This window comes from Symphalangus syndactylus, chromosome 11, assembly GCF_028878055.3.
Source record: "Symphalangus syndactylus isolate Jambi chromosome 11, NHGRI_mSymSyn1-v2.1_pri, whole genome shotgun sequence".
Classification (NCBI taxonomy): domain Eukaryota; kingdom Metazoa; phylum Chordata; class Mammalia; order Primates; family Hylobatidae; genus Symphalangus; species Symphalangus syndactylus.
In genome coordinates this window covers 129,780,041-130,065,300 of record NC_072433.2, presented here as the reverse complement: position 1 = coordinate 130,065,300, position 285,260 = coordinate 129,780,041, and the positions used below count along the sequence as shown (strand labels likewise).

Sequence of the window (285,260 nt, the reverse complement as noted above, 5' to 3'; positions counted from 1 at the left end):
GACCGTACACATTCACCCTTCCAAGTCTTACTTGCCCGTGTTTGACCCTTCTTGGACCTGTCCCCACCCCAGACAAAGCTAATCCTCCTGTTGTTCTATCTCTGTACGCTGACATGTGGATCTCTGTTCCGACATGAATTCATCCACTGCCTCTCATTCACCCAACTGACTTTTCAGGAACACCTGCTGTGTGGCCGGCACTGTGGTAGGTGCCAGGGATACAAAGAAGAAACTTTCAGGGCTTTTAGGAAGACAGGAAAACAAGTCAATTAGCAACGGTCCTATCGTGGTGAGTCCTGTGTTGGGGCGATACATGGAACACCAAGAGTTGGACATATTCTTTTTTACAGCTAGAGTTAAAGATTCTCTTGATAGATAGATATAGGTAGATAAATAGATACATGCCCCTCTATATATGGGTATCTATCATATCTCTTTATCTGTCTAACAAGAGATTTCGCTGTAGATATTTTAAGAGCCTATAATTCAGCATTGACATCGGCCTTCCGGGTGTTGTGTTCATTATGAATGAGAAGACGTGCAACCTGGTGTATGGGGGCCGGAGTAAGGGCCTAAGACAAGCTCATCCACACTTGACCTTGACATGAAAAGAGTGTGGATTCAGTTAACTTGGTTTCACCCTGCGTTCCCCAACAGCACTTTGTGAACCATTCTCTCACTCTTTTTCTTTCAGTAACGTTTTGTGTCCTCCCAAATTATAAAAGTAATGCATGCTTTACTCAACTACTCTCAATACAGAAAAGTTCAAAACAAAAACCAAACAGCCATGTGTAGTGGCTCATGCCGGTAATTCCAGCACTTTGGGAGGAAGAAGGATCACTTGAGCTCAGGAGTTCGAGACCATCCTGGGCAACATAGCAAGACTCTCATCTGTACAAAAAACAATTAGAAAGTAGCCAGTCACGGCTGCATGTATCTGTAGTCCCAGCTACTTGGGAGGCTAAGGTGGGAGGATTGCTTGAGCCCACGAGGTCAAGGCTGCAGGGAGCTGTGGTTGTGCCACTGTACTCCAGCCTGGGTGACAGAGCAAGACCTTGTCTCAAAAACAAAACAAAATAAAACAAACACTCATTTCTACATCATTCAAAAAAATTGGTTCATATTGCTCTCTCAACATTTTCCTCTTACATAACTTCTTTGCCATAATGATAATTCCAGTTTTCTAAGCAGGAGACAGTGCTCTAAGCCCTCTGCATGTATTAACTCATTTGATACTATCTCTGTGCCCTGGGATGTGGATCTCCGTCCTTACATGAATTCATACACTCCCTCCTTCATTCATTCAGCAGATTTTTCAGGAGCACCTGCTGTGTGCCCGGCACTGTGGTAGGTGCCAGGGATATAAAGAAGAAACTTTTCAGGGGTTTTAGGAAGAGAGCCAAACAAGTAAATCAGCGATGACCCTATCATGGTGAGTTCATAACTTGATCCTTTGAGGAAGGTATCATTACTTTCCCTGTTTGCAGATGGGGAAGCTGAGTCCTGGAGAAGTCAAATCCCGTGCTTAAGGTCCCAGAACTTGTAAGGAGCAGAGCTGGGCTTTGAATCCAGGGAGTCTGCCTCCAGTGTCTGCAGCCCTAGCCTTGGCCACTGCCCCACAGTACCTCAGTGCACTGATGACAGTGATGTGTCCTCAGTGCAGAGAGTTGGAAAACAGGCCCAGAAGAGGAAAACATCACCCACCTGAGGAGAAGAGCTATTGGCATTTAAGGATAAACCAGCTCAATATTTTTCTCCTGCGTATATTCCCTGCATGTCTATGCAAATGAGATCCTATGATACACCCTCCGTGGTAGCTGACTTTTTCCCCGTTTTGCAAATGTCATGAGTTTTTCACATGTCAGTAAGTCCTTGTCTATGATACGATGTTTAATGGCTGTGCCTGATCCTTCAGTATGGATTGTGCCCTTGACCTCCCCCCATTGTTGGACATCCAGCTGGCGTCTCTATTATGAATCATGCCACTGAACATCCTTGCACACACATCCATGTGCACATCTCTGACAGTGAAGGGGAATTGCTGGCTCCGAAGGACTGCATACTTGTAAGACCCTAAACCATGCCTCTCCCCTGAAAGCCTGTCCTGATTGGTGCCCCCAACAGCAGCACAACACTGTCACTTCTGAGATTCAGGCACCATCTGATGGGGCCAGCCAGCTGTATGTTTTGCATGGCCCAGTGCAGAATGAAAGTGTGGGCCACCTCTTCTTCCAAAAGCAGGAGAAAAGCTTGTTCCTTTCTTCTGTAGATTCTCTCCCCAACATGGTGCCTTTCTTTCCTTTTTTATTCCTTTCTCTCTCCTTCCTTCCTTCCTTCCTTCCTTCCTTCCTTCCTTCCTTCCTTCCTTCTTTCCTTCCTTCCTTCCTTCCTTCCTTCCTTCCTTCCTTCCTTCCTTCCCTCTTTCCTTCCTTTTTCTTTCTTTCTTTCTTTCCTGGGTGGAACAATTGCCACTGTCACCAAAGACGACCACTCCAGACTTAGGTTATCTTCATCCTCAATACTTCTGTCCGGAAACGAATGACACAGAAGAGTACCCAGTGAAAGAGGCACACCATCTGGAAGCCCAGAATGGCAAAAACATGGGGCGGGGCCTGGGCAAGTTAGGCCTAGTTTGATCATAATTCATGCACAGGCCCTGTGCTAACTGCTCTGCTCCCTTCCGGATCTAATCGTCACAGTAACCTATGGTCAATGCTATTGTTCTCACCACTGTACAGATGAGGAAACTGAGGTTCTGAATGATTAGATGACTCACCCGATATCACACAGCTGGTAAGCACGTGAACTAGGATGAGAAACCCAGGCTGTCTATGCCAGTGCCCAGTTAACCACTTCACCAGCACACCAGAAGCCGCCCCCAGGGCTGCAAGCTGACCATCCCTGGGACACAGCAGGTTGCAGTGCTTACTAACAACAGGCGGGGCGAGGAGCATCTCTGTCTCCCTCTGAAGACCGTTTGGAAGAGGCTGTGAGAGCTGCCGCCAGGCCTTCCCAGAGAATAGCTGGGCCTGGAAGGGGCGGCCCAGGTCCAGTAATAACTGCTACCTGCAGCTGCAGCAATTTTCCCTGCTGGCTGTTTCCACGTCCGAGTTTCCCGGGGGAGGAGGCTGGGAGGAGGAGGAGGAGGAGGGCTGGTTCTCTAAACACCCCATGCTTCTTACCAAAGGTCTGTCCTTGGCCCAGCTTCCCTTCCGAAGGTTGAGTAATCTCAAAAAATTGCAGCCTGGCATGAAAGAACAGGCCTGCAGGCCAAGCCAGATCACGTCCGCACGCGGGATGTTTGGCCCACATGCTCCTGTACACTTGTAACTGTTAGACCAGAGGACAAGAAGCAACAGATGTCCTCAGATCACCAAACCAGCAAATGCGCAGAGCCACGGCGGGCGTCTGGCCCCAGTGCTTGGGTGGCCCTAACATCAGATTAAGGAAAAAAGACCTCTCCTCAGTTGGAACGTCCCACTTCCTCCTCCCTCCTCCTCACCAGTATTTTTCTCTCTGCTCTGCCTAGATTGGAGTCCTGACCTGGCTACTCCCCACCTGTGTGAACTGGGCCAGCAACTTAGCTCCGTTGTGCATCAGTTTCTCCATCTCTAAATGAAGCGCTTATTCCTCTCTCGTGGAGCTGTCGTGAGAATTACATGAATGAATACAGGCTGACTACTTTGAACAGTGCCTGGTATGTAAAGCCCTGTACATTGTAGCTTTTGCTGATGGTGGTAGACACTCTGCTATTTAGAGAGGTGTTCTTTCTCTCGAGACTTTGATTCCTGTTAAAACAGAAATCATTTGGAAATGGACACTTTTTCTGCCATTTAGAGAGGTATTCTTTGTTTTGAGCCTTTGATTCCTGTTAAAATAGAAATCACTGAGAAATAAATACCTTTTCGTAGTCATTTATACCACAGTGTTCATCAGGTTCAGGCACTTTTTAGAGATCATGTTTTGATTGGAATGAAAGGAAGACAACAGCTCCCCAGACAGAGCGATGGAGAAGGAGGGAGGGAAACAGGTAGGAGGCTCCCTGTGCATCACAGTTTTGCCTGAGCTGACTCTTGTCGTGGGGTCTGTTAGGTCAGAATTACTCTCAAACAGAATGGCCACTGAGGTCCCCAGCCAGGCTGGCATTGCCCACAGCCTGTTCCTCCAAGGCATGCTGGACCTGATTGCATGTCTCTCTGACAACCGTGGAAATGAAGTGGCTCAGGAACGTAGGATTTCAAGGTTGCAAACCTGGCTGGACCCCAGGCTCAGCAGGTAACCCTGTGTGAGCCTCGTTTCCTTCAGACTCGTCAAATCTCTCATATATAAATCAAAGCAACTCGGATCAAACCCCTCCCAGCATTGTTGCCGCAGGAAGGGCACACACGCAGCTGCTTGCAGATTCATTCTGGTTACTTGCTGCCACTGTCAGTCACACACACATGTCTGTATCACGGATACTTTTCTGTTTTGCTCTGAGATAGTAAGTTACTTACCACTCTGGGCCTCAGTTTCCTCATCTGCAAAATAAGAGTTAATCTATTTGCCAGCAAATACTTATTGAGTGTCTGCCATGTGCTAGGTACTATTTTAGGTGCCGACAACACAGCATTCATCAGTGCAGATTAGAAAATTATGGCCCTCATGGTGCTGAGCTTCTAAAGGAGGAATAATAATAGCATTTCTCTCCTAGGGTTAGTTTAAGGATTAAATGAGATAGAGCAGGAAAAGCATTTAACATGCTGCCTAGCACATTCTAAGTGCTTAATAAGCTGCTGATTGCTAGTAATTTGCCCAGCTTCCTTCTCCCACGGCTCTGCTACTCAGGGTGGGGGACAGTTAACATGCATACCTTCACTCTCCATCCCATGCCCATGGAAGCCATTGTTAGTTGATCACAGCAGCCCCCAAGCTCAGAGGTCCCCGTGGGATTCTAAGAGCAGAGCAGCAGGCAGCACTAACAGATGCATCCTCTCAGAACTCAGTCACCCTCTTCCATGTCACCTCCTGCATCACCTTCCCTGACAAGCTGCCTGTCCCACACAACTCTGGAGACTGGGACCCCTTAGGTCCCAGTCTGCAGAGTTCAAGCTGGAAGTCCAGGCCAGGCCTACCTCTCCTTAGGGAAATAGCAAGTGCATGGTCAGTTCCTCGTCAGCTGAGCAGCTGCTCTGACACTGACCTGGTGACAGGAAGTGGCTTCTTGCTCGGCTGCCTCTGGAGTGGATCTGGCTGTCTTCTCACCAGGGCTCCTAAAGTCTTGAATCTTGTTCTCTCCTTTATTTAAGAAAAATGGGGGCCTGCCATGGTGGCTCATGCCTGTAATCCCAACACTTTGGGAGGCCGAGGTGGGCAGATCATGAGGCCAGGAGTTTGAGACCACCCTGACCAACATGGTGAAACCCTGTCTCTACGAAAAATACAAAAAATGAAATAAAATAAAATAAAATTAGCTGGGTGTGGTGGTGCATGCCTGTAATCCCAGCTACTTGGGAGGCGGAGGTTGCAGTGAGCTGAGATCGTGCCACTGCACTCCAGCCTGGGCAACAGAGTGAGACTCTGTCTCAAAAAAAAAAAAAAAAAAAAAAAAGAAAAGAAAAAGAAAAAAAAAAGAAAAATGGGGCCTATCGTGGTGTCTCACGCCTGTAATCCCACACTTTGGGAGGGCGCGACAGGCGGATCGCCTGAGATCACGACTTCGAGACCAGCCTGGCCAACATGGTGAAACTCCGTCTCTATTAAAAATACAAAAATTACCCAGGCATGGTGGCAGGTGCCTATAATCCCAACTACTTGCAAGGCTGAGGCAGGAGAATCGCTTGAGCCCAGGAGGTGGCGGTTGCAGTGAGCCGAGATCGCGCCATTGCACTCCAGCCTGGGTGACAAGAGTGAAACTCCATCTCAAAAGAAAGAAAGAAAGAAAAACAGGATGTTTCTAGGCGAGGCAAACAGTCCTGGCTGAAAGGGCTGAGTGCAACCCTGGCCCTACGTCTGAAGTGGGAGAGGTAGGCGCATGAGCATGCAATTGCAATATCATGAGATACGGGAGGGCAGAGGCTGGCCCTTGGCCATGGGAACCCAAGGGAAGGAGGACTGCAGGGCCCTGCGAGCCTGCTTCATGCAGCGGTGCCCATCCTGGACTGCGATCTCCACCATCTGCAGCCATACCCTTTAACTGGCCATCCGGGACCTTCTCTCACGCTGCAGGAACTGGCTGAGTAGGGCTGTCTTCTATCTAGATCTTGCATCATTTTGCTGTTGCTGGTTGCATTCATTCAGTCATTCATTCAGTACAGCAGGCTGGCGTAAAGACGGTCTGAGATCGACAATTGCTTCTGCCGCTTGCCAGCTGTGTGACCTTGGGCAAGTTACAAAGCCTCTCTGTGCCTCCCTTTCCTCCTCTGTGAGGTAAGGGTTACAATAGCGCCTACCTCAAGGGTTGCAGGGAGGATTTAGCAAGTTATGACATAGACAGATCTCAGCACGGTGACTGAGGTGCCATAAACAAGTGACTGAAACAGGCTTCCTGCCACTGTCAGTCACACACGTCTCTGCCTCCTGGAGACTTTTCTGTTTTGCTCTGGGGATGGTAAATTCTACTAACTTTAAAAGGAAACCTTACACTTTCCTGGAATCCCTGGGATAAGGTGAATTTGCTTATGATGTATAAATATTGAGGAGAGACGTTTGAATGGTATTTGAAAGTGTAAGTGGGGGATCACCCTGCAGATGAGGGAGAGAAGGGATCCAGGTGAAGGGAAGAGCATGTGCAAAGGCCTGGAAGAACGAAGCAACATTCTGAGCCCATGAAGAGCCCAGACTGGCTGGACCACGATGTGCTTGCAGGGAATGGCAGGAAATGGGGTGGAAGCAGCAGACCTTGGATTCCATGAGAGCAGAAACCACTCAGCAGTGAGTTGGGTGTCTGGATGGGGTGATTAAAGTAGCTATATTTTATTGCATTTTTGTATTAGTCTGTTTTCATGCTGCTGATAAAGACATACCTGAGATTGGGTAACTAATAAAGTAAATGAGGTTTAATAGACTCACACTTCCCTGTGGCTGGGGAGGCCTCACGATCACAGTGGAAGGCAAGGAGGAGCAAAGGCACATCTTACATGGTGGCAGGTAAAGAGAGAATGAGAGTCAAGCGAAAGGTGTTTCCCCTTATAAAAACCATCAGATCTTGTGACATTTATTCACTACCATGAGAATAGCATGGGGAAACTGCCCCCATGATTCAATTATCTCCTACCAGGTCCCTCCCACAACATGTGAGAATTATGTGAGCTATGATTCAAGATGGGATTTGGGTGAGGACACAGCCAAACCATATTAATTTTAGTTTTTATTTTTTTTTTTTTGAGACAGAGTTGCACTCTGTCCCCCAGGCTGGAGTGCAATGGTATGATCACGGCTCACTACAGTCTCGACCTCCCTGGCTCAAGCGATCCTCCCACCTCAGCCTCCTGAGTAGCTGCGACTACAGGTGCACACCACCACACCTGGCTAATTTTTAATTTTATTTTTTAAACTGTTATTTTAGGTTTGGGGGTACATGTGAAGGTTTGTTACACAGGCAAACACATGTCACAGGGGTTTATTATACATATTTCATCACCCAGGTATTAAGTCCAGTACCCAATATTTATCTTTTCTGCTCTCTCCCTCCTCCCAACCTCCCCTAATTTTTTAATTTCTTGCAGAGAAGAGGTCTTGCCATGTTGCCCAGGTTGGTCTCAAACTCCTGAACTCAAGTGATCCTCCTGCCTCAGCCTCCCAAAGTGCTAGGATTACAGATATGAGCCACTACAACCAGCCAGTAGCTGTATTTTAAACTCCACAAGTAGACTGTAAACTTTGTAAAGATGAGACTCACATATTCTCACTCATTGTCACATTCAATATACATTTGTTGTCTGCTTCAAAATCTTAGCAGCTGAGAAGCTCCTTTTTCTTATCACTTGCAAGCTGCAAGCAGAGGATGCTGTCCAGGCCTCACCCACATCCCTAGTTGTGGGCCCCTGCACACATCCTCCGCCTTCTGGGAGTTTCAGCCCCTTGGGCAGGAGAACACTGAAAGTGTCTGCAAGATTCCAGCCTCACTCCCTGGTTGCTGAGGGCAGCATGCAGCCGTGACTGGCCATCAGCAGGGTATAAAGGTCTGGCTCCCTTGCGTCAAGGTAAAGAGGTCAAGCGTGTGGCCCTAGCCACGCTCCAGAGCTCCCTGGGGATCGGGCTGAGGCCAGGCTCCTGCAGAGACGCGTCTGTGTCAGGCTTTGTCCCTGCCCTGACATGCCCTATTTCCCTCTTCTCCCTGTAGGTGTCTCCTGAGAGCCCCTCCTCAATAAACCGCTGCACAAGAATCCATATCTCAGGTCCCGCTTCTTAGAAACCTGCCCTGGCTGGACACGGTGGCTCACAGCTACAAGCCCAGCACTTTGGGAAGCCCTGGCAGGTGGATCGCTTTGGCCCAGGAGTTGGAGACCAGCCTGGGCAATAGGGTGAAACCCCATCTCTACAAAAAATACAAAAATTAGCCAGGCAAGGTGGCGTGTGCCTGCAGTCCCAGCTACTCAGGAGGCTGAGACGGGAGGATCACTTGAGGTCAAGGCTGCAGTGAGCAATGATTGCATCACTGCACCATAGCTTGGGCCACAAAGTGAGAATCTGTCTCAGAAAAAAAGAAAAGAAGAGAGGAGAAGAGAGGGGGGGAAAAGAAAAGGAAAAGAAAAGAGAAGAGAAGAAAAGAAAAGAAAAGGAAAGGAAAAGAAAGCTGACTTAGGATGCCGCAAATGAGTGAGTGAATGAGTAGGCAGGGCTGGGGCTGACAGTGACTGGTTCTGTCCTCCTTCCCGCAGAGCGGTGACCCCTGTTCTCACGAATCCAGTTTTCCTTAGCCTAGGCTCCCCCTAAAGCCGCCCCTGAAGTTGAGCCTCAAGTTTGAGTAGTTAATTTGGAAAGTGCCGGAAGCACTGATTGGGAGGGGAAGTGAGACAGGGGAGGAAAGGGATCCTAAAGGCATTATAAAGCCTGTCAGTGCTGAGGGTAACAGGGGCCTCATACCACAGAGAAGAGCCATCCCACCCAGGGGTGGGGCGTCGAGGTACTCACACATCTATCCTGGCAGTATTGGCTGACAGCTGCTCACAGGTATTAATTAGCCCCCACTACCAGTCAGCTGGGTAATTCGGAGAGCCATCTTCCGTGAATTTGGGGAAAAGCCCTGAGGCCCAGAGCCGCAGATACTGGCAGCCAAAGATTAAAGCCTAAGGGATATGGATCAACAGCTGCACCCCCCTTTAGGGAGCTCTTTCTCCTCAATGTCTTCCAGAAGTTTCTGTTGCAGCTGCTCATCTGAGAACCCCTCATAACGCACCCCATGGGCACATGGCTAGGCCCAGCCAATCATAGGCACCTATTCCTTGGCTATAGTGATTGGCCCAAGGAATGGACATGTTGTCCCAGCAGGGCCAATCAGGATCCTTCCCTAGGGTTTTTATATAGTTGCTGGGAGACAGACCTCTTCTTTCCATCTGTCACTGACTGGGAGTGAGGTAAGCTCAAAGTTCTCTGCATGGAAGAGAACTGTAGCTCATCTGTGGTAGAAGTGAATGTGGCCGGGCTCACGCCTGTAATCCCAGCACTTTGGGAGGCCGAGGTGGGCAGATGACGAGGTCAGGAGATGGAGACCATCCTGCCTAACACGGTGAAACCCCGTCTCTACTAAAAATATTTAAAAAATTAGCCAGGCGTGGTTGCCGGCGCCTGTAGTCCCAGCTACTCGAGAGGCTGAGGCAGGAGAATGGCGTGAACCCGGGAGGCGGAACTGGCAGTGAGCCGAGATTGCGCCGCTGCACTCCAGCCTGGGCGACAGAGCGAGACTCCGTCTCGAAAAAAAAAAGGTGAATGTGAGGCCAGGTGCAGTGGCTCATGCCTGTAATTCCAGGACTTTGGGAGGCTAAGGCAGGTGGATCACCTGAGGTCAGGAGTTCAAGACCAGCCTGGCCAACATGGTGAAACCCCATCTATACTAAAAATATAAAAATTAGCCGGGCATGATGGTGTGTGCCTGTAATCCCACCTACACGGGAGGCTGAGGCAGGAGAATCACTTGAACCTGGGAGGTGGGGGTTACAGTGAACCAAGATTGTGCCACTGCACTCCAGCCTGGGTGACAGAGTGAGACTCGGTTTCCAAAAAAAGAAAAATGTGACCAACACAGAGAAACAGGACTGAGAGATGAACAAGACAGAGGGAGAGAGAGGGTGAAGATGATGTTGCTCAAGTCCCCAGGTCTCTCTGTACCTCTCCTTTCTATGGGGTGTTTACATGTGCCAGTAAATCCCCCATCTTCCCCCTGCTCTCCAAAACTGTTGGCTTAAGCTGACGTAGCTTCTGTTTCTCTCAATTGTGACAAGTGCGTCCTGACAAATGGATGATCTAATGATATTTTAATCCCCCAAAGTCAGAAGTGGCAGTATTTCAGGGATGAAGACATATTTGTCCGCTGAGAGCCCTGGGTTATGGATCTGTGTACTTGAGGCCAGTCTAGGCCATTCCCATGCTGTTGATTCCCGGAAGGAAACTGGCATGCTTCGTATTTTTCTTTTCCAAGTTACATAACACGTGTGACTTGGTATGCGGGATGGGGGTGTGGAACAGGGTACTGGGGAAGCCAGTCTGGGATGCACTGTCACGCCATCCAGTGTTCGGGTGACTGAGTGTTAATCCTGTGGGAGCTCCCGGGGAGTGAAATGCATCTCAGAACTGTCCAGCCAGGAGAGGAAAGGGGGACACATTCGTGTTTTTTGTTCGTTTGCTTTGTTTTGTTTTTGAGACGCAGTCTCAATCTGTCACCCAGGCTGGAGTGCACTGGCACGATCTCTGCTCACTGCAACCTCAGCCTCCCAGGTTCGAGCGATTCTCCAGCTCAGCCTCCCGAGTAGCTGGGACTACAGGCAACCGCCACCATGCCTGGCTAATTTTTGTATTTTTAGTAGGGACAGGATTTCACCATGTTGGCTAGGCTGGTCTAGAACTGCTGACCTCAAGTGATCCGCCCGCCTTGGCCTCCCAAAGAAAGGGGGACAAATTTGATTAACGGCTTTCACACTCCCATTGGTCAAGGGCCCAGCCCTGTCATCCTCTGGTTGTGCACGTATAAGTCCCTGGGGAGCTCTTCACAGTTGCACGCCATGGGGTCTGGGAAGTCCTGGGGCAGAAAACAAGAGTTGGGTGGTCCTCGCTGGTGGTCCCTGCCACTTTGCTCTTGCACAAAATATCGAGGCCTGCAGAGAGCAACTAGCTGTGCACGACAGGAGGAAGATGCGAAGGGTGTGCGTTTCGCCAGGACACTGTGTCTCGTCTAACAGATGGACGATCACAGTCCCGTGCTTACTGGGACTGCCTTGAATCAGGCTGGGAACTGTAGGGTTATCTCTGCCATCCCCTAGTGTGCCTTCTTGACCTTCAATCCCTTTTCTGGTCTAGGTGTCACCATTAAGAACATTCCTAGTTTTGTGAATTAGTTCCCTGACCCTGCCCACTGCTGCTGACCGGCTGAGAGGACTCGCACCAAGACACCAATAGTGGTACTGCCCTGGCTGGCATGTCCTCCTCCTGCCCCTGCCATGTCTCTTGGGTCAGTCTCAGAGAATTCTTCACATTTTAAGAAAAAAAAAAAAAAAAAAAAAAAAGAGGCCGGGCATGGTGGCTCACGCCTGTAATCCTAGCACTCTGGGAGGCCGAGGCAGGCAGATCACCTGTCAGGAGTTCGAGACCAGCCTGGCCAAAATGGTGAAACTCTGTCTCTACTAAAAATACAAAAAATTAGTCAGGCATGGTGGTGGGCACCTGTAATTCCAGCTACTCAGCAGGCTGAGACAGGAGAATTGCTTGAACCCAGCAGGCGGAGGTTGCAGTGAGCCGAGATAGCACCACTGCACTCCAGCCTGGAAAAAAAAAAAAAAGAAAGAAACCTGACTCTATTAAGTAAGCAGCTTACACCGCTCTTTGGCAAGCGGTGTGGGCTAATTATTCCCTGTTCACTCCCCATTTTCCACTTTCTCTGACCTTGTCTGACCTTGAAGGATGGCATCACCTGGGCTGCTCCCCCTATGACTTCTGGTTGGGTTCAGCCACCGGGAGGCACCAGAAGGAGACTGGAGGCTGGGAGGAGAGAGGTTGGGGCATTTCTCCCCAGTACACTTCCCGCTTCGGGCTGAGGTCAGCCCGTGGCCACATCCTTCCATGACCACTGCTTCTGCTGGGCGATCTTGTAACAGAGAAATTATTTTCACGCTTTATTCAAAACTAGTGCAATGGGGGAGAGAGACCAAGCTCAACTACAAATGTAGCAAACACAGTGGAGATTGGTAGCTGGTGGGCAGAGTGAGGGGTCAGTGGATGAGAAGTCACTAAGGGAAGACATTGGGGCGGGGGGAGTCCTGCTAAACCGACTTCACAGGATTCTTGCTACAGACAGACCAAGAACTTAAATAGCAAGGATGGGGAGGATGGGGGATGTGATCAGATATCAAGGGTGGGGGCATCGTCCCTGAACCGACTAGCAGGATTCTTTACTAAAAACGGGACTCGGCAGACCAAAGACTGGATGGGTCCAAGGTCAAGGCCGAGTGGAGAGGCAGGCTCTGAGAAACTCGACTTTGGTCCAGACAATCCCTCCCCCGCGACTCGGCTCCCCAGGCTGCGGGCACAGGCTTTCCTCCTGATCGCTCTTGCCTAGCGTGGGAACAGCGCCCTTTCTTGCTCCCCTGGGTGTCTCAATTGCTCTTGTTGGCTCTTCTAACCCAGTTTTCTAAACAGTCCCTTGTTTACAATCCCTTCAGAATTCCACCCGGTGTGCCTTCTGCTTGGTTTCAGCATCCTGACTGTCTACACTGGACACTTTGACTTTCAATCCATTTATCTGTCATTCTCCGGAACGGCTCCCAGGACGGCCTGTTTTCTAGGTGTCAACTTGGAGAGCCTGAACTTCTGTTCTAAAGGGAAGGTCAATCTGAACCTACAGCATTTCATAGAGAGCGTATCAGGATCCTCAATCAGGAGTCCTGGCTTCGGGGGCTGGCACTTTTACTTATTATTTTTCTTTTCTTTTTTTTGGAGATTGAGTCTTGCTCTGTCGCCCAGGTTGGAGTGGAATTGCACAGTCTCAGCTCACTGCAACCTCCGCCTCCCGGGTTCAAGTGATTCTCCTGGTTCAGCCTTCCAAGTACCTGGGATCACTGGCGTGCACCATGATGCCTGGCTAATTTTTGTATTTTTAGTATAGACGGGGCTTCAGCATGTTGGCTGGGCTGGTCTTGAAGTTCTGACCTCAGGTGATCCACCCACCTCAGCCTCCCAAAGTGTTGGGATTACAGGCGTGAGCCACCGCACCCAGCCTACTTTTACTTACCGTGTGTGATAATGAACAAATGGCAGAGCCTTAGTCTTACCACCAATAAAATGGGCACAGCAATAGTGACCCTGCCAATCAGCCTGCAGCAAGCACTGTGTCTAGTCTTTTGAGGTCCCCAAGGAGATATTTGTTGAATGAAAAAGATGAACGTATGGGCCATGCGCAGTGGTGCAGGCTTGTAATCTCAGCACTTTGGTAGGCTGAGGCAGGAGGATCACTTAAGCCCAGGAATTTGAGACCAGCCTAGGCAATACAGGGTGATCCTGTCTCTACAAAAATACAAAAATTAGCTGGGCATGGTGGCGTGCACCTGTTGTCCTAGAGACTTAGGAGGCTGAGGTGGGAGGATCACTTGAGCCTGGGAGGTCGAGGCTGCTGTGAGCTGTGATTGCACCGCTGCACTCCAGCCTGGGTGACAATGAGACTGTGTCTCAAAAACTAAAACAGGCAAAAAGAATGAATGGATGATTGAATGAAATTAGCCAATGCATGAAAGACACCTCTAACTTCTAATGTCTAATCAAATTTTAATTATTAAGCCTTTATTTAACACGCTCTGTTAACCAACTTCTGCTGAACTGACTCACCAGATTAATGGACTTGTCCCATTTCTCCTGTGAAACAAGCCAGCAGCTGCACACAGTATGCTGAAGCCTCCTGCTGAGCGTCTTCCCTTGCCACCCGGGCTCTGTGCTTGTCTAGAACTAGCTGCGTTTGCTCCCAAAACTGTTCATGCCAGTTGTGTTGATTATGGTCATTAATTGATTTAATTAAATATGACTTAAGTTGTGGGAACATGAGGATAAGCAGAAGGAATATAATCGCTATAAAACTCAGATGAAACTTTGGATGATTTGAAGATGTAACTAAGATAATTGATACTGAATTAATTGCAGAAACTGAGGAAGGCTGGGTGGAGGGAATTGTGAACCCTGGAATGATTCTGCGCATACATGATTTTGAAAGTGTCTTTGTGTAAAGAATAGGAAGTGGGAAATTGTAGCAGAAGGGTTACGGATGTGGTCCATGGGAGAAGAGAGACACAACGCCTATTTCAGCCAGGCCCCTCTCAAAGAAAGGACGCACTTATAAATATTAGGGCAAGTAAAAGATATATGATACAAATGAATTTAAGGTGACTCCCTGAGTTAACTGACTTCTTAGGTTCACAATTAGCTAACTGACCAAAGTCCTGATTTCACAGGACAAGAAGGCTTCCACATCTTTCTGTTTTGTTTTGTTTTGTTTTCAGACAGGATCTCTGTCACCCAGACTGGAGTGCGGTGGTGCAATCTCAGCTCACTGCAACCTCCACCTCTGGGGTTCAAGCGATCCTCCCACCTCAGACCCCTAAGTAGCTGGGACTACAGGCGGACACCACCACACCTGGCTAATTTTTGTATTTTTTGTAGAGATGGGATTTCACCATGTTGACCAGGATGGTCTCGAGCTCCTGAGTTCAAGCAGTCTGCCTTTCTTGGCCTCCCATAGGGCTGGGGTGACAGGTGTGAGCCACTGTGCCTGGCCCCACATCTTTGTGAAGGTCTGTCTTGTCTTTGCTCCTATTTCAATTTCTTTCTCTCTTTTCTCTGCTATTTTCTCTACCTATTATATGTCCAAATATGGAACTAAAGATCATTAATTTATTATATCTACTGAATTAATTGGGGTATGCTGTGTTAATTAACTTAAACAACATTTCTTTACCTACTGCAGACCGCTGTTATAGGCTTAAAGTCAAAGGCAGGCTTACTTTAGAGCCAAAGGCGTGCTCACTTTAGCAAATGCTGCAGATAATTGTGGCCTTTTGTTTGCACATTGTTCACATTAATTTCTTCCTCTCTGTGGGCCGCCCCAGTGTAATACTTTCTCCTTTCCAGCATGTGATAAGCGTCTCAGAAAAAACATGTGTGAACCTAAAATTGTATTTTTATTGTTGTAGGAAAAATTACTGTTTAAAGGACTTTTGTGGTACATTTGTGTGGTTTTGGTAAAACCAAAACCTCAGATTTTCTTTCTTTCTTTTTCTTTTCTTTCTTTTTTTTTTTTTTTTTGCCCACAGTCACACAGATAAACAAGTCTGACTGCGGGAAACTTGCAGCCGGGTAGTGGGAAATAGAACAGATAGTTTTTACAAAGCAAGAGTAAAAACTCAATGAATGATACAAGATCCTCTGTGTCACCATAACTTCTTTGATCCAGCAAAAGGAGAAACCAGTTCAGAATGGCCACAGTCACTAGGTCAAGAATGGACTCCTGGTTGGGTGCCGTGGCTCACACCTGTAATCCCAGCATTCCAGGAGGCCAAGGTGTGTGGATTGCTTGAGCCCGGGAGTTCGAGACCAGCCTGGGCAACATGGGGAAACCTCGACTGTACAAAGAATACAAACAATTAGCTGGGTGTGGTGGTGCACGCCTGTAGTTGTCCCAGCTACTTGGAAGGCTGAGGTGGGAAGATCACCTGAGCCCAGGAGTTCCAGGCTACCGTGAACCATGATGACGCCACTGCACTCCAGCCTGGGCAACAGAGTGAGACCCTGTTTAAAAAAAAATTCTCTCCAAAGTACTATTAGAGGCTGAGCACAGTGGCTCATGCCTGTAATCCCAGCACTTTAGGAGGCCGAGGTAGGCAGATCACTTGAGGTAAGGAGTTTCAGACCAGCCTGGCCAACATGGTGAAACCCTGTCTCTACTAAAAATACAAAAATTAGCCGGGCGTGGTGGCACACGCCTGTAGTCCCAACTACTTGGGAGACTGAGGTAGGAGAATCCCTTGAACCCGGGAGGTGGAGGTTGCAGTGAGCCCAGATCACACCATTGCACTCCAGCCTGGGTGACAGAGTGAGACTCAATCTCAAAAAAAAAAAAAAAAAAAAGAAAGAAAGAAAGAAAGAAAGAAAGAAAGAAAGAAAACAAAACAAAAAAAAAGCAAAGTACTATTAGAAGTAATAAATAAATAAATAAATAAATAAATAAATAAATAATAAAATTCTCAGAGCCCTTTACTGTCACAGGGAACTCACTACCTCACAGAGGAGTGTATTTGGTCTCAATTGGAAAGACCTCTGTGTTGACCCCAACACTCTCTCTCTGTAACTGGTTTTGTTCTGCTGTCCAGAGGTTCATGTAGGAAGATGACCATCTGTGGCAAGAGAGAGCTCCTCAGGAATGAGGAGACGGTTCTCAGGTCTCATGGACCACACTTTGGGAACTGTGTTCTGATGTGCTGAAGCAGGGACTTAGCTGACACAGAGCGGGCTTAGGAGGGGAGGAGAAGCATGGGTGTGGGGTTATCGTGCAGAGGAGAGGCTTCCTGAGGCCCTGAGACCTGAGAACTGTCTCCGGTTCCTGAGGAGCTCTCTCTTGCCACGAAGTGTGGTGCAGCAGCTTACGCTAGAGCACCCTTGTTTGGGGTGTGAGTCCTGCTCTAGGACTTGTTAGACCCGCTCCCCTCCTTGCCCAGCCTGCTCTGCTGGGAATTGCTGGGATGCTGGGGTCTGCAGTGGGGAGGTGGAGGGGTGGGGAGGCGTCACCCTTTCAGGCTGTGTTCCTAAGTCCCTGGTCAGTGGCTCCCGGCTGGAGGGCAGGAGGGAAGAAAAGGCGGGGGTATTTCAACCTCTCTCTGGAACAAATCTCCAGCAGCCACAACTCTGCCCTCCAGCAATCCCTGAGTGACGCTAGGTCCTGGTCTCCAGGGTCCCCCCTCCTTCCCCTGTCCTTCTGGCTCAGGGTCGTTTGCTAGTTTCTGTGCTGTGGCCAGTCTTGGGGGGCTTCACCAACTTGCTCAGCTTTTCAGCTTGCCCGTCCCTGATGTAGGCAATGCCAATACTTTGCATTCATTTGTTCCTAGTTTTGTTTGTTTGTTTGTTTTTTGAGACAGACTCTTGTTCTACTGCCCAGGCTGGAGTGCAGTGGTGCAATCTAGGCTCACTGCAACCTCCGCCTCCCAGGTTCAAATGATTCTCCTGCATCAGCCTCCTGAGTAGCTGGAATGACAGGTGCCTGCCATCATGCTTGGCTAATTTTTGTATTTTTAGTAGAGATGGGGGTTTGACCATGTTGACCAGGCTGGTCTCAAACTCCTGACCTCAAGTGATCCGCCTGCCTCGGCCTCCCAAAGTGTTGGGATTACAGGCGTGAGCCACCGCGCCCGGCCTCCTACTTTTATATACTTCATAGTTTCTGTTTTCCAGGGTGAAGTCTAGCACCGCGTGCTACTTTTGGTAATGTAGTTGAAAGTTGCATACAGATATACAGGTTTGGGAAGCTAGCACTTAAAATACCTGCTATCGTTACGTATGTTTACATGAATTTTTCTACTGTGATCCTCAAAACATAAAAACCCTCCATGAGAGATGCTCCGTTCACAGAAGAGAAAAATGGAGCTCAGGGGTATGGCAGAGCCAGGGCTTGGGGGAACAGCTGCCCTAACCCCTAACCATTGGCGCACACTTCCCAGCTACGCGACCTGGGCTCCCTGTGCCCTCTGCCCTTCCTCACTGGAGGCTGAAGCCCCAGGTCGCCGTGCCTGGGGAGGACCACTCAAGAGTGCCGTTTGACACTCCCTCAGTCAGGGGCTCCTCCCTGCATCTTCCAGTGTTCCTGCGAGCCCCTTTTCAGAGACTTGACAATCAGTGAGATCAGCACAGGTTCCATAAATATCATTTTCTATAAATAGCCATTTCGTGCAAGGCACCTGCTTCAGAATGACAACTACCTTGCTGAGAAAAGCAAGTTTCAAGGTTATGTTTTATTTCCAGTCTCCAATTACAGCTCAGGTGGTTTTTTTTTTGTTGTTGTTGTTTGTTTGTTTTTTAATTTGTAGCCCGAAAGAAAATGTGGAAACCAGGACGCTGACCTTAAAGAGTCTGTGAGGTTTTTGCAATGAAAGAAATAAAGTCCGTGCAAAACCAGGTTCTTAAAAAGCCGGCACAGATTTTTCAGTTGCTTCAGAGCACATATAGTGAGCTACCCTGGTTCAACGTCAAGGTCCCCAAACGCTACTTCTTGGTGTAGAGGCCAAAACCCTGGGTTCAAAAATGTTCCGACATGAGGATGTACCTTCCCGTCTTGAGGCCTGGGTTTCTTCATCTGTGTTAGAGGAAGAGTTGCAGTATCTCCTCGGGTTGATGTGAGAATTCACTGGGAAAATAGCCATCAAGCACTTAGCATGCAGCCTGGCACATAGCGCACAATATATAGGAAGACGTTTCTTTCTTTCTTTTTTTTTTTTTTTTTGAGACAGAGTCTCGCACTGTTGCCTGGGCTGAAGTGCAATGGTGCGATCTCAGCTCACTACAACCTCCACCTCCCGGGTTCACGCGATTCTCCTGCCTCAGCCTCCTGAGTAGCTGGGATTACAGGCGCACACCACTGCATCCGGCTAATTGTTTTTATTTTAGTAGAGATGGGGTTTCACTATGTTGGCCAGACTGGTCTTGAACTCCTGACCTCATAATCTGCATGCCTCAGCCTCCCAAAGTGCTGGGATGACAGGCGTGAGCTGCTGTGCCCGGCCAGGAAGATATTTCTATTATTAGTTTTACATAATGTGGTTACTATACAACATATATGATATAGAATAGGGTTACTATTATTAACGTATGTTATAATTGTATAATTTATAATTTTTTTTTTTTAGATGGAGGTTTGCTTTTGTTGCCCAGGCTGAGAGTGCAATGGCGTGATCTTGGCTCACTGCAACCTCTGCCTCCCGGGTTCAAGTGATTCTCCTGCCTCAGCCTCCCAAGTAGCTGAGATTACAGATGTGTGCGCCAACACGCCTGGCTAATTTTTGTATTTTTAGTAGAGACAGGGTTTTACCATGTTGGTCAGGCTGGTCTCGAACTCCTGACTTCAAGTGATCCACCCACCTCAGCCTCCCAAAATGCTGGGATTACAGGTGTGAGCCACTGCACCTGGGTGACAGAGTGAGAATCTGTTTCAAAAAAAAAAAAAAACAGAGTGAGAATCTTATTCAAAAAAAAAAAAAGGAAAAAAAGTCTTCCTCCTGCTCTGGACAATCCTGTCTTCTTTGCAGGCTCCTTTCTCCATAAATGCTGGTGTTCCCTGAAGCTCTGCCGCAGACCTTCTTCTTCCGCCTAAGCATCCTCCACAGGCCAACTCAAACACCCTCGTGGCCTAATCACATCCCAGAGCCCTGTGGCCCCCAGATCCACATCTCCAAGCCAGGCTCTGTCCTGAGTCTCAGACCTGTCTGGCTGCTGGATGTCTCCACTGCCATGTCCTACCAGCAGCTCAAATGCAGCGACCCCAAGCATGATGCAGCACCCCATCAACCTCCCACCTGGATGCTCAGCCCAAAACCTGGGAGCTTTCTGTGATTCTCTTTTTTCAGTTCAAAAATATAATTTTGGGGCCAGTGTTTTGCTGAGCTTAAAAAACATATAAGACTTTGGCCAGGCGTGGTGGCTCACCCCTGTAACGCCAACATTTTGGGAGGCTGAGGCAGGTGGATCAATTGAGGTCAGGAGTTTGAGACTAGCCTGGCCAACATGGCGAAACGTAGTTTCTACTCAGAACACAAAAATTGGCTGCGTGTGGTGGCTTACCCCTATAATCCCAGGACCTTGGGAGGCCAAGGCAGGCGGATCACCAGAGGTTGGGAGTTTGTGACCAGCCTGGCCAAGATGGCGAAATCCTGTCTCTACTAAAAACACAAAAATTAGTGGGGCATGGTGGTGCGTGCCTGTAATCCCAGCTACTAGGGAAGGTGAGATGGGAGAATCACTTGAACCAGGGAGGTGGAGGTTTCAGTGAGCCGAGATCGTGCCACTGTACTCCAGTCTGGGTGACAGAGTGAGACTCTGTCTCAATAAATAAATAAATAATAAAACATAAATAATAAAAATACAAAAATTAACTGGGTGTGGTGATGCACATCTGTAATCCCAGTTACTTGGAAGGCTGAGGCAGGAGAATCACTTGAGCCCAGGAGTGGAGATTGCAGTGAGCTGAGATCGCACCACTGCACTCTGTCTCAAATATATACATATGTATGTATGTATATATATGTATGTGTACATATATGACTTTTATATATGTATGACTTTAAAGTGTACAATTCAGTGATTTTTGGTGCAACCAAATTCACAGTTGTGCAGCCATCACTATTGAATTTGAAAACATTTTCATCAATCCCTGAAGGAAACCCCACACTCACTAGCAGCCACTCCCCATTCTTCCTCCCCCTACCCCTGCAGCCACCAATCGGCATTCTGTCTCTATAGATTTGCTTATTCTAGACTTTTCATATAAATGGAATCATACAATGTGTGGTCTTTTGTGACTGGCTTCTTCGACTTAGCATAATGTTTCTGAGGTTCGTACATGTTGTAGAATGAATGAATACTTAACTCCTTTGTATGGCTGAATAATATCCTATTATACAGATAAACCACTTTTGTCTATCCATTCATCAGCTGACAGATATTTAAGTTTCCACTTTCTGACTATTATGAATAGTGCTGCTACGAACACGCACATACAAGTTTTCATGTGGACATATGTTTTCATTTCTCTTGGGTATATTCCTGGGAGTGGAATTCTTGGGCCACATAATAACTCTGTGTTTCATATTTTGAGGAACCGGCAAATTGTTTTCCAAAGCAGTTGCACCATTTTCCATTTCCAAAAGCACTGTGTGAGAGTTCCAGTGTGTTCACGTCCTCACCAATACATGTTATGGTCTGTCTATCTTCCGGTGTGAAGTGATTATCTCTTGTGCTTTTTTTTCGAGATGGAGTCTTGCTCTGCTGCCCAGGCTGGAGTGCAGTGGCTCACTGCAACGTCTGCCTTCTGGGTTCCTGTGATTCTTCTGCCTCAGCCTCCCAAGTAGCTGGGATTGCAGGCACCCACCACCACACCTGGCTAATTTTTTTTATTTTAGTAGAGATGAGGTTTCTCTATGTTGGTCATGCTGCTCTACAACTCTTGACCTCAAGTGATCCACCCACCTCGGCCTCCCAAAGTGCCGGGATTAGAGGCGTGAGGCACCGCTCTCAGCCGCCTTGTGCTTTTGATTTGCATTTCCCTAATGACCAATGACACTGAACATCTTTCCATGTGCTTAGTGGCCATTTGTAAAACTTCTTTGGAGAAATCTCTCTTCAAATTCTTTGCCTATTTTTAAATTGGGTTACTTGCCTTTTTATTGTTGAGTTGTAAAAGGTTTTTGTTTTTAATATTCTGGATACTAGACCCTTATGACATATGATTTCGCCCATACTTTCTTCTTTTCTGTGTATTGTCTTTTCACTTTCTTAATGGTGCCCTTTGAATCACAAAAAGTTTTAGTTTCGGCTGGGCGCAGTGGCTCATGTCTGTAATCCTAGGACTTTGGGAGGCCGAGGTGGGTGGATCATCTGAGGTCAGGAGTTCAAAACCAGCCTGACCAACATGGTGAAACCCCAACTCTACTAAAAATACAAAAACTTAGCTTGGCGTGGTGGCTGGCACCTGTAATCCCAGCTAGTCGGGAGGCTGAGGTGGGAGAATCTCTTGAACCTGGGAGGCAGAAGTTGCAGTGAGCCGAGAGCAAGCCGTTGGACTCTAGCGTGGGTGACAAGAGCAAGAAACTCCATCTCAAAAAAAGAAAAAAAGAAAAAAGAAAAAACATTTAGTTTTGATGAAGTCCAATTTATCCAATTTTTTTTATCACTCCTGCTTTTTGTGCCACAGCTAAGAAATCTTTGCTTAATCTAATATGACAAAGATTTATGCCTATCTTTTCATCTAAGAGTAACTCTTATGTTTACATCTGTGATCCACTTTGAGTTAATTTTTGTATATGGTGTGAGGTAAGGGTCCAACTCCATTCTTTTGCATGTGCTGTCAAATTGTCTCATCACTGTTTGTTGAAAGACTGTTCTTTTTCCATTGAACTGTCTTGGTACCCTTGTCAAAAATCAATTGACCAGGCTGGGCATGGTGGCTCATGCCTGCACTTTGGCAGGAAAAATGGGTGGAGACCAGCCTGGCCAACATGGCGAAACCCCATCTCTACTAAAAATACAAAAATTAGCCTGGTACAGTGGCAGCTACTCAGGAGGCTGAGGCATGAGAATTGCTTGAACCCAAGGGGAGGAGGCTGCAGTGAGCCGAGATTGCACTGCTTCACTCCAGCCTGGGAGAAAGAGCGAGACTCTTTCTCAAAAAAAAAAAAAAAAAAAAACTGGCCATAAATGTTAACAGTGTATTTCTGGACTCTCAGTTCTATTCCATTGATTTCTATGCCTGTGCTTTTGTCCATACCACCTTCCTTGAGTCTCCACTCCCTGTCGCTCTGCATCCTTCCATTCAACAACAAGTTGTGTGTCTGTCTGGAACTGGTGCTGTGCTGGGAGCTGGCATTCAATGGTGAGCAAGATGAACATTATTCCTGCCCTCATAGACCTGATGTTCTAGGAGTGGATAGACAGTATTCGAGTAAAGGGATAAATGAAAAAGGCAATTTCAGATAGTGATTAGTGAGTACTATGGAAAACAAATAATGGTTATGTGATAGTGGCTGCAGGAGGGTTACAGAGGGGGAGTTTTTAACCTTGGGATGCTGGGGAAAGCCCCTCTGAGGGAGGGGGTAACACCTGAGGTCAGAATGAGAAGTTAGCCATTCAGATTTTGGGATGGGGTGTGCCAGGCAGAGGGGTAGAATTCGCTTGAAGATGAGACTGATACACAAAGGAGGGCAAAGTAGAGACATGCAGAGCTACAGAGCCAGGATTAAACCATGCCTGAATTCCACCTTCATCTGGACTCTTGTCAGTGGGTCTTACTTTTTTTTTTTCTGTTGTTCAAGCACATTTGAATTGAGTTTTCTGTTGCTGACAACCAACAGTGTCCACACTGAAGTAAATGCTTGTCACCCATAATAGACTTTAAGCCCTGAGAGGACTGGGAGATATTAGTCTAGTTCACATTTCCATACAAATAGCTCTTGTATGTCACATTTTTATCACCCAAATGTAGGAATAAGAGATTTCACAGAGACATCCAAATTTTTTGCTTTGCCGAAATAACCAGAAACTTGGCATTGTGCATACAAACTATGGCAGAGCTGAGAACCAGTGACCCTCTTTGGATGAGGAAGCTGCTCTGAACATGACACTTTCACCTGGAGGAAGACAGAACAGAGAGGATCACCATTTCTGGAACAAATTTTCTTACATGGTCTGTGCTTGGTTCATTTACATTTCATGCCTGCCCCCTACAGGCAAGTAAGTTTGTGACCCCCATTGGACATGAAATAGGCTCAGTGCCAGGAAAGAATGAATGGATGGATGGATGAATTTATAGCACTTCCCAATTCCTTTTTTTTTTTTTTTTTTTTTTTGAGACAGGGTCTTGCTCTGTCGCCCAGGGTGGAGTGCAGTGGCCCGATCATAGCTCACTGAAGCCTTGATCTTTTTTGGTTCAAGCAATTTTCCCGCCTCAGCCTCTCACGAGTTGGGATTACCGGCACCTGCCACCATACCTGACTAGCTTTTATTTTTATTTTTATTTAGAGACGGGGTTTTGCCATGTTGACCAGCCTGGTCTCAAACTTTTGGGCTGAAGCAACCCTCCTGCTTCGGCCTCCCCAATTGTTGGGATTACTGTGCCTGGCCTACTTCCCCAGTTCTTAACACAGTGCATAGCACATAGTTAAGTGTCAAATACTTTCATTTCTCTTAAAGATACATTAATTGAATTAGACTGTTTTATATCACATGGATTGCAATTTAAATAAATATTTACACAGCATATTTATTTCTGATATGAGGTTTATTTTTCTCCTTTAGCTGGGCAAATGGACAGCAAGGTGCTCAAAATCAGGGTTCTCTTTCAAACCAATCCCTTACACTTTCGGTCCGGTAGAGGGCGATCGCAACAAGACTAGAAAGAGAACAGCAACGAAAGGAGGACTGAAGTGGGGCTTCCCAGTTCCCAGCACATTCATGGGATTCATCCAGGAACGCTGAACCGTGGACACTGAGGATCGAATTCAGTATGGCAGCCACGTTTTTGGGTGGTAGTTTAGCATTCTGAACAGATAATACATTCACATGGTCAAGAACTAAACTGAAATAAGAAGGTATATAGTAACACCCCCCACCCCCCACCCCAATCCCTAACCCTTTTTGCCTGACTTTCTGCTTCACCTCCACCACAGGTACTGTTACTTTTCTCTTGTGTTCTCTACCAGAAGTTTTAATGCCAATATAAACAAATGCAGGCCGGGTGCGGTGGCTCACGCCTGTAATCCCAGCACTCTGGGAGGCCGAGGCGGGCGGATCACTTGAGGTGAGGAGTTCGAAACCAGCCTGACCAACATGGTGAAACCCTGTCTCTACTAAAAGTACAAAAATTAGCCGGGGTGGTGACGCGCACCGTAGCCCCAGTTACTCAGGAGGCTGAAGCGGGACAATCACTTGAACCCGGGAGGCAGAGATTGCAGTGAGCCGAGATCACGCCACTGCACTCCAGCCTGAGTGACAGAGCGAGACTGTCTGAAAAAAAACAAAACAAATACAATATTAACACCCCACCCCATTTTACCCAAAAGGTAGTATTGTTCTGAACACACTGTTCAGTAGCTAGCTTTGCTTATTCATGATCTATCTTGTAGAATGTTCCATATCAGCATCTATAGAGGGTCCTCATCCTTTCTTTCTTTTACAGCTTCATAGTCCTGCATGGTTCACCAGCGTTATTACCTATTCGTCTAGCCTCTCATTGATGGGGACTTAGGTTAGCTCTCACCTTCTGCCTTAAAAATAAAGCTCAATGAATAACCCTGGATATATTTTGCACACATACAGTTGTATCTATTATCTATAGCAGTGACTTTCAGCCCCAGCTGAACATAAGCATCACCTAGGGGACTTTACAAAAATCCCCATACAGGTGGTGCACACCTCTAATCCCAGCACTTTGGAAGGCCGAGGCGGCCAAATCACTTGAGCTCAGGAGTTCCATACCAGCCTGGGCAACATGGCAAAAACCTGTCTCTACAAAAAAACACAAAAATTAGCCAGGCGTGGTGGCACGTGCTTGTAGACTCAACTACTTCAGTGGCTGAGGTGGGAGGATCGCTTGAGCCTGGGAGGTCAAGGCTGCAGTGTGCTGAGATTGCACCACTGTACTCCAGCCTGGGTGACAGAGTTTTTTGAGGCAGGCAAGACCCTGCCTTAAAAATAAATAAATAAATAAAGAAAGAAAGAAAGGCCAAGTGCGGTGGCTCACGCCTGTAATCCCAGCACTTTGGGAGGCTGAGGCGGGCCGATCACGAGGTCAGGAGTTCAAGACCAGCCTGCCAACATGGTGAAACACCGTCTCTACTAAAAATACAAACATTAGCCAGGCGTGGTGGTATGCACCTGTAACCCCAGCTACTCAGGAGGCAGAGGTTGCAGTAAGCCGAGATCACGCCAGTGCACTCCAGCCTGGGCAATAGAGTAAGATTCCATCTCAAAAAACAAAAAAACAAAAAAACAAAAAACAAAAAAAAACTCCATACCCAGGGCCTATCTCAGACCAATTATATCAGAATGTCTGGGTGTGGGATCAGGGAACCCTGGTGATTCCCATGTCCAGCCAGGGCTGGGCACCACTGACCCTATAGGGTAAATGGATTGATCAAGGGCACACAGACTTGTAAATTTGCTAGACATTGCTAACTGGCCTCCCTGGTGGCTCTATGGGGGTTGCGTCAATTCACACTCCCACCAGCAATGTACAAGAGGGCCTGGATCTTCACAGCCTCCCCAGCAAAGTGGGTTTGTCAAAGTTTTTTTATTTTTGCCAACCTACTAGTTTATTTATTTATTTTTTAAAGGTATCTCAATTTTGCTTTAATTTGCATTTTTCTTACTAGGAGTTGAGGTTGAGCAGCTTTTCGCATGTTTAAGATCATTTAATCTGTCTGGTCATATTCTGTGCCAACTGTTCTTTTCATTTTCTTTTTTTTAAGGTTGACTTACCTATATTTTAGCAAGACTAATTTACTGGAGTTGTAAACACTTTTTACTGCTTTGTCTTTTTATTTTTACACCTTGCAAGAGGTGGTATTGTATGGCTTTGTTTTTGTTTTTGTTTTTTTCCTGGATCACTGTTTATATGCTTGAATGTATTCATCTTTTCAATGGCTTTTGGATTTGGATTTGGGTAACATGGTTTATGTTTAGAAGGAAGCTTCCCATATTTTCTTCTGGCACTTTTGTGATTTCCTTTTTTTGAGACAGAGTCTCACTTTATCGCTCAGGCTCGAGCGCATTGGTGCGATCTCAGCTCACTGCAACCTCCGCCCCCCAGGTTCAAGCGATTCTCCTGCCTCAGCCTCCCAAGTAGCTGGGATTACAGTCGTCCACCACCACGCCTGGCTAATTTTTGTATTTTTAGTAGAGATGGGCTTTCGCCATGTTATCCAGGCTGGTCTCGAACTCCTGAGCTTATGAGATCCTCCCACTTCAGCCTCCCAAAATGCTGGGATTACAGGCGTGATCCACTGTGACTGGTCTGATTTCCTTTGTGTTTAAATTTTTGATCCTTTTGGAATTTTCCCTGATCAAAGGATCCATCTTTGTTCTTCTTTCTAATGGCCAATTGTCCCATTACCCTTATCAAGGAGTTAGGTAGGAACTGCTTTGTGGGGCATGAAATGAGAATTTCTTTTTGTCTTGTTTATAACAGCATCTGCCTCTACTCTTCTGAAACTGTGTTCCTGTCCACCCACCCATTCAACTACCCATTGATTGACTGACTGATTCATTCAATTTCTCGTTTTTGTTTTTTTGCTTGTTGAGAATTCTAATATTAATTGGACATTGTCCCTGACCTTTTGGGTTTCTATTTAGGATTTGTTTTTATCACTTAGTAACCAACGATGATGACATTTTATCGAATGTCTAGTATATTTGTTCCACATATCATTTCAATTAAACTTAAAACAAAGCAGTGATGTGAGTTATACTATTTTTCCCATTTGAGGAGTCATTTAAAAGAGGTTTTGAGGCTTTCCAATGGCCCCCAGTTGGAAAGTGGCAGTACTGGATGCAACTCAAGAGCCCAGTCTTCAGGATCCTGCCTTTTTACCTACCTGGACGCTGTAAGTGGCCTCTGTGGAATGGCTGGATGAGGGAATGAATGAATGAGTCAATGAAGGAATGAGGAAGACAGAATGAGGCAGCTCTTGCTTTCAGAGGAGCCCAAAGGGAGAGGTTAAGATAGGAATGCAAATTACCAGAATCCAGAGTAAACGAGAGCCCACCAGCGTTTTGGAAGCAGTCCACTTTCTACCCCCTCCTATTTAAAATGCTTCATTCTTTCCAATTCCTCCCCACCTAGAATCCATGGAACCAAACGCTGGGGTAGGGACAGTGGCCAGCCTGTCTCCTTGGGTTTGATGCATTACATCATCCACGTGGAGGTCCCCTGCGGAGCTCCGCAGCCCTGCAGCCTCAGAGGCAGGGGGGTGGGGAGCATGAGGAAGAGGGAGAGGGGGAATAGGAGGAGGGAGTAGGGGACAGGGAGGGAGGAGATGCCAGGAGGGTAAGTGGAGAAGAGGGAGGGGAAGCCAGGGGGAAGCAGGGGAGGGGGTCAAGGAGGAGGAAAGAAGAGAGCTTGGGGAGAAGGAAATAGGGAGGACGGAGAAGTTTTGGGCTGGGATAGGCAAGAAGAGGGAGGAGGAGAGAGGAAGAAGAATAAGGGGGGAAGGGAGAAAGAGGGGGAGGGAAGGGGGGGAAGAGGTCAGGGAAGTGGGGGAAGCAAGGAGTGGGGGGAAGAAGAGGAAGGAGGAGGGAGAGGAGGAAGGCGGGGTGGGAAAGGGGATTGGGGTAGTGGGAGTTTCCAGGAGGGGTGGGGAGGGGAGGAGGGGAAGTGAGAAGGACAAGGAGAGAGAAGAGGGATGTTGGAGGAGAAGAGAGCGGGGGGCGGGGGAGGGAGAGTGAGAGGGAGGGAGGAGGCAAAGCCCCTACTCCAGCCCCCACCGCGGAGTTGCGCAAGCCTTCCGGGCTGGGATTGGCCGCCGGAGAATCAAGACGCTCCGCCCAAGCAGCCCGGCGGCCAATGAAGAGGCGGGCCGCGGCCCGGGCGGCCAATGGGCGTGGGGGGGCGGGGCGGGCCGCGGCCTGGGGTCCCCGCGCGCTCTCCGTCCGCAGTGGAAGCCGTCGCCGCGCTCGGAGCTCGCAGGCGCTGAGTCGCCGTCGCCACCGCCGCCAGCCCGTGCGCCCTCGGCGCGTACCCGCCGCGCTCCCATCCCCGCCGCCGGCCAGGGGCGCGCTCGGCCGCCCCGGACAGTGTCCCGCTGCGGCCCCGAGGCGATGGCCACCAAGATCGACAAAGAGGCTTGCCGGGCTGCGTACAACCTGGTGCGCGACGACGGCTCGGCCGTCATCTGGTAGGAACTTTTCATTCCTCTCCACGCCCCGCTCCCCGGGCTTGCGCGGGGCCTCGTGCACCGAGCCGGCCTCCCGCGCTGTCTTCCTCGCCTTATACCGGGACGGCGTGCCAGGCCCCCGCGGGCTTCTCCGAGGCCAGCGCGTCTGTTAGATTGTCCTCTGCAAGCGCCGCGCCGCGCGGCCACCAGCGCTGATGTGTGTGTGTGTTTTTTTCTTCTCCCAATCCAAAGGGTGACTTTTAAATATGACGGCTCCACCATCGTCCCCGGCGAGCAGGGAGCGGAGTACCAGCACTTCATCCAGCAGTGCACAGGTAGGGAGGCGCGCCTGCCGGGCGGATGCGCGGTCGTTGGGAGGTTGTCTGCACCCGGGGAGCCCTGGCCAGAGCGAACCCGGGAGGAACCGGTGGCCGCATGGGGTGCCCCTGGCGCATGGCGTGGGAGGAACCCGATGTGAGCGTTTTAAGGCCTCATAAAACCTTCTCCCCTCTGGACATCCGAAGCAACAGAAGTGACCCACCTGCCTCCGCCATCCCACATTGCCTTCTCCAGGCGGGGCAGCTCTTTTGCCCCCTGCGGTTCACTGATTTTTTCCAAGCTCAACTCCTGTGTTTCCAAACTCCAGGGCCAGCTCTTCCCACTGTTCCCTTTGATCACTCACTGAGCCCAAATACGAACAGGCTAGGGGGCTGCTTGGAGGGGAAAGAAACTCAGCCGCGCCCTCCTTTCTCCCACTATCATTGTCTGCTTGTGTGCTGATTTTATGTGATTTTTAATTTGACGAGTAGAAACAGATGCAAAAGAGTACACACCATATGATTCCATTTATAAATTCTAGACAAGGCGAAACTAATCTATGGTGTGAATGTCAGAATCGAGGTTAGCTTTTGGGGGTACATGGCCACTGATTGGGAGGGGCACAGCACTCGGACCGCTAGGAGCTGAAAATGTCTCTGTAGAGACATTTGTTGATCTGGGAGGGGGTTATGCAGGTGTGTACCCACGTGAAAAATCATCAGACTGTATACTTCAGATATGTGTGCCTTAGGCATTTCCCTGTGGTCTGTGAACCATGAAAAGAAAGACCACGTGGCAGGCATTGCTATAAACCCCTCAGTAGTGGCATAGGCTCTGTGATTTGGTAATGGGACCTTTTAAAGAGATTGGAGAATGCGACTCCCTCCCATCTCTGGTCTTTAGTTGGATGCAAACTTTCGGACAAAGGCAGCACAGCCCGAAGGTTAGGGCGTGGACCCTGAGCCAGACGGTGTGGGTTATTTATTTATTTATTTATTTTTTCCTTTTTGAGACAGAGTCTTGCTCTGTTGCCCAGGCTGGAGTGCAGTGGCACAATCTCAGCTAACTGCAACCTCTGTCTCCCGGGTTCAAGTGATTCTTCTGCCTCAGCCTTCTGAGTACCTGGGATTACAGGCGCCTACCACCACGCCTGGCTAATTTTTTGTAATTTTAGTAGAGACAGGCGTTTCGCCATTTTGGCCAGGCTGGTCTCTAACTTCTGACCTTAGGTGATCTGCCCACCTTGGCCTCTCAAAGTGCTGGGATTACAGGCGTGAGCCACCGCGCCTGGCCGACGGTGTGGGTTTGAATCCCTGAACGGCTGCTTCCTGGCTCTGTGGTTTGGAACAAGTTCCTTAATCTCTGGGGGTCTTGGTTTTCCTCACCTGCACTCTCACAGTGCTGTTGTGAGGATAAGTGAGTCGGTATGTATACAATGCTCAGAACAGTGCCTGTACAAGCTACATGATTGTTTGCGAAATAAATAAAAAGTACAAAATTGTGCCAGGGATCATGTGGGTGTTTCTTTCCTTAACTGCTTCCATAATCAAATTACATTTTGCATTTAGTTCAATTCAAAGGATATTTGTGGAGTGACTACTAGAGGCTGGGTGATACTAAGAACCCGCGTGCGTGCACTCTCACACACACACACACACACACACAACTAAAATTATTCCTTGAGCGCTGCCTCTAGATATTCATTCATTGCTTTGGTAAACAGTTGGCCTAAAATAGCAGCATAAGGCACTGCAACGATGTGGAGAGTTGGCAGGGCAGGATTTGAACCCAGGCCTCTGTCCCTCCGCCTCTGTGGTTGAATGCTTTTGCAAGTGGGGTAAGTGCAAACTCTTAACTTTCTCCCCTCCAGTTAGTGAACAGCCAGGGGATTCAGCAGTATTTCTGCTTTGCCGGGTCTGAGGCTATGCTTTACAGACCAGCTTCCCTCCCTAAATTCGGCTTCTTTCTTCCCGCTGGTCACCCATCGCTCCCTTCCCCCATCAAACCATGTTCCGCCTCTGAAGCTCCTGTTCTCTCCAGCAAGTAGAAGGTGATGAGAAAAAGCATCCATCCCATCAGAAGAATCCTGGCAGATGCTCCCAGGCCTCGGCCCACTCTGGTGTAGTGGGAGAACACTTCCCTCCTCCCACAGGCTTGTGGTTTTCTGCTCAGACCCACCCCCTGCCCCCCAGGGACGGGAGTAGGGAGTGGCGCGTCTGGCGAGGAAGCTAAAAATGCTCCCCTGCTGTGTGTGGATCATCATGAATGGGCCATGGGAGCTTCAGCTGCAGTGCTTTCTTTCCCCAGCCATCTGTTGGACCAATGCATAGGAGAATTATGGTTGCCGTGTCTGCTCTTGTTCCTCGCGGAAAAGCTCGTTCCTTCCTGCCGTCGTGTCCTCATAACCCAGGGACAATGGACTCAACACTGGCACTGGCTGGATAGTAGTCACCACGCTCAACGTGCGTTATCTTGGTCATGCCTCAGAACAGCCCGGTGTGGCAGGTACTAAGGTTGTTTCTATTCTACAGATGAGGAAACAGGCCCAGAGAAGTTAATAGGCCTCCTGTGTTCACCCAGCTAGAAAGTGGCAGAGTCGGGACTTGAACCCAGGCAGGCCGGCTCGGGGCATGTGCTCTTGGCTTCTGAGGAGGTCGTTTCGATTCTCACCTCTCATGGGATTGCTTGCAGGTTGCAAATGACATGTTTGCCCACTTGTGACGCAGAGAGGGCTCTTTTGTGGCCCCAGTTCCCTGCCGGGTATCCTGCCAGGCCTGAGAAGAAAGGTTCCACTCTGGCTCAGGCTTCCTGCTTCCAAACATGTCACAAGGTGGCCAGCAGACTTGGAAGGCCAGAAACAGCACCCAGTTTCTTCCTTATAAACTCAGGGTGTGGGCCTTCCTGGGGTCCTGCTCTTTTCCCAACCCTCCCTGCTGTGGCACTCAGGCATTCTATCTGAAACACCCCCTTCCCTGGCCTTCCCGCCTCAGGCTACTGTCCCTTCTCCCTTTCCTCCCCCAGGGCTTTCCAAAATGGGATCTCTCCACCCAGCCTCCCCTCCTCATCTCTCCCCAGCCTCCTGGCCTGGCCTTTGCTCCCTAGGAGCTGTTTTCCAGAGGGCCACTGGGTGTCAGGCCAGTTCCCCCCGACCCCCTCACTCATCTTCCCAATCTTTCTGCCTGCTCTGGGTCTGCGCTGCTTCTTCCCGAGCTTGCCTGGCTCCCGGCCTTCCTCGCTGCCTGCTCCTCCACTACCTCTGCTCTTGCTTCTTGCTCCGTGGCTCAGTTTGCCTGGGATGGTCAGAGACCTTGCAAGGGTGGTGAGAGATGCCCAGTGCAGATGAACGTAAGCAGAAAATCCACTGTGGTCTCTAGGTTGGAAACTCCAGGGGAAGTTCTAGCAGCAGCAAAGGCTGCCCAAACTCCAAACAGCCTCTCCTCCTCCTCCTAGCTCTGTCTTCATCCTTCACCTCCATTCTTGCAGGGAGCAGGGAGGTTTAGCCTCTGGGCAGAGCCGTATTGGTGGAGAGACGGAGCAAGCCTCTTTGCCAGTGAATTTGGGGGTCCCTGGACTGTCCTTGGCCCTGAGGTCATGTGCCCATCCCTAGACCAATCACGGAGACTCTGGGTGGCCCGGCCTGGATCACGTGCCCACCTCTGGAGGGGGGGAGGGGGTGGGGCAGCCCCATCCAAACCAGGAGACTGACTTGGGGAGGAGGCTTCCTAGGGAAGAATGGCATGCCGCTTTCACAAAAGTGTCCATTTGCCCCTTAACATCTCTGCCTTCCTCTTTATAGCAACAGTCTATTTGCCCTTAATCTTCCTTGTCTGGTATCCACTCTGTCCTCCCTTGCTGGGGTAATTCTTTCTACAGTACATTTCTAATCAAGTCACTCCTCTGCTCATTAACCTTCTATGGCTCCCTTCTGCCCATTGGATTACACTCAGGCTGTCTGCTTGGCTTTCTAGTCTGTTTGTCCCCACCCATATCTCCTTTCTAGTAGCTCCACACAGCCTCCCTCACACACCTGCGGCCCAGCAGTGTAACATTTCCCGTCTTGGTGCTTTTGATTTTGGAGGTTTCTACCATGAGGAATTCCTCTTCCCCATCTCAACTCATTTAGGACTCAGCCGCCCACCTAGCTTAGTGTGATTCCTTCTTCATTTCAACTCTGAGTACACTTTGGAATCAGAAACACTCTAGTCCGGGCGCCGTGGCTCATGCCTGTAATCCCAGCACTTTGGGAGGCCAAGGCAGGTGGATCACTTGAGGTCAGGAGTTCAAGACCGGCCTGGCCAACATAGTGAAACCCTGTCTCTACTAAAAATACAAAAATTAGCCGGGCATGGTGGCCGGCGCCTGTAATCTCGGCTACTCGGAGACTGAGGTGGGAGAATCACTTGAATCCAGGAGGCAGAGGTTGCAATGAGCCAAGATCGCGCCATTGCACTCTAGCCTGGGCAACAGAGTGAGACTCTGTCTCAAAAAAAAAAAAAAAAGAAAGAAAAGAAACATTCTGGATTGACATTTCAGCTCTGCTTCTCACTCACTGTGTGTGTGGCCTTGGGCAAGTGCGTCCCTCCCTCTGTGCCTCAGTTTTTAGGTCTGTAAAATGGGGATCCTGACATGCCTACCTCCGAGGGTGACTGGGAGGGTTCACTGAAGTAATGCACCTAAAATGAGAGCACAGGCCACGGTGTGTGTTGGTACCCTTACCACTGCTTTTCTTTTTCTTGAGACAAAGTTTTTCTCTGTCGCCCAGGCTGGAGTGCAGCCTCTGCCTCCCGGGGTCAAGTGATTCTCCTGCCTCAGCCTCCCAAGTAGCTGAGACTACAGGCATGTGCCACCACACCCGGCAAATTTTTGTATTTTTAGTAGAGATGGGGTTTCACCATGTTGGCCAGGCTGGTCTCGAGCTCCTGACCTCAAGTGATCCACCCGCCTCGGCCTCTGAAAATGCTGGGGTTACAGGCGTGAGCCACCGCGCCCGGCCTCAAGTAATTATTTTTACTCTGATAGCACTCGTGGAGGCATTATGCTTTCCATTCAGAAGCTTTCAGTACATGTCCCCGCTCAGCACAAAGTAGGCATCTGGCTCAGGCTGGTATGCAATAGGCATTTGGCCCCATGTGGACACACATTAGACCCTTGGCCCGGGTCTGCATGAAGGAGAATGGTGAGAGGTGCTTAGCTCAGTGGTTCAAGGTTTGGGTTTTGTCCGATTGCCTGGGTTCAAATACCTGCCATTCGTGTGCTCTGGAGCAGGTAAGTTACCCATCTGGTAACCTGCTACAGTGCGGTCATTAGGAGGATTAAGGAAGCAAGTCCTTATGCTGCTTAGGACATCGTGAGTGCTCCATAAATGTCAATTACTGTGATTGCCATTTTTGTATGTGGAATTTAAGTGATGTGGAAGTAGCGTTCAAGAGCACCAAGAAGACGGAAGGGGGAAAGATGATGGGAAGGAAATGGGTGCCGAGCTGGGCTGGAGGGTCACAGGTTCACCTGACAGAGCCACTGGGAGCCAGGAGCAATCAGGGCTGAACTGGTAGAGGTGGAGGGAAAGGGGCCATTTACCAGACTGGTCATATGATCTACCTGACCACAGCAGAAACGGCTTACAGATCATGTATGTGTGGCGAGGCAGTGGCTGGGGCTGTTTATGAAATCACGTTTTGTTTCTGCACCATTCAAATAATCCATATTCTTTGTAGCATACTCATAAACCAAGACTAAACCAAAAGAATAGAATACCAAGTAGATATAGTACAGATATAGTTTTGCAAACACTCAGGAACTTGTTCCTTCATTCGTTTATTCCTTCATTCTCCTGTTTATTCATTTAATTCATTCAACATATGGGACTGCTACTCTGTGGGGCACGATTGTAGGCACTGAGGATAAATATAGAAGCAGAAAAGGCCCATGTCCTTGTGGAGCTGACATTTTATTGTCATCGCCCAGGACAGACCACTGGTTCCATTTTTATCTATATTCTTGAAATATTTTTCTGTGTGTAGTTCTACTACAAAAGGGGATCATAGATATTTTCGAGCCACCTCCCCCAACAACTGCAATTCCAAAGTTTCCTCCCTATCTTCCCCTCTTACTCTGCAATACCAGTTTAAAAATGGCTACGTAGTTTCTCTCTTACAAATGTAACATTGTTAAACCAATCCTCTATCCATGGACCTCAAATTATGTGTTGCAAGCAGTTTTATTTTAGAAGGAATCCAGGCATCTGGGAATGAGTCCAGTTTTCTGTTGGTGCAGATTTTAGAGCTGATCGGTTAGGAGCATCAGTGGTGGCGCTGGGGCGCCTTGCTTTGAACGACAGCCTTGCTGTGCTGTGTGACCTTGGGCAGATCTCCCAGAGTCTCTGTTTTCTCATCTGTAAAGATGGGGATAATGACTGCATGTAGGTTGCTGTAAGGATAAACTGGCATGTTCCATATAAAGCTTGTGGAATACTGCCTGACACAGAGTAAATGCTCAATAAACGTGGTTATTGTTAAAGTAGCACCCTCGGAAGGTGTTGCATATCAATGGATAGGTTGAAATAAATTTGAGATGTGGGGTGGTTACCAGAAAAGCCTTCTTCATGAAGGGCAGCATCAGCTTGGTTGGACGCAGGTGCCCTGTGACATTTGTTGGATGATGGTCTGGGTGGAGATGATATTCCCATGAGGCTCTGGTCAGCCAGTAGTGTTTAACCCAAAACGTCACAGAGACAGATGTAGGGATTGATGTTTTTTTCTGTCCAGCATTCCCTCCTTTGGGGGAACCTCTCCCTTCCATTTCATAATAATCCTGGTCAGGCAATGTAGTTCCTGTGAGAGTGCACATAACCCAGACCTGTCCAATCAGAGCAAGCCACTCTTCTGCTAACTGATTGGTTCAAGGGCCCTTGTGACTCAAATCTAGCCAATCAGATTCATCCCTCAGACTTTGGACAGAGTTGTTGGTAAAGAGTCTTTTTATCTTTCTCTGGGATTAAAACAAATAAGAATGATGACGGCTTGGAGCTCACAGGGTGTGTCTACCATTTATAGATAGTACCTGCTGAGAACTCAGGAACAGAGCCTGGTGGTGGGGGTGGAGACAGGTGACGTGCCTTAAAACTCTGGGATCCAGCCATGCCTGAAGCTTTCTCTTCAGATGGTTCACTTTCATGAGCCAAGTAATATTTTTTCTTAGGCCAGTGTGAGTGTGTTCTGGATTTAATTTCCATCTAAAAGAGTCCTGGCCATAGTCTCCAGGTTAGGCAGCTGGACACAGTCTCAGAGGAGAGGAGAATCCAGGCTGGACAAGGAATTTAAAGCCTCTCATGTGAGAACTGACTGAGGAAATTGGGCATATTTAACCTTGTGAGATCAAGAGGAGAGATCCTTGGGAGACACGAGTGTTGTCTTCAGATGTTTGAGGGGCTGTCATGGGGAAAGTGTGGACTTCTTGTGTTCCTACCTTACACCAACCCTATGTGGTAAATGGGACCACGCAGTAGGAATTCAGGGATAGTGTGTTATTCTGTTCTCATGCAGCTATGAAGAAATACCCGTGACTGGGTAATTTATAAAGAGAAGAGGTTTAATTGACTTATAGTTTTGCAGAGCTGGGGAGGCCTCAGGAAACTTACAATCATGGCACAAGGGGAAACAAACACACGTGGCAGCAGGAGACAGACTGAGAGCCAAGTGAAGGGGGAAGCCCCTTATAAAACCATCAGTTCTGTGAGAACTCACTATCACCAGAACAGTATGGGGGAAACTGTCCCCCTGAGTCAATTATCTCCACCCCGTCTTGCCCTTGACACTTATTACCATTCAAGGTGAGATTTGGGTGGGGACACAGAGCCAAACCTTATCAGATAGATTTTGGGTTGACCTGGAGAGGAAGAGGCCCTTAAGGTAGAATGGGCTACCAGAGGAGAAAGTGAGGCCCCTATCATAGGAGGTATGTCAGGAGAGTCCGGCTAACCACTTGGCATACATGTTGAAGAAAGGATTGAAGGAGGCTTTCCTTGCCTCTGCGCTCTCCTGTCTCACAGCCCCGTTTTCCGGCCTGCTATGCCTCCAGGAAGACTGACTGGCCTTAGTGCAGGCCTGGGGGATGCCTCCTGGAGATGGGATCGGCCCTACCTGGATGACAGAGACTGAGAGTGGCAGAGAGGTGGTTCCTATGGAAAACTGGAGTATAGTTACCGAAAGAAGGGAGCTGGAATGCTGAGGAGTCAAATTCACTTGTTGTGCATGACCTCTGCATGTATGGCAATACAATACACAGAGAGTTGGCAGTCTATTTATCATGCTGTTTTGCACCTGAATATTTTTTCCCTAGCTGCACATACACACACGGGTTTCAGAAATTTGGGCGAGAAGGGAAGGAGAGAAATTGCTTTCTTTCCTAAGGTCTAAGGGAAGGTGACATCAAAAAGAAGCTCCAAATCTGTGACAGGACTTTGGGCAGTTACAAAGTGCTGAACCGTCTGTCCATTCTGCATGTGACAAACATTTTGTTGAGTTCCTACTTTGCTCCAGAAACAATGTTGGGTTTTTAATTTAATTTTTGAGACAAGGTCGTGCCCTGTCACCCAGGCTGGAGTGCAGTGGCACGATCTTGGCTCACTGCAACCTCTGCCCCACAGCTCAGGCGATTCTCTTACCTCAGCGTCTCCAATAGCAGGGACTACAGGCGCCTGCTACCAGGCCTGCCTCATTTTTGTATCTTTCGTAAAGATAGGGTTTCACTATGTTGTCCAGGCTGGTCTTGAACCCCTGCGCTCAAGCGATCCACTGGCCTTGGCCTCTCAAAGTGTTGGAATTACAGGCGTGAGCCACCCCGCCTGGCTGGGTTTTTGTTTTTAAGTGGTACCCTGAAGGGCTGCTAAAACATTACCTTTGTAATTTTCTGCACTTTCCAGTCTCCCGTTGCCTTCTTTGCCCACACATCTGTTGCTGGGAGGCCTTGAGCCACGCTGCGTAGCTTTTTTGTGTGTCCACAGGGGCGTGGGCTTTGTGGTGGCTCTTTTAGTCTACTGCATGTTGATGTTTGTGCTTTCTTTTCCGTTTGTGGCCGTGTCACCCATGATGAAGGATGATAGATGTGTATCGTCCTGGTAAGTACAGGGTCTCAAGTTCAAAAAAAGCATTCCCTAAACACTAGTTGAATTGGGTTTTTGCCCCTTGAAAATATTCAGAAGTTAATGCAAACTTTTTGAAAGCATTATTTACAGGTTTTATAGGTGTTATAAATACCTCGTTGTCTCCCATCCTTTCTTTACCCCATTTCATTCTGGTGCCCACCCACACCCAGAGCATGGAGCTCTATGCCTAGGTCTTTGGTAATATTCCAGTTGCCAGATTTAGTGGTCATTTCTTTGTCTCTGATCCACTTTACCTCCCTCCAGCATTTGCCAGTGGCCAGCACCTCCTGAAAAGATAGTCCGCCTCGCTTGTGCTTCTGCTTCTGCATGGCTAGACTTGCCTAGTTCTGCTTTTATGTCTCTCTCCTGTCATTCTCACTTCCTTCTGCTGCTTCTTCTGCTTCCTGCCTGATAAGTCTAGGCGTTTCTTAGGGCTCCACCCTTGATCATGACCTTGTCTTCTCCAGGATATTTCTTGAGCATCTACTATGTGCCAAGCCCTTTGCCAAGTACTGAGTTGAGTCCTTTCCCTGACCCCAGTGAGCTTGCAGTCCAGGCCAGGGTGGCTTTCTAACCTTCAGGTCAGGTTGCTCCCCCGCCTGCCACTCCCAACACCTTTTCCCCATAAGGTCCAAATGCTCAGACATGACACGGGGTGCCCTTTATGACAGGCGCTGGCCAGCCAATCCCTTCAGTGCGTGTCTCCAACACACATGATGCTGACCTCAGGGATGCGCAAGTCCCAGGCCCTACGCAGGGGCTCTGCGTGTGTTAGCTCATCTAATTTATCTTCTCTCTGAGGGAGTAATGAGCAGAGTGACACCCACAAGTAGAAGCTATCCCCACTTCACTGGGGAGAAACCAGACATTTTCCTTGGAGAGCCAGAGTCGCTTGCTGGAGACGTTGCAGTTGGGAAGAGCTTCACTTTGAATCCAGATCTGTGTCCGAGGCTCCCAGCTCTTCCCCTGTGCCACGCTGCCCTCCTTCCCGCTTCCCTAGGCCTGTGGACTCTCTTCCCTCTGCCTGCACTGTCTTCATCTGTTTTGCCTTCCTGGAGGACTCCTACACACCCATCAAGGCCCAGTGTGAATGTTCCCTCTGCTCGGATGCCCTCCTTGTCTTCGTGGTGCTGGTGTCCCGTGTGGTGGTTGTGTGCATGTCTGTTTCTTCAGCTCCTTGGCGAAGTCCTCCTGGAGAGAGGGACTTTGTCCCTTGGGTGGTATCCTTGGCGGGGAATCCCCATCCTTCATAGTTAGCTGGCTCCCGATCTCTTTCCCCCATGGGTGTATTGCTCCCTTGAGGGGGCCCAAGTCAGGGGCTGAATCCTGGGTCATAGGCTTTTCCCAGCAAGTGCTGGCTGTCCACCCCTTTGTCTCTTGCTTATAGAAGAGAACCCATAATGCCTGGGTTCACATTTCAGCTCTACTTCTTGTGAGCTGTAGGCGCCTGGGACAGAATCCTACAGTTACTGCTGTGGGCACCTGGGACAGAATCCCGCAGGGACCCTTAGAGGAACATGGAGGGTGCAGCCTTGGGAGGCGGGGGCACATAGCCACCGACTCTTATCCCCCATTGGTTGAGGGGTCCTTTAGGGGCTTTAGCGTTTCTGCACTCCAGGCTGTGCCTCTGTGAGGTTGAGCAGCTAGACATGGCAGGATGTCATGGTGTACCCAAGTGGCTGTGCCCACAACCACTGAAACTAGACATGGCCTTCGAGAAGGTGACAAGGAGTCAAAAAGCATCTCCTTGCAGCATTTAGCAGTGCCTAAGATCATAGCCACATGTGCAGTTATGCACCTGTTTGTCATGTGACTTTACTGGGAGCATCCAAGCCCCATGGGGCAGCAACCTGCTCAGCTTTGTTCTCTGCAGTATTGGCAGCACTGGGAACGGTACCTGGCAGCCTGCACAGATGTCGTTGAGTAGGCAAATGAGTGACAGTCCGACGTCTGAGAGCTAACCTCACACAGGAGGGCCCGCTGTCCCCTCCTCCAAAGTAACAGCGCAGTGGTTCACAAGGCTCCCGGCCGCTATGACTGGCCATGTGACTGCTCTGGCCCCAGGCATCTTACTCCAGAGCCCAGGCCTCGCCACCTTCCTCTCCCACTTAAACAAGTGCCTGTGACTTTTCTGATTCAGCTCAGTGGTCTCAGCAGTGGCAGGTCCCCTGAGGCTGGTTTTTGAAGGCAGGCGTGGCACTTCAGCATTTAATGTTTTATTTCATGAGCGCATTTTGAAATTAACCCGCCATAGATCTTGTTTTTAGTTCTGTACTTAGTTTATGGTCATCACGCTTTTCTTCATGCACTTATTCTTACTTTGTCTCCTGTGTACTTAGGTAAGCTTCCTTGCCAGTAATGAATAAATAAGTTGATAATAGCAGCGGTTAACAGTGGACCTTTATTAGGCCAGGCATTAGCCAAGGTCATTGTGTTAATTTCCTATGGCCGCTGTAACAAATGACCACAAACTTGGGGAACTAAAACAACATAAATGCATCCTCCTATAGTTCTGGAAGTCAAAAGTCTGCCATGAGCCTCACAGGACTAAAATCCAGGTGTGGACAGGGCTGGTTTCTCCTGGAGGCTCCAGGGGAGAATCCATTTCCTTGCCTTCTTGTGTGCTTGGAGAGACTGCCTGCAGTCTTTGGCTTGTGGCCGCTTCCTCTGTCTTCAAAGCCAGTAGTGGCAGGTCGAGTCCTCATGATGCCATCTCTCTGGTTCTGGCCCTCCTCCCCACCTTTCCCCATTTAAGGACTGCAGTGATCACATGGGTCTCACCCATAGAACCCAGGAGAATCTCCCATCTCAGGATCCTTACCTTAATCACACCCTCAAAGCCCGTTTGCCACGTGAGGGACATATTCACAGTTTTGGGGTTTAGGACATAGATGTCTTAGGGGCCATTGTTTTGCCTGCCACAGTCACTTGTGATTTCATTTAAAACGTGCAGTGACTCTGCATCGCGGGCCCTGTTGTTATCCCATTTCGCAGCCGAGGCAGTACGCAGGCCGGGCTGCAATTCTTACCTGGCGCGTGTGCTTCTCGCCCCCACTCCTGACACCCCCTGCACCCCAGCTTGCAATGTAAAATCTTTGTGAAACAAGAAGGGAAGACCCCGGGAGGCTCTTTTGTGGAACACCCAGGGGCAGATCTAAGGCCCAGGCCCAGGCCATGGGGGAGCCGTGGGACTGTTGAGAGGCCACTGTTGTTTAGAGGCCGTTGCTGCCATTGTTGTTGACACAGAAAACCTGTGCGTGTGTCTGGGGGCGCAATGCTCCTTAATTCCTGAACCCAAATGTTCCCTCCTGCCCTGGAGAGACTTTCCCAGGAAATCCCGATTTCCCTACTTTTGCCTGACGGGCTTGCCTTTGGCGGTCTGATCTGACCCGGAAGCACTTTTCTCCCCGTTTCTGGCTAGAATTCTGCTCTGCTTATAAAATGGAGTGTGTTGTTCATGGCTTGCAAATAAAAGCTGTTGCTGCCTCAGGCGGGCCAGGGGTCAGCTGGAGCTGGGGGAGGGGTGAAAAGAACCTGGCTTGAGATGCAAAGAGCCAGGCTCCTGGCGGCCCCTGTGTGACCCCTGCAGCCACAGCCCCCTCCAGGCCGCTGCCTAACAGAGGGACAGAGAGAGGGCTGTGTCCACCCTGCAGCTCTCTGGATTTGGCCAAACCTGGCTGCTGTGTGGCCCATTCTTGGGAACACCACACTCTCTTCCTGGGTGACTTTGATCACTCATCCCCCCAACAAATATAAACTGAGCGCTCACGGTCTGCTGGGCACTCGTGCTGGGAGAGCTCAGTGGGGTGCATCACCGTGCACAACCTTGTGAATGGACCGAAAACCAATGAAATGTACACTTTAACAGGGTGCAGTTCATGCTGCGTAAATAATATCTTAGGTTTAAAAAGCGTAAAGACAAAAGGAAGATGAGGCTCCTGGGTGGGCAGGAGGGCCGGAACCTAGTGGGGCCATGGGGTGGGGGCCGTGGGAGGGGAGCGTGGGTGGGGAGTGAGGGTGGAGAGCAGGGGGTGAGGGCTGTAGAGGGTGAGTGTGGGGTGGGGAGCAGGGGGTTGGGGCCGTGGGATGAGGGCTATGGCTGGTGAGTGTGGATGGGGAGCACAGGGGTTGGGGAGTGGGGAGTAGTGTAGGTGGGGGCCATGGGGTGAGGCCTGTGGAGGGGGGAGCGTGGGTGGGGAGTGGGAGGGGAGCATGGGTGGGAAGGCGGTTGGGGAGCATGGGGTCGGGCTGTGGTGGGGCAGCGGGAGGGAGAGAGGAGTTGCGGGGGTAGTAGGGAGTGGGGAGCATGGGCTGGGGGCCATCGGGGAGGAAGGTAGGTGGGGAGTGCGGGGTAGAAAGTGGGGGGTGGGTAGCTGCCAGGGCCCAGGGCGCAGTGGCCCCGGGTTTTCCTGGAGCAGCATGCGTTTTATTCTGATCACTTTTGTTTCATGTCCTCCTAGAACTTTGCCTTGGCCCTTTTTGTGGCTCATTCGCAGCTGGGCAGTCTTATTCTGCCACTTCTTCTGGGTCCCCAGGGATGATGTGCCAACCCCACAGGCCCTGAGCCGCCTCTTTCCCTGAGCGCAGCCCTGCCTCTCCCCACTGAACTCCCGGCTCCCCTACCGCCTCCATTCGCTTCATAGTCTGTTGCCATTGTCACCGTTGGTCCCAAGGCCGCCTTGTCCTTATCATCCTCACCTAGCGCTTCTCAACACTTTCTGTGTGGCAGGCCCAATTCCCAGGGCGTCACCCCCTCAGCTGGCTCTGATGAGGATCAACGTGCTGTGTCACCGATGAGGAGACCTCTGCGGGAGGCTTGCTGGTCCCCTGGGCTCTTAGTGGGTCCCCCTGTGTTTAGGGCAGAGCTGTGATGCTGTGTTGTACCCGCGGCCGGGTTTCCAGTGTGTTCACCCAGAGCCTGGCCCAGAGCCCTGGCTGAGTCACGCTTCGTTGCCTCAGTCCTTTGGGAAGAGGGGAGGTTCTGCCTCGGATGTTGCATGGGGTAATGAATAAGTGAATCTGTAGAAAAGTAAAGTGAGTCAGCTGTCCCCGTGGGGGCTGGTGTATGCAGGCTTGCGGGCTGGAGTGTTGTTAAAGTCCACAGGGAAGGAAAACCGGCTGCGAGTCTGCCCCCGCCCACCAGGGGCTCGCAGGCAGAGACGGAGAGGCCTCCGGGGAACTGGGGGGCAGAGAGGGGAAGTCGCTGGGCCATTGTCACATGGGAGGAAAGGGGCAGAGCCTGAAAGGACCTGAACCCTGGTCTCCAGGCTCTCGAGCCGCTGAGGTTTCAAGCCAGCTGCACCCCTCTGGGCTACCGTCCTTGGTGCAGGTGAAAGGTGGAGAAGCAGCTTCCTCGTTATGCAGGCATCGCTGACTGTGGCATCGCTGACTGTGGCATCGCTGACTCCAGCAACGCACCCTTTTTTTTTTTTTTTTTTGAGATGGAGTCTCACTCTGTCACCCAGGCTGGAGTGCAGTGGCATGATCTCAGCTTACTGCAACCTCTGCCTCCTGGACTCAAGCGATTCTCCTACGTCAGCCTCCCGAGTAGCTGGGATTACAGGTGTGCACCACTATGGGTGGCTAATTTTTGTATTTTTGGTAGAGACAGGGTTTTGCCGGGTTGGCCAGGATGGTCTCGAACTCCTGAGCTCGAGTGATCTGCTCGCCTTGGCCTCCCAAAGTGCTGGGATTACAGGCATGAGCCACCGCGTCTGGCCACATGCACTGTTATTAAACCACAAATTCATCAGAACAAATCACTTCTTATGTCTGTCCATATCTGTTCATTCCTGCCTGTCTATTCATTCCTGCTCTCTGGGGGTGGAAGTCACACTTGAAAAATCCTGAGAAGGAATTGGTTTTATTCTTTTTTTTTTTTTTAATTAAACGAAGAAAAGTTTTTTGAGACAGAGTCTCACTGTGGCCCAGGCTGGAGTGCAGTGATGCGATCATAGCTCACTGCAGCCTCAACCTCCTAGGCTCAAGCGATCCTCCTGCCTTGGCCTCCCAAAGTGTTGGGATTACAGGTGTGAGCCACTGTGCCCATCTTCTTGGTTTTACTCTTATAAAATGTCACCGCCCCGCCCCCAACCCGTTGAACTGAAGCGCAGCTGCAAATTTGGAACTGAAAAGCCTCTGAGAAGTCAAAGATGCCATGCAGGTGCCCTTCATTTATTCAGGAAGTATGTATGGAGTACATGTGGGGCATTGTCTGGGTGCTTTGGATGTGCTAGGGAGCAAGGTTCCTTCCCTCCTGGAGTAGGGCTGAGCAAGCTGAAGGAGCCCTGTAGCTCATTCTGAGCCTTTAAGCTCTTATTTTGCACACAGTTATAATCAACTGCATCATATGCCCTTCTGGCTTGTGGTGAGTCAGAAACAGAGAGAAGGGCTGGTGGAGGAAGACGTTTTGAACTTGCCAGCAGAGGCTGTTGCTTTGTCTGGAGTTCTATCACACTCTCTCTCTCAAATTGTTAACAAGAACCCTCTTTGTCCTTACCCTGTTCTCTGGAGGAACTCTGAGTCATCCTTCAAGACCCGGATCAGGATGGGTGCGGTGGCTTATGCCTGTAGTCCCAGCACTTTGGGAGGCCAGGATGGGGGGATTACGAGATCAAGAGTTCGAGACCAGCCTGGCCAACATGGTGAAACCCCGTCTATACTAAAAATACAAAAATTAGCTGGGTGTGGTGGAGCATGCCAGTAGTCCCAGCTACGCGGGAGGCTGAGGCAGGAGAACTGCTTGAACCCGGGAGGTGGAGGTTGCACTGAGCCGAGATTGTACCCCTGCACTCCAGCCTGGGCGACAGAGCAAGACTCTGTCTCGGGGGGAAGAAAGAAAGAGACCCTAATCAAACATCACCTCCTCTGCAAAGCCTGTCCTGGTCACTGCTGCCCAGGCAGAGTGGATTTCCTTCTTTCCTTGATGCACCTGTAACTGCCAGTCACAACTCTTTGCCATAGCAGTAATGTCATGGTATTCACACACTACATTTTTGTTTGCCATGGTAGACTGTATATTTTTTGAGGGTAGGGACTGCATGTTTTTCAGCAAAATCCCTATATCACAGATTGTCAGTGAGTGTCAAATATCAACCCACAGCGATGGAAGAGGCAGCACAACAGTGAAAAGCAGATACAAGAGTATAAAGCAGTGTGTGCCAGGGCTGTTCAGTGATTGGGAGCCAGACACCGAACCCCTCAGTGGCCCAGCTTCTCCTTGTAGATGCTACAGATACTGTAATAAGGTCCTCAGAGCCTCCAGGGACTGCTTACAGCCGCCCTTCTCTAAGTCAGAGGGTGGAGTCAGGTCTAACACACTAACTCCCGTTTAAGGAAGTAGAGAATTATCATGAAAGAAAGTGCTAGTGCTTTGTCATAGGGGGAAAACCTTTAGCTCTCGGTTTAATTTGGGTATCCAGATCAGCTTATACCCTGGAGGTTCTGCCGAAGTAATCATCTTTCTTTTCCTCTGGCCATCCTGTACTTCGTTTTCTTCTGTTCTCTGTCAAGCTAGGAAAGCTGGGTCATTCACACCTAGTGAAAATGCAATGAATTGGGGATCATTTGAGGAGTCTCCTGTGTTGGATATCAAACTGCATTTACGGTGTGAGCTCCAACGCAGAAACGATGTGCCTACACGCAGATACCCACACAGTGCGGATCACATAAAGAAACAGAGCCTTGGCCGGGCGCAGTGGCTCACGCCTGTAATCCCAGCTCTTTGGGAGGCTGAGGCGGGCAGTTCACCTGAGGTCAGGGATTCGAGATCAGCCTGGCCAACATGGTGAAAGCCCTACTGTACTAAAACTACAAAAATTAGCTGAGCATGGTGGCAGGTCCCTGTAATCCCTGCTACTCTGGAGGCTGAGGCAGGAGAATCGCTTGAACCCAGGAGGCAGAGGTTGCAGTAAGCTGAGATTGTGCCACGGCACTGCAGGCTGGACAACAGAGTGAGACTTCGACTCAAAAAAAAAAAAAAAAAAGCCTTTATTCATACCTTGTAAGGAATAAACCAAAAGGAGTTTATTTCTAGAGTAATGGGTTTTAGTTTTTATACTTTTTAATATTTTTGCAAAGTTTTTTGAGCAGGACAGGAGGGTGTTTTTGGTTTGGTTTTGTTTTTGTCAACTGGGGAGAGTTATGAAAGTCACTCTGAAAAAAGACAGCAAGTCATATAGTGATATGAGGCCTCTTAGTAATGAGAGCTCTCCCTTCAACTTCAGCAACGAACCTGGCCCCTTCCAGCCCCAGCCTCAGGTCCCCTCCCTCTTACAGACGTGGGCGCCCACTGAGCCCTCCTTTCTCTTTGGTGGCAAGAAGACATTTCTCCTTCCCCAGCCTTGCCCTCTCTCCCCTTAGCAGCCTGCTAGAAGCCAGCCGCTGCCATGGCGACTGCCCAGCTGTCCCCTTGCTCCGGGCAGCAGGATGTAAGAATTCTTTCCCATTTCCTTTCATCCTTGCTCCAGGGAGCTCCCTCGGTGGAAGCCGACAGCTCAGCTTTTTGGTGCGTGGGTTGTTTTTTCCCTTCCTGAGCCATGTTTGCATAACCTCTCCGGAGTCTCTGTAAAGTTAGGGCAGCTTTAGAGTGAGCTGCAATCTTGCCGCTTTCTGGGGCAACTTCCTCCTGTTCTCCCCTTCCCCCTTTCTTTGGCCTTGCTCTAAAGTTCAGTGTTGGGTGGAAATTCTGAAATGATTCTCTCTTTTTTCTTTCCATCGGCCCACAGATAACATATAAGGTGCCTATGTCATGCCTGGCATGGCGATCAGTGCTGGGGCCGTAACAAGACCCAGACAGATGTGAAAGTAGCTGAAAAGATCAAAAAGACTTACGCTAAAAAGTTTCCAGGGTGGTGGGGGGATCCTTAATTTCTTCATTTTGCTTTTCTGTGTTTCTCAGTATTCTACACCTAGTATGAGTTTTTGTAATGAAAAAAGGTTGTTCAAAACATTTGCAAAAGTGTTAAGAAAGTTACGCAGTGCTCGGCCCATAGCAGATCCTCGTTCCTCGGGGGTTTGGTCCTCCAGCCGGGACTGGCTTTGGCGATGTGCAGAGGAGACTAGAATCTCTTTGGGGAGAAGGCAGGGCCCCCAGTCAATGTGGGTCCTGTGTCGGGGCCGCCCTGGTGGGAACACTGGGTGCCTGGTTAGAATATCTTCCTCAGTGCTGACCTGAGCCTGATATTTCAAGTTTGGGTGGGAGGGGGAAGTGGGGGAGGGGCAGGCCTTCAGAGCTTAGTGGGGACCATATGCCGTTTGTAACTTTTGGGGAATTATTAGAGCGGCTCATCCTGGTGGCTTTGGTGATTACAGAGAATTCTTGCCTTGACCCCCCTTCCTAGACCCTTTGTGGTCACCCTCTGTTTTTGTTGTCACTGGGTTTTTTCCCACATCCCCATCCCTTTGACTGCTCAGCAGCTCCGGCTTCACCACCCCCGACCCCGCTTGGACCCCCCCTGCTTGCTTCCCCCCCCCCCTCCCCGCTGCCGCTTGGTCCCTGCCGCCCCGCTTGGTCCCCTGCTTGGTCTCCCTGTGTGGTCCCTCCCACCCCCACTGTCTCTCCTTTACCCCCTCTGGCGTTTCCCTGCCCCATCCCTCTCTTCCAGAGAGGTCGGGAGTGGGGAAGAAGGGGAGGAGAAGGCACAGATGGCGAGGAGGTGGGAGAAGCGTAAAGGCACCTCCAGGACCCAGCGGAAAGGTCAGAGGAGAGCCAGGAGAGGGAAAAGCCAGAGAGAAGAGCATGTAACAGCCACCAGCGTGGGCTGCTGAGCTCACAGCTCTGCGCCAGGAGGTGTCCTGAGAACATTAGGATGCTGCTTTGTTGACACAGATGAACTTACTTAGCAAATGAAGGCAGAGAATCTTGAAGAGATGACCTGGGCATTGGCCTGAGGCTCCCTTTACCTACCTGCAGGGCCCTGCCTGGGGCTTCTAGGTCCCCACGGGTCCTTTCCAGGAGTCAAAGCTCCATAAATGGCCTCTGATGAGGCTTCATAGAGCAGCGGAAGGAAGGGTCAGGCTCTTTTGAGAGTAGAGTTTTATTAACGTTAAACGTGACAGCTGTGTCTTTTCACGAACAAGGCTCTGGGTGGGAAGGGGAGGGCGTCCATAGTCTCCAAATCGGGAACATCCAGCGTGCAATTGGCCTGGCTCTGAGTGCATGACACCGACAAGAAGGAAACCATAGTCCTCAGGATGGGGCTCCTGACCTTGCTGTATTCTCAGTGACGGTGGCCCTGAGATGGGGCTCAGTGTGATGCTATGATGCGCATCTGAATCCTCGTGGCTTATGGGCAAGCAGAAGAGCTAGAGGCAGCACAGGCAGAAAGGCCTCCTGGTACCCAGGGCTGATGCTTGGTAGCTCTCTTGCTAATGATGGCTGTTCCCTCTCTTGGGGTGTGGGATTTTGGGGAGGGAGCACTGGAGGAACTGTCCTGGTGGTCTTTGATGGGCGTGCTCAGGGACCACGGCCTCTGCAGGAAGCTACTTCGTGCAGTCACTTGCTTAAAATAAAAGGCAGACAGGCAGCAAGGAGGGCGTGGGGACTGAACTCTGAGCACTTCAACTTTTCTGCTCCTGAGACCTTTGTTTCGTCCCCTCTCCCAACAGTGAGTTCTCACCATTTCCTCTTCTCCACGTCTTCCTCTAAGTCAGTGAGCCTCAAGGTTTGGCAGCCTCAGAATCACCCTTGGGCTCATTTGAGCACAGTTTCAGAGCTCCACTCCCAGTGTCTGGATCAGTAGAGCTGAGTGGAGCCTGGGCACCCACATTTCTGTAAGTTCCTGGGTGCTATGGTGCTGCTGGTCCGAAGACCACGCTTTGAGAACTGCTGCTGTAGACTTCAGCAGCTCTGCAGCAGGCAGGGAGGATTGTGTGGCTCATTCTCACTTCACCTCTCCAAGCCTCGGTTTCTGCATCTGTGAAATGGGACTGTGATCTGTGCTGCCCTCACGGAGGAGAAGAATCTGCAATGTGCAGATTTTTAGAGTGGGGCCTGGCCCCTCATAAGTGCTTAGTAGACTTGAGGCTCAGTTACCTCCCAGACCTTCACTATCTTCCATCTCTCCTCAAGAAAGACTCACAGAAGGAGTGACTCCGTGACTGTGTGCCTCGGAGTGCCCCACTCGGAAACCCAGAGCTGGATGCAGAAAGTTGTCCCCATTCTACAGCTGGAACAGCTGAGGGTCAGAGCATGAAGCACCCTCATCTGATGTTTCATAGCTAGAAGGAAGCCAGCTGGGGTGCGGCCCTGGCTGGCTGATCTCTGGAATTTGTGCTCTTCTCAGTGCGCCAGGTTGCCTTAGCAAACAGTTGTGTGTAAGGGGTGCAAGGTGCCAGGAAATGGTGAGAAACGGATGTCAGACTCTGCCCACCTTGTTAAGGACAGAGCAGTGGACAGTTGTGAGTGCAGGGGCTGGTGCGGCAGTGTTCTGTGGTGGTAGCTGAGGTCTCCCAGGAAGAGAGTGTCAGGGGAAAGGAGAGGATGAGGTGGAACCCTGGGGAGTGTCTGTGTGGAGACAGAGGGGATGGAAGAGCCAGGGAGAAAGCAGAAGGCAGGATCAGTGCTCTGAGAGCCAAGATGGCACCATGCCCTGGGTGCTGTGGGAAGGGAGAAGTTCAAGGAGGGCAGAATTGATGATGGTGTGAAATGCCACCAGTGGGCATGGAGAAGATGCTGTTGGCTTTGGCAATTAGGAGGCTCCTGTGGACCCCTGAGGGCAGTTTCACTGGAGAGTGTTGGGGGTCAAAAAACAGCAATGATTCCCATCAGCCAAGCCCTTCAGATCTCATTTCTTTTTCATGTAATCCTCCCAACCACTTTATGAGGTAAGTATTTGACCCATTTTTTGGATGAGGATACTGAGGCTTAGAGACATTCAGGACTCTGGTCTGGGTCATAAGGCTAGTACATGTGGGGGTAAGTTTATAAAGGATTCTGGAATTTGAACTTGCACCCTGGACGTTGCAGAGAAGGTTAAGGGTATGGACCGCTCCAATGTACTGAGGGCTCCAGCAGAAGGAGTTCATGGCATCTGTCTCTGGTGCCTGTGTTTGGGGGAAGTCCTGGGTCCCCCGACCTCCCCTGGGGTTGCCCAGTCTCCCTGTCTCCTCTGCCTAGACCTGGACTCTCAACCTCAGTCTAAAGAGATGGACCATTGGCCCTGTTGGGGACCAAGTGGCACATTGAGGAAAGCCCAGGTACCAACCTTCTTCTGGGCAGTTTTGCCATCTTAGTGCGTATACACACACACATACACATATATATATAACACACATACACATACACAAATACATGAATATATATACACACATATATGTACACCTGTACTCACAAATGTATGTATATACACACAAACACACCTATACACATATATACACGTATTATACACACAAATATATGTATATAAACACATACCCAAATATATACACACACACACACATCACACTAATATATACATGATGGCGTTTCTCTGTGCCCTTTAGTAGATATGCCAGTGTTCCTGTGCACAGGAGTGACAATAGCCCGAGGTAGACGCGGGAGCCTAGGGCTCCCCACTGCTGATGCGGGGCTCTGACTGCCACTGGGGTTTGTGGACCCGATTTGTTCAGAAGAGGGCAAGTAGCTGAACCAGGGATGAAGAACTAGCGCTTCCCCTTCCACTGCCCACTGTGAGGTCAAAAGGGGCCGAGAACCTCCTTCAGGGTGAGCGGGATTGGGGAGAGGCCTCCAGTCTGCTGGGCAGCTGCAAAAACGGTGCGCAGACCAACAGGTTTTCCGTCGCCGACTCAGCTGACCCGTCACTGTTGTGCCAGATCTCTAGCAGCAAACATTTGTAAGCAAAATGTGACTCGGATTTTCAAAAACAGGCCTGTCAGCAATCTTGTTGACCAAACCATTGTTAGATAAGCACCCAGCAGTCACCTAGCAAACCATGTCCCTCTTTACCCCACTCCCCCATGATCATTTAAATGACATCAGGCTGTGGTTCTGGGAGGTTCCCAGTGTCCTTGGGGTTGGGGGTGTGACTTACTTATTGTACATCTATCTTGTGCCAGGCCCTGGGCTGGTACTTGGGACACAGGGACAATGCTTGTGGTTCTTCAACAAGAACCTGTGACCCTCCGGGGGCAAAGGGTGTTGCCCGAGGTAGACCTGGGGAGGTCTGAAAGAGGGGAAGGGTGGATGTGGAGGGTTGGAGGTGCACAGAGCATGGCCGGCATGTGGAGGCACTTGGCAGCCAGCAGAGAGGGCAGTCGCTGGAAAAGCTGTGGCGCTCTATAGAGGAGCCAGCCAGAGCCGTGGGAGGGGGCGACACTGAGAAGAGAGAGGCTGGGAGAGCTGGCTCAGCCCCAAGGCTTGGCACTAGGCTGAACACATGGTCGGGGTCCCCAAAAACTGTGTTGGCCCAAAGCAGGGCTGGTAACTTTCCTCCATGGAGGCTTGGGCCAGGGATGGGCAGTTTGGATCCAAATCCCAGCTGACCAGTGTGGAAATGGGAACCCGAGAGCGGTTACCATGGAAACAGACTCACTGTGTTCTTTTGCTGCTGAAATGCAGTCGGAGGCGGATGTTCAGCCCCTCCTCCCCCTCAGGTCAAGGCTGCCATTTAATTAAGCACTTTGGTGTTGATGCTCTGACAACACTCCTCAAAACGGAGCCCTGGCTTCCCAGACACCACGGGAACTGCTGAGAAATGCTCTTGAGCTAAAGGGCTGCTCCCCCACACCCCAAGTCTGCACCAGCCGCCTGTGGCTGTGCACTTTGCACCTTACAAGTGAGGAACTGCCGTCTCTTGCACCAGTCTCGTTTCCTGTGCGCTGTGGCCACCTGGCAGCCCCGCCCTGTGTCAGGAGTTTTAGGTTGAAGGTTCCACCCTGACGGGCTAGGTGGGTTTTGTAGCTTTCACTTTCAATCATCATGGTCAACTGATAAGGGAGGCGTGAAATCACCCCATTTTGGAAGGTTCCCAAATGTCTATCAACTGATGCACTGATAAGCAAAATGTGCTCTCTCCGTATAGTGGAGTGCTGTTCAGCCATAAAAGGAATGAAGTGGTGACCCGCACACGCGGCAGCAGGGATGAACCTTGGAGATATGACACTGATTGAAATAAGCCAGACCCCAGAGGCCACATAGCGTATGAGTCCATTTCAATGAAATGTCCAGCACAGGTCAATCCAAAGAGACAGAAAGTGGAAGAGTGGTTGCCAGGGCCTGGGGGAGTGGGGTGGAGAATGGGGAGTGACTGTTCTTGAGGACGGGAGTTCTCGTTGGAGTGATGAAATTAGATAGTAGTGATGATGGCACAACATTGTGAGTGTCCTTAAAGCCACTGAATTGTATGCTTTAAAGTGGTTAAAATGGTGAATTTTATGTTATGTGACTTTTATCTCAATAAAGAAAAGAACGTGTTTTACAGGTGAAGCAGCCCAGGCTGATGTTTGGGAATTCAGGCACAGTCCTCAGGGCGTGGGAGGTGGGGCTCTCACCCCTCATGGTCTTCTGTGCTCTGGACTCCTCTGTCCTCACTTCTCACATCCAGTTGGTCACCAGGCCCTGTGGATTCACCTGCGCAGTGTCCCTGAGACCATCCTTCCTTCTATCCCTGCTGCCTTGTCACCTACTGACCCCCAGATGGCCATGGCCTGGTGGGGCAGTTCCCTGGAGAAAGGGGGCTGAGCACACACACCCAAGGTGTCCAGGCCCTTGGCTCTGGCCTCACTGTGTTGTGACACTGGCCACATCACGTGGCCTCTGAGCCTCAAGCCCTTATCAATGAAGGTGATTTGGATGTTGATGATGAAAGTGGCCATGATGTCTCTACCTCATCTACCTCCCAGCATTGTTACAAAGACCAAATGAGATGAAATAGAAGCATGTTTTGTAAACTGACAAGTGCTGTGCCAGTGTGAGTGGTGATGATGATCAGTTTCCTTTAAGAAGTAAGTGTTGTGGAGTCCCTGATCCTGGACTGCAGTTAGGATCACGCATTCATGGTCTGCTGAGAGCTGCGTGTTCCTTAGCTCCTGGGGACAAATGGATGACCCATTAGACCACCCCGGCTTCTTGTTGAAGGCGAACTTGCTGGTTACCCCTCTGGTTTCGAGATAAGCACCAGGAAGTGAACTTAGCTCCAGGCCCGTGTCTCCTTTAGACAGGGGGTTTGTGTCCTTGGGTCTTGGTGCTAACTTACATGCTTTGTGTGGGATCTGCAGGGAGGTACTTAGATTCTAGGAAGAAACGCAGATTGATTTTTTTTTTTTAACTCAAAGTGTGATCTTTTGACCAGTAGCATCAGCATCACTGGGGAGCTTCTTAGAAGTGTAGACCCCAGACCTGTTTAATCAGAAGCTGCATTTAGGAAGGTTTCCCCAGTGATTCAAATCCACACAATGTTTGAGAAGCAAACATATCGCTCTACGATATCATTGGGTGCCTGGGAAACCCTCACACCAGCAACGAAATGCCCTGACAGAGCATCAGTTCATGCACGTGGCTAATACAAGGTGAATGACTCCAAACCAGTGGCATCCCTATGCGCCAGCAACCACCAGTTGGGAATTGTAATGAGATCTTGGTGATAATGGCAATTAAAATATGAACTATTTGTGAAGTAAGCTGAATAAGGATATGTGATCCCCTCAAGAGGCACAGAACTTTGTTGGAAAACACAAAATCAGTCCCAATTAAATGGGGACACCAACGGTTTAGAGCAGAGATTCTCAACTAGGGGTGTTCTGCCCCCCTTGGGGGACATCTGCAATGTATGGAGGCGTTTTTGTTTGTCATAACTGGTGGGGCCAGGTGAGGGGTGCTGCTCAGCACCCTGCAATTTACAGGACAGTCCCTACCAGAGAGAATGATCTGGCCCCAGATGCCAGTTGAGCTGATGTTGAACAATTTTGGTTTATCCTAGTGGGGTACACATGCACCTGCGTGTCACACGCACACACGTGTGCACAGACATTTTTATTTTATTTTATTTATTTTATTTCATTTCATTTCATTTTTATTTTATTTGAGACAGGGTCTCAGTTGGCCACCCAGGCTGGAGTACAGTGGCATGATCTCTACTCAACTGCAGTCTCAACCTACTGGGCTCAAGTGATCCTCCCACCTTAGCCTCCCTGGTAGTTGGGACTACAGGTGCCCACCACTGTGCCCAGCTAATTTTTTGTTTTTTTTTTAGAGAGGTGGTTTCTCCATATTGCCCAGGTTGACCTCAAGCTCTTGGGCTGAAGTGATCCTCCCACTTTTGCCTCCCAAAGTGCTGGGATTACAGGGGCGAGCCACCATACCCGGCCAATACACACATCACTTTAAAAATTCAAGACTATCAGGCCAGGTGCAGTGGCTCACACCTGTAATCCCAGCACTTTGGGAGACTGAGGCAGGCAGATCACAAGGTCAGGAGATCGAGATCATCCTGGCTAACACGGTGAAACCCCGTCTCTACTAAAAATACAAAAAATTAGCTGTGCGTGGTGGTGGGCGCCTGTAGTCCCAGCTGTTCGGGAGGCTGAGGCAGGAGAATGGTGTGAACCCCAGAGGCGGAGCTTGCAGTGAGCTGAGATCGCGCCACTGCCGTTCAGCCTGGGTGACAGAGCGAGACTCTGTCTCAAAAAAAAACAAACAAAAAATTCAAGAATATCAAATGATATTTTGATAATACAGAGCAGTGGAGGATGGGGGAACTTAGCATAGTGGATTGTGAGACAGATTTTAAAGTCATGATAATAAAAACTGTGGCATTGAAATAAAACTTAATGTGGATCAATGGAACAAAATAGCCCTCAAAGCCATTTTAATACAAATGACTATATAAGATAGAACAAGCATAACACAGCCAATGGAAACGTGTTCAGAATTCACTGGTGACCTCATTGTCTAGTCATAAGTGAAATATCCTCGGAGCCATATCCCAGGTCAAATCAAGAGCCAGTTTCTTTGTTTCCTCTTCTTACCCACCCCACCCCCGTCTCTCTACAGTGTAGAGTCTCATTCCAAGTAGGACTGCAAAGATTGAGGCAAAAAGAGTTGATGAATTTCTGGTCTACAAAGAGGATGAATTTCTGGTCCCTAAATAAGATCCATAATTTGAGCCTTTTTAAATTTTTATTTTTAAATTTTTTTTGGTTGGGCCCTGGCACTGCTGGCGGCGCCCACATCTGTGCAATGGGCCCACCCAGAGTTTGAGTCTTGATTGTAGGAAGGCTGTAGGCATTGCAGCCAGAAAGGCCTGGGTTTAAATCCTAGCATGACCTTGAATTCCCTCACAACCTTGAAAGTGCCATGTGACTTCTCTGAACCTCCATTTCCCATCTGTGAAATGGGCATGAAGCCTGCAGCACTGTTGCCAGGATTCAGGAGAGAGTGACAAGGGCAGCGGATGAGTGCTTCCCTCCTGCCCTCTGCACATGGCGCTCCCAGGGAACTGCACCGGGCTCCTGCTGTGCTGCTCCAGGGGCACTTGTGGCTCATGGCCTCTCCTCAGGGACATGACTTTGGGGTGTTTTAACGGAGCACCATGTTCTCTTTTCACCCTTGGCCACAGATGACGTCCGGTTGTATGCCTTTGTGCGCTTCACCACTGGGGATGCCATGAGCAAGAGGTCCAAATTTGCCCTCATCACATGGATCGGTGAGAATGTCAGTGGGCTGCAGCGCGCCAAAACCGGGACGGACAAGACCCTGGTGAAGGAGGTCGTACAGGTACTGAGTTCCTCCAGAGTCTGGAGGTCACAACTCACCAAGGGTCACCATCCTGCAAGGAGGGAGAGGGCTGGGTTGGACTCCTGGGTCTGTAGCTTAGCTGTGACTTGGGACAAGCCATGCTGTGTCTCTGCACCAGTAAAGCCATTGGTGAAATGTCACCAGAATTGTTTCAGGATGCTGGCTAGGAGGAGGTAACTGTGTTTGTGATCCCACCTATCCCATCACAGAAGCATGGCAGCTGGGCACCTGCCTCCGTGGGTGGGGCAAGTTGCTTGCTTCTAGAGACGGGGACTGGTGGGGGGACCAGAATAGTGGCCACTACCCAGTGGCGTCCTGACTGACTGTCGGCGGTGGTCGCAAGGATCCCATGGGAGAATTCATTTGTGCCGTCTCTGAACAGTGCCTACTTTAAGTCTTTTCCATTCTGGCCATTAAAGAAAATAGACATTTTCAATGTCAAAAATTTCCAAGGTTGTTCACTTGGGGTACGGGTAACAGGGTCATGTTGAGAAAAGAAAATCTGAACTCCAAAAAGGTAATCCTGGGGTAGGGTAGATGAGGGAGAGAGGTCTTTCCCTACTAAAGGGATCTCCATTTTGCGAAAGGATTTCTCACCACCCGTGAAGTAGGGAATCTGTCCCTGTTACCGCCCCTTTAAACTGTTGTTCAGGTGACCAGAAATAGTGTGTTACACGGTCCCTTCAGCAGCTTGGCTGTTACAGAGGGCGGCGGGGGGAGGTACCACTGCCCGTCCCCCACCATGCACATTGTTTTAAAGATTCAAAGCAGTGTAATTGGTCCATGATAAAGCAAACGTTTAAAAATAATAGACTCAGCCGGGTGCGATGGCTCACGCCTGTAAATCACAGCACTTTGGAAGGTGGAGGCAGGAGGATTGCTTGGCTAAGGAGTCTGAGACCAACCTGGGCAACATAGTGAGACCCCATCTCTACAAAACATAAGAAAATAAAATGAGCCACGCACCACTGGTGGCACATGCCTGTAGTCCCAGCTACTTGGGAGGCTGAGGCGGGCGGTTCGCTGGAACCCAGGAAGTCAAGGCTGCAGTGAGCCCCGATCACACCACTGCACCTCAGCCTGGGCAACAGAGCGAGATCCTGTCTCAAAATAAATAAATAAAAATAAAAATAAAAATAATAGTCTAATGATGGAAGTGGGTGATAGCTAAAGACACAGGGTTTCTTTTTGAGGTGATGAAAATGCTCTAAAATTGACTATCATAGTGGTTGCACATATCTGTGAACATACCAAGAATCACTGAATTGTCAAAAACAAAAACAGGCTGGGCACAGTGACTCACATGTGTCGTCTCAGCACTTTGGGAGGCTAAGGTGGGAGGATTGCTTGTGTCCAAGAGTTCAAGACCAGCCTGGGCAACATAGTATTAATAATACTCCATCTCTACAAAAGAATGAAAAATTAGCCATGTGTGGTGGTGCATACCGGTAGTCCCAGCTACTTCGGAGGCTGAGGTGGGAGGATCCCTTGAGCCCAGGAGGTCGAGGCTGCAGTGAGCCAAGATCTTGCCATTGTACTCAGCGTGAGTGAATGTAATGAGACAGACCCTGTTGCAAAAAGAAAAACAAAAAAATAGGCTATCTGCAATGTGCTATCTTGAATTGGACCTTAGAACAGAAAAGCTGTTGAAATATAAATAAAGTCGGGAGTTTAATTAATTGTAATGTACCAATGTTGACTTTTTCACTGTGACAAATGTACCACAGTAATGTAAGATGTTAACAGTGGTGAACTATATATGTGTGTGTGTTAAGAGGAAGGTAATATGGAAACTCGGTACTACCTGTTGCAACTTTTCTGTAACTCCAAAGCTCTTCTAAAATAAATTATTATTATTAATTATTATTATTACTTTTAAGAGAGACAGCATCTCACTATATTGCCCAGGCTGGCCTGGAATTCCTGGGCTCAAGCGTTCCTACACCTCGGCCTCCGAAAGTGCTTGGATTATAGGCCACCACGCCCAGCCCAAAGTAAAACTTTTATTTAAAAAATAACAATATGGCCAGGTGTCACAGCTCACGCCTGTAATCCCAGCACTTTGGGAGGCCAAGGCAGGCGGATCACGTAAGGTCAGGAGTTTTGAGACCAGCGTGGCCAACATGGCAAAACTCTGTCTCTACTGAAAATATAGAAATTAGCCGAGTGTGGTGGTGGGCACCTGTAATCCCACCTACTCAGGAGGCTGAGGCAGGAGAATCTCTTGAAACCAGGAGGCGGAAGTTGCAGTGAGCCAAGATCTAGCCACTGCACTCCAGCCTAGGGGACAGAGCGAGTCTCGAAAATAAATAAATAAATAAAATAAAAAATAATGATAGGACATAATAGAGTCCTGTGGTTCCCCTGTCAGTTCCCACTTCTGGACGTCCCTCCTGGCCACTCTCTGGACGAGCTCGCCTCCTGCCTTTTGGCTTTGCTGTGGTCCCAGCCTGTAGGTCACACTGTCATCTGCAGCTGCTTTTTTAAAGGTTAATGTAATTTCATAAATGATATGGCTGCACCACCTTTGTAATTCATGGTTTTCTGGTAGCAGAGTGTTCTGGTTCACAAGTGTACCGTTATGTACGAAATGTTCCCCTGTTCTTGGCCTCTTAAGTTGCTTCTAATTTTTATTTTTATAAAGAATGTTCCAACCAACATTATAATACAAGCAGCTCCTTTCTCTCTTCTGTTGAGTTATTCTTTTAGAAAACAATCTCGGGAGGTGGGGTTCCGGAGTTAAGAGGCGAGATAATCATTTTTAAAAGGTATGGGCGTCAGATTGGCTTTGAGCAGTGCTAGCGCTGTGCCTGGGACCGATGAAGTGCTGACAAAGCCCGTTTGTTTCACATGCTAGTCAGCGTTCCTGCTTGACACTGCTGTCTGCACCCTGTCTGGCCCGGGAGCCCTTGTTTTGGAAAACCACTTTTTCAACCCTACAGGCTGTTTTTCTCCAGGCCAGTTCGGTTTTAATGGTTAACCAGCTTCCAGGGGTCTTCCGAGTAGCAGCAGGACGGAAAATGAAAAAGAAGGCCTGTTCTGTGGCCAAAGGTCTCCTGCTGAATTCCGCCCTCTGTGCTTGGCCCACTCCTGGACGTAGCCGGGAGGAAAGGGAGCAGAGGGAGGGGGCAGTCGCCAGGATGTGTACATGAGGCACCACATTGCAGATCTTGCGATTCCCTTTTGTCTTCCCATTTTAAAAATTGTGGTAAAATACAGGCCAGGTGTGGTGGCTCATGCCTGTAATCCCAGCACCTTGGGAGACCAAGGCAGCCGGATCACCTGAGGGACAGGAGTTCGAGACCAGCCTGGCCAACATGCCAAAACAATGAAACCCCATCTCTACTAAAAATACCAAAAAAAGTAGCCAGGCGTGGTGGCGCGTGGCCTATAGTCCCAGCTACTTGGGAGGCTGAGGCAGGAGAATTGCTTGAACCCAGGAGATCACGTCAGGAGATCGAGCCGAGATCGCAGCAAGACTGTCTAAAATAAATTAAATAAATAAATAATAAAAAATTGTAAAATACAATAACATAAAGTTTACCATTTTAGCCATTTTAAAGTACAATTCAGCGGCATTAAACAGAGTCACAGTGTTGTGTAGCCTTCACCGCTGTCTAGTTCCAGAACTTTCTCATCACCCCCAAAGGAAACTTCATACCCACTAAGGCAGTCTGCAGAGTTTCTTTCCTCTCTAGAACTCTTTTTCAGTTTGGGTAGGTGCGCTGGTGACTGAGGGGGATTGGAGGAAATTAATTCCCTGGTGAGAACCTTTCGGTGGGAGTAGTGGTGATAATTCATATGTTTGCAAGCTCAAGTAAGTTGAAGCACAAAGAGGAATTGCTTGGCTCTTGGTAGTGGGAAGTGCAGGGGTTTTGGCTTTAGGTGTGGCTAGATCGAGGGCTCACGCAGTATTTTCATCTCATCTCTCAGTTCTGTTTTTCTCTGGGGTTGGCGTCAGGCAGCCTCTGCACAGCCAAAGAAACGGTCCATGCTATGGTGGTCCCTCTGGGTCAGGATCCCCGAAGAGAGAGGCCTCTTTCCTCAGTGTCAGTCAATCTCTTAAGAGGACCGTGATTGGCCCAGCTTGGGTCACATGCACACCCCGTTGGGCAGGGAGGCGGGGTTTCATGATTGGCAGCTCCAGCGTGATCCCAGTTGTTAAAGAAAGGGATGCTGGTGAATGAAGAAGCGCAGATGTGCACTGCAGTGCGGGAGCTGGAATACTGTCCTGAACTACAGGTGCAGGCTCATATTTTGACCATTACCATTTGCATTTTCCACCTCTCCACTTAAAAATGTTAATTATCTGAAGCTGCTGCAAGACCTTACATTTATGCTGCAGTTGCAAATCTAGCCATTTAGGTTACAAAGGGTCCATTCTGCTGGTATAATGCTATCTTTCCACAGCCGCTAAAACCATGCAGAGACCGGCATGCCTATCAGCTTCCCCTCTGCATCATGGGGATTCAGAGCAGATGTTCTCTAAGGGACGTTCCAGATGGGCCCATTCTGGGTGCCATGTCTTGGGGACCAGGTCACTTCCCTGGCTGCCTTTTTGCAATCATTTCCGTGTGAAGAAGAAGTAGATTGGCTTTAGGATTACTATATTAATAAACCCTTGACTTTGATTTTAATAAAGTAATGCACATGTGTTCTTGTGCTTTGTGTGAAACATGGAGAGCGTAAATTAATTGTACGGTCACTGATGTGGAGGAACTTGAATCCAGGGGGGCGATTTTTTTTTTTTTTGGAGACAATCTTACTCTGTCACCCAGTCTGGAGTACAGTGGCACAGTCTCAGCTCACTGCAGCCTCTGCCTCCCATGCTTAAGCAATTCTGGTGCTTCAGCCTCTCCAGAAGCTGGAGATTACAGGTGTGTGTCACCACGCCCAGCTAATTTAGTGGAGGGATCTGTATGTCACTAACCACCTGCCTGACCGTGGGCAAGTCTCTCCCTCCCTGGGCCTCAGTGTCCTCATTTGTAAAATGAAGAATTGGATGAGTTGACTTGCTGTGTCATATTCTATTTTGGCGTATTCTGGAAATTTTTCTTTTCTTTTGTTTTAATGGAGTAATTTGTTTATGAAGGCATTTTACCTTTAAATGAACCTTATTTTACTTTGCCAAGGGGGAAAGTGTAGTACAGTAGGCTTTGGAGCCAGATGGTGTGGGTTCAAATTTCAGCTCCATCACTTACTGTGTGGCCTTGGACACATGGGTTACGCTCTCTGGGCTCAGTCACCTGATGTATAAAATAAGGGTAATATAATGCCTGCCTTGCAGGGTTGTGGTGGAGATTAAATGAGCAAATATAGGGAAAGTGCTTAGAACAATGAGTTAATTTCTGGGATCCGGAAGTAGCAGCTCTTATTTCCAGTTTTCCGTTTACACAACCCTGTGATGCACAGTTCAGGCAAGAAATGTTTCTACTCTGTAGATTATTTCCTTAGGAGATGCTAGATACAGATGCTGAGTTCCAGGGCACAGGGCGTGAATCTTGTTCACCGATATTGCCAGCCATCAGCCAGACAGGAAGAGTCTGGCCTCACCCACACTTGCCAGAACTGACCTCAAAAAGTTCATACTTCACCTGTGGCCAGCACACAGGTGCATCAGCATACAGGGAAACTGAGGCCCACAGCAGTGATAGGACCTGCCCTAAACTCACAGTTAATGAGTGACAGAGCTGGGGCTAGAGCCTGGAAGAATTAAGAGTGAAGTTCGACTCTGATCCTCTTTAGTCTGTATTCAGAGCCTGAGAAACTGAGAGGCGTCTATGGCTGGGGGAAAACAAGACAAAACAAGACAAATGCCAGCAAGGCCACGGGGCAGCAGGGGCTGCCAGGCAAGCTGGGCGGGGTGATTGCGATGCCCAGACTCGAGTCCGGGGAATGCGCTGAACGCGCAGCACGCACGGCTGGCTGGCCACAGCTGTTGTCTGCCACACAGAAGTACCCGGCTGGTGCCCAGGACAGAACCTCGGTCCTATTGTTCTCGTGTCTCTGCGGGATTGTGGGGACAATGCAGTGACCGCTGGTAGTGACCTGCGATGTGCCAGGGCCAGGCTCTCTTGATTTAGAGCTGTGCTTGGGCAATGCTGCATCATGCTTGTCTTGTAGGATGGGTTCATTCACTGGATCCTTTTATTTATTCTTTAACATAATATGAATGTTCACGGAGCTAGGAATCCAGAGGGCGTGCAGCTCAGCTTTCAGGAACAGAGGACAACAGAGGCTGCTGCCTCCAAGGAGAAGTGGAGGTGGGAAGGACGGACCTGCCAGGGATGGTGTGAACTAGCCAATTGGAGTCTATTCTGAGGGCTTCTGAGCCCCAGGAGTAACCAGGCTTAGTGGCTCACACCTATAATCCTGACACTTTGGGAGACCAAGGCAGGAGGATTGCTTGAGCCCAGGAGTTGGAGACCAGCCTGGTTAACATAGTGGGACCTCGTCTCTACTAAAATAAAAAAGAAACTAGCTGGAGCATGGTGTTGCATGCCTGTAGTCCCAGCTACTCAGGAGTCTGAGGTGGAAGGATCGCTTGATCCCAGGAGTTGGAGGCTGCAGTGAGCTGTGCTCGTGTCATTGCGTTCCAGCCTGGGTGACAGAGGAAAACCCTGTCTCAAAAATAAGTAAATAAATAAATAAAAATAAACCCCAGGGGCAGGATCGGCTTAATTTCTGGGACCAGATTTACCCACCCCTCCCCTCTGAGGGCCTCTTTTGGGTACCAATGTGGCAATAATATGAATAACAATAGTTTTATTGTGGCCCTACTCTGTGCCTGACACTCTCTGAAGGACTTTCCGTGTATTAAATCATTTGTCCTTCACGAGGCCAGGTCTGCCACTTGCCCTGTTTTATAGATGAGGAGCTTGGGATCCGAGGAAGCTGAGTAACTTGCTCAAAGTCCGGGTGCTTGGACATGGCAAAGCTATGCCTGGAATCCAGGCTGTGGGCTCAGAGCCCCGACACAGCCACTTCACCACACTGCACATTTCCCAAGCCTTCTGGCACCGGGGAAGAGGTTCGAAGGCCGCAAGCAGGGCCGGACACTCCTTTTGTAGACTCGTGTTGCACATGCAATTAGTTTTTAAATTTCCTGATTCTCAATCTTCCTTGGTGGAAACTTTAAACTGGAACGTGAACTTTGTTGCTCTGTGCTTACTTTAAAAAAATGCTGCTGTGTGAAATGGAGAAAGTTACAGCATGTAGGGGAGTGAGACTCCAGTTGATATTCTGGCTCCATCAGCTCACAGGTGTAGGACCTTGGGCAGGTATTTATCACTAGAATTTCTGTGTTTTCGATTAGGAAAAAGAGAATGTAAAATTTCACAGAGCAGTTGGAATGATTAAAGAAAAGCAGTGGGTGTGAAAAGGGCTTCTGCATTTTGATGCCTGGTGAACTATTCATCCTTCAAAACCCTGATTTCTTATCCCATTCTCCTACCAGCCTCAATCAGAATTAATTATGCCTGTATCTGTATCTACTATGGTCTAGATAGTATTATAATTAAGGAATTATAATTAAGTAACTAACCAGGACATAATCTCCTAAAAGGCAGAAGCCATGGCTGCTTTGTGAATCGTACTCCTAGTGCTGGAAGATTACTGTGTGCTAGCACATAACAAGGGCTAAGAAATGAAGAAATGAGGCCAGGTGCCATGGCTCATGCCTGTAATCCTAGTACTTTTTGAGGCTGGAGCAGGTGGATTCCTTGAGCTCAGGAGCTTGAAACCAGCCTGGGCAACATAGTGAGACTGCATCTCTATTTTAAAATAATTTTTAAAAATTAAGAAATGGGCTGGGCGTAGTGGCTCATGCCTGTAATCCCAACACTTTGGGAGGCCGAGATGGGTGGATCACTTGAGGTCAGGAGTTTGCGACCAACCTGGCCAACATAGTAAAACCCCGTCTCTACTAAAAATACAGAAATTAGCTGGGTATGGTGGCATGTGCCTGTAATGCCAGCTACCAGCTACTCGGGAGGCTGAGGCATGAGAATCGCTTGAACCCAGGAGCCAGAGGTTGCAGTGAGCCGAGATTGCACTACTGCACTCCAGCCAGGGCAATAGGGCAAGACTCCTTCTCAAAAAAAAAAAAAAAAAAAAAAAAAATGAAGAAATGAATCTGCTCATGTAGGCTTTTTGTGTATTACCAGGACAGAAGCTTATAAATGCTCAGTAACTGTTCTCTGCATTAAATTAAATTGTGGAAGCTAATTACACTCAGGGGACTTGGGGCTAGGTTGAAATTTCCACATCTCTGCTTCTGTTTCAATAGAAAGCAGGAGGCTGAGTGCAGTGGCTCATGCCTGTAATCCCAGCACTTTGGGAGGCCGAGGCGGGTGGATCACCCGAGGTCAGGAGTTCGAGACCAGCCAGGCCAACATGGTGAAACCTCGTCTCTACTGAAAATACAAAAATTAGGCTGGGCATAGTGGCACACGCCTGTAATCCCAGCTACTCAGGAGGCTGAGGCAGGAGAATTGCTAGAACCCAGGAGGAAGAGGTTGGAGTGAGCCGAGATTGTGCCACCTGCGCTGCAGCCTGGGCGACAGAGCGAGACTCCATCTCAACAACAACAACAAAAATTAGAGAAAGCAGGAGTGAGAACTGACTGGGGCAGCCAGGAGAACCTACACCCCTCCATGGGATGAGATTTACAAGGCTGCGGTTCCCCCTTGCAAAGCATGAGTTACCACTTAGCACTCTGTGGACCATCCATAGACTGTTCGTTGCCTTCAAAGGGTTTCAGCTGTTTATTTCTATGTCGAGTGTTTACGCTTCCTTAAGCCAGTGGTTCATGGAAGGACTCTGTATTTGCATAACCAGAAGGGCCTTTTTGGCCTGATGCATTTCACCTGGGCCTGGGCTCAGGCCGGGGGCGTTTCTTGTTGCTCATGTCATACATATATACATATGTATATATTTGTTTGTTTGTTTATTTTTAGATGGAATCGCACTCTGTCGCCCAGGCTGGAGTGCAGTGGCGACATCTTGGCTCACTGCAACCTCCGCCTCCTGGGTTCAAGCGATTCTCCTGCCTCAGCCTCTCAAGTAGCTGGGACCACAGGTGCCTGCCACCATGCCCAGCCTAATTTTTGTATTTTTAGTAGAGATGGGGTTTCACCATGTTGGCCAGGCTGGTCTCAAACTGACCTCAGGTGATCTGCCCACCTCAGCCTTCCAAAGTGCTGGCATTACAGGTGTGAGCCACTGCGCCCGGCCTCATGTTATATATTTTTAAAATACAAATTGCACAATTGAAAAATAAAAGCTCCGATGCAGCCTGTGAATGGTGGGATCAGGTATCGTATATGGAGGGCCAGGCTTATTCATCCATGAGCTGGGGGCTGTACTGACCCCAATATACAGATGAGGAAACTGAGGCTTAGAGAGGACTAGTTCTTGAGCCAAGGTGAGTGTTCAGGCAGAAGCCAGATGGTGGGGGACTGGAGGCCACTTTAAATGTGGGGCTTTTATAATGGGAGGGCAGTGAGGAGCCCTGGGAGGATCTGAAACTCAAGAGCAGTGGGTCTGCTTTGTGGATGTTTCACTAAAGAGGTTAAAAGCCCTTAGGGGAACTGAAGTGGGAGGATTGCTTGAGCCCAGGAGTTCCAGACCAGCCTGGGCAATATAGTGAGACCCTGCCTCTACAAAAAAATATAAAAAAATTAGCCGAGCATGGTGGTATGTACCTATAGTCCAAGCTACTCGGGAGGCTGAGCCCAGGAGGTCAAGGATGCAGTGAGCTATGATCACACCACTGTGAGGATGCACTGGCACTCCAGTGTGGGCAAGAGAGCAAGACCTTATCTCAAAAACAAAGTCTTAGAGGAAAAAACAGTCTCCTAGGAGAAAGAGGGAGATCCCTGCACCCTAGGTTTGGGCCTGGCATGTAAATGAAGCCACCTTAATAAGCAAAGAATTCTGCACAGCAGGCTGTGACCTGGCTGCCCTCCACCAAACTCCAGACCAGTGCCAGCCCTTGGCCAGCCTGCCCTAGCCTGGTACCTGCCCCAGGCACCTGCCGGCAGCTGGCATCCGGACGCTCTGGTGCAGTGATTCCCGACACAGTCGCTAGCACGGTGTACAGTCGCTGTGCCGTGAGGATGCAGCATTCGAACGTGTACTGGTCTTAACCTGAAGAAATGAATCTGGAGAGCTCTTTGTGTGTGAAGTGCGTGTTTCCCAGCCTTTATGAAAGGCCGAAGGCTCACTGCACTCTAAATCTTGCCCCATGTACGAGTGTCTTTCCTCCCCGTCTTCTCTTCCCCTTCCCTGGACCCCTGCACGCTTTTGTCCACCTCTTGTTATTCTGTGTTCCCGGACATCTTGCCTTGTGAGATTCCCTTATGAAACAAGCACACACGCTTAGTCTTCGCCCCATGGTGGTTCTATTCCAAGTCGCTGTGGTTTGCCGAAAGGGTTCTGACAAAATACAGGAACTAAGTGATCAGCCACTACCCCCTACCTCACACAGAGGGGTCTGCCCCTTCCTGTGGAGCTCTTGCCACAGCCTTTAGCAGAGCAGAGATACAGCCTGTGTCCTTTCTCTTGACATTTCATAAATACTTTTTGTTTTTATAATTTTTTTTTTAGATGGCATTTTGCTCTTATCTCCCAGGCTGGAGTGCAGTGGCACGATCTCAGCTCATGGCAACCTCTGCCTCCTGGTTCAAGTGATTCTCCTGCCTCAGCTTCCCTAGTAGCTGGGACTACAGGTGTATGCCAACATACCCAGCCAATTTGGTGTTTTTAATAGAGATGCCATGTTGGCCAGACTGGTCGCAAATTCCTGACCTCAGGTGATCCGCCTGCCTGGGCCTCCCGAAGTGCTGGGATTACAGGCATGAGCCACTGTGCCCGGCCTGTTTTTATTATTGTAATGGCCAAATATTATTTTGTAAGTGGATGTAGTACAACATATGTAAGTCTGTGATACCCATTTTGTTTGTGTGCCCACCTCTGTATGGTGGTGTGTGTGCATGCCTGTATGTGGGAGTGGATGTGTGTGTGCCTGTGTGTATATATGTGTATGTGTGTGCACTGCTGTGTATGAGTATGGATGGGTGTGCATGCATGTGTATATGTGTGTATGCATGCTTGGATGTGCATGTGTGTGCATACCTGTGTGTGCACCTGTGTGTGCATGCATGTATCTGTGTGTATGTATGCATGCATCTGTGTGCATGTGTCTGTCTGTGTATGCATGCCTGCATGTGCATGTGTGTGTGCATACCTGTGTTTCTATGCACCTATGTGTGTATACATTTGTGTGGACGCATCCCTGTGTGTCTGTGTGTGTATGTCTGTGCATGCCTGTATGTACATATGCATGTATGTGTGTGAGAGGGTGTGTGCATGCCTGTGTGTGTGTGTGTGCACCTGTGTGGGTACATTCCTGTGTGTGTGTGCATGCACCTGTGTGGGTGCATGCCTGTGTGTGTATATGCCTGCGTGTGTGTGTGTTGGTGTGTGCATATCTGTGTTTGTGTGCATGCATGCCTGTGTGCGTCTGTTCCTCCACCCGGTGAGTTCCCTGGCGTGGAGTGAATCCTGTGATCTGCTGGCTACTTCACTTCCCTTGTCCTCAATTTTCTCATCTGAAAAATGTGTATGATAATATCTCACTCATGGAATTGTGAAAATTCAATAAGATACCATGTATAATAAGTGCCTGGCGTATATGAAGTGTTACATAGATAGTATTTATTTATTTATCCAACTTTTGCTGAAAAATGGAAACAGCCTGGTATTTACTGGTAGTGAACATCTTTGAGTATGTACGTTGTTATTTTTTTAAAATTCTGTTATTTCTTTGGGAAAAATCCCCAAATGTGGATGTGGCTGAGGAATAAGAAATGCTGGGCACAGTTTTGATGGGGCAGAAGTTGAAGATCTGAACCTGGATTTAATCTCTGGCTTGTCAACTGATCAATAAGCCTGGGCTATTTGGAGCTCCGGGTTAAGGGGGATTCTGAGGTTAAGCCTGGACTCGGTGGGGAAAGTGCCATGATTAATTTGCGATGTCTGCTGTGGACACTGGAGAGAGGAGGGTACATTTCCCGCATGCTTTACATGCCTGGTCTAGATGAAGCCGTAGTTAGAAATTAGGCAAGGTGCGTTTGGGGCTTCTGTAAATCTCTGTGGTCAGGAAAGCCCAGCCTTAGACTCCAGGCAGTTGCCCAAATGCTGAAGAGGCCGGGGGCCCTGTTGGGGTCACAGATCCAGGCATAGGAACAGCCGCCCCTATTTGGTTTTGGCCAAAACACTCACAGCGTGCTTCTAGGGTGTCACAGTGTGCTTCTAGGACGCCATGCCTTCCATCTTCATTAGATGGTTACCGTGTGTCCACCTGAAATACAGCCATGTGCCTCTGGCTTGGCTTTTGTTGTCTCCCAGTATAGCAGGGTCACGTCACTCCTGAGCTACGAGGGTGCCTTTGTTCCTGAATCTGTCAAACCCTAGCCTGTGCCATTTTGATCTATTAGTTTTTCCCTTTATCTATAATGACTCATGCCTATTATAAGAATCTGTTCCGGCCGGGCGTGGTGGCTCACGCCTGTAATCCCAGCACTTTGGGAGACCGAGGCAGGCGGATCACCTGAGGTCAGGAGGTCAAGACCAGCCTGGCCAACATGGTGAAACTCTGTCTCTACTAAAAATACAAAAATTAGCTGGGTGTGGTGGCACATGCCTGTAGTCCTAGCTACTTGGGAGACTGTGGCAGGGCAATCGCTTGAACCTAGGAGGTGGAGGTTGCAGTGAGCCAAGATGGTACCACTGTACTCCAGACTGGGCAATGGAGCAAGACTCTGTCTCAAAAAACCAAAACCAAAACCAAAACAAACAAACAAAAAAGAACCCATTCCTTTTGAGTAAATCATACCTTGCTGGTGGAATTTTTAAAACCTCGGTCTTTCAAGCACTTTGAATAGTTGTGGGAGGGAGGTGTAGGGGCCTAGGTGGGGTTGGCAGCGGGTGCCCAGTGGGTTTCATAGCTGTGCATTTTCATTTGGCTCCTGTTCCTTGGAGAGTGCCTTGTCTCCTAGCAGGATGCAGGGTGCTGGGGACTGTGGCTGCTTTTCTTTAGCAGTTCACGGTCTTTGGTTTATTCATCGTCACCCACTTGTGGAAAAGACACATTCATGTGTCCAGCACACGTCTTGTCTATCCCCGGCCCCATCTTATGCCTGCGGGAGGGGAGATTCTAGTCCCTACACCTTGTTATGGGGATTTGGGATGGACCTGAAGCCAGTATGCATCCTTCGTTGTTAGAGCCATGCTGTGATCCCAAAGCTGACTTTTCCATGCCAGGTTTCCCCATTGCCCTAGGATCTGGTGTCCCTGGTGGAACTTCATCCCGTGTCTATGCGCCCTGGAGGCTTAGGTGTAGGATTCCTGGATGACTGGTGGGGAAAGGCTGGGGGACCCTGTTGTCCAGTCTTATTCTTTCACAGAGGTGGAAACCAGGGCCCAGAGCCATTAAATATTGCCTTCCAGGCATTTTAGAGCCCGCTGCTTCTATTTTTCTATTCTCAGTCTGTCAGAGAGACCAGTAAGTACCAGAATTTTGACTTCCCAGAGCCTAGGAGAGTGTATGGCATATGACAGGTGTTTACTAATGTGTGTTCGTGGGAAGAACAAATTGTGTCACTTTCATTGTCTTTCAATACATTGAAGATCAGTTCCTCTCCTGGGCCCCACTTCATAGAAATATGCATTCCTGACTTCACAAATGGAACTGCCCAAGAATCCCCGCTCATGTTTTCTCCGCAGAGCTTCCCCTGCACCCACACTCTCTGCATTGGTTAGGAATATCCTCAAAGCCCAAACGCTCCTGAGTAGCAGACCCTACACTTGTACCCTGACAGGCCTCCTTTTTCCCGAAGCTAACCCTGGGCCTGGCTTTGGGGTTTGCAGCCGGATTTGTCGTCTTCTCTCTGCCAGTTTCACTGACTTGGTTATTCCAAGGAATTCCTGGGACTTCCCTTCGTTAAAAAATAAACGTTAGGAATGAGAAGAGGAACCAGCTACTGCTTGTGTCTTCACTCTGAGTGGCTGAGGGAACTTCATTAAATATCAAATTCCCCTAACGATCCTGAGAATGAAGGTGAACCCACAGTCCTGTAAAACATTCTCTCTGACTGTTGAGCACTCCGCCTTCTACCAGGCATTCTCATCAAGTGTGTAAGCCTCTTTTATGGTCATACGACCCTCACAGCAGCCCTAGGATGTGAAGCTGCTATTGTCCCCATTTGCAGATGAGGAGACTCAGGCTCAGGGAGGTTGAGTCCCCAGGGAGGCTCAGGCCACTGGAGATGCCTGTGGACAATGGTGCCTGTTTGTATTTGGCCCGGACCTACTCCCAGCATGCTGGGGTTTAAACCCGGGCAGTTGGGAGCCATTAAAAAACAAAAAGGGGTGGGGTGTGGTGGCTCATGCCTGTGATCCCAGCACTTTGGGAGGCCGAGGTGGGGAGATCACTTGAGGCCAGGAGTTCGAGACCAGTCTGGCCAAGATGATGAAACCCTGTCTCTAATAAAAATACAAAAATGAGCCGGCCGTGGTGTTACGTACCTGTAATCCCAGCTACTTCAGAGGCTGAGGCAGGAGAATTGCTTGAACCCGGAAGTAGAGGTTGTGGTGAGCTGAGATCGCACCACTGCACTCCAGTCTGGGCGACAGAGTGAGACTCTGTCTCAAAAAATGAAAATAAATAAAAATAAAAATGAAAAGGATGGGCTGGGCCTGGTGACTCATGCCTGTAATCCCAGCACTTTGGGAGACAGAGGTGAGTGGATCACCTAAGATCAGGAGTTCAAGACCAGCCTAGCCAACATGGTGAAACCCCGTCTCTACTAAAAATACAAAAATTAGCCAGGTGTGATGGTGGGCGCCTGTAATTCCAGCTACTCGAGTGGCTGAGGCAGGAGAATCGCTTGAACTCAAGAGGTGGAGATTGCAGTGAGCTGAGATTGTGCCACTGCACTCCAGCTTAGGTGACAAGAACAAAAACTTCATCTCAAAAGATAGATAAATAAATAAATGAGAAAAGGATGATTTAAAACCAAGATAGGAGAACATGCACTTTAAAATCCAGCCTTGCAAATAGACGGCGGGACTCTCTACAGAGTCCCTGTACCTAACCCGCACCCTCTGCTATATTACCCTCCTCGGAAAGGTGGAGACAAGTTTCGTTGTATATTTGTTTTGCATCTTTGAGGCATGAATCTATAAGCACTTGAGAAAGGTCGCAGGGACAAAACTTGTCTTCATTTATGACCAGCCTGGCCAACATGGTGAAACCCCGTCTCTACTAAAAATACAAAAATTAGCCATGCGTGGTGGTGGTTGCCTGTAATCCCAGCTACTCAGGAGGTAGAGCCAGGAGAATCACTTGAACCCGTGAGGCAGAGGTTGCAGTGAGCCGATCGCACCATTGCACTCCAGCCTGGGCAGCAGAGTGAGAGTCCGTCTCAAAAAAACAAAAACAAAAAAACTTGTCTTCTCTTGCTGGTTGCATAATTCTAAACCATTCAAGCAGCTTCAGCTGCTAGGAGTGAGACTTAGTTGGATGAGGCCCTTGGAAAAAAATCCTGCTTTGGCAAGAAAAGAGAAGTCCCCCGTCTGGCAGCTATGAGAGAGCGACACCGAGTTCCTAGACAAAACAGAGCTTTCTTCAGCCGCAGGTGACAGTGCCCCCAGACTGACACACGTTGCTGTGCAGTCTCTGGCAGGTTGTGGCAGCTGCCTCGAGGGCTTGGCAGTCTAGAGCAGCCCCTGGAGGCGGGATGTGCGGAGAAAGCGGGGCTGGCAGCAGCAACGCATCCCCAGGGCCCTGCCGGGAAGTTGCTGTGTCCCCTGGGATGAATTGTGTCCCGTCTCTGAGTTGCTGCTGGTCCTCTACGTAACGAAGAGGTGAATGGCAGGTCTCAAGGGTGGAGTGCAGTGGTGCGATCGTGGCTCACGGCAGCCTCGACCTCCCAGGCTCGAGTGATCTTCCTGCCTCAGCCTCCCAAGTAGCTGGGACAACAGGCGCACACCACCAGTGTTGGCTATTTATTACTATTATTATTATTATTATTATTATTATTAGTAGTAGTAGTAGTAGTAGTAGTAGTAGTAGTAGAGACAGGGTCCCACTATGTTCCCCAGGCTGGTCTTGAACTCCAGGGCTCAAGCGATCCTCCTTCCTTGCCCTCCCAAAGTGCTTGGGATTACTGGCATGAGCCACTGCGCCCCACCTCCCTTCACTATTTTGTTTAACTGAAACACAATTTACATAGAGTAAAATGCACAGATCTTAGGAATACTACTCGATGAGTGTGTGTGTGCGTGTGTGTATACGTATATATATATATATATATATATTTCTTTTTTTTTTTTTTTTTGAGACAGAGTTTCGCTCTTGTCGCCCAGGCTGGAGTGCAATGGTGCGATCTCAGCTCACTGCAACTTCCGCCTCCCCGGTTCAAGCGATTCTCCCGCCTCTCACACCCAGCTAATTTTTTGTATTTTTAGTAGGGATGAGATTTCACCATGTTGGCCAGGCTGGTCTTGAACTGCTGACCTCAGGTGATCCACTCACCTCGGCCTCCCAAAGTGCTGGGCATGAGCCACTGCATCTGGCCCAAGTTTTGTATATTTTGAACGTTCATGGTGCATACCTTTGAAGCCACCACCCGGATCTGGACATGGCGCAGCTGTCTACCCCCCTCAGATGGGCTCTAATGCTCTGCAATTCATGATTCTCTTTGCCTGATCACATTATTCTTTCAGACTCTTTCATGTTCTGTCTAGACCTGCGCTGTTGCCGGCCACATGTGGCCACTGAGCGCCTGAAAGCACACCCAGCCATATCACCGCGTGCCGTATACCTGGTGGGCACACAGCGTTTCTAAGGCTGGGTTCAAAAGAAATGAATGTAAAGGACCTTGTCAGTAACTTTTAGCATCGATTACATTGTGGAAATGACAATATTTTGCATATACTGGATTAGATAAAATACTATTAAAATAAATGGCACTGGTTTCTTTTTTACATTTTTCAATGTGGCTAGTAGCAAATTGAAAATTCCCGGCCAGGCACAGTGGCTCACGCCTGTAATTCTAGCACTTTGGGAGGCCGAGGTCAGTGGATCACGTCAGCTCAGGAGTTCGAGACCAGCCTGGGGAACATGGTAAAACCCCATTATCTACCAAAAAAAAAAAAAATTAGTTGGGCATGGTGGTGTGTACCTGTAGTCCCAGCTACTTCGGGGGTTGAGGTGGTAGGACTGCTAGAGCACCGGAGGTGGAGGTTGCAGTGAGCTGAGATTGCACCAGTGCACTCCAGCCTGGCAGCATGGGTGACAGAGTGAGACCTGTCTAAAAAAAAAAAAAAAGGAAAGAAAGAAAATTCAAAATTCTGGCCTTTGGGAGGCCAAGATGGGTGGATCGCTTGAGCCCAGGAGTTGGAGACCAGCCTGGGCAACATGACGAAACCACGTCTCTACAGAAAAATACAAAAATCAGCTGAACGTGGTGGCTTGTGCCTGTAGTTCTAGCTACTAGGAAGACAGAGGTGGGAGGATCGCTTCGCTTGAACCTAGGAGGTTGAGCCTGCAGTGAGCCGAGATGGCACCACTGCACGCCAGCTTGGGTGACAGAGTGAGACTGTGTTTCAAAAAAAGAAAATTTAAAATTCTGTATATGTCCGCATTGCTCTAGGCCCTGGAAGTCTCCTTCTGATGAAGGACTTGCCTCCTGAGTCTTGCCACCTGCCCCTGCCCCTGTGGGTGTTGGTGGCCTGTGGGTGCTGGCAAGTGCTGTGTCTTGAGGAGGTGTGTGTGGTGTAGGGGTGGCCACGCTTTGCATACATATGTTCCCTGTGGTTTCCAGCCTCAGGTGCAAGGCAGACTTCAGCTGCTCCATGCAGGCTCCCTCCAGTCTCAGGCGTTGCTCCCAAGTCAGAGTCCGTCTGCCCAGAGCCGTGTTTGCTCAGCTTCTGCCTCATTTTGAAGACATGCAATGAAGCCCACTCCCCAGTGGTGCTTGCAACTCCCTCATCTCGCGGGAGCCGCTGGAAGGCATGGAGGTGGAGAGGTGTGGAGGTCGTTTCAGTTGGTTTTTAGGCTGAGGCTCAGGTCAGACATTTTGGGGACATTCTGTGCAGTCCATGCCCTGAATGGAAGGTGCTGGCTCACCTTTGTAAGCCTCTGGGGGCTTGGGAGCACCCCGTGTAGGATGGACGCCTGCTAGTACCCGCTCCATGCGGCCTGACCTCCTGGGCCCCTGCAGAGTTGGTGCTGGCCCTATAGAAGGTGGGAGCAGCTCGGTGTCCACTCAGGAGCAGGCTGGGGTCCAGCTCTGGCTCCAAGGGAACTGACCACTGTTGGTCACAGGCCCGTCTCACCCATGTGTCCACGTGATGTCCAGGCAATGGGCCCGTGCATGACCAGTCTGCCGGTGAGGTGACAGCAGGGAGCCGGTCCCAGGGGGATGACTGGATTGAGATGCAGACACTTTATTTGGAAGGTGCTAGGAGTCACTGCCAGGCTCAAAGAATGGGGCAGGGGTGGACAAGACACAGGAGCAGCACGAGGAGGAGACACAAAGAGGGGAGGGAAGCTGATGGGCAGGGGGGAGAGATGAGCGGACCCACGTGTAAGGGTGGAGAGCAGTGGGCTGGGGGATGACTGCCGCTTAACCAGCCTAATGGTGTCACTTGCCGAGCCTCAGTTTCCCCTTCTGAATTGAGGGGCAAGAGATGACCTCTAAGGACCACCAGCCCTGCTGTCTATGAGGCCATGGTGATACTAAGGCCCAGAGGGAGCCCGGACCTCCAGTGTCCTCCATCCATCCCTTCTCTCTGCTCAGCTTTGCACCAGCATGGGCTGCGTCGAGTCCCAGGCTGTACACCTTGGCAGTCACGCGGCGGGGGCTCTTGTGTGGGGAGGGGAGCAGAGCCAAATGCACCAGCTGTCAGCCAGACTGAAGGTGAAGGGAGCCAACAGGCTCATGTCTGAATACAAGGTCTTCAGCTCACCCCTGGAGGCAGTATGTCAGGATTCTTCCGAACAGAGAAACTGGAGTCTATTCTAAAGGGGCCTAGAGGATGGCCATGGTCACTGTAGCTTCAGAAATGTTTAAAGTTTTGTCTTTCTTGGTCATTGGAAGAGGCAAAAAAAGGAAAAAAAAAAAGCAGTAAGGAATGAGGGAAGATTCAATTTTGCACATTCTAACTCTCTGTGTTCCCGAGGATAAATTGGAATTGAAATATGAATACAGGACTTTTAGGTGTGAGCCAGTTCAATGTGTTAAGACCCTTGCTTTCTAACCCTTTGCTTTTTGGCAGTAATCGGATTGCTGGACGACTTGTCTTTTGAGACCTCTCCAAGTACTGACAATAAAAACAGCCCTTCTACAGGGAAAATAACCTTCCATTCTACTTTCTACTGAGCAGAGAGGAAAGAACATCAGCTGAGCCAGGAGGGTTATCAAGTTGCAGGATGACCCTGTTTATCTTGTGAGATTCAGTTTGCTTTAAACGTTTTCAGAGATCATATGGTTGCTTTTGTATATACTTTTGTTTGTATAACTTGGAATCATTTTTCTGCTAATCTTTTGATTTTAAATATGTCTCTGGTATGTAGTACAAGGTTTGAGGGTTTTTTTTTATAGTTTGAAACATAGCATTTTTAAAGGTAATTTTGTTCATTTACATTTATTGTTATGTTTTACTAGATCTGCTGTCTGTTTTGCTTCTTTTTGTTTCATTCTAATTTGATTTCCTAAGTACTTGTGGTTTTAGGTTGGCCTGTGCCTAGCTCCATGTATCTTTCATTTGAGATTTCTTAGACCTTATCAAACTTATTTTTCTTTTTTTGAGATGGAGTCTCACTCTGTTGCCAGGCTGGAGTGGAGTGGCGCCATCTCGGCTCACTGCCATCTCTGCCTCCCAGGTTCAAGCTATTCTCCTGCCTCAGCCTCCCGAGTAGCTGGGATTACAGGCGCGTGCCACTATGCCCAGCTAATTTTTGTATTTTTAGTAGAGACAGGGGTTCACCATGTTGGCCAGGCTGGTCTCGATCTCCTGACCTCATGATCTACTCACCTCAGCCTCCCAAAGTGCTGGGATTACAGGCGTGAACCACCATCCATGGCTCTCAAACCTATTATTCTTAATCTAAATCTTCTAATAGCTAACCTACTTGAACTTCAAGTGTTCTTATTTCTGTAATTGCCATATATAGCTATCACAAAGCAGAGGAACTTTGGACTTTCTTCTATAAGCATCTTGAGCTGTTGGCTTCCTCCTTCTGAAAGCTCTCTGCCCCTCCCTCAAGCCGTGGGGCTCAGGGTTGAGAAATACATTAATTCTCAATTCTCCTTTCTGGCTCTTACATCCAACTTGTGTTCTTTCATTGCACTGATCACATACACTTAGTAACATGCTATAGTGGGGTGGGAACAGAAAGGATATAAAGGTTGTTTTGTCATTCTGGGCAAATCTCTTCAAGCCCAGCCCATGAGTCTTATCTTCAAAAAGTAAAATAAAATAAAGCTAATATACTGAGAGGGCTGAATGAGAACATGAGTGAGGCTGTTCCTGGCACACATCAGCTGCTTGATAAAAATTAACCTCCCGTTCTCCACTTTGTTAGTGTCGTCGGTGGCTTTGCGTGCCAAATGCATTGTCTTTTTATTGTAAAGCTTGACCTTGAGGATGCTCCTGGGCTCATCATTCTTGGCGATATGGCGACTTTTTTGTTTTTTGTTTTTTAATTGTGGTGGAATTCATGTAACATAAAATGAACCTTTTTATTTTTATGTTTATTTATTTATTTTGAGAGGGATCTCACCCTGACGCCTGGGATGGAGTGCAGTGGTGCGATCTTGGCTCACTGCAAGCTCCGTCTCCTGGGCTCAAGCGATTCTACTGCCTCAGCCTCCCGAGTAGCTGGGATTACAGGCATGCGCCACCATGCCCGGCTAATTTTTGTATTTTTAGTAGAGATGGGGTTTCACCATGTTGGCCAGGCTGGTCTCAAACTCCTTACCTCAGGTGATCTGCCTGCCTCGGCCTGCAAAGTGCTTGGGATGACAGGCTTGAGCCACCGTGCCTGGCCTGAACCATTTTAAAGTGTACAATTCAGTGGCTTTCAGAACATTCACCGTTTTGTACAAGCCCTACCTCTGTCTGGTTCCCAAACTTTTTCATCACCCCAAAAGGAGGTGGTGGCTGTTTCAAGATGCCAGCTTTGGCGTCAACTGGACCTTCTGGTTGTCTGACTTTGGACAAGCACTGTAATCTCCAGCCTTTGTTTTCTCACCTTTAAAATGGAAATAATGTTGATCAGCGTACGGGCCTTTTCAAAAAGAACTTGATTGAGGTATAATGTATGTACCACAAAATCAAGTCATCCTAAGTGTACTTGTTCAGTACTTTTTCGTGAATTTGCAGACTTGTGCACCTATCACCACAATCCCAATTTTAGAACGTCTCTGTCATTTCCTGTTCCCATCTCCAGCTCCGCGTAACCACGAGTCTGCTTTCTGTCTGTATGGGTTTGCCTTTTTTAGACATGTATACCAATGGCAGCTGACAATATATGGTCTTCATGCCTGGCTTCTTTCGCTCAGCATCCTGTTTTCCAGGTTCATCCATGTAGTTGTGTGTGGGAGCACTTCATTCCTCTCTGTGGCTGAGGAATATTCCATTGTGTGGAAGGACCGTGTTTCAATAATCCACTCCTCTGTTGATGGACACAGAGGTTGCTTCCACCTTCCATGATTCATGTTTCCTACTGTGTGTCATTCTCAGTACTGTGGCACTGTGCTGGTACACATGAGTGCTTAATAATTGTGGTTGGCTGAGCATGGTGGCTCACGCCTGTAATGCCAACACCTTGGGAGGCCAAGCTGGGCGGATCACTTAAGGCCAGGAGTTTGAGACCAGCCTGGCCACCATGGCGAAACCCTGCTTCTACTAAAAATACAAAAATTAGCCGGGTATGGCGGCGGGCGCCTGTAGTTCCAGCTACATGGGAGGCTGAGACATGAGAATGGCTTGAACCCTCGGGGCAGAGGTTGCAGTGAGCCGAGATTGCGCCACTGCACTCCAGCCTGGGCAACAGGCTTTTCTCTCAAGAAGAAAAGAATATGATAGTCATTGTTTATGTTATTTCCTTATGGGCTTTTTTTTTTTTTAATGTGGATGATTTTCTTACCTTTAGACTTGTTATTTGTAGTTTTGATAGCTTTTTTTGTCAAGCTGTCCGTCATCATCCTGAAATTTTGTTTGTTAAAGTCTTATGATCCACATATGGCAGTAACTGAGTATCATCATGGCTTAGGGCTGTCTGATAAGCCAGGTCACCTGCTTCCCTCATTCATGCCACAAGCGTTTACTGAGTGCACCATGGGTGCCTGCGGGTTCTATGGGTGAAACCTGTGTATTCCAAGAGGAAAGAGTGACTGCATCCATTTTGCTCAGCCCTGTAGCCCCACAGCTTGGCATGCTATTTGTTGAATGAAGGCAGAGCCTCTACCCTCGTGTAACTCAGTGCGGGTGGAGAGCCCATGGCAGACCCAGGACTGGAGGCTCCTGCATGATTAGGAACATTGGTGGCTGAAGCTTGCTTGTCCCAGCTGGTGAGAGCCAATTACGCCTGTCTCCTTCCACCTCCACGTATGATGACATCACTTTGATAGCTTGACATCAGCCACTGTGGGACTATTTACATCATGGAAATGGGCAAAAGACCAATCTGAGCTTTTGTCTTTTTCTTTTCTTTTGGAGTGCCTGGTGTTAAACATTTACCAGCACACCCGTGTGCCTTTCCAACCTCGTAACCTATTATTCTCCTGACAAGATAGTTTTTTACAGATGAGAAAGTTGAGGCACAGAGAATTGAAGGGACTTGGCCAAGGTAACACAGCCAAAATTCAAGTCCTGGCTTCCTTGGGCCATCCCCACGGACATGGGAAGATGCAGCATCAGATCGGCCCCACTCCCTCCTCCCCAGTCAGGTTTTTTTCTGCCAGATGAGTCTGCTGCCGAATTTCCATTTCCATCTCTCGGCAGGGTTTTCAGTGCTTTGCTTCTCAGTGTGTTGCCTGAGCCACCCTCACATCCTGTCCCTTCCTTCTTAATAGGAACACTGGTTTCCCTTGTTCTTGCAGAATTTCGCTAAGGAGTTTGTGATCAGTGATCGGAAGGAGCTGGAGGAAGATTTCATCAAGAGCGAGCTGAAGAAGGCGGGGGGAGCCAATTACGACGCCCAGACGGAGTAACCCCAGCCCACCCCACACCGCCCCTGCCAAAGTCATCTGCCTGCTCCCCGGGGGAGAGGACCGCCGGCCTCAGCTACTAGCCCACCAGCCCACCAGGGAGAAAAGAAGCCATGAGAGGCAGCGCCCGCCACCCTGTGTCCGCAGCCCCTACCTTCCTGCTTCCCTTAGAACCCTGCTGTGCCCTATCTCATGACGCTCACGGAACCTCTTTCTTTGATCTTCTTTTTCTTTTCTCCCCCGCTTTTTTGTTCTAAAGAAAAATCATTTTGATGCAAGGTCCTGCCTGCCATCAGATCCGAGGTGCCTCCTGCAGTGACCCCTTTTCCTGGCATTTCTCTTCCACGCGACGAGGTCTGCCTAGTCAGATCTGCATGACCTCACGTTGCTTTCCAGAGCCCGGGCCTGTTTTGCCATCTCAGTTTTCTTGGGCCCTGCTTCCTGTGTACCGCTGAGGGGCAGCTGGGCCAGGAGCTGTGCCCGGTGCCTGCAGCCTTCATAAGCACACACGTCCATTCCCTACTCAGGCCCAGACCTCTTGGTATCTGCCCCGGGCTCCCTCATCCAACCTCCATCCAGAGTTGCCTAAGATGCATTTCCGGCAGAGGCAGGATTGCTCGGTGGTGAGAAGGTTAGGTCTGGCTCAAACTGAATAAGAAGAGATAACATTTGCCTTAAAACTTGCCTGGCAGTGGCTTTGCTGCACGGTCTGAAACCACCTGTTCCTGCCCTCTTGACCGAAATTTCCTTGTGACGCTGAGAAGGGCAAAGGTCTGAGCCCAGAGTTGACGGAGGGAGTATTTCAGGGTTCACTTCAGGGGCTCCCAAAGCGACGAGATCATTAGGGAGAGAGGCCCAGGGTGGGGACTGGGAATTTAAGGAGAGCTGGGAATGGATCCCTTAGATTCAGGAAGCTTCTGTGCAAGCTGCGAGGATGGCTCGGGCCAAAGGGTTGCTCCGCCCGCTGCGCTAGCTGTGAGCTGAGCAAAGCCCTGGGCTCACAGCACCCCAAAAGCCTGCGGCTTCAATCCTATGCCTGCACCACACATTCAAAAGGATCCTTTTGTTTTGTTTTTAAAGAAAGATGAGGTTGGCTTGGTTCTTCATGAGCACATTTGATATAGCTCTTTTTCTTTTTTTCCTTTGCTCATTTCGTTTTGGGGAAGAAATCTGTACTGTGTTGGGATTGTAAAGAACATCTCTGCACTCAGACAGTTTACAGAAATAAATGTTTTTTTTGTTTTTCAGAAAACAGATTGGTTTCTGATTTGTCCTACAAAGTTCTTTTTTTTTTTTTTTTTTTGCTGTAAAAACAAAGGCAGTCATCATCACCTTCAGATTTAACAGGTGTTTGCGGAGCTGCTGGGGCCGGGCACATTCACGTTCAATAGCTTATTTAATTCTTAGCAACCATAAGAAATAGGTGCTGCTTTTGTCCCCATTTCCTGAAAACTGAGGCTCAGAGGGACTCATTCACCCGAGGTCACCCAGATAGAAAGTGGCAGAGCTGGGATTTTTTTTTTTTTTTTTTTTTCCTGGTGACAGAGTCTCACTCTGTGGCCCAGGCTGGAGTGCAGTGGGGAGATCTCAGGTCACTGCAACCTCCATCTCCCAGATTCAAGAGATTCTCCTGCTTCAGCCTCCATAGTAGCTGGGATTACAGGTACCTGTCACCATGCCTGGCTAATTACTGTATTTTTAGTAGAGATGGAGTTTCGCCATGTTGGCCAGGCTGGTCTCGAACTCCTGACCTCATGTGATCTGCCCGTCTTGGCCTCCCAAACTGTTGGGATTACAGGCATGAGCCGCCACACCCGGCCAGAGCTGGGATTTGAACTAAATCTCTCGAGGCCTCTGGTGCTGTGGCTTGTGAGGGGAGCGGGGAGGCCACACATTTGGGATAGCGATGGGACCACAGGTAGTGATTCTTTTTGAGTGGCCAGAACTCCCGTCTGCCTTTTTAGGAAAAGCCAAGAGAAAGCATCTTCCTCGTTGGCTGTGACATCCTTTCCGAGGTTATCCTACAGCTGAGAAACTGGACTTCCAGCACACCAGACCCTGTGGGAGCCCAGAATCAGGGCAGAGGAGTTTCAGACACAGACAGCGGGGCTTGGAGGAGCTCAGTGTGGGGCAGGGAGGGTGCAGAGAGAGGGCAGAAGCCGAAATCAGGGCAGGAAGGAATCCTACAAGGTACGGGCAAGGCCCTGATCATGCTGCCCAGGGTGGCAGGGGGCCATAGGTCACCACCACCCCCAGCCTCAGCCCCGTCTGGGTTCTAATTTCTGCTCATCTGTTCACAGCTGTGTGGCTTTAGGCAATTTAGTTAACCTCTCAGCCTCGGTTTGCTCATCTGCAAAACAGACAACATCGCCTACGTGTAGAAAGGCTTAAGGAGCAGCGAGGATTGCGCAGGCAAAGGGCGCTTGTCAGGGTGCAGCGTTCTTATCTCACGCCTGCCACTGGTCTTGTTAGCTCTATCGGCTTCCGTCTTTTCCTATACCTAGAGCTGAGGGAGCTCAACTAGGTCCGTTCCCAGTGCACGGGTTTTAGCTCGGTTCAGAACATGGGCTTAGTAGGTGCATGACTTCATGTCACTCATGCACTCCGTCCCGCAAGCCTTCCATCCTCTCCTGGAATCTCCTGGTCGGCCAACCCCTCCTCCAGGCTCACTGCCCACCCCACTCCTTGCCCCAAAGCAGACTAGAAAGAATGAGCAGCTCTCAAATCTGCCCCTAGGCCTGTGTTCTCATCCCTGGCTGGGAATTGGGATCACTGGGAGCTTTGAAAATACAGATGAGGCCTCTATCCCAGACTAGTGAAATTGGAGTGCCAGATTCAACCAACGCCAGCTTTTCCTTTCCAGACAGCGGCAGAAGTGGACCCGATCCCGGGCAGGAGGGGCTGGAAGGGAGGCCTCCCTCTCCCTCCGTGGGTTCCTCTCGTGAGTGGAATCTTGTTTGTTTTTATTTTGTTAGTTTTGAGACACGGTCTCACTCTGCCACCCAGGCTGGAGTGCAGTGGCACAATCACAGCTCACTGCAGTCTCCATCTCCTGGGCTCAATCGATCTTTCTGCCTCAGCCTCCTGAGCAGCTGAGACTACAGGTGTGCACCACCATGCCCAGCTAATTTTTGTCTTTTTTGTAGATAGGAGGTCTCCCTATGCTGCCCAGGCTGGTCTCAAACTCCTGGACTCGAGCGATCCTCCCACCTCAGCCTCTCAGAGTGTAGGGCTTACAGGCGTGAGCCACTGCACCCAGCCATGACTGGAATCTTGAAGGGCAAGTGCAGACAGGTTTACTGAGCACCTACTATGTGCCAAGCACTGGCCTAGGTATGGGGATTTGATCATGAACAAACCCATACAGCCCCCACCCTCAAGGAGGCTGAGTCTAGCAGGGATGATGGATGTTAATTAGCTTGTCCCACCAGAGGGTGCGTGTTTCCAGATGAGGATAAGTCCCCTTCAGAGAAAAAAGCCCAGGTTCCGTGAGAACTCACGAGGGCCCTGGATCTGGCTGGGGTATGGGGGAGGGTTTCCCTAAGGAGGTGGTACCTGAGCTGAGAACGCAGGGAAAGGAGGGGAGGAACAGGAAAGCGTGAACATAGCTCCATGGAATGTGTGCCCACCGGTGAGCCAGGATTTGAAGCAGCTTGTTTGTGTGTCAAGGAGCTTGGTTTTAACTCGAAAACTGCAGCTTGGGCCTTTGCTGGGGATCCCAAGGGATCATGAGACCACTGAAGGCAGAGAAACTTTGCTTTTTTTTTTTTTTTTTTTTTTCCTGAGACAGAGTCTTGCTCTGTTACCCAGGCTGGAGTGCAATGGTGCTATCTTGACCCAGTGTAACCTCTGCCTCCTGGGTTCCAGTGATTCTCCTGCCTCAGCCTCCCCAGTAGCTGGGATTACAGGCGCCTGCCACCATGCCCAGCTAATTTTTGCGTTTTTAGTAGAGACAGGGTTTCACCATGTTGGCCAGGCTGGTCTCGAACTCCTGACCTTGTGATCCACCCACCTCGGCTTCCCAAAGTGCTGGGATTACAGGCATGAGCCACCACACTTGGCCCTATTTCTCAGCTGTGCCAGGTGTTTATACCCCAGAGGTTATCTGGGGCTGGTGAGGGGGTCCAGGCCCAGGGTGCCGCCCTGGCTGGGGGAAAGTTCCCCTGCAGCTCCTGCCCTGAGGATGGGCTGCCCTCGTTGAAATCTTTCTGTTCCCCATTTCTTAGTGAACCATAAAAGAGAGAAACAAGAAGTAGAAAATGTGCACAGTCCGAGTGATGGAGAAAGAATTTTTTGAAAGAACCAGAAACGGCCGCGACCACCAGGTGACTCAGGAAGAGACAGTGGGCAGCACAGCCATGGCTCAGAGCTCAGCCTTGGGCTCAGGTTTGAGTCCAGGGTCCATGGCTCACCCGCCAGATAACCTTGGCCAGTAGTGTCACCTCTCTGAGCCTCAGTTTCCCCCTCTAAAGATCACAGCACTTCCCTCATGCATGTATTATAAGGACTAAGTGAGCTGAGCCATGCCAGGTACTTAGCGTGGTGTGATCTGTTAGATTCCCATGGGAACTCTGCACAGTCCTGAGGGACCATCCTCGTTTGGAGCAAGGGCTGTGGCCATGAACAGCTCAGGCCTAACCCCGAGGCAGTGATGGAGCCGTCTGATCCTTCTACGCCTGCTTGTCAATGTCGCCACTCGTGGGCTGCTGTTATGAATCTAGGGCTTGGCTGGCATCACTTTGAGTACACAAATGTCTCCACCTGGGCAGGGCTTGGGAGGGAGCAAAAGACATGGCTGTTCAATCCCTGTTGGGAAGGTGGGGCTGGGACTGGGAGCCAGCACAGTGTGAGGGGAACGGTTGGAACCCCAGCTCCCCGCCTACAGGCCGTGTGACCTTAGTCAGGACGCTTGTCCCCTCTGAGGAGTTTCCAAGGTAAGTCACACAGCTACACGAGGTTCAGCGGGGCAGGGATGCACCAGCCTCTTGCAAGGGGGGGTCACCAAGTGTTTGTGAAGAGAAATACAGCCTACCACACCCTCCTAGGAAACAGCTGAGCCAGGATTTGAACCCAGGCAGTGCCGGGTTCAAGCATCTTTTCATGAGGTCATGCTGTAGGATCTCACAGAAGTGAATGAATGAGTGAGCCCGAACTTTCTGTGCAATGGAAAGAGACTGGTTAGTCTGCCAGGGTCCTCAGCTGCCTCACGGACCAGGACAACTGCACTCCCCAGCACTCCCTCTGCAGGTGCTCCCTGCAGGCTGGAGGAAGGATGGAGCAGGAATTTCAGTAATTCAGGTTGCTATCCAAAGAGGAGGAAGGACCAGGCGGTCAAACTTCCCATGGCCATGGTGTCCCAACAGCATAAAAACAGAAGCTAGCCAGGCGCAGTGTGCACACCTGTAGTCCTAGGTACTTGGGAGGCTCAGGCAGAAGACACCTCGAGCCCGGGAGTTCTGGTGTGCGGTGCACGGTGCTGACCAGGTGGCATCAATACAGTGAGACTTTCTGGGAGCGAGAGAAGCTTGGCCTTGCCCCGGGGTTGCTTTCAGCTCCGAGATTCCTCCCAGCCTGAGAGATGAGGCACCTGCAACATTCCATTTTTGTTTGAATGTAAATAAATTCCTTTTTTTTTCTTTTTTCATTTTTTTTTTTGAAGCAGAGTCTCCCTCTGTCCCCCAGGCAGGAATGCAGTGGCACGATCTCTGCGTCCCAGGTTCAAGCGATTCTCCTGCCTCAGCCTCCCAAGTAGCTGGGATTATGAGCACCTGCCACCATGCCCCGCTAATTTGTGTGTGTGTGTGTGTGTGTGTGTGTGTGTTTTGTTTTGTTTTTTGAAATGGAGTCTCACTCTGTCACCCAGGCTGGAGTGCAGTGGCGCGATCTCGCCTCACTGCAACCTCCGCCTCCCAGGTTCAAGCAATTCTCCTGCCTCAGCCTCCTCAGTAGCTGGGATTACAGGCGTGCAGCACCACGCCCAGCTAATTTTTGTGTTTTTCGTAGAGATGGGGTTTCACCATGCTGGCCAGGTTGGTCTCAAACTCCTGACCTCAGGTGATCTGCCCACCTCGGCCTCCCAAAGTGCTGGGATTACAGGCATGAGCCACCACACCTGGCCGAATAAATTCTTAAGTCATGAAACTAAGGGAGAAATATTTTTTAGAGCTTTTTTTTTCTTCAGGAGTATGCCTTAATTTTGAGCCTTTCCTTGCCCATCAGAACAGTTCATCCTAAATTGAGAAGAGAATTTCACCTTTTTCCAACAGCAGCTCCATGTTAGCTTTTTGCTACCCCTCACCCACTCAGCATCCTGTGGTCAAGGGCAAACTTCCGGAAGGGCTAGAGGGGCTCTGCATGTCCCTCTAGCTAGGACCTTGTCCACCCACCCTCCTCCTTGCATGCCCGCATCCGGGCCCTGACATCCTTCCTCTACTTTTCTGAAGGCTCCTGTCTTTCCCTCTAGAGAGAGACTGGTCTCTGCTGGTCTGCCTCTTCTAGAAGGTTCCTTGTGCGCCCTGTGAAGTGGGCTGAATGATGGCTCCCAAAAGATTTGTCTGTGCCCCAGAACCTGTAAATGTGATCTTATGTAGAAAAGGGGTCTTTATAGATATAATTAAAGATCATCCTGGATTTAGGGCAGCCCCTAAATCCCTTAACAGGCATCACACGGAGATTTGAGACAGAGACAAGAGACAAGAGAGAGGAGAGGCAAGAGAGATGAGAGAGGAGAGAGACGGCCACGTGAAGGCAGAGGCAGAGATTGGAGTGAGGCCTCTGCAAGCCTGGAGCCACCAGGAGCTAGAAGAGGCAGGAAGCTTCCCCTAGAACTTCCAGAGGGAGCATGGCCCTGCCCACACTTTGATTTTTGACTTCTGACCTCCAGAATCGTGAGAGAATATCTTTGTGTTGTGTTAAGCCCCCGGTGTAGTGATTGGCTGTGGCAGCCATGGGGAATGAGTCCGCCCTCTTCCCTCCCTCCTCCAGTTGCTTCTCCCCTCCCCCACTAACTGTGCGCCTCTCTGGGGCAGGTGCGCCATCCCAGTGCCTGGCGTGAGGTCTTGCACACGGTAGGTGCTCACTAAGTGGTCAGTGAGTCGGCTTCAGTGGAGTTCCCCAGTCTGAAAGGGGAGGAGGTGGGGCCCTGCCCAGCTCTTTGAGCCACACACAATCCATACCTGCTGAGACGGGGCTCAAACCTAGTCTGTGCTGAACTAGGCAATGAGACCAGAGGCCTTTCTGGCTTTCTCCGCCTGGGTGCTGGCTCCTGCCTCTGGTTCTGCCCCAGGGCTGGACCTGGAGGACAGCTGTCCCGTGCGCCTGTCCACCTGTCTGGATCCTCCAACCCAGCGGCTTGACCCCATTACCCTGAGTCCTCCTCCCTTTTAATCATCTCTGAAGGAGTCTTCAGATACCTCTACTGGGAGGGGGCTGTGAAGGCTGCCGTGTGCTCCAGGCTTTGGGTTCTGCTAAGTGCTCCCCAGGTGCCAGGTGTGGGACTTTGGCTCCCTCTGGGTGGGGCAGGAGAGGCAGGTGTTGCCCTGAGGCTAAAGGCACACCAGGGAGTCTGGGGCAGGGGCTGTTCTATCTGCCTGTGCTGGGAACTTGTTGAGGGAGCTGCCACTGCAACTGGGAGATAAACGAGTGAAGAGGCCCCTTTGGGCCCGGAGCGGTGGCTCATGTCTCCCATCCCAGCACTCTGGGAGGCTGAGGCAGGAGGATCGCTTGAGCCCTGGAGTTCGAGACCAGCCTAGGGAACAATGCGAGACTTTCAGGGGAAAAAAAAGAGTTGGGATCTTGCTATGTAGCCCAGGCTGATCTCAAACTCCTGGGCTCAATTGATCTTCCAGCTTCACCCTCCCAAAGTCGTGGGATTATAGGCGTGAGCCACTGTGCCCGGCCGGAGACCCCATCTCTACGAAAAATAAAAATAAAATTAGCTGGGCATGGTGGCACGTGTCTGTGGTCCCAGCTACTCAGGAGGCTGAGGTGGGAGAGTTGCTTGAGTCCAGGAGGTCAAGTTTGCAGTGAACCACGATCTCACCACTGCACCCCAGTGTGAGTGAGCAACAGAGAAGACCCTGTCTCAAAAAAAAAAAAAGGAAAAAGAAAAAGAAAAAGCCCCTTTGAACTGAAGGCTACAGTCCGTGGGTTATTTCTGGTAAACCTGAGAGAATGAGAGCAGGCACTGAATTCTTTGCTCCTTGGTTCATCCCCAGCAGTTTTCATGTCTGGTGTTACTGCTGAGGACAGGCCACACCACTGCATGCATGCACAGGCGAGACACACTGTGATGACTCGGACAAACCTCAGAACATAAAGGCAGGTATAAAAGGCAGCTTACCAAGTGATAGGGGCACAGTGATAACACTTGTGTTAAGTATCCAAACAAAATCCTAAGACCTTGGTTATGAGTAGGTCCACCTGAGCAGAGATGCTTCGGGCACAATGAAAACGAGAAGTGAGCCCTGGGAGGAGGGTGGGAGGAGGGAGGGAAGAGGCGAACGACAGTGCTGGAGTGGAGCTTTGGTGTGTCTTTCTGGGCTCATGTATTTTTTAAAAAGCTGAAGGAAATAAGTAAGATGTTAGCATCTGGGTAACACACCTTACAGATGCATATAGTAAGATGTTAGCATCTGTGTAATGGGTAGGTGGAAATTAGATAATTTTGCCTATTTTTCTGTCTGTTTGGAGTATTAAAGTTAAGAAATGCTTTTTAAACAAAGAAGGGAATTCATGTAGTACATGTCAATCAGAGGGAGAAATGTCAAACTGCTCATCTGGAACAGGTGATTTGGTTTAAAGTACACCTGTTGGAAGAGTCGGTCGGAAGCTAAGAAGAAAGTACTGAGGGTTCTTACAGCGGGTCAATTAAGAACAGAGAGGACAGATTGCTGCTCAGTGCACGAATTCTGAGTCTGAAGATTCAAACGCTACCACAGTGCGGCTGGTTGCTGCTGAGAACCAAATTCTTTGTCTGAAAGGTCAAGAGACTGAATGGCCCCCAAAGCTCCCAGTGCCCTCCTGTAGACGGCCTCCTTCAGCCCGGGAGCACTCACTGCCCAGGCCCTCATTTCCTGTACCCCTGTCCCCATCCCCCAGCCTCCTCAGATGCCTTCCACCTGGGTGCTGCGTCTGGCTCCCCACAGTCCCTATCATCCCTAGTAGAGCAGGGGCATGTCTTATACATCTGTCCAGCTCCTCCAGCTCCTGGCCCAGTGCCTGGCAAACAGTGGGAGCCCAGTAGCTGCTCATTTAATATATGGATGCCACCTAAATGAGCTCATACCACAAAGAGACCAGCAATCCCTCAGTGCCATCTCCAGTTTGGCTTTTAGAGCCCTGCTTCTCAAAGGCTGTCCCCAGAAACCACCTACAGCAAAACCACCCTGTATATTTATGAAAATGCAGGTTCCTGGGCCCCACTCCAGACCCCGTGAGTTTCAGTCTTTGGTGATGGTCCCACAACTACATTTTAAACAAGTTTACCAGATGATTCTTAGATATTCTTATGAGAATATCTTTACAGAGGATAGAACCTAATAAGGCTTTTGTTCCAGTGTTTGGAATGCATGGTCTGGGGGCCGAAGCACTAGTGTCACCTGGATACTTGCTTAAACAGCACATTCCACAAGACCTATCCCAGGCACAGCCAGGGCGGGTAGTAATCTGTGTTTGAGCTAACTGTCCAGGGCCATGCTGAAATACGTTGGAGTCTGAAAACCATTGCTTTTGGCCACAGCCCTACTGTCTTCCTTTTTGCTAGAAAACAAACTTTGATTTCATTTTAGAGGAATTATTGTTATTATTTTTTGAGACAGGCTCTCACTCTGTTGCCCAGACTAGAGTGCAGTGGCTCCATCATGGCTCACGGCAGCCTCGACTGCCGAGACTCAAGTGATCCTCCCACTTCAGCCTCCCAAGTAGCTGGGTCTACATGTGCAGGCCACCATGCCTAGCCTTTCTTTTTTTTTTTTTTTTTGTAGAGATGGGGTTTTGCCATGTTGCTCAGGCTGGTCTCCAACTCCTGGGCTCAACCGACCTGCCCATCTTGGCGTCCCAAAGTGCTGGGGTTACAGGTGTGAGACACTGCGTCCAGCCATTAGAAGAATTTTTGGAATGAACTTAAATTTTTTAATTTTATAAGTATTTACATGCCGTAAAAAATATTGAGAAAACACAGAGATAAAGAAGATGAAAATAAAAATGACTTTATACCTCTTTGAGGTTACTGTTGTCACATTTGGGGGTGTAGCCTTGCAGACTATTTTGAAAAATTTTAAGTTCTGGGGTACATGTACAGGATGTGCAGGTTTGTTATATAGGTAAACGTGTGCCAAGGTAGTTTGCTGCACCTATCAACCCCATCACTTAGGTACTAAGCCCAGCATGCATTAGCTCTTTTTCCTAATGCCCTCCCTCCTCTCTCTTTGCAGACTTTTTAATGAAATGTGTACATCTTTATTTTCAAAAATTAAGATTATGCTCTGTTTATATTTTTGTAACGTGCTTTTTTCACATGTCAATGTATGGTGAACACCTTTTCATATCTATGAACGCTCTTCACTATTTTCAGTGGCTTATATTGGTTAGTTGAACAATAATTTCTCTAGCGAGACCTCTACGGCTGGATACTTAGAATTGGAATTGGCGCGCTGGTGACAAGCCAAATTCAGCCCCCTGACATTACAGGACTACACACATCTGGCTGCACAGTGTGCAGTTTACTGCAGGGAGCACTCCACACTTGAACAAACACAAAACTGACGTCCTCGGAGTTGTGCAGGGCATGACTTGCACAACAGTGCCTGGAAGCCCCAGTCCGAAGTTTGGATTGGGTGCTAACATTTAAAGATGCAAAGGTTTCACCTAAAAATCTAGCTTTCAGCTTTTCTTGACAAACCTGAAGATCCAGTAACCTTGGGTTTACATTCCTGCAGAGTAACAGGGGGCTATGATTGAGCTGCAGCTGCCTACGTGGATGGGGGCAGGGGGAGGTGCACTATCCAGGGCCGTCCAGCCCCCAGCTACCCACTGAACCTCCCTGCCATCCTTTCCTTAGCTCCTTTACCTTGTCTGTTCACTTCCTGTGAGCATTTGCGTTTGCCACCCCTGGGTGACACTGTTAAATGTCTGCTGAAGGAATCATTCTTCAAAGTCACAATAGTCTGCAGACAGAAGTTGCTTCCTTTATTTCATTTAAATAGCCCAGATGGGGAGTTGCTATGGCAACTCTGGGACCATATTGTAGATTGCTTCAGGGAGGATCACAGAGCATCCTCCAAGAAGCAGGCCCTCCTCCCCCAAGCCCGCCTCCCACCCTGGCTCCCTGGGTAGTAACTTCCAGCATGGATGCAGTCCCAGTTGCTATTGAACAGGGAATAAAGAGGCATGCTTGTAGAACAGAACGTTGGCTCTGAAATGGCACAGGGATCACTGAGTACCACAGGCTGTGGTTCTTTCCCTACAAAGCACTCCTTTTACTATTCACCTCCCCATGCATTTTATATTTTGGGACAATTGTCTTCCAAACAAACTTGATTTAGGAAGCACAGATTTGTTTTTCTGAGTTAAAAATAAAATCAAAATGAATAGTGGCAGCCAATGTCATTATGTGGTTCAGCAAATAGGTTCTAATCCTGGCTCTGTCATTTACTTGCTGTGTGACCTTGGGCAAGTTATAAAACCTCTCCAGGCCAGGCGCGGTGGCTCACGCTTGTAATCCCAGCACTTTGGGAGGCCGAGGCGGGCGGATCACGAGGTCAGGAGATCTAGACCACGGTGAAACCCCGTCTCTACTAAAAATACAAAAAAAAAAAAATTAGCCGGGTGTGGTGGCAGGCGCCTGTAGTCCCAGCTACTCGGAGAGGCTGAGGCAGGAGAGTGGCGTGAACCCGGGAGGCGGAGCTTGCAGTGAGCCGAGTTCGCGCCACTGCACTCCAGCCTGGGCGACAGAGGGAGACTCTGTCTCCAAAAACAACCTCTCTGAGCCTCAGTTTCATCACCTTCTAAACGATAATAGTAACAACAGTCCTAATCATATACGGTTGCTGCAAAATACCCGATGCACAGTAATTCACGAAGCTCTCAGCGCAGGGCTTGGCAAGCAACGGCCACTCAATGCAGAACGGCCACTAAGATTGTGACGATCAATAATTATCAGAGTGCGAGCTTCGCAGGAGTGAATCTGCTTAGCCACACTGAAGTTAAAGCAGAGAAACTTGACCCCGATACTCTGTTTAAAGACCACAAGGTCATCCAGGAAACCTAGACTGGGGACCAGGTCAAGGTGTCAAGGCTTTCGCTGCAGCTGGAATGGTGATAAAGTTCGTATACTTGGCCCTGCCCAAATCTCATGTTGAATTGTAGTCTCCAGTGTTGGAGGTGGGGCCTGGTGGGAGGTGACTGGATCATGGTAGTGGATTTCTATTTTTTTTTTTTTATTTTTTTTTTGAGACAAGGTCCCACTTTGTCACCCAGGCTGGAGTGCAGTGGCGCCATCTCAGCTCACTGCAGCCTCCGCCTCCTGGGCGGGGTGGGTTTCTCATGGTTGGTTTGGCCCATGCCCTGGTGCTGTTGTTGCGATAGTGAGTAAATTCTTATGAGACCTCTTGTTTAAGTGTGTGGCCCCTCCTCGCCCCCTCTCTTTCTTGTTGCTGCTCATGCCACGTGAGCTCCCTCTTTGCCTTCCGCCGTGATTGGGACCTTCCTGGGGCCTCCCAGAAGCAGATGCCAGTGCTATGCTTTCTGTACAGCCTGCAGAACCATGAGCCAATTAAATCTCTTTTCTTATAAAGTATCCGGTCTCAGGTGTTTCTGTAGAGCAATGCAAGCGTGGCCCCGCTCAGACAGTGAACATGGCGTTGGACCTTGTAGCTTGATTCTCTCCTGCCTCCTGAGCCCCAGTCTGAGTTCTCGGCCTCCCGTGGTGTAGTCCCCATCCTGGGTAGTGACTCTTGATACTCAGCATCCGTTCCCACTTCCTTCCAGGGCTTTCAACACTGAAAACTTAAAATGAATTACCCAGACTCTCTGACATCCGGGGTTTTGGGGGCACATTTTGTTGTGACACTTAAGCACGTTCACATGAGATCTGGAAGACAGGAGGGAGGCAGAAGCATCTCTCAGTGGCCCATTTTCTTTTGGCAGGCAAGGTTGTGCAGATATGAGCGTCCAGTCTCCAGCTTCGTAGGTGCCTGGAGGCAGGTGAGGAGGCAGGTTCGGAGGCAGCTGTGGGGCCTCCGGCCCCAGGGTTGCAGCTCTGAGGGTGTGTAGAGGCAGGTGCGGAGGCAGCTGTGGGGCCTCCGATCCCTAGGTTGCAGCTCTGAGGGTGTGCTTGGCTCAACAGTCCTTCGGGCAGGTTTCTGATTCTCCATATTCCTGATCATGGCAGCCTCGCTGGTGAGTCGGTTCTGCAGCATCTGGGGGGTCCTTACAGCCCTCCATCCAACCCGTCAGTTTTGTCAGCATCAAACACCTTGTGTTCAGTTGTCTTCTGCCTGAAATACTTATGTAGGGGAGGAAATTGTTCATTTTCCTCTACCCACCTTAGGTTCCTTGGCTGAGGCCCTGTGAAATGACAAAAGACTGAGGCTGCAATGAGCTGTGACGGTGCCACTGCACTCCAGCCTGGGTGAGAGTGAGAGCCTGTCTCAAGACATATTAACAAGAGAAAAACCAACAGAAGTTTATTAACATGAGTGTCACAAATACACCCAGGATCACCCACTGACGAGTAACTCCAGGGGTGGTGAGAACTTGAGCTTGCATTCCACCTCAACCAAAAAAGCAACACATCTGTACAGAAGGGACAAGACCAAAAGAAAAAAAAAAGGTCTTGGGAGTTTCTGGGGCAACAGAAGATTGGGCGAAGGCAAAGATGGGGAAACTGATAGATAATAACGGCCAGTTAGCAACGTTTGTTACGTAGATTCCTGTGGTGCCATCTGGGCGCTAAGGTTCTAGGGCTGTGTCTGGTGATGAATTTCTGCCCTTCCTGGTAGAAAGATGGCCAGGAGGCACTGTTAGAAATCTATGTCCTGCTTTTAGGGCCGGGCACAGTGGCTCACTCCTGTCACCCCAGCACTTTGGGAGGCCGAGGCGGGCAGATCACTTGAGGTCAGGAGTTCAAGACCAGGCTGGCCAACGTGGTGAAACCCCATCTCTACTAAAAATACAAAACATTAGCTGGGCATGGTGGCAGGTGCCTGTAGTCCCAGCTGCTCAGGAGGCTGAGGCAAGAGAATCGCTTGAACCCGGGAGATGGAGGCTGCAGTGAGCTGAGATCGCACCACTGCACTCCATCCTGGGCAACAAGAGTGAAACTCCATCTCAAAAAAAAAAAAAAAAAAAAAAAGCTGGGCATGGGGGCATACACTTGTAGTCCCAGCTACTCAGGAAGCTGAGGCAGGAGAATCACTTGAGCCTGGGAGGCGGAGTTTGCAATGAGCTGAAATCGTGCCACTGCACTACAGCCTGGGCTACTGAGAGACACTCTGTCTCAAAAAAAAGTAATCTATGTCCTGCTTAAATAGGGGAGGGCAGAGCTTTTCCTTCATCTGCTTCTTCTCAGCTGTCTTCAGCTCAAAATAATCCTGATGCCAGAATGGCATATTTTGGGGCGGCCTAGTCTGTGGCCCTCTGGCAGAATAGAATCATTCCTACTTTTGGCACCAAGCCTGACTTATACCACCCCACTGGGAACCCATCCCTGCTGCCTGGTGTGTGAGCCCGCCCCGCTCCATCCTCTCCAGCTCTTGACCCTCAGCCTGATTCAGGTCTCAGGGGTGCTGCTGACATCCAGTGTGGACAGTCCCTCTACCCTGCAGCTGCCTGCACAGAGGTATTTGGGCCCCTCTGAGAGAACAAAGCATTGGGTGTGGTTCCGGGTCCTCACCACGCTCTGATTTCTAGACCTCTCACGTAACAATGAAGAAGTTCAAGAGTCACTAAGAAATAGTTCAAAACTGAAAAATAACAAGTCTGGGCTGGACACAGTGACTCAAGCCTGCAATCCCAGCACTTTGAGAGGCTACGGAGGGAGGATCACTTGAGCCCAGTAGTTTGACACCAGCTGGGAAACATAATGAGACTCCCCACTCTACAGAAAAATAAAGATTGCCAGGTGTGATGGTACGCACCTATAATCTCAGCTACTTGGGAGGCTGAGGCTGGAGGATCACCAGAGTCCATGAGGTTGAGGCTGCAATGAGCTGTGATGGTGCCATTGCACTCCAGCCTGGGTGAAAGAGTGAGACCCTGTCTCAAAACAGACAAACAAAAAACAAAACAAAAGACCAGCCTGGCTTGAGAATTTCTCCCAGTAAGGAGGAGGCCACTGAGGGGGGAGCACCTTTCCTTCATGAACCTTAAAAATTTAGTGATTACATTGTGAGCTTTTTTTAAATTTAATGTTTTAATCTTTTTTTTTTTTTTTTTGAGACAGAGTTTTGCTCTTGTTGCCCAGGCTGGCGTGCACTGGTGTGAGCTCACTGCAAGCTCCGCCTCCCGAGTTCAAGTGATTCTCCTGCCTCAGCCTCCCGAGTAGCTGGGATGACAGTTGTGTGCCACCAGGCCTGGGTAATTTTTGTATTTTTAGTAGAGACATGGTTTCACCATGTTGGCCAGGCTGGTCTCAAACTCCTGACCTCAGGTGATCCACCCACCTCAGACTCCCGAAGTGCTGGGATTACAGGTGTGAGCCACTGCGCCTGACCCTTAATCTTTTTAACTGTGAAAGTAATACATATTCAATGTAACTAATTTTAATAACACAGAGTATATAAAATAAAAAGTGAAAATTCTGCTTCATACTGCCTCCCTTCTTCGAGCTTTGAGGTACTTGCTATTTATAGTTTGGTCTACATTCTTCCAGACTTTTCTTTGTGCATGTACACACATACACACTTGTACAAGTATGCACAGATTTTTTTTTTTTTTTTTGAGGCGGAGTCTTACTCTGTCGCCCAGGCTAGAGTGCAGTGGCATGATCTAGACTCATTGCAACCTCTGCCTCCTGGGCTCAAGTGGTCCTTGTGCCTCAGCCTCCTGAGTAGCTGGGACTATAGGCACCCACCACCACACCCAGCTAATTTTTTGTATTTTAGTAGAGATGGGGTTTCACCATGTTGCCCAGGGTGTTCTTGATCTCCTGAGCTCAGGCAATCTGCTTGCCTCGGCCTCGAAAAGTGCTAGGATTACAGGTGTGAGGCACCGCACCCATGCATAGATTTTTTTTTTTTTTTTTTACAAAATGAAACTTTATATATGTAAGTGAAATTGTACATATACAATTATACATGAAATTATATATATATGTATAATATGTGTCTGTGTAGTTTTGCAGTTACATCAAGGAAACTGATGAAATTGCATCAGTTATTTGCATGTCATTAACAATGCCTCAAGGAAAATGTTCATAGAGAGATATCTCATTTATTGAAAAACTCTCCAGTATTTGAGATTATGGAGATGAACTAGTCCCCTATTGACAGACACTGCTGCAGGCTGACGTCTATAACCGATAGAGTATCCTACAAATATGATGGGGGTATCACTCTGTGATTAGATTAGAGTGTGTTTTATGACGTTGTTGACTTTGAGAATGGGAGATGACCCTCAGTGGGCCTGACCCAATCAGTCGAGCCCAAGGGCTGGGATTCTTTCTGACAGGGAGATTGTAAGTAGGAGAGGGATTTGACTTGAGGGAAATTCTCCATTGTTGCGGGTGGTGGGGGGCGGGGGTCATAAAGCCCTCCAGGAGATGAGGATGACTCAATGGCTCTCACAGTCGGGAAATACGGGAACCTCTGTCTTAAAGCCACCAAGTGACCTCAGAAGAGGCCCTTGGGCTCCAGGTGAGAATGCAGTGAGCTGGCACCTTGATTTTGGCCTTAGGATGCCCTGATCAGAGAATCCAGCCGTGCTTGTCCAGACTTCTCAACTGCAGAACTGTGACATCACTAGTGACTTGGGTGTTTTTATGGGGAGGGAAGAGTGTTGTTTGAAGTCACCAAGTTTGTTGTACTTTGTTACACAACAGAAGAAAACTGATAAGGCTTTCCTACGGTTTCCAGCAATTGTGCTTTTAAGGAACACTTCTGTCTTGAACCTCCTTTCACACACATCTTTATTTCAGAATTTCTGTGGGATGGATTTCTAAAAGATTTTTGGGCTAACCATTTAAATTATCGATGTGTGCTGCATGAGCAGTGGCTCATTCCTGTAATCCCAGCACTTCGAGAGGCCGAACTGGGAGGATCACTTGAGGCCAGGAGTTTGAGACCAGCTGGGGCAACAAAATGAGATTCCTGTCTCTACAAAAAATAAAAAATTAAAATTAAAAAATAAAAAAGGAAATTATGGATATGAATTACCAAATTGTCCTCCTGAAGCCACGTGTTGATTGACAGTCTGCCCCCTTTCCCCCGCCCTCACCAACAATGGATATGAATCATCTTTTTTTAACTGTGGTAAAATACACATGACATAGGACTTACCATTTTAACTATTTTAAAGTGATCCAGTCCATTGCATTCAGCACACTCATAATATTGTGCCACCCCCACTGCTCTAGTCCCAGAACTTTCCTGTCACCCCAAAAGGAAACCTCGTATCCATTAGGCAGTGACTCTCCACCCCCTCCCTGGCCCCAGGCAGCCACTCATCTGCTTTCTGTCTCCTATCATTAATCTTTTACTTGTTGCCAATCGGATACACAAATAGGGGCATTTATTTCAAGCTGCTCTGATGACAGGATGTGCACACAGCTCTCTCTTCCTGGAGCTCAGACAAGCGCGTGTCCCGGTTGCGGACAGAACGGCCCCACCACAGGTCAGGGCTCCGGACGCATGGACACATTCTCTGCCTTTCCTGCTTCTCCCAGCAGGCCCTGTCTCTGCCACCTCCCCATCAGTCCTGTGTTCTCTGGCTTGAGACCTTGGCATGTCCTTCCTCCACCCTCCAGCCTCTCCTCCTCCACCCTCTGCATCCCCGGCGGCTGATTCTAAGTGGGCAAGGCCTCCTGCATCTCAGCCTGCCTCCCTGCTCGGTTGAGACTGTCATCTGGCATGGGGTTGGCTGTCCCGGGGCATCTCTGGGCAGGGGACTGGGGATCCAAGGCCTCCAGGGCCTGGCAAGTAAGGGGAGGAGGGCTGGAGGCTGGGCACCAAGGATACAACAGGGAGAGGTGGGGACTGTGGCCAGGGGACGGCACGTGTCTTTCTAAAGAGGGCAGCTGCATGGTGACTGTGTGCTCCCAGATCTTCTTATTTTCTAAAGGAGTCCTAAATATAGATATTTCTATAAAAGTGATTGACATTTCATCAAAACAAGCACATTCTCATTACCCTGGCCAACCAACACGGAGGAGTCGGGCGGTGGAAGTAGGGAGCCACTCGCCCCACAGGCTGGCTCCGTGTGAGAGGCGTAGAGACAGCAGGTCTCCAGGTTGCTGGAGGCTTGAAAGCCCTCGGCTGCATCTCCAGGTCCCCTGGCTCCTGCTAGGCTCTTCGTGGATTCTAGAACATTCTCTTCCGCTGCCTGAGCCCCTGTGGCTGTTTCCATGGCCCTGCAGGGTCTGAGGGAAAAGTGAGCCGTGTGCTTTTTTTTTTTTTTTAAGATGGAAGTTTCACTCTTGTTGCCCGGACTGGTGTGCAATGGCACAATCTCGGCTCACCACAACCTCCGTCTCCTGGGTTCAAGTGGTTCTCCTGCCTCAGCCTCCTGAGTAGCTGGTATTACAGGCATGCACCCCACACCTGGCTAATTTTGTGTTTTTAGTAAGGACAGGGTTTCTCCATGTTGGTCAGGCTGGTCTCAAACTCCCGAACTCAGATGATCTGCCTGCCTGGGCCTCCCAAAGTGCTGGGATTACAGACGTGAGCCACCGCGCCCAGCCGTGTGCTGCTGTCTTTAGAGCCTCTTGAGGCCCCTTTTCGGCTGAGCACCCCCCTCCCTGCCTATATGACGTGGAGATGCCCCAGGCCTGGGATTGTCCCCGTGGATTTATGAGCATCTTGAGCAGATGCTGTGGGAGGGCCTGACTTCTCCTGCAGGGTCAACTGTGTGTGTATGTGTGTGGGTGGGGGGGGGGGGGGTGGCGGTGCTGGGTTATTCCTGGGCTGAGAAAGAGACCCCAACCCCAAAGCCCAGTCTCGGGAAGCAGGCTGAGCTCACCAGCTGTCAGGGAGGGATCCAGGGCTGGGGGAGTTGGAGGGGGCTGTCAGACAGAAGAAAATGTTGGCTTCCACAAGCCCCTGGGGGCCTTCAAACCCGGCCCCTGCTGGGATGTTTTTCTAAAAGGCTCTTCTTGGCAATAGCCGTTAGGCCCAAGGTCTGCAACTGATACGAACTTAGGGTCTCAGGTTTCTTTGACATGTGGAAAGGCATTCCCTCTGGGCCTCCATGGAGCCTACAGCCTAAACAGGAGCCCCTGGGCCACAGCGCTGCTGCAGAGGAGTTGGCTGGGTCATCTGGGAGAGGGAGCAGGGCAGGGGGAAACTTCCATTTTCACTGGGGGCCTATGGAAAAAGTGATGTAATGGGAACTTTGGTGACGTCATTCTCTCCTATGAGAGAGGCGGCATGGTTAAACCATTTTACACAAGAGGAGACTGAGGCTCAGGGAGGCGAAGCTGATTGCCTGAGGAGGTGCAGGAGCTGGGATTTGAACTCGTCAGTGAGCTGGACAATTTGGTGTTTCCCCTCCTCCCTCCTTGCTTTCCTCCCTTTCTTCCTTTTCTCTCTCCCTCTCTCCCTCCCCCTTTTCTCTTCCATTACTCCCAGAACCATCCACCGTGGCCTCTTTACATTCCAAGCTGGATATTCTCCTAATCTCTCCAGTTCTCGAGGCAAAAACCAAAGTCAATGCTATGCAACAAGGCCGGCTGTGGTTACGACCCCGATGTCTCACTGGCTTTGTCGCCCACCAGGGTCCTCATTTATTCTGTTGCAGGCCCTTGGGTCTCCTTGCTGGGCCTCCTGCTCACACAGCACAAACCTGCCTCAGGGCGACTCCTGCTCTGTCTGGAGCCCACTGACCTCTAAGTTCCCATGCTGGTCCCTCATTCATGCAGCTCCCTGCTCAATGTCACCTTAGTGGAGAGGCTTGCCCTGACCCCATTCTAAAACAGCACCCTGTGTGTTTTCGAGGTCCCTGAGCCCCACTTATCTTTCTTTGCAGCACTTATCACCACCTGACACCACGTGTCTATTCGCTTGTTCATTGCTGTCTTTCCCCCGCCAGAAGCCAGAGTGTTATCTCCAGAGTGTAATCTCCAGTATAATCTCCACAGTGTAATCTGCAGTAGAGCAGGGACTTCATTTTGATCATTGTTACTTGCTCAGCACCAAGAACAGTTCCAGGCATGGGGCAGGTGCTCAGTAAAACTCGTTGAACGCATGACTCTGTATCTGTATCTATGTCTATATAGATAAATAGCTTAGCTTTATTTATTTATTTATTTTTTGAGACATGATTTTGCTCTGCCACCCAGGCTGGAGTGCAGTGGTGCAATCACGGCTCACTGCAACCTCCGCCTCCCAGGTTCAAGCAATCCTCCTACCTCAGCCTCCTGAATAGCTGGGACTACGGGTGTGCACCAACATGCCCAGTTAAGTTTTTCTATTTTTTGTAAGGAGGGGGTCTCCCTGTGTTGCCCAGGTTGGTCTCAAATGCCTGGGCTCAAGCGATCCTCCCTCCTTGGCCTCCCAAAGTGCTGGGATTACAGATTCGAACCACCACACCTGACCAGCATTGTAGTTTTTTAATGCATACAGTTCTGTTACTTTTTTTTCATGTATTAGTCTGTTTTGGAGATCTTTATACTTCACTGCATATAGACTGGCTGTTGTCAACCACTGGCAATTTTGCTCCCAGGGAACACTTGGCAATGTCTGGATGCATTTCTGGGTGTCACACAAGGAGGTTGGTGCTACTGGCATCTAGTGGGTAGAGCCAGGGATGCCGCTAAACCTCCTGCAATGCACAGGACACTCCCCCCACCACAAAGAATGATCTAGCCCAAATGTCAATTGTACCCATGTTGAGAAACCCGGATATAGACGTAGCCTTCTTTCTTATGGTAACAGATTCTGTAGTGTAAGTGTACCATCATTTAACCACTCACTTACTGATGAGCATTTTAGGATATTTCCAATTCTTTACTGTTGCAAACAATGCTGCAAGGAACATCCCTGCATAAGCATCCATGCCTCTTCATGCACGTGGGCAGGTATTTCCTGAGGACAGATAGCCAGCAGAGGGTCAAAAGAGGATGTGCAGCATTTCTTATTTTTTATTTTTTTTTGAGATGGAGTCTCACTCTGTCCCAGGCTGGAGGGCAGTGGGGTGATCTCCGCTCACTGTAACCTGCGCCTTCTGGGTTTAAGTGATTCTCCTGTCTCAGCCTCTAGAGTAGCTGGGATTACAGATGTCTGCCACCACGTCTGGCTAATTTTTGTATTTTTAGTAAACACGAGGTTTCACCATGTTGGCCAAGCTGGCAAACTCCTGACCTCAAGAGATTCACCTACCTTGGCCTCCCAAAGTGCTGGGATTAAAGGCGTGAGCCACCGCCCCTGGCCAGGACATACACCTTTGACATGGAGAGAGCGTCTGTCAAGTTGCCCTTCACACACGCTGTAACCAAAGCACACTTCCAGCACAGCATGGCAGGGGTGCCAGCTTCCACCATCTGTGCTGTGAGTGATGGCTTTGAGACCTTCCCCAGGGGCCTCTCAACACAGTGCACTTAATCACAGGGAGATTTGTCCTGAGCATAGAGCAAAGGCAATCCACTTTTGCTGTTTCTCTCTGTGCCAGCTCCTCCCCACCCTCCTTTGTGACACTTCAGATCCCAGCTCTGCCACTTATCATCACCTCACCTCTCCGTGCCTTAGTTTCTCCATCTGTTAAATGGAGCTAACAACAGCAACCTCTGCTCACGGAGACTTGGGAGGATTACATAAGTTAATACTTGCAGAAACTTTCAGGCCTGCTAAGCAGTCCTTGAACATGAGCTATTGTGCTGTGACATTCCTCCAGAGACAGCAGCATGCATTATCTATAGCGCCGAAAATTGGAAGCAGCCGGGTGCCCCCTGTAATGGAAACACCAAGTGCTTTGCGTGGCACCGTGAAGCAGCGTGATAACCAGGCTTTAAAAATAATCCCAGGATTCAGGCTCAGGGGTCAGCCAGGAGGAGAGGACACCCGAGAATAGTCCCGATGGAATGCAAATCCTGAATTTACCCATGAATTGGCCAAAGGGGCTTTTGAGCCTGAACGAGGTCAGTTATCCTAAAGTGCCACCATTCAGAGTTTTCTACTACTTCATAAGCACATGGAGTGCAGTTAGAAATTGAATTTCATTTTTGCACATTTAAAATGATCCTGGGGACTCTGGGGCACAGAGGAAATGCCAGATGGTGTGAAATGAGGGTGTGTGCAGCCCCTGACGCCCCCGGCCCAGGTTCCAGGCCTCCAGGCCCCTTCGTCTGCTTTATTTTCTTTGTAGGAGTGTCGGGCTGCAATGACATGATTTGCTCCTGCTTCTCCAGCGCTGCCTGTCTCCTCTGTCAGATGCCGGTGCTCGGGGGCGGCTTCGTTGGCTTCCTTCCTTCTCTGTTCCAGACCGAAGAGGATGCCTGGGCCCTCGTGGGCGCTCGGCAAACAGGTGTTCTGTTCCCGTTGTAAAATATTGGCAGTGTGGCAATGACTGCGAGGGAGTGTGGGGGCAATTCCGAACTGTGTGTAGATCAGGCTTCATGACATAAAAGCTGGGGAAAGTTGAGATGAGCTGTACACAGATTTCTCCAAAGGTCAAACTGGCACCTTCACGAGTTACGTGCGCAGAAGTAAAAAGAATCTTTAATCCAGAAAGGGAAGGTAGGAGACGGCCGAGGCCAGGGCACCAGGTGAACAGGAAGGTGGCGTGAACACTGTTTGTAATGAATGTTCCCCTTGGGGACACCTGGCAGGGAGGACCCTGTGCACACATCCCAGAGTGCTCTGGGGGCCCCTAGGAATCCATCATAAGGACAAGAAGGCTATTTAATTTCCCATGAGTCACATTTTTTTCCCAGTGTTTTTATAAGAGTTAATGTCAGCGGCTAGGCCAGGCGCTGTGGCTCACGCTTGTAATCCCACTCTGGGAGGCTGGAGCGGGAGGATCACTTGAGTCCAGAAGTTTGATATTAGCCTGGATAACATGGCGAAACCCTGTCTCTACGAAAAAAAATTTTTTTAATTAGCTGGGCGTGGTGGCATGCCTATAGTACAAGCTACTCAGGAGGCTGAGGTAGGAGGATCACCTGGGCTCAGGGGCTTGAGGCTGCAGTGAACTATGATGGTACCACTGCACTCCAGCCTGGGTGACAGAGCGAGATCCTGACTCGTAAAAAAAACCAGAGAGTTAACGTCAGAAGGCTTTTTCACGGTTCCTTAGGTTTTGTTCCAAAACGCACATCTGGGCTGTGGTCACAGAGTTGCTGATTTCAACCCTGGGATGACCTAGTGGCTGCTTTACCAACACCTCCTTTAGTGACCTCTCATTGGTAGCCTGAAATCAGCTACAATGGAGGTGTTTACACCAGGGAAATTGGAAATCAGTAAAGGCCTTCCCTCCAAGCCATTGTTAAACAGTTACCAGCACACCACTGCATGCCCAGAGCTGTTCTAAGAACTCTGCATAATTCACTCATTTAATCCTTTCGGCCACCCTTTGATATGTGGTATTATTATTATTCCCATTCTACAGATGGGAAAACTGAGGACCAAGAAGTTTAAGTAGCTTGCCCAAAGTCACACAACTGTAGAGGACGCAGGCTTTAAACCTAGACATTCTGGATCCGCCGTCTGTGTTGTTAACTGCTGAACTCTACAGCTCACTGAAACCCTGACTTCGTGGACATTATTGCTTAGAGTTATGCTGAGAAAGGCAGAAAAAAAAATCCCACAGTAGGTTGATCTAAAAAAATATGGGCTGGGTGCAGTGGCTCACGCCTGCAGTCCCTGCACTTTTGGAGGCTGAGGCGAGAGGATCACTTGAGCTCAGGAGTTTGGGACAAGCCTGGGCAACATAATGAGACCCCTATCACTATAAAAAAAATTCAAAGGTGGGCGCGGTGGCTCATGCCTGTAATCCCAGCACTTTGGGAAGCCAAGGCAAGCAGATCACCTGAGGTCAGGAGCAGAAGTTCGAGACCAGCCAGGCCAACATGGCAAAACCCCGTCTCCACTAAAAATACAAAATTAGATGGGCATGGTGGTGCATGCCTGTAGTCTCAGCTACTCGGGAAGCTGAGGCAGGAGAATCACCTGAATCTGGGAGGAGGAGGTTGCAGTGAGCTAAGATTGTGCCATTGCACTCCAGCCTGGGCAACAAAAGCAAAACTCTGTCTCAAAAAAAAAAAAAAAAAAAAAATTAAAAATTATCTCGGCATAGTGGTGCAGGCCTGGAGTCCCAGCTACTCGGGAGGCTGAGGTGGGAGGGTGGCTTGAGCCTGGGAAGTCGAGGCTGCAGCCCCCACCCTCATCCCGAGCTGACCGCTGCCTGGACGTAACACCTGAGCTTGGCTTTGCTGGTTTGTGTTAATGTTTTACACACAGGGTGGACTTTGTGTCTGGCTGCTTTCCCTCCCCATCATGTCTGAACTCCACACAAGTTGTGGGTTTAGTTGTAAATCATTCTTTCTCAACTTTTGCACAGTTTTTCATGGTTGGTTGTATATGTTTTGGGTAGACAGAAGACATCAATCAATACATGATTTTCACAAATTTACACCCCAATTTATTCACCCATTCTACTGTGATGAGTATTGGGGTGGTTTCTTGTTTGCAGCTATTATGAAGAGAGCTGCTATGAACATTCTAGGACATTCTAGGCTTTTGGTGTGTACATTTCTATTGCGTATATCCTAGGAATGGACTTGCTGGGTCATAGGAATACAAGCGTCCAGGGAAAGATGGAGTTTTGTCTGAAATCTCCCGGCTTTACAGTGACAGAGGCTAATGCATATATTTTTTTAAACAACAAAGACTCAGCCAAGCAAAACATTCTTCAGGCAAGTCAGACCTGCCGGTGGCCAATTTACAGCCTTTAGTCTAGATTAGATTTCACTTTCTCTACTAGCCCAAGATCTGTTTCATTGTTTCATTTTGCTTTTTGCATTTTTATAACTATTTTCATTATAAAAGAACTATAGCCGCATTATGAAAAATTCAGAAAATGGAGTAAAGAAAATAAATTCACCAAGAGTTCAGCCCCCTAAAGCAAACACAGTCATAGCTTTGTATATCTTGTTCTAGTGCTTTTTTCCTGTGCATATGCATTTTAAAATAAATTTGCAATATTGCTTCATATAAATTATATAAACTGCCATTTAATGTGATCATTTTTGTTTTTGCATGTTATTACGCAGTCATCATATTCTGCTACGGTCGGTTTTCGATTCACTTAATTTTCTGAGTGAGAAAACAATTCCTGTCTTTCTATTTTAGACTTATTAAATCTATAAATAAAAGGCTGCTGGAAAGAGGGCGTTTTCTGCTATAATAATAAGGCTTTGTTCAAGGCATAAGGAATGTGGTTTTAAGAGGATGAAGCTGGACACAGTGGCTCATGCCTGTAATCCCAGCACTTTGGGAGGCCAAGGCAGGCAGAACACTTGGGGTCAGGAGTTCAAGACTAGCCTGGCCAACATGGCAAAACCCCGTCTTACAAAAAATACAAAAATTAGCCAGGTGTGGTGGTGTGTGCCTGTGGTCCCACCTACTCAGGAGGCTGAGGTGGGAGAATCGCTTGAGCCCAGGGGGCGGAGGTTGCAGTGAGCTGAGGTCACGCCACTGCACTCCAGCCTGGGCAACGATGAGACCTTGTCTGAAAAAAAAAAAAAAAAAAAAAAAAAGGATGGAGCCTGCAGCCACACTACTTGGATTCAGAATCCCAACTGTACTCACTCCGCACTGAGTGACCACTCCAGGCCTCGGTTTGCTTCATCTTGAAAATGGAGACGATAAACAGCTCCTGACTCACAGGTTGTCATGAGGATTAAATGAAGTGATAACTGCAACGTGCTCAGAACAGGGGTTGGAATGTTGCAAACATATAGCAAGGGCTGGCTATTGATTCCTAGGTACAATGGTCACTATTTTGTTCACTATAGAACGAAAACCCAGCAAGAACCCCTGTGAACATTTGTGGGAATATTCTGCTGGGCTTGTATTAGTGCCTATGCAATATGCACATGCAGACACCAAATGTACAAATTCACACATGTATACTGTTTTGTTATCTGTTTCTTGGCGACTCTAAATTTTTTCTTTGTTTTGTTCTTTTTTTTTTTTTTTTTTTTGAGATGGAGTCTTGCTGTGTCACCCAGGCTGGTGTGCAGTAGTGCAATTTCAGCTCACTGCAACCTCTGGCTCCTGGGTTCAAGCGATTCTCCTGCCTCAGCCTCCTAAGTAGCTGGGACTACAGGTGTACGCCATGATGTCTGGCTAATTTTTGTACTTTTAGTAGAGACAGGGTTTTGCCTTGTTGGCCAAGCTAGTCTTGAACTCCTGACCTCAGGTGATCTAGCTGGCTCAACCTTCCAAAGTGCTAGGATTACAGGCGTGAGCCACCATGCCCGGCCTAAATTTTCTTTCTATGTCATTGTTGGGAGACTGTTCTCCATGGGTCTCTCAGGTTTCTACACGTCTTGCCAGTAGAAGAACTGACTATCTTTACAAGGATGTTTATATAGCAAACAACTTTGTTAGATAGAGATATTGTGTCTCCCCCGATCAAAGGGCAAATTTGTTTTCTGTCCAATATAGATAGATGTTTGCCCCCAGGGCAAGGATCAGGATTTCTTATAAGAAATTTGGGCTCCCTGAGCTCCGGGCTCCTCAGCTGTGAGAAATGCGCTATGTGGGCAACACCCACCCCCTGCGGGCCCCTTTGCATGGCCCCTGTGGGACTTGGGGACAAGGGAAACTGATGCAAACATAAAGCTCATGCTACTTGCTGTGCTGCAAGTAATGAAGTCACTTGTCTCTGACCCAGGAGGCTCGTGTCTTCTGCCAGCAGCCATGGCACTGCAGCAGGCTCACCTGGGGGCTTGCACAGAGGGTCAAATCCCAGCTCATCCATGGGCCTTGAGAATCATGAAACGGTCTTCCCCAGCATCACTTCCAGGTTCTACCAGAGTCCCCTCATTTGGCCCCTCTGTCACTCTTTGGGTTAATTTTTCATCTTTGGAAACGTAGCTTGTTTTCCATTTTGTCACTGTTTTAAACAATGCTGTAGTGTGCACTTGTAGCTGAGCTTCGTTCTCATGTGACTACCCTGATACTGTAAATCAGAGATTCTGAGGAGTCTTGGTAGGACCCCGATGCCAGCAAGTTCAGCCTCTTGATGCCCATCGCACATTGAGGCCTAGTGGGTCCTGAGCCACCGGGAGTTCCCCTCACCCCTCACTCTCTGCTGGCCTCTCTCCCTGGGCCTGTAGAACCTTCCCAGCCTCCCTCATCCTCCCGACTCTCCCTGGGGGGGGATTTAACACACTGGACTCTAATTGAGGGTTCCTATCTCTGCAGATCCCGAGCTCTTTGAGGGCAAGGACTTCCTCATCCTTGTGTCCCCAGGACCTGGCACATTGGGTGCTCATCCAATGTCAACAGAACCTAAACAGAAACCATCAATAGATTCAAGAGGACATCCGGGCACCGTACGTCACGGCATTGAGCCTGCTGGTTCACTGTCGTACCTCTGTACTCCAGGAGGTATTCTGAGTGTCGCAAAATCACATCTACTGTCAGGGATCTGCAGTCAAAGGAAACGGAGGACTCGGAGGGAGAGTTGCACTGAGGAGTGGCAGAGTCAGCTCCTTAACCTCCCTGAGGCTTCTCACAGTGAGCCCTCTAGAAAGATTTATTTTTTTTTTACTTTTACTTTTTGATTTGTATTATTTATTTATTTATTATTTATTTGTTTTTTTGAGATGGAGTCTAGCTTTGTTGCCTAGGTTGGAGTGTAGTGGCGTGATCTCGGCTGACTGCAATCTCCACCTCCTGGGTTCAAGGGATTTTCCTGCCTCAGCCTCGTGAGTAGCTGGGATTACAGGTGTGTGCCACCACACCCGGCTAATTTTTGTATTTTTAGTAGAGACGGGGTTTCATCATGTTAGCCATGCTGGTCTTGAACTCCTGACCTCAGGTGATCCACCTGCCTTGGCCTCCCAAAGTGCTGGGATTACAGACATGAACCACCACGCCTGGCCTTATTTTTATTTTTTAAGCCCCCATTTTGAGAAGCAACTTTTACTTTTTTTTGAGATATAGTACATATAGAGAAGTGCGCACATCTGAAGTGTACAGCTCCAAGAACACTCACACACTGAGCACAGCCATGCAACAGCATTCAGATCAGTAACACACTAGTGTCAGCCCCCAAGCCCCACTTCATGCCCCCTATTGAGTCACCCTCAACAGTAAGCGTGACTCTAACTTCCAACAGCACAGAACCATATGCTGTGTACGCTGTTGTGTCTGGCTTCTTTCATTCCGTATTGTTTGTGAGAGTCGGCCATATTGTGTGTGGTTTGAAGCCGTTCTTCTTTCTGTGTGGTTTTCCATCACTTGGACAGACAACATCTATTTAGCCATTCTACTACTGATCGGCATTTGGGTGGTTTCCAATGTGGGGCTATTGTGAACAGTGTTGCAAAGAACATTCTAGTTCAAGTCCTTATCCATACACATCCCCCTGTTGGGTGTGTACAGGGTGAAAATGCTGGGTTATGGTGCAGATCTATGGTCTGCTTTAGTGGATGCTCTGAAATTCTTAGAAAAATGTTTATTTAATGAATAACTTTCCTGAGTCAAAGAATCAGGGTGATGGACAAGTTGAAATTATAGCTACAGTCGGGGCTAGCCTCGTGGGTAACTATCTCCCAGGGCAGCAGCCAAGGTCCCTGCACTCAGAAGGGCCTGTGCTTGGGATTTAATTCTTTGCAATTCCTAATAATTTTACTGATGGGACAACAGAGCATGTCCCGATTACCCTCCGCATCCCCCGGTGGCATCGGCAGAAGGCCTGGCTGACATTTATGGCTGAGAGGTTGTCAGTCCCCTGGGGCTGGCATGAAGGAGCCATGGGGGACACAGCCCTGAAGGGGCCAAGGGGTCTCCGGCAGCTGGGCAGCCTCAGGCTGGGGAGTGGCCATTTCGGAGCGTGGAAAGCTTGTGAAATGATCTTGAGGCCCCATTCATAATGCATGAGAGGTCGGGTGGGGGAGCCTCTCTGGACACAGGGCCTTTGTTCCGGCCAGGACTGTGGCAGCACTTTCTTCATAATCGTCTCAGAGAGGAAGGAAGCGAAGAAGATTTATCTCCCAGAGTCGAATCTGCTTCCTTGGGAGAGGCGGCTATCTGTCCCTCACAGAACTGAGTGCCCCCAAGAGAATTATTTGCAATGAGTTACAACGAACCAGACTTTGAAGGGTCAAAGATATATAGCTTGCTGACAGAGCCTTAGATAATATACATTGTGTGCATGGAGAGAGAGAGAGAGAAGCTTCTCCCCACACCAGCCTTTTTCACAGCTGTCTATATTGTGCGCCCTCCCAGCCTCCTTGTGAAGGAGTTTTGTTCGTTTGCTTTGCTTTGTTTTTAAACAGGAGAAAGAAAATGACAATAGAGGATAGGATTTTCTCTAAATCCCCAGCACAAGAGTCAATAGCTCAGCTAGAAATGGGCTTGAGGCCAGTGGTCAATTAATCAACCACCAAATACATTTTGAGGGCATTTCTAGAAGGGGCGCCCATAGGATAGTCAGCATGAGATGGCTGGGCAGTGAGTTCAGGGCTGCTGCAGCGGGTGGGGTGGGGTGTGGCTGAATGTGTTTCCTGGAAACTTCAAGGCGAATCTGTTTTTCGCAAACTGCTGACTGTTTCCTGCTTCCATATGTGCCCGCCACGTTGGCACTATGGGACCCTGCCCCATGGGGTGGACCTGATTGGACCAGGGCTGGACACCTGACCCAAACTGGGCTAATCAGAGTCTCTGTCTCATGAAATTGCCATTGGGTCTGATATCTGGGACAAAGGAGACGGAGTATTGGGTGGGGCCAGCAGCCATGTTGTCTCCCTCAGAGAGAGAGTAAGACAGAAATAGGCCAGGCACAGTGGCTCACACCTGTAATCTCAGCACTTTGGGAGGCCGAGGTGGGCGGATCACCTGAGGTCAGGAGTTCGAGATCAGCCTGGCCAACATGGTGACAGCCCATCTCTACTAAAAATACAAAAGTTAATCGAGCTTGGTGGCGTGAGCCTGTAATCCCAGCTACTCGGGAGGGCTAAGGCAGGAGAATCACTTGAACCTGGGAGGCGGAGGTTGCAGTGAGCCGAGATCACGCCACTGCATTCCAGCCTGGACGACAGAGCAAGACATCATCTAAAAAAAAAAAAAAAAAAAAAAAAAAAAACAGAATAAGACAGAAATGAAGCACAAGGAGAGACAGAGGGAGAGAGAGAGAGTGAGCGAGTGCCGGCCTCCTGGACTCTGGTTTTCCAGGCCCTGCTTCCAGCTCTCGCCCTTGGGTTCTCAGAGACACCTCTTGTCCTTCTTGTAAATCTCCCCTTGGAGGCTTAATGCAAAAGGAAATGGTGGGGCCTTTGTTCAAAATGTGTTAAGAATTTCAACATGGCAGCAGCAGAACCCGAAACAAAGCATGAAGCCATTCTGAGCACGAGCCTGTGCGGTTGGTAGATTGCATGCCCATGGAGGCCGCCGTGGGTTTATGTCGCCTGCAACCAAAAGAATCTTGAGCAAGACTGACCTGTTTGGAAAAGTGGCCTTCCCATGTGAAGGAAAGGCATTGAAATGGCTATGTTGTCTGGGGTATATACCCTGGGGTTCTTTGTCTCCTGCGGAGAAAGAGTTCAGGACATGGACATATGTGGGTGAGTTAAGGAGTGGAAAGCTTAATAGAAGAAAGGAGAGAGGAGAGCAGCTCCTTGAGAGAGAGAAAGTCTGATGCGTGGACTGCATCAGATTTTATAGGCAGGCTGGAGAAGGGGGTGTCTGATTTACGTGGGGCTTACAGATTGGTTCGATTGTGTATGACGTTTACGTAGTGTACAGGGAAGGCTGGTTGCCCCACCCTAATCTTATTATGCAAATGGGATTCCCAGTTGATTGTGCCATCTTGCCTGCTCCTTTGCACAGGTGGCTGACAAAGACAAAGGAAGATGGAGCCTCCATCTTTAACATGATTGGCACAACTGCCAGTATCTATGTCTGTAGCTCGATTTTACAGGCTGCTCTTTGTTAGAAAAGAAGATAATTTGGGGCTGCTTTTCGTTTAAAAGAAAAGCCTTACTGAGGACTCCCATACCATTACTATCTGCCTGATTTCTTCTTAACTCCTGTATCAGCATTTAGAAATCTTGCCTAGAATTACATCAAAGGGGCAGCTATAGGCAGTAAAACTTCAGAGGACAGAGAAAGTTCGGGATGACTAAACAACATGAAAGAAAAGGCATTCCTGGGGCAGGTGGTCAACAGAGAGCCTTTGGGGGGTTGGGAGCAAACGCCTTTAAACTCCATGCAGCTGGCCCAAGAGCAGACAGGGCCCGAGGCCCAGGGAGGGCTCTTCGTAGGGCAGATGGTACAGTCCAAGAATCCAAAAGGCACTAACACAGGCAGGATGATGAGGAGTCCAGATCAGATCAGGACAAAGAGACAGAGACCTTTCTCTTCACCAAATGCATCAGCAATGCAGTGAGAGGGGCCAGGCAGGACCCTGACATTTCTTGGTAATGTATCCAAACACTTGCATCTTTGGCTATATTAAGTTTAATTAACTGGAATTAACTGAATACTGTACTCATTCTCCATGGTGGCTTCAAATACCACCCTCTAATTCTTTATAAACTCTTAGGTTAAAAAGAAGAAGAAGAAGGAGACAAAGAAGGAGAAGGAGGAAAAGGAGGAGAAAGGGGGGAGGGGGAGGAGTGGGAGGAGAAGGGGGAGGGGGAGGGGGAGGGGGGAGGAGTGGGAGAAGGAGGAGGAGTTGGGGGAGAAGGAGGAAGAAAGGGAGGGAGGAGGAGCGGGAGAAGGAAGAGGAGTAGGGGGAGAAGGAATAGGAGGGGGAGGGGAGGAGTGGGAGAAGGAGGAGGAACGGGGAGAGCAGGAGGAGGAATGGGGGGAAAAGGAGGAGGGGGAGGGGGGAGGAGGGGGAGAAGGAGAAAGAAGAAGATGATTTTGGATTGGATAAAACCCATCTGTGTGCGGCAGCGGAGTTGCTGGGGCTCCGAGTGGAAGGGGATCCGTCAGCGGTGACCATACAGGGGGCTCTCTTAGCTGGCTGTGTCTGCCCAGGTCAGGAACACATTGCATCTAGGCACCATGCTGAGGGCTGATGGGGCATGGGGGTGTCAGAAATAGCCTGCCTCTCTGCCTCTTTCCAGATCGCTCATTAGACTGTTGGCCAGGACGTGCTGAGCCCACAGCCCTGTGACATGTCACCCCCTTGGGTGGCCATCAGTTCTGCCCATGAATCAGTAGGTTCCCATTCAGGGCTATCTTGCAACAATTTGGAACCCACCTAACTGGATTAAATGTCAAGGAAATAATGAGAGACCTTGCCAGCCATCTCTGACATCCGGGTTCACTGTGTCTGTTGCCTTTTCCTGGTTGACAGCCTTTTGTAGCCTGTTGGAAATAGGTTGGCATGGTGCTGTTAGTGTCATGGAGATGAGGCTTAAGTTGTGAAGGGGTCTAGATCTGAGTCACAGCATCTCCACTTATGGGCTCTGTAGCCTTGGGAAAGTCACGTAACCTGTCTGAGCCTCCCTTTTCCTCAGCTGGAAAATGAGAATAATAATATTTCTTTATCCCCCAAGATGGCTATGAGGCATAGGGAGATAATTTGATCTTTAATGATCTGGAAATCATTCCATAAAGTTGCCTGGCATGTAGTGATGCAAATTACTAATATTATTATTAATTCATGTGAGTTCGTCATGAACACGAACGATTTCTTTTCCAAGTGTTTCCCGCTTTCCAGGTCCTCCGTTTAATAATCCACTCTAGAGTCCTGGCTGGGGCTCACGTCAGGCTTGTGTGTTAATCATACCTGGAATAATGCTGTTTGCCCCGGCTCTTTAGTGACCAGAGCTCAGCTAGTTTTTCAGGCTTGCACAATAGGTGCCTAAAGAGTGAACATCAAAGAGACAACCATGCACTGCAATAAATCACAGAACATCTACTGAAGGGAACATCACTCATTTAGTAAATACTGGTGGGATGCGTGCATGATTTCAGCCACTAAAAGTTATGTTATGAGGCTGGGTGCAGTGGCTCACATCTGTAATCCCAGCGCTTTGGGAGGCTGAGGTGGACAGTTCACTTGAGGTCAGTTGGAGACCAACCTGGCCAACATGGCGAAACCACGTCTCTACTAAAAATAAAAAAATTAGCCAGGCGTGGTGGCACGCACCTGTAGTCCCAGCTACTTGGGAGGTGGAGGCAGGAGGATCACTTGATCACTTGACTGCAACCTGGGAGGCAGAGGTTGCAGTCAGCCAAGATTACACCACCGCACTACAGCCTGGGCAACAGAGTGAGACTCTGTCTCAAAAAAAAAAAATATGATATCAAGTGAAAAAAAGAATATAAAATTGTATAATTCTGTGTTGCTTCGTATGACAAGATTATAATTAAGATGTATAAATAGTCACAGGTTAAAAAAAGGAAAGAAAGGAGGGCAATCCACAGAAGTGCTAGGGGTGGCTGTATTCCAGCTGTATATATGAGGTTATGCAGACAGAAGTTAGTATGGCAGGCTTGAGACTGCTATCTTTCGGAAGACCTGCTTGCTAGGTTGACCCTTGGCTGGTGTCTGGGAACTTGGCACTTGAGCTGTTTCCTAAATGATAAAAGTGGTTCACTGTGCCTAGACCACAAACAATGTGGTTCATGCTAAACACGTGCTTCCCTTCTGGGAGTTTGGAATTTGGTACCTGCTAAGGAGAAGGTGCCAAGTGACCAGCCCTTAGAAAAACTCTGGGGTGCTGAGTCTCTGATGGGCTTCCTTGGACAGAAGCCTTGCAGACACACAGCTGCATTTTTGTTGACGGGGACGGAAGGTGCTCTGTGCAACCCTTCTTGGGGAGGGGAGGGCATGAGAGAGCCTCATATGGACTCCTGCAGACTCCACCTCTATGGTTTCGCCTTTTGAGCTGATTGTGTATTTTTACTGCACTGTTGTAAATAAATCTTAGCCACAAATACAGCTACCTGAATATGCGGAAGCCCGTATGAATTCTTTTAGCAAATCTATGAATGTGAGGGTGGTCTTCAGGACTCCCGGCATAATCTGTGTGAGGTTTCTTGCTTCTCTTTTCTGGAAGGTGGTTATGTTACTTTCATAAGGAAAAAAGTAAACACGCTTCTAAATTTTGCCAAATGAATGTGCAGCTATGATGTTCTGATAGTCATAAGGTTGTGTTCCTGGTGCCGCATCCTCAGCGGGAGTTTCCAGTAGCTGCTTAGCTGGCAGCTTCCTTCCCGCCCTGGCCTTGGCTCTAACATCCCTCCTATGGAGATTGTCAGAAGCCACCACTAACTCTCTTCCTACTGGGCTGCAGGCAGGAAACAACCCAGATAGCCTGGAGCCGAGGCCTCACCCTGAAAGGGAACCGCATATGAATGCAACAAGACACAAGAACTCCCAAATATGGACATGAGATGTTAAGCAGCCAAAAATGTGCTTTTAGAAATGGTACCAAGTTCCTCAGCTGCTCCTGGGGAATTCCTCTCCGGAATGCAGAGGCGAATGGTCATTCTTTTCTGGAAAGGTCACTGCTTGTGTTAACATTCACCCTCCCAGTGAGTGCCCTGGCTAAGCTTGTGAATGAGAAAATCAGAATGGAGTGATTTCAGCAAGCGAAGGGGACTAAAGGGACATCTTGCCAAAAATGCAAACCCAGCAGCCGAGATCGCAGTCATTTTCAAGAAATGTCACGCTGCAATACATTTCCAAGTTGCAATCGGCTTGCAAGTTGGTAATATTTTTGGGCTCCTTTGTTCAGGTTCTGGCTTGTCTGCTTGGAGGGTGCGTTCATCTGGAGTGTCAAGACTGACCTGGGGGCGGGGGTGTGGGTGGCGCGGGGGACTTGTTCACCTGGGAAGGATGCCGCATCTCCCAGCCTTTGGAAGGAGTGAATGGAAGAGCAAATGAATGAGCGCATGAGCAAGCATGATGCTTAGAAACGCAGTGAACCAACTCCGATCCCAAACCGCAGCAGGCTTCATGACAAAGGGAGCAGAACGTACTGGTGAGAACAAGGGCTGTGCTGTCAGACAGACTTGGTTTCCAGACCTGCCTCCACCACAGTGAACTTGGACAAGCCATGCATCTGACTTGTGTATTGGCCACAGAGATCTTGGGCAAGATCTCTGAGCATCTGTTTCCTCATCTGTCGCATGGTGCCCATCATTTCTACCTTGAGGGGCACTGTGAGATGAAATGCAATCGTGCATGTCAAGTGCAGGCACTCGGGCAACTACCGGCTCCTCAGCGTTTATCAGGAGGAGGGTAAAGTTTCTACCTTCCAGCTGGGTGTGGCTCACACCTGTAATCCCAGCACTTTGGGAGGCTGAAGTGGGAGGATGGCTTGAGACCAGGAGTTAAAGTCCAGCCTGGGCAACATAGCGAGATCCTGTCTCTACAGAAAATAGGAAAATTAGCTGGGTGTGGTGGCACACGCCTGTGGTCCCAACTACTCAGGAGGCTGAAGTGGGAGGATCGCTTGAGCCCAGGAGGTTGAGGCTATGGTGAGCTATGATCGTGCCACTGTACTCCAGCCTGGGTGACAGAGTAAGACCCTATCTCAAAAAAAATAGTTTCTACATTATGGTGGGGGCAGAAAGGAAGGGTGGGGAGAGAAAATTAACCTTTATCAAAATCAAAATGTACCAGGAACTTTAAATTTGACTCAATCCAAACAGGAACTCTTTTCAGGTGGGGTTGGCCTTTTCAAAAATTAATGTACACATGAATTCCTTAGAGATTTCATTAAAATGTAGACTGATTTAGCAGGTCCCAGGTTGGGGGCTGAGAGTCTGGATATCCCTCTTTTTTTCTCCCCACCTGGCTAATTTTTAAATGTTTTATAGAGACAGGGCCTCATTATGTTGTCCAGGCTGGTCTCAAACTCCTGGGCTCAAGCAGTTGTCCTGCCTCAGCCTCCCTAAGTGCTGGGACTACAAGTGTGAGCCATGCCATTCAGCCCCACCTGCATTTCTGTCAAGCTGGAGGGTGATGCTAATGCTCCTGGTCTGTGACCACACTTGGAAAGACAAGAAGGTAGGCAACTCTTACTGTGCCCATTGCATAGATGAGGAAACTGAGGCTCAATGAGGAAACTCAGGACTGTCTGGCTCCAAAGCCCATACTCTTTCTCTTGTGTGACTCAAGGTTTCTCAGTGGCTGATGACCGTCCGATGGGCATATGCCATTAGGGAGGGGTTAGACACCCAGAGGAATGAAGAGTCTCTTCAGAGGGGATGGGCAGGTCAGAGGGACAAAAACAGGATGCCAGAGTACCTAGCTAGCTGCAGCAGGGGTGAGAGGAGAGAATGGTCTCTCTGGAGTTTGCGAGCCAGTGATGCAGCATGGAACGAGGTTTACAGACAGGAGCCAAGACCATAGCAGAAGAATGGAGCCACTGCCAAAAGCAAATTCAGTGTGAGTGGCGCTGAGGGGAGGGTGACGGGTGCCCTGGCCTCTGTCTCCTGCCAGCCTCTGAGCTCCTGCTAGTGCCTCCCACTGGCCAAATCCAAGGGAGCCCAAGGGATGAGATCCTAGAGATCAGCTTTCTAGGCTGGAGAGCAGAGAAGAGAAGGATCAAGAATGGGTGGGGAAGGGCACACAGGAAGTAGTTGGCATGTCCTGGAATCCCAGATCTGCTGTTTACTAGACACATGGTCTTGGGCCAGACATTATCATCTCTGAGCCTTGGTTTCTGTCACTGCAAAGTAGAGCAAATAATAGCACCTTTCCCACAGGCTTATGGCAAACATCATAAAGGTACTGCATGTCACCACCACTTGTAATAACCCTGCTGATCAGGAAAGAAGTTTTGGGGAAAGAAACTCAGATGCCAAGAGCTAAAGACACAATGGTTCTGTTAAAAGTGTCAAGAGTTCAAGCTGGAGTTCTGCTTCCCAAATAACAAGACCTCCAGGCCCTCAGTAATGTAGTGTTGGATCAGTCCCTAATCATCAGCGCTCTGCTCAAGCATAGCAACTGTCTCCACATTTTGATGGTTTACATACAGTGCAGAGGCTTTGAAGATGCTACTTGATGCAGCTTTGGCTGCATCTGATGACTCTGGTGGAGAAACAACCGAGTAGACAGGGAGCTGCAAAACAACAACCCGTTCCTGTCACTGTCTCAATGAAGGACTCCGCTACATTCCCGGATGCACATTCCAGAAACCCAGGAGGCATCTTGATGGCGCCGAGTCCAGCTCCCTTCCACTTCCAGCCCTCTAGTCCAAGCCCCTGCCATCCTATACCTCCTCACTGGGTTCCACTCTTCCATCTATTTCCATACAGCAGCCAAAGTGACCTTACTACAATGCATATCTTAGCATGACACTTACTGCTGAAACCTGTGAGCACCTCGCATTGCTCTGAGAACACGGTCCTACAGGCTTCTCCTGAGATGGTCTTGCCCACATCTGTGCTGGCTTGCTCTTCTCCAATGAACACCTGCTTCCTTCAGACTCTCTACATGGCTCTTTCTCCTTCCCCAGGCCTCCCTATAGCCTGGACTGATGTCCATTCTCTTCCCCTCATCCATCTTCTCCTCTCCGTCTCCCAGGTCTCAGCTGGTCTTTCGCCTCCTCAGGAAGCCGCTCTTCTCTCTGAGTGGTTGCCGTCCAGCTGTTATATACCCTGGGGGCCCTGTGGTGTTTTTCTCCTCAGCACTTGTGACTAAGGGATTGTGTGCATAATATGGGGTTTCATGGTACGTTCCCTTTAGAGTGGCAGAAACCATGTCCATCACCACACTTTGGCAGTGCTTAGCCTAGTGCCCAGCAAGGAGTAGGTGCTCCAGAAACATTTGTTGAATGAGTGAATGAGAAAATAAAGAAATGACAGCCAGGTGTGGTGGCTGTCATGCCTGTAATCCCAGCACTTTGGGAGGCCAAGGCGCGGGAATCACTTGAGCCTAGGAGTAGCCAACATGGTGAAACCCCATCTCTACTAAAACTATAAAAATTAGCCAGGTGTGGTGGTGCACGCCTGTAATCCCAGCTACTCGGGAGGCTGAGGCAGGAGAATCACTTGAACCTGGGAGGTGGAGGTTGCAGTGAGCTGAGATCGGGTCACTGCACTCCAGCCTGGGTGACAGAGTGAGACTCTGTCTCAAGAAAAAAAAAAAAAAGAAAAACAGAAAATGAAGAAATGAGACATGCTCTCTATAGGCACCTTCTATCTCTAGCTCCTAAATCTTCACACTCATGGTTTCAGCACAGGAGGAGCTGAAACAGTAGTTCCGTCTTTGAAGGCATGAACATCGAGGGTTTGGGTGTCCAAGTGAGAGAAGTAACCCGCAGAAACTGTTGTGACCCCTTTATGACCTTTACAAAAGCCACAGGCAGAAATCACAAGCCCCCTGTGGCCCATATATGGATGGCGCTAAGTGAGCTTGGCAGCTTCTGCAGGCAGTGCAGCATCCCTGCAAATTCACTCCAGCTTTTAAAGAGGGGTCAGGTGGGGGTGGTCTGGCAGGTGTATGGAACTGGGCAGAAAGACAGGCCTATGAGAGATGCTCTGTTGCGGCCTTAGGAAGAGCGGGCACTGTTCTGGGAGCTCTTGTTCGTTTGGTGCCTGAAGTCTGAAGCAGGTGTCGCCACCCACATCTTACAGATGGGGAGAGTGAGGCTAGTTAGATAGCTGGCCCCGGTCACACAGCCAGTGGATGTGCAGAGCGTGGCTCCTTGGTCCCAGCTCTTTGTCCCCATGCTCTGCTGCCTCTGGCTGATGGGGAGCACTTTACAACGAACTGCCCCATGCACAGGCTTTCAGGATTTTTGCTCTGTCATGTGATTCAGTGAGTTTGACCTTGGGCATCAGCCCAACCCACTTCTCTTTTCTTTGCGTCTCCTTTCTGTTTTCCGTGATCTAGGGCAGTGGCTGAGGACATCAATTCTGGAGTTAGATCGAGGTGTGAGCCCCCAGGTCCTCCCCTCCTGCGTGATTTCGAGCAAGTCAGTCCACCTTTCTGGGCCTTGATTTCCTCCTATGTAATATTTGCATAATACCTGAGCTTGCTTCATTGAATTGTGGAGATGATGACATGAGTCACTGCTGGTAAAGGCCTTAGAATAGCGGTTGGCACATAGAGCAACGCGCATGCCTGCTATTAACATATTTTAGGATAACAAATCCACATTTGCTCAAAGAACGGAACTTTGTTGGAAAATTCTCTTAATCTGTTCCTGGGTGCCCTGCCAAGCAGTCTGCTCAGCTTAGAGCCAGGAGGCTCAGCTGGAGTCCCTGCCTGCCCTGCCCGGCCCAGCCCCCCCTTGCTGTTTGCCGTTGGGCAAGTTGCTGGTTCTTCCTGAGCGTTCTTTTTCACACCTGTGAAATCAGGCATCCTTCTTCTCCGCAAGAGGCCTCTAAGCATTCAAAGAAATACTGACTCAAAAGCAGCAAGTAGCTGAATCTGAGAGTCTTTTCCTTCTAACCACGTCATCCAAGATTCACACAGGGACATCAAACATCGCAGGACTCACCCTGCCTCCGTGAGCTTGGCCGCCTGCCACCATTGGAAAGCCCTTGGAGTCATTAATAACATAGTCTCAAAAATAATAGCCACTGTCTTTTCCTGTTTTCCAGCTTGTGGGCTGACGAGGGGCTGGAATTGTCATCTCCACGGTGGGATTGGCAGGGGGACTGGAAGGACTTTGGGAACTGTAAGTCCTAACAAAGAAAACAGTCCGCCCGGGGCTCTCCGAGGCTGTGGCCTCCACTGTGGGTGTGTGCTGAGGCTTGGACCCGTTTGCCCCTTCCCGAGGCATCACATGACTCTTCTGAGCAGAAGAAAGGTCCCCCTTCCTTGTCGTGTGTGCAGGGGGAGCCCTTGCCTGGTTGTGCTGACCTGGTGGATTTGTGCTTTCTGACGGGGATTTGCACGAAATCTGCTTAGACCCTTAGCCTGGCTGGTGCTGCCAGACAAAAGGCAGCAGCAGAGGCTGGGTCCACGTGGCTGCAGGGAGGCCAGGAAGGAGGTGGAAGAGCAGAAGGAAACACCCCTCGTCCAGTCTGGAGTGGAGACACTGCCCGGCACACAGGGCTGCGGTGGGATGCCTGATCGCTTGCAGCTGTCGTGATTTTCAAGGGTAGGCTCAGGGAGGGGAGATGGGGTCAGAGAGCCTTCGAGGCAGTTTCTGGAGGCAAGGGCTCCGAAAGTTCCCCCCTTAGGTTCTTCTGAGCAAATGGCCACCCGTTCCCTGGACCTTCATTTCCACAACAACCAAGGGATGCTTAGTAGTAATGCAGAAATTGAGTTGTGAGGGTAAGGTATCTTAACCATTATGCTGGTGTCCTTGGGGCAAGGACAAAAATATTAACAAACAGGCCAGCATGGTGGCGCACACCTGTAATCCCAACCCTTTGGGAGGTAGATGTGGGAGGATCACTTGAGCCCATTTCAAGACCAGCCTGGGTAACAAAGTAGGACCCTGTTTCCTTCTTTCTTTTTCTTTCGTCTTTTTTTGATTTGGAGTCTCGCTCTGTTGCCCAGGCTGGAGTGTAGTGGCACAATCTTGGCCCACTGCAACCTCTGCCTCCCGGGTTCAAGCGATTCTCCTGCTTCAGCCTCCCGAGTAGCTGGGATTATAGGTGTCTGCCGCCATACCCAGCTAATTTTTTTGTATTTTTTAGTAAAGACAGGGTTTCACCATGTTGGTCAGGCTGGTCTCCAACTCCTGACCTCAGGTGATCCACCACCTCAGCCTCCCAAAGTGCTGGGATTACAGGCCTGAGCTATCACACCCGTCCAGGACCCTGTTTCTAAAAAACCAAACCAAAACAGCAACAACAACAACATTAGCCATGTGGTGGCATGCACCTGTAGAACCAACTACCCAGGAGGCTGAGGCAGGAGGATTGCTTGAGCCCGGGAGGTTGAGGCCGCAGTGAGTTGTGATGGTGCCACTGCGCCCCAGCCTGGGTAACAGAGGAATACCCTGTCTCCGAAAAAAAATAAAAAATTAAAAAATTAAAAAATTAAAAATTAACGTGTCTCCATGTCCTTCTCTGAGCTTGCAAGTAGGGCTGATGAATGGATGAACAGTTTGGCAGGTCTGGGATCCTGGTAGCTCTGATCAGGTAATGGGTTATGTTGATATCAGGGAGAGTGCCGTGGAAAGATCCACGGAAGAGGAGGTCATGCGGGGGTGAGGAAAAGATGTTGGAGGCCCACACCGGGCAGGCTGCTGCTTGGCGTGGGCCTCTGGGGCCATGTGTGAGCACCAAGGACACTTGTCACATGTCTTTGGAATCCCATTCCTCGATATGGGGGCAAGTACACATTATGAGTTCTGAGCTAGAAACCACGTTGAACTCTATGCCAGTTCCAGTCTCATGAGAAGCACATTCGAATCCCGAGTGGGAGTTAGATGTGGCAGCAATGTACTGAATGTAATGCCCATGTGGGTCAAGGGGCTGGGGAGAGGAGTGGGTGCTGAAGGGCTTCAGCCGTGGGACGGGTCTGACACTTGACAGCGGAGAGGGAGGGAGGATGGCAGTTTGGGAGCGGGGAAGAGCCTCAGCCTGCAGAGTGGCGATGAGAAAGTCGGGGAGCTCAGAACAAAGAGGGCTGTGTGGAGGGGGCGGAGTGGCCAGGCTCTAGGAGCCACGCCCTGCTCTCACATTGGCTGGGAGCAGGGACACCACCAGATTCTGTCATGCAGGGAGATCTGAGCTGGGCACCGCCGTGGCCACCACAAACCCAAGAACACAGACAGTAGCCCAAAAAGAGGGATGGATTCTGTTATTGGAGCTGGGGTAAGGTGAGGAGGGGTCCCAGGCTGAGGGCTGCAAGGACCCCCATAGGATGGAAGCACTTTCACCACTGTTTCAAGCAGGCTGCCGCGTGGCAACCACCTAGACCTTCAGGTTCCTAAAGCTGCCCTTTGGTGCCACAAGGCCCCATGTCTTCCCAAAGCTCCCGCCGGTGTGACAACAGATTATAGTTACACACCAGGGGTTCTTAGTAATGCTGGTCATTGGAACCCCAGATGCCTGCACCCCATCTCCCAGAGCTTGCCAGTCAGCCGGTCTGGGACCAGCCATGGCTGCCGGGCTTATCTAAGTGTCCCACGAGATCCTGGCAGCAGGGCAGCGGGGCTCAGGGCTGCTGGCCGCAACAAGAGCAACAGGCAGTCTGATCTTTTGACTCAACTAGCTGTTGGCTGCAGTCGACAGTGTGTGCTATCAAAGTCTGGGCATCCATGCGTGTGTCTCAGCTCAGGCGAGCTTGGAGGCTGCCTGAAGCCTGCTCCCCAGGGCCATGGACCCTCTCATCCTGTGGGTCTCAACAACCCAACCCCCAGGTCCCTTAGTGTCTGGTGTTAGAGGTTTCAAAAAGCACAGCCAGATGAACGTTCTTTCTTTCTTTTTTTTTTTTTTTTGATAACGGAGTCTTGCTCTGTCGCCCAGGCTGGAGTGCCGTGGCGGAAACTCGGCTCACTGCAAGCTCCGCCTCCCGGGTTCACACCATTCTCCTGCCTCAGCCTCCCGAGTAGCTGGGACTACAGGTGCCCGCCACCACACCCAGCTAGTTTTTTTGTATTTTTAGTAGAGACGGGGTTTCACCGTATTAGCCAGGATGGTCTCGATCTCCTGACTTCGTGACCCGCCCGCCTCGGCCTCCCAAAGTGCTGGGATTACAGGCGTGAGCCACCGCGCCCGGCCAAACGTTCTTTTACTTGAGGCCAGGTCATTTCCTGGTGGCCTTCCCTGGGTGTTGGTGCCCCAGATTAGTCCATGAAATCTGCAGGACTGCGGGTAGGGCTGTGTCTGAAGGCCAAAGGATGCCCCCCCACATTCTGTGGGCCATTCGGCTGTGGTGCCTACGTGGTGTCCTTTTGCGGGGGGAGCTGCTGAGCCCCAGCCCCCTGGCTGCCCCTCTCTGCCCTGTTTCCTGGTGAGTGTAAAAAGCTGTCACTGGGGTTGTCAGCCAGTCATGGGAGTGCACGCAGCCTCCCCTGCCAGCTGGGAGAGGGCTGAAATCTCTTTAAATGAGGGCACAACCTTTCTTCCTCCCGGAGGAGAGAAGAGACCAAACAGACATAAAACTGCCTGGAGAACAGTGACTTAAATACTCACAGGTGTGAGCCACAGAGTAGGCCTGTCATGAGTTGAATGGTGGACATGTCCAGTGCTAAGCCCTGCACCTGTGGCCTTATTTAGACAGAAGGTCTTTGCAGATGAGATCATCCTAGATCAAGGGTGGGTCCTAAATCCAACAACTAGTGTCCTTCTAAGAGGCAGAAGAGGGCCGGGTGCAGTGTCTCATGCCTATAATCCCAGCACTTTGGGAGGCAGAGGCAGGAGGATCCCTTGGGCCCAGGAGTTTGAGACCAGCCAGGGCAACAAAGTGAGACCTTGTCTCTACTAAAAGTGAAAAAAAAAAATTAGCCAGGTGTGGTGGGGCACCTGTGGTCCCAGCTACTCAGGAGACTGAGGTGGGAGGATCACCTGAGCCCAGGAGGTTGAGGCTTCAGTGAGCTGTGATCGTACCACTGCATTCTAGCCTGGGTGACAGAGTGAGATCCTGTCTCAAAAAAACCCAGCCAAAACAAGAAGCAGAAGAGGAGATGGACACAGAGAAGGCCACGTGAAGCTGGAGGCAGCAATTGGAGCAATGTGGCCACAAGCCAGGGACTGCAGGCAACCTCTGGAAGTGAAGTAGCAGAAAGGCTGGGCAGATTCTCCCTCACAGTGCTCAGAAGGAACGAGCCCTGTGGACGCCTCGTTTTGGACTTCTGGCCTCCTGAACTGTGAGACAAAAGACTGTTGCTTTCAGGCACCCAGTTGGTGATACTTTGTTACAGCAGCTACAGGAAACAAATACAAGATCCATTCCAGAAGAAATCAAGCTCCAGCCCTGGAGCTTGAGCTCCGATACTGGTCCCCGAAGAAGGGGCTGGGCAGATGGAGGGCGGGAGTGCCCATACCCGAGAGCGCCAAGGGTCCCCTCATTGCCTCCAAGCCTGGGTCAGGGACATCCCTGGGCAGTGCCTAGTCAGCTTTAAGGTGCACACGAGTCTCCCAGGATCTTGTTAAAATGCAGATTCCCATCCAGTAGGTCCTGGTGGCCGGAGGCTGCCTTCCTAACAGGCTGTCTAGCGACGTCGGCGCTGCTGGTCCCGAATCGCCCTCTGAGCAGTGAGGTCTTAGATTAGTGCTTCTTCCTGGGTGTTCCCTGGTCCACATGTATCAATGTCACCCAGATGCTAGCTAAAAATTGGAAAATCCACTGGACGTGGTGTCTCACGCCTTTAATCCAGCACTTTGAGAGGCCATGGCAGGCGGATCACGAGGTCAAGAGATCGAGACCATCCTGGCCAACATGGTGAAACCCTGTCTCTACTAAAAATACAAAAATTAGCTGGACGTGCTGGCACATGCCTGTCGTTCCAGCTACTGGGGAGGCTGAGGCAGGAGAATCGCTTGAACCCAGGAGGCTGAGGTTGCAGTGAGCCGAGATTGTGCCACTGCACTCCAGCCTGGCAACAGAGTGAGACTCTGTATCAAAAAAACAAAAAAAAATTGGAAAATCCAGGGTATCATTCCTGACCTACAAAATCAGGCTGCTTGGGACTGAGTCCCAGATGTTTGTGTGTTTAACCACCTCCCAGGACAGTCATATAACTACCGAGGTTTAAAGTATTCAGGGTTGGGCTGGGTGCAGGGGCTCATACCTATAATGCCAGTGCTTTGGAAGGCCAAGTCGGGAGGACTGCTTGAGGCCAGTAGTTTGAGACCAGCCTGGACAACATAGTGAGACCCTCATGTCCAGACACACACAAAATCAAAACAATTAGCTGGGCGTCGTGGTGGTGCATGCCTGTAGTCTCAGCTATTTGGGAGGCTGAGGCAGGAGGATCTCTTGAGCCCAGGAGATGGAGGCTACAGTGAGCCATGATCACACCACTGCAGTCTAGCCTGGGCAACAGAGCAAGATCCTGCCTCAATTTTTAAAGAAAGCACTCAGGGTCTTGAGAACATAAAATAGACATGCCACACCTTTGTGGGTTTCTAGGATGATCAAGGCTGAGACAGTGGCCTTTGTAGGAACCTGAGCCTTTCTACTGGAAGGGGCAGGGGAAGGAACCGCCACATGTTTAGAGCTCGTGTCCTGTGCCAAGCCCTGTGCCTTACATTCATTAGTGTATTTCATCCTCAGAGCATCCCGTGAGGCAGGTCCTATCCTTACTCCCATTTTATAGATGAGGAAGCTGAAGCCCAGAGAGACAAAATGTCTACTCAATGTTGCACAAACAGAGGTGGCAGAGTCAGCCTTCCAGTCAGCTGCCTGACAAGGCACGGCTCCCAGCTTCACAGTGTGACCCCTGCCCCCTTGCTTGGTATAGCTCTGTTGAAGCTGGTGCTTCTTAAACTTCAATGTGGACGTGAGTCACCTGGTTAAAATGCAGATTCTGGCTCCAGGTTGGCTTGGGACCAGGCATTGGTTGGTACGGGGTTCCGAGCAAGTGTACGGTTCCACAAACCCTCACGAGGCACCTATCATGGAGTGGGGGCAAGTCCTGATCTGGGCAGCTCCATCCTGTTTTCCAGACATGGTAACACCTGGGTAATAGGAACCACTTTGCCTTGGAATTGCAGAGCAATTGGCATTTCACAGAGCCAAGAAGTTTATTTGCTTGATGAGCACCTGCTAACAGATTTCTTTGAAAACCCAACAGCTGCCCAGTGGCCTGCTGGTCTCATTAGGCACCTGGATGGAATTACCTTCTCCAAGCACCCAATGAGAATGGACACGCTCCCTCTAAATTAGAAAAGGCTGGGACATCAGGGCGGTATAATTGCAGACAGGATGGAGGGATGCCGTAGGAGTTCCTCTTACAGAATGGTGCCCTTGGAGGCGGGTAGGGGAGCAGCTGCAGCCGGTGGGGGTTCAGGCGCAGTGCTAATCTCGTCTCCCCTTTTCCTTTGAAGAACCGTGGTGGAGAGCTGCAGATCCTTGGTCACGTGAGAAAGCGATGTGTTCACTTTGGTTTTTTAATCTGTCTTTTCTAAGGTTTAGGTTAAAATGACTATTTTGTGAAACAGGCAATGAAAAAGGGTATTACATTTTTTTTTTTTCTTTTAAATGTCCTTAGTGGGTGAAATAAGAGACAGCTTTGGATTAGTCTCTTGATGTTTTAACTTGCCTATGAAACCCACAGTCTGGAAACAATATTTAGCCATCTGCATGTAGGAAGATGTGTGTACTAGGATGTTAAACAAATGTTGTACATAAAAGCAAAAGACAGGGAGCAACCGAAGTGCCCCTCAAAGGGAATTGGCTCGATAAATTATTATCGACTTACACAGTGGCAGGTTAGGAAAACGTAGATTGGTGTGAGCTGCTAATATATTGTTAAACGAGAAAAACGTCCAGGTGTAAGACAGTCGTCTGCTTCCAGTGTGTCCATGTTTAAAGGCTGTAGGTGGATGTGAATGTGCACCCCTAGAACATTGGGAAAATCCACAGGAAGCTTCCTGTGGAGGTCGCCTCCAGGCAGCAGGTCTGCAGGAGGTGGGGAGGAGGTTTCCTTTTCCTTCAGTCTTTAGGACTTTTTGAAAATGTTACTGTGTTCGTGGATGATGAAGGAAACTCCCAGGTCAGGGGCTGTGGTTGTGGGATTTTGTTTCTTTACACCTTGTCGTAGACAGAGCTGATGACACTGAAATCCCTGTGGGCTGGTCCGGGGGCCGCCTGAGTGCACATAGCATGGGGCCTGCACTTCTTCTCGTCCAGGTTTTCACTCTTAAGTCTGGGTTCTCACTCTTAAGCCTGTATCGCAGCCCCCAGGAGGGCTCCTTAAAATGCAGGCAGCAGTCCACTACAGGAATCTCTGACTCAAGAGCGATGTGTGCGGCTTGAGGATTTTTTTTTTTTTTTTTTTTTTTTTTTTTTTTTTTTTTTTGAGAGGGAGTCTCGCTCTGTCACCCAGGCTGGAATGCAGTGGCGCGATATCGGCTCACTGCAAGCTCCGCCTCCCGGGTTCACGCCATTCTCCTGCCTCAGCCTCTCCGAGTAGCTGGGACTACAGGCGCCCGCCACCACGCCCGGCTAATTTTTTTGTATTTTTAGTAGAGACGGGGTTTCACCGTGGTCTCGATCTCCTAACCTCGTGATCCGCCCGCCTCGGCCTCCCAAAGTGCTGGGATTACAAGCGTGAGCCACCGCGCCCGGCCAAGGATTTTTGTAGTTTAAGAAGTTCCTAAGGGGCTGCTGCGTGTCAAAACCCACACTGAGGACCAGAGCTGCCAGGGTTCCAGCCCTGGTGTTGGTGTTTGTCTCTCCAAATAACTTATTACCCTTTCCCCACAAAACAGCAGGCAGCAGATGAGGGTCCATCCTTTGTGCTGAAACCCCTATTAACCTCAGTAGGCAAGGTACAAGTTTCAAGAGGCCAACGAAGAGACTTGGAGACAGGGAACGAGACACAGGTTTTACTGCAGCATACGGACAGGGGAGAGCGGGCTGGACAGGAGAGCCACGGCTGTCTGCAAACATCATGCAGTTTACCCAGCATTTTCATTTAACCCCCTCCCCCTAACGGCCTCCAGCTGGCAACCTGCATTTAATCAAAAACTCAGGGCCTCAACCTCTTGTACAGCTCGTGTTCCACGGGCCAGGCTGGGGTGGGGGTGGGGGAGAGGCGACTGAGGCTCAGATGTGTCTCATAGACAAGGAACGGATCTCGGGGTTGGCCAACTCAGATTCCCTAGCTCGGAACCTGCATGCGGCATCCGGATGCATCTGCCCCCCAGGGTCATCCCCACCTTCTCAGGTACGCTTCAGTGACTGCCCTCAGGCGCCCTACACCACCTGGCTGCTGTTTCGTGGTTAGCCAGGAGAGCAGCTCCGTGACTCCGTGCTGGCCTCGCCTGCAGTGTAGTCTCAGTTTTAAAAGCACCCACGTCTGAGCCCTGCCCAGACCCGGGACGTCGGAATCATTCGTGTGGGCTCCGCCATGGGTAATTTTAAGAAAACCACAGGTGAACTTTGGATAGGGACTGTGGATTCATTTCCTAGGTCTGCTGTACCACAAACTGCGGGCAGGGGGTTAAAATCACCAGAAATCGACTTCCTCACAGCACTGGATGCCACAAGCCCAAAGTCAAGGTGTCAGCAGAGCTGGTGCATCTCGAGGCCTGTGGACGCCATCTTCCTGTGTGACTGTTCACAATAGCTTCCCTCCGTGCATGTCTGTCTCTGTCCAATTAAAAAAAAAAAACACAAAAGGCCATGTATGGTGGCTCCTGCCTGTAATCCTAGCACTTTAGGAGGCCGGGGTGGGTGGATCACCTGAGGTCAGGAGTTCAAGACCAGCCTGGCCAACGTGGCAAAACCCCATCTCTATTAAAAATATGCAAAAAAAAGTGTATATATATTAGCCGAGCTTGGTGGTCCATGCCTGTAATCCCAGCTACTCGGGAGGCTGAGGCAGGAGAATCGCTTGAACCTGGAAGGCAGAGGCTGCACTGAGCCTAGGTCTCACCAGTGCATTCCAGCCTGGGCAGCAGAGTGAGACTCCATCTCAAAAAAAAAAAAAAAAAATACCAGTCACACTAGATCATAGGCCCAGTACCCTGGTGTGACCTCATCTTGACTAATTGCATCTGCAATGACTCTATTTTCAAATAAGTCACATAGTCATATCCTGGGGCACTGGGAGAAGGACTTTAACACATGAATTTTGTGGAGGGACAGAATTTAATCCAATGAGACTGAATATAAGGTTTGCTTCTGGGCTGGGCAGAGCAGCTCACACCTATAATCCCAGCACTTTGGGAGGCTGAGGTGGGTGGATCACTTGAGTCCAGGAGTTCGAGACCAGCCTCGGCTACTTGGCAAGACTCTGTAAAATAAAAGAAAAAGTCAGCCAGGTGTGGTGGCACATGCCTGTAGTCCCAGCTACTCGAGAGGCTGAGGTGGGAGGATCATTTGAGCCCAGGAAGTGAAGGCTGCAGTGAGCTATGATTGCACCACTGCACTCCAGCCTCAGTGTCTCCAAAAAAATAGTTTACTCCTCCAACCGTCATGAGTATGTGAAGGACTCAGACCTTGTGAAGGTGCGGATTCTGATTCAGGAGGTCTGGGGTGATGCCGGAGACTGCGTTACCGACCAGAGTCCAGCAATTGACTCTCAGGTTCTATGATGAAATGATTGTTAATTTTGTTAGATGCAGTGACCGTTCTGTGGTTAGTACAAAGGCATCATTTTTTAAAAAATGCATCAAATATGTTGAAAGCTCAAATGTCAGAATTGACTCACTTTGAACATTCCAATGAACAGTAGAAAATGGCAAAATGTTAACAATGTCTGAGTCTGGGTGGTGGGTACAAGAGGGCTTTTTTTTTAGTCTGGTTTTCCGCATATTAGACGTTTTTCATGATCTCTTTGGAGAAGCTCTCCAGCACCTGGGGTTGAGTACTTCTGGGACGGGCCCTGGGGGATGGGTCGCGTGGGGCTTGGTATCAGTTCCCAGCTGGCAGTCAAGTTCTCTAGGGGAACAGGGGCTGCGTGTAGCAGTATTTTTATTACTTTTCAACCGCAGTTGCTTCTTCCTGTTGCCCTGTGGGTACTGGGAGGCACCCGGGAAGCGCTGGGATTCTGGGATCCCCCAGTATGATTTACCTGCTCTGGGGCAACAGGGACAATTTAGGTTTCTAAGCAACATTCTGGCCGGGTGCCGTGGCTCATGCCTGTAATCCCAGCACTTTGGGAGGCCGAGGTGGGCAGATCACCTGAGGTCAGGAGTTCGAGACCAGCCTGGCCAACATGATGAAACGCCATCCCTACTAAAAATACAAAAATTAGCTGGGTGCGGTGGTGGACGCTGGTCATCCCAGCTACTTGGGAGGCTGTGGTAGGAGAATCACTTGAACTTGGGAGGTGGAGGTTGCAGTGAGCCCAGATCATGCCACTGCAATCCAGCCTGGGCAACAGAGTGAGACTCAATTTCAAAAAAAAAAAAAAAAAAAATTCTTTGTTTCTGCTCTTTATTTGCTCACAGTGCGTGCGTTTCTTTTCCTTACCGTGCGTGGGTGAGTCTGTGCCATGTTCTTAAGTAGTCTCCCTTGCTGTTTTTATTTAACCCCTTCTGGGTCTCCACTCTACCTGGTAGTGCTGGTGGACTGACCCTTCGCACTGCCAGCCCATGTGTGAGCCTTTATGGGGCATCTCCTCTCCCTCTGGAGGACACGGTCTCTCTCGCTGCCTCTTGTGTCCCCTGCCCTTGCCTGATGCCCAGCACATGATAGGCATTCAAGTGTGCCGAACAGTGACTCTTACAGGTCTGGTCTACTCCCACGGAACCTAGCTCAGGGAGGTTAATCAACCCATCCAAAGCAGCCGAGCTGTGGTCTGAACTTCGGAGCCAGTCCTGTCCAACATCCAAATACAGACCATGGAGGTAAAACGCAAGCCCTGTGTGCGATTCTAAGTTTTTTAGTGTTCATGTTTTAAAAAGAGAAGTGGTAACATTACCATTAGTACGCTTTGAACCTAATATAGCCAAAATACTATTTCTATATTTAATTTTGATTTCACAATTATTTTGGGGCAACATAGAAGAGATCATCATGGTGATGGAACACTTCTATAACTTCAGTATAGATGGAATAGTTGTGTTTTGTAGTGACGGTCGCACGACTCTACTACCCTCGTGGGGAAATGACAGAATTGAACATACACATTGTACCAATATCTATTTCCCAGTTTGGATTAGGTGAGATAGAACCACAGAGAAATTTGGTGAAGGGTATATTGGATCTCTGTGCACTGTCTTTGCAACTTTCTATTGAACCTATAATTATTTCTAAATAGTAGTTTATTTTTTTGAGATGGAGTCTCACTCTGTTGCCCAGGCTAGAGTGCAGTGATGTGATCTCGGCTCACTGCAACCTCAACCTCTTGGGCTCAAGCGATTCTCCCTGCCTCAGCCTCCAGAGTAGCTGGGACCACAGGTGCCCACCACCACTCTTGGCTAATTTTTGTATTTTTAGTACAGACAGGATTTTGCCACGTTGGCCAGGCTGGTCTTGAACTCCTGACCTTGGTTGATCTGCCCACGTTGGCCTCCCAAAGTGCTGGGATTATAGGCTTGAGCCACTGCTCCTGGCCATAAAATAGTAGTTTAAAATTTGAGATTTTAAATTTTTAAAAAAATCAAGTCTTTGAACACTACTGTGTCTTTCACGCTTATAGCACATCTAGGTTTGGACGAGAGACATTCAAGTACTGGGTGTGGCCCGAGGCCACGGTGTCAGACAGCCATGTCCCTTGCTCCCTGCCCCAGCACAGCGTTCTTGAGCTGGGATTGCAGGAGGCCTGCACTGTCTCTCCCACGGCGTGGTTGCCTGGTAGATAAGCTACTGCCCTGCTTGGTGCCTCAGTTTGTGTATCTGTAAGTGGGAAGAATGACAGTCTCTATCCCAGAGAGGTGGCTGCCGGGGTTAAGTGGGATGCTGCGTGTTCAGCACTTAGCATGGGTCTGGCCCATGGGTGGGTGAATGTGAGCCTGGACCACATCTACTGGTATTAATCATATTTACAATCCCAAACAGCAGCTTCATCTGGTTCTGCCTAATGTTAGAAAGCCCTGTTGCCTCCCTCTGTTAATCTCCCTGAAACAGTCCATTCCTGCCCATCTCTTCTTCTCCTTTGAACTGCTAGACAGGAAGCAGAATGACCTCTCTGCATTTAGCTTGGGCACCGAGTCCCTGGTTGCCCTCCATGCCTGGTGCCTTCTGGAAAGGTGGCTTGCTGCCTGCCTGCCTGCTTGGAGGCCAGACATTCTGTAAAGATCCGTGCTAAGCCTCTTTCGAAACTGAGGACTTCCGTCACCAGCCCTGGCTGCACGTTGTCACTGGGCCTGTTCACCATATAAGGCAATCCCTGCAGAGGCAGGGACCCAGGTAAGCAGGCGGCCCCACAAGCCTCGCTCCACTAAGCCACAAAGGCTCTCCAGCTGAGTGTGTGCACAGACGACTTCAGCAACTAGGAGATTTTGTCACCTTTTATGGTGTTAGAAGAAGAAAAAGACCTGTGTACCACAAAAGCAGAAACACAGCCTTAGCGCAGTGAGAACTGTGGGTTGAACTCACAGCGACTCTTACTGCAAAAGCAACGTTCTGTGAGAGGCACAGGATGTAGCTAACTCTGCAGGGTGCCTGGTGCCCAAGATAAAGTGACTGGAGCTGTGAGCCTGGGGTTCCTGTGCAGTGGCAACACAGCAGCTGTAGGAATCCGCTGCAGAATTTAAGTTGGTGGGGCTTTTAGATGGGGCATAACCCTCTCCCATTACCCCTCCTTAGCCTCGTGGCTCACCCACGGGGTCTTTGCCCACACTGTCCTCCCCCCAGATCAGGCTTCCCCACTGTCCTTGAAGCCTGTACTGTTGGCAAAGAACATCACCTCCCTCCTCCCCCATTATTTTCATCCCAGTTCTGACCTGCGGGCCACGTAAGCCAAGGTGAGGTAGAGAGTGGCCAGGAAGATCCTGGGGACACCTGAAGGGTGAGGGAGGGAAGAACATGGGGACATGTGTTCCAGGCAAAATGGAAAGGCCGGGGTGAAGGAGTCGAGCTGGGCCATGTGCGTGGGGAGAGACCAGGCCCAGATGGTGGGGGCTGAGTGAGAGGTCAGCCTAGGGTGGTGGGCAGTCGTGGAAGGGTTTTAAAGTAGGTGAGAGGCAGGCAGGATCCCTTTTACTTGGGGGAATTGAGTGGGGCAGGAGCAACCAACCGACCATTTGTTCATTCGGTAGCCATTTCTTTTTCTTTCTTTCTTTTTTTTTTTTTTGACTGGCTCTGTCATCACCCAGGCTGAAGTGTGGTGACCCAATGACAACTTGCTTTAGCCTCTACGTCCTATGCTCAAGCAATCTTCCCGCCCCAGCCTCCCGAGTAGCTGGGACCGGAGACGTGGGCCACCATGCCCAGCTAATTTTTGACTTATTGTAGAGGTGAGGGACTTCCCTGTGTTGCCCAGGCTGGTCTTGAAATCCTGGGCTCAAGTGATCCTCCTGTCTTGGCCTCCTAAAGTGCTGGGATTCCAGGTGTGAGCCAGCATTCTCGGCTGAGCAGCTGTTTCTTGAGCCCCCGCTGTGGGCCAGACCAGGCCCAGGTGCAGGGGAGATACACATGATGTCCCTGTGCTCAGGCTCTGTGTCTTAGTGGCACTTAGAGGACAGGGTGACAGTCTCCCTCAGCCTTTTGGAAGCTGCTTTTCCTTGGCTGCCTTTTCTGGATTTTTCTTGTTATCCGAAAGACCACTGGGGTGGCTAAATGGTAGAAAGGAGAGCTCGGCAGGGGTATCAGTTTGCAAACTGGAAGAGACGGTCTCCAATGTGTGCCAAAGGTACCCTCTCTTCAAAGAGGGGAGGAACAGGCTGGGTTTTATGCCTCACAGGGCCTGTAGTCCACAATAGTTATATATATTCAGCAGGTTCGGGAGGAAGTGATAAATATTTATGCAGGGAGCCAAGTGCGTGGGCAGTGGGTAAACACATGTAACATACATATAACATACATCACATGTTCACGTTGGAGTGAGGTTAGCATTAAAGTGAGGTGCAACTTGGCTCTTTGCATGAAAAGGTGAACTGTAGGGCACACAGTCTGTGGGTAGCTTCTGTAAGCTGCCGAAACAGGCTTAAGTTCTGTAATTACTTATTGGAAAAGAATGTAAGTCCATTCCTTCCTCCGGTCAGAGTTGTAGCGGTTGGGATTGTAAATAAGACTTAGGATAATTTGCCTGATAGCTCCAATTATTAGTGTTTTTTTTTTTTTTTGCAGCCATAGGGATTTTAAAATTTGCCATGCCAGGCCAGGTGCAGTGGCTTATGCCTGTAATACCAGCACTTTGGGAAGCTGAGGCCGGCAGATCATTTGAGGTCAGGAGTTGGAGACTAGCCTGGGCAACATGATGAAACCCCGCTTGTACAAAAAATATAAAAATTAGCCAGGCATGGTGGCACATGCCTGTAATCCCAGATTCTTGGGAGGCTGAGGTCGGAGAATCGCTTCAGCCCAGGAGTCAGAGGTTGCACTAAGCCAAGATCGTGCCCCTGCACTCCAGCCTGGGTGTCAATCAATTTGGCCAGGCGCAGTGGCTCACGCCTGTAAACGCAGCAGTTTGGGAGGCTGAGGCGGGCTGATCACGAGGTCAGGAGTTTGAGACCAGCCTGGCCAACATAGTGAAACCCCGTCTGTACTACAAATAGAAAAATTAGCTGGGTATGGTGGCGCATGCCTCTAGTCCCAGCTACTCAGGAGTTTGAGGTGGGAGAATCTCTTGAACCTAGGAGGCGGAGGTTGCAGTGAGCTGAGAGCACGCCATTGTACTACAGCCTGGGTGACAGACTCTGTCTCAAAAAAGAAAAAAAATTAATTTCCCATGCCAGCTGGGCCCTGAACCTTGAACCCTGGAACTACAGGTAACTTTGTTTCCTTAACCTTATGGGCCATCTTAGCTGATACAGGGGCATCTATTTCAGTCTCTCAGATCACACTTCCTATCACCTTTGAAAGGATCCTGACTTAAGTTTTACCTGGGTAATTCAGAGGTGGGAGGAGCCAAGAACTTTGTTACTATTTTGTGCCCTAACTTTGAAAACCACTGGGCCCTTCCCCCGTAGTTGTAAGTTTCCGCTTTGTTCTCACACCATGTGACGAGCACCGTGTCCCCCAATTCTCACCCCTACCTTCACTGTCCTAACTGAACCCAGTGCTCCAATGGCCAAGAGGTCGGGAAATGGTTTCCAAAAGCGAAAAAATGATCCAAGAGTACAGAATAGAAGGGGAATGGAAGGGCAGCCTCGTAGCAGGAGAAGCGGACAGGCGCCACCTCAGCCAGGTGCTCAACGGCGACATCGACGGCCATGAGCCACACTGATAGTTCTGGCCCTTGATACGATGTGACGAGAAGGGCCGCGTCCCCTCTGGGGTCTGTCTCCCAGACCCATACCCCCCATCCAATCGTGAGGAGCCCATCAGCCGAATCACAATAGTGTGGGGGACACTTGACTGAATCCCTGACTCCTCAAATTGTCAAGACCATCAGAAACAGTGTCTGAGAAACGGTGAGAGCCAGGAGCAGCCCAGGGACACCTGATGGCTCAACGTCTCGTGGGACCTGGGTTATAAAAGGACATTAGGCAAACACGAAGGAAGAGTGAATAAAATGCACATGACTTACTAATACATGAATTGGCTCCTTCATGGTGACGGACCAGAGTCATGTCAGATGTTAAGGCACAGTGGAACAGGGTGCGGGTTGCACAGGAACTCTGTATCATATTATCAACAGTCCTTTATGTCTAAAACTATTCTAAGATTTTTTTTTTTGAGACGGAGTCTCACTCTGTCACCCAGGCTGGAGTGCAGTGGCGCGATCTCGGCTCACTGCAAGCTCCGCCTCCCGGGTTCATGCCATTCTCCTGCCTCAGCCTCTCCGAGTACCTGGGACTACAGGCACCCGCCACCACGCCCGGCTAGTTTTTTTGTATTTTTAGTAGAGACGGGGTTTCACCGTGGTCTCGATCTCCTGACGTCGTGATCCGCCCACCTCGGCCTCCCAAAGTGTCTAAGATTTTTTATTTAAAAACCATCACCGTAGCGTGTGTTTTGCAGTGATCGCGAGCGCCACCTCGTGGAAACAGGACAGCATTGCCCGTGACCAACCTCCCTGGAAAAGAAGGAGAACAATTGCAGAGGATCGATGATGCGATGAGCCGCTGTAATTGATTCTGGTCTTGGGAAATGGAAAAGGCCGCTTCTTGCCCCGCAGTGGCTCCCAGTCCGGTGGAGGGAAATGGTGCAAGGCAAATTCAGGACTCCTGGTCACAGCCAGGATCTGTTCCATCTTTACCTGGGGTTAGGGACCAAGCTGAGGGATCCCATCTTAACTCGTCCAGGGCAGCCTGGAGGGGTGCCACAATGCAGGCAGCCTTCTTTCTTGCTGCCCCTCAAACGTGCCCGGTGGGAACATGGGGAAGAGGGCCGCCCTCTTGTCCGTCTTAACCCCGCTATGAAAAGCCCAGACCTTTCCCTTGATTTTTTTCTGTCTATTCCCAGGGAATTAGTTCCTGGTATCACTTTAGATCAAAAGCAGTCTCTATTCATGAATTTAAAATGTTCGATCCCGGCCGGGCGCGGTGGCTCAAGCCTGTAATCCCAGCACTTTGGGAGGCCGAGGCGGGCGGATCACGAGGTCAGGAGATCGAGACCATCCTGGCTAACACGGTGAAACCCTGTCTCTACTAAAAATACAAAAAAAAATTAGCCGGGCGTGTTGGCGGGCGCCTGTAGTCCCAGCTCCTCGGGAGGCTGAGGCAGGAGAATGGCCTGAACCCGGGAGGCGGAGCTTGCAGTGAGCCGAGATCGCGCCACTGCACTCCAGCCTGGGTGACACAGCAAGACTCTGTCTCAAAAAAAAAAAAAAAAAAAAATGTTAGATCCCAGGTAGTAAAATGTGGACATTGACTTACCATTAGTTTTCCCCCATGCCCTCAAGAGCCTACTGGGGGGCAGCAGGGACTGTGGTTTTTCTCTTCCCTGCTACTCTCCTTCCATGTAGCTGCTGTGTTTGATGAGGATTGCCAGATAACACGATGCCAAGCTAAGTTTGCATTTCAGATAAACAGTGAGCACTTTTTTAGTATAATTACGTCTCATGCAATATTGAGGTCTTTCTCTACTAAAAAAAAGTATTTGAAATTCATACTTAGCTGGGCTTTTTTTTTTTTTTTTTCCTGAATGGGATCTCACTCTGTTGTCAGGCAGGAGTGCAGTGGTGGACTCATAGCTCACTGCAGCCTTGACCTCCTAGGCTCAAGTGATCCTCCTACCTTAGCCTCCCAAGTAGCTGGGGCCACAGGCTATTCGTGAATTTAAAATTCATGCACCACCATGCCAGGCTAATTTTTGTCTAAGATACAAGGTCTCAATATGTTTTCCAGACTGGTCTCGAACTTCTGGACTAAAGCAATCCTCCTGCCTTGGCCTCCCAAAGCATTGGGATTATAGGCATGAGCCACTGCACCTGGCCACTATCCTCTCTCTCTCTATATATATATATATATATTTTTTTTTTTTTTTTTTGAGACGGAGTCTCGCTCTGTCACCCAGGCTGGAGTGCAGTGGCGCGATCTCGGCTCACTGCAAGCTCCGCCTCCCGGGTTCACGCCATTCTCCTGCCTCAGCCTCCCGAGTAGCTGGGACTACAGGCGCCCGCCACTGCGCCCGGCTAATTTTTTGTATTTTTAGTAGAGACGGGGTTTCACCATGTTAGCCAGGATGGTCTCGATCTCCTGACCTCGTGATCCGCCCACCTTGGCCTCCCAAAGTGCTGGGATTACAGGCTTGAGCCACCGCGCCCGGCATATATATATATATATTTTTTGAGACGTAGTCTGACTCTGTCACTCAGGCTGGAGTGCAGTGGCGTGATTTTGGCTCCCTGCAACCTGTGCCTCCCGGGTTCAAGCAATTCTCCTTCTTCAGCCTCCTGAGTAGCTGGGATTACGGGAGTGTGTCACCATGCCTGTCTAATTTTTGTTTTTAAGTAGAGACGGGGTTTCACCATGTTGGCCAGGCTGGTTTCGAACTCCTGACATTGTGATCTGCTCGCTTCGGCCTCCCAAAGTGCTGGGATTACAGGCGTGAGCCACTGTACCTGGCCACCTATATTTTTATTTTTGGTGTCTGAACACCTGGTTTGTGACCCCTTTCCAGCTCGGAAGGAGGGATAGGGCACAGGAAGTTTTCACTTGCCCGGTGGGGTGAGATGTTGGCTTCCCATTGGTGCTGTAACAAATTACCCAAAAACTCAGTGGCTAAAGACATGTTAATGTGTTCTTACAGTCTCGCAGCCAGAAGCTTAAAATCAAGGGGTCAGCAGCATGGTGTCATCTCTGGAGGCTCTGGAGGAGATTCCCTCCCCTCTTCCATCTTTGCGGTGGTAGCGTGACACCGTCCAGTATCTCCCGCCCTCACCTGCTTCCCTATTTCCATCACGGTCTCCTCCCTGCCCTGAGCCTCCTGTCTTCCCCCGTTAGGATTGCTGTGATTGCCTGGGGCCCACCTGGGTAATCCGGGATAATCGCCTCATTTCAAAGTCTTTAACTCAGTCACATGTGCGAAGTCCTTCTTGCCGTGTCAGGTAACATATGTGCAGGTTCTGCGGATTAGGGCATGGACGTCTTTGGGGGCTGTTCTCTGTCCCATGGGGGTAAGCTGGCTTCAGGCGATCTGTGGCCCATGTTTCAAGTTGACTTTGAGCTTGTGGTCACTTCTGTGGATGTCCTTTGAGACTCTGCTAGCAGGCTGTGCCCGCTGTAGACCTCAGCTGGGCAGTGCCTGGCCTTTCACCCTCCTGGTTCACCCTGGGTCGCGGTTCACCCTGGGGCCCGGTTCACCCTGGGTCCTGGCCCTGCAGCCCCTCACCGCTGGGCTCCTGGTGTTCTGCGTAAGGTCTTGTTCTGGGATGTCTGCAGGCTGCTGTGGCCACCTGTCCCAGATGCCCCAACTATGACCTGCTGCTGGGAGGCAGGGCAGTCAGTTCCTGGGAACAGACCTTGCTCTGCTGCCCTGGCCCCTCAGCTGCCTCATGTGTGACATGGCCATTGGCTGGAGCTCTCTGAGGTGGGGCCACTGAAGCCCCCGAGCCCTGGGAGGCTGACCCTGCGTTCACTCTCAGGGGAGATGGAACTCGGCCCTCTAGCAGGTCTCCACAGCCTTGACCCTTTCACACCACCATCTGTGTGAGGTCTCAAGATTGTGCACTTTCCTTGAAAAAAAAAAAAGTATAATTCCCATTGCATAAAATTAAGCATTTTGAAGTGTATAATTCCATGACATTGAGGATAATACCTTCACAACTGCTATACTATTTATTGGCTCTGTCTAGTTCCAAAATATTTTTGTTACCCCTGAAGGAGACCCCAGAGCCGTTATCAGCAGTCAGTCCTCATTCCTCGCACTCCAGCCCTGGCAACCGCAACCTACTTTCCGTCTCTAAATTTGTCTTTTCTGAACATTTTACACCAAAGCTACAATACGTGGTCCTTTGTGTCTGGCTGCTTTCACGTAACCACAGATTTTTTTTTTTTTTTTTTTTTTTTTTTTTGAGACAAAGTCTCACTCTGTCACCTACGCTGGAGTACAGTGCACAATCTTGGCTCACTGTAACCTCTGCCTCCTGGGTTCAAGCAATTCTCGTGTCTCAGCCTCTTGCGTAGTTAAAATTACAGGCGTCCGCCACCACACCCAGCTAATTTTTGTGTTTTTAGTAGAGACAGGGCTTCACCATGTGGGCCAGGCTGGTCTGAATCTCCTGACCTCGGGTGATCCACCCACCTTGGCCACCCAAAGTGCTGGGATTACAGGCGTGAGCCACTGCGCCCGGCTGTAACATCAGATTTTCAAGGATTATCCATGTTGTAACGTGTCAGTGGTTCAATCCTTTTTTTTTTAAATTGCCAAATATTACTCCATTGTGTGGATATACCATATCTTGTTTATCCATTCTTCAGATGGGCTTTTATCTTTTTTCCACTTTAGGCTATTCTGAACAGTGCTGCTTGAACATCCAGTACCAGTGTGTGTTTGAATACAAGTTTTCAGCTTTGTTCTGTGTGTATCTAGGCGTGGGACTGCTGGTCCTACGCTAACTCTGTTTAAATTTTTGAGGACTGATTTCCCCCATGGCTGAACCATTTCACCAGCAGTGCAGGAGGAGAGAACTACCTCCTCTCCAACACTTGTTATTTAAAAGACTTTAGCCCTCTTAGGCCGGGCATGGTGGCTCATGTCTGTAATCCCAGCACTTTGGGAGGTCAAGGTGGGAGAATAGCTTGAGCACAGGAGTTCGAGACCAGCCTGGGCAACATCGTGAGGCCCCATCTCTACAAAAAATAAGAATAGCCTGGTGTGGTGGGTTACGGCGGTGGTCCCAGCTACTTAGGAGGCTGAGGTGGGAGGGTGGCTTGAGCGTGGGAGGTTAAGGCTGCAGTGAGCTGAGCTGTAATTGCACCACTGCACTCCAGACTGGGTGACAGAGCAAGACCCTGTCTCAAAAACAAAACAAAAATGTTAGCCATCCTAGTGGATGGGCCATATATTTATTTTTGATTTTCGATTTTGAAATGTTGCATGTGGTCCAGCAAGCACTGCACAATACAATAACTGCCTGCCACACGTGGCCGTTCAAACCGAAAATGAGAATAAGTTCAGTCAAATGAACTCGACTTCGTCTGCTGCACAAGTCAGCCGTGGCTTCCGGCTCCATGCTCACGGCACGTATGGATCGTTGCCTGCCTCACCGAGTGCTGCTGGAGGCTGCTGGTGGCGCCTCCTCCGGGCACAGCTGCTCCCGTGTTTGCTGCTTGGTAGTGGCGTCCTAACAGCCTGGCCCAGAAGGTGGTCCGTGCAGCCCAAACTTGGGTTCCAGAGATGGGGAATCAGGGGCAAGGAGCACATGGGGAAGACAGAGTGGATGCTCAGCCACATTGGGGGCCCCGTGGTGTCTCAGCCTCTCTGTGGAGGTGTCAAAGCTGAACGTGGAAAATTGGGCAGGGATGTCGCTAGCAGAGGCACGGCTGTGTATGGCAGGACCAGCCTGGTGAGGAACCATGGGAGCCAAGGAGGGTTCAGTGCCCAAAGCCAGCATAAAAAAACAGAAGCTCGTGCCCAGGGGACAGCTGGACAGGCCATGGGCATCCCAGGGAGCAGCAGCTGGTGGAAATAGCATGATGTATATTTTTAAAAGAGGCAGTCTCACTTTATATGCAAAATGTCAAGTAATATAAATCTCTTATTTAAAAAAATTGACAATAGCCAGGTGCGGTGGCTCATGCCTGTAATCCCAGCACTTTGGGAGGCCGAGGCGGGTGGATCACATGAGGTCAGGAGTTCAAGACCAGCCTGGCCAACGTGTTGAAACCCCCTCTGTACTAAAAATAGAAAAATTAACCGGGTGTGGTGGCCCATGCCTGTAATCGCAGCTACTCGGGATGCTGAGGCAGGAGAATCACTTGAACCTGGGAGGTGGAGGTTGCAGTGAGCCGAGATTGCGCCATTGCACTCCAGCCTGGGCAACAAAAGTGAAACTCCATCAAAAACAGAGTAATTTTCCAACCACGCAGGTGGGCAGATTGGAGTGTAGGCTGTTTCTGGAGGGTATGGCCACGAGGTGGCGCCACTTCTGTAGCTCTCAAACAGTGCCGCTCCGCATTTGCTCCTGTGGTTTTCTGGGGGATTTTGTCTTTTTTTTTTTTTTTTTTTTTTATATACAGGATCTCACTCTCTTGCCCAGGCTGGAGTGCAGTGGTGCAATCACGGCTCACTGCAGCCTCGCCCTCGCAGGCTCAAGCGATCCTCTTGCCTCAGCTCCCTGAGTAGCTGGGACTACGGGTGTGCCATACCATGCTCGGCCAAGTTTTTGATTTTTTGTAGAGATGGAGTCTCAGTATGTTGCCCAGGCTGACACATTGGCTCCTGTTTGCTCCTGCGGACCCCCCAGTGCCTGCACCTGAGAGGCCACCATTGCTGTCTACCCTTGGTGTGCCTCAGCCTACAAAAAACTGTTGCTCTGTGAAAAATGCCACTACCTCGGATGGCACTGAAAAAGACGCACCTAGCTGGTTGATGTGTGCAGGAAGTACAGGGATGTAAGAGCTGGAAACAGGGTCCAGTCCTTCATGTGTAAAGGCCCATGCGTCTTAGGCATCAGGAGCCTTGGCTGCCGGTGACAGGCACCTACTCTGAGAAGCCGAGGTGAAGAGCTGGGGCTACTCACTTGTGTCATTGGCAAGCAGGGCTGGGGGTACACTGGCTGTAGATGCGTTAGTCTGTGGAGCTGCTTCTCCTGGGACATTGGCCCCGGATCTCAGAGCAATTTGTTGGTGAGGGGCCCTACGCTGTGCACTGTCACCAGCCAGGGCTGCTGCCCTCAGGCAGAAAGCCTTCTATTTTTGTTCCAGCTTAAAAAGTAAGAAGTGACGAGCCAGGTGCAGTGGCTAACCTCTATAATTCCAGCACTGTGGGAGGCCGAGGCAGGCAGATCACCTGAGGTCAGGAGTTCGAGACCAGCCTGGCCAATATGCTGAAACCCCCGTCTCTCCTAAAAATGTAAAAATTAGCTGGCTGTGGTGGCGGGTGCCTGTAATCCCAGCTAATTGGCAGGCTGAGGCAGAAGAATCACTTGAGCCCGGGAGGCAGAGGTTGCAGTGAGCCAAGATCGCGCTACTATACTCCAGCCTGGGCAACGGAGCGAGACTGTCTCAAAAAAAAAAAAAAAAAAAAAAGATGTCTGGTTGGCAGGAGATGAGGACACCTGGATGGGCAGCGTATCCAGCCCTGATCAGCTGATGTTGGAACCAGGGAGCTCCCCAAAGGCTGGCACAGCTGGGTGCGCACACAACAGCTGCTGTCATCCTGTGTCCCCGAATTGGGGTGGCAGGCTGAGATGCCAGCCTTCCCGTCATTGGCTGGAATTCACCGGTTGAGCATGGCCACGCTCACTGCGGAGCTCTTCTTGGCAGGTGCTGGTGCTGCTGTTGCATAATCAGGCCGGAGTCGAAATGACGTCATTGCAAGTGGGCACCCTATCCTTTCCTTCTTGCAACAGATGTTTATTGGCCCCCACCGGGTGCCAGGCACTTGGCTCTGTGTTAAGGCAAACCTGGTGGGTGTGTTCATTAGGAGGCTGCGTTCTGGGAGTGTGGTGGGGAGAGGAGGAAACAAACACAGCAAAATAAAACAATGGCGGAGAGCAGAGAGGGCCACGATAGCTGATCAGGGAGACTCGAGCAGGAAGCAGAGGGGCAGGGCGGCCTGAGGGTGGTGGAGGCAGGCATCCCGGAGAGAACAGAGAACGTGGTGAGCCCAAACCTGGAAGGTGAGAAGGGTGGGTCCAGGCCACAATCTGGCGGTGCCCCGCCCAGGGAGGAGTGAGCAAGAAAAGGCTTCCCTTGCTCCGAGTGCCCGCGGAAAGGCAGGAGGAGAGCACATTCCGGTGAGATTAGAAATCGGGCGGCAGGTGAGATTAGAAATTAGGCAAGGCCTTGTGAACCATGGCAAGAAGGCTTTGAAGGGCTTTCAGAAGTGGGGTAATGTGATTTTCTCTTACTCTAGTGACCGAGTTGGAGAGAAACAGGCAGCGAGTGAGGCAGCCGTGGAACTGGGAGGCCAGGGGTGGTCCAGGCCGGCCACCTGATGGTGGGAGAGGGAGGAGGCAGTGGGCAAAGATTCTTCCCCACCACTTCCTCACACCAGCTATGAAGCCCTGTGCCACCATCACCTTACAGCCTGGTGGCTTGATGGAGTTCCTGTCAACTGGCACCTCTGGGCTGGAGGATAGCCCGTACGTACTCTGATCACCCGAGACTTGCTCTGAAATGAATTCTTCCCTGGGGCCTCTTGGGTTCCCCCTGCAAGTACAATGCCCACTGTGGGCTGACCCCGTGGAGTCTTTGAAACCCAGAGGCTCCATCTTCCCAGTCCGCAGAAATGGCTGCAGAATGATCAAACCAGGTTACTTCCACAGCAGCGAGTGTGCTATACCGGGAAGAGCCCCTGACTCAGACTTGGGGCCCAGAGTCCCCGCCCTCTAGCTGTGTGTTCCTGGATAAGTCACTTCTCTGAACCCCACTGTCTTCATGATGGGAGCAATGCCTCCCTTCCAGGGGTGTTGGGAAGGTGGTGCTGGATTCTGATGATGAAAAGGCTTGGAAAGGCAGTAGACCCTTGACGCAAGAAAGGAAAATGTTCAGATGGCCCCTGAGTTATTTTCAAGCCTAGAGGTTCCTGTTTGTGTCTTTAAATCCCACCTCTCGCTTTGCTGGTAGCCTCACCCTCAACCTTTCCGTGTCCTTGTTTTGTTTCCTTATCTAATCCACAGCCACCCCCTCCCTAACCATCCCTCTCCCCTCAGTGTACCCGTCATGCCCCACTTCTTCGGCAAGCAGGGACTGAGTGCTGGAGGTGGAGCATGAGGAAGTCAGAGGCGCTTGCTCACTGCTGGGTCACCACTGCCTGGCATAGCGCCTGGCACGTAGTAGGTGTGCAGTAGGTATTTGCAAACCGTAGAGACAAATGCTGCCTGGTGGTCTTACGGTTGTGTCAACCCAACAAGCCTGATTCCACCAGGATGGAGCCTGTAGTCTGACAGTCAGGCCTGTTCATCTGTGGCCCCAGGGAACCCTGGACAGCTCATGGGACACACGTAAAGAGAGTGTTCCTAGGATCTTGTGGAAGGGTGGAGCTCAGGTGAGCTTTAGATGAGGCAGCATTTTTTTTTTTTTTTTTTTTTTGAGACAGAGTCTTGTTCTGTTGCCCAGGCTGGAATGCAATGGCAGTGGCGCAATCTCAGCTCATTGCAACCTCCACCTCCTGGTTCGAGTGATTCTCCTGCCTCAGCCTCCCGAGTAGCTGGGATTACAGGCACCCACCTCGACGCCCAGCTAATTTTGTATTTTAAGTAGAGACTGGGTTTCACCTGGTTTTACTAGGCTGGTCTGGAACTTCAGACCTCAGGTAATCCACCCTCCTCAGCCTCCCAAAGTGCTGGGATTACAGATGCCCGTTACCTTGCCCGGCTGATTTTTGTATTTTCCGTAGAGACACAGTTTCACCATGTTGGTCAGGCTGGTCTTGAACTCCTGACCTCAGGTAATCCACCTGCCTTCGCCTCCCAAAGTGCTGGGATTACAGGCGTAGATGAGGCAGGCTTCTGACGGGCTCAGAACAAGGCTAAGTGCGAGGCCGGCGGCATCAGGCCTGGTCTGCAAAGAGGCTCCGGTTTTTTTGGGAGCCCCCAGGTCATGATAGTTACGGAATACTGTGCCTGAAAGTGGACTGTGTGGGGCTCTTCCTCCAGGTTGGAAACCCAAGCTGCTTCGGTATCAAAGTGACTTACACCCTCCGGGGATGAGCAGGCTGTTTCTTTCTTACTGATTGTATTTCAGATAGCAAAGTTCTGGGAAATCAGGGATTTGAGAGAGCAAAGATCTCGATGAATAGGAAAGCTGTTTGTCCCTCAAAGACGGGGCCATTGTGACATGTGCTAACTGCTGCAGTGTGTCCTTGAAAAACAGGATTCCTTGTTAACTTTGCGGCTGGTTTTATCTGAGCCTGTTTTTCCAGCTTGATGAGTGGTCAGGTGGATTTTCGTTGTTGTTTTGAGAAAGGGTCTCACTGTGTCACCCAGTCTGGAATGCAGTGGCACAGTCACCGCTTACTGCAGCCTCAATTTCCGAGGTCACGTGATCCTCCCTCCTCAGTCTCTTGAGTAGCTGGGAGTATAGGTGTGCACCACCCTACCCAGCTATTTTTTTTTCTAGGGATGGGGTTTTGTTATGTTACCCAGGCTGGTCTCCAACTCCTGAGCTCAAGCAGTCCGCCTGCCTCACCAGGTGGATTTTTATAGTGCCAGTGTGGCGGATGAGCTGCAGGAAGGAAGGAGGCCATTACTGCCGTCCAGCGTGGACCATGGGCCCTGGGGACACGAAGGAGAGTGGGCAGACGGAGGGCACATCCTGGAGGTCAGATGTGAGCACTGAAACATGGGGAGAGAGTAGGGAGGCTGTGTCCACAGTGACTCCGGGTCTCTGACTCAGGCTGTGGAAGGGGAGATGATGCACCGAGGTAGGAGGTAAACTCAGTTCTGGAGGAAAGAGGCTGAGTTTGAGGCGCTGGTGAAACAGCCTCGTGGAGGTACCTTTTAAGTGAGCGGACGTTGGCGGGCGAAATCACGATTTTCCAGGCTGGAAAACCAGCAGGTCGTGCAGGGTAGGGAACCGGTACCGCGGACATGTGAGAGCTTAATCTGCAGGAAGGTGGACCCCAGGGAGGATGTGTGGGGTGGAGAGAGTAGGGAGAAGCCGAGAAACTCCAGGGCAGAAGCCAGCAGGGCCCAGGTAAGACCACTAGGGACAGCGAGCGAGCCAAGACCGGGAATGAGTGCCGGGGTGCCCAAGAGAGAGGTCTGATGAGAGCACGATCACCAAGCGCCAAACCCTGCCTGCGAGGACCCAAGGCGCCCCTTGGATGTAGTGACCAGGCCCCCGGGACCAGGTTTCGGTGGGTTTGAGAAGGAACGAAGTGAAGAAGTGGGGTGACAGGTTCAGACGTCTTGGAGTGAAGGGGGACTGGCTGAAGAGGCGCATATGGGGTGGAGGGAGTCTGTTTAGCCAGGCTGTGGAGCTGGCGCCTGATGGCTGCTGGGAAGGACCTGGTGCCAGGGAAGAGCGAGGCAGGGGCAGCTGGCAGAGGGAGGCCCGAGGGGAGGCGGACCCGAGCCTCTAGGCCAGGACCAGCAGGCCGGGGACTCAGAGGAGAGTCGCCTGGGGCCTAGGAGGCTGCACTGCGGAGGCCTCTGCAGGGGAGGGTCTCGCCTCCTCTCAGCTGTCTCCACGTGGGCCGCTCTCCTCCCCCGGGTGTCTTCACCCCCATGCTCAGCCTCTCCCCCAGGATCTCCCACACCCTGGCTACTCCACTCCAGCGCCCAGCCCAGGCACCCCTTCTCCCCAGGTACCACTGCTGGCCCTAGGCGCTGCGTGGCCTGAGTCTTTGGCCGCCCTCTCCAGGGGCCTCCTTGGTACGCACTCAGCGGGGCCGGAGACCGCGGCCCTGCCCCCAGCCGCACCCACCATGTTCGGCCCACTCTCTGTGAGGTGCATCACCATTGGCTGACTCGTCTCTTGGGTTCCGCCCCACACCTCCGCTTTCACGATTGGGCCAAATGACTGCCCCTCAGCAGTGTTGCCTGGCAACGGGGAAGGCGCGGCTCTCGAGAGGAACCCGTGGGCTGCTGGTCTTGACCGGAGAGTACCAGGAAGCCCGGCAGGGTAAGTACCCGGCCTCAGGGCCGCAGTGAGCTGAGCCGGAGGCGCAGGTCCAGCTGAGGTGGGGACTGGAGCAGACGGGTCCAGAGTAGGCCTGGGCCCGGCCCCTCCCTGGCCTCCCACGCGTCTCCAGGCCCTCGGGTCGGGGGAGGGAGAGGGGAAGGCTGCGGGGAGGTGAGGGGGTGGGGACAGCTGGGAGGGATGGAGGGAGGGTGTCCTGGGGAGATCAGAATCATCCTGCACCTCCCGCTATTCCTGTGGTCAGGGTAAGAGGGTGGGGAGGTGCCTCCCCCAAGGCCAAGGCCAGCCGTGTTGGAGGGGGATTCGGAGCCTTTATAGACGCAGAAAGGGAGCGGTGCCTCTGCGGAGGAGGCGAGTATGGGGTAGACACTGAAGTGTGTGTGGAGGGGTCTTCCTTCTTGTATTCTGACCACACCCTGCTGGGCTTTTCTAGGACAGTGAGCTGATAACTGTTCCCAGGCCATGTAGGTGGCCAGCGCAGGACAGGTCACCTTCTGGCCCGTAGGAACTCCTTGCCCAGGTTCAAGCTGCCCATTCGCACAAGGGCCTCTGGGCTCTGAGACACAGACAGGACTTTGAAGCCTGTCTAGATGAGGCAGTTGGACTCTCCCCAGCTTGTGGGGGTACAGAGGGCCCCTTGTGTGGCTCTAGGGATGTGCCGCCCTTAGAGAGTTGGGGCTTGGCAGGCAGGATGGGAAGCAGCCATGTAACAGCCTGTTGGAGAAACTCTGAGCAGGAGTTGACTGAGCCATTCCTAGGATACTAGTGGGAACCGTGGGGGGCCATCCTGCACACAATCGGCCCCTGTCCATCCCTCCATCACGGAGGCAGAGCAACCTTCCGTTTCTTCCAAGCAGGGCAGTTTCTCTTGTTCCAAGACAAGAGCTCAAGGAGCCATTCTCTGTTGTCTTGGGTCCGTTATTCTGTCTCTGACCTCCAGTAAGCAGATCAAATGCCCTGGGTTACCTTATTTAATCTTCTCAACCTTATGTTAAAGAAATTTCTTAATGATGCTTATTAAAAGCACATTAATTATTCAAGACCATTGCAATGGGTATAGGGACCACAGCAATGGGATTTTGTAGTAAAGGAGAGAGATTGGGCTCAACTGTGATTATAGCAGGGGCAAGTGGGAAGCCAGGAAGCAGGGTGGGGATCAGTGGAGGGAAAATGAGTGAGGAAAGATCAGGGTGCTAAGGTGGATTCTGGGTAAGCTGACCTAGCAGATTCTTACTGAAGGCAGGCCAGGGTGATCAGACATCACCTAGGGCAAGTTTGTCCAACCCGTGGGCCATATGTGGCCCAAGATGTCTTTGAATGACATCCAACACAAATTGATAAGCTTTCTTAAAACATGAGATTTTTTTCTGCCATATATGTAGATATATGCGCTTATCAGTTATTGTTAGTGGGTTGTGAGTGTGGCCCAGGGAAGCCAAAAGATTGGATATCCTTAACCTAAGCGTTAAACCTGGTTAGACAGCCAGTAAACAGATAATGGTGATCAAATAGCAAGGATGGGTGGTTTGGTGGTTTTTGTTTTGTTCTGTTTTTGCTAAAACCAGATTTTACAAAGAAGTACACAGATGGGCCCAGGAGCCTGACTAAAGTCTGGTCAAACAAAAAATCTTGGTCACTTATTATGGGCTGCTGGGACTTTTGTTTTTGTTTTTATGAGACAGGGTCTTGCTCTGTTACCCAGGCTGGAGTGCAGTGTTGTGATCTTGGCTCATTGCGACCTCTGCCTCCGGGTTCAAGCCATCTTTCCACCTCAGGGTCCTGAATAGCTGGGACTGTAGACACACGCCACCACACGCGGCTAAGGTTTGTATTTTTGACAGAGACGAAGTCTCAGTATGTTGCCCAGGCTGGTCTCAAACTCCTGGTCTCAAATGATCCTCCCAAAGTTCTGGGATTATAGTCTTGACGATGGAAAGCTTTCAGTCCCTGGCAAGTTTTCTCAGTGTCATGGGACTTGCAGAGTACACCTTGGTACATGGGGTGGCCTCTTCCCTGCAAACGTGTGCATAGCACAACCCTACATTGGCCTCGAGACTTCTGGGGGTTCCCTTGTATCAAGTTCCGCTTCCATTTTGTTCCACTGCCCCACATCCTCAGAAGCTAGGTTTTCTCACCTTCAGCCCTACCACTGTTTGGGATGGACACTTCCTTGTCGTGAGGCCATCCTGTGCACTGTAGGATTTTTAGCAGCATCCCTGGCCTCTCCCTGCTAGATGCCAGCGGCACTCCCTTCCCCCAGTTGTGACAACTATCAAACTTTTCCAGTCATTGCCAAATGCCCCCGGGGGACGAAACTGCTCCGTTCGAGCTCCACTGGTACAAGCAACCTTGATGTGCGCTCTCAGCACTAGGACCAGTGTGCATTGTCTTTTTTTTTTTTTTTTTTTTTTTTTTTGAGACGGAGTTTCACTCTTGCTGCCCAGGCTGGAGTGCAATGGCGCGATCTCGGCTCGTCGCAACCTCCACCCCCTGGGTTCAAGCGATTCTTGTGCCTCAGCCTCTCAAGTAGCTGGGATCACAGGCATGCACCACCATGCCCAGTTAATTTTGTAGTTTTAGTAGAAACGGGGTTTCTCCATGTTGGTCCGGCTAGTCTCGAACTCCCGACCTCAGGTGATGCACCTGCCTCGGCCTCCCAAAGTGCTGGGATTACAGGCGTGAGCCACCACGCCTGGCATGCATTGTCATTTAGGAGAACTTGATAGAAGGGAACCTACAGAAGTCTCGAGGCCAACGTAGGGTTTCGTTATGCATAACTTCGCGGGGAAGAGGCCACCCCATGTACCAAGGTGCACTCTGAAAGTCCCATGACACTGAGAAAACTTGCCAGGGACTGAAAGCTCAGGAACTTGGATTTAGAGAGAGATAAGAATGCATTAAAGGCCTTCATGCTCTCCTGCAAATTAATTAGATGTCTGGTCTGATGAAAGAGATTGAGGCGAGGATAGATGAATGGTGGAACACTTTGTATCATTGCCATTTCTTTTTTTCCTTTTTTTTTTTTTTTTTGTTTTTTTTTTTTTTGAGATGTAGTTGCCCAGGCTGGAGTGCAATGGCGCTCTCGGCTCACTGCAACCTCTGCCTCCCAGGTTCAAGCAATTCTCCTGTCTCAGCCTCCCGAGTAGCTGGGACTACAGGCATGCGCCACCATGCCCAGCTAATTTTGTATTTTTAGTAGACACGGGGTTTCTCCATGTTGGTCAGGCTGGTCTCAAATTCCCGACCTCAGCTGCCCAGCCTGCCTTGGCCTCCCGAAGTGCTGGGATTACAGGCATGAGCCAGCATACCATTGCCATTTTTTTATCTTGCCTGGCATGGGGCTCTCAAAGGAGACGGGCTGTCCTTGAGCCGTTCGGAGACACGTCCCTTCAGCAGCACTCTGCAGGCACTAAGAATGGCAGTGCCGGGGACAGCGCTGTGTTCTTAGGGGCTGCCCACCTTCCCACCTCACTGGCACCAGCCCTGGGGTTCCTACTGGGGGCTCCCATGCACCCTCCTCTCTCCTGCTTGAAAAAGTGGCATTGCCAGCCTGGCTCTGCGTCCAAGCCTTTCCTGTCATCTCCTGGGCCTGCCCTGGTCTGCGCTGCTTCTGTGCATTTCTGGGTTCCTGTCCTGCCTGTTGGCACTTGCCCAGCCCTGCATCCTTCTCCCGGCTGTCTGGGGATGGTGAGGGCTGGCCAGGCTGCACCCTGCTGCTGTTCTCCGACCACAGTGGGGGAGCCTGTTTCTGGCAGAAAGGGGGAGTTGGGGTGGAATGGAAGTGAGGGGCTGGGTGGAGTCAGGCCTGGACCCCCTTCTCCTGCAGCCCTCTGCTGCCTTCCCCCATGTGCCCCGAGTTCCACCCTTGCCTCGCTGATCCCAACGCTCTTGCCTGTGCCCCGTGCGTGCTGTTCCCACTTCCTGGTGAATGACCTGTGAGTCTGAAGACTCAGCTGGAATGTGACCTTTGGGACCTTTTCCACTCTTGACTCTTCTTGTTACACCCCCTGGCCACACCCGTCCTCATGCCCTTGTCTCTGTTTCCCCTCTTTTTTTTTTTTTTTTTTTTTTTTTGGAGACGGGTCTCACTCTCTCATCCAGGCTGGAGTGCGCTGGCGTGGTCTCGGCTCACTGCAACTTCTGCAACCCGGGTTCAACCAATTCTCCTGCCTCAGCCTCCCAGGTAGCTGGGATTACAGGTGCACAGCACCACGCCTGGCTAATTTTTTTTTGTATTTTTAATAGAGATGGAGTTTCACGTCATTGGCCAACCTAGTTTTGATCTCCTGACCTCAGGAGATGGTGTGGCCCACCTTGCAGTTTCTTCGAGTTGATGCAGAGGGTGGGTCTGCTTTGTTTTGGCTGCTTGGGCTGTGTCCCTGCAGCGCCCAGACTCAGCCGGCACAGCCCCTCTGTTTCAGAGCTGGGAACAGCCCCCTGCTGCTGGACATTGAGTCCGGGCTGGAGGTTTTCCTTCTGGGCAGTCCTGCTGCTGCGAAACTTGAGTGGAAGCAGTGAGATCAGATGGGCATGGGAGAGAGCCCAAACGGGGTCGGGTAAGCCTTTGTTTCCAGCCTGTCTCTGCAAAGTGCACCCCCATCCCCTTCCAAGGAGCCCCCCACTGGAGACTTCCTGTGCAGAGGGCACATTAGCAGTGAGGCCTGTCAAAGGCCCATCCGCTGCGAGGATGGCTGTCATATAAAAGGTGGAGAAATAACTCGCTTTAGTGGGGGTGTGGAGAGATGGAAGCTCATGCTTTACTGATGGGAATATAAAGTGGAGAGCACTCTGGCGGCCCCTTGGAATGTTAAACATGGAATTACCATGTGACCCAGCAAGTCCACTGCTCGGTGTCGACGCTGGAAATTGGAACAGAGGGACCCAGGTACTCAGATGTTCATTGCAGCACTATTCATGATAGCTGGAAGGTGGAAACAGCCCAAGTGTCCGTCAGCTAATGATGGATAAGCAAAATGTGGTCCATCCATACAACAAAATACTAACCAGCCGTAAAAAGGAGTGGAATGCTGACCCACGCTACAACATAGGTGGGCTTCAAAAACACGATGCTAAGTGAAAAGAGACAATCACAAAAGGCCACACATCGTATAATTCCATTTATTGTTTTTTTAGAGACGGGGTCTTGCCCTTTTACCCAGGCTGGAGTGCAGTGGCACGACCATAGCTCACTGCAACCTTGACCTCCTGTGCTCACGCGATCCTCCCACCTCCGCCTTTGGAGCAGCTAGGACTGTAAGCTCGTGCCACTGGGCCTGGCTAATTTTTATGTTTTTAGTAGAGATGAGGTCTTGCTGTGTTGCTCAGGCTGTTCTGAAACTTCTGGGCTCGAGTGATTCTCGTGCCTTGGCATCCCAAAGTGCTGAGATTACAGGTGTGAGCCACTGTGCCTGGCCATATAATTCCATTTATATGAAACATCCAGAATACGGAAATGCATCGGGACAGAAAGTAGACAGGTGATGGCCAGGGCATGTGGGAGGGAGGAATAGAGGAGATTGCTCATATGCAGGGTTTTCTCTGAGGGGGGTGAAAATGTTTTGGAACTGTGAGGGTTGCACCATATTGTGAATGTACTAAATGCCGCTGTACACTTGAAAATGGTTAATTTTATGTGAATCTCATCTCAGTGAAAAGAAAGATCCTGACTACCCTGTTATCCCTTGAGGGTTTGAATTGTCAGGGCTTGGTGCAGACCATGACTCATGCCCCACCCTAGTAGCATGGCCTTTCCCCCTTGGCTAAATACCGTGGGGGATAATTTACTGTTGCAGTGACTTTGTTTATCAAAGTGCCTGTGCGGGAGAAGGTCATTGTCTCTCCAGCAGTCTCAATGACACTGGGTTTCTGGAAAAAGTCCAGGGCCAGGAATTAACAGTCACAGCAGCTTACCTCTTGAGAGATTTTGTTTGTTTGTTTTCATTTCCATCCATGGTTTTTTGTTTGAATCCCCCGATTTCTTGGCGTTTGCCTTTTCCTATACTGAAGTTTGTGACAGTGAACAAGGCCCCAGGTCACCTGCTGTTGGTGCCAGTCGCTGTTAATGCTCCTCCAGCACCTCAAACAGATGAGGCTCGCGGGCCAGGATCATACAGGCACGGTTAGTGCCAGGCAGGTCTCGGCCGTTTGCTTTGGTTGACTTGGTTGATAATCACGGCAATCTTCTGAGGCTGGGCTGTGACTCCTCCCGCTTTACAAATGGGGAAATTGAGGCAGAGAGAGTTTTAGTATCTTGCACAAGACTACACAGCTAGGAGGAGGCAGAGCCAGGATCACAAAGGAAAAACTTCCCAACTAGTGTGTAGCAGTATTCTGAAGGTGAGTTTATTCAAATACATGTGATTGTTCAGCCTTTGATATGTATTTTCTAACTCTGGTTTTAAAGAATGAATATTTAGATTGATTAAAATACAGATTTTTTTGTCCTGCCTTTGGTTATATTAGCTTGGGCACTATGTTCTCAAACCCAGACTTTGTGACAATTATGGGTGTGTTTCAGTACGTCATAGGCGTCAGGATGGGCTTTTCCAGCTTTACTTGTATAAGCTATTAATTTCTGTCACATCAAAACAATATTAGCTAGTCACAGTGGTTCACAACTCTAATCCCAACACTTTGGGAGGCTGAAGCAGGAGAATCACTTAAGGCCAGAAGCTGGAGACCAGCCTGGGCAACATAGCAAGACCCCATCTCTACAGAAGACAAAAAAAAAAAAAAAATAGCCAGGCATCCTGATGTGGTCCTGTAGTCCCAGCTACTCAGGAGGCTGAGTGGGGAGGATGGCCCAAGCCCAGGAGGTTGAGGCTGCAGGGAGCTGTGATGGCGCCACTGCACTCCAGCCTGGTCAGCAGAGTGAGATCCCGCCTCAGCAACACAAAACAAAAACAAAACCCAAAACCCAGTATTATGTAGCTCTGATGTGTTTTAGCTACCTTTTGTGGCTAAATCAATGTATATTAACTTGCCCATATAATTATCATTTATTTTCTGTGATTATTAAATTCTGATTTCTCTAACGTTGTATCTTTTCCTTCTGCAGAGAATTCTGCCAGATATCAGGACAAATGGGGAACAGCAGAAGCCGTGTGGGGCAGAGCTTTTGTTCACAGTTTCTTCCTGAGGAACAGGCAGAGATTGATCGATTGTTTGATGCTCTGTCATCGGATAAAAACAGCCCGAATGTCTCATCCAAATCCTTCTCTTTGAAGGCACTGCAGGCAAGAGTAACAATCAGTGGTTCATGTTTAGTTGGGAGCAGGGGTGTGCAAACTGTGGCCCTTGGGCCAGAATCTGCCTTAGTGTTTTTGTAATGCAATGGATGGCAACACTAAAAAGTTCGTTTTCTGTAAAGGGCCAGATATGACCTAGTTTTGGCTTTGTGAGCTATGTGGTCTCTGTTGTAGCTCCTCTGCTCTGCCTTTACTATGTGAAAATAGCCATAGACAGTGTCTAAACGCATCCCTCCCCCTTTTTGAAATCAATAGTCTCTTATCTGTACTAAGGAAAGAAACCTGGAGTAGATAATGAATGATTCACACGACATTTGGGGACATTTCTAACTTGAGATGAACATCAGAGGAGATAGCCTGCCTCCTGTGTCTCTTGAACCACGTTCTTCCTGACTGCCCTCCCAGAGATGGGGAGACAGACTGGGTGACGGGTCTGCCCTCCTGGACTCGTCGGTCCAGGAACCATGACGTGTCAGGTGCACCTTTGCCTCTAGAATGTGTATGTGTTCGATGGCTAGGAATTTCACGATATTCCTAACAAAATAATGACATTTTAGATTCAAGGCTCATCTTGCAGGGAGTTAAAGCTGCCCATTTGCCCATGTTTTTCCCCGTTCCATGGGGCTCTCAGCTGCAGATTTGAGTGCTCAGACTGAGGCAAGACGCTGACAAGGAGATGCCGTCAGCTCATCTTCCTGGGAGTCCGGGCAGCCATCCGAGCAGCCTCCTTCCTCTTCTAGAGGGTGCAGCGTGGGAGCAGATGAGGAAACTGGCCAGGGAGTTATATCCAGTGAGCTGTGATTGAGCCACCACACTCCATCTTGGGTGACAGAGGGAGACCCTGTCTCAAACAAACAAAAAAACAAAAAAAAACTAAATTTAAAATTTAAATGAAAATGAATGAAAAATGCATATTGAGCCCAAGGAACATGGACAGGAAGTAAAAGCTGGTATATTTGGAAACCGCTAATATACAGACACACAGCCGTGTGGTTGTGTGTGCATGTGTTATGTCCACGTGTGCATGCGTGTGTGCAGTGCCACTAGATGAGAAGCACCCCGGGAGGCCTGCAGGAACAAGCAGAATCAGCCAGGCCCGTTTCAGACTTGACTGTAGAGTGGGTGGTAATGTTCAGATAAATAGAGTAAAGAGTTGACCAGAAGACCTTGGTTGATGGAACGAAGTTTCCTTGCAGAAAGGATGAAAAGTTGCTTTTCCAGTAGAACTTTGCAGACACTGACCGAAATAGGAGCGCTCTTTTTGAGTGGCGAGGGCAGAGGCCTGCCTTCGAAGAGCTGCAGAATACTGATCCTGGAACAAGCAGTGTCCGCCCAGCTGCTTGTTACAGGAGAGCCCAGCTCGCAGACCCTGCTGTGCAGGATGTGATTGGCTTGTGATTTGCTCGCTGTCTCCATTTAGTTGTAAAGTCAGGACCAAAGCAGATTTGATGCTGGAACCAAAAAGGAAAACAATATTTCATCAGAATGTTATCGTCCAGGCATTAAGAATTAAATTTGCTGGGTACGGTGGCTCACGTCTGAAATCCCAGCACTTTGGGAGGCCAAAGCAGGAGTATCACTTGAGCCCAGGAGTTTGAGACCAGCCTGGGCAATACAGCAAGACCCCGTTTCTGCAGCAAGTACAAACATTAGCGTGGTGGCGTGTGCCTGTAGTCTCGGCCACTCAGGAGGCTGAGGTAGGCAGATCAATTGAGCCTCGGAGGCAGAGGCTCCAGTGAGCTGTGATTGAGCCACCACACTGCATCCTGGGTGACAGAGGGAGACCCTGTCTCAAAACGAAAACAAACCCCTAAATTTAAAATAAAAAATGAAGGAAAAATGCATATTGAGCCCAAGGAACATGGACGGGAAGTAAAAGCTGGTCTATTTGGAAACCCGTAATATAGAGAGCACATTAGCTGTACACAGACATATGTGACATGTGTTAATAAATTCCGACATGCAAATGGCAGCTGCTAGAATCTAGAATGAAGGTGATGTTCAAAGTAAAGTGAATCTCAGATGGTGGCCAGAGGCAGGAATGACGAGACAGGAGAGTTTGGAGGCAGGATGGGAGCAGATTGTGGGAGCGTCTGATGGCCAAAGTGAGCTACAGCCAGGACGCTTAGGTGGTGTGAGGCCTTTAGGTGAGAGAACATCCTGCATCCTGTGATGCAGGAGCATTTGGGAGCTGACAGCAGCATTGTGAAGTGGCCGATGTTGGTCTGGGCCCCCTACTTATTTTCCTGTGATACTACCGATAGGGCTCACGATGAGTGGAAGAACACCAGGGTTCTTGATCCTCATGCCAGTTTAGAAAAAATGACATGGACACACGTGGAGTGGCTTTAAGGAGCGGAGAATTTAATAGGCAAGAAGGAAGGAGAAGGCAGAAGGAAGAGGCTCCCCTGTACGGAGACAGAGGGAGGGGCAGCTCCAAAGCCAAAAGAAGAGGTCCTCAAGTGTGGTGGACACCAGCCAGGTATATATGTAGAGGCTGGAGAAGGCGATATCTGATTTGCACAGGGCTCGGGATTGGTTTGACCAGGTATGTCATTCTTGTAGCCCGTGAAAAAGCTGGCCCTCCTACCCTAGCCTTTTAATATGTAAATGCAGGGCACCATGGGTGTTCTACACACATGGGGATATGTGCAGGTGGCCATGTTGCCAGGAACATGTAGGGAAAGGGCAAAAAGGCCGTGGGAATCACCGTGTTGGGTGGACCCAGTTTCTAATGGCCCGCATTTGCATATCAAAGGTTGCCGGCCTGGCTCTAAGAGACGGGGCTTTACAAGAAACTTTTTCGGAGATGCTTTAAAAAATGAAAACTTCCCAAAGACCCCTTTTCCTCTGTATCTGCCTAAAATAATTTAACCAAGTTCAACTCGTGCACTTGTCTAACCATTTTTTTCTGCTTGTCCCCGGCAGAACCACGTCGGGGAAGCTCTTCCCCCAGAGATGGTCACCAGGCTGTACAGTGGCATGCGGAGGGTCGACCTGACAGGGAAGGCGAAGGGACCCAGTGAGAACGTGTCCCAGGAGCAGTTCACAGCATCCATGTCCCACCTGTTGAAAGGAAACTCCGAGGAGAAGAGTGTCATGATTATGAAAATGATTTCTGCCACAGAAGGTCCCGTGAAGGCCAGAGAAGTCCAAAAGGTAGTGAGGCCACGAGGCCCTTTGCAGCCTCCTCAGCAGTGGTGACCATCGGTGGGGGATGGAGGCCAATTACATGGCGGACGGAGGAGTAAACCAAAAAGTATTTGAGATGGGTTTCAATTCATTGAAGTTTATTTTGCCAAGGTGAAGGGCATGTCTGGGAGAGAGGCCTGTGCCTTTCTCCAAAGATGATTTTGAGGGCTTCAGGACTTAAAGGGGAAAAGCAGACTGCAGGGGAAAGAGGGAGGGTCTGGTCCTATTACTGAATCCACATTTTGTAAGAGGAAGGGAGCAGGCAGGGAAATAGTCAATGTGTGTTTGTCTTGCACTCAGTAAATCAGCACTTTACATATGATCAGGTGAGCATAGTCACTACCTGTGGCGATTTTATTTATTTATTTTTTGAAATGGAGTCTTGATCTGTCACTCAGGCCGGAGTTGAATGGTGTGATCTTGGGTCACTGCAACCTCCTCATCTCAGGTTCAAGTGATTCTCCTGCCTCAGCCTCCTGAGTAGCTGGGACTACAGGCACACACCACCATGCCCGGCTTTTTTTTGTATTTTTAGTAGAAATGGGGTTTCACCATGTTGGCCAGGCTGCTCTCAAACTCCTGAGCTTAGGTGATCCGCCTGCCTCTTCCTCCCAAAGTGGTGGGATGACAGGCGTGAGCCACCATGCTGGCCACCTGTGGAGATTTTAAACCTTTTATCTGTAGCTCTCAGCGTAGGAACGAAAGGAAAGGCAGTTTATTGCAAGACTCAGCTTTTAGCTTAATTTTTCCTTTTGGCAGAGTGAATTGGAGTCCTGAGTTTTTATTTTTTCCTCCTTTGTCTTTCAAAAATCTTTTGGAGACGGGGTTTTAGAGGAAAATTAGTCTTAGGGCTTGGGTCATGTCCAGAATGGTTTATTCCTAGTCAGATAGTCCCACTTTTTTAGGGAAACTCATTTTTAGCAGGTTGTGAAGTCTCATGTCCCATGAAGAAAGAATAGTGGGGGAGGAAGAGAGAAAAACAACAAACAAAAAAGGAAAGACAACACTGGAAAACTGACACAGGCCGTATCAGTCTGAAGTCCATATATCAGCAGGCAGATATGAAAATGGTTCTGTATACAAATAGGTTGCTGTTACTCCGGAGTTTAAGTTGTCCAACTTTAGTTCTCAGAGCCTTAAGAAGAGCACAGCTTATTTTTTAATGATTTCAAATCAGAAAAATGGGGGGAAAAAAGGAATAGAAAGAAGGAAAAAAATTGAAACATTATTTTAGAGACTTGTAGCCAGGAAAAAATTTTAGGATTCAGTCCAAATTGTAGAAAATAATAAAAATGGAAAAACTCTGGTCAAGGCTAGAATCTAATAACAGGTGTACTATGGTTTATTTTGAGACATTTTTCTCTCTTAAATTCCCCACTTTTATTACAGACAAAATCATAGTAGGTCCAACTTATTTGTAAAATAAGTTGTAGTCTAATTATACTTAGCTTGATTATTTGCATAAAGTGCAGCAACAGTAATAATTTGCCATATAGACACTGACTCTCTTTGTTTAAATTGTCTTCGCTAGAACTTTTCCTTAAGGAGTCTGAGATTAGACATTTTTTAAAATTTTACTTCATTTTTTTAGATTAGACCTTTCTAAAAGCCCCAAGCCCAGCCAAGAATTTATCTGTGCCTGTAGATACCCATGTGACTTGGGTGAATTCCTCTCTTTTTGAGGTCTCAAGAAAACTTGGAGTATTTAGGCCTGTCAGAAAGTGACATCCTTTACTTACCACAGGTCAGAACCCTGTAAAAGACAGTGTGAGGCCAGTTTGTCCAGTGGCTTTTATCAGCTCTTACTGGTCAGCTTTATTTTCTCAAGGTAATCTGAAAATGCTGTTCCAGTCAAAGCCTTCATGAAATAACCAGTGTTTCCAATTATGTCCTGTTATAAAAGAAAATAGATTCTTAGTGAATGTATGCAAATAATTACATTGCCATAAATTAAGAATACTCAGAAATAGTTTCCAAATTTTGGAGAAATTAGGTAGAGAGAAAGGGATTATATTTTAAATTTTGCTCACTAGAGTAGATTTTAATTGTTAAAGGCTGTAAATAGCTTAAAAGAGAAAGTTTTCTTGACTCTGGAAAAAAAACAGCTAATGTTGTAAACAAAATGTCATAAAAGATTATTTTGGTCATCTATTAGTTCGGTCCACACAATTAACTTCTTGCTGGCTTGATATTGGATCAGCAATCCTCATGAATACATCAGCCCCCTATGAGTCCTGCAAGTTTTCCTTTCTATTCCAACAGCACAATCTCTAAAGTTATCAGAACCGATATTTAAGAGTACTCCTCAGAGTTCTGTAGCTGATTATAAACTGCCCTATAAAAGGATCAAAGTAAAACAATTGTGGATGTCAAAACTCTTAGAACAGCCATGGTTAACGACACAATTGACAAGGAATTTTGGGTACTTCTCTGGCATACAACAACTTTACATAATAGTAATTACTACTGATAACATATACTAAGACACATCAGAATCACAGGAATCTCATACAATTTTGGAACACATACTAATAACACACTTACATAAATGTGGTCCAAAGATGGTTAAACACCATTTCGTATTTGACAGTGCTTCCTGTATGATTGTATTATACCAAGTAAGCCCAATGTGTCTCCCTTGGAGGTCAAGGGACCTAATATCAAAACAGTAATTGAGGTCAAAAGGACTGAATTTTGAATTTGATTCTGGAAAGTTTGTCAAATATCAGAAATTTAAAACACGTGATATAGGCCGGGCGCAGTGGCTCATGCCTGTAATCCCAGCACTTTGGGAGGCTGAGGCAGGTAGATTATCTGAGGTCGAGAGTTAAAGACCAGCTAGGCTGACATGGTGAAACCCTGTGTCTACCAAAAATACAAAAATTAGCCAGGCATGGTGGCACGCACCTGTAGTCCCACGTATTCGGGAGGCCAAGGCAGGAGAATCGCTTGAACTCGAGAGGTGGAGGTTGCAGTGAGCCAAGATTGTGCCACTGCACTCTAGCCTGGGTGACAGAGTGAGACTCCATCTCCAAAAATAAATAAATACATAAATAAAATAAAACACTTGATATCACAAAGTAAGATCACAGGTCATTATAAAATAAGCCATTTAGCCAAAGTGCTAACTCAAAGGTTTTGAAAAAATGGCTAAAAACCTTTATTTTTTTTTGAGAGAGGAGACTTAATTTCCCAAACAATAAGCCCTAATAAAGATAGTATGAGGCCACTTAAATCTCTGTCAAGTCTTATAAACCTATTAAATTTTAATCATCTTGACCGTAAGATATAATTTGTATAAACCTTTTTATAACCTTTTATAATTCTTTAAATTAAAAAGTGGGTTATGCTCCAAGAAAACCTTGTTAATCTGACACAAGGACCCAGATGCTGGTGTTGATCAGTGTATGCTTGATAGTAATATTTAATTTACAAAGGACCTGTGAACTAATTTTCTCTCTCAAAATTGGCCCTTACAATCTCATACATCCACCTCTTCCGCAATCGTCCCTGGGCCTAGCGGGGTTAAATATTTTAAATTTCAAGCCCTGTGTCTCATGAACACAGTTTGATTGTAATCTTTTCCTGGGTCTCAAGATGAGGCTTTAATTGTTTTCAGTGTTGAAGATTTAGCAGGATTCAAGTCTCTTTTAGCCCTAGGAATCACAGCCCTTGTAACTTAACAGCAGAAGGACTTTAAAAACCATACAAAATGTTACATGGATATGATAACCTTAATTAAAAAAAATTTAAATCTGTTTTCTTTTTTCTTTTTTGTTTTTTGAGATGGAGTCTTGTGCCTTGTCCCAGGCTGGAGTGCAGTGGTGCGATCTCAGCTCGCTACAAGCTCCGCCTCCCGGGTTCACGCCATTTTCCTGCTTCAGCCTCTCCAGTGGCTGGGACTACAGGCACCCACCACCACGCCGGGCTAATTTTTTGTACATTTAGTAGAGATGGGGTTTCACCATGTTAGCCAGGATGGCCTTGATGTCCTGACCTCGTGATCCACCCACCTCGGCCTCCCAAAGTGCTGAGATTACAGGCATGAGCCACCACACCCGGCCATTTAAATCTGTTTTCTAAGCAAATAATAATGGCATGGGAAGTATTTCAGTAAAAGATAAAATCTGGCTAGGGGTGGTGGTTCACGCCTATAATGCCAGCACTTTGGGAGGCCAAGGCGGGAGGATCCCAAGGTCAGGAATTCAAGACCAGCCTGGCCAATATGGTGAAACCCTGTCTCTACTAAAAATTACAAAAATTAGCTGGGCATGATGGCGCACGTCTGTAGTCCCAGCTACTCAGGCGGCTGAGGTAGGAGAATCGTTTGAACCTGGGAGGTGGAGGTTGCAGTGAGCCTAGATTGTACCACTGTACTCCAGCCTGGGTGATAGAGTGAGACTCCTTCTGAAAACAAAAACAAAAAGAAACAAAACCAAAATCTGTTTGTTAGGCGAGTTACCTAAAGGCACAAAACAAAACAAAACAAAACAAAAACCTTCTGTGGTGTGATTGCTTTGTCTTATGGGGAGGGAGTCTATTTAGGTAACCTGCAAAACTAATGAAAATGGTACTTGAATTAATCAGACATAGGAAGAGTGTGTCCTGGGTCATAAATAAAGGTTTTAAGTTTCATAGAACAGTTTAGACATATTTAAAAAAGGCAAGAGCACAAAATGTTACATTAGAAGAAAACATTTCTTTTGGATTTTTAAAAGTAAAACGTTTTTGGCCGGGCGCGGTGGCTCACGTTTGTAATCCCAGCACTTTGGGAGGCCGAGGCGGGCGGATCACGAGGTCAGGAGATCGAGACCACAGTGAAACCCCGTCTCCGCTAAAAAAATACAAAAAATTAGCCGGGCGTGGTGGCGGGCGCCTGTAGTCCCAGCTACTCGGAGAGGCTGAGGCAGGAGAATGGCGTGAACCCGGGAGGCGGAGCTTGCAGTGAGCCGAGATTGCGCCACTGCACTCCAGCCTGGGCAACAGAGCAAGACTCCGTCTCAAAAAAAAAAAAAAAAAAAAAAAAAAAAAAAGTAAAACGTTTTTGGCATCAGGCCACCACAGCAGTTAGAACTTGAGGGGAAAAAAGTTCAGGAGCTGACGGAAAAAGTTGAAGGAGGGAGTTATTATCTCAGGTCTTCTCAAAGAGAAAACAGCAAGATGCAGTAAAAATTGAAGTCTTGGGTTAAAAAAAATTAAAACCTCTTGTGATTTTATTAATCAGTATCTTAAAAGAATCTTGTTTTAATGAATTCTTTAGTGTGTTAGTGTATTTTTAATATCTAAGCCTAATTTCTAGAAAGACTTATGAATAATTTCTTTTTAATTACAGCCAACTTAATCAGAAAAATTTTTTTTCCATAAGTCATCTTTTTTTGTTGTTGTTTGGGTGATGGAGTCTTGCTCTGTTGCCCAGGCTGGAGTGCAGTGGTGTGATCTGAACTCACTGCAACTGCCACCTACCGGGTTCAAGAGATTCTCCTGCCTTAGCCTCCCAAGTAGCTGGGACCACAAGCGTGTGCCACCATGCCCAGCTTATTTGTGTATTTTTAGTAGAGACAGGGTTTCACTATGTTGGCCAGGCTGGTCTTGGACTGCTGGCCTCACGTGGTCTTCCCACCTCAGCCTCCCAAAGTGCTGGGATTACAGGTGTGAGCCACTGTGCCCGGCCATAAATTATCTTTATACAAACCTTATGACTTACGCAAACCATTGATGACTTGATTGAACTTCCTATTTTATCCTTCACTTTCTTAAAAAACCAGTCATGTTATTTGAGTACAAAAAATTTACCATACAGGATTCTTTCTCATATAAAATTATTTGCCTTTTAACCTTTCTTACAAGAATACCTCTTTACAGAACTATAAGAACTATAACTTTATGTCTCTTATTTACTGATTCCGTTCACCTTGTTTCATAAATAACCTTTGAATTAGATAAAAATTATTTTTCTTTAAGAACACTTTTTTTTTTTTTGAGACGGAGTTTCACTCCTATTGCCCAGGCTGGAGTGTAGTGGTGCAATCTAGGCTCATGGCAACCTCTGCCTCCCAGGTTCAAGTGATTCTCCTGCCTCAGCCTTCTGAGCAGCTGGGACTACAGGCATGTGCCATCATACCTGGCCAATTTTTGTATTTTTAGTAGAGACGGGGTTTTGCCATGTTGGCCAGGCTGGTCTTGAACTCCTGACCTCAGATGATCCACCTGCTTTGGCCTCCCAAAGTGCTGGGATTGCAGGCATCAGCCACCACACCCAGCCAAGAATACATTTTTTAGAAAAAATTTTTTGAATAATTTCTTTAAAAAATTTAGAAATGATCAACATTAATACTATTTAATTTGCTATACGTTCAGATTCTAAATTATATGACAAGTTTGTTTACAAGCATTCATTCCATTCCATTTACCTAACGAATTTTAGAAATAGTTTATACCTAAAGTGCTTATGAAAATTATGAGAGTCATCATTTACAGTTATTTCCCTGTTAACCATTCTGTTTTATTTCACTTCCCAAGGAGATGACCTGTTAAGCATTTTTATAGCCTGTGAATTTCAGATGTTTGTCTAAGTAAGAACCTTAAGGTTAAATAAATGTACGTGCTTTATTTTGCCAGTAAGTTAGGATTTAGTTGTTTTTGTTAAACCAACCATATTAAATGCCTTATTTACTAAAAAAAAATTATACAAACATAATTCTCTTTTGGGCTGCATTTATAGCTTTATAACCTTCATGTGAAATTTTGACATGTTATAATGTCTAGCAGAGATGAGTATAAAACTGCTTGACCAATAAATGTAAACAATAATGTATGCTGACAATTCTAAAGACATTTCTAATTTTATTTTACAAATAATTTTAAAACCATCTTATTTATTAAGATGCGCTGAAATCATGGCTGGGCGTGGTGGCTCACGCCTGTAATCTCAATGCTTTGGGAGGCCGAGGCGGGCGGATCACCTGAGGTCAGGAGTTCGAGGCTAGCCTGGCCAACATGGTAAAACCCCATCTCTACTAGAAATACAAAAATTACCTGGATATGGTGGCATGTGTTTTTAATTCCAGTTACTCAGGAGCCTGAGGCAGGAGAATTGCTTGAAGCTGTGAGGCAGAGGTTGCAGTGAGCTGAGATGGCACCATTGCACTCGACTCCAGCCTGGGCAACAAGAATGAGGCTTGGTATCAAAAAAAAAAAAAAAAATTCTGCTGAAGTTATGAACTTGAAAAGGCATTTGGGCTTAAAGTTTCTATTTTTCTGATAAAGTATTTGATTTAAGAACTTTTCCTTTTTTCTTTAAGTCAGTTAATTAGAGCTCATATTTTTGGTAGTGGAACATTGTATACACAACACATAATTGACTAGATACACAGATAGACATAGATCTTATAGATTCATAAGAACCCCTTTTATTCTGTTTGAGACTTCCAATGTGTGGATTACCTGTTTCGTGACTCCAGGCAATTGTCAGCTAGATAGCCCTAAATTTGCAACAAACAACTCAGGTGAAAGATAGTGAAATTTATATCTCAAAGTAGAGAGAGAGAGAGATAGCATTTGTGGCTGTGTTAGAAGGAGATTTAAAATGGATGCCGAGCCAAACTTCAAATTATAGAAATCTACCATAGGATTTTATAAGAAGACCAATTTTATTTAGTTAGGTAGTTTTCAATTTAGTCTTTCTTTTTCTTTCTTTTTTTTTTTTTGAGATAGAGTTTTGCCCGTCACCCAGGCTGGAGTACAGTGGCGTGATCTTGGCTCACTGCAGCCTCCGCCTCTGGGTTCAAATGATTCTCCTGTCTCAGCCTCCTGAGTAGCTGGGATTACAGGCACCCACCACCATGCCCAGCCAATTTTTTTTGTGTTTTTAGTAGAGACAGGGTTTCATCATGTTGGGCAGGCTGGTCTCGAACTCATGACCTCAGGTCATCCACCCGCCTTGGCTTCCCAAAGTGCTAGGATTACAGGCGTGAGCCTCCATGCCCAGCCTAGTCTGTGTCTTTTAACTGGACCTTGGAACTCTGGGAGGAGCCCACATTGAAATCTGGGTCTCCAGAAAAAGACAGATCGTGGGACTAGGCCACGTAATGCATTTACGGTGCATTTTGTAATGAAGACATTTCTCTAAGTGTTTAAGCTGCACCCTTATCTTAAACGTGCAAGGTGCTGGCTGCCCAGCTGCTCTCTGAGATGAAGCTAGCTGCAAGGCAAGTGTGCGTATACTCGGTGATTTAGACTTTGTGCGGTAGAGGGGTACCTGCTGTCTCCATTACCGTAGCTGTATAGTTAAGCTTTGACACCAGAAAGTGTGAGCCCATGAACCTTCTATTATGTAGTTTGTTGGTTTATTTAAAAATAATACTTATTTTCCCAAAAGCAGTAATGATGCCCCCACTTCATTTTCTTTTCTTTTCTGTTTGTTTTTTTTGGAGACAGAGCCTTGCTCTGTCGCCCAGGGTGGAGTGTAGTGGCGTGATCTATAACCTCCACCTCCTTGGTTCAAGCAATTCTTCTGCCTCAGTCTCCTGAGTAGCTGGGACTACAGGCGTGTGCCTCCACACCTAGCTAATTTTTTGTATCTTTAGTAGAGATGGGGTTTTACCATGTTGGCCAGGCTGGTGTCAAACTCAGGAGCTCAGGCGGTTCACCTACCTTGGTCTCCCAAAGTGCTAGGATTACTGGTGTGAGCCACTGCACCTGGCCCCCACTTTTATTTCTTTTCTTTTTCTTTTTTTCTTTATGTGTGCATGTGTTTTGTTTTTTGTTTTTTTGTTTTGTTTTGTTTTTTTGAGGCACAGTTTTGCTCTGTCACCCAGGCTGGAGTGCAGTGGCACAGACTTGGCTTACTGCAACCTCTGCCTCTTGGGTTCAAGTGATCCTCTTGCCTCAGCCTCCTGAGTAGCTGGGATTACAGGCTCCTACCACCACACCTGGCTAATTTTTGTATATATTTTATTTAGTTATTTATTTTTATTTTATTTATTTCGAGATGGAGTTTTGCTCTTGTTGCCCAGGCTGGAGTGCAATGGCGCAATCTCGGCTCACTACAACCTCCGCCTTCTGGGTTCAAGTGATTCTCCTGCCTCAGTCACCCGAATAGCTGGGATCATAGGCATGTGCCACCACACCCAGCTAATTTTGTGTTTTTAGTAGAAACGGGGTTTCTGCATGTTGGTCAGGCTGGTCTTGAACTCCTAACCTCAGGTGATCCGCCCGTCTCGGCCTCCCAAAGTGCTGGGATTACAGGCCTGAGCCACCCTGCCCGGCCCTGTTTTATTTTTCTTAAGACAGGGTCTCGCTCTGTTGCCCAGGCTGAAGGGCAGTGGCACGATCTCGGCTCACTGCAGCCTCTGCCTCCCAGGCTCAAGTGATTCTCCTGCCTCAGCATCCCAAGTAGGTGGGATTACAGGTGTGCGCCACCATGCCTGGCTAATTTTTGCATTTTTAGTAGAGACGGCGTCTCATCCTGTTGGCCAGGCTGGTCACGACCTCCTGACCTCAAGTGATCCGCCTGCCTTGGCCTCCCAAAGTTAATTTTTGTATTTTTAGTAGAGATAGGTTTCACCACGTTGGTCAGGCTGGTTTCGAACTCCTGACCTCAAGTGATCCACCCGCCTTGGCCTCCCAAAGTGGAGGGATTACAGGCGTGAGCTACTGTGCCTGGCCCCCGACTTCAATTTCTGATTTGAATAATTTGAGTTGTCACCCTTTTTTCTGTTAGTCTAGCTAAAGTTTCTTCACATTTTTGTTGATGTTTTCAGTGAGCCAACTTTTGGTTTCATTAAAGAGTAGCCATGTAGTAATAACTTTTTTAGACAAAAAAAAAAAAAAAAAAAAAAAAAAATCAGGTAACAGTAGAAAAGCAAGCAGCTTAAGAGCTGAGAGGAACTGGTCTGTTTATACCTTTGGGGTTCCATAAAGAAACACAAATTTCTCTCAGAAATGAGTGTGGCACCTTCTCTGTTTTCTTTAAGGAATCCCAGACTGTTAGACATTATTTTACGTCCTTCGTACAGCGGAGGGTGGCAAGAGGAAGGAGAGACATGCAGAAGCAAATGGGGAAAACAGTTCAGTCGACTGAGAGGGAAATAAATCTTTTTTTTTTTTTTTCTCAAAAAACACCCTAGGAGAGACAAAAAAAGCATTATTTCCCTTTAAATATAAATATACACACATACGCACACACACATATCTTGGATATTAGCTTTTAATTAAGCTGACTTTAACCATTGAGCTGTTTAAAAAAATCATTTTAAATCTCTTACTACCATCAGTTTGGGCCTAGCTAGCAAAGGTTATGTAAATAAAGCCCCTCAGGCAGTCAAAATCTTTTTTTCCTTTTGCTGGCTTTGTTTGTTCCTTCTTTTTTTTTTTTTTTCCCCAGCTGTGGGAATTTAGCCAATTCAGAGGCCTCCTTTCCCCATAATTTGGGACGTTCCTTCAGATTTGACCAAGTCAGGTAGAGTTGATCAAACCAAATGGGAAAAAGACTGAAACAACAAAAACAGAAACCACAAATAAAAACAGTTCAGCAAAACACACACGTGCTCACACAATTTGTACAATTACTGAGTGCTCTAATGGTAAGCAGAAATGAAGATCAGTTGGTTGTTAATCTTAAGTTTTAGTCATCAGGAGAATTTTTAAGACAAAACCCCAATTCAGCTACTTTCCTAGGAGTGGAGCCCAGGCTGCAGACTGCCCTCTGCCATCTTAGAAGCAAGAAAACCTCAAACTCCCCTTCCCTGTTGGAAGCGAGCCACAGCTCCAGAAAGCAGTAGCCTGCCCTCTATCGTTCCGGAAACAGGAAGACTTGCCTTCCTTTTTGGAAGCTAGTAAAACTCAGCAAAATAAACCTTAGATTTCATCCACACTTGGGGAGATCAGGGATTTTCTGGAGGGGGTAGCTCCTGAGCCTCAGTAAATCATCCTGTTGGTTTGAGCAATGAAGACAGCAGGCATTGTGGAGCTGTCCATTCTCGGGGAGCCCTAAACCCCCATACTGTTGGGCTGAGGTCAGAACTGGATGAAGGCTTTGGGAAAACTTCTAGGCCAGCCAAGTGTATAATTAGAAAAACGAGTAACTACATACATTGCATGCCCTTTCCCCACATTGTGGCCCATCATAGTTGGCGTTAAAGAAAATTGCCGTTCTCCATGTGGTCATGACATAGGACTCAGGATATGGTGGAACTGTTTTTAATGGTGACGTTGTGATCTTAAAGTTTACAGAGGATCTGGTTGGCTCTGTGGTGCACGTGCTAAGCCACAGACAGGAGCTGAGAGGCTGGACTGGGAAGGAAGCCCCAGGGCCCGCCCCCCGGGTGCAGGTGCTGGCTGCTCAGCTGCTCTCTGAGATGAAGCTGCAAGGCAAGTGTGCGTGGACTGGGTGATTTAGGTATTTTGCTGTAGAGCGGTACCCTCTGTTTCCATTACTGTAGCTGTGTAGTAAAGCTTTGAAACCGGAAAGCGTGAGCCCTCGAACCTTCTTCTAGGTTTTCTAGTTTGTTGGCATATTTTTAAATAATCCTTCTTATTTTCCCAAAAGCAATAGGGATGTCCCCACTTCCATTACTGATTTAAATAATTTGTGTCTTGTCCCTTTTTCCTCTTAGTCTAGCTAAAGGTTTTTCACATTTTTGTCGGTTCTTTTTGAAGAACCAGCTTTTGGTTTCATTAATTTTCTGTTGTCTTTCTAGTTTCTACTTTATTTTCTCCTAGCTTTTCTTTCTTCTGTTTGCTTTAAATTTGTTTGGTCTTCTTTTCCTAGTTCCTTAAGATAGAATATTAGGTTATTGATTCGAGATCTTCTTTTTCAAATAAGCATTTACACTTGCAGATTTCCCTTTCAGCACTGCCTTAGCTGCATGCCGTAAGTTTTGATAAGTTATGTTTTTATTTTCATTGATCTCAATACTTTCTAACGTCCCTTAGGATTTTTTCATTTGGCCTATTGGCTATGTAACCGTGTGTTACTTAATTTCTCCATGCCTGTGAATTCCTCAAATTGCCTTCTAGTATTGATTTTTAATTATATTTCATTATGTTCAGAGACCATACTTTGTATTATTTCAGTCCTTTAAAATTTGTTGATGCATCATTTATGCCTATAATATGATCACTTCTGGATAATGTTTAAAGCACATTTGAGAAGAATGTGTATTCTTTTGTTGGGTGAGAAGCAGTATATATTTAATTTTAATTGGGATTAAAAAAACCTCGTGGCAAATCACTTTTCAAAGCAGACTTACTTTATAAATACATTGCCCTTTTGTTTTAAAGCCAGATTTTAAAGTACAGCTTGAAAATAGGTTATGTTTCAGAAGTTAGTTTAGATGAGGTATTTGGAACTTGGAAAGAATTTTAAAAGTAAGTATCAGTAATTCGTCTTATGGGTAAACCGTTCATCCATCTAGGATTAGTATGTTTTAAAAGAAGAATCATGAAAATAAACATTAAAGTTGTCATTGAAGTAGAGAAAGTTAATTCAGACGATTAAAATTATCCTTAAGATTTCAAGTAATATATAGGTAATGAGAAATGAAACTGTTTGAAAAATAAATTGATAGGAATTTGGAATTATCAGAAGTTGGGGGTACTTTTACATTTCCTGCTTAATAAAATGGGCCTGAGTTAGACAAAATGTTATTTCAGCTTAGTCAAATTTTCGCTAGGTTGGGAATTATAATCTCTGTAAATGGAGCCTTTGTGTCAGCAAGAGCTTAAGATGTAAAAGCTCCTCTGGTCCTTGTAATAACCAAGCGGGGCAGGTTCCGGCCTTATCTCCATTTTACACCTGAGGAAACTGAGGCACAGAGGTGCAGACCTTGGCAAGGTCGTGCTGTGCCTGAGCTCGGGTTTAAAGCCAGCTGTTGGAGTCCCAGGTGTGTGCTCCCACGCTGTTACTGTCACCTCCACTCTTAGTGGGTGAGGGATGGAAGATAGGACTCCAAGTGCTGTGTGATTAAGCCTGATTAGTGGCGAATGAAACCCGCTCTTCCAAGATACACTACAGGAGTCCCAGGAAGTGCCCTACCAGCCCCGTGACTGGCTGGGAACAGTCCCCTTCCAGTGACCTTGGCAGGACCGATGCCCTCGGATGAGCGGCTCGAGGTGTAGCTCAGGCATTTATTCCAGCGCCATTGCCAGGGTACTGCCATCTTGAGGGGCTCTGAAATGCTGCTTGGAGAGGAGAGGAGAGTGTTGAAGTCGGTTTGTTTAGATCAGTGCTGGCCAATAGACAAAGCAAGCCCCATGTGAAATTTTCACTTTTCTAGGGACCATGTTAAAAGAGTAAAGAGAAATGGGAAAACTGATTCTAATAATATGTCCTAAACACACTTGTGAAATGTAATGAATATTTAAAAATTGAGATATTTTACATTCTTTTTTCACACCAAATGTTTGAAATCAGATGTGCCTTTTGCACTGACGGCACCTCTCAACTCACACGAGCCCTGTTTTGTGTGCTCAGTAATTGCGTGTGACTCGTGGCTCCCACACTGGTCAGTTTGGGTTTAGATAGTAGCTATACGGTGACATAACAGCCCCGCTAATGCTGACCGTCCCCTTCCCCAGATGGCAAGAGGCTTCTGGGGCCCCAGTGGCTGGACTGTGACTGCGACCGAGCCGCGATCGAGGACTGGGTGTTCAGGGTCCCCCATGTGGCCGTATTCCTGAGTGTGGTCATTTGCAAGGGCTTTCTCGTCCTGTGCTCGTCTCTTGATCTGACTATCCTGGTCCCCGAGCGTCAAGTGGACCAGGGCAGGGGTTTTGAGAGCATCCTGGACGTCCTCTCTGTCATGTACATCAACGCCCAGCTGCCTCGGGAGCAGCGGCACCGCTGGCGCCTGCTCTTTTCATGTGAGCTCCACGGACACAGCTTCTCCCAGCTCTGCGGCCACATCACTCACCAGGGGCCCTGTGTGGCTGTCCTCGAGGACCATGACAAGCATGTGTTCGGTGGGTTTGCCTCCTGCTCCTGGGAGGTGAAGCCTCAGTTTCAAGGTAAGACTTGGTGACCTGAACCTTGAGGAGTGGCACAGCACAGGCAAAGAGCTCTGGAGAAAGGGAGGGGTTGGGGGTGCTAAATAGGGCTCTACCATCTTCTCCAAGTGTTTCTCTAGACGCGGTCGGGGCGATAGGAAAATGTGATGCTGCTCTGTGGTGTTTATCACATCACAGTTCTTCAGGACAGGCCGTGTGACCCCCAGTTTTCAGGTGAGGACACTGGCCCAGTTATTACACGGTGCCGGGTCCACGGGGCATGGGAGAAGTCAAGCCACAGATGCCTCCGAGGGGACCAGGAGATGCTAATGAGTTCAGATTGGACATTTTCGTTCCCTGGACCTTCCTGCCCTTGCCCCCACTGCCACGCGTTTGCCTGTTGGAATTTGGAAGCTTTGTGCATGACCTTGAATGCACTGGATGAAAGGCTCTAAGTAAATTCTTCTCCTTCCCTCAAGGAAGAATACTCTGATGAAAAGAGTCCTTTAAAAATATTTAAAACACAGGCCAGGTGCAGTGGGTCACACCTGGAATCCCAGCATTTTGGGAGGCTGAGGCGGGAGGATCACTTGAGCCCAGGAGTTTCAGACCAGCATGGGCAACACAGTGAGACCTTGTCTCTAACTTTAAAAAAAAAAAAAATAATAATAAGGCTGGGTGTGGTAGCTCAAGCCTGTAATCCCAGCACTTTGAGAGTTCCAGGCAGGTGGATCACTTGAGGTCAGGCATTTGAGACCAGCCTGGCGAACGTGGTGAAACCACATCTCTACTGAAAGTACAAAAATTAGATGGGCGTGGTGGTGCACGCCTGTAATCGCAGCTACGTGGGAGGCTGAGGCATGAGAATTGCTGGAACCTGGGAGGCGGAGTTGCAGTGAGCCGAGATCATACCACTGCACTCCAGCCTGAGCAACAGAGCGAGACTCCATCTCTAAATAAGTAAATAAATAGATAGTTTTTGGAATGTTTACAGATGCGTCGCCAATCAGTGTGCTGTCCTCTGTAGTTGAGAGTGGGCCACTATCCCCAGGGTTTGCCTTTGGCATTCCCCGGTACATCCTGTATCTTACCCCGCACCTCTGGAGTCGTCATCTCCACCAGGCAGAGGTTCTGAAGGCCGGGAACTGTGTCCGGGTGGAGTTGCCCTTGCGGGAAAGCTTTCAGCAGAGGCTAGGTGGCATCTGGCTGGGACACGTAGCAGGGGTCATCAGGGTTGGGCACCTCTATCTCCTAGATTGCATTGTTTCTATGGTTTGATTTATATCTAGGTTTCAGGATGTTCTAGATCTTTATCTTAGTTCTGGGAATGGTGGGAACTCTCCCCAAATCAAAGTTTCCAGGTGCCAGCCCAGGGCTGGCCCTGCAGGTGGGCCTTTCTAGACAGCAGCCTAAGCCTTACCACGGCCACTCTCTTCTGCACACCCACCTTTCCCTGCCTCCCTGTCGCAGGCATAGGGCACGTACCCACTAGCCCAGCCTCGGGCTCCGGGGAAATTACACGTTGCTCTGCCTCACTGCGCAGCTGAAGGCTCGGCTTTAGGATATGAAAAGACCCTGAGCAGCATGATCCGGGTAAAGCTGCTGCTCCCTCCAGAGCCTTTAATGTTAACTTCAGATGGACTCTGCTGGCTCTTTACATTTTATTAACAAGCAGACTTAATCTTGCTGAAGCATGTGGGAAAAATGCAGTGGCCAAGTTTTCAAACCTGAGTCCATTCTGTTGCACTACGTGTCGGTACTCACGAACTAACAGCAGAGGGCAGCCTCACACCACGCATGGTACAAATCCATGGCCGGTGGGTCAAGTTCAGAGAGCGTGCTGTCCGCTTGTCCTGGAAATAATGACCTCTAATATCTGAGACTTTAAGTGATTTAATAGCTGTGGGGCAAACAATGAAAGCAAATGCTGGGGAGGGTGGCCGCCTCCTTGAGGACGGAGGATATTTCACTGCGGGGTAGTGTGGCTTCATAAACATTTTTAAAGGACTGTTTTCATCAGAGTATTTTTGAGGAAAGAAGAATTGATTATACTTAGAGCCTTTTTGCTTGTGTTTTCTGTGCGATAGTTGAAAAGGCCCAAGGCTTTGGACTGAACACAGGGTTTTGAGTCCCAGCTCTGGACATGGGTAAGGTGATTGATTAATTTTCTGGGCCTCAGTTCCTCAGAATTACACGAAACCATGCTGTGTGGGCAGGCAGCTCCTCAGCGGCCGAGCGCCAGTGGCGGTGGCCACACGCTTGAGTATTGTTTTATGGGAATGAGATAAGGAGTCCTTGCTGTTGGCGTGACTTTTTTTTTTGGCAGATAATCATAACTCCTCAGGTCCTTGCCCTGCATCCTGGGGAATGATGCTTCCCCCTCCTGGCCTCCCCGATGGAGAGCAGCCCTTGGGAGTGGACTAGGATCTGGGCCCGTCGCAGCCGAGGCCTGAACTCTGTGGCCCTGCGACCTTGCTCTGCAGTACGACAGGCTCCGGATTGCAAAGCAAAGGGCCGCTTAACTGAAGTCCAGTGCGGGAAGGTGGGGCGGGGACAATGCAGACGGGTTTGACCGAGCTGTTCATGGCGGCGTCTAAACCTGCCCTCAAGCCTCTGGGGCTGCTGAAACCCAGTGAAGCAAGCCTGAGTCTGTAGCCCAGAGTAAAGCCCTTCTCTTAGCTGGTTCCAGTGGAACTTTCTAGCCTAACCTCCTTCCTCCACCCGATGCTCTCAAGCCCCACTGTTCACTACCTGTCCCACACCTTGTCCTCATGGGATCCCTTCTCCATGGGGGACTCTTGCCCCAGCCAGCTCTGTTTCAGGGCCTCCCTCTTGACCTCGGAAGCTGCCTCCAGAAGCCTCCCAGACCCTGATGGCAGAGGCCCCCCGGGGATCTTTCTAGATTGGAGGCCTTGGGTGGTGTCAGCCACACTCTACAGACCGAGCCCTGTTGCCTTGCTCGGGGCCATCGTCCTCTTCCAGCCTCCTGGTCTTGGGGCCCCCTTCTTATCTGCGTTCCATCATGGTGTCCCCAATTTGCTTCCTGTGACTTCTTTGCCACCTGATGAATAGCCCAACCCCAAATTCCCATGAGCTTGTTTCTCTGCAGCCTTCCGGCTTGTTGTGACAGTTGTGTATGCTGGTGTTGAGGCGGGCAGCCCTTCCAGCTGAGTCCTCAGAACATGGTGGGAAGTGCCCCTCGCTGGGAGCTCCGAGGGCGAGGCCTGGCCCACGGCCTTCTCCCCAGTGCTGAGGTGCTTGTGGAGAGAAGGAGTCTCTGAGACTGGGGACCCATAGTTTCCAGAGTTGTGACTGGTACCTTTCTTTTAATGGCCTGTGTGCCCACCCCATGCCTGTGGGCGAGGGTAAACTACCACCTTTCCTAGGCCGTGCCCCTGGGGAGAGCTCTGCATCTGCAGGTTTTCTCTCTCTGCATGGTATGTTCTTTCAGGCCGGGGTCAGCACTACGCAGCGTCACTTGCCTGTTCGGGTAGGCTGTGCTGGAGGCCTCAGTCTCTGCGGAGTGACCGCCTGCCCCGTACTCATAAGCTAAAGGAAGCCTGCTCTTCCTGGCTCAGATGTGCTTGGCCAGACTGAACTGATTTCAGCAGACAGTGGGCAGAGTTCTGATCTCTCCTCCCCTGGCCAGAGCTAAAAGATGTCCCATTCCTTATTAGCTGTCCCTCTAATCCCTGCACCCCCAGCTCATCCACCTGGGTCTCTAGCAGCTTGTCCCAAACCCCGATATGCCGACACCTGGACATGGGTGAGAGGGGTCTTGGCCGTGTTGCTTCCTGAGCCGCAGCTTACTGGCATTTCCAGCCCTCTGGGACTGGCTCAGACACCGACCCTGTTTGTTTTGTTCTCTGGCTACTTTCAGGGGACAACAGATGCTTCCTGTTCTCCATCTGCCCCAGCATGGCCGTGTACACACACACGGGCTACAACGACCACTACATGTACTTGAACCATGGACAACAGACGATCCCGAACGGACTGGTGAGCCTGGGCAGAGCGTGGTGGTCTCACCTTGGTGATGTCCCCGCGAGAAGGTGTCGGCCCCGAGGCTCAGCTCCACAGATCAGGGCAGGGCCCGTGGCATTCAGCTCCTCACGCACGCCGTGTCCAGGTCCTTCTGCTTCCAGGGCCAGTGCTGGGGGCAGTGACGGCTGGGCCAGGATTTCTCTTAGAGAAGGATGTGGCCTCTGCTGGGGCTTCTCAGTGGTTTGTTGCAGATGGCGCACTTAGCCCATTTTTCTGGCCCTCAGATGATGGGTTTGTAGCCTTTGTGGCTAGGGATGGTGTCAGCGCCAGACCCATTCCTGCATGTCGCTGGCCTGCCTCATACCTGGGAGTGCTGGACCGAGGGGAATGGACAGCTGGCAGCTCATGAGACGGCATGTGGGGCCCCATTTGGGGTGACCGTGGCTCCTGTCCAGCCCTCGCTTCAGCTTGGTGACATGGCACAGGAAGTAGGGGGAAGTGGGGGAGGCCTAGGCCGGGTGCAGGGAGCGGGTGGGCATGGGTCCAGGCAGGCCCGAGGGCAGGAGCTGGGGCAGCATCCACGCCGAAGCTCAGCTTGCTCCTGCCAGCTCCCCTGCCGATTTCTTTCCTCTGCTGCTTGACAGAAAGCTCTTTTTTTTTTTTTTTTTTTTTTCCTTTTTGAGACGGAGTCTCGCTCTTGCCCAGGCTGGAGTGCAGTGGTGCGATCTCGGCTCGCTGCAAGCTCCGCCTCCCAGATTCACGCCATTGTCCAGCCTCAGCCTCCCGAGTAGCTGCGGCCACAGGCACCCGCTACCATGCCCGGATAATTTTTTTGTATTTTTAGTAGAGACGGGTTTTCACCATGTTAGCCAGGATGGTCTTGATCTCCTGACCTCATGATCCACGTGCCTCAGCCTCCCAAAGTGCTGGGATTACAGGCATGAGCCACCGCGCCTGGCCAACAGAAAGCTCTTACTGGGAAAATCCAGCCCTGTGTCTGCAGAGCTGAGGGCAGAGAAGGCTGGTCCGCTAGAGGGGCCAGTGTCCTTCCCAGGCTCACCACACTGCTGCCCTGGAGAGTGGGAGGGGCGTGGCCGGGCCACCTAGAACACCTGGCACCTTCTGGAAAGGGCGGTCTGGTGGTGGCAGGAGCCAAGGTGCCAGCCTCACAGGCAGCACCCGGCAGGCCCCGGGCATCGCTTGTCATTGGCCCTGAGAGACAGAGCGGATCAGAGTGTTAACTCCGGACAGTGTGCTCGGGTCTCTTGTTGCCCAAGGTCAGAACTAGGGCATGCCAGGTGTTCCAGGCCTACCAGGGACCAGAGGAGGTTCTTGGCAGGGCGAGGTTGAACAGCTCAGAGCCCAGCCATGTGACTGAGGGTGGAAGGCACAGGGGTTTGCGTCCGCCTCCGGGTCTGCCTCCGCATCCTGTAGGCCACACACTTGGAGCTGAGTTTCCCAGCCTGTCTTGGGGTGAGGATCGCTGCCCGGAAGCGGGGCCACTGGGGCCCCAACACAGGGAGTGTGCAGTGTCAGCTTCTGTGTTCACCTCTCCCGTTATCTTAACTGGGCGGGGCCCTGGGCCCTGGAGGTCTCTTTCTGTAGATATATTTAACATTTTTAATTCTCTGAAGTCACTTCTGCTTTCAGCCAGCAAATCCTGTTGAGAAAGAGCCATGGGGTGGGTGTCTGGGGACATAGATGACTGTTCTAGTAATTTGGCTTGGGATGCTTAAATGGCAGTAATTGATACATTTCACAGTTAAGGAAAACAAGATGATGGCATTCACCACTCACCCGTCCCTGTCTCAGGCTGGTACTTAAGGCGAGAGGCTGGCTTGTGGCATTTGATGTCCACAGACCCTGAGGAGCTGCTGATGCTGTTCTCTGTCCTGGCTTCCTTTGCAGGGTATGGGGGGGCAGCACAATTACTTTGGGCTTTGGGTGGATGTTGATTTCGGGAAAGGACACAGCAGAGCCAAGCCCACGTGCACCACGTACAACAGCCCGCAGCTGTCGGCTCAGGAGAACTTCCAGTTTGATAAGATGGAGGTGTGGGCGGTTGGAGACCCCTCAGAGGAGCAGTTGGTGAGTGGAGCCGTCCTCTGCATCCCAGGATGGCCCCTGGAGCCTGGGGGCTTTTCTGCATTTTCTTACCATTACCCCTTTACTCTTCTGTCTGCAGATAGTTTATCCCAAATTTGATCCTGGCAGCTGATGCTGGCTTGGAGGCCAGGAGACGCATGGCTGGAAGTCTTGTCTGGGATTTGTGGGTGGTTTAGTCGAGCAGCCCTGGGAAGCGGGGGGTCCCCAAGTGTAAGCCCAGGTGGCCCTTCGTTCTGTCTGCCCACCTGCAAGAGGAGGAATGTCTGGGGTTCCTTCTCCTTCCCTGGTTCCGCACCTGAGTTGCTGTTGGCCCCTGAAACTCCTGTAATACCTCCTACCCACCCAGCCATTGAATCCCAGAGTGGGAGGGGCCTTCGGGGGATCTGGAGCTGGATTCCACCCAAGAAGGCTGGAAAACTAGCAGGAAGCTGCTGCCTGTTGTTGAGCCATCATGGAACACATCCACCCTTTCTTGTCTTCTCAAGGCCAAGGGCAACAAGAGCATCCTGGATGCGGACCCTGAGACCCAGGCCCTGCTGGAGATCAGTGGGCGGTCGCGCCACAGTGAAGGGCTCCGGGAAGTCCCGGACGATGAATGAGGAGCCACCTGAGCCTTCCTGGAGCTGGGACCTGGATTCCTTTGGGTAGAGGGCACCGCCTGCAGCCCCTCTTCCCTCCCCCATGGTTTAACTGTAATAGAGTGCCACACGGGTCACAGCCAGGTAGACCCAGATGTGCCAAGAAGACGCCCTCTGAAGCCATGTCCTGACTGATGCGTGGATCTCCCAGAAATAGATGTTTTTAAAATTTTCTTTTTTGCCCTGCAGGGTCACTCTCAGGATCTGTCCGAGAAATCTTAAGTGTCAAATTAGTAACTCAATCTTATACTTTGTTCTTTTTTACCAATGAAATCCTAAGCGGCTGAGACCTTTCAGACCCCCGCTGGCCTCAGGGAATTCTGCTGGCCTCAGGGAATTCCACCAGCATTAGCGTTGCTGGGAGCTCAACTTCTCTATTGAGGAGGGGGTTCCTCCCATTGGGGTTCACATGGCCTCACTCAGGCCATCCCTATTAAAGATGGTACCTGATGGTCTCTTCTGACGGGTGAGAGACAGAGGCATCTGGATGAAAACTCGACCCTTTCTGGGAACAGCTTCCAATGCCATGGGAGTTCTGTATTTAAAAGCATGAACTGTGTATAAAATGGGGAAATGGAGGCAGGAGACTTTGAGGTAACATGGTCTCGTGGTGTCGTGAGTCCTCAGAAGGTGTTTGTAATTAAGGTTCCACACTGAGCTGTTTTTAAATGAATGTGTGATGAACAGATGGGGAAGTTGGGAGATCTGTCTACAGAGAAGCAAAGTTGTGGTTCTCTTGCTAACTTTAAAGTGAGGGACACTGGGCACCCTAAGTTTGGGAACTTGGTTGATAAATACGTATATAGTCCATTCCATAAATCAGTGGTGAGTGACTGGCCTGGGTTCTAGACCTCTGGGAACCAGCACCTGAGTCACAGCTGTCTAGCCCTCGGTGCGGGCCTTGTTCTGGATCTCCGGGAACCAGTACCTGAGTCACAGCTGAGTCATTTGCACAGGGCTGCTCCCGAGGGGGATGATGGGAAATTCAGCAGTGTAGGCTCACTTTAAACAAGCTCCAATGATCCTGAAATGCTGAAGATCATGTAGGTGGGTTGTGGGGTCAGCAGACCTGCCGCCTGCCCACCTCTGGAAAACAACACACGGTGAGTCACCAGTTGGCCACGAGAACTCCCCACTTAAAGGTGCTGTGAGCTTGTGTCTAAGACATATACCTCTTCCTTTTGTTTTTTGCCGTAAGCTTTGACCTTTTGCAGATCGATGAAAATATAATCTCTTATTGTATAGTTTGCCTTGATTGTAAGCCATAGTAAATCGAGCTGTTCACATTTTTGCAGGCCCTGCATTTTCTCCTGGGAGGTTCATCAAACCTTCCACTTAGCAATAGCCCTGACTCAGGCAGAATGCCTCGTAAATTAGCCTTCAAAAGAAAAGTGCACGCTCAGACAGTGTGTGCAGGGGCAGGAGTGTGATGCAGACAAGGACTTAGTCATGACTGCTTTTCCTTAGCCAGTTTTGAATGGCTTATGGGGAACACTGTGAACTTCCTACCTGACATGTTAGCAGGTGTAGAATATTAGGATCCTCAAGCATCTCTACCGTAAGTCCAAAGAATTTAGGTCCCTATTGTCACTTTGTTTTGGAATGTTTTTTATAAAAATGCAATTAAATACCTCACTATTAAACTGCCATGATGCCTCAGTTAAAAAAAAATTAAAGGTCTGTCAGTGTCTGTGCCTTGATGACCATTCATTGCTGCTTCTGCCTAGGCCGCCGCAAAGGTTAGGACTTTGTCCACTCACATGCTTTCTACCCTGAGCTTGTTCTAAGGAGAGCGCAGATCACAAGTGCACCTGCTTCCAGGCATTGCACTTAGAGAAAGGGCACTGACCCGGGCTTGGGAACCTGGGGGATGCAGCTCTCTCCGTGGGCTTTTCTTGGTTCGTGGTTCTGCCTCTAGGCACTCAAACCTTTTCAGGGTGTGTGCAGGGCTGGGGCCAGTGGAACTGACAATACCTTACCTGGCTCTGAGAAACTCGCAATCCTAGTTTGCACAAATGAATAGTTCTTTTGTGAAACCAGAATGAGAATTCAGGTTCTAAGGACTAGAGGTCTCCCTACAAATGAATACTTACCAGGGCCCTAGAAAGTGCTAGAAGGAAGAGGTTAAAAAAAAAAAAAATTATGGTTGCCACATTGCAAGCTATTATTTTTCCCACCATATTTTTTAATTCATAGGCTGGGGCTGGGTGCGGTGGCTCACGCCTGTAATCCCAGCACTTTGGGAGGCCGAGGCAGGCGGATCACCTGAGGTCGGAAGTTCGAGACCAGCCTCACCAACGTGGAGAAACCCTCTCTCTACTAAAAATACAAAATTAGCTGGGTATGGTGGTGCATGCCTGTAATCTCAGCTACTCAGGAGGCTGAGGTAGTAGAATTGCTTGAACTAGGGAGGCAGAGGTTGCGGTGAGCCAAGATCGTGCCATTGCACTCTAGCCTGGGCAACAAGAGTGAAACTCTCTTTCACAAAAAAAAAGGCTGGGTGTGATGGCTCATGCCTGTAATCCCAGCACTTTGGGAGGCTGAGGCAGGCCGATTTCTTGAGCCCAGGAGTTCAAGACCAGCCTGGGCAACATGGCGAAAACCCATCTCTACAAAAAAATACCAAAATTAACCAGGCATGGTGACACATGCCTGTGGTCCCAGCTACTTGGGAGGCTGAGGTGTGAGGATCATTTAAGCCCGGGAGGTTGAGGCTGCTATAAGCTGTGATTGTGCCACTGCACTCCAGCCTGGGCAACACAGCAAGACCTTATGTTTAAAAAAAAATTGTGTACCTGGTTTAGAAAAAAAGATAAAAGGATACAACTTAAAGTCAGTCATCTTCCTGCCTCTTCTCCAGCTATTTTCCCTCCTGACAGGCAAAGGCACTGATGCAAAAATCACTCAGATCTCCTCCCTGTGACTTGGTGCACACCTGAGCGTCACTGTGTTTTACACACTGATGTGTCCCTCGCTTTCTTTTTTAAAGGGAGGTCCGTAACCACCCACCTGCCTCCCTCTTGTCTGTATGGACTGCAGGATGTCCCACCATCTGGATGCTCTTGGGCCTAGCATTCCAGCATCCGCAGCTAGGGAACATTTTGTTTGCAGCTAATCATTGTCATGAATATCGTTTATGTGTGCCTTGGTGTGATGGTGTCTGTGGGAGAAATTCTTAGAATTGGATTTGTTGGATTGAGAGGTATATGCCTTTTATTTAGATATAGATTACAAAAACCTCTTGAGCTCAATTTATACTCAATATACGGCGGTGCCTGTTTGCCATGTTTTCAGCACCACTGTATTAAAATACGTTTTTCTAACCTGATAGACAAAAGCTATATTTTGTTGATATATAATATTTACATACTTATGGGGTGCATGTATTCGCTACGTGCATAGACTGTGTAATGATCAAATGAGGGTATTTGGGGGTATCCATCATCTTGAGTATCCTTTCCACATTCCAAGCATTTCAAGTCTTCCCTTGTATCTACTGTGAAATACACAGTGCATTGTTGCCCACTACAGTCGCCCAGTGCTGCTATGGAACATGAGAACTTATCTTTCCTAACTGTATGTTTGTACCCACTTGTGGGGCACCTGGTTCTGTTGCTGTTCAGGGTGCAACTAAGTAAGCCTCACGGACCTAGGGGGACCGAACAAAGCAGGCGAGCCCGGGAATAAAAGACAAGAGACAAAAGAATATATTTGGAAGAAGGGGTCAGGGGGCACCTTGCCTCTGGTGGACAAGGGCCCTGAACTTTACACAGCCCTCCGTAATTATTATGCAAAAGAGATAGTGAGAAGCGGGGTAGAAGAAAGGGTCAGCTGCTCAGTCTGGAGTAGGCTTGCAAGACTACATTCCTCGAACAACTGGCTCTAGATGGCGCAGTAGATAACCTCAGTGACAGGGAGTGATGGCTGTCAGCAAACCTTCTGTCGGCAGGAGCAGCATGAGTTTGTCCACATCCCGCATTCATGATAAACAGTTTGCTGTGTGATCATATAGCCTCCAGTGGAATGCTGAGTTGGTCACATCCCAAGGGCCTTCGTCTCCCTGCAGCCACTAGCCAACATCCCTTGCTCCCTCCCTCCCACCCATACATCCTTCCCATCCTCTAGTATCTATCATTCTTTTCTCTACCTCCATGAGATCCACCTTTTTTTTTTTTCTTAGCTGACATACATCAGAAAGAACATGCAGAATTTGTCTTTCTGTGTCTGGCTTTTTCACTGAACATAATGACCTCCAGTTCCATCCATGTTGCTGCAAATGACATGATTTCACTTTTTATGGCTAAATAATATTCTGTTGTGTATATATACTCTATTTTCTTTCTTTTTTTAAAAATTATTTGAAGTTCCAGGGGACATGTGCAGGATGTGCAGGTTTGTTACACAGGTAAATGTGTGCCATGGTGGTTTGCTGAACCTATCAACCCATCACCTAGGTGTTAAGCCCAGCATGCCTTAGCTATTTTTCCTAATCCTCTCCCTCCCCTATCCCTACTGCCAACAGGCCCCAGTCTGTGTTTTTCCCCTCCCTGTGTCCATGTGTTCTCATTGTTCGGCTCCCACTTATAAGTGAGAACATGCAGTGTTTGGTTTTCTGTTCTTCTGCCAGTTTGCTGAGGTTAATGGCTCCCAGCTCCATCCATGTTCCTGCAAAGGACGTGATCTCATTCTTTTTGATGGCTACATAGTATTCCATGGTATATATGTGCTACATTTTTTTAATCCAGTCTATCACCGATGGGCAATTTGGGTTGATACCATGTTTTTGTTATTGTGAATAGTGCTGTAGTGAACATATGTGTGTATGTATCTTTGTAACAGAATGATTTATATTCCTTTGGGTATGTACCTAATAATGGGATTGCTGGGTCCAGTGGTCTTTCTCATCTAGATCTTTGAGGAATCGCCACACTGCCTTCCGCAATGGTTGAACTAATTTACGTTCCCACCAACAGTGGAAGAGCATTCCTATTTTTTCTTTTCTTTCCTTTTTTTTTTTTTTTGAGACGGAGTCTTGCTCTGTTGCCCATGCTGGAGTGCAGTGGTGTGATCTCGGCTCACTGCAAGCTCCCGCCTCCCAGGTTCACACCATTCTCCTGCCTCAGCCTCCAGAGTAGCTGGGACTACAGGCACCCGCCACCAGGCCTGGCTAACTTTTTTGTATTTTTACTGGAGATGGGGTTTCACCGTGTTAGCCAGGATGGTCTTGATCTCCTGACCTTGTGATCCATCTGCCTCAGCCTCCCAAAATGCTGGGATTACAGGCGTGAGCCACTGTGCCCGACCACGTTCCTGCTTTTCTACAACCTCATCAGCATCTATTGTTTCTTGACATTTTAATAATTGCCATACTGACTGGCATGAGATGGTATATACCACGTTTTCTTTATCCGTCCATCTATTGGTGGATGTTTACGTTGTGTCTACATCTTTGCTATTGTGAATAGTGCTGCAGTAAATGTGGGCATGCAGGTATCCCTTTGACACACTGATTATTTTCCTTTGAATAAATACTCAGTAGTGGGATTGCTGGATGGGATGATATTTAGTGATACTGGGCTCTGTTTTTTTTCATGTAGCTGTTGGCCATTATGTGTCTTCTTTTGAGAAATGTCTATTCATGTCCTTTGTCTACTTTTTAATGAGATAGTTTATTTTTAAATTGTTGGGTTCCTGGAGTGTTTTCCCTGTTTTCTTCCAAGTAGTTTTATAGTTTTGGACCTTACATTTAAATCTTAGTCCATCTTCATCTGGTTTTTATAGATGGTGAGAGGTAGGGGTTTCATTCTTCTGCATATGGATATCCAGTTTTCCCAGCACCATTTATTGAAGAGACTCTCGTTACCGCAGTGTATGTTTTTGGCAACTTTGTTGAACTAAGTTGGCTGTAGATATGTAGACTTATTTCTCGTTTCTCTATTCTGTTCCATTGGTCCATGTGTCTTTTTTTTTTTTTTTTTTTTAAGCCAATACCATGCTATTTTGGTTACTATAGCCTTGTAATAGATTTTGAAGTGAGGTGGTGTGATGTCTGCAACCTTGTTCTTTTTGCCCAGGATTGCTTAGGCTACTCGGGCTCTCTTTTGGTTCCATATGAACTTTAGGATTGGTTTTTAATTTTGTGAAAAATGACACATTTTGATAGGGATGGCATTGACTCTCTAGATGGCTTTGGGCATTATGGTCATTTTAATGGTATTAGTTCTGATCCATGACCATGGGATGTTTTCCATTTGTTTGTGTCCTCTTCAATGTCTTTCATTAGTGCTTTGTAGTTTTCCTTGTATAGATATTTTACTTCTTGGTTAAATTTATTCCTAGGTTTTTTTTTTTTATAGTAATTGTCAGTGGGGTTATTGTCTTGAATTCTTTCTCAGGTATTCCATTATTGGTATGTAGAAACACTATTGATTTTTGTATGTTGATTTTGTATCCTGTAACTTTACTGAATTTATGAGATCTAATAGTTTTTTGATGGAGTCTTTCTAGATATCGGATCATGTCATCAGCCAAAAGGGACAATTTGAGTTCCTCTTTGCCAGTTGGGATGCTTTTTATTTCTTCGTCTTGCCTGATGGCTCTGGTTAGACTTCCAATATTATGTTGCGTAGAAGTGGTAAAAGTGGGCATCCTTGTCTTGCTCCAGTTCTTAGAAGAAAGGCTTTCAGCTTTTTCTCATTCAGGATGATGTTAGCTGTGGGTTTGTCATATATGGTCTTGATTATGTTGAGATATGTCCCTTCTGTCTAGTTTGTTGACAGTTTTTTTTTTTCAGGAAGGAATGTCATATTTTATCAAATGCTTTTACTGCATTAATTTACTAATTGATTATATCTGATCATATGGTTTTTGTCCTTCATTCTGTTAATGTGATGTATCACATTTATTGATTTCTGTATGTTGAACCATCCTTGCATAACTGGGATAAATCTCACTTTATTATGGTGTATTATTTTTGTTTTGTTTTGCTTTTTGAGATGGAATATTGCTTTGTCACTCAGGCTGGAGTGCAGTGGCACAATCTCGGCTCACTGCAACGTCCACCCCCTATGTTCAAGCGAATCTCCTGCCTCAGCCTCCCAAGTAGTGGGGATTACAGGCACCCACCACCACACCTGACTAATTTTTGTATTTTTACTAGAGACAGGGTTTCACCATGTTGGCCAGGCTGGTCTCGAACTCCAGGCTTCAAGTGATCCACCTGACTTGACCTCCCAAAGTGCTGGGATTACAGGTGTGAGCCACCACACCTGGCCTATTTTCTTTTCTTTTTTTTTTTTTTTTTTTTTGACGTGCTGTTGGATTCAGTTTGCTAGTGTTTTGTTGAGGATAGCTTGCTTGGATGCTAAATGGCAGCAGTGGGCCAGGTGGCTGGGCTCTTGGGCTCCTGGGCAGCCAAAGTGGCATAGGAGATGGCAGTGGCAATGGCAGGGTAATCCTCTGGGTCCCCAGTAGTGTACGCAGGTAGTGGTGGTAGCTGTGATGAGCTGGGTGGGCCAGTCTCCAGGCCCACAGGTGGCACGTGCAGGTAGATGCCAACTAGTGCAGGTAGTGGCAGGGTGGGTGAATCCAACCTCAGCAGCCTGGGAGGAGTGCTCAGGTACCAATAGTGGTGGCCTCGGCCAAGCTTGTTCTGAGGTCTTGTGTTTTCATTTTCCTAGATTGCATTTAGTTACTAATTTTGCTTTTATATTATTTCTTCCTGCTTTTTTTTTTTTTTTTTCAGTTTTTTGAGTTATTTTACTAAATAAAAAATAATGGAAGTAAATGAATACATAAAACTATTACTTTTTTCTTGGGCCCTGAGTTATTTTGCAGTATTGTATAGATACTGACAGGTGTGTGTTGATCATAAGCTTCTAGATTTTCTGTGGCCTTCATTTTGATTTCCACTTGTACCCAAGAGTTTTTAAATTTTGGTATGCTAGAGAATTTCCCCTAGTCCTGTTACGCGTCTTTAATTACATTGCATAGTGATTAGAGATGTCATCTGTATTACTATTTTTTTGAGACAGAGCCTTGCTTTGTTGCCCAGGCTGGAGTGCAGTGGTGTGATCTCAGCTCACTGCTACCTCTGCCTCCCAGGTTCAAGCAATTCTCCTACCTCAGCCTCCGGAGTATCTTGGATTACAGGCGCCCCCCACCACGCCCAGCTAATTTTTTTATTTTTAGTAGAGATGGGGTTTTGCTATGTTGCCCAGGCTGGTCTCAAACTCCTTACCTCAAGTGATCCAACCGCCTCGGCCTCCCAAAGTTCTGGGATTATAGGTCTGAGCCACCACACCCGGCCAAGAAGTCATCTATGTTAGATCTACTCTTTGGAATCATTTTGAGGTTTTGTGTCATGTGGTAAGTTAATCTCCTAATGAATTTTCTGTATCCTTTGCATGAATTTCCCATACTGTTTCCTCTTTAAATTTGGATGTTCTGTTGGTACATAGTCTGGCCTATGGATTTTTCAGTGGTGATTATATCTTGTTAAATTTCCTTCTTGGTCTCCCTGAATGCTTTTGGCCTTTCTTTTAATCTTGTCTGAGTAGACTGTGTCACCTCTGTCATGTGTGTTGTTTGCCTTTACCTGGTGTATTTTTGCTCTATGAGTATGTCTTCTTATACTCTTTATTTTGAAATAATTTTAGATTCATATAGACTTAAAAAAATTGTACAGGAGTTTCTCTCATTCCATGAGTGAGTGGATAAAGAAATTGTGGTACATCCATGCAGTGGAATACTACTCAGCCATGAAAATGAATGCACACAAAACAACTTGAAGGGACCTTACAGGTATTATGCTTAGTGACAAAAGCCAGTCTTAAAAGGTTCTATACCATGATTCCATTTACGTAACAGTATTGAAGGAACAACATTATAGTGATGAAGAAGGGGTTAGAGGTTGCTGGGATTAGGAGGGTGTTACTATAAAAAGTAAGGAGGAGTTTTTCAGGGGCGATGGAAGTTTTGCCTCCTGATTGTAGCAGTGGTTACCTGAATTGATGTGTGTCATACAATTTCATAGAACTTGTGGGGGGCAGGAAACCACCCTTAGACCCAGTGATTTGCTAGAAAGACTCAGGACTCAGAAACTGTTGAGCTCAAAGGGAGAGGGTGACCAGTCTCTGCAGTTGCAGCCCTGGGGCTGTTCTAATCTGTATCTTTTCCTGGTAATAGACATGGCTGTGAGCATGACAGGTGTCAGTGAGCTCTGTGTGCCTCATCAATGAATCATCCAACCTGAAGATGGTCGTGGGAAACTCTTGGACCTGCAGTCACTATCAGAAGTCCTGGGCAGACTTGGCCAGCCACCTGGAGCACTGTGCCCTTAAACTCAGGTTTGCCTAAGATCAGGTACTATGTAAAAACCAGTGAAATTGAAATAGGTCTGCTGATAACAATATCATACCAAGCTTGTTAGAACAAGTTTATCTGTGTCTAAACAAACAAACAAACAAAAAAAACCCTGAGATTTTGATGGTAATTGTGTTTAAACCTAATACAACAATCTGGGGAGAATTGATACTTTTTTTTTTTTTGAGACACGCAAATAGTATTCAATTTTAAATTTCAGTTTCCAGTTGTTCATTGCTAATGTATAGAAATACGACTGCTTTTTGTGTGTTAACCTTGTATCTTGTGGCTTTACTAAACTCGTTAATTCTAGGAGGGTTTTTCTTTTTTAAAAAGATTTGTTGGGATTTTCTGTGTGGACAATTCTGTTATCTGTGATTTTCTCCTTTCCAGGCTCTTTTCTAATGCCTTTTAACTTTTCTTGCCATATCACACTGGCTAGGACTTCTAATACTATGCTGAATAGGAGTGGTGAGGCTGGTCACCCTTGGACCTTATCCTGTGGGGAAAGAATTCAGTTTTTCATCATTAAGTATGATGTTAGCTATAGGTTTTTTCTAGATGTTCTTTATCAGGTTGAAGAAAAAGTTTCCTTCAATTCCTAGTTTGAGAGTTTTTATTACAAATGGAGATTGAATTTTATCAAATGCCTTTTCTGCATTAATTGATATAACCATGTGTTTTTCCTTTTTCAGGCTATTAATATAGTGAGTTATATTGGTTTTTGAATGTTGAGCTTTTCAGTTATATTGGGTCTGAATGTTGAACTTTTCAATGTTTGAATTCCATTCCTCAATTAACCCCACCTTGTCATGGTGTCTTATATTCTTCGTACCTGGCTAGATCTGATTTACTAATATTTTGTTGAGGATTTTCGTGCATATATTCATAAGGGATGTTGGTCTCTAGTATTTTTCTCTAGTTTTGGTATCAGAGTGATTGTTGACCTCATAAAATGAGAAGTGCTCGGTCCCCTTTTATTTTTGGAATACAATGTATAGAATTGACATTTCTTTACAAGTTTAGTAATATTCACCAGTGAAATCATCTGGCTTCAAAAACTGCCTTTTTTGGAAGGGTTTCAACTTCAGCTTATCTATTTCATCTTCAGTGAGTTTTGGTAGTTTCTGGTTTTCAAGGAATTGGTTTATTTCATCCAATTTGTTGAATTTAGGTACATAAAGATGTACATAGTATTATTTCTTATTGTTGGAATGTCTTGAAGGGTTTGTGGTGATATACTTTTTCATTCCTGACAATGGTCATTTCTCTTCCCTTTTTTCTTTGATAAGCTTATTGCAAGACTGATAGTTTTATTGATCTTTTTGAAGAACTAGGTTTTGATTGATTTTCCTCTATTTTTCCTTTTCCTTTGATTTCTGCTCTTTATTTTGGTGAGTGTTTCTATGCTACTCATGAATGGGGTGTTCTACATATGTAAATCAAGCTAAGTTGCTTAATGGTGTTGTTCAAGTCTACTGTGTCCTTAATGAAAAGATCTTAGTTTTAATGTATTCTAATTTATATTTTATTGTTAGCATTTTGTGTCTTATTACAATTTTATCCCTAAAGTTTTATATGGTATAAGCAAGAGTTAAGAGTAATTTTTGTTGTTATTGCAAATATCAATCGACCCTGGTTTTTCGATTAGTTATTTTTAAATGGGAAGTAAATTTCCTGGGCCAGCAGTGTGCCCAAGGATCCTGAAAAGTAGAGCAGGAAGTCTCCCTGACTCAGGCGGAGGCCTGCTTAGCAGACTGTGTAAGTGGCACAATTCAGCCTTGACCTCTTAGTGGTTCCAGGGGTTGGCAGCTTCTGGGACGACAGCCCCACGGCTCAAAAGGTTTCTTCTCCAGCCAGCCCTGTGTCTGCGTCTCACTAGGAATGGCCCGTCTCTGCATCTCCTCCTGTGGCCCTGGTGTCACAGGTTGGGCTGGAGAGGGGCTTCTTCCCAGGCTGTGAATCCTACCATGGAGGACTTTGGACTCTGCCTAGAACCCTGGCCGGGGTCCACTCTGAGCTTCCTTATCTTGGTCTGACCCAGCTGTCACCACCCCCGGTAGCCCTTTTCATAGCTACTGTGGCTGGGTGCAGTGGTTACTTTTATCTGACAACTTGGCCAGGCCAAGTTGATTTTCGTCAAACACTGGTCTAGATGGCGCTGTGTAACTAACATGTAAGTCTGTAGATTTGAAGTAAAACAGATTATCCTTCATAATGTGAGTAGGCCTCATCCAATCAGTTGAAGACTACAAGAGGAAGAGGCTGAACTCCCTTGAGGAGGAGGAAATACTGCCCCCAGCCTGCATCCCCAGCTCTTCCCTGGGTCTCCAGGATGCTGGCCTGCCCTCAAGATATTAGACTTGCCACACCCCAAAATCCTATGAGCCCGTTCCTTAAAACAATCTCCCTCCAACCTGTTGGTTCTGTTTCTCTAGTGAGGCCTGACTAGTAACTGGGGGGTTCTAGCTCTGGCCTCATTTCCTGAGAGATGGGGACGGAGTTCCCCTTCTGGTTCTCTTTGGTGGTTCTGGTGTGGCTTCAGGCAGAAGAACAGCATGGAGACCTCTCTCCTCTGCCATCTTTCACGTGGAAGAGCAGATCGGTTTTTGGAAATCTTTGGGGCAGTGGGAAATCAAGCTAGTCTGCAGGCAGCAGGAGATACTGCAGTTCCTGGTTCCGGGGAGAAGGGCCACTTTTTGAGAGAGAATCTTGCTTTGTTGCTCATGCTGCAGTGCAGTGGTACAATCTCTGCCTCCTGGACTCAAGCCATTCTCGTGCCTCAGCTTCCTGAGTAGCTGGGATTAACAGATGTGCATCATCGCGCCTGGCTTTTTTTTTTTTTAATTTTTAGTAGAGACAGGGTTTTGCTGTGTTGGCCAGGCTGGCCTCAAGTGATCCACCTGCCTTGGCCTCGCAAAGTACTGGGATTACACAGGTGTGAGCCACCAGGCCCAGCCCTACTCTTTATCTCCAAAAGCTAAGGCCTTCCTGTAGGCCATTCACCATGGATTGCTACTCACCACCCCACATGACCATTAACACACGGCTGTGGGTTTCCAACCTGGCCTCTTGTATGAAAAGCCCTAGGTAAACACATCAAAATAATAACTAGTCCCCGGCATAGCACTTTATTTAAAAAGCGCTCATTTTACGATGAGGAAATGGGGCCTCCAGGAGGACAATGGGCAGAGTATGACCCTCCTACCCACTGCCTCTCAGAAGCCCCTTGTATCTGCCACGAGTGGCCTGCCTCACTGCAAGCTGTGGCACAGATACGTAGTTAGACATGCTTAATAAAAATCATTGTGATTTAATAGTGTGATGTTTCTGTACAGGCCCCTCCCTGTCTGCCCCAGAGCCAGCAGGAGCGCTCGATGGATGTGGGCCTGGGTCCCTGGAGCCCACGAGATTCCTGCAGCTTTCCCAGGAGGAAAAACTGATCCGGTGACAGAAGGCTGCGGCATCCTAAAAGTCTGCCCTGAAGAGTGGACACGGCAGGGGCCACAGTCACATCCAGATCGAGAGGATGAGGGAAGGTGCCGCAGAGTGAGGTCCACTACACATCTTCAGGGTGCGTCTGGACTCTCTCGGTGCTGCAACAGTATTTTTCACATAGTTTGAGGAGCTCTGACAAAATGAAGACGGATGAGGCCAATCCAGTTAAAAACAGCAAATCTGCCAAAGGAGAAAACAGAAAAGAGTCAGGACATGCTGCAGCTGTGCTGCGCCGGCAGGAAGCACCTTCCCTGCCAGTCCTCCTGATAAAGTGAGAGGTGCGGAGGACCAGCCCTTTTCCTTCCCCTGAAGGCAGGGAGATCTTCCCAACCCAGGATCCAAAATGCTGCAGTTCCAGAAGGGCCTGCCTGTCCTTCCAGGCAAACGCCAGGCAGCTCCAGAGCAGAGGGTGGGTCTGGCAGGCAGCTGAGAACATGTTATGGACTCGGGCTGGAAGGGGAATGAGTTTTCGTTCTCGACAGCAGCTGTCCCAGCGCTCTGCTGTTTGCAAATGTCCCAAGTGACCAGTCCGGGCTCCCTGTCCCGTGCACTCCGACACATTCCCTGGGATGAATTCCCAGCGTCTCCCTCTCTTCCTGTCACATGCTATTGTGAGGAATGATCCCTGGCTCCCTGTTGATCATTCCTGATGTACGGGCTGCCCAAGCACAACCCCTTCAGCCGTGGGAAGCCAACTTCCTTCCCAGCAGGTGGAAACAGCCAGTGAACAGAGTGTTTTGGGGGGGTCCTCTTGTCCGTTCCTACAGGGCATTCACTGGTGACCCACACTGACACTGCTTTTTGGAGGACAGGGCAGAGCTGACCATCCCAGTCTTGCCTGGAGGTCATCGGACCGTTGTCACTGCAGCCTCAGGTCTGATGGATACTCCCATGACCCTCCCGATCTGGGCCACGACCCTCTCTGGGGCCTGCCGGGGGGGTGGGCCCATGGGGGCTGCCTCACTGGCCTCCCTCGTCCTCTATTCTGGGATAGGGGTGGCTCTCAGCACCCTGGGGAAAAGGGTGGGGTCGATGACTTGTCCCTGGCTCCCTCTTCCACCCAACCTTCCCCTCGCCCCATGCCTGCCATAACCGCAGCTACAGAGAAAGGTGCTACGCTCGCTTGGTGGACAATGTCGGGGAGTCCCCTGGGCTCCACACCAGGGCGTGTGCCCTTGGAAAGCCATGGTGACTGCATCATGTCCCTTTCAGCCAAAACTAGAAGACAGCCCAGCTCCCTGTCTTCAGGTGACCAGATCTCTAAGTGACACTACTGGCCCCAGGGTCAAGTCCAGGCTCCCCAGCTGGGGCACATCCCAGGCTGAGTCCAGGCCTTGCACAGCTCCCTCCTTCCTCCCTGCACATGCTCTGAGCCTCCAGCCCGACACCTGGGATGCCGATGCCCCTTGGGCCCCAGACCCTACTCTTGAGTGAGAGGCCTCTTCCTGGGGATTTGTGTGTGTCCTCTGTGCCTCCCTCACATCACCCACATTAGAGTCCCTTCCTGGGAGGACAGAAGGGCACTGAAGAGACAGCCAGCCCCTGGTGAGCTCCGCTTTCCCGCACTGACCCCTCCTGGGCTGCAGTTCCCTACCCGGCAGCTGCCGCCCCCTACAGCCCTGGTCTGAGGTCACCTGTCGTTCCCGTCCCCGCCACTCACCAAGCGCTCCCAGGTTCTCCGTCTGGAAGACCCTCTGCAGCGGGGGGATGTAAATGACCGCCAGCTGCCCTAGGATGGACCCGAGGACAGAGTAGAGGAACATGTGGTTCCGGAGAAAGCCGATCTCAAATATCAACTTGGTCTGCAGGGAGAAGGTCACATGGGGGATTGTGTGCTGTCTACACCCCAGGTACAGGCAGGGGAGCTCTGGCTGCCCACGCTGAGCCAGAGCCTCTCAATGCTGTGGGCAGGGCCGGGGCGTTGCTGTTGAGAACACGCTGCAGCTCTGCAGCGAGGAGGGTCAGCCCGGGTCTCACCTGAGAGCGGCAGGTCAAGGCATTGAAGAGATCAAAAAACACAAAACAAGTGAACGTCATCGTCGTGGTGCGGGGAGTGCTTGCTCTGTCTTCAGGCATCTGGAAGGTGAGCGCAGAGTTGAGAGGTTAGGCGGGAAGACATGCGCCAGCCTGCCTCACTGCTCCTGGGGCACGGCTGGGGGCCCCTTGTAACCTCATTAATAGGAATCGGTCACACAGCTTCCTCCAGGTGTGAGGTCAGTGGCTTCTACCCCAGGGTCTCCCCAGCACACGCTGGTTTGCTGCCACCATGAGGATGGGGGGCAGGGCACCGACAGGTGGAAGAAACACCACCTCCTCCAGGAAGGAACTGTCTCCCAGGGAGGTGATGCCACTCCAGTTAAAGCCAGAGTGAACATCATTTCCTACAAGGAAGGCTGAAGGATGGCTGACCCCCTAGCCGATGGGGGCCTGTGAGGTGACTGAGTACAGTTCCGTGAGAGAAGCCCTGGAGTCTTCCCCAGCTCTGAGCCCTGCAGGGTCGCAGGGTATGGCTGGAGCTGAGGTGACACCAGCCCACAGGCAGAAGCTCCTGGGCAGTTCTTTTTTCTGACAGAATCTCCTTCTGTCACCCAGGCTGGAGTGCAGTCATGCCATCTCAGCTCACTGCAACTTCCTGCCTCCCAGGTTCAAGTAATTCTCCCCTCTCAGTCTTCTGAGTAGCTGGGACTACATGCGCCCATCACGCCTGGCTAATTTTTGTATTTTCACTAGTGATGGAGTTTCACCATGTTGGCTAGGCTGGTCTTGAACTCCTCACCTCAGGTGATCCACCCACCTTGGCCTCCTAAAGTGCTGGGATTACAGGTGTGAGCCACCATGCCTGGGTGGCTACTGTTTGTGTTTTCAGTAGAGACAGGGCTTTGCCATGCTGGTGAGGCTGGTCTCGAACTCCTGACCTCAGGTGATCCGCCCGCCTCAGCCTCCCAGAGTGCTGGGATTATAGGCGTGAGCCACTGTGCCCAGCTGGCAGTTCTCACTCAACCTCCCGCCACGTGAGGAGAGGCTCCTCTGCCTGGCGGGGGCAGCAGGCCATGGCTCCCGTCCTGCACTTGGTGGTCAGACCACAGCGCTGAGCCATGAGCTCACAGCTGAGTCTCCTGGAGAATGTGTGTTAAAGTGGAGGCAGGGCGTGGGCAGCTCAATTCTTAGGCTCGTGGGGTGCTGACGCCACTGCTGGGACCCCACTCTGGGGACCGCCGGGTTGGCCCATCTCTTTTACCCCCAGCTGGACAAGCGCAGGGCCTTGATGGCCTTCCCAAGCCAGTAAGACGACAGGGGAAACACAGAGCTGTTCTGCTTGGGGGAGAGGGAGAGCTGGAAGAAAAATGGAGGCAGGGTACCCGGCCAGGGTCCCCTCGTGCTTCCTGCACATGGGCGATCTGCAGTGCGGTCACACGGGTCACCTGCCTCATTTCCCACCTAGGTCATTGCCCGTCCTGGCCCAGAGCTCCCTGAACCTGCAGGCCATGAAAAGGTGACCCAGGCCTAGATCCAAAGCAAACAGTCACCTCTAGAGCGTAACACAGGAGGATCTTTAGCAGATTTCAAATTGTCTCCTGGTGACAAGGGAACAGGGGCCAGCCTGTCCCATGTAGAAAGAAACCTGATGTACGGGGCCTCATGTACATTTCAACTCCCGTCTCGGCAAAGTCATCCCCACCCCGCTGGCCTCTGCAGTTCCCAGGCACACACCTGGCGACCTCCCTTTCAGGGGTCACCCAGTCCCTTTGCCTCATGCTCCCTGGCCTTCTGATGGCACCACATTGTCCGGTGTGTGTACATGTTTGCCTCTCCCAGATGTGAGCTATGGCAGGAGGGCAGGGACTGTAGTCCCCAGCATCTGCACTGCACCAGGGCTTGGAGAACTCTACAGAACAAGCCGGGGTGGCCCTCACCCACCTCCTTCCAGAAGATAAAGAGGGTCCCGCTGATGATGACGGCCGCGGACATGAGGATCTTCAGGATGAGGGCTCTGCTGAGGATGGTGTCCTTCACACTCCGTGGTGGCTGCCTGAGGGCGTCTTTGTCAACGGGCTCCACCCCCAGGCTGCTCCGAACAAGACACAGACACTTTGAAATGAACCAGGAAACAGCTGTACCTGAGCCTCCCAGGCCAAGTTGGCACAAGGAGCAGGGCCAGGCATTTGCTGAACGCCCCCAGGCATCGCACCTGCCCTCCTCGGCACCTTCCAGAAGCCCCACAGCTTGGGTCCATGGGCAGCTGTGCCCGTCCATCTGTCCAGCAGACAGTGAAGGAAGACCACCCAGTAAGGCCAACCACACACAGTTCCATACACCCAGGTGATCTCCATCACCCCGAGGGGCCCCCCTATGTTGGGCCTGGAGAAACAGGCTCCAGGCTCCACCCTCCGCAGGGCCCCTCATCGGCTGAGGGTGACCTGCCTCCAGCCAACTCCACACAGCAGGGTTGAGGCGAGACCAGCAGCGGGGGGTGTGGTGGGAGCTGCCGGGTGAGGCCCCACTGCTCAGACACAGCTGAGGCCAGGTTCGTGGTCCCACTTCTGCTCCCAGGGAGAGCTGGCAGGAGAGGTAACCCCCACACTTGGCTTTGGGAACACAAATGAGGACTCTCTTTCCCTTGGCAGCTGTCACTGGTGATAACAGCAGCACTGAGCTCCAGCGGAAGCATTGGCCCGTGCTCATACTGTTACGCACGCGTGGCCAGCTGGGTCCCCTAACTCCAAAGCGCATTCCTTCCCCCACACCACTTGGCCAGCTTGTTGAAGGGGATATTAAGTCGCAGAGCAGGTGGACTCCTGAGCACCTACTGAGTGGCAAGCCCTTTATCTCTAGACATCAGGATAAAACACAAACTCCGCCTCCATGAAGCTGATGTTCTAAAGGGGAGACAGATCACAATCAGATCCATAAGGAAAAGTGTATGTGTGTGTCTGTGTATATCTTCCTCTCTAGGGAAAAATACAGCAGGATGAGGGGATTGAGTGGGAGTGCAATCAGGGAAGACCTCCTGAAGGCAGTCACTGGAATGAAGAATGAGAACGAGCCACCCAAGTTGCCCAGAAAGAGCATCCAGGCAGAGGGAGCAGAAAGTTCCATCCTCGCCCAGCGCTGCCCACCCAGGTACTTTCTCCTCTGCCTTCTACTCCCAGTCTCACTCCAGTGCAACACACTTCAGTTTTCTGGGAACTCCTGATGGAAAGTGGCTGTATTTGTTCATCCCTATAGCCTTGGGGCACAGTCAGCAGCCCCCTGGAGGAAGCCCCGCAGAGGGGTAAGGAGACACGGCTCCCAGCCAGCCCGGCCTCACCTCTGTGCTGGTGGCCCATCCATGATGATGTTGATCCACAGGATCTGCATGGCGTTGAGGGGACTCGGCAGGTTGAACACGGTGGACAGAGTGATGAGACTCAGGGCGGAGATGCTCCTGCAGGGCACACGCAGCCAATCAGGGGCCGTCCGCCAGGCGTGGCGCTTAATGACACTTGGAATGCTGGCCTCTACTTACGTGCTGAGTTGGAATCGCACAAAGTTTTTGATGTTGTAAAAAATCCCCTTGCCTTCCTCCACTGCACTCCTGCAAGAGGAGAGAGCTGTTTACTCCCGGAGACGACCTGCGGAAGGGCTGGACCAGTGCATCGGCTGCTGCAGGGGGCAGTGGTGACTTGCCCAGATGGACGTTGTACTTGGGCCCCTGCTGGTTCCCTTTGCTGGCATTCTTGGGGACACATTTGTAGGAGACGCTGGTGTTCTAACAGGTGCCCCTCGGCCACTGGGAACTGATCCTCGAGCCATGTTCAGCCTTCTGTGCCCAGGGTACACTCGATGCCTCCAGTTAGTTACACCATAAATTACTCTCCTCCTGAGCTCAGGGACCCCATCCCTGCCTACACTCCCGAAGTGCTCCCTGCGTCTCAGCCATTTACCAAAGAGAAGAGAGACACAGCAAAACCAGTGACACCTAAAAAATGAGGTCCGGAGGACGGTAAGGAGGGAGGGATGGGCAGGCTGAAGGACATTGCCTACTTCTGTCTTTAGAAGGCTCTTCGCGGATGCCCTTTTAAACCTTAACCTGGGGTCACTAATGTAGAAAAACCATCTATGTGCTGCACCCACCCCTGCCACCAGATTTTACTAAAATATTTTGCAAAAGAACTATAGAGCTGATACTATGACCATTTTTTTTTTTTTTTTTGGAAGTGTGTTAAGGCTTCCTCTGGCGAATGAATTGTGCAGGCACCTTTGTAAAGTGCACAATCACACATAGCCTCAATATTTGTTCATTTGGATTTTTTTCTGTCAGGCTTAAAGTTTTCCCTCACCCCCAACTAACTACTGTGATTTGCTTATGAGGAGAGTCTTAGTTAGTTATAACTAATTAAAATTAGACCCAGAAGGAAGGTAAATGTATTAAGAAAAAAATACAGAAAAGTGAAACAACAAATAGTTTTGTGCCACCCCCAGAACCTAGAGAGCATCTCAGTGGTTAGTGATGGGGGTGTTTGTTTCTGCCCAGCTCTCAGTGCCTGAGATGTATCAACACACGGGCCTCAAACTGAAGATGTTCATTTTAATCCTTTCTCACCCCACACTCAAGTGCGAGCACGTATTTGGCCGCAGGTTTTCCTTACAGATTCAGCTGCTGCCCACCAGCCTGAGCCAGGCGGGCGTTCCCAGTAACACATGAAATGCACCCACAGGCAGCAAATCCCATCTCTGCTTCAGGTCCGTAACATTCCCCTGGAGGCAGCATGAGACTAGCCCAGGGGTCATGGACCCCATGACCCTGCTATGAGAGGCTCTTGGTATTTGGGGTTGGGGGCACCTGCCACACTGACGAGCCCCGAGATTCAGCTCTCCCTGGGGACTCCACGAGACCCCCTCTATCTCCACAGTATCAGGTTCCAGGGAGAAGCTGGTGACCCCAGGCATTTTTGCAGTTGAAAAACTACCAGAAGGGCAGCTTACATGATGGCTGAGAAGTCATCGTCCACCAGGATCATGTTGGCGGCCTCTTTGCTGACGTCCGTCCCTGTCTGCCCCATGGCGATCCCGATGTCTGCAGACTTCAGGGCCACTGCGTCGTTCACCCCATCCCCAGTCATGGCCACGATCGCCCCTGACTCCTGCAGAGCCTTTGGAAAGAGCAGGCAATGAAGGCCTGCAGCCTGAAGACCACCTCCCAATGCCCGGCCACGCACACCTGTGGCCAGCCACCTCTGTCTGGAGGGCACCCGGAGTTCGAATCCCAGCTTCACCCACATTAGCTATGGGAATTAGGCGAGCCCTTGACCCTCTTGACCTCAGTTTCCTGATCTGCAAAGTGGGGCCAACAGTTTCTTCTTCCCAGCGCTGTTGTGAGGCCCAAACTGAGATGACGGATGTGACGGTGCCCAGCACGGTCAGTAAAGGCTCATAAAGGTTACCCATTGCCAGTAATAAACAGTAATCAACAATGCAGCCCTGGAAACCATCAGGTACCTGGTAAGTATTACTACCTTCTTTGAGGAGTAACTCACATAGGGATTTACTCTGTAGAGCTAAAAATAATATGAAAGAAGCAAGCCTGCCTACTAAAAGAGCTCAAGAGCAAACTTTCAGAGCACAGGCGAGAAAACCAAGCACATTTTCTACCTTTTTTTGGTATTCAGAGTCAGAAACATCACATCAGCTCTTTATTGGGCTCCTGCTGTGTGCCAAGAGATTCATGGGCCTGGCTTTGTTGAATCCTCTACCAGCCCTGTGAATTAGCTGACGGCATTAATATTTCTCCCATTTTACAGATGAGGAAACAGAGGCACAGAGGTGAATAACAGGAATAAAACCAAAAACCACCCAGCACTTTGGGAGGCCAAGATAGGCAGAACACCTGAGGTCAGGAGTTTGAGACCAGCCTGGCTAACATGGTGAAACCCTGTCTCTACTAAAAATACAAACATCAGCCGGGTGTGCTGGTGCACACCGTAATCCCAGCTACTTGGGGACACTAAGGCAGGAGAATCGCTTGACCCTGGGAGGCAGAGGTTGAAGTAAGCCAAGATTGTGCCACTGCACTCCAGCCTAGGTGACAGACAGAGCGAGACTCCGTACCTGCAACCCCACCCCCCCTCAAAAAAAAACAAAAAAAAACAAAAGATAGCTTCTGTTGTAGTTTTTCCCTTTACGTTATCTAATTACAGCTCCTACTTTTCAATGTAGCAAAGCTCCCCCACTTCTCCCCTCTTCCTTAAAATGATCCCCAGGTGTAGTGGGGCTCATGTCCGCCCAGCTAGAGATGACACTTTCCAGCATCCCCTGCAGCTAAACCTGGGCCCGTGACTGCCTTCTGGCCAAGGGGCTGTGAGCGCAAGGGATGCTGGCAACTTCAGAGCTTCGTCCACTCCAAGAGAGCTGCCCACGTGCCCCTGCTCATCCTCCTCCCCTCCCCCTGGCTATGAAAAGGTAACTCATGGGGCAGCTGCCCTGGACCTAGAGAAGGAAGCCACGGTTGGGCCCTGCACTGTCACCCGACAGATGCATGAGCTCCTCAAGCCACAGTGTCTCCGGCCCGGCCCCAGCAGCGCAGCCTGTGCCCGCCTCGCCCAGCGAACCTTGATGATTTTCAGCTTGTGCTTTGGGCTGGTCCTGAAGAACACGGACACCTGGACAGGGAGACGGGGAAGACGAAGAATCAGATTTCAGAGCTGTGACCCAGCCCCGCCGCCAGCCGAGCCTCCAGGGACCCACCTTTCCAACGCGGTCGGCCAGCTCGCCCTTCTCCACGCTGTCCACCTCCTCCCCGGACATGGCTTGCAGCTTCCCATTGCACAGGCCGATGTTTCTTCCTACGGAAGAACCTGTTCTGAGGGCCTGCTCTGAGGCCCCCATCCCTATCCCCTCGCTCCCGGCCCTACCTCGGCCATGGGGAATACCAAGAATAAAACCGTGCTGGAGACTGTTTACTGAGGACCTACCATGCTGCATGGCCTTGGTTCTATCCACAGGATTAGCTTACACCAAACGCCTCATTATCCCCACTTTAAAGATGGGGAAACAGAAGGGACTTTGCCGAGGACGCACAGCTGGTAAGGAGTAACACTGGAACCTGACACGGCGCTGATTCCAAAGCCCGTGAACCTTTTCCCAGCGCTACGCTGTGACCACCCATATAATAGTAACTAGAGGGGCTAGGGGCAGTGGCTCATGCCTGTAATCCCAGCGCTTTGGGAGGCCGAGGCGGGCAGATTCCCCGAGTTCAGGAGTTCAGGACCAGCCTGGGCAACACAGTGAAACTCCGTCTCTACTAAAATACAAAAAATTAGCTGGGCGTGGTGGTGGGTGCCTGCAGTCCCAGCTGCTCAGGAGGCTGAGGCAGGAGAATTGCTTGAACCCAGGAGGTGGAGGTTGCAGTGAGCCAAGATTGCACCACTGCACTCCAGCCCAGGCAATAGAACAAGACTCCATCTCAAAAAAAAAAAAAAAAAAAAATTAACTAGAGGAGAAGGGCTGCTAGCCCTCTACTGATGAAGAGACTGAGGGTCAGAGTGGTTCAATGGTTTGCCAAGGGTACACAGCTAGAGGCAGAAGGCAGACTGAAACTGTACATGGCCTTGATGCTGCCTGTGAGGACAGCTGATGAAAAGCCCCTGACACACAGTAGGTCCTCAGTATCCATGAAGACTTTTTCCCTTTTGCAGAACCTGCCAACATTTCAGAAACAGGAACACCTCACAAATTGGAATGCTGGCCCATGAATACTCAGCGTCTTTTCTAAGCCCACAGGGCTAGGGTTCAGCACTCCTGACCGAGTTTGCTGAGGCTTCCCTTTGGTAGCAGCCCTCCATTGTAAAGGATGGATGGGTGTTTTCGTCCTCACCCCCGACCCTGTCCTGGTTACCTATGGCCACGGCCGTCTCCAGGGCATCTCCCGTTATCATCTTCACGGACACTCCAGACTGAGAGAGAACCTGGACTGCTTCCTTCACGCCAACCCTCGGGGGGTCGATGATGCCCACAAGACCCAGAAACGTCAGCCGCCCCAGCTCAGGCCCAGAAGCCAGGGCCAGCACTGAGGAGAGAAGGGAAGTAAGGAGGGGTCACCGGGGGGCTTAGGGGCCATCGTTTTTTTTTGTTTCTTTTCTTTTTTTTTCTTCTGAGAGTTTTGTTCTTGTTGCCCAGGCTGGAGTGCAGTGGTGTAATCTTGGCTCACTGTAGCTTCCGCCTCCCACATTCAAACAATTCTCCTGCTTCAGCCTCCTGAGTAGCTGGGATTATAAGGCATGCACCACCAGGCCCAGCTAAGTTTTGTATTTTTAGTAGAGACAGGATTTCACCATGTTGACCAGGCTGGTCTCAAACTCCTGACCTCAGGTGATCTGCCCACCTCAGCCTCCCAAAGTACTGGGATTGCAGGTGTGAGGCAATGTGCCCAGCCCTTTGTTAGTCCCCAGCGAGCCCCCACCATGGCCCAGATGCCCCAGTCTGCAGAGGGCTCAGGCAACAAGTCCCTAGACTGAAAGGGAGGGCAGAGATGCCTCTAGCGGCTCTCAGGCCTCCACAGATGCACAACAGAGAAGCCAGAAACAGCTGTGCAGCAAAAAATACCACTGCCGTCTGCGTGACATGCTTCAGCTGTGTCCCCACCCAAATCTCATCTTGAATTGCAGCTCCCATAATTCCCACGTGTTGTGGGAGGGACCCAGTGGGAGAGAATTGAATCATGGGGGTGGTTTTCCCCATAATGCTCTGTGGTAGTGAGTCAGTCTCATGAGAGCTGATGGTGTTATGAGGGGTTTCCCCTTTGGCTTGGCCCTCATTCTCTCTTGGCAGCTGCCATGTAAGACGTGCCTTTTACCTTCTACCATGATCATGAGGCCTCCCCCGCCACGTGGAGCTATGAGTCCATTCAACCTCTTTTTCTTTATAAATTACCTAGTCTCAAGTCTGTCTTTATCAGTAGCATGAAAATAGACTAATACACCACTCATGGTATAAGACCCACCCCACTTCCCAACAAAACTGGCCACGGAAACCTGTGAGCTGGCCCAGAATGGGACATGTGAGGTGGAGCAGGATGGGGCATTTCTGACAGTTCTTGCCTTCATTTGCTCTGTACTAACTCATCTTGTCATCTCCAGCAGACTTAGTGGGGCGGTTCGGTGGTGAAGAAAAATTGACGGGGGAGCAACCCAGCTGAGGGGACTCTTGCTGTGAGCTTGCTCTGGGCCTTGACTCTCTTTTGGTGGCACAGAAGCCAGGCCCAGCTCCTGCCACCTGGGGGATCTGAGAGGGGGTGGTGTACTTTTCACCTCACTGACACCAAAGACAGGGCTGGCATCCCTCCTGCACAGTCATGACGCTGCACCAATGACACTGGTGCCCTTCCTCCCCTTTTCCAATGGTTCCCTCCCCTCCCTGAACCTGGGCTTTGCCAACCCAGGAGCATCCCCTGCTTCTAGTGGCCATCTAGCAGCGCTCTATCCGCAGAGGATACTCCTGCCACCGTGCTCCCCTCAACCTGACTCTCCTTCCCGCTCCCTGGGGTTTGTCATCTTCCCCTGGATGTGTGTGGGGTCGGGGGTCTCAAACCCCAAAATGGCATTCACTGACTCTTCCAATCCTCACAGCAATCACTCCAGAGGATCTAGCAGGTTGGGGGCTTCTCTAACTCACTCGGGCACTGCCCCGGGCCTGCCGGGCAGCAGGCCTCAGTTCACGGTCACCTGCTGAGGAATAACATCCCTTCTGTTCTCAGACCAGACACAGGCTGGAAAAACACACAGGCCTTCTCTAAGGCCAGTTCCCAGGTTGTAGCTTTCCCAGCCACAGGTGGGAGACAAGTCCATTTGTAAACAAAAAAGGACTGCGTGTGGACTGGGGGAGACAGGAAAAGGTCTCACTGCTCCTCCGCCACCGACCTGTTGTCCTTACGCTCTCCTGCAAGGCCTGGAGCAAGTCCCTGGAATGCGTCATCACGCTCCACAGCAGACATCTGGGCGAAGGCGCTGGCTGCACTAGGCGGGGCTGTGTCACCTTGGCCGGCTCCTCTGCCAGGTGGGGATGGAGGGCGTGGCCTCACACAGGCACTTAACCTGGTGCCCAGCACACAGGTGGGGCCCAAGTGCCAGGAGCAGATTTAGAGGCCAGTGCCACGTGGGATGTTTACTTACTAACGTGTCCACTCTTAAGGGAGCTGTTTCATCGTCAGCAGAGGCACGATGTGACCAGAACAGGGAGCTACTGGATGGCTTGGTCGTATCAACCATGATGAAAGCAGCTGCCACCCACGCGCCACATCGTCTCCCAATCCCTCCACTGTGCAGGAGGGATGCCACAGCCCCGTCTTTGGTGTCAGTGAGGTGACAAGGACCCTCTTACACCACCCCCTCTCAGATCACCCGGCTCGCAGAAGCTGGGCCTGGCTTCTCTGCCACCGAGAGAGTCAAGGCCCAGGGCAAGCTAAGATGGGATTCACCGTCTCTTCCAATCCTCACAGCAATCAATGAAGTCACTGCTGTCGTGCCTTCCTTATGCATATGGGGAAACTGAGGCACAGTATTTACCTGTAAGCCTATTGTAGACCCAGCGCTACACAAACCATATGGGGGGCAAAGTGACAATGCTTTGGGGAATGCTCCCCTCACTCGGGAAGAGGGGACATGTGCTCGGCGCTGGCTTCACCGTGCCCCAGAAAGCCGCAAGGGTCTCACCCCATACACCTCTGAGCAAGCTTGCCAGCAACCTACAAACTCTGTTCCCCGAAGGGGAAAACCAAGGCTCCTAAGCCAGTAAGGCCAGCCCAATGCCTCTCTCTGTCCCCCGAGGGAAGACCAGTGCTCAGGGGTGCTTCTAAACGCTACCTCTGTAACTGGCCAGGGTGACAAATGACACCAAGGGAAATGTGACATTTAATGTTCAGCCCATCAGGGAAGGCACTGGCTCTGCTGCAGAAAACTGAAAATGGCTAAGGGAGAAAATACGTTCCTTGACTGAGAAGAGCTTCGGGTTTTCCCAACAAGAGGCAATGAGCAAAAAGACCTGTTGGGAAAATCAATGTTTGGGGTGCGGCCCATTCATCTGCCTTAGGAAACTCAGCAAGGGAGGGTCCCCTCTTCTCTGGATTAACGGGGGGTCACTGAGGAACTGGGATGAGGTGCGGACCTCTCTGCCTTTCACGTGACCATCAGCTTGCAAGCACGCGTTATTGCCGTCAGCATGCTGCCTGACTCCTTGGGACAGGTGACCTCCTTGACTGGGGACCCTGCTTGAATGCACTTAAAAGTCAACGTTACATGCAAGCTTAAAGCTCTGGGCCTGGCCACAGGCACTGACCACGCAGACCGAGCGAGCCCATCCTCTTCTCTTCCTGCAGGCAGAATGACCTCTGCTGGGGCGTCAGCGGCAGGGGGATGCCTCCGTTGTTGTACATGGTGCAGTAGTGGATCACCTCTTCCAAGGCCCCTTTCATGAAGTAAATGTCTTCCTGATCCTTAGAGAAGACAAAGGGAAGAAATCCACTATCACTGGAAGCCTTGGTTCATAGTGACCATCACCCCACTCTGCATGAGGTTACAAAGACACACACGGGGATGTTTGCAGCGGAGTTATTTATACTGGGCTGGTGTTGTTCATGGGTGCTGGACAGGTTCGCTAAGTTCTGGAATCCATCCATGGAATGTTCTGCAGTCCAGAGAAAGAACAAGGCCAATCCTCAACCTGTACCACCCTTGTTCTTTTTTCAGTTCCCTTGTTACTGTCACTCAGAGCGTCTTGTATGTTTCATGCACGGGAAGTATCATCCCAGCTGGGACTATGCCTTTGGGGGTGTGATTAACTGGGAATATTTCCATTAGACTGTTGCCTCCCTAGGGCAGCACCAAGTCTATTTTGTACCCACCCCCAGCACTTGGCTTGTAATAGTGAACCCCCATGAGCAGCTGATCACTTTTCCTGTGTTTTTGTTAAGCTCTGTCATGACAAATATGTAGACTATAAGCTCCATGTGGGGAGGCCCTGGGTGAGAGTCACACTGTATCCCTAGCCTCAATACCGGACCCACCTGGCTCACGTGGTTGCACAGTGTGAATGTAACACTGTTATAATATATTAATTATATATGTTATTAATATGTAATTATATTAATGTTATTAATATTAATTACATAGGTTATTAACACATTAATTATAATACATATGTATTTTATTATGTGTATATTATTTATATGTATTATATTACATATTATTTGTATGTATATTATATATTACATATATTAACTTATATAATTAATATTACATATTATATATTAAGTAAAATATATTACATAATATATTATATAATTAATATGTTAATATAACAAGCTTATATTGACCAACACAGGCATCTAAGATATAATATTAAAAGAAAATCTTAGGGGGAAAAAGCAAATTACACACAATATAAACAGTGACCTTGTTTTGAAAATACCATCCAGATGTTGTCATTTGCATATTTAGAATCTGCAATGCTCCATCCCAGACTTAAAACAGAATTACCTCTGGGTGGCTGGTGGGGAGGGAGGAAAGAAGGGTGGAATGAAAGAAGCTTTCATTTTTATGTCATATTTCTATACTTTTTCAATGAGAATATATTACCACTGCCTTGCAGGGAAAAAAAATTAAAGGTCTAAAAGTTTTTTGAAAATCTATAATCCCTTTTAAGCCCCTGAAATGTACATGTGTCCATCCATGCACAGCAAGGGCCTGGCATGAGCTGGCCAAGCCGCCCACAGCCCTGAGTGGGAGCTGAGCAGCCTGCATGGGCAGACATGATAGATTCTAGAAAGAGTGGGAGGGAAGAGGAGGGGTGGAGAAAAAGGTAGAAGGCAACAAAAAACTTTAAAAAATAGCTTTTAAGGAAAATCTGAAAAGCCACAACAAATCTGAAAAGACAATTTTAAAACTCAGCTGTAATGTCCACCCGGGGTGGCCATAGCTTGGTATGTGTTCCTCTAGTCATGGACAACATGTGTGCACACGCTGATGCACCACGCACACACGCCTTCCGTGCTGAAGGATTTGCTCCCCAGTATGAGGGGGAGATGAGCTTAGAAGTATAAAAAACGTAGCACAGGGCTGCAAAGAGAGGACTGGCATGTTGGCGACTGGTGTTAGCAGCAGGCCCTCAGTCATTGGATTACAGGCTGGTCAATCTCAACATTCGCACCTGCATCAGAATCTGCAGAAAACGAAGGTTACTGGGTCCCACCCGTGGACAATCCGCCTCAGGAGATCTGGTGTGGAACCTGAGATTCCGCATTTCTAATAAATTCTCGTGTGATAACAACCGTTGCTACTCCAGGGACCCTGCTTTGAGAACTTCTGTTTTAAACAAAAAGCCAGAAGCAGACCCAAGAGAATCAAAGGTATGATGGTGATTAAGTTTTTCCATGTATTTGGAACGTCACAGAAGCAGCCAGGAACTTTCAAATTATCTTTGAAGTCTGCATTTTGCTTTATTTCTGGGTGGGGGCCCGGGCAGAAAGAGAGAAGAGGTTGAAGATTGAAAGGTCTCACCTCAGTCTTCAGACTGCATTTCACCGCCATCCACTTCTGCTCTGAACTGAATGGAATCTCTTTTTTTCTTACATATGAATTTTTAATATCACTTAAGTCCATCTAGCATAATAAAATGACACATTTTTAGTGAGTCTTCTGAAGCCAATCTCTATACAAAGTTCAGTGTATTTAAATTATTCATTGTTCAAACCACCTCTGGCAGATAAGAAATCCAAGCATTTAGCACACAGAAAAAAGGCCATTTCCTTGGAATGTCCCACCTAGAAAAAAAAAATTCTCTTCTCTTGGCTGAACGGCAGACCTGATGGTCTTTGCAGAAGCTTCTATCTGAAATCTGCTTAGAAACAAACCCACAGTGTTTCTGCCGGGCGGAATGTTTCAGATTTGAAGGTGTAGCAATTTCTCAAAAGGAACCCCCCGAGTCATTGAGGCAGCCCTGCCGTCCAGAGCCTGGGGTCCTCGCCAGCCCTGCCGTCCACAGCCTGGGGTCCTCGCCAGCCCAGCCCTTTGTTGCTCTTTGATGGCTTTTGGATCAGTGATGTGACAACTCAGAATCTCAGTTTCCCCAAGTGCAAACCAGTTATGATGTCCCACAGGGGGTGAAAATGAGGTACAGCAGGGGCACAAAAAACTACTCCTTTTACGTAGAAAGTGCAGATAACGCGTACAACACAGTGTATCTACAGTATTAAATTTCAGGGGGAGGGAGTGGGATGATTAGGGAAGGAATGCCTAAAACATCTCCTTAGTGGGGTTGAATTGCACCCTACAAAAGATATGTTCAAGTCCTAACCCCGCAACCTCTGAATGTGGCCTGATTTGGAAGAGGGCCTTTGCAGATATCGTCAATTTGAGGTTATTAGGGCTGGCCCTAAGCCAACATGACTAGATATAAGAGGAGGAAGGCTGGGCACGGTGGCTCATGCCTGTAATCCCAGGACTTTGGGAGGCCGAGGCGGGCGGATCACGAGATGAGGAGATCAAGACCATCCTGACTAACATGGTGAAACCCCGTCTCTACTAAATATACAAAAAGTTAGCCATGCGTGGTGGCGGCTGCCTGTAGTCCCAGCTACTTGGGAGGCTGAGGCAGGAGAATCGCTTGAACCTGGGAGGCGGAGGTTGCAGTGAGCGGAGATCAGGCCACTGCACTCCAGCCTGGGAAACAGAGCAAGACTCCGTCTCAAACAAAAAAAAAAAAAAAAGAGGAAAACGCTGTGCAGAGCCATGGCGGAGAGCACCTGGTGACAGAGACAGAGCTTGGTGTGAGAAGCCAAGGCAGGGATGCGTTCTGCGAGTCAAGGAATGCCCGGGGCTGCTGGTAACACCCAGAAACTGGGAGACGGAGCCTGGCCCTGCTCACACCTTGATTTCAACTTCTGGCCCACAGCGCTGTGTTTCAGTGTGTTTTGGTGACTCTAAATCACCAGCCAGTGGTGTTTTATTTCAGTAACCCCAAGGCCCTAATCCAGGAGCAATAATGGAAGAAAAGTTGGGAACCACTGACCTGGCCTCAGTGCCATTTAGAGCAGGTGAGACAGGTAAGAAGCACGAAGTGCTTGCCCCATGCCTGTCACACAGGCAGCACTTCCTACATGCCAGCCAGTGTTTGTTCTATATTCCAAAATCTTAAGCCAGGCCTCAGGAAAGAGGAAAATCATAACACATCAAGGAAATCTCCTAGCTTCTGGGTTCTGGAACCTCTCTCCTCTCTAGGCTGCAGGGGTGGCTGGTGGCGGGAGCAGGGTGACACATGGGTGTCATTCCTGCCAGACGGTCAGGACTTCTGGGCAGCGAGTTGTTGAATGGGGCAGACTCAGCACTATTTTAAAACGGGAAATGAGCTCCATTCACTATTAAAGACATTGCAGAGAGAATTATCTTCTGTGAATGGAAGAAAAATAATATTATGTCATGATTTCTATTTGTTTTTCTGAGACAGACTCTTGTTCTGTCACCCAGGCTGGAGTGCAATGGCATGATCTCAGCTCACTGTAACCTCCGCCTCCCGGGTTCAAGCGATTCTCCTGCCTCAGCCTCCCAAGTAGCTGGGATTACAGGTGCACGCCACCGTGCCCAGCTAATTTTTATATTTTTAGTAGAGACAGGGTTTCACCATGTTAGTCAGCATGGTCTCGAACTTCTGACCTCAGGTGATCCTCCCACCGCAGCCTCTCAAAGTGTTGCGATTACAGGTGTGAACCACTGTGCCCAGCCTTTTTGTTTTTTTGAGGCAGGATCTCACTCTGTCATCTAGACTGGAGTGCAGTGATGTGATCATAGCTCACTGCAGCCTCAGATTCATGGGCTCAAGGGATCCTCCCGCCTCAGCCTCCTGAGCAGCTGGGACCACAGGCACGCACCATCATGCCCAGCTAATTTTTATATTTTTTGTAGAGATGGGGTTTCACTATGTTGCCCAGGCTGGTCTTAAACTCTTGGCCTCAAATTATCCTCCCACCTTAGCCTCTTAAAGTGCTGGGATTTGAGCCACTGCACTCAGCCTGTAATGACTTTCCAAAGCTCTCACACTGGGGAAAAGCACCTGATCTACCATCACAGGGGCTTATCAGAGGGCGACCACCTCTCCCTGACACAGCACCAGCTTCGGGAAGGCAGCGGTGTGGGAGGTCGGAGTCTTGCACTGGAGGGAGGGACAGGTAAGCTGATAATAGAAGGCAGTGAAGTGAGCCCGGGATGAGAAGTGTCTGCTGGGGTGGAAACAAGTGAACTTGAAGAGAAAGTTGGCGCTCGCCAGTGAGGACAGGCAGGAGTGGTCCAAGTCCAGGAGGAAGCAGGAAGGGGGGGTGAGTGCAGGGGCCAGGCTGGGCGGCAGCAAGGGGTCAGTGCTGGGGGATAAGCACCCTGATTCCGGCTTTTCCCTTGACCTTGATGGAGAGGGGTCTCATCAGACCCGAGTCAGAGACAAGTCACACAGCAGAAAGCACGGAGCGGGCCGGGGAGAGGAGCTCCCGCAGGGTCCAGGGAAGCCCCAGCTCTGGCTGAAGAGGAGGGACCCAGGCCAAGTGGCCATGGAAACAGACGTTGGAGCTGACCGGGGCCAACTTCCTCCTTCCTTTGCTCCCTCCTCTTAACCTCTGCCGGCCCCTCCTTTCCCATGTCCTTTGTCCTCTCTTCTCCTTGCTTTCCTGTCACCCGCATTCCCAGCCCATGTTTTCTGCCTCTCCTTCTGCTAACTTGTCCTCTGAGCACAGAACGCAGCGGGCCCCCATCAGCCCCCGCCCATCCCCTCCACACTGCAAGCAGCCACTTGGTACCTGGTGTTGGGTACAGAATGGCCTGGGGCAACCCTGCACAGCCACAGAGCCCAGGGTCTAACACTGAGCCCCGGAGTCAATCGAACGCATTCCCAGGAACCAGCCCCTCCCAGTGGTGCCTCGGTGAGCAGAGGGTGGTGTTGGGCGCACAGGGAGTCTCGTTCCACTGTCTTTCGCCCCAACACCCGACCAGGGCCTCAACCACAGGGGAGCTCCTAGGATTCTTCTGGAATCGCTGGTAGAGGGAACTTGCTGAAGTCCCGTGGAATCTCAGAGCTCACCTCCTCCACCAACAACAGATGGCCCAAGGCCAGCTTGGGCCATTTTCTTCCGTGATTACCTAACATGCCCAGTCCTGTTAGCTCAGACAGGAGCTGGCTTTGTACCAACGAATCCAGCCCCGAGTGAAGGAATTCCCCGCACAGACACCCCAGGACCTCCTACCTTCATCGCCAGGGCCATCAAGGCACCCTCGGTGGGCTGCCCCATCACGGCGTTCTTTCTGATGACTGCGTTGTTGGCGACACAGCCCGCCTAAAAGGGGATTGTCCAGACATCTGTAGTTAGTACGGGGCTCATGAAAAAGTTACACATTGTGGGCTTGTCCCATTTTTACAGCTGGGGCTGCGGGGACAAGACTTGCTCTTTAAAACAACTCAGCGTCCTGGCTTTTTAAAAGAAACATCGTGACTATTTCTTGGCTTTGCTGAATGTTGGTTCCCACAAAGTTATCATGAGGGAAGCCAGCAGGGAGGCAGGTGGACGGGTGGTGATGAGTGTGGGGTAACGGGGAGTGACCGGTAATGGGGATGATGGCACTTCCACTTGGGGTGACAAAGTATTCTAGACAGTGGTGAAGGTTGCACAACTTGTGAACATATTGAAACCACTGAATTGTGCACTTCAACGGGGTGAATTCATGGTAGATGACTTCTATCTCAGTTTAAAAATAAATATTTAAAAAATGAAAAAGAGACAAGCAAAAAGAGTGGGATTCCCGGCATTCTTCCTTCCCGGCCTGGTGAGCCTGGACACTCGCATTACTTCTCTGCCCATTTCTTTTCTTTTTTATTATTACTTACTAGTTTTGCATATTTTTGTTTCATTCATTCATTCATTTGAGACGGAGTCTCACTCTGTTACCCAGGCTGGAGTGCAGTGGCATGACCTCAGCTCACTGCAACCTCTGCCTTCCTGGTTCAAGGCAATTCTCCTGTCTCAGGCTCCTGAGTAGCTGGGACTACAGGTGTGTGCCACCATGCCTGGCTAATTTTTATATTTTTTAGTAGAGATGGGGTTTCACCATGTGGGCCAGGCTGGTCTTGAACTCCTGACCTCAGGTGATCCACCCGCCTTGGCCTCCCAAAGTGCTGGGATTATAGGCATGAGCCACCACCCCGGCCATATTTTTGATTTTTAATCCGCAAAACCAAGACAGCGTTCGCTGTGATAGTGAAGGGCCCCTGAAGGCAGGTCCTTCGCAAGCGGCGCTCACTGAACTGTACAGAGGAAGAAGGGGGCCTACTACATGGGGAGGAGTGAGCCCCTGTGAAAGGGTGAGGACAGCTCAGACTGTAGGACTCATCACAGCCACAGGGGAACGTCATCACAGGCTCACTTTTCACCATTTATCAGGCACGTCTCTGGGCAAGAGTCTCCTTAGAGCCTTCCCATTGGGCAGTGATGAGTACAGAGGCTTCTAGCTCTTCTTTTTAAATAATTTTTTAAAAAAATAATAGAGACAGGGTCTCACTATGTTGCCCAGGCTGGTCTCGAAATCCTGGCCTCAAGTGATTCTCCTGCCTTGGCCTCCCACAGTGCTGGGATAACAGGCATGAGCCACTCTGCCCAGCCTAGCTGTCCTCTTACCTCTGATGTCTCCATCAGTTTTGGTGTCATTTTTTCAGTGCTGTGACAGCCTCACCCCTGGGTGGTCCAGTCATTCTCAAGAACCAGTAGGTTCAATGGCTGTTTCCCTTTTCAGAGAAAAGCCCCAGAAGCCTCAATGTAAATGCCTATTTCCCCCCTGGTGCTTTTGACACCTACCTCCACTAACTTGCCCACTGAGACATTGGAAAATTCCTTAATGACTTCCTTGGATGGTAGAAGACACACAGTCCCTTGACCGTCATACCCAACTCCACTGACCTGCAGGGTGAGGCAGAAGAAAGGGTGTCGCCAAGAGTCAAAAACATGCTCCCCCAGTTGGCCCACAATCTCTGTCCTGGGGATCCATTCCAAGGACATAATCCTAAACGTGGACAGGGCTTTCAGTATGAAGATGTTCTCTGAAAGATTATTGATTAATTGGATACGTCATGGATGGACACAGTGCCAGGCATTAGTAAATTGCAGCAAGTTGACTCAGTGGGATACTCTACAGCCAGGACAAGTGATGGTTAAGAAAACTAAGAACTAGCACAGAAGAGTGCTTCTATTCTAAGAACAGCGCTGGGCAAACGTGTTAGCCTTTGCAGCCGATACCACCTTTGTCGTGGCTACTCAGCTCTGCCGTCGCAGCACACTGAGGCATGAAAGCAGCCACCGGCAACATGTACACAAATGGGTGTGGTGGTACACCAAGGAAACTTTATTTTCAAACAAGCACTGGCCCATGGGCCATCATTTGTTCACCCCTTGCTTTGGCCAGTTTTGTAGAAAAAATATCAGGATAAAAAATTGCACATTCAGGGAGCTTCCAATTGCACCAAGCACACAGAAGACACTGAAAGACACACGAGGACTTGGGAGGCTGAGGTGGGAGGATCCCTTGAGCCCAGAAGTTAGAGGCTGCAGTAAGCCATGATTGCACCACTGCACTGCAACCTGGGTGACACAGCAAGACCGTGTCTTAAAAAACAAGACAGGCTGCGCGTGGTGGCTCATGCCTGTAATCCCAGCACTCTGGGAGGCCAAGGTGGGCGGATCACCAGAGATCAGGAGTCTGAGACCAGCCTGGCCAACATATAGTGAAACCCCATCTCCGCTAGAAAATACAAAAATAAGCTCAGCATAGTGGGGCAGGCCTGTAGTCCCAGCTACTTGGGAAGCTGAGGCAGGAGAGTCGCTTGAACCCGAGAAGTGAAGGTTGCAGTGAGCCGAGATCAGCCACTGCATTCCAACCTGGGTGACACAGCGAGACTCTGTCTCTCAAAAACAAACAAACCACAAATGGACTAATCATGATTAGTTTATCATGGGAGGTATGGAAGACTTTTTCTGGGTTTTAAAATTTGTAATGTGCTTATAATTAATAAGTAACTAAAAAAGGAGGCTACCTTAAATTGGTCATATCTATTAAAAGGAAGTATGGGATGATTAAAAACAAAATCAGTCATGTTAGCAATGAGATTGTAATATGACCCCAATTTATTTCTTCCTTATTGTGTTCTAGAAGACATTGTGTGCTTTGTCTGGAAAAGAGACAGCCTGGCTGGGTGCATCTCTGAGGCTTGTAAATTCCTTTGGGACTCACCTCGGCACGAAGCCCATCTGACGTTACAAGCTGGGTCACTGTCATTTCATTGGCAGTCAGAGTCCCCGTCTTATCAGAACAGAGAACGCTGCAGCAACCTGGTACAACAAACATCAGTTTATAGAAAAGAGAAGTCGTCACCCTCAGGCTTGTGAAACCCCAAGCTGGATTGCACTGACAGCCAAGCCCCCATTCAATTCCACGTGTAAGAATTCCACCAGCCAGAGTCCCTCACCTAAAGTCTCCACGATGGGTAACTTCTTCACGATGACCCGCTTCTTGGCCATCCGCAGCACTCCCAGGACCAGCGTCACCATGACGACGATGGGCAGACCCTCTGGAATGGCCGCCACAGCCAGGCTGGATCGAAAGGTCAAATGAGTCCCCTCTAACACACATTTAAGGAGTGTATGACTCTCAGCTGGGGCTGGCAATGCTTTTGGCTGGTGAAGCTTGTCTTAGGTGTCCCCAGTGTCCTGGTTCTATTCTCCATTCCCAATCCTAAGGTGCACCTGCCTCCTTCTTCAGCACCCGCTGTCCTGAGCCCTCCCCTGCAGACCCTGCCCTTGGGAAGGGACCTCTCCTGTCAGTCATCCACAACTTAGTGTGAATTAGTGTGTCAGCTGTTTTGCCTCTTTAAAACTATTTTGTATTTACATTATTCTCATTTATTAGAGAGAAAAGACTTTGGATTCCATAAAAGGAATTCCCAAAATCAGACAGTAGGTGGGATTAAGAGTTTTTGGTTCCAAGGGTCCTCGACAGTCCCTTGAATTTCGTTTTCATGAGTGTAGTGGTGTAGACACTTCCTATGAGGAAGCCGGACAAGGAAGTCCAGGTCAGGGGAGCTGAAGGGCCACAGCGACGCCCTTGCCTGCTGCGTGGATCTGTTTCGGGGTGTCTGCTCACTTCTTTCTTACCCCTCCAACTCTCCCTGTATGGTGCGACCCCACTCTCCCACAACCAGGGTTGGCTGGATTCGAGGAGAGCGTGTGACCCAAGCTGAGCCGGTGAGATGCTCTCTTGGAAATGAGACTGGGCTGCAGCACACGTATGCCCCTTCCCTGGGTGTGTCAACAGCTGAGAACCTGTCTCAAATAAAATAAAATAAAACGTTCTACAATGGACTGTGGTGATGGCTGTATATATTTGTGAATACACTAAAAACCATTAAATTGTATGCTTTAAATGGATGAATTATATATGTGAATTTTATCTCAATAAAGATCTTTAAGAAAGAAAAAGGCCAGGCATGGCAGCTCATGCCTGTAATCCCAGCACTTTGGGAGGCCGAAGCGGCCGGATCACCTGAGGTCGGGCGTTTGAGACCAGCCTGACCAACATGGAGAAATCCTATCTCTAATAAAAATACAAAATTACCCGGGCGTGGTGGCACATGCCTGTAATCCCAGCTACTCGGGAGGCTGACGCAGGAAAATCGATTGAACCTGGGAGGCAGAGGTTGTGGTGAGTGAGATCGCACCATTGCACTCCAGTGTGGGCAACAAGAGTGAAACGCCATCTCAAAAAAAAAAAAGAAAAAGAAAGAAAGAAAGAAAAGCAGCCTTGGCTGGCAATGGGGAAGGGAGGAGAGATTTGGAGCAGGTAAGGGAGGCTGGCCAGATCCTCCCCACCAAGCCTCCACCAGAGGCCAGGCTGAAGGGTGGGGAGGATGTGACTTAAATGGAGCTCCAAGTGCTGTCACCGCATGGAATCAGTCTGCACAATTTCTAGAAAGAGACTATTTAGGGGACTAGAAGTGATGAGAAATTTCTGTTATCTCAGATACCAGAAATGTCCTGGGAGAAGGGGGCCACTGTCTCTCATCACACCTGCAGCCCACCCACAGCCACTGCCAGGGACCCTGCAGAAGCCCCTCGAGACACACCCGGTCCAGGACCCGGGGCCAAGCTGCCCAGGAAATACGTGAAATCAGCCAGTGTGAGCGAGACCACGTGGCGATCCCAGAGCCCAGGTCCTCCTCCTCTAAACAAAGAGCCACCACCAAGTCACCAGGGACGACAGCAATGCACAGTGCGGCCGGGCCTCCCATGCTCCCAAGAGAAGCTGGAAATCCAGTATCTTTTTCATGCAAACTCCCTATTTTTAAATGATGGCAACACATTACAATGAAAAAATACAGTTCAAACAAAACATATTTTCTGGCTGTATCTCACACAAGGGTGGCTGGGTTTGAGACGGAGTCTCACTCCGTCGCCCAGGCTGGAGTGCAGTGGTGCAATCTCAGCTCACTGCAACATCCACCCCCCAGCTTCATGCAATTCTCCTGCCTTAGCCTCCCACATAGCTGGAATTACAGGCATGTGCCACCATGTCTGGCTAATTTTTGAATTTTTAGTAGAGATGGAGTTTCACCATGTTGGCCAGGCTAGTCTTGAACTCCTGGCCTCAAGTGATCCACCTGCCTCGGCCTCCCAAAGTGGTGGGATTACAGGCATGAGCCACTGTGCCTCACCTGTTTTTTGTTTTTTTGAGACAGGCTCTTGCTCTGTTGCCCAGGATGGAGTGCAGTGTCGCCATCAAGACTCACTGCAGCCTGGATCACCTGGACTCAAGCAATCCTCCATCCTCTGCCTCCCTGGTAGCCGGGACACAGGCATGCACCACTATTTACTTCCAAATTTAAAAAATTATTTGTAGAGACAAGTTCTCACTATGTTACCCAGACTGGTCTTGAACTTCTGGGCTCAAGTGATCCTCCCACCTCAGCATTCCCAAGTGCTGGGATTACAGGCATGAGCCTCCGAGCCTGGCCAGGTGGCTGTTTTTATCCTCTGCATTAGAAAATCCAGCAGAGCAAAGAGATATACAGTAAATATTTGCTGCATGAAGAAGTGGGTATAACAATGCTTAGGCCTGCGCTGGCCTAGCACACAGTGAGCACTCTACCTGGGTTGACTGATAATCAGAACACCTGGTGAGAATCCATTCAACCAGGATCACACAGGGAGATTGTATTTCATCAGAGCTAAGACAGCTGATTGTGTAGGGGCACCATTATTTTGTGCAGAGCTCAGAAAAGAATAAACACTGCCAATTAATCAGTAACACCATACTTTCTAATTACATCGCTTATTAGAAGTGATCTGACTTCAGCGGAGTTGAATGTGAAAAAGAATGTACATCTCAGAATCAAAGAAATATGGTACATTAAATGTTGGCAACAAATTCCAATTACAAAACAGGCAGTTTGAATAGAATGGTTGTGAATGGTGACCTTTCACCCAGGGACAATGGAACAGGCATGGACAAGTTATATAAACCAAGATTATAGAAGTTGATCAAGGGGCTGTGCCCGGTTTCTACAGTGACAGCCAGGCTTCGTTGGTTTTATGGCACAGGCTGTGAAGACCAGCTAAGCAAACATTTGTGGAGCGTTATGACGGGGACTTTCATCCCATATGGCAGGGGAAGGGCATCTTTGTATTACTTGGATGAATTCATAATAATAAAGAACTAATCCACAAACTAATAAAGATTAGAATGGGCCGGGTGTGGTGGCTCACACCTGCATTCCCAGCACTTTGAAACGCAGAAGCGGGTGGATCACTTGAGGTCAGGGGTTCGAGACTAGCCTGGCCAACATGGTGAATCCCCGTCTCTACCAACATATAAAAATTAGCCGGGTGTGGTAGCGAGCACATGTAGTCCCAGCTACTTGGGGAGGCTGAGGCAAGAGAATCACTTGAACCCAGGAGGCGAAGCTTGCAGTGAGCCAAGATCACACCACTGCACTCCAGCCTGGGTAACAGAGCAAGACTCCATCTCAAAAAAAACAAAAACAAAACAAAAATTAATTAGAATGGACCAGGAAAAGCAAGTGCCTTGGATCATCTTGTATGTCACTTAACATACAGGGAATTCTTTTTTTTTTTTTTTTTTGTGATGGAGTCTTGCTCTGTTGCCAGGCTGGAGTGCAGTGGTGCAATCTTGGCTCACTGCAACCTCTGCCTCTAGGGTTCAAGTGATTCTCCTCCCTCAGCCTCCCGAGTAGCTGGGACTACAGGCGCCTGCCATCACACCAGGCTAATTTTTGTATTTTTAGTAGAGACGGTGTTTCACAACATTGGCCAGGATGATCTCGATCTCTTCACCTCATGATCCACCCGCCTCGGCCTCCCAAAGTGCTGGGGTTACAGGCATGAGCCACCATGCCCGGCCCGGGAATTTGTTTTAAAAAAGTTCTTGAAGTTTTTTAAAAAATGATTCTCTCATTTTACTTATTTTGGAAAACCTCCGCTGGCTAAGCTGCCATCTCCACCTTCCGATTCAATGGCTTTGAGAGGCTTTAATCTGGCACTAAAACTGAAAAACGTCACCCTTTCAAAATCACAAATGAGAGGGGGAAAGTGTCTCCCATGTGCAAGTCCACTCGCATGCATCAAGTGGGATGCCTGTGCTGCAAGGGAGGTTAGGACAAGAAACCGGAAGTGACCAATAGCACTGGGTGGGGAGAGAATCAGGGGATTTGGGGCTTGAGGGCAGAAGGCTTTTTTGCATTTTCTTCTGGAAATATTTAACTGTCTTTCTTGCCTCATGAAGCTTTTCATGGCTTATAAGACAGGGATTGTATGTACCATTATTTGCAGGAGGGTGTGCGTGTTTTGTTGTTGTTGTTTTTTGTTTTGTTTTGTTTTTGAGACGGAGTCTTGCTCTGTTCCCTAGGCTGGAGTGCAGTGGTGCAATCTCGGCTCACTGCAACCTCCACCTCCCGGGTTCAAGAGATTCTCCTGCCTCAGCCTCCTGAGTAGCAGGGACTACAGGCGTACGCCACCATGCCTGGCTAGTTTTTGTATTTTTAGTAGAGATGAGGTTTCACCGTTTTGGCCAGGCTGGTCTCAAACTCCTGATCTCATGATCTGCAGGAGGTTTTTTGTTTGTTTTCTTTTGTTTTTGTGTTTTAAGATAGGGTCTCGCTCTGTTGCCCAGGTTGGAGTGCAGTGGCAAGATCATGGCTCACTGAAACCTTGACTTCCCAGGCTCAAGCAATCCTCCCACCTCAGCCTACCAAGTACCTGGTGCTACAAGCGTGCACCACCATACCTGGCTAGTTAAAAAACATTTGTTTTTGTACAGACGGTCTCACTATGTTATCTAGGCTGGTCTCAAACTCCTGGGCTCAAGGGATCGTCTTGCCTCAGCCTCCCAAAGTGTTAGGAGTATAGGTGTGAGCCACTGTGCCCGGCCTACTTGGGGAAGTTTTTAAGCATTCTGTCTTCTGAGAGTCCTGTGTTCTCTGGCAGCCTCCTTGAGGCTCATATGTCTCCCTACCTGCCACCACCCCTGCCTCCAAAGGCTCAGTCACCTGAGAACGCTGTTCAGGTGTCTTGGCCTCTTTCCTGGTCCTGTTGTTGCTGGAGCCCACTCTCGGGGGACAGTTGAATCACAGCCTCACGCTTAGAGGGCGCTCCCTGGACCAGCTGTGTCAGCACCCTTGAGAGCTTGTTAGAAATGTGAGTCTCAGCCAGGCGCAGTGGCTCACACCTGTAATCCCAGCACTTTGAAAGGCAGAGGCAGGCAGATCACCTGAGGTCAGGAGTTCGAGACTAGCCTGGCCAACACAGTGAAACCCCATCTCTACTGAAAATACAAAAATTAGCTGGGTGTGGTGGCAGACACCTGTAATCCCAGCTACTTGGGAGGCTGAGGCAGGAGAAGAGCTTGAACCCAGGAGATGGAGGTTGCAGCGAGCCAAGATCGTGCCACTGCACTCCAGCCTGGACAGAGCGAGACTCCATCTCAAAAACAAGCAAGCAAACACTGCATGTTCTCACTCCTAAGTGGGAGTTGAACAATGAGAATACGTGGACACAGGGAGGGGGACATCACACACCAGGGCCTGTCACGCGGTTGGGGGAAAGGAGAGGGAGAGCATTAGGCCAAACGCCTAATGCACATGGGGCTTAAAACCTAGATGACGGGTGGATAGGTGCAGCAAACCACCATGGCACATGTATACCTATGTAACAAAGCTGGACGTTCTGCACATGTATCCTAGAACTTAAAGAAAAATTAAAAAATAAAAAAGCAAACAAAACAAATGTGAGTTTCAACACATTGGTACAGTGTATACTGCTCAGGTGATGGGTGCATGAAAATCTCAGAAATCACCACTAAATAACTTATTCATGTAACAAAACACCACTTGTTCCCCAAAAGCCTATAGAAATGATAAAAAGAAAGAAAGAATTGTGAGTCTCAGACCCCACCCAGCCCCGAGTTGGGGGAGCGGCCACCCAGGTTTGCCGGGCTCTCTCAGGGACCCTCCCGTTCTTCAGCTCAGCCGGAGACCTCGGCTCTCCAGTGCCTGCCGCTGCTGTTCAATGCCTCAAACTCCACTGTCCCCAGCACAGCTCCGCGTCCTGCTCCAGCGCCCCCTTCCTCCCAGCCCCTGCTTCTGTAATAAGCTGGGGCTCCCACCTCCCACTTCCTTCGGCCTCTAAATCAAGGGGGGCCAACACTTTTCATCTCTCTGCTTCCAAAGTGTCACAGAGACGGCCTGGTGTGGCATATTGGGAAACGCTCTGATGATGAGGTTAGGAATAGGAGAAGGGGCCATGAGTTTCCCCGTGATCTAAGCGACTGCATCATCTCGTTCTGCTCACAGAGCTCAGCTTTGGTCCCCCTAAGTAGCCCTCAGACATGTTCCCACCCCCAAACCTTTGCCTGTGCTGTTCCCCCTGCCTGGAACACCCTTCCCGCTCATCTCCTGACTCCTCAACTCTCCACCCAAAACCCTCCCCGGCCACCTCTTCCAGTCTATCCCCTTCTACCTCCCTTTTTTTCTTCTTGAGACGGAGTTTTGCTCTGTCACCCAGGTTGGAGTGCAGTGGTGAGATGTCGACTCACTGCAATTTCTCCCTCCTGAGTTCAAGAGATTCTCCTGCCTCAGCCTCCCTGAGTAGCTGGGATTACAGGTACACACCACCATGCCCGGCTAATTTTGTATTTTTGGTAGAGATGCAGGTTTCACCATGTTGGCCAGGCTGTTCTTGAGCTCCTGACCTCAAGTGATCTGCCCACCTCAGAGTCCCAAAGTGCTGTGATTACAGGTGTGAGACACCATGCCCAGCTGGCTTCTACCTCCCTTTTAATCTCTTTCTCTGCGGTTGTTCCTCTGTAGCACTCATAAGTTGTAATTATTTTTATTAATGTGTGCTTAAATTGTTAACATTCACTTTTCTCCCCAGCCAGAAAACTCCAGGAGGGTAGAGATCTATGTACCTGATCCAGCTGGATCAGCACTTTTGATGTAAACAGACAGTCAAAACATGCCCAATACATATTCATGGGGAAACAAACTCGAGCCCATTGCCAATGGCTGCCAAGGATAGGGAGTGAGGGGCGGTGGCTGGCAGCAGAGTCCTCACCCTCCCGAGGTTAGGGGGTTGGGTTGCTGACAAGGACCCCAGCTTTGGATCAGGCTTCAGTGGTTTGAAACCTGTCTCTTCCATGCCCTGATCCCATAAGTTGTGCTAGCCTAAGCCTGTTTCCCAATCTGTAAAAAGGAAACCAGACTTACCCCATGGGCTGTGTAAGGATGAACTGGGATCACATGTTCTAGTCCTGCTCCTTCTCCAGCACCAACAGACCCTGGTCCCTCCCTCTTCAATTCCTTGAAGATTCTAGAACTGACTTTTTTTTTTTTTTTTTTGAGACGGTGTCTCACTCTGTTGCCCAGCCTAGAGGGCAGTAGTGTGATCTCAGCTCACTACAACCTCTGCCTCCCAGGTTCAAGCAGTTCTGCTGCCTCTGCCCCCCAGTAGCTGGGATTATAGGCAGACGCCAACATGCTCAGCTGATTTTTGTATTTTTAGTAAAGATGGGGTTTCACCATGTTGGCCAAGCTGGTCTTAAACTCCTAACCTCAAGTAATCCGTCTGCCTCAGTGTCCGAAAGTGCTGGGATTACACACGTGAGCCACCGCACCTGGCCCAGAACTGACTTTCCTCTGTCCACCTGCAGGCTACTCTTGGCAACTTTGCCATTCGCGTAGACGGGACTTCCCAGTCGTGGCTCAGGCCTCCTCGTCTTCATCTCCTTCAGTAAGCTTGCTGTCCATCCACTCCCCTCTCCCGGCAGCCCACTGCGTGCTGCTAAGGGGTTGAATTGTGTCCCTCCAATAAAATATGTTCACATCCTAACTCCTGGTACACGTGAATGTGACCTTATTTGCAAATAGGGCCTTTGCAGATGTCATCAAATAAAAATGGGGTCATTAGAGTACCCACCCTAGTCCAATATAACTGGCGTCCTTATAAAAAGAAGAGAAGAGACGGAGAGAGAGAAGGAGACTATGTGACAGACAGAGACTGGAGGCAAGATATCTATGTGCTAAGGACTGCCTGTGACACCAGAAGCCAACGAGCATTTGGCTAACTCTTCCCCCTAGGGTCTTCACGAACAGCACGCTCCCGCCACACCCGGACCTCAGACTCCTGGCCTCTAGAATGGTGAGAATAAGCTTCTGTTTCCAGCCCTGCAGCCTGTGGTGCTTTGTTTTGGCAGCCACAGGAATCTGCACACCCAGTCTCCTCCAAGGCTTCATCGCATCAGCCACAGCTTCTCCAGATCTCAGCTTCAGGCTCCCTCTCCCCCCTGCCTCTGCCTCTCTTCCCAGCTCTCTCCCTCTAGCCTTTGATTCCATCGATTCTCCATCCTCACTGAAACCTACAATCTCTGAAGATGGGAATCATGACTGTCTTGTTCACAACCTCCCCCAATCCCAGTACTACGTGAACATGAAAGGGATTCAATAAGAGTGATACAAACAGATCACGCAGTCACGTGCTATACACAGTAACACTGAAGGATAAATGCCCCTCAAAAGGTCCATGAAGGCTGGAAGGGCTGGCTCACAACTGTAATCCCAGCACTTTGGGAGGCCGAGGCAGGTGGATCACCTGAGGTGAGGAGTTGGAGACCAGCCTGGCCAACATGGTGAAATCCCATCTCTACTTAAAATTTAAAAAATCAGCCGGGGGTGATGGTGCGCCCCTGTAATCCCAGCTACTTGGGAGGCTGAGGCAGGAGAATTGCATGAACCTGGGAGGTGGAGATTGCAGTGAGCCAAGATCGTGCCATTGTACTCTAGCCTGGGCGACAAGAGTGAAACTGTCTCAAAACAAACAAACAAACAAAAAAACAATGCCATGAAGATCGTTCTGCTCAGGATATTAAGCTAGAAACCCCCAATTCACTAGAGATCAAGAGCACCCTACATTTAATAGACCCCTTGGGTTTCATTATCCAGATCCTAAGATGCCCTTTCGCAGGGCTATTAGCAAAACAAACCGAGGACCTGGGCATATTTTCTGGGAAAAAGGCCTGTTTCAGGAAAACAGGCTGCAACCTGTACAGAACCACTGCATCATTTTCATGGTTCCCAACGGGTACGGTGGGAAAGTCCAAGCCCTGGCATTCGTCTCTGCTCATTTATAGGTTGCTTAAAGCTAAAACCTAACAACTATTATCTATTAGTACAGCTTTTTTTCTTGTTCCTCTTTTCCTACTGAAAACTATCATTTAAGGGTATTCTGATGTGGTTTGAATGTCTTGTGTGTCTCATTACAGGATTTTTTTTTTTTTAAACGGAAGAGAGGAACTTATTATGGCTTAGAATTTATCTGGGATGGGGTTTTCCAAGTGTCTGTCATTTGTATTTTGCTTTTATGATTTTTATCACATCTGTGTGCCCACATCATTACATAATATTCAAACTCCTCTTTTCTATGTTTTTTTGTGTGCTCTCAGCATTTGGTGTTATTAAGATTTTGCTTGTTAAATACACTGAGTGACAAAGTATCCAAAGCCAGACACAGTATTTCCAATTCCCATTCACTCAAAAAAACAATTATTGAATGCTTTTGTCATAGGACACACATCTGCCCACATGTTGATTTTACCGCCTGCCCCTGAATTAATGCTACCATGCACTGTCGTTGAAAAAATAAGGCATTTGGAATCTCTTCTACTAACTACCAGATAATCGTGTACATTCATGTATACACAGGAAAGCCTGACTATGCACCACAGCCATGTACACCTGATACTGCATACCTGATACCATGTACCAGACCCAGTACACTCAACCCTTAAAGCAAGATTCTCTTGCCCACACTGGCCAGCAGGACAAACCTCTGTGTCCCAGCACACATTGGGATGCCTCAATCCACCAGGAGTTTGTCCACTGTAATTCACTGTAATGATCATTATGGCACACGTTTGCAGTAATGGTTTACTCTTCATATATAAATTAGAAAGGCTCCAAGGACCCTTTCAATAACAGCATTCTTAGTTGCCTGTTCTATACCTTTCTGGTTTCTTTATTGATATATAATTTGTATATAATAAAATTCACTCCTTTAACATATATAATTGAATGGTGGTTAGTGTATGCAGAGGTGTGCACCTATCCCCACAATCCATTTTAGAACATTTTCTTCACCCTCAAAGGAAACCCCATAACTGTTAGTAGTCACTACTCACTCCCCAACCCCAGGTCCTGGCAAACACTAACTTACTTTCTCTATGAAGTGACCTATGTTTTGGTTTGTTTCTTTTTTCAGACAGTGTCTTGCTCTGTCACCCAGGCTGGAGTGCAGTGGCGCAATCTCGGCTCACTGCAAACTCTGCCTCCCGGGCTCAGCGATTCTTCTGCCTCAGCCTCCCGAGGAGCTAGGATTATAGGCGCCTGCCACCACACCTTTAATTTTTGTATTTTTAGTAGAGACAGGGTTTCACCATGTTGGCCAGACTGGTCTAGAACTCCTGACCTCAGGTGATCGTCTGCCTGGACCTCCCAAAGTGCTGGGATTACAGGTATGAGCCACCGCGCCTGACCGAGTGACCTATTTTTGAATATTTTATATAAATAAAATCATAACATGTGCAACTTGCTTCCTTCACCTAGGAAAACGGGTTCAACATTAATCCATGTTGCAGCGTGCATCAGTACTTCATCCCTTTCTGTGGCTGAAAAATATTCCACTGTACCTAAGTTGTTTATCCTTTCGTGAGCTGACGGACATCTAAGTTTGTTTACATCATGGGTTCGATGTATTAATTACATATATATACATGTGAACAGGCACTACAGTAATTTTCCACACATCACCTAAAAGCATCTTGCAGACAGCAGCTGCATGTGCATTACCGTCTGGGAACCAATGGGCCTGACGTGAGCCTAGACATGGGTTGGTTCCTCCGTGTCCTGGAACAGCCCCTAGCCTCCCTTCGGAAGGGACATACCCAGTTAGTGACAATCCCCAGCCCTCTGCTTCCCTTGCCCTTGGCAAATAGCCACGGAAGAACTACCAACAACGTCACACTGCTGCACGATGCTGGGCTGCCTGTGCCTCTCCCTGTCTCGGCCACCAGGATCCAGGGGCTTGGGATGACTTATGAATCACTATGTAGAAGAAGGGCGGGTCCCCTCAGCTTAGCACCATCAAGTGATGATGACTCCCAGCCCTGCTGTCCCCATATGGCCTTGGGCTCCACGTCCATCGCCTCTCTGATAGCCTCCTCTGTAAAATAAGGGCTTGGATCGAGTTCTAAACTAGTAATAAGAGCCAACGCTCACTATACACTGTGTATCGTGTGGACGCTTGCACAGACGAACTCCTTTAATCCAGACACTTGCCCTAGGAGAGGCTATATGAGCATTCCCATTTTTCAGAGGAGGAAACGGGGGCACAGAGAGCTAAGAAACTTGCTGGAGTTCACAAAACCAGCAAGTGGCAAGCTTAGAATTTAAACAGAGGCAGGCTGGCTCTGGGGTCCTTGCTCTTAGGCAGAAAGACCCAAACCCACAGGCAAAGAGTGGCAAGAAAGCTGATACAGTTTGAATGTGTGTCCCCACCCAAACCTCATGTTGAAACATAAGCCCTAATGTTGGAGGTGGGAGGAGACTGGACGATGAGTGGATGCCTCATAAACGGTTTAGTGCCACCTCCTTCGAGCCGTTCTTGCTGGAGTGAGTTCCTGAGAGACCTGATTGTTTCATAGCATGTGGCACCTCCCCTTTCTCCCTCTCCTGCCCCTGCTCTTGCCATGTGACATGCCTGCTCCCCGTTCCCCTTCCGCCTTGATTGCAAATTTCCTGGAGCCTCCCCAGAAGCTGAGCAGACACCATGCTTCCTGTACAGCCTGTAGAGCCGTGGAACAATTAAGCCTGTTTTCTGAATACATTACCAACCCTCAGGTATTTTTTAGCAATGCAATAATAGCCTAATACAAAAGGGACCCCCCCCCCCCATCATATGCTGTCATTCATTTTGCAAGCATTCACTGCGCACTCTGTACCTGTCGGAGAATGTGCTATTGGGAGGCTGGAGTTCGGGTGACGGGGCTGCACCTTCCCCAGCCCTTCCTGTTCTGCAGCCTCCCCACCTTCTCTTGCTGCAGGGAAGGGCTCAGAGCCCATTGACCACCTTGGCAAGGCAAGGGGCGGCCACAGCACTCCTACCTGACCCCGATCGTGAACATACTGAGGAGCTGTTTCCCTTGCAACCAGCCAATGAGCATGATGAGACCTGGGGAAGAGACAAAAACAGCCTTATCTCCATGTGCACTACACACGCTGATGCCTGGATGGATTCAAATCCACTTCCTTCAAGAGTTTACAGGAACTCATGCACAGAGGAACGACTGATCACCTCAACCACTTTCAACCCTTCTCTTCCTTTTTCTAAGGGAGATATGTTTATACCTACAAAAACCTGGTTTTACTTTCTCGGGAAAGGTCCAAGCCAAATTTAAGTTAAAGGCTCAATCAGTTTATTTCTGACTGTTTGCAAGCATTTACACCTTATTCCCCAAGTTTCCCATCTGCTGTGTGTATCCAGAACATCCCCCCATGTGGTGTTTGGTGTGGAAAATGCAGCCGCTCCTGTGATGGGCAGATGGGTCACTGTTTTTTTTTTTAATTATTTTATTCTGTGGTACTCATGATTAAATATACTGCATTTCCATTTTCCTTCATTAATAATTTACCAAATATTTACTGCACACCAGTTACTGCACTAGGTGTACAAGACATGGAGGTGGTTACAGATAGACCCTCAAGGCACAAATGGCAAGAGCTGCCCTGGGGCCTGTGGAAGTTCATGAGATGCTCTGGCAACAGGGAAAGGTGCTCGGGTTGCCTGGTGCAGCCTGCGTCTCCTCGTCTGTAAAATGGGGCTCATGGCCGTGCAACCCTCAAAGAGTAGTTCCCTGGTTTAAGGTGTGACAGTTTGTGCTCAGCACAGCTCCTGGGCCACAGCAAACACAAGCCTAATCTTTAACTCTTGTTGCCATCATTATCGGAAGGAGTGAGTAGGTACTGGGAACGTGGGTGGGGTTGCCAGGTGACACCCTTGGAGAGCTTGCTAAAGAAGGTTAGCTTTGCTTCGCAGAGGCCAGGGATGTTTTCTGATGGGTGGTAGTTGGCGGGGCGGCTGCCACAGTATCTGTTAGTTTTGTTTTGGGCATTCTACTATCGGCTACTAAACTCAGTCATCAACTGAAATCTTAGCTAGAACCCAAATGAACTTGAATGAAATAGATTAGCAAGGGGAGCTCTATAGGGATGAGGCAGTGAGCCTGGAGACACCCCCACTAGGAACTTACTCCACCTTTGTGGCATTCCCATAGTAGAAGGCTGGAGATCCCTCACAGGAGCTCACAAGAATCAACTAGGCACATCTCTTCCAAAATCCATGTTCAGTGTCTATACATTAGTAGCTTGAAAATGGCCACACTGAGAGTATTTACACCATGGGAATTGGCAAATGCTACTTTGCTCTAGAAGCACTGACCAGCATGGTGTTGCTTCCCTGCACCTGCCCGTTGGGCCTTCTAGGATGTCTGTGAGACTGAGTGTCAAAACTCTCCATCTGCTAGAGCAGTTCTCAAAATGTTTAAAAAAAAAAAAAGCCCAGTGCAGTGGCTCATGGCTGTAATCCTAGCACTTTGGGAGGCCAAGGCAGGCAGATCACTTGAGGCCAGGAGTTTGAGACCAGCCTGGCCAACATGAGAAAACCCTGTCTCTACCAAAAATACAAAAATTAGCTGGGCGTGATGGTGCATGCCTGTAATCCCAGCGACTCAGGAGGCCGAGGCAGGAGAATAGGTTAACCCAGGAGGCAGAGGTTGCAGTGAGCTGAGATCATGCCACTGCACTCCAGCCTGGGCAACAGAGTGAGACTCCATCTCAAAACAAACAAACAAAAAAAGTCTGAGTGATATCATGGGTCTTGCTGTGGACATGTCAATTTCAGTTCTAATTTAACTTAAGAAACATGGGCTTACATAAGCTGTTTCTCTCAAGGCTGTTCTCTGGCTCCGCAGTTTTGGCCACACTCACCAGCACCTCCCTCATCACTGGATGTGCTATAGGCAGTGGCGTGTTGGTTTATTCCTTCATTAAATTTTTCACTCAACAAATATTTACTGAGAATCTATTAGGGACCAGGCACGGGTTGATCCTAAAGGCTGGAATAAAGGACACAGAAGTAAGGCCAGAACTGGAAAGAGCAGGAAGAAGCCAGTGAAGGGACCGGGGCAGCACTACGGGGATGTTAAGTCTTAAGATCTAGATTCAGGACCGCAGCATTATGTCAATGCTATTTGTTGTGTTACCAAAGGTCAGGAAGTCCCAGTCCAGGCACAGGCTGCTTAGAAGCATAGAACTATGGTTGGGTGCACAGTTAAACTACATTTCCCAGTCTCCTTTCCAGTTATGTAGACCATGTGACTCCATTCTGGCCAATAAAAGATGGTCAAATTGATGATTCCACTTCCTGGTCTATGCCTTAAAAATGTCCTCCACAAGCCTCCATGTTTCCTCTTTCACCATCTGCTGGCTGAACAGCAATATGGCCTCCAAGGACCCAGAGGAAGATAGAGCAGCAATATAACAGGGGCCTGGGCCCACGTCACTGTTTGTAGGCAAGCTATCCAGGAGAGCCACTGGACCAGGAGTACACCCACGGACTTTGGACTGCCATGTGAGCAAGGAACAAGCGTTTACTATGTTAAGCCAAGAAAATGTAGTGGCTGCTTGTTACAGCAGCCAGCCTGGTCCAAGTACACAGAAAGCTCTTGTTGCTTTTGGAGAGCCTCTGATCCCAATCCCCAAGCCTTCTGCAGCTGAGTAGCAAGATATTTGAGAAACAGCCATGGTGGCCCCCCTATGATGGCTCCCCTCCACCTGCAGAACGAACCCAGTATGGAAACTGCCTCACTCACCGATTATGCCAAAGGAGAAGAGTGTCAGTTGCTTTCCTAGCCTGTCCATGCTTTTCTGCAAAGGAGTTTTAGGTGTCTGAAAGGGTGAGCACAATGGGTTAGTTGGACAAGATCCCAGCTTCTGCCTGCCTTTGTTCAAAATGTCTTCTCCTTGCCATCCTACAGCTTCAGTGATGATTACACAGGGGTACACATATGTCAACATTCATTGACTTTTGCACTGAAGATCTGTGTGTGTTACTGTCTGAAAGCTGTATCTTTATGAAAATGCTAACAAATGTCTTACATGTTTAAAAAGAGGCCAGGTGTGGGGGCTTATGCCTGTAATCCTGGCACTTTGGGAGGCTGAGGCAGACAGATTGCTTGAGCTCAGGGGTTTGAGACCAGCCTGGGCAACATGGTGAAACCCTGTCTCCAATAAAAAAAAAAATTAAATGTTTCAGAAGTATACTTATATTAACCACATGCCACTCATTCCTAAGGAGTAGGCAGGGCTGGTATTATTTGCCTATAATAATCTCAAACTCCAGCTTACAAAAATCCCGAAGCTCCCTCCTGCCCCTTACCTCTTCAGCCTGCATCATCTTAAACACTTCTCCGAACTGAGAGCTCTCCCCTGTTCCAATCACGACCCCCTGTGTCCAGGAGAGAGAGAAGTATGAAATCTAAGGTCTGGGAGCCTGTGGGTTATGGGAGCCTGTGGGTTATGGGAGCCCAAGGCCTCAGTGCCCCATGGCTTACCTGGCCCCTCCCATACTGCACCAGGGTCCCCATGAAGACGATGTTGCTGAGGGTGGTGAGGTCCCCACTGCCTGTCAAGGGACTGTCTGTTTTACTACATGGCTCGGCTTCCCCAGTGAAACTGGATTCATCCACCAAGAGGTCCGTGACCTAGGAGAGCAAGGGGAAAAGGCTGTGGAATCTCCCTGTCACCCCGAGAACTGGTGTTAAAAGCACAAAATGGTACCAGCACCTTCATGGACATGAACTCGAGAGCACAGTGAACCTACAGAATGAGCGTCACAATGACGGCCTCTGAGGCCTCCACGATCAGAAAAGCTATGAATGAGCGGCCTCCCTTAAAAACATAAAAGTCTCATATCTTTGCTTAATATTGTTCAAAATTTTGATACAATCTAAAAAGAAAAATGAAAGTGATAGCTATTTTAGGATATACCTTTCAAAACACCTGTGTGAGTCTCCACATACGCAGTCCACTCTTCACCTTGGAGACGCCTGTACAATCTGTATGGTTCCCACACAATCCCACACAATAACCAACCCAGGTTATTCAGTGAGAATCTAGGGCAATAGTAACACCAGAAACACAGACAGGGACGCAGAGACACTCACACAGCCTGGCAGGGGGAAGGGAGGTACTGACATTTGTAGAACGCTGACTACGCACCAGGCCCTGTGTGCAGCTCCCCACAAGGCTTAGCCCTCAGACCTCACCACCCCCAGTGGAAGACTCTAATATCTTCCCCATTTTGCATATGGGGAAACTGAAGCACGGAAGAATTAAGTAATTTGCTCAAGTTTCCATAGCTAGTTAGTGGCAAAACAGAGATTTGAACCAAAGCTCTGGTTCTAGAAACTATACACTTAACCATCTTGCAAAACCACAACTTGACCTCGGACTTAACACATCTCACTCCCGAGGTGAGGCTCCCAGGGCCAGAACTGTGCCAGACACCTCTGAGTTCATAGAGCGGGGCTGGGTGGGCCTATCCCTTGGGACCTGGTCATGTAAGCCTGTAAAACCAAGCTAGAGAGAAGCCTTCTTCCACAAACCACCAGAGAAGCACAGCTAGATCAGTGATTCTCAAACACAGACCTGCGACTTCTCTATAATTTACAACTGTTTAAATTTAGCAATCATTTAAAAATATGTACACTGCCATAGGATCTCAGTCCCCAAGAACGACAGCGGCCGCCACTCACTGAGGTAATACCCGTCTCCCCCCTTCCTTCCCAGCGGATCCCACAGTGTCAGGGAGGCGAGGCCTCCTGCTGCACAGCCACATTCCCGCCTCCCTGTGGCTCCCGCGGCTCCAGCTCTGGACAATGAAGCATAAGAAGTCACTGAGTGATGCTGGGGAACATCTTTGAAGGAGGCTTCAAGAACATTCTGGAAAATACCTGGCTAGAGCTCCTCAAAACCGTCAAGGACAGCCGGGCATGGTTGCTCACGTCTGTAATCCCAGCACTTTAGGAGGCTGAGGCAGGCGGATCGCCTGAGGTCAGGAGTTCAAGATCAGCCTGGCCAACACAGTGAAACCCCGTCTCTACTAAAAATACAAAAATTACCCGGGCATGGGGGCAGGCGCCTGTAACCCCAGCTACTCAGGAGGCTGAGGCAGGAGAATCTCTTGAACCCAGGAGGCGGAGGTTGCAGTGAGCCGACACTGCCCCACTGCACTCCAGCCTGGGTGACAGAGAGAGACTCTGCTCAAAACAAAAGCAAAACCGAAACTGTCAAGGTAAAGGTCAAAAACAAGGACCATCAGAAACTGTCAGAGCCAACAAGAACCTCAGGAGACACGACCACTAAATGTCACGTGGGATCCTGGAGCAGAAAAAGGACATTAGGGAAATCAATGGGGATCTGAAAGTGGCGCGGACTCAAGGTAACAAGAAGGCATCAATATGGGTTCCTTAGTTGTGACCGATGCACCCAAGTAAGCTAAGGCACTAAAAACAGGAGGGGATCCCGGGTGAGGGGTAGATGGAAACCCTGAGCTGAATTTTTCTGCAAATCTAAAACATTTTTAAACAATGAAGTCCTTTTAAAACAACAACAACAACAACAACAACGAAAAACGAAACAGAGAGATCAAAGGTGACCCCCACCCGGGAAGGCAGCTTGGAAGAGAAGGACGAAGAAGGAGGAGGCATTTGGAAGAAAGGAGGCACGTGGGGTGGGGAGTGAGTGTGGGTTTGGACAGACTGGAAATCTGCCCATCCATACCCTCGACAGGCCAGGGACTCCTCTGGACACTGGGAATACCGCAGTGAATAGGATACAATCTCTGCCTCAGGAAGATGATACTCCATGGAGGAGGGAGGGGGGACTGACGATAAACAAGCACTGGATCCAACACCAGGGTGTACAGAGCAGGGAGGGAAGACCCTGAGAAGAGGCTGCTGGGGGAAGGCCTGGGAGGAGGGACAGGGAGCAGAGACCTCTGGGATGAGATAGGCTAAGTCGCATGTGGTGGGGGAGGGTTTTAGGTGCCCCCATGGCGGTTGAAAGCAAAAACTTATCTGGCTTCTTGGTCAGTGTGAGACAAGTAGCTTGGGCCTCCTTTGCCTAAAATGGCTGTTTTATGCCAAAATCTGCTATCTCCAGGAAGCCCTCCCTGACTGCACCAGGCCAGGCAAGTCTCTCCCATTTGGGAAATCCAGGATTCCCAGTACTTCCACTCGTGGGTCTCTTAGCAGTCCTGGAACAGTACTTGTCATGAGTAGATTTAGGTTAGTCTGTCACTCTGGGCTATAAACTCATGAGCACGGAGACCAGCTCTGCTTCCTGCACGGTGTCCTCGGCACCCAGCCCAGGGCCTGGTATGTAGTAGGTGCTCAGGAAACACTTGTCGAATGAATGAGCGATGTGGATGGGGAGTGGGGTGGGGGGCCTCAAGGCAGGAAGGGAGGAGGGAGGGGACCTGGAAAAGGGCCGGAGTGTGGCCTGCTGAATAACAGCCCCCTGCCCCCAGCTTTCCCATGATGTCCGCACCCTAATCCTCAACTTGGGAATGTGTTCTCTGTCGTGGTGACAGAGACTTTGCAGGCATGACTAACTGAAGGACCTTGATATGGGGAGAATATGGTCTGGGTGACCAGGGTGGGCCCAGGGAGATCACGAGGGTTCTTATAAAGGAGGGGGAGGAAGGATGGTTGGAGATGTGTCTGACATCAGGGAAATGTAACAAAAGCAGCGGTGCGGGAACACGGAGCAATGAGCCAAGGAATGCAGGCGGCTTCTAGAAGCTGGGAAAGTCCAGGAAACGGCTTCTCCCCTGGAGCCCCTGGAGGAGCATGGCCCCGATAGCACTTTTTTTTTTTTTTTTAAGATGGAGTCTCACCCTGTCACCCAGGCTACAGTGCACTGGTGCCATCTGGGCTCAATACAACCCCCACCTCCCAGGTTCAAGCGATTCTCCTGCCTCAGTCTCCTGAGTAGCTGGGACTACAGGTGCATGCCACCACGCCTGGCTAATTATTGTATTTTTAGTAGAGATGGGGTTTCACCATGTTGGCCAGGCTGGTCTTGAACTCCTGACCTTACGTGAATCACCCACCTCTAATATCACTTCTCTCTAACACTTGTGTGTCTGTTTTGAGAGGCAACTCTCCCATCATTCCCCAAGCCCACCTTGGTTTAATTTGTTATTGCAGCCTGCTTTAAACTGGAAAATCATATAGCCAAAAGTTGTTAGGCTTAAAGTGAGAATGACAATTTATGAAATATGGTTTGAGGGGCTCTATGCGTAGAATACGCTTGTCTGCTAACTTCCTTCCTTTCTTGTGTGCATGCATGTGCATGTATGTTTCAGCATGTGTGTATGAGAGAGACTATACATGCCTACAATCAGCTAAGTGTCTGCTCCTTGACCAGCTCCATCAAATACCCCATTGACAAGGGTTTGGAATCACTCACCTCAGTGAGTCGGATGTCTGCAGGGATCCGGTCTCCGATGGAGAGAGATACGACGTCACCAGGAACCAGTTCTCGAGCAAGCAGATGCTGGAGTTTTCCTTCTCTTAGGCTGCATTTGACATGGTAAAAAGCAAAAGCATCCATGCTGACATTTGTTTTTATGCACTTTGATACATTTGAACAAGGAGAATAGAAACACACTTTTCTCTTTTAATACACACCAACCCTGAGCCTTTAGGGTGTTATTATTTTGAAATTAACATATCCTTTAAGACTTTAGGGAAAGTATGTGGTTTCTGGGCATCCCTGGGCGACATCTGAAAGATGAGGCCATTGCTGTTTACCCCGCCTGGAAACCACGTGGGCCACATGCCCCAGGGAGGCTCCTGGGGTCAAGGTCAGCGGTTCTAAAGCCTCCGAATGCAGCCGGCAGAGTTTTGTCCTCAGAGCACACAGCACTCAGGGTGCAGAGTCTATCTCAGGAAGTCAGGGATGGCAGAGCCTTTTCACAGCTGGGAGGAAGCCAAGGACCTCCATTCCCACAGGGCCATGACCAGCTGCCCTCAGACTACGGATGTGCTTCCGTGGAGGCTCCAGCTGGAATCCTGCACACCACCACCCCTTGCCCGTCCCAGCTGACTCCGACCTCCGACCTGGCCCCTTCAACCCATCCTGCATATGGCAGCTGGAGCGCTCTTACAACCCCAAACCAGATCCCACCTCCCTCCTGCTCCAATGGCCTGCTCCTATGGCTTTCCCATGACCTTGGTACCAAACTCAAAGATCTCCTCTGGGGGAGGCCAGCCTCCTGCAGCTCCCATCTCTTTCCATCCAGCCCCCTTAAACACACAGGCTCTTTCTGGTCTCAGATGCTTTGCAGACCTCAAATGCAGGAGCAGAAATTCCCCTCTTCCCTGTTAATGCAATTTTATCTTGTTCAGGTATCCACCCTCTCCCCACAGCCACGTGCTCTGGGGAGTGGGTCGTGCCTGGCTAAGACTCCTGCCCTTGATTGGCTTAGGTATCAGCACACCAAGCAACAGTGGCATGAGAGATGAGTGGATGTTTGCTGGGGACTTGTGGGAAAAGATTTCCTTACTGTATGTGCGTGTGAACGCACACACACCCCCCTTCTTCTATAGGGCCTTTGCGTGTTTGGCTGTGATGCCTGGAGCTGTGGCAGCCATCTGGGACCATGAGGACAGCCAGCCAAGAACCAATGCAACCCCAATGAGCTCAAGGTGGCAGGGTAAGGAGGTGAAAGGGGCAGGTCCCGGGTGCTCTCCTGAATTAACTAACCCCACGGCTCTCACCTCAGATCCCTGGCTATGAGACAATATACTTTTCTTGGGGTTTGTGCAATTGAACTTTCTGTTCCTTGTAGCCAAGAGCACCTGCCAGAGATATACCTGTTGCTCCCTCAGCTCCTCCCGAGGCAGGCTCCTCTTCCTCAGGCCTCAACTTAAATGTCACCTCCTCTCTAAATGTCAGCCTGATCGACAGCTATTTAGGGTTATCCTCACCCTTCCACCAGTCACTATTACATCTCGGTGGGATTTTTTATTTGTTTTGGTGGCCTTGGGTATTTTTTGGCTTTCGTGTACCTGGACAATTCCAAAGTCATCTTGTTTCTTCACTGGCTTATTATGTACTCCCTTGGTAGGAATGTGAGGTCCCCAAAGGCCGAGGACTCCCCATTTCTTCCACTTGTATAACCTCAGTGCCCTTTCTCCAGGCATACAGTAGGTGCTTAATAAATATTTGATGCCTGCACCAGGGATGGAGTAACACAGGGAGGGGGTCCCGCACAGCAGGGTTTCCCCTGACTTGGAAATAGGTCTCGGAGACTCAGAGGGTGGGCTTCACCTCTTCAGCGCCCTTTCAACTCTACTGGGCTGCCTGACACTGCTGTTTTGGTAAATGAAACTGTCTTTTAGAAGTGACCTCCCGGGAGACATCAATAATGCACGCTATTCACCTGAAAGGCCAACACTTGATATTTAAGCTTAAGATTGGATCATCAAATCACATAAATCATTTATGCTTCCGTTTGCTCAGTTAATGATGTCACATGTCTGGATTTCTGACAGCATTTTTCATCCGACCAGCGAGCCCAGACATTTCTACTGCTCCTGTGGCCCTTCTACAACTGACTCACCCTCTCTGATGTAAGTCAATTCTGTATCATCCTCTTCTTGTCCCTATTTGGTCCTTCGTCATTCTCTGCCTTGTATTATATACACGTACCCCTTGAATGCTGACTCTTTGAGATACGGGACCATATCTCACTAGGGCTTTCTACCCCAGCCCCATGGCTCACTTGCACAACATGTGCCTGGGATATATACTAAAGCTCCCCCTGAAAATTATCCTTCAGAAAATACGGAGTTGCCATGTGTTTGCCAAATGCTGGAAATGGTTCTTGGAGACTCAGAGGGTGGTCTGAGTTGTTCCCAGGCACCCCAGATCATGAGATACTTTTTTTTTTTTGAGACAGAATTTCGCTCTTATCTCACAGGCTGGAGTACAATGGAGCGATCTTGGCTCACTGCAACCTCCAACTCCATGTTCAGGCAATTCTCCTGCCTCAGCTTCCCAAGTAGCTGGGATTACAGGCACCCACCACCATGCCCAGCTATTTTTTTAAAATTTTTAGTAGAGACAGTTTCACCATGTTGGGCAGGCTGGTCTTGAACTCCTGACCTCAGGTGAGCTGCCTACCTCGGCCTCCCAAAGCGCTGGGATTACAGGCGTGAGCCACCACGCCCGGCTGATCACAGGATACTTTGTATCACTTTGAGCAGCCAGGTATGTTTGGGAAAGACAGATCAGCCTGAAACGACCTCAACCAAAGTTAGCAGGGGTGGGGAGGAGACTTCGACCTTTTTTGAAATCATTTCTTTTTCTACAAGGAGAATGAGCTTATGGACCACTGCTATGCTAAAAGTTAAGCTTAGAATGAGCTGTTTTCCCATCCTGAGCAACATAGTGAAACCCCATCTACACACACACACACACACACACACACACACAGGCGCACACACACACACATACACATGCAAACACACACACATGCACACACAGACACACATACACACATACGCACACACACGCACAGACACAAACACGCAGACACGCATACACACACATGCACGCACACACACGCTCGCACACCCACACGCACACACATACACACACAATCAGGTTTAAAAAATAAAAATGCAAAAAATGCAATTTTGTAGCAGCTGACACAAAAAAGTAGTCAGGTGTGGTGGCATGGCATGCACCTGTATTCCCAGCTACTTGGGAAACTAAGGCAGGAGGATCACTTGAGCCCTGGAGGCAGGCACAGGTTGCAGTGACCAGAGATCCTGCCACCGCACTCTAGCCTAGGCAACAGAGCCAGACCCTGTCTCAACAACAACAAGAAAGAAGAAAGAAAGAAACAAAAGACAGAAAGAGAGAAAGATAGAAAGAGAGAAAGGTAAGAAAGGAAAGACAGGAAAGAAAAAGGAAAAAGCCGTTTTCCCTCCTGGGCCTGTCAGCTTCCTCCACCAATGGCAGCTGTTCCTAGAAGGGCCCCCGCAGATGTTCTAAGCTGAACTGCCCAGTATGGTAGCCACTAGGCCCATGTGCATATTTAAATAAAAATTAAAACTAAATAACATTAAGAATTTAGTTTGTGGGCCGGGCATGGTGGCTCACACCTGTAATCCCAGCACTTTAGGAGGCTGAGGCAGGCAGATCATCTGTGGTCAGGAGGTCGAGACCAGCCTGGCCAACATAGCGAAACCCCATCTCTACTAAAAATATAAAAATTAGCCAGGTGTAGTGGTGCATGCCTGTAATCCCAGCTATTTCGGAGGCTAAGGCAGGAGAATTGCTTGAACCCGGGAGGGGGAGGTTGCAGTGAACTGAGATCGAGCCACTGCACTCCAGCCTGGGCGACAGAGCAAGACTCCATCTTAAAAAAAAAAAACAGAATTGCCAGATGCCATATTGGACAGGGAAGATGATATTAATAGAACATCTGCAAGTTCTATCACACAGGGCTATGCTAAGCAGAAATGGCTATGCAGTGCTGGCAGACGTTTTAATCTTTTCTTTTTCTTGTTAAACGTCTTTGGTAAGAGCCGTGCAATAAGCAGTGGAAAGCTCTGGGCAGGAAGAGGCTGTTGCAGCTGCTGAGTAGTTACTCAAGTTCACTCTCTCTATACCCTATGCTGCAGCCAACGTTCTGATGGCTCCGCTTGTTAAAACCTGGATCTTACTCTCTTGAGTTCATTCATTGAGAATTCACGTAAACCTCCAAACCCTCTTCCTAGAAAAAATGCACACAGTCCTGCACACTATTTCACAGGCTTTGTGGCCTACCCTCTTCCCAGAGTCACTGCTGCTACCTGTGGCCCTCAGGCTAGGCACCCTGATTTAGACATCGATGATGGAGCTGAGGCCCAGAGAGGTTGAGTGACATGCCCAAGGACACACAGCAGCCTATTGGCAGGCGGAGACCAGGCCTTAGAACTCCCAGTGAGATGTGGTTCTCTTGTCCAACACTACCAAGGATACAACTTTCACCAAACATTTGCCAAACTCTCCAGCTCACTGGCTCCTCCAGTGAACCAAAAAGTCCCAGGGAGGCCCTGACTTACCAGTTACATTCTGGAGGAACCAGCTTGGTCAGCTCTTCCAGAGATTTCTCCGACCTGTACTCCTGGCAGGAAGCACATCAGATGTGTTGTTCAAAGGTGGGGACTCCATGAAGCTCCTGTCCCGCCCGGGTTACCGTGACTGGGACCTCAGGAAATACTCACCTGGATGAAGGCCACAGTGACCACGATGAACACTGCCTAGACGGCAAACGGAGGAGGGTGTCAGTGCCAGAGGCTCAGTGGGAGGGGGGACAGGGCGTGGCAGGCTAGGGGCTTGTCTTTAACGATTGATTTCATTTCTTCTTACAAAATAAGTGCACAATACAGAAATTTAGGAAATATACTAGCCAAAAGAGCAGGAAAAAATTGACAATATCTTCTACTACCCAGAGGTGCACATTTTGGAGTACCCATCTAGATTTTTCTACGTAGACACACTTAAGGCACCGCATCTTATAATATGGACATACACTTTTATAAACTGCCATTTTCACTGAACATGCTGCAAACACCCTTCTCCACAGCAGATGTCTATCTTACCCCAGCCTTTTTTTTTTTTGAAATGGAATCTTGCTCTGTCACCAGGCTGGAGTGCAGTGGTGCGATCTTGGCTCACTGCAACCTCCGCCTCCCAGTTTCAAGCGATTCTCCTGCCTCCGCATCCTAAGTAGCTGGGACCACAGGCACATGCCACCACGCCCTGCTAATTTTTTTGCATTTTTTGTAGAGACAAGGTTTCACCATGTTGGCCAGGATGGTCTCAATCTCCTGACCTCGTGATCCGCCCCCCTAGGCCTCCCAAAGTGCTGTGATTACAGGCATGAGCCACCACACCCGGCCTACTCCAGCCTTTCAATTGGAAGTAGCAAATTCCATCGTGTGGAATAAGTCTCTGTTTGTATTTTAAAAGACCAGCTGGAACAAACGGAAAGAAGTGGGGAATGACAGCCATCAAAAGGTGCTCAGGTCAGGCACGGTGGCTCATGCCTATAATCCCAGCTATTTGGGAGGCCAAGGCAGGCGGATCACCTGAGGTCAAGAGGTCAAGATCAGCCTGGCCAACAAAGGGAAACCCCATCTCTACTAAAAATATAAAAATTAGCAAAAATTAACCAGGACTGGTGGCGGGCACCTTTAATCCCAGCTGCTCAGGAGGCTGAGGCAGGAGAAGCAGAGGTTGTAGTGAGCTGAGATCGTGCCACTGCTGTCCAGCCTGGGCGACACAGGAAGACTCTGGTCTCAAAAAAAAGAAAAAAAAATGTGCTCAGGAGAAGCCAGATATGAAAGGTCATGTACTGTCTGAATCCATTTTTTTCTTGTTGTACTTTAAGTTCTAGGGTGCGTTATGCACAACGTGCAGGTTTGTTACATATGCATACATGTGCCATGTTGGTTTGCTGCACCCATCAACTCGTCATTTACATTAGGTATTTCTCCTAATGCTATCCCTCCCCCAGCCCCCTGACCCTATGAAAGGCCCCGGTGTGTGATGTTCCCCACCCTGTGTCCATGAGTCAGATCATGAGGTGTTTGCTTTTCTGTCCTTGTGATAGTTTGCTTAAAATGATGGTTTCCAGCTTCATCCATGTCCCTGCAAAGGACATGAGCTCATCCATCTGAATCCATTTCTGTGACATATCCAGAATAGGTCATTCAACCCACAGAGATAGAAACAGATTGGTGGTTGCCAAGGGCTGGTAGGAGAGGGGACAGCAAGTGACTGGTGAGCACAGGGTTGCCTTCTGGGGTGATGCAAATGTTTTGGAACTAGGCAGAGCTGGTGGTTGCACCACGTCCTGAATGTACTCAATTTCAATGAATTGTTCACTGTGAAATAGTGAATATTTTATTATGCAAATTTCATCTAAATAAAAAAAATTGAGTGCTCAGTGGTTATGTCTGGGTAATGGATCAAAGTTGTTGTTCTTCGGAAGGCGAATGTGCACAGCCCAGGCTCTATTCCCCCATCCCAGGGTCACGGGAAAGGAATTCCCTGCAACACTGCTCCAGCAAAGACCCAGAAGCACCTGTGTGTCCACCAAGCAAGCAGTGGCCGAATAAACCAGGGCACCTTGATATTAGGGTAAAGAAGGACGTAGATTTCCTTTCCTTTCTTTCCTCTTTATGTTCCTTTCCCCCCGCTACAGCTAACTCTTTTTTTCTTTGTATATAATAACAAGCAGAGACTCAGCAGACCTGTGGCTGCGCACCCGGGAGCCGAGCGCTGTCAGGGAACTCACCGCGGCGATGCTGACGGCGTCCTCATACTCCTTGGTGAGGACACTCACCAGGGCAGAGCCCAGCAGCAGCAGGATCAGGGGGTTTTTAAACTGAAGAGGAAATAACAGGGTGGGCCACATTCTTTAGTTTCAGGGACCAGAATGGGTTTCTTACTGTGCAGAAGCTTGTGTGACAGGGCTCTCAGTTCAGGGCCAGGCCTCCAGGTCAACACCATGGTGACCGAGGGCTGGGGAGACCACCCCCAAGCAGTGGTCCTCCTCTGCCTGGAACTCCACCCCACTGACCCTCCCAGGAGTCGTCCCGACACTGACCCCCTGAAGACACCGGCCTCAGCCCTGCCTCTGAGTTCTTGGTCTCGCCTCTCCACATCTCCATGAGGCTCCAGGCCAGGACCTTCAGCAAGATGCCAGTCCTGGCTCAGAACGGCCAAGGATCCTCTCTCACCACACCAGCTTCCCAAATCCTGCACATCCCAGTCACTAAACTCAGTACCAACCTGCTCCTGTAACAGCCTCTAGGGACTCCAATGATGCCCCTCTCTAAAACAGCTCTTCCCAAAACTTCCTGAGAAGACTTTTGCTTTATTTTATATATCTGCCCTTTCCTTTCAGAGACATCTCATGGTAGCTCATGTTCCAGAGGATTGAAAAGAAACACAAACACATAAAACTGGATTCAGAAGGCAGACCAAAGATCAGTATAAGGAAGAGAGTTAAAATATCAACAAGGGCTGGGCGCAGAGGCTCACACTGTAATCCCAGCCCTTTGGGAGGCAGAAATGGGAGGACTGTTTGAGCCTAGGACATTCAGTCCAGCCTGGGAAACACAGCAAAACCCCATCTTTACAAAAAAATGAAAAAATTAGCTGGGCATAGTCAGGTGCACCTGTGGTCCCAGCTACTCAGAAGGCTAAGGCAGGAGGATCACTTGGGCCTGGGAAGTTGAGGCTACAGTCAGCCGTGTTTATGCTACTGCACTCCCGCTTGGACAGCAGAGAAACTGTATCCCACACACACACACAAAAAAGCACCAGGTCTGGGCACCTTGATTCCCAGGCTGCCAGGCTCCTGTCCCCTCAGGGACTCTGCACCCTGCCCTCCAGCGACACCCTCCATCCACATCCTCACACGGCTTCTCTCCTCATTTCACTCAGGTCTCTGCCCCCCAGATGCCACCTCCTCAGAGCACCAGCCCAGGGCCTCCCTGCCATCCCGTCCAGAGCCTTAGGTCGTGCTAAGGTAGAATTCCTAATGGTGAGACTCCTGAGACAGAGGGACAGGGCTGCCTTGTGAGGTGATGAGTGCCCTGTCACGGGGGCAAGGATAGGAGAATCGCAACACTTGGGACGCAGCAGGAACTCAACACATGTAAGGAATTAATAAGGGAGTGCAGACAGAACCTGCATACGCAAGGGCAGGAAAACCCAGCCGTCAGGAGCTCCCGTCCAGTCCTACAAGGATTCCCACAGATGCACTGCTGAACCGACAAGCTATAAGATGAATGAGCAGGTCCTCTGCTCTCAAGAAATTTAAGAGATTTCATTCTGGGGAACACCCTGGCTGGAGGCTGGAAGAGGATCCTTGGTGAGAAGGAAGATGTTCACGGTGGGTTTCGACAGGGCAGAGGGGAAGGAGGACAACCAGGGGAAGTGGGGGAGCGGGTCCTAGTGGAAGGGGTGCCAGGGCAGAGCAAAGAGACCTCCAGCTGCAGAGGGGTGCTCCTCCCTCCCAGCCCATGTCTCAGCCTCCTTCCCTGAACCCCAACTTCCGGGAGCCTCCACTGCCTCTTCCCAGCCCTGCAGTTTTAGGAAGCTTCGGGGCTAGCCAGAACCACCTGCATACCCAGAAGCCTCTTTTGATGCCAAAACGCATCGATGAATAACATTCCCAGAACACTGAGAACTGAGCTGTGATCAAGGAGGGGACCTCAAGGAGAGTGGAGACAGAGGATGCTGCACGGAGGGATGTGATTGGTTCCAGAATCGACCAATGGAGGAAGCTGTAAACACAGCCAATAGAAAGGCAGCTGAAGCCTGGGGCAGCCCAGCGGCCAGAGAATGAAGAAGGGGATGTAAGGGATGGGGCCAAGAGCATGCAAAAGGCTGGAAAAGGGGATCTAAGGCCATCTAAATGCCCTCAGACACCTGGAAAATTCTGCCTGCTCACTGGGCCTTTCTGAACTGGTCCTGCAAAGGTGGCGGGGCCTGCAGACTTCCAGACTGGAACTTGGAGCCATGTCAATTGCAGTTTTTTCTTTCCTCTTCTTAGTGGCTTCCAGGCATTTGATTGTGTGCCATTCATTCAGCACCGCGCCAGCACCGATAGCAGCAGCTAGCAAGGGAAGGGGCTCTGGGTGCAGCTCCCTGGCTGCACTTCTCTGCACTGCTCCTCACTGCTATGTGACTTTGGGCTCAGGTTACAGATTCTATAGCACACTCAGTTAAATCTGAATTTCAGATAAACAAAGAACTTTTTGTTTTTAATATAAGCATGTCCACTGTAATATTTGGAACACACTTATACTAGAAATTGCTTCTTGTTTATCTATCTGAAATTCACTTTGTTGTTGTTGTTTGAGACAGGGTCTCACTCTGTCGTCCAGGCTGGAGAACAGTGGCACAATCTCAGTTCACTGCAACCTCCACCTCCTGGGTTCCAACAATCCTCCCACCTCAGCCTCCTCAGTAGCTGGGATTACAGGCATGCACTACCACATCTGGCTAATTTTTATATTTTTAGAAGAGACGGGGTTTCACCACGTTGGCCAGGCTGGTCTTGAAATCCTGGGCTCAAGTGATCCACCCGCCTCAGCCTCCCAAAGTGCTTGGATTACAGGCGTGAACCACCACGCCCGGCCTGAAATTGAAATTTAACAGGGCATCCTGTATTATTATTTGCTAAACCTGGCAACTCTGGGGAAATCTTTCAACTTCTGCACTTCTCCTTCCTCATGGGCAAATCCCTGATTAGGAGGACGATTAGTAAGTGCATCCTTACTTATTCACTTACTCATTTTGTGTGGGGCCCGGGGCCTGCTCAACTGTCTACGAAAGTAATCGCTGTTTTTCCTGATCCCGGCTGCCTGGGAGTTGGTGATTTGCTCATGATTGATGCTCAGGCTGGCTGGCGCAGCGCGAAACGGGTGGGAGCTGTCCAAGGATGCCTTCCAACAACACTGAAAGATGGAATGGCTGCCCCACCCTCCCTGGCTTATGCTTGTTAACGCAAAGAATGACACCTCTGGTCCTACCTGATCCAGATATTTCTTCCACACAGGTTCGCTGTTGTCAGCAACAAACTCATTCCAGCCATGGGCCAGCCGGCGCTGCGTCACCGAGAACTCCGACAACCCAGTGTGTAAGTCCACCTGGAAAGAGAGGTCAGGCACAAGCTCACCAATGGGCCCAGCAAGGAATGAGGCAACAAGGGACAGCCTCCCACTCTGAAAGGCAGCAGCTTCCATGATGGACCAGGCACACGGGCTTGTCCACCAAGGTTCTGGGACTTGTTCAAAGACCCCGTGCAGATGGGGCAGAGAGAGGAGGAAAAGACACAGGCCAGTGACCATTATAATTACAGCAGAAAAGATGACTCTGGTCTTAAATTTCAACAAATGGAAGTGCAGCGTAGACTTCTAGAAATGCAGAAACACATATTTTCTTCTTAAAAAAAAAATAGGTCTTGGGAACATAAAATGGTGCAGGTGTTATGGAAAATGTGTGGTGGTTCCTCAAAAAATTAAAAAGGGAGCTACCAGATCCAGCAATTCCACTTTGGGGTATACACCCAAAGGAACTGCCAGCGGGGCTCCAAGACATGTTTGTACAACCACATTCACAGCACTGTTCACAAAAGCAAAAAGGAGGAAACAAGCCACCAATCTGTCGAGGGATGAATGAATGCATGAAACGTGGTGTACACGCACAATGAAATACTATTCAGCCTCAGAACAAAAGAAAATGCTGGCACATGCTACAACATGGATACACCTTTAAGTTGAACCTTGAGGATGAAGTGAAATAAACGAGTCACAAAAAGACAAATTCTGTTGATTCCACATATGAATGACATAGACTAGTCAAATTCATAGAGACAAAAAGTAGAATGGTGGGTGCCAGAGGCTGGAGGGAGAGGGAATGGGGAGTGAGTGTTTAATGGAGACAGATTCAGTTTTACAAGATGAAAAGAATACTGGAGATGCTCATGTACCCTGCCTTGCTGACTGTGGGTCTTAAGACCCTCCCATGAGAGGGTCCCACCCTATAGTCTGGGGGAAGGAATGATGTCATGAAGCTTCCCTCAAAACCCAAAGATAGGATTCAGTGAGTTTTCACATAGCTGAACACGAGGATGCTCCTGGAGAGTGGCATCCAGGGAGATGTTTGAACAATCATGTTCATAGCAGCACTGGGCATGGAAGCTCTGTGCCCCTTCCCCCATTACCTGCCCTATGCGTCTCTTCATAGTTACCTTTGCCTTTATAATAAACTGGTAGGGCTTTGTGGCCCATGTCTGTAATCCCAGCACTTTGGGAGGCCAAGGCAGGCAGATCACCTGAGTTCGGGAGTTCGAGACCAGCCTGACCAACATGAAGAAACCCTGTCTCTACTAAAAATACCAGGCGTGGTGGCATGTGCCCGTAATCCCAGCCACTCAGGAGGCTGAGGCAGGAGAATGGCTTGAACCTGGGAGGCGGAGGTTGCAGTGAGCTGAGATCGTACCATTGCACTCCAGCCTGGGCAACAACAGCGAAACTCCATCTCAAAAAAAAAAAAAATTGTAATAAACTGGTAAATGTTAAAAAAAAAAATTCTGGAGATAGAGAATGATGATGGTTGTGCAACAGTGTGAATGTACTTAATGCAACTACAATGTACACTTCAAAATGGTTAAGGCCAGGCACAGTGACTCACACCTATAATCCCAAAACTTTAGGAGGCTGAGGTGGGGAGATGGCTTGAACGTAGGAGTTCAAGACTAGTCTGGGCTATATAGCACGATCTCGGCTCTACAAAAAATTAAAAAAATTAGCCCATTGTGGTGGCAGACTCCTGTAGTCTCAGCTACTCAGGAGGCTGAGGCAGGAGGATTGCTTAAGCCCAGGAGGTGGAGGCTGCACTGGGCCTTGATTGCAGCACTGGACTCGAGCCTCAGCAACAGAGTGAGACGTCTTGGAAAAAAAAAAAAAAACATGATTAAGATAGTAAATTTTATGTTGTGTATTTACCACAATCAGACATTTTTAAAAATAGGCCTGTCTTAAGAAATGAGAGTATTTTTTGAAAAAATATACAAAACTGACAAACTTTTAGCCAGGCTAAGAAAAAAAGAGGGAAGAACCAAATAAATACAAACAGAAATGAAAAAGGAGACTTTTCAAATTATATCACAGAGATTCAAAGGGCATTAGTAGCTAACATGAGCAACTATATACCAATAAATTGGAAAATATAGAAGAAATGGATAAATTCCTAGACACACAGAACCTACCAAGATTGAACCATGAAGAAATCCAAAACCTGAATACACCAATAACAAGGAATACAATCGAAGCCATAATAAAAAGTCTTCCAGTTAGGAAAAGCCCAGGACCCAGTGGCTTCACTGCTGAATTCTACCAAACATTCAAAGAATCGATACCAATCCCATTTAAATTATTCCAAAAAATAGATGAGTAGGGAATACTTTCATTTGACGAGACCAGTATTACCCCGATACCAAAACCAGACAAAGACACATTTAAAAAAGAAAACTACTGGACAATACCACTGATGACTGTTGATGCAAAAATGCTCAGCAAAATACAAGCAAATTGAATGCAATAACACATTACAATGAAAATTCATCATGACCAAGTGCGATTTATCCCAAGGGTGCAAGGATGGTTCACCACACACAAGTTAATGTGACACATCTTATCAACAGAATGAAAAACAAAAACCATATGATCATTTCAATTAATGCTGAAAAAAGGTGACAAAATTCAACATCCCTTCGTGATAAAAACCCTAAAAAAACTAGGTATAAAAGGAACGTATCTCAATGTAATAAAAGCCATATATGACAGACCGAGGGCTACTGTCATACCGAATGAGGAAAAACTGAAAGCTTTTCCTGTAGGATACCCACTTTTACCACTATTATTCAACAGAATACTGTAAGTTCTAGCTAGAGCAATCGGACAAGATTAAGAAATAAACGGCATCCAAATTGGAAAGGAAGAAGTCAAATTATCCTTGTTTGCAGGTGATATGATCTTACGTCTGAAAAAACCTAAAGACTCCACCTAAAACTATTAGAACTCATCAACAGAATCAGTACAGTCAGAGGACACAAACTCAAATTACAAAGATCAGCAGCACTGCTATACACTAAGAGAAAGCAATCTGAAAAAGAAACCAATTAAGTAATCCCATTTACGACAGCTACAAATTAAATATCTAGGAATTAACTTAAAGAAGTAAAAGATCTCTACAGTGAAAACTATAAAACATGGATGCGAGAAACTGAAGAAGACACAGAAAAATGGAAAGGTATTCCATGTTCATGGGTTGGAAAAATCAATATAGTGAAAATGTCCATACTACCCAAAGCAATCTATAGATTTAATGGAATCCCTATTAAAATAACAATGACATTCTTAACAGAAATAGAAAAAACAATTTAAAAATTTATATGCAACCACAAAAGACCCAGAATAGCCAAAGATAACTTAAGAAAAAAGAACAACACTGGAGGAATCATATTACCTGACTTTAAATTATACTACAGAGCTTTAGTAACCAAAACAGGATGGTACTGTCATAAAAACAGATACAGAGATCAGTGAAACAGAACAGAGAACCCAGACATAAATCCATACATCTGCAGTGAACTCGTTTTTGACAAAGATGTCAAGAACATCCACTGGGGAAAGGGCAATCTCTTTAATAAATGGTACTGGGAAAACAAAATCTCCATATGCAGGAGAGTGAAATTTCACCCCCATCTCTCATTATCAATAAAAATCAAATAAAAATGGATTAAAGACGAGGTGGGCAGATTACCTGAGGTCAGGAGTTTGAGATCAGCCTGGTCAACATGGCAAAACTCTAGCTCTACTAAAAATACAAAAATTAGCTGGATGTGGTTGTGCATGCCTGTAATCCCAGCTACTACAGGAGGCTGAGGCAGGAGAATTGCTTGAACCCAGAGGGCGGAGGTTGCAGTGAGCTGAGATTGCGCCACCGCACTTCAGCCTGGGCGACAGAGTGAGACACCGTCTCAGAAAAAAAAAAGATTAAAGACTTCAATCTAAGATCACAGACTATGAAACTATCAAGAGAACATTGGGGAAACTCTCCAGGACATTGAACTGGGCAAAGATTTCTTGACTAATATACTACAAGCAGAGGCAACCAAAGCAAAAGTGGATAAATGGAATCACATCGAGTTAAAAAGCTTCTGCACAGCAAACGAAATCATCATCAAAGTGAAGAGACAACCCACAGAATGGAAGAAAATATTTGCAAACTACCCATCTGACACGGGAATGTATAAGGAGCTCAAACAACTCTATAGGAGAAAACCTAATAATCTGCTTTTAAAATGGGCCAAAGATCTGGATAGACATTTCTCAAAAGAAGACATATGCATGCGAAACAGGTACATGAAAAGGTGCTCACCATCACTGATCAGAGAAATGCAAATCAAAACTACAATGAGGTATCATCTGATCACAGTTAAAACGGCTTTTATCCAAAAGTCAGGTAATAACAAATCCTGGATATGAAGAAAAAGGAACCCTTGTACACTGTTGGTAGGAACGTTAATTAGTATGACTCTGGTGAACACTTCGGAGGGTTCCTCAAAATACTAAAAATATGCTGGGCACGGTGGCTCATACCTGTAATCCCAGCACTTTAGGAGGCCAAGGCGGGCAGATCATGAGGTCAGGAGATCGAGACCATCCTGGCTAACACAGTGAAACCCCATCTCTACTAAAAATACAAAAAAAAATTAGCCGGGCATGGTGGCAGGCGCCTGTAGTCCCAGCTACTCAGGAGGCTGAGACAGGAGAATGGCATGAACCCGGGAGGTGGAGCTTGCAGTGAGCAGAGATTGTGCCACTGCACTCCAGCTTGGGCGACAGAGTGAGACTCCATCTCAAAAAAAAAAGGAAAAAGAAAAAAAAAACAAAAAACTAAAAATACAACTATTATATTATCCCCAATCCCACTCCTAGATACATAACCAAAAGAAAGGAAATCAGAATATTGAAGAGCTATCTGCACTCCCATGTTTATCGCAGGAGTATTCACAATAGCCAAGGTTGGGAAGGAGCCTAAGTGCCAATCAACAGACAAATGAATAAAGAAAATGTGGTACATATACACAATGGAGTACTATGCACCCATAAAAAAGAACGAGATCCTGTCATCTGCAACAACATGGTTGGAACTGGAGGTCAGTATATTAAGTCAAATAACATAGTGGCCTCCAGATGCAGAAAGGCAAACTTTGCAGGTTCTCACTGATTTGTGGGAGCTAAAAATTAAAATAACTGAACTCATGGAGATAGTAGGATGGTTACCAGGGCCTGGTAAGGGTAGCTGGGAGAAAGTGGAGAGGGCTATGGGTACAAAAATATAGTTAGAAGGAATAAATAAGACCTAGTATTTGCTGGCACGACAGAGTGACTGTTTTCAAAAATAATTTAATTGTACATTTTAAAATAACTAAAAGAGTGTAAGTGGATGACTTGTAACACAAAGGATAAATGCTTGAGGTAATGGAGACCCCGTTTGCCCTGATGTGATTATTATACAGTGTATGCCTGTATCAAAGTAGCTCTGGAACCCATAAATATACACCTACTATGTACCCACAAAAATTAAAAAAAAAAAGAAACAGTAGCTAAAACAATTATATTGTACCCAACACCATTCAAGCTCTTTCTGTAAACAAACTCATTAAATACAGCTAATTTATAAGTCACTCATAATGGAAGGAAACTTTGCTGTTCTGGTCACAACAAAAGTGTCCTTGTTTTTAAAAAGCCAGTAACAAGAAAACTGTACTTGCTGGTAGAGGGAACAGGGAAAACAGAATTGATTTCTAGACACTTTTGAATGGTGAAAGAAAATCTAGCTCATTTTCTAAGTAGGGATAATGTTTAGGCAGAGAAGAAATACTTCCTCCCCCTTTCCAAATACTAATACACAGGACTTGAATTTAAAGAGACTTGAGTTATTCTCAAGAAAAGACACATGAAACATTGGCTTCCAGCTTCCCCAAATTGTAGCATGTGCCCTTTTCCTGGGGGCTTTTTATTTGCTCTCCCAAAATGTAGTGGTAATGAGTACGCACATGCACGCATGCATGGACACACACACACACACACCCACACACAAACACGTGTGCAATGCAAATGTTTCCTGTCTTGCACTGGCCAGGAAATAATTCAAACTCACTTGAGAAACTTGGGAGAATTTGGTTTTAGTACCTGGCAACTCCACGGATTATAAAAGACGACGGTGGGCATACCGGATGACGAGGAGTTTGGGCTCTGATGTGAAACAGCTGGATTCCACGCTGGGCTGTGCTACCTCTAACACTGGACTGTGCTACCTTCTGTGTCTCAACTTCATCTTCCATCCCTTCATGTTTTTGCCAAGAAATGTGAGGCTGAAGAGACGCAGCGTACACAAGAGTGTCTGAAAGGATGGCGTCTTCCAGTAAGGGCCTGGGGAAGATGAGCTCTACTGACAAGTACTGATATTCTACCTGTGGAATCTGAACCATTCAACATCAACAATATTTTCCAACCTTGATGATAAAATTGATCCTAACACAGAATTTCAAAGCACTGTTCAGGGCTTTGTGTTGCTTTCTTTTAAACATAAAACCTTATCACGATTAGCACCAGATGCAAATTCAATTCTTACACAAAACGCTTTGGCCAAATCCTCCTTCTGGCATTTGCATGCTTCCTTGGGGGGCAGGGCTGTCACCTTCTTCTCTTTCTCTGTGGCTTTCAGCTCACTCTGTCCATCAATCTGTGAAAAGAGCAGGGTTGCTGTTTAGCAGATTGAACTTTTGTACTGATGAATTTTTAAATTTATTTTTTATTTTTATTATTTTTTTTGGGATGGAGTCTCACTCTGTCACCCAGGCTGGAGTACAGTGGCATGATCTCAGCTCACTATAACCTCCACTTCCTGGGTTCAAGAGATTCTCCTGTCTCAGCCTCCCAAGTAGCTGGGATTACAGGTACACATCACCACACCACACTAATTTTTTTTGGTATTTTTAGTAGAGATGAGGTTTCACCATGTTGGCCAGGTTGGTCTCAAACTCCTGACCTCAGGTGATCTGCTTGCCTCGGCCTCCCAAAAGTGCTGGGATTATAGGTGTGAGCCACTGTGCCCAGCCACATGTGTTTTTTTTAAAGCATAACACGCACACACAAATTGTGCATATGTGTACAGCTCACAAACTAACCCTTATAATCAGCCTCCAAATTAAGAAACAGATATGGCTAGTCCCTTGATGCTCCCTCAGCCTACCTACCTACCTGAGGGGCAACTGCTATCATGGTTTCAATCCTCATAGATTAGGTTTGCCAGGGTTTGAACTTTGTGGAAATGGTGCCATGCAGTATACACTCATACATGCTTTCTTGTCTGATTTCTTTCACTCAACATTGTTAGTGAAATTTATACAAGATATTGCATGTAGCAACAGTACGCTAATTTTCACAGCAGCTTAGTATTCTACTGTATGAGTAGATCACAATGTATTTATTGTCCTGTCGATGAATATCTTGGTTCCAGTTGTTAGTTGTTGGCTAATACTGATGCATCTATTTTTAAGCAAGCTTTTTTTTTTTTTTTTTTGTCACCCAGGCTGGAGTGCAGTGGTGCAGTCATAGCTCACGGCAGCCTCAACCTCCCAGGCTCAGGTGATCCTCCTGCTTTAGCCTCCTGAATAGCAGGACCAGAGGTGCATGCTATTGTGCCTGGCTAATTTTTTAATATTTTGTAGAGACAGGGTCTCCCTATGTTGCCCAGGCTGAGCCCACTTATTTAACAGAATTGAAACTTGTAAGCGGACAGAGTAGGGCAACAATGTACATATTTAGAATCCTGAACCTCAGACTTCCAGGATTCTCCATCAAGTGTGCACTATATTGCAGAGAGTGCCTCCTGCTGATGATAGGTGGTATCACAGCCTGGTTCTATGGGACATTTTAAATAACCGAAGAAAAGGGGAGGGGAAGCACAACCAAGTTCTGGAAGTCCCAGAACTCTGTGTTGAGACCCACGGGCCTGGAAAGAAGCCAAGTGAAACACCTGAGGCTTCGGGAGGCTTTGCTAATACAAAGGACACCTCAGAAACAGGAAAGTGTGAGGTATTTTTGCAAAACCATTTCTAGCATCCTGACACCCAGGATGTGATGCTCATCTTTTCCTTTTCCACCAGGTTATTGGAAACTGGGAAAGAGGAAGCAGGAGAGATACTGAGTAACTTCCTCCTTTAGCTGTAATAGAGATCACAAATCCCACTCTTCCTTCTTGCCAGCCGCCCTCCCCAACCCCAAACCATCTCCTCCCAAATGCCTGTTTGCTTAGAAAAGCTGTGCTAGCCACCTCGGTTTACTGGGGCTGCTTCTCACTTATGCCCAGTGCCCAGGAGCACAGCAGCGATTACACAGATCTTTAAGCAGGCTTAGCTATCCATTGGGAGCCCTCTTTAAGTCAACATTGCATTCTTTGTAGAGTTACTTCAAAGAAAAATGTGGATTGCACAAGACATTTCCCCCCCATTCTCAAAATCTGCTTCCGTTGTACCAAATAAAAGTGCTTGATTCTTGCTCATACCACACGTGGAGGCAGGCTGGGGGCTTGGCACTACCCCCATCCCCCGCACTCCCTCAGCTGCCCTCAGCCTTGCCATTTCTCACTCACTACACCGAATTCACTTTTCCTTTTTTTTTTTTTTTTTTTTTTTTGAGGTGGAGTCTCGCTCTGTCACCCAGGCTGGAGTGCAGTGGTGCGATCTCGGCTCACTACAACCTCCTCCTCCGGGGTTCAAGCGAGGCTCCTGCCTCAGCCTCCTTAGTAGCTGGGACTACAGGCACGCACCGCCATGCCTCGCTAATTTGTTTTTGTATTTTTAGTAGAGACGGGGGTTTCACCATGTTGGCCAGGCTGGTCTCAAACTTCCGACCTCGGGTGATCCGCCCACCTCAGCCTCCGAAAGTGCTGAGATTACAGGCGTGAGCCACTGCACCTGGCTCGAAACACATAAATCCCATCACTCACACACACACACACACACACACACACATGCCCCATGCTTGAAAACACTTGCAGAGATTCCAGTGCTCTCAGGATAAGAGCCCAACTACCTTCAGTGTGACTGCCCAGAACCTACACACGTTACAACATGGATGAACCTTGAAGACGTTTTGCCTGGTGAAATAAGCCAGACCCGAAAGGACAAATCCTATAGGATTCCAGTTACAGGAGGTCCCTAAAATAGTCAAACTCACACAGACAGAAAGGAGAGCAGAGGTTACCAGGGGTTGGGGAGTTTGTGTTTAATGACTACAGCATCTCTTTGGGAAAGATGAAAGAGTTTTGGAGGCAAATGTTGGTGATGGTTGCATAACAATGGGAATATACTTAATGCCAGTGAACCATAGCCTTAAAAATGGTTAAAATGGTGAATTTTATGTTATGTATATTTTACCACAATAAAAATCCAGAAGAAAAGGGCCAGACACTGTGGCTCATACCTGTAATCCCAGCACTTTGGGAAGCCGAGGCAGGCAGATTATCTAAGGTCAGGAGTTCTAGACCAGCCTGGCCAACATGGTATTATGTAAAAATACAAAAATTAGCCAGACATGGTGGCAGGCATCTGTAATCTCAGCTACTCGGGAGGCTGAGTAAAGGAGAATTGCTTGAACCTGGAATGTGGAGGTTGCAATGAACCAAGATCGTGCCACTGCACTCTAGCCTGGGCAACAGAGTGAGACTTTGTCTCAAAAAAAAAGAAAAGGAAAAAGAAAGAAGAAAAGGATCAAAGCCACCCATTCCCTTGCCTTTGAGGGCAGGACTAGCATGTGCCCCCAACCTTTCTCAGGTGCTCTGGACATCTGAAGGCCCAGGGCTGTGCACCCATATGTCCCTGGAGAATGAGCTAGGTGGATTGAGGAGGTCATGAGGTGACAGGGTGCCATGCTGCACTGACACTGGAGGGGAGGGGGGGTTGGCCGCAGAGACCTCCCTTACTCGCCTGTGTTTTGTGACTGCGGGGGCAGAGTCCAGAGCCCAAAGGAGAGAAGACCCAGCCTCCGACTTCCCTGTGTGAGTAAAAGCCACCTACACACTCCCAGCTCTGTAACCAAGGGTACTGGAAACAGGTACTCTGCTCACAGCAGCACAGTTCACGAGACCCAAGAGTCAGACACTGCCCAATGCCCATCCACGGATTATGGAGAAGCAAAATGTGGTCCATCCAGACAGTGGAGCATCAACTCAGCCTGGAACAGGAATGCAATACCGATGCACGTGGATGTTGTTAAACTGTGGCCTCGGCAAAACCGTTCTTTGAAAGCGTAACACCTGGTACACCAGAATGTGACTTTATCTAGAGGGGGTCTTTACAGAAGTGATCAAGGTCAGATGAAGTCAAACACGAGCGATGTTCTTGCAAAAAGGAGAATTTTGCAAAGATAAACATGCACACAGTGAAGTCCATGTGGAGACACAGGAGACAACCGTGTGATGACGGAAGCAGAGGCTGGAGTGACGTGTCCATTGGTCAACAAACGCTGGGGATTGCTGGCCATGCTATAAGCTTGAAGAGAAGCATGAAACAGATTCTCCCCTGGAGCCTCCAGAGAGAGCACAGCCCTCCTGACTCCTTGAGTTTTGACTGCGAGCTTCTAGAACTGTGAGACAATACATTGAAATTTAGGCCACCACATTTTTGCTACTCGGTGGCTACAGCCCCGGGAAACACACTTGCTACAACACAGATGAACCTGGAAGACATCACGCTAAGCGGAAGAAGCCAGACACAACAAGCCACACGGTATGTGATTCTACTCACAGGAAATCCCCGGGACAGGCAAACTCGTAGGAGCAGAAAGCAGATTGGGACTGGGGAAGGGGGAATGGGGAGAAACTGCTAATGGGTACAGGGTTTCTTTCAAATGTTTCAGAACTGAATAGAAGTGGTGGTCACATGACATTGTGAGTGTACTAGATCCCATTACAATGTTTGCTGTGAGATGGTTGATTTTGTTATGTGAATTTCACCTCAATAAAATACGAATTTTGTGTTTTGTTTTTGAGGCAGAGTCTTGCTCTGTTACTCAGGCTGGAGTGCAGTGGCATGATCTTGGTGCACTGCAACCTCCACCTCCCAGGCTCAAGCAATTTGATTCTCCCACCTCAGCCTCCTGAGAAGCTAGGACTACAGGTGTGTGTCATCACACCAGGGCTTTTTTTTTTTTTTTTTTTTTTTTTTTTGGTATTTTTAATTGAGACAATATTTTGCCATGTTGCCCAGGCTGGTCTTGAACTCCTGGACTAAAGTGATCCACCTGCCTTGGCCCCCTACAGTGCTAGGATTACAGGCGTGAGCCACCATGCCCAGCCTTTTTGTTTTTTTAAAGCCATTTACAAGCTACAGGCAGTAACTCCCTCCACCACCTAGAAACTGTCCTCCTGACTCTCCCCCGGGTCCCACCTGTGTCAGTCACAGCCCCCTCCACCCCCACTCCCCCCACACCCATAGCCTCCCATCCACTAGCCTCCCATCCTCGATCCTCATTCTCTCTTCCCTGGCTCCTCCCATAAACATCTCAGCATGGGTTTCCACTCTAAACATTACCTCTTTTCTGGGCCTTACATTGGAAATACACCTACTCCTTCCTCATTAGCCAACCTCGAGCTTTTAGAAGGAGTGTCTACACTTTCTGTCTCTATCTTTTCACTTCCCATCCACTTCTCAGCCCACTTCAGCCAAATCTCCAAGTGATTCCGGTGTTTCAAGGCCACCGGGACATAGCCCTGGACCCAGTACATTGTGAGTGAGGGCTTGCTCTGCCTCACTCCAGTCTCGTGACTCTCAGGAAACAGAGCCCCTGGGTTGGTGACTGAGCTCGTAGATGCTGCCACTCCTCGCCCTGCATTTGGGGGACTCCTACCTGGGACACTCACCTGGGCACCCCCCTCATCTCCTTAAGAATTAATAGGGGCCAGGAGGCCTAATCTGCCCTGGGTTGATTCCAATCACACAGCTCCATAATCTAAATGGCACTTAATGTATTCTTTGTTGAAAACAGGATTGCCTACTCTGTTTCCAGAAACTGCAGACTCTGGTATGGCCCCATCCCTGTACCCAACTCTAAACACACACTCACTTATCTCCAAGTGGTCCCAAGCTGCCTGCTGATCAGGACATTGCCATGACCCAGAATGGCCCACCTTGAAGCTGAGGCACTCAAAAACTGGAAACAAACTCAGGGTAGATTGTGGGGAAGGTTGATCAACCGTGATGCACCTACGCTGTCAGGCAGCCAAAAACATCCCCTGAGTTGCACCAAGCCTCCATTCTAGGCCCACCCACCAGTTTACAGGAAATATTGGAGATAGCAGACACATTGAATGACACCATGGGGACATGATCACTAGACTGTGGGAACTGTAGGACACACAGCCCAGCCTCCCCAGCATGTAAACTACAACAAAAACACAAGAATGAGCCGGGTGCAGTGGCTCACGCCTGTAATCCCAGAACTTTGGGAGGCCAAGGCAGGCAGATCACCTGAGGTCTGAAGTTCGAGACCAGCCTTGTCAACATGGCGAAAGCCCGTCTCTACTAAAAATATAAGAATTAGCCGGGCCTGGTGGTGGGCACCTGTAATGCCAGCTACTCAGGAGGCTGACATAGGAGAATCGCTTGAACTCAGGAGGCAGAGGTTGCAGTGAGCTGAGATCACGCCACTGCACTCCAGCCTGGGCAACAAGAGCAAAATTCCATCTCAAAACAAAACAAAACGAAAAACACAAGGATGAAACGTGCAGAGGCAGAGAACCATCAGAGACCCCAGCCAAGCGCAGGCTGGGATCTCACTTGAGTCCTGATTTGAATAAACCAGCGTGCAGCTGTGTTTACGAGCCCACCAAGGGAACCTCAACATTGGCCAATATTTGATTTTCTCTGATTGTTAATATTTTATGATATGCTAATGGTAATTGTGGTATTTTAAAGAGTTCTTATCTTTGGCCATATATATGTGAAATATTTATAGATGAAATGTTAGGAAGCCTGAGATTTGTGTCAAAACAGTCTGGGGTAGAGAGGAGTCAAGACTGGCTCCCCTCCTTGGCACTGGGTAATAGAGTCATGCGGGCTCATTCCATCATTCTGTCTATTTCTGCATATGATTGGAATTCTCCAATACAAAATACAAAATTAAATAGTATAAAATTAAAGAGAAAAGATGTGTTACATGATTTGACCTAAGGAGACGTCACTGCTATGTCATCAAACAATAGAAAAAAAACCTTTTGCAGAACAATCGTCATAATATAATCCTAGTTTTGCTTAAAAAAAAAAAAGAGGAAGGAAGGAAAGATGAAGGGAGGGGAGGAAAGGGGAGTCACATACAAGAAATTGGAAACAGTTTCAATTCAACTTTGTGTGTGAGTTTCCCATGGCTGCTTGGTCTCCAGGGCTGTAACAAACAACTAACACAAACTGGGTGGCTTAAAACAACCGATATTTATTCTCTGAGTTCTGGAAGCTAAAACTCTGAAATCAAGATGCTGGCAGGGCCACGTTCCCATTGAACCCTGCAGGCAAGATCTTTCCTTCCTCTCCCAGTTTCTGGCGGTGGCTGACAATCTTCCGCGTTCTTGGCGTGTGCACATATCACAGCAGTCTGTGCCTCCGCCAGCACATCGCTGTATTCCCAAGCGTCTCTCTCTGCTCTTCTTATAAAGACCCCAGTCATTGGATTAGGGCCCACACAACTCCAGTGTGACCTCATTTTAATTTGACTGCATGCATAAAGACCCTATTTCCAAATAAGGTTGCACTCGCAGGTACCAGGGGTGAGGGCGTCAACGTGTTTTTGGGAGGACACGCCTTGACCATAACAGCACGTATGTGCGTCCACAGAAGATGTGAGAGATGGCAGTAGCTGCCCCAGGGCTGGGGGCTGAAGGGTCCGAGGCTGTAGCTTCTTTTAACTTTGTAGACATCAGTCCACTGTGAATCACAAGTGTTCCTTTTGTAATGACAGTGGCGCATCCTGGTAAAGGTCAGAGAGTGTCCCTAATTCTCCTCCTCTCCATCACAACTGATTTGGGCAGAACCAAAGCTTCCCTTCTTTTTTTTTTTTTTTTTTTTTTTTTTTTGAGATTGAGTCTTACTCTGTCACGCAGGCTGGACAGCAGTGGTGGGATCTTGGCTCACTGCAACCTCTGCCTCTTGGGCTCAAGCCATTCTCCTGCCTCAGCCACCCGACTAGCCGGGATTACAGGTGCCCACCACCACGCCCGGCTAATTTTTGTATTTTTAGTAGAGACGGGGTTTGAACATCTTGGCCGGGCTGGTGTCAAACTCCTGACCTCAAGTGATACACCCACCTTAGCCTCCCAAAGTACTGGGATTACAGGCATAAGACACCATCCCCGGCCCCTTCTCTTTTTTAAAGTTTTTTATAAGATGAAATCCACATAACAAAAAATTAACTGTTTCAGAGCATACAGTTCAGTGCATCTAGTACGTTCGCAACGTTGTGCAAGCGCCACGTGGAACTCATCGCCAAACACTTTCACCGCCCGCCAGAGGAAATTCCGTGCCCAGGAAGCAGGCGCTCCCCGCGCCCTTTCCAGCTCCTGGAAGGACTCATCTGTTTCCCGTCTCTATGGACGTCATGGTCCTGCCTACTTCACATCCATCTTCTGTGTCTGTGCCTCCTTTGGAACCCCCAAGATGTTATTTGCCTGCTGCAGATAGACCCACACGGGCGATGGTGAGCGGAGCCTCCCTAGCCCTAAGGAAACGGCCTAGAAGAGAAACGCTTCTGAGAGAAGCTGCACCAAACAAGCGCAGCTCAGGACTGATGTTTAACCTACCAGAGGCTCCCGAGGGGACCACGAAGTGCACATATGGCCCTTGCTGAAAGGTGAGTTGGAGCTGTGAGCTCACTCCAGAGCAAGGGAGCCAGCGGCACCTCCGGGCGAACAGCCTCCCTCAGCCCAGCCCCGCTGTGGCGCCCTCCCGTCCAGCCCTGGGATACGGTTCATTGCGAACTTGGAATGCATTAGACCCTAATTATCTTCCCTGTTAGAGGGCTTATGCAGACATGCATTTCTTCAACATATTTGACCAAAGCCTAGCCCGTGCCTCAGTTTCCTCCCCTGGAATGTGGGGGGCTAAGGGTATAACAGCTGGGGTCTGCAGGGCTGCCGTGGGATAAAGGAAAGTGAAACTAGGCACGGTGGCTCAGGCCTGTAATCCCAGCACTTTGGGAGGCCGAGGTGGGTGGATCATTTGAGGTCAGGAGTTCGAGACCGGCCTGGCCAACATGGTGAAACTCTGTCTCTATTAAAAATACAAAAAAAGTTAGTCTAACGTGATAGCACATGCCTGTAGTGCCAGCTACTCGGGAGGCTGAGGCAGGAGAATTGCTTGAACCCAGGAGGCAGAGGTTGAAGTGAGCTGAGATAGCGCCACTGTACTCCAGCCTGGGAGACAGAGCTAAACTCCATCTCAAAAAAAAAAAAAAAAAAAAAAAAAAGGAAACAGTGAGAGTGAAGTTCCCAGCACAGTGCCTAGCACCAGGGAGCACTGAGGGCCTTAGGGTGACAGCGGTGACCAGAGGTGGGGACAGCAGGAGTCCTTGTCCTTAGAGGACACCAAGGGGCCTGAAGAGGGCTGCTACGTTTAAGAAACGAAAATACAGATGTCAATTACCTTTGCACTCTAGATAAATACCGGATGATTTTCCAGTATACACACACACATGAGTACCACATGGGACACGCGTGCACTTAAATTATTGTTTGAAATTCAACCACGACTGTGTGTCCTGTGTACATCTGACGACACCAGAGGCATGAACAAGCCGAGAGATGCTCAAAACTCACGTGGTGGTGCCCTGCTGGGGTGCAGCTAACCACGAAGGAGATGGGCGGGCCCCAGGGCAGACTGCGGGGGATCTAGAAAGGCACCCAGGAATTGTGAGAAAGCGGTTGAGAGAGGTACTGGAATGAGGGGGTCTTCTGGGCTGAGGGAAGAACAGGCGTGAAGGTGCTGAGAAGAACAAGAAAACGGCTCATGTGGGAATCCCAAATGCCTTAGGCTGTGGAAAGCACTTGGCCCCTGGGGATTTCAGGGAAAGAGAAGAGGCAGAGTGAGCCCCTGGCCTAGTGAATCCTCCAGCCCCAATCCTTCAAGAATTTCACAATATAGGCCGGGCGGGGTGGCTTATGCCTGTAATCCGAGCACTTTGGGCGGATCACGAGGTCAAGAAATCGAGACCATCCTGGCTAACATGGTGAAACCCCATCTCTACTAAAAATACAAAAATTAGCCGAGCCTGGTGGTGCCCACCTGTAGCCCCAGCTACTGAGGAGGCTGAGGCACAAGAATCGCTTGAACCTAGGAGGCGGAGGTAGCAGTGAGCCAAGATTGCACCACTGCACTCTAACCTGGCAACAGAGCGAGACTCCATCTCAAAAAACAAAAACAAAACAAAAAAAAGAATTTCACAGTATAGGGTATGTAATTATTGGGACCGATGCCTTTGGAGAGAATCAACGCAAGAGTCACAATGACACAAGAACACAGCAATCCAGTGGGCTTCCCGACAAAGGTGACATTGGAGACACACTCCCAAATAAGCCACACTCAGGCAGATGCTTCCTTCTTTCCAAGGCTCCTCTGTCGTTCTCTCCCAAGGCACAGATCTGGGTATTCTCTAGTTTTATCTTAGCCCAGGATTCTCAGAGTATGGGCCTCAGGCCAGCATCACCTGGAAACTGTTAGAAATGCAGATACTCAGGCCCTATCCTGGGCCTACTACCTCAGAAGCCCTAGGGGTGGGCGGACAGTCTGTGTTCCAGCAAGTTCTATAGAGGACTCTGACTGATGTGTTCAAACGTTGATACTAGTTTTTCTTTTCTTTCTTTTTTTATTTTTTTGAGACAGAGTCTCGCTCTTTCACCCAGGCTGCAGTGCAGTGGCATGATCTTGGCTCACTGCAACCTCTGCCTCCCGGGTTCAGGCCATTCTCCTGCCTCAGTCTCCCGAGTAGCTGGAGTTACAGGTACCTGCCACCATGCGCAGCTAATTTTTGTATTTTTGGTAGAGACAAGATTTCACCATTTGGCCAGGCTGGTCTCCTGACCTCAGGTGATCCACCCACCTCGGCCTCCCAAAGTGCTGGGATGACAGGCGTGAGCTACCGCGCCCGCCTGGCCAAAAGTTGCTTCTGGTTCTTATAAAAACACACCTGCTGTGGGCTCGCCCGAGACCAGCAGATGAGTGAGGCCATAGGGGCTCCACAAGCCCCCAGGTGCTTCTATTTAAAAAAAAAAAAAAAATAGGGATGGGATCTCACTATGTCACCCAGGCTGGCTGGGCCTTGGACTCCTGGGCTCAAGCAATCCCCCCACCGCAGCTTCCCAAAGTGCTGGGATTACAGACATCAGCCACCACACCCAGTCCCCCAGGCGATTCTAATATTCTAAAATGTACCCAGAGCTGTCTGAGAAGGGCTCTCTTGGGACACGCATTCAAGGCCCAACCCAGCAAGGTCCCATCCTTGAGGGGCCGCAACCTTGGAGAAGGGAAAAGGCCGTGAGCTTCACCGGTGCCTTTCCATGAATAACTGCCACTCATTCTCTTTTTTTTTTTTTTGAGACGGAGTCTTGCTCTATCACCCAGGCTGGAGTGCAGTGGCCCGATCTCGGCTCACTGCAAGCTCCGCCTCCCGGGTTCACGCCATTCTCCTGCCTCAGCCTCTCCGAGTAGCTGGGACTACAGGCGCCCGCCACCACGCCCGGCTAATTTTTTTTGTATTTTTAGTAGAGACGGGGTTTCACCGTGGTCTCGATCTCCTGACCTCGTGATCCACCCGCCTCGGCCTCCCAAAGTGCTGGGATTACAAGCGTGAGCCACCGCGCCCGGCTAATAGGAGCGGTGTGTCCTGAAGGTGGTCCACCAGGACTTGCCCTCCTTCGCCCGGGTTTGCCCCTCGCTGCGGAGACTGTTCTGCCTCTGGCCCTTGGAGCAGGCCGGCTGACAGCGTAGTGAAGGAAGATTCCTGCGGGAGGGCGGCCAGTGCAAAACAATTCCCTGACCGGGAATCGAACCCGGGCCGCGGCGATGAAAGCGCCGAATCCTAGCCACTAGACCACCAGGGACAGGCCACTCATTCTCTTTTGCTGCTCTATAGTATTCTAAGTATGCTGCTTCATGGCTATGCCACAGTTTGTTTAAGTACGTGCACGTGGCTGGCATTTTGTGTCCAGTTTTTTTTTTTTTTTTTTGAGACAGAGTCTCGCTCTGTCGCCCAGGCTGGAGTGCAATGGCACAATCTCGGCTCACTGCAACCTCCGCTTCCCTGCAACCTCCGCCTCCCTGGTTCAAGTGATTCTCCTGCCTCAGCCTCTTGAGGGGCTGGGATTACAGGCACCTGCCATCATGCCTGGCAAATTTTTGTAGAGACGGGTTTCACCATGTTGGTCAGGCTGGTCTTGAATTCCTGAGTTTAGGTGATCCACTCGCCTCGGCCTCCCAAAGTGCTGGGATTACAGGCACGAGCCACTGCGCCCGGTCCAGTTTGGGCTTTTATATAGGACACTGCTGTGACCATTCACATGCAAGCTTTCCAGGAGATACGAGTGCCCAAATGTGCTCAGAAGTGGAACTTGATCTGGGGTTATCTTTCCCTCAGATCTGCACCCCCAACCCCACTGCCCACAGGTGCTGGGCAGGTGAGTGGCGACAATCAAGCTTAACACCATGTGGGAAAATGGGGAAGAACATTGCAAGAGAACTCAGAAAGGCCTGCCTATTTTTTAATGTTAGAGACAACAAACAAACAAACAAAAACCCTAAATGCAGCCACAGGGTAGAGGAGACATCACCAGGCCCAGACTCGGCCTAGTCTGGCTCCCCCCACCTACGCTGTGTGACCCTCAGCAAGCCCCTGGACCTTTCTGAATCACAGTTTCCTCCTCTTTAAGATGGGAATGATGATACCTCGCTGCTAGCATTGATGTGAGGAAGGGCTTCTGAAATTTCAGCCTCAGGTCAAGAGGGGCTTCAGAGATGTTTTCCAGCCCCTGAAGTCCTTTCTGGGTACTACCTGTGTGCGTCTGTTGTGCATACGCAGTGGTAGTGTGACACCAGTGAGCAAGGAGCTAGCAAGAGGACAAAGTGAGATACTTGGAGTATGAACCTTGCTCAAGGGTGGCCAGTGCATTCAGGCCAAGAGGAGACGGCTGGGCAGAGTGGTGGCCAATGCACTTGTTGGCAAGGTGAGGAGATGGGTTACATACAGGGAAATTGTGCAATAAGGAAATATACTAATGGTAATGGTAGCCGGTGTTCTTACTGTTAGTGAAAAGAATTAAAAATATACAAAGAGCTGGCACAGACCCTGTGGTATTTATTGAGCTGGAATATATGGAGATATAGAGACAGACAGATATAAAACTAAATATAGATCTCACAACATACGCACACTTACACCCCCTCCACTGAGAGGGCCCAGGAGCCATGGCACCCAGTAACAATGAACACAGACTACCAGATCTTGCTTTCTAAATATAATTCTTCCGGTAAAAAGAGCCAAGGATCCTGGGAGAAATGGCTTTTTCCAGGGCCAAGGTACAGAAAGTACAAAATGAAGCTGAAGTTTCTCATTATGCCAGAAAGAGAAGTGTTCAAAGAATAATGGAAAAAATGTCAAGAGGACATGGCAGCCACCTTGAAGGGGTTCCCATTGGCCAAATTAAGGCAATCAAGCATCAAAATAAATATTGATAGTAACAAATCATAACATATTTAATCAACTAGGACTTTGATATGGCCTGGCTCTGTGTCCCCATGCAAATCTCATTTTGAATTGTAATCTGAATTGTCATCTCCACATGTTGGGGAAGAGACCTCATGGGAGGTGATTAGATGGTGGGAGCAGTTTCCTCATGCTCATGAGAGTGAGTGGGTTCCCACAAGATCTGATGGTTTCATATGGGGCTTCCCCCTTTGCTCAGCATTCATTCTCTCTCCTGCTGCTCTGTGCAGAGGTGCCTTCCGCCATGACTGTAAGTTTCCTGAGGCCTCCCCAGACATGTGGAACCGTGAGTCAATGAAACCTCTTTTCTTTATAAATTACTCAGTCTTGGATATTTCTTCATAGCAGCATGAGAATGGACTAATACAGAGTCCTTGCATTCCTACTGATATCAATGAATAAATGACCAAGTCAACAGGGAGAAGAGAAAGCTCTTCCTTATAGAAGACCGTAAATGAGGGAGAATGATGATGATGGTGGTGATATTGTTTGGATCTGTGTTCCCCCTGACATCTCATGTCCAATTGTAATCTCTAATGTTGGAGGTGGGCCTGGTGGGAGGTGACTGGATCATGGGGGCAGATATCTCATGAATGGTTTAGCACTATCCCCTTAGTATTGTCCTCACCATTGTGAGTGACTTCTCATGAGATCTGGTCATTTAAAAGCATGAGACACCTCCCCCTGCTCTCTCTCTTGCTCCTGTTTCCACCATGTAACACACTTCGCTGCTCCTTTGCCTCCCACCATGATTGGAAACTTCCTGAGGTCTTCCCAGAAGAAGCCACTGTGCTTCCTGTACAGCCTGCAGAACTGTGAGCCCAGCAAACCTCTTATCCGTATAAATCACTCAGTCTCAAGTATTTCTTCTTTTCATGTGTGCATTTTTTGAGAAAGAGTCTCACTCTGTCACCTAGGCTGGAGTGCAGCGGTACAATCTTAGCTCACTGCAACCTCCGCCTCCTGGGTTCAAACTATACTCCTGCCTCAGCCTCCCAGGTAGCTGGGATTACAGGCATGCATCATCAAGCCCGGCTAATTTTATATTTTTAGTAGCGACCAGGTTTCACCATGTTGGCCAGGCTGCTCTTGAACTTCTGACCTCAAGTGATCCACCTGCCTTGGCCTTCCAAAGTGCTGGGATTACAGGCATGAGCCACCACGCTTGGCTTCAGGTATTTCTTTATAGCAGTGTGAGAAGGGACTAATGTAGACGGAATTAGAAAATCACCATTCAGCAAACAGTGTGATAGTAATCCATTCAGCCAAGCATTGTCCATGCATGCCAAACTTAATGAGTGAAAATGAGAATCAGATACTGACACAGTCTCAACATGTCTCTTCGTAAAATACTTAATCATTAAAAAGGAGAAAATAATAGCTTTAATTAAGGGAAACCTGGCAGATGCTGTCTTAACCAAGGGGCAAAAGTTACCACCACCAGTAACGAGACAAATAGCTGGGTGGGCCTCTCAGTACCATGTACTAAGGAGGACACAGTATCAGGCCACAAGGCTTTCTCCAGAAGTGCGTAACCTGAGCCAAATCCCAAGGAAACATTAGACAAACTCTAATCAAGGGACATCCTATGATGTCCCTGGGCCTGGAATCTGAGTCTGGAATCTCTAAAAAGGTCGAGAATACAAAAGACAAGGAAAACCCACAGGAGTGTTCCACACAGGAGACCAGGGGGACACTGCAACTAAGAGCCACATCCTTTCCCTGTTACAGGGACAACGCTGATTGGAACCTGTGGACTGGACTGTCATGTTGCGTAGATATTCATTTCTTGATTTTTGGACTCTGTTGTGATTACTGAAGATTGTCACTTAAAGAAAATAGACTGGGCACAGTGGCTGACACCTATAATCCCAACACTTTGGGAGGCTGAGGCGGGAGGATTGCTTGAGCTCAGGAGTTCGAGACCAGCCTGGGCAACATGGTGAAATCCAGTCTCTACAAAAATACAAAAATTAGCTGGGTGTGGTGGCACATGCCTGTAGTCCCAGCTACTGGGGAGGCTGAGGTTGGAGAATCGCTTGAGCCTGAGAGTTGGAGGCTGCAGTGAGCTGAGATTGTGCCACTGCTCTCAGCTGGATGACAAGAGAAAGACGCTGTCTCAAAAAAAAAAAAAAAAAAAACAACCAACACCCCCACCACCAGCACACACACACATACACACACACACACACACACACACACAGATGTATTCAGAAATAACAGAGTATCATGTCTGCAATTTATGCCTAAATTGGGGCGGTGAGGCTGAGGACAATACAGCCAGTGTAGGAATGTACGAACGATGCTGAGAGACCCTGGAGGAAGGATGTGCAAATGGCTTTATGCTATCATCTTCTTACAACTTTTCTGTCCATTTGAAATTATTTCCAGACAATAAGTGAAGAAATGATTCCAGAATAATGGTATGGCTGGGAAGAAACAGGTTCATTCCTATATTCGAGTTCAGCCCGCATTGGCTGAGCACGTACTATGGACCAGACACGGCTGCTTGTCACCACGTGCACCTTCGCTCGTCTATCTGACCAAAAGTTCAAGTTGGCAGGTGCTGTGCCCATTTTGTTGGATGGGCAAACCAAGGCCCTGGATTTGAGAGCTTTGCCCAAGGTCACGGCAGGTGAGTGTAGAGTGAGGGTTTGATGCAGGCTTTCCTGCCAGCCCACATCTCTGCCTCTAGACACACACCTGGGCCTCCCTGGCACTGATTCACACTCAGTTTCAGGACAGTGAGGCTGGTTCCTAGTGGACCTGCTTGTGGCCTGAGCAGCAGAAAGCAGTAGCCCACTGAGCTGTGCCCAAGATGACAAGGACAGTGGTTCCCAGGAATCCTCTAGCTTTGCTCCAGGGCAGGCCCAGTGCTGGATCCCAGCATGTCATTGGGAGAGGAGGCACACCTCTGTCTCCAGCTGTAGACTCTTGCCTGTCTCTCCTGAGGCTGCTTTTGCCTGGATGGTCCAGGAAGAGAGGCAGCTCTTCCTCCTGGCTTGGCCATTTCTTTCTTTCCTTTTTTTTTTTTTTTTGAAATGGAGTCTTGCTCTGTCGCCCAGGCTGGAATGCAGTAAAAAGATCTCAGCTCACTGCAACCTCTGCCTCCTGGGTTCAAGCAATTCTGGTGCCTCAGCCTCCCAAGTAGCTGGGACTACAGGCGCCTGCCACCATGCCTGGCTAAATGTTTCACATTTTTAGTAGAGACGGGGTTTCGCCATGTTGGCCAGGCTGGTCTCAAACTTTTGACCTCAAGTGATCCTCTCGCCTTAGCCTCCCAAAGTGCTGGGATTACAGGCATGAGCCACCACATCTGGCCATGGCTTGGCCATTCCTATGGTCAGCCTTTGAGCCCTGGCTGCAATGGTGTTGAGCTAAACAGATCAGCCCCCATGCCAGGAGGAACCTGGGTGCCCATCCTGCCCCAGGACTGACCCGATGGCAAAAGGGAGGGGATTGGGAGGCATGAGTCAAGTCAATCCAACTGTTCTTAAAACACGGTGGGGAGGTTTCTGTGAAAAATGCATTTGAAACCCATCAATGATAGACTGGATAAAGAAAATGTGGCACATGTCCACCATGGAATACTATGCAGCCATAAAAAAGGATGAGTTCATGTCCTTTGCAGGGACATGGATGAAGCTGGAAACTATCATTCTCAGCAAACTAACACAGGAACAGAAAACCAAACACCGCATGTTCTCACTTATAAGTGGGAGTCGAACAATGAGAACACATGGACGCAGTGAGGGGAACATCACACCAGGGCCTGTCAGGGGGTGTGGGGCTGGGGGAGGGATAGCATTAGGAGAAATAACTAATGTAGATGACGGGTTGATGGGTACAGCAAACCACCATGGCATGTGTATACCTATGTAACAAATCTGTACGTTCTGTACATGTATCCCAGAACTCTAAAAAAAAGAAGAATGCATTTGAAGCAGAGATATTCCTAACACTGACAAGGAGTCCAGGGGACTCGAGCTCAGAATTCGGGCAGCCCTGGGCCCAATTCCATGAAGAGCTGTGTGACCCTGGGCAAGTTACTTCATTTTCTAGCCCTCAGATTTCTACAGGGATTTTTGTAAGGATTCAAAACAATATGGTATATCCATATATGTTCATTATAACATTGTTCTAAAAATCAAAAAAGGAAACCAACTAACTGTCGGCAGGATACAGGTTAAATACAAATGCCTACACCACCATTGAAGATGTGTTGAACCACATACACTGTAGGAATATGGGAGCGTGGAGTGGGCAGAATAGTGTGCCCAGTGTGAATCAATGAGGGAAAAGACACTTATGTAGTTGTATAATTTTTTTTTTAGTATTTTTTCTTTTTTTCAAGACAGTTTTGTCTGTCGTCCAGGCTGGAGTGCAGTGGCATGATCTTGGCTCAGTGCAACCTCCGCTTCCTAGGTTCAAGCAATTCTCCTGCCTCAGCCTCCTGAGTAGCTGGGATTACATGCACATGTCACCACACGCGGCTAATTTTTGTATTTTTAGTAGAGATGGGGTTTCACTACGTTGGCCGGGCTGATCTCAAACTCCTGACCTCATGATCTGCCCGCCTCGGCCTCTCCAAGTGTTGGGATTACAGGTGTGAGCCACCAAGCCCAGCCTGTAGTTGTATAATAATAATTACTTATAATTAAATAATTATTGCTAATAAAAATCACCATGACCAGGTGCTACCCTACATGCCTGATGCGTATTAAATGACTCCATTCCACAACAGACCCGCTGATGTATGTACAGTTAGTTACTACCCCATTGTACAGAAGAACAAACAGAGGCAGGGAAAATTAAGTTTGCCCAAGGTCTCCCAGCTGGCAAGTGGCAGAACTAGAATTTGCATCCAGGCAGCCTGGGCTGTAGACTTCCGTGCTCTTAACCACAATCCTGCAGCCTCTCTAGACTTGCACAGAAAAGGGGCCAAGAACACCCAAACAGTGACCTGATTACTGCAAACTGATCAGAAACAAACAGGACCTTCCTCCCTCCGCCTCCCCCAACCCCAAGTCAAGGGGGGAAATAAGGATCCATTAAGTGGGGACTGAAGGAGGAATTTTAAATTGTGCCAATTTTTATTTATGGTTTATGAAAAAAAACTAAGACAAGTTTAGACAGGAAAACAAGGAAGGAAAAATGGAAAGAAAAAAGAAAAAACATACAATTCCTGGTTCACACAAGATAGTAGATAAACAGCAACTACTATTAGCAGAATTCAATAATAAGTGAAGGCAAAACTGTCACTCAAATTTCAATATGCTGATATCTGGGGGAGGGAGCAGAAGGAGGAGAAGGCCTGGTGAGATAGGTGTTGCTGAAGGACACTGGCTATTTATAGACTTTCCCTGGGGAACAGGCACCTCCCAGATCACAGGGGAGGGGGGCCAGCTATCTTTCCTGAAATCTACTGCAGGTCAGGCTGTAGGCTCCAGGGCATGCCAAATGTGGCTGATATAAAAAATAAAAATAATAAATGCAGGAGTACGTGTAGCCCAAATGCAAGGCTTAGTTCTCTGACTTCCTGCCACCTCCTCCAGGAAGTCTTCCCAGATGGCACTGGACTTTCACAGTAGCATTCCCACCCATCACCCACACCCAGGCCACGCCTACCTTCTTTCTTACATGCTCTGCTTTCCTTCCCGGGGCTTATCTCAGTGTGTAATTATGTACTCACTGGAGGAATTATTTGATAGACATCTTCCTTCCCCACCAGAACATGAGCCCCACCCAGGAGGATCAGCGCTTTGCTCACTCTTTTGTCTCTAGTATCTGCAAGGGGCCTGCAAACAGGAGGATGGATCTGAGACACGCAGAGAAGCTAATCATCCAGAGCAGCAGTGCTCAGACTCCAGGGAGCCTCAGAACACCCCGGCGGGGCTTGCTGACTCTCAGATTGCTGGGACCCAGCCCAGAGTTTCTGATTCTGTAGTTCCAGGGTGGAACCTGAGATTCTGCATTTCTGGCAAGCTCCCAGGTGATGCTCACGCTATTGGTCCCCAGCCCACACTTGGAGGACATGTCATCCAAAGAAAGAATCAGCCAGGCATAGTGGCTCACGCCTGTAATCCCAACACTTTGGGAGACTGCGATGGACAGATCTCTTGAGCCCAGGACTTCAAGACCAGCCTAGGCAACTCAGCAAAACCCCACCTGTTCAAAAATCAGCCAGGCACGGTTGTGTGCTTGGATTCCCGGTTATTCGGGAGGTGGGAGGATCACTTCAGCCCAGGAAGATTGAGACTGCAGTGAGCCATGATTGCACCACTGCACTCCAGCTTGGATGGCAGAGTAAGACCCTATCAGGAAAGGAAAGGGAAGGAGAGAGGAGGGGAGGGGAGGGGAGGGGAGGGGAGGGGAGGGGAAAGGGGAGAAGGGAGGGGAGCGGAGGTGAGGGGAAGGGAGGGGAGGGGAGGTGAGGAGAGGGGAGGGGAGGGGAGGGGAGGGGAGGGGAGGGGAGGGGAGGGGAGGGGAGGGAAGGGGAGAGATAATGGATGCTGGGCTTAATTCCTGGGTGATGGGATGATCTGTGCAGTAGATCAGCACGGCACATGTTTACCTATGTAACAAACCTGCACGTCCTGCATGTGTACCCTGCACCCCGAAACTTAAAATAAAAGTTGAAAAAAAAAAAGTAGGTGAGGGCCACAGGAGTGGCTGGAGTACAGGCTGAAAAACAGAACCCCAAACAGCAAGAGCTCACTGGTGTCTCCAGCCAGGTACCTCGCGACCAGGGCCAGCTCCACGTTCATGGTCTCATGTGTCCACGGCAGCCTGCACTCTGCTCAATCTCTGCTGCCGCCTTCTTGAGATTCTTAGTCATTTTTCAAGGAGGGGGCCGTTTTGCACTGAGCCTGACAATCACCTAGTCGGTCCTGCCCCTACCACTGAGCGCTTTCTATGGACACAGCGCCCTAGCACATGACCCAAGGTCAAAGCAAGGCAGGGCTGGATTCTTAAAAACATCATCATCTTGTGAACAAGGTATTGTGCAGATAGTTTTAAACACCTTCCCTCACTTACTCTTTTTTGATTACTAACATTCACTGAGGGACGCGTAATGAGGGGAACTTTGTAGAATGCTTAGATCTGTTACCCAACACAGCTTCCACAAAAAGCCAGGGGGAGGAGGAACCTAGCAGTCAGAAGCGGAATCCAGCGCTGCCCTCCATTCTTGCACCCAACACCTCCACTTTCACACCAGGACACATGAATGTGGAGAGATTATTACATCTGCCTAAATCCACATGGCCGACAACGGATGGGCCCTGTCTGCCCTATACCAACGGCTCTTAGTTAAGAGTGACTGCTCAGGTCAACACTCCTTCCCCTACACCCAGAGCCCCCACATTCGGTCCAGCTGGAGAGGCAAAGATGGGGAGGGTCCTGAGAAGTGCATGAGGGTGAAATAAGCAGTTCTAGTTAGCCTGCAAGTCGGCGTCCTTGGTTTGGCTTAGGAAAGTGAGGTGCAGTGCCTGCCTGTCATCTCTTCCCCCTGGGTCTCTGGAATCACAGATCTTGGGCCCTTCTCTTCCCTGTCTCTGCACTTGAGTTTCAAGGTGGGCCAAACAACACATCCTCTGCTGAGCTCTCCTCTCTCCAACAGGCCACAGGGAAGTCTTAGGGAAGGTCATAGGAATATGGCCCAGCTAGAGGGGCACCATCCCCGCATCTCCTGAGGACTTGGGGCAGACGGCAGATGTGATAAGCATTTCCAGAGGGGCTGTAGCCTCAAGACACAATTACACATTTTCTCCTAGTGGCCCACAGCTCCTCAAAGAAAAAAATACCTTTCAAGTCAATTTCTACACAGAACCTGGTGTTGGACTGAGTTGTCCAATCCCCCGACGATCCCCGGGCTGAAGCCCTAAACCCCACACCCCATATCCTCAGAAAGTGACTGTATTTAGAGATGGGGCCTTTAAAGAGGTCATTACAGCTAAATGATGTCATTGGTGGGGCCTTTATCCAATACGACTGGTGTCCACACAAAAGGAGATTAGGATGCAGACATGCACAGAGGACAACCGTATGAAGACACGGGGAAGTCGACCATGTGTAAACCAAGCAGAGAGACCTCTGGAGGAACCAACCCTCTGGCACCTTGCTCTTGGACTTCTGGCCTCCAGAACTGAGACAACGCATGAGCTGTGAGGAAGTGGAGTCTCTAGCAAGGGCAGCTGGCTGGACACCTTTGGAATTCACATTCATTGACAACAAAGATGCCTCTCCGGCCCACTCCACCTTACCAGGCAGTGAGAGGGAAGACAGGTGATCTGGATTGAAAGCTCCCACCAGCTCCCGCTTACCACATGACTTCCACTACTTGCTAAGACTTAGCACATGACTTCCACTACTACTAAGACTTAGCACATGACTTCCACTACTACTAGGACTTAGCACACAACTTCCACTACTAAGACTTAGCATACGGTTTCCACTACTCACTGAGACTTAGCACACGGCTTCCACTACTCACTCAGTCTTAGCACACGACTTCCACTACTAAGTCTCCCGTGTTCTTATCACCATCATGTGAGATGCCTTAGAGACGAGAGGTGCTGGGATTATTAGCCTCTGAAGTGTCCACAGATCCAGGTTAACCCCAGGACAATCCAGAAGAATCGCCGACAGTCCACAGGGGAGGTATCGATTGGATGTTTCCTCTCCAACAAAAACCCTTCAGCAGGGCCAGCCTCATGGGCATGAGGCCAGTGCAATTGCACAGAGATCCCCATGCAGGACAGGTGTTGGGCTTGAGGCTTCATGCTCCACAGGTGCCATCTTGAAATGCATAATCATTGGATCTGAATGTGTATGTGGAAATTTAGCCCCATGGGACAATGTATTCCTGCAACTTGGCATCTCTCCCCTCCACCCAGTGACCATGACTGCCCTCCCCGATGGGGGACGCCTGGCAGGGTCTACACAAGGGATGTCCAATCTTTTGACTTCCCTGGGCCACATTGGAAGAAGAATTGTCTTGGACCACACATAAAATACACTAACACTAATGATAGCTGATGAGCTTAAAAAAAAAAAATTGCAAAAAAAATCTCATAATGTGTTAAGAAAGTTGACGAATTTGTGTTGGGCTGCATTCAAAGCTATCTCGGGCTCTGGGTTGAATACACTTGGTCTACACTCACCCAGTAGTAATCCCTTGTGTGGTGGAAACCAATAATCTATAGCAAGTGGAACTCACGAGGACAGTCAAGGGAGACATCATAGAAGACAGAAGCAAGTGTCTTCCTGCTATTGGCAGTCTGCCCCACAAATTCTGTAGCCAGTCCTGCCCTCATGGCAACCTCATCACCTCACCTGCCTTCCTTGAACCAGAGACCTTTCCTCCCTGCCCTTGGTCGTTCCAAACTCCCCTGTGGAAGTCTCAAATATGCTGACCCAAACTACGTATCTCTGTGTTGGGAAGCCCCAAGGGGTTGTGGGAGCCCCCAAATGGCCACGTACAGACCCCTGTCCCATCCACCTCTTTCTCCGACTGGCACCCGAAGTGCTGGGCTGGCGCCGCTCATACACCACCACCCCTGGGGATCTGGATTCTTGCCTAATAATGCTGTTTACAGCACCACTCCCAGCCAGCTACGCCCACCCAGCCCAGAAAGGCAACACAGACCTAAAAACCCACAATCCTTTCTCTCCCCTTCTTTTGTTCAAACTTCCTCTTTATTTTTCACATCTCCTTTTTTTCTGGTTACAAAATTAAACCATATTTGTGGCTGGAAATTTGGAAAATGCACAAGATTACAAAGAAGAAAATTTGTCATCCCAAGATAAAAATGCTGCTCAAAATGATCTTTTTCCACATTTTATTCTCTGCACATTGTAAAAGTTTGTTTTCTTCCAAAAGAAATTACAACCACCTGTTTCCACTGAAGGATGCTTCATGCAGGGCAAAGATGGCAAAAGAATCGTGGAATCCACGTGGGTGAGCAGACAGCTGTCTAGTCCTTCTGTTTTTCTGTATGTTTGACATTTTTCTTTTTTTTTTTCCTTTTTTTTTTTTTTAGACAGATTCTTGCTCTGTCACCCAGGCTGGAGAGCAGTGGCATGATCTTGGCTCACTACAACATCTGCCTCCCCGATTCAAGTGATTCTTCTGCCTCAGCCTCCCAAGTAGATGAGATTACAGGCACGTGCCACCACGCCCGGCCAATTTTGTATTTTTAGTAGAGACGAGGTTTCACCATGTTGGTCAGGCTGGTCTCAAACTCCTGACCTCAAGTGATCCACCCACCTGGGCCTCCCAAAGTGCTGGGATTACAGGAGTGAGCCATTGCGCCGGCCTCTGTTTGACGTTTTTCATGTTAAAAACATTAGATAGAATCATAGCCGTCCACTGTGTCATTACATATGCTTTACAGCATCTGTTTCAGTGCCTGTGAGAATTCTGCTATCTAGATATCCCAGAATATGTGTAAACAAACATCTACTCATGGGCATTTTTTAATGTTTTGAATATCTCATTTCTTGTTTTAAAGTATTTGTTTTCATCGTATCTGATATGAGACAAGTCCTTTTTACCAGGTGCCTATATTAACCCTCAAACAACCATCCAAATACCATCCTTCTCAACATCTAACTTGGACAGTTTCATCTAAATACTCTATATGATTTTTGAAGTCCCTGAATAAGCTTTCTGCTAATTCCCTTTCTCTCCTTTTTGATAGATTATTAGGTAGGGTGGGAATAAAACCCAAACTCTTGGGTCTTTCATAACTTGTATTTCTTTTTCCCTGAAAGAGAAATAGCAGCTGAATGTCAACCCTTGAAGATATAGCAGCTGCCTGTGTTCTCATCCAGATGGCCTCTGCTTTAGGAGAAATACCCAATCTACAAACAACTTGTGTGCACACAAATGAAAAACACAGGACCCCCCCATCAGCTCCCAGTCCCCACCCCTAATATGATGGCCACCAAGCAGCAACCATTTAACACACTGGAAGTTCCTTCTAGTTTCCTCTCCCTAGGAGTTTGGGACTCTAGGATTCTTTACCCTTATTAAAAAAAAGCTTGTCACATTAGGATTGGGGGCAGGGTTTCCGGGATGCCATCTTCAGACGTATTCTCAAGAGCCTTCAAGTTTTCTGAGAACTTATTAACCTTGAATATGTGTTTCAATGACTGTCTGATCAACACAGACCTTCTCGAGTGGGCGGCAACTTACAGCTAAGGACTGTGACATAACACCAGTGTGCATATTTGCATCCAAGACAACGATCACAGCACACACTGTAGTGTCCCAGTGAAGGCTGACACACACTGAAAGCTTCAATGGCTCAGAGAGAAAGGTTAGCAGGAGAATTGAGTCATCGCACAGCGCGCAATTGTGGAATCCGTGAGAAAACTCTAAGATACCTAAATACTGAGAAGTGTAGTCACGTTGCAAGCAGGTGCCTTACATGAATCCAGTCTTTGTACATAGCAGCTGGCACAGCCAATGAGCACCAAGCGTAGTAGTAAATACAAATAGATACCAAAGGAAGAAATATCTTTCAACAACGCCCAACAGTATCGTCAAGTGAACGAGCCAGTTCTACGGTTATCAGATGACAGCCTTAAAATTGGCATTCGCAGGCTGCTTGCTGGCAGTTGGACTTGAGTTTGAGTCTGATTATCCGAAACTAGCAAACAAATTCCTGACAAATGTAAATGTCATTTTGTACATACACACGTTAGCAGACATTCTTAGCATCAGTATTTTCAAAATCAAAAGTCCAAAAGAGTTTAAAGAACAGAACTCATGATGAATGAAAACACTAACAAAACTAGATAAGTAGTGAGCAGATGACATGTCAGATGTGGTTCTGGATTTTTTTTTTTAACGTGAATGATGTCATTTAAGGAAGTGTTTCTTTCTACTATTCCAATGGGCAGCCTTTAAGGCAGTCCCCAGCCATCAGTCCCTCCCAGTACCCATGGCCTGTGGAACCCCTTCCCTTTGAGTGTAGACTGGAGCTAGACTTGCATCAAATGAATAGAATATGGCAGAAGTTATGAGATCTCATTTCGAGATGAGATTCAAAGAAGGCTTTGATTTCCAGTCTCTTTTGTTGTTGTTCTTGTTGTTGAGATGGAGGCTCGCTCTGTCACCCAGGCTGGAGTGTAGTGGCGCAATCTTGGCTCACTGCAACCTCCACCTCCTGCATTCAAGCAGTTCTTCTGCCTCAGTCTTCTGAGTAGCTGGGGTTACAGGCACCCACCACCACACCCAGCTAATTTTTGTATTTTTAGTAGAGACGGGGTTTCGCCATTTTGGCCAGGCTGGTCTCGAACTCCTGACCTCAGGTGATCCGCCTGCCTCAGCTTTCCAAAGTGCTGGGATTACAGGCGTGAGCCACCATGCCCAGCCTGATTGAGTTTTAATAGACATCACCAATATATCAAAATAAGGCTGTTCTATTTGTACTTTATAATTTTATTATAAATTTGACTTGATTTTTTTTTTTGAGAGGGAGTCTTTCTCTGTCTTCCAGGCTGGAGTGCAGTGTCGTGACCTCGACTCACTGCAACCTCCGCCTCCCAGGTTCAAAGGATTTTCCTGCCTCAGCGTCCCCAGTAGCTGGGATTACCGGTGCCTGCCACCACATCTGGCTAATTTTTGTATTTTTAGTAAAGAGGGGTTTCACCATATTGGCCAGGTTGCTCTTGAACTGCTGAACTCAAGTGAACCGCCCGCCTCAGCCTGCCAAAGTGCTGGGAAAACAGGCGTGAGTCACCGCAACCGGCCTAAATTGAACTTGACTTTGTAATTGAGTTATAAAGCAAACAGTTATGTTTATTACAGTTTTATACTTACACTTACTTGAAGTCACACTTTTGTACAAATCATTTAAGACAACACTGGCAGGTGCGGTGGCTCACGCCTGTAATCTCAGCACTTTGGGAGGCTGAGGCGGGCAGATCATGAGGTCAGGAGTTCAAGACCAGCCTGGCCAACATGGTGAAACCCCGTCTCTACTAAAAGTACAAAAATTAGCTGGGCATGGTGGTGGGCGCCTGTATTCCCAGCTACTCGGGAAGCTGAGGCAGGAGAATCTGGGAGGCGGAGGTTGCAGTGAGCCAAGATCATGCCATTGCACTCCAGCCTGGGTGACAGGGTGAGACACCGTCTCGAAAAAACAAAACAAAACAAAACAAAAACACTGTGGGCTTGCAGTACGTTTAAGAAGATGCCCACATGTTGCTAAATTCTGAGAAACACTAATGATCTGTGAGCCTCAGAATTCCCAGGCATATACTCTTTTCCGGTAACCGAGTGTAATCTCTTAAAAACACAGATCTGACTGTGCCTGTTTTTTTATCACAGTTCTAATGTTTGGCCCATCTGGGAATAAATGAGTGACTGTCATGTCCTGACTTAAAACCGTTCAACAATCCCCCACTGCTCCAGGGATAAAGTCCACGGTCCGACAAGGCTCCGTATGACCCTCCTCTGCAGGCTCGTCCTACCACCCCCAACGCCTCTCCGTCTTTTGTCTAGAACTCGCTGTCAACCCCTGCCCTTCATCCAGCTCCCTCTTTGCCACTCCTGTTCATCTTAAACATCACGTCTTTCTCCCAGCTCTTACACATCGGCATTAAACAGTGAACTGTTGCTGGGTGCCTGTCTCTGCCTCGCGGTTGGGATACCTAAGAGCAGGGAGCTGTGCATCCTTATCAGCCCCAACTCCAGCAGGTAGCACTCAACACACAGGGAGCCCCCTCGTGAATCTAAGTTGAATGGATGGGTGGTCACTACATGCGTCTGTTGGATCCAAGCCTCACCCTGGAGAGCCCAGAAGGATGAATCTGCTCGCCAGCCAGGAAGGCAGTGGGCTGGGGCTATACCTGCCTCAGTTAAGAGATGGGAGCCCTGAGGGGCAGAGACAGCTTTCCCCGGAGTCGGCGCTGAGTCACCCAGGAAGCAGGAATTTCTGGTCCAATCTCTTCCTTACCTTAACGTTCAGGTCAGCAGTGAGAAGCTTTTTCTAGTAACTAAATTAAGGAGGCCTCGCAAAGACCTTTTTGTTGTTGTTTTGTTTTGAGACAGGGTCTCACTCTGTTGCCCAGGCTGGAGCACAGTGGCATAATCACAGCTCACTGCAGCCTTGACCTCCCAGGTGCAGGCAATCCTCCTGCTTCAGCTTGGTAAGTAGCTAGGACCACAGGTGCACACCACCACGCCTAATTTTTTGCAGAGATGGCATCTGGCTATGTTGCCCAGGCTGATCTTGAACTCTGGGGTTCAAGTGACCCTCCTGCCTCAGTCTTCCAAAGTGTGGGGATTACAAGCATGAGTCACTGCGCCCGGATCAAACACCTTTCTTTCCATTCCTGGAAATGCTGAAATCCAGTCTCTAGTGCTTCTAACATGGGGTCGTCTCCAGTTCCCCTCTCAACCACCAGTCCTCTGTCTGGTCCTCTTCTCTTTGATTCTCCAGTGCACCTAAGACCACTGGGTCTCAAAATAAAGCATCTCCTGGTTTCTCAGCTGTCCGTTGGCCTCCTTTATGAACTCTGTTTTGTACACATCTGTATCCTCAGTGCTTGGCAAAACTGGCTGCCAGGAAACGCTCACCGAGCAAACGAACGTGGCCCCACTAGGAGCCTCACATCCTCATTGATCACATGATGAGAGTAAAACTTACCTTAGAGGTAAGAGGCCCAAGAGAAGACACAGCAGGTTCTCAGTAAGAATCACTAGTAGAACTGGTAACTGGTCAAAGTGGCTGGGGGAGGGGAGGGCTTAGAGGCCTCCTACAGGCATTCTGGATGTGGCATATAATTAGTGCTCATAAAAGACGGTTCTACTGAGGAGTGAAAATGGAACCCCTAGATAAACTAGTATGAAATAGCGCAAAAAAAAAAAAAAGACAATTCCAACTATTGTAAAAGTGATCACCTCAACACATATTGCCTCCTTTCCAAACCCTGGGAGAAAGGAGTTCCAACGAGAAGACCTGAGTATGATAGCAAAGGAGGTGTTCTGGTCTAAGCCAACTTGGCAGGAAGTGAGTGCCTCGCCCAGCCTCCCAGCCTCCCCACCTCCCTCCCTCCTCACGCTTCCCATCGATCTTCATTGTCATTTCCTGGGTTTGCACAAGGCTGCCTCTTGAGACAGCATGCCTTCTTTCTCAGCTGGCCTGTGGTGCCAGTGCCGGTATCACCTTCCTCCTGGCACTGCACACTGCCCATCGTCATGCACCCAGGGCCTCAGGATGCTGCTGAGAGCACCCCGGTCCACAGCCAGGTGGGAGAGCACACTGACAGACCGGCTGAACACCTGTCGGAACTTTGAGAACTGTTCTGCAAAGCTTTGGAGGGATGTGTCCACCTGGCACAGAGATCAGACTCTCCCCAGCATCTCCCTTGAGGTTACATCATCCATGCACCTGCATTCCTGGACATCCTATGAAACCTGATGGTAACCAACTACACATCAGAAGTGTTTGAAAAATACCTGGCCTGATGCAAAAATCGAAAGATGGAGAGGAAAAAAACAGGAATGGCAACGTAGGAAAGGCAACCTGTGATGGCAAATAAACTTCAAACTCTTTTAGCAAAACATATCAGACAAGTAGAGAAATGGATCACAGCAAATTAATTGAACTCTATATCCTATCATTATTAACACGTCACTTCAGAAAAATCAAGACTGTTCAAAAACTGCTATTTACGTGGTCCTGTGGCCTACCACCCTAACACCAGAATTCTTACATCAATAGGGATGTATAAAACACTATTTTTAAAAACCACAAAACACTATTTTAAAAAAAGCACGAATACTTAATCTCACAAACAAAATGTTTTGACCATTAGTATTCTTTGGGAGAAAAAAATAAAATTTTAAGTCAAATATTTTTTCGGCTAATTTCTTTTTTTAATTAAAAGTTAAGTTTACCTTTGAAGCTTCCTTTCACTGGTCAAAAGGCCACCGGCAAGTCATATTTCTCATTAGCAACCCAGGAGACTCGTTCAGAAATGTTATTTTTGAATTACTGCTTAAGCGTAAACGAAAAAAAAAAAAAAGTACAACGACCCTCTGGTGTGCAGAGAAACGCTTCTACAGAAATTCAGTACCCCCCTGACCTTAAAGCATGCAAGGAGTTCTGTTTGCGAAGCTAAAAAGAAGGGTGTTGGGTCACCCTCAAACCTGGCTTCACCCCTGGTTTCCAAGAATCCAAGGAACAGGAGGGGCTTTATTTGACAGCTTTGCCACTTTGTTCCCTCATGAACCGCCCTGCCCTGGCACCCTGCTACTTTATCCCAGAGGGTCCCCTGGAGGTTGCAAAGCAGGCATATAGCTCTGAGTGGCTTTCTAAAAGCACCTGACGGTAGGAAGTGAGGCTGGGAGGTCCCTTAGCTCCAACTTTGCTTCTATTATTGCTACAACATTTCAGCAATCTTTTGTTTTTTGCATCCGTCTAATTTTATTTTCCAAGTTAAGTTTTAAAAATCCATAAAGCAGCCCAAGTCTGGAGACCCAGGAATTTGAGTTCTCTGGAGTCGGGGAAACCTAGGTTAAGTTCCCAGCCAGGAAGGTCACTTCCTAGTTCCGTGCCACTTAGGGAATATACTTAACCACTCTCGGCGTCAGTTTCTCATCCGCAAAATGGGTTCACGTGAGGGTTCCATGCTGAGCTCCCCGCGCCAGAGCACAGATGAGAGCGCGGTTGCTGTGAGGAAGGCTTCTTTTCACAGCCAGGGGAGGAGGGCGAGTTCGCGGATCGCAGCGCGAACGCGGGGTCTCGGGTCGGGGACGGTTACGACGGAGGGGATGGGGGGTCGGGTCGCACGCCCGGCGCGGGGTCGCCCGGACTCACCAAGGCTTCCTCCTCGTCCTTCTCCAGTGCCTGGTACTGGCGGCCCCCGCCCGAGAAGCCGAGTTTCTTCAGGAACTTGGAGACGCGTCCCTCGACCATGGTGAGCGGGCGCAGGCGCTGCCTGCGTCCCTCGGTCCCCGGCGAGGCCCGGGATGGCTGCGCGCGCCCAAGCCTCCTGGGCCAGACTCGGTTACCAGGTAGTTGTCTACCTGCCCGCGGCAGGTGAGGCCCCGCCTCCGGGGCGGGGCTGCGCACAGGGAGGTGCCGGCTCACCCGGCCCCGCCCCGCGAGCTCGCCTGGGACCCCAGGGCCCCTGGGGACAGCGCCAGCTGGTCATGGAAGGCCCAGGGAGCGGCTGCGTCGCCTCAGGGCTTGGGCTGTTTCCCAAACTTGCAGATCCTAAGAATCACCTGGAGTGGGGGAGGTGGAGAAGCAAATGCCGGTTTAAAATCCGGATTCCCAGACCCCTCCCTGCCCAGTCAATGGGTTTGGAGCCGCCGGGAGCTGGGTTTTTCACGAGCCCCAGGTGATCCTCTTGAGGAACCCAGGGTGGGCCGCTCGAAGGCACCGGGAGCGAGGTGGTTGGAGCTGACTCAGACTCACACCTGCGGCTGTGCACGCTGGACGGGTCACGTGGCCTTTCTGAGCCTCGGCGACCTAGCACGTCATTGAGCGGGGAGCAGCAGAAAGCTAAGACCCCCACCTCCAGGGCCCTGGAAGTGAGTCCAGGAACAGGGGCGACTGAGAGCCCTGCTGCCTTTGGCGCCTGCACGGTCTCGGATGGTCAGGGCCCCTGTCCTCGTCTGCAGGATGAGCGCCGCTCTTGCTCATCGTGGGACCTGAGCAGGTTTCTTACATTTTTTTGCGCCTTGGTTTACTGCTCTGCAGAATGGCCACCACGATAGCGCCTCCTTCACAGTGACATTGAGAGGCCCCAGCGGACAGTGCTGTACAGGAAGGTCTGGAGCAGGGCTTGGCGTAGAGAATGTGCTGGTGTCCCCATGACACCATCCTCACATCATCATCATCAGAAGGTGCTGGGCTCAAATGGCTCCCAAAGTATGTGAGTCCATACGCAGTGTAGACAGTTGCCAGCCGCCAAGTGGGTGATTTGAAGTGCCAGGGCTTTCCTTGGCTTCAGGTAGGACTAGATCCGTAACTAGACCCAGCACTTAGCAGAGCGGGGGGGCTCTGGGGAAGGCCGTGCCACCCGCCTTCCCACTGGCTTCCTCATCTCTACAGAGAAGTTACTTACAGACTACAGGAGGTGGCCTCTGCATTTGTCCGTGAAATTCAGCCACCCCTTTAGAGCAAATATTTGCCACCTACCTCAATTGCTCCCGAGGGTTGACTCCAGCCCACGAAAACCTGCAGGGCAGTTCCAGTGCCCCTTCTTGTATCTCCTGCATCTTCCTCTTGTAAGGAAATAAAGGCTACGGTATCAGCCTGCCCCCAGTCCCCAGTTTCAACAAAGGTGCAGGAATAATGGTAACAGCAAACCTCTGATGTGAGTGAGTCCAGATTTGAATCCCAGGAACGTTCCTTTCAGACCCTGGGCAACTTTCGTCACCTCTCTCCACCTCAGTTTACTCATCCATAAAATGGGGACGTCACTACCTACCTGTATGAGTCAGCGTCCCAGTAGGAAACAGTAATTTGAGGAGAGTTTGAGAAACAGACTTTTTACAAAGGTATGGGGATGATGTAGATAAACCAGAAGCACTTGTGCCATTAATGAAGACTAGCAAGGAATGAGAAGTGGCTTTGTTCCCACCCAAGGCCTGAAGGGCCAGATGAGAGAGGAGTTACCTGGAGGGGGAGCTCTGGGGAGCTGATAACTTCTGCAGAGGGCAACTGCTTAGATCAAAAGCCAGAGAGCAGCAGAGCCAAGGATGCAGGCTCCTGGGCAGAGAATCCAAAGAAGGGTGGGGAGTGGTGTAGAGGAGGCTGGGCAAGGTGGCTCACACCTGTAATCCCAGCACTTTGAGAAGCCAAGGTAGGCGGATCACCTGAGGTCAGGAGTTCAAGTCCAGCCTGGCCAACATGGGGAAACCCTGTCAAATATAAAAATTAGCCAGGTGTGCTGGCATGCACCTGTAATCCCAGCTACTTGGGAGGCTGAGGCAGGAGAATCACTTGAATCCGGAAGGTGGAGGTTGCAGTGAGCCAAGATTGTGCCACAGCACTCCAGCCTGGGCAGTAGAGCAAGACTTCATGTCAAAGAAAAAAAAAAGAGTATTGTAGAGGAACAAGGAGGAGACATCGCCCAGCCAACCTCAGCATCCTGTGGTGCAGGCTGAGTGAGTGCTTGCACAGGTAGAGTACCCAGTAGTATGATGTAGTAGTACCCGACATTGCAGGCTCTCAGGCATTTCTATATTATTGATATAAAAGAACATATGGGAACTTGGCTCAGTTATTTCTCAGGTCCTTCCCAACTGGCATTCTGTGATTTTAAGATGACGTTGGATCCCGGGAAGAAGAATGCCTTGTTGGCATCTTCATGTTTTTCCAAGCTGTTAACCAGATGTCATCTCTCCAGGCAGATCACCATCCCTGGAGCAGAGGATGTGAAAGCCCAGCCTTTCGGATCCTACCACCATGGCTTCCGCTCCAGCCCAGAGATGTCAAGGCTGGAATTCCTGAGCTAGGTTCGAAAATGCCCAGGGCATTCCAGAAGGAAACTCTAGGTGGTGGATATATACATGTACATACTAGAGACAAAGTCTCACTCTGTAGCCCAGGCTGAAGGGCAGTGGCGTAATCATAGTTCACTGTAGGCTTGAACTCCTGGGTTCCAGCATTCCTCCCTCCTGAGTAGCTGGGACTACAGGTGCACAGAACCACACCCAGCTAATTTTTTAATTTTTATTTTTATGTAGAGATGGGGTCTTTGCTATGTTGCCCAGGCCTGTAAATTAGATTTGTGGTATGTAAAATTAGGTAAATTAGGCTCCACCAGTGTTGGTTATGGTAAATGATGTGCCTGAAACATGGCAAATACTCCAAAAAACTTTGGAATATGTCTCTCATAAACCGCAGATCATTAAAATTTATATTTAATGGAACTTTCATATGAATGATTTGCTTTATAATAGGGAAATGTAGGCTGGGCACAGTGGCTCATGCCTGTAATCCCAGCACTTTGGGAGGCCAAGGCAGGCGGATCTTGAGGTCAGGAGATCGAGACCATCCTGGCTAACACGGTGAATCCTCGTCTCCACTAAAAATACCAAAAATTAGCCAGGCGTGGTGGTGGGCGCCTGTAGTCCCAGCTACTTGGGAGGCTGAGGCAGGAGAATGGCATGAACTGGGGAGGCGGGGCTTGCAGTGAGCCCAGATCGCGCCTCTGCACTCCAGCCTGGGCGACAGAGCAAGACTCCGTCTCAAAAGAAAAAAAAATAGGGAAATGTATTGTGTCTACATTGTTATAGTTGTCACTGTTAGATTGACTTCTGTCATCCTCTTTCATGTTTTATTTCTGTGCCTTTTGAGGCAAGCACTCAATTTGCTCTCAATTTTTACTTTGGTTTTGGAATAAACAATTCATTGAAAGTTCTATTGGGAGCTACCTGGAAACACTTCAGAAATACAGATGAGTATTTACAGTCTCTTTTGGTTTCCTTTTCCAGATTTAAAGAATTTTCCAACTTTAATTTTTGTTTTTCTAAACTCTGCATTCTTTTATATTCTAAGTAATTTAATTATCCAAACTGTCTCTCTTCTTTTTTTTTTTTTTTTTTTGAGACTGAGTCTTGCTCTGTTGCCCAGGCTGGAGTACAGTGGCGCCATCTTGGCTTGCTGCAAACTCCACCTCCCGAGTTCAGGCGATTCTCGTGCCTCAGCCTCCAGATTAGCTGGGACTACAGGCATGCACCATGATGCCCAGCTAATTATTTATTTATTTATTTATTTATTTGTTTGTTTATTTTGGTAAAGACAGGGTTTTGCCATGTTGACCAGGCTGGTCTTGAACTTCTGACCTCAAGTGATCTATCTGCCTGCCTCAGCCTCCCTAAGTGCTGGGATTATAGGTTTGAGCCACCACTCCTTGCCCAAGCTCTTACCTTCTGAGTTGGTTGTTGTGTTGTGTGTTGTCCATTTCCTTGTCAGTTACACCTGCTATTTATGTTTGTCTTAAACGACCTTTCTGAGCTCTGTCACTTTGTTTGGATTCTGTGGTCATCCCCACAGACTTCAAGATTCTGTTTTTTCAAGTTTTTTGTTTATTTTTTCTGCCTTCAGCCTGTAAAATGCTACAGCCCACTTGCAAAGAATCTAACAAGACAGTTGGCTAGAGAACTTTCTGGGGTTTGCAGCTGAACGCCTCAGAGTGATTCTGCCCCACTGGCCAACGATGAACGCCAAGGGTGGGACCCAACCAAAGGCATCCAGCCTTTCTCGAAATGTCTGCTCTGGGCACCTTGAACAATGAGGTCATGATCTGCAACTCTCATTCACTCTCTATGTCAAAGTGGTGTCTTTTCACTGCCCATAAATTATCCCCAGCAATGCGCCCTGCTGGGAGCCATGATGCAACTTCAAGGCACCTGAATTTTGTTGGGTAACAAACTTCACTCAAAAGTTCTCTAAGAGTGGCATTGAAGACATCCTTTTTGGAAATGGTACACTGTACAAAAGTATATTTTGTACAATTTGTTTCTAATGTTAAGAATTAGGTGGAAGTTATGGTTCCTTGCATAAACCCTCGATTCTGTTTGTTTTGCAATAGCTGTGCACACAGGCAATAATCATTTTATAGATGGGAACATTGGGATTTGGAAAGGTAAAACCATTTCGTTCACTTAACAAATATTTTTCAGCACCTGCCATGTAGCACTGGCGATTGAGCTGGGAACACAAGACTCTTTCCCTGCTTTCCTATATCTCATCTAATGGTGGAGACAGGCTGCGGACAAATCCATGTGTAATGCAAAGTCAGGCAGTGCATGCCGTGGATTGAATAATGTCCCCTGCAAAAGATATGTCCATGTCCTAACTCCTGGAAACTGTGAATGTGACCTTATTTGGAAAAACATCTTTATAGATATAATTATGGATCTCAAGATGAAATCATCCTGAATTAACTGAGTGGGCCCTAAATCCAGTGACTGGTGGCCTGATAACAGACAGAAGAGAAGGCCACCTGAAGACGAAGGCGGGGATTTGACCACAAGCTGCAAAACACCTCGGTCCACGAGAAGCTGGAAGAGGCAAGAGGAATCTCCCCACACCCATTGTGGAGCCTCCAGAGGGAGCACAGCCCCCCTCACACCTTGATTTCAGACTTCTGCCTCCAGAATGGAGACAGAATAAATTTCCACTGTAGCCACCCACTTTGTGGAGCTTTACTGCAGCAGCCCAAGGAGACTAGGACAGTAGGTGACACTAAGAAGAAAAGTGAGGCCGGTCGCGGTGGCTTACGCCTGTAATCCCAACGCTTTGGGAGGCCGAGGCGAGTGGATCACCTGAGGTCAGGAGTTCGAGACCAGCCTGGCCAACATGGTAAAACCCCATCTCGACTAAAAATACAAAAAGTTAGCCGGGCATGGTGGCAGGTATGGTGGCCTGTAATCCCAGCTACTCTGGAGGCTGAGGCAGGAAAATCGCTTGAATCCAGGAGGAGGTTGCCCTGAGCCGAGGTGGTGCCACTGCACTCCAGCCTGGGCAACAGGGTGAGACTCAGCCTCAAAAAAAAAAAAAGAAAAGAAAAGAAAAGTGAGCAGGATGGGGCTTGGAGAGCGGGGCTTCTTGTAGCTAGAGG

At 49.0% G+C, this 285,260-nt stretch overlaps 3 protein-coding genes, 1 long non-coding RNA gene and 1 other non-coding gene across 15 annotated transcripts; 3 read left to right on the top strand and 2 right to left on the bottom strand.

The window, feature by feature from the left end:
* The first annotated feature begins 28,522 nt into the window (after positions 1-28,522).
* Positions 28,523-80,527, top strand: COTL1 (coactosin like F-actin binding protein 1). The gene is made up of 4 exons (XM_055299758.2): positions 28,523-28,817; positions 29,049-29,131; positions 55,812-55,969; positions 79,168-80,527. Exons 1-4 carry the CDS (start codon positions 28,741-28,743, stop codon positions 79,276-79,278), a joined length of 429 nt encoding a protein of 142 aa, XP_055155733.1. The 5' UTR covers positions 28,523-28,740; the 3' UTR covers positions 79,279-80,527.
* Positions 80,528-146,118: 65,591 nt separating this feature from the next.
* On the top strand, positions 146,119-179,277 carry MEAK7 (MTOR associated protein, eak-7 homolog). 9 transcript variants are annotated; one of them, XM_063612507.1, is made up of 10 exons: positions 146,356-146,435; positions 148,136-148,277; positions 151,065-151,338; positions 153,511-153,688; positions 156,629-156,859; positions 168,118-168,262; positions 170,471-170,899; positions 174,759-174,877; positions 176,771-176,950; positions 177,454-179,277. In XM_063612507.1, the coding sequence occupies exons 4-10, from the start codon at positions 153,536-153,538 to the stop codon at positions 177,565-177,567; spliced, it is 1,371 nt and encodes a 456-aa protein (XP_063468577.1). In that variant the 5' UTR covers positions 146,356-146,435; positions 148,136-148,277; positions 151,065-151,338; positions 153,511-153,535; the 3' UTR covers positions 177,568-179,277. The 9 variants fall into 9 exon arrangements, with proteins under 9 accessions (XP_055155715.1, XP_055155721.1, XP_055155716.1 ...); XM_063612508.1 differs by having other exon boundaries at positions 146,425-146,493; positions 148,156-148,277; XM_055299740.2 differs by lacking the exon at positions 151,065-151,338 and having other exon boundaries at positions 146,119-146,435; positions 148,156-148,277.
* Positions 179,278-190,014: 10,737 nt separating this feature from the next.
* Positions 190,015-279,673, bottom strand: ATP2C2 (ATPase secretory pathway Ca2+ transporting 2). Of its 3 annotated transcripts, XM_055299737.2 has the most exons (28): positions 279,497-279,673; positions 249,487-249,597; positions 242,811-242,927; positions 239,561-239,650; positions 237,483-237,518; positions 237,321-237,382; positions 232,669-232,777; positions 228,747-228,896; positions 228,572-228,640; positions 228,006-228,081; positions 225,241-225,307; positions 212,986-213,110; positions 212,751-212,848; positions 211,322-211,423; positions 209,720-209,809; positions 205,995-206,096; positions 203,776-203,932; positions 200,342-200,512; positions 199,192-199,289; positions 199,056-199,106; positions 197,434-197,600; positions 195,974-196,042; positions 195,776-195,892; positions 195,571-195,657; positions 194,386-194,533; positions 192,445-192,543; positions 192,128-192,269; positions 190,015-190,647 (listed from the first exon to the last, which is right to left on the bottom strand). In XM_055299737.2, exons 1-28 carry the CDS (start codon positions 279,593-279,595, stop codon positions 190,529-190,531), a joined length of 2,928 nt encoding a protein of 975 aa, XP_055155712.1. In that variant the 5' UTR covers positions 279,596-279,673; the 3' UTR covers positions 190,015-190,528. The 3 variants fall into 3 exon arrangements, with proteins under 3 accessions (XP_055155712.1, XP_055155713.1, XP_055155714.1); XM_055299738.2 differs by lacking the exon at positions 195,571-195,657; XM_055299739.2 differs by lacking the exons at positions 195,571-195,657; positions 237,321-237,382; positions 242,811-242,927; positions 249,487-249,597; positions 279,497-279,673.
* LOC134731763 (uncharacterized) lies at positions 195,477-196,632 on the top strand. The gene is made up of 2 exons (XR_010114354.1): positions 195,477-195,588; positions 195,694-196,632. It is a non-coding gene; the product is annotated as an uncharacterized lncRNA (long non-coding RNA).
* Positions 260,929-261,000, bottom strand: TRNAE-UUC (transfer RNA glutamic acid (anticodon UUC)). The gene has a single exon. It is a non-coding gene; the product is annotated as a tRNA-Glu (tRNA).
* Positions 279,674-285,260: the final 5,587 nt, after the last annotated feature.

Coding starts and splice junctions, on each gene's coding strand:
- COTL1 (XM_055299758.2), top strand. CDS start 28,741: ATGGCCACCAAGATCGACAAAGAGGCTTGCCGGGCTGCGTACAACCTG. Junction 28,818..29,048: donor GACGGCTCGGCCGTCATCTG/GTAGGAACTTTT, acceptor CCCAATCCAAAG/GGTGACTTTTAAATATGACG. Junction 29,132..55,811: donor CTTCATCCAGCAGTGCACAG/GTAGGGAGGCGC, acceptor CCTTGGCCACAG/ATGACGTCCGGTTGTATGCC.
- MEAK7 (XM_055299740.2), top strand. CDS start 153,536: ATGGGGAACAGCAGAAGCCGTGTGGGGCAGAGCTTTTGTTCACAGTTT. Junction 153,689..156,628: donor TCTCTTTGAAGGCACTGCAG/GCAAGAGTAACA, acceptor TGTCCCCGGCAG/AACCACGTCGGGGAAGCTCT. Junction 170,900..174,758: donor GGTGAAGCCTCAGTTTCAAG/GTAAGACTTGGT, acceptor GGCTACTTTCAG/GGGACAACAGATGCTTCCTG.
- ATP2C2 (XM_055299737.2), bottom strand. CDS start 279,595: ATGGTCGAGGGACGCGTCTCCAAGTTCCTGAAGAAACTCGGCTTCTCG. Junction 242,928..249,486: donor ATTTGGCCAAAGCGTTTTGT/GTAAGAATTGAA, acceptor CTCTCTTTCCAG/GTGGACTTACACACTGGGTT. Junction 203,933..205,994: donor AATGCAGTCTGAAGACTGAG/GTGAGACCTTTC, acceptor GTCTTCTCTAAG/GATCAGGAAGACATTTACTT.